This window comes from Pan paniscus, chromosome 11, assembly GCF_029289425.2.
Source record: "Pan paniscus chromosome 11, NHGRI_mPanPan1-v2.0_pri, whole genome shotgun sequence".
Taxonomy (NCBI): domain Eukaryota; kingdom Metazoa; phylum Chordata; class Mammalia; order Primates; family Hominidae; genus Pan; species Pan paniscus.
In genome coordinates, this window is record NC_073260.2 from 82,892,648 (window position 1) to 83,181,005 (window position 288,358).

A 288,358-nucleotide genomic window follows, 5' to 3' on the forward strand; every position below is an offset into this window, starting at 1 on the left:
TATTTATTTGTGGTTTAATCGGTGAATTTTCTGTTTCTAGTAATTTTTCCATTTCATCTAGGTTATCGAATTTGTTGGTGTACAATTGCTCATAGTACTCTTATCCTTTTTTATTTCTGTAGAATTTGTAGTAATGTTCCCACTTTGATTTCTCATTTTAGTAATTTGAGTCTTCTTCCTTTTTTTCTTAATCTAGCTGAAGTCGATTTTGTTAATCTTGTTGAAAAACCAACTTTTGGTTTTGTTAATCTTCTCTATTATTTTTCTCTCTTTTTATTTAATTTATCTCTGCTTTAGTCTTTGGATTCCTTCCTTCTACTAGCTTTAGGTTTAGTTTGTTCTTCTTTTTCTAATTCCTTACTTTGCAAAGTTACGTTGTTGATTTGAGATTTCTTATTTTTTAATATAAACACTTATAGTAATTTCCCCCTTAGCACTGCTTTCACTGTGTCCCATAGGTTTCGGTATTTTGTGTTTTTGTTTTCATTTGTCTCTAAGTATTTTGCAACTTCTTTTGTAATTTCATCTTTGTTCCATTGGTTAAGAGTGTGTTCATTTCCACAAGTTTGTAAATTTTTCCATTTTTCTTTTGTTACTGATATCTAACTTCCTATCTTTGTGGCTGGACAAGATACTTTGACATCTATCTTTTGAAGTCTATTGATGGAAGATGAGTCAGATGAGACCAAAAAAAAAAAATGGAAAGTCTTTTGAGACTTAGCTTGTGGCCTAATATATGGTCTGTCCTGGAAAATGTTCCATATGCACTGGAGAAAAAATAGGTATTCTGTTGTTGGGTAGAGTGTTCTGTATATGTCTGTTTGATTCAATTGGTTTATTCTGTGGTTCAAGTCCTCTATTTTCCTTATCTTCGGTGTGGTTGTTCTATTTATTATTGAGAGTGGATATTGAAATCTCCAACCATCATTGTTGAGCTATTTCTCCAATTCTATTAGTTTTTGCTTTGTATATTTTGATAGTTTGTTATTAGATGCATGTTTATTATATCTACTTGCTGTATTGGACATTTTAATACATAATGTCTTGTCTCTTGCAACCTTTTTAGACTTAAAGTCTATTTTGTCTGATATTATGTAGCCACTTCTATTCTCTTTAGGTTACTATTTGTGTGGAATATCCATTTCTATCCTTTTACTTTCAACCTATTTGTGTCTTTGGATCTAAATCAAGTGTCTTGTGGAGAGCATTTAGTTGCAGGTGTCTTTGGATCTAAAGCAAGCGTCTAGTGGAGAGCATTTAGTTGGACAATGGTTTTTATCTACATCCATTTTGCCAGTCTCTGTCTTTTGACTGGATTATGCAGTCCATTACATTTAAAGTAATTACTGATAAGACTTCTGTCATTTTGCTGTTTTCTATTCGCCTTATAACTATATTCCTTTGCAATGTTCATATAACCTCATGGGAGAGGCCAGACATATATAAGCAATGATGACAATTTCATTACCTTTGCGTTTTTTTTTTCAAAGACTGTCATGAAGTGGAATTTTTCATATAAGGCTGGTTTTGGAGGCCAAGACCAGCATTTTAAAAAATTTTAAGTTCAGGGGTACATTGCAGGTTTGTTACATAGGTAAGCTTGTGTCACAGGGGTTGTACAAATTATTAAATCACCCAGGTACTACGCCTAGTACCCACTGGTTATTTTTCCTGATCCTCTCACTCCTTCCACTCTCCACCCTCTGGTAGGCCCCAGTGTACGTCGCTCCCCCTATGCATTCATGTGTTTTCATTTAGCCCTCACTTGCTAAGTGAGAACATGAGGTATTTGGTTTCCTGTCCCTGTGTTAGCTAAGGATACTGGCCTCCAGCTCCATCCATGTTCCTGCAAATGACACAATTTTGCTGTTTTTTTTTTTTAAATGGCTGCATAGTATTTATCGTGTATTTGCACCACATTTTCTTTATCCAGTTCTGCCATTGATGGCCATTTAGGTGGATTCCACATTTTTGCTATTGTGAACAGTGCTGCAATGAACACATGTGTGCATGTGTCTTTATGACAGAACGATCTATATTCCTCTGGATATATACCCAGTAATGGGACTGCTGGGTCAAATTGTATTTCTGTTTTTAGTTATTTGAGAAATCGCCACACTATCATCCTCAATGATTGAACTATTTCACACTCCCACCAAGAGTGTATAAGCATTCCTTTTTGTCCACAACTTCGCCAGCCATCTGTTATTTTTTGACTAACAGCAGCCATTCTTACTGGTGTGATGTGGTATCTCACTGTGATTTCAATCTGCCTCTCTCTAATGATCAGTGATGTTGAGCTTTTTTTTCATGATTGTTGGCTGTATGTCTTCTTTTGAAAAGTGTCTGTTCATGTCTTTTGCCCACTCTTTAATGTTTTTTTTCTTGTAAATTTAAGTTCCTTATAGATGCTGGATATTAGACCTTTGTCGGATGCATAGTTTGCAAAAATTTTCTCCCATTCTGTAGGCTGTCTGTTCACTCTGTTGATAGTTTCCTTTGCTGTGCAGAAGCTCTTTAATTAGATCCTGTTTGTTAAATTTTGCTTTTGTTGCAATTGCTCTTGGTGTCTTTATCATGAAATCTCTGCCTGTTTCTATGTCCAGAATAGGACTGCTTAGGTTGTCTTCCAGAGTCTTTACAGTTTGGAGTTTTACATTGAAGTCTTTAATCCATCTTAATTTTTGCATATGGTGTAAGGAAGGGGTCCAGTTTCTGTTTTCTGCATATGGTTAGCCAGTTATCCCAGCACTATTTATTAAATAGGGAATCCTTCCCCCATTGCTTATTTTTGTCAGGTTTGTTAAATATCAGACAGTTGCAGGTGTGAGGCCTTATTTCTGGGTTACCTATTCTGTTCAATTGAAGACCAGCATTTATGTGTTCATCTTTGTTATCACACACACAAAATTGTATTTTACTTTTATTTTTTTGAGACAGCGTCTTGCTCTGCTGCCCAGACTGGCATGCAGCAGTGTGATCTCAGGTCACTGCAACCTCCACCTCCGGGGTTCAACCGATTCTTGTGCTTCAGCCTCCCCAGTAGCTGGGACTATAGGCATACATCACCACAACTGGCTAATTTTTGTATTTTTAGGAGACAGGATTTCACCATGTTGACCAGGCTGGTCTGGAACTCCTGGCCTCAAGTGATCCACTTGCCTCAGCCTCCCAAAGTGCTGGGATTACAGGTATGAGCCACTGTGCCTGGCCTAAAATCCTGTATTTTAATGAATCATAATTGTATTTTACTGCCTCTACTAAAAACAGTTGAATCCCATAAACTACTAATTATTATAGCAATTGATTAGACTAGTGAAAAATCTCTCATTTATTCCTCCTACACACCAAAGCCCCCGCCGACTTTTTTTTTTTTTGAGACAGTGTCTTACTTTGTTGTCCAGGCTGAAGTGCAGTGTTGCAATCACGGCTCACTGCAGTCTCAACCTCCCAGGCTGAAGCAATCCTCCCACCTCGGCCTCCAAAGTAGCTAGGACCACAGGCACATGCCACCACAACTGGCTGATTATTTAAAAATTCCTCGTAGGAATGGGTTCTCACTATGTTGCCCAGACTGGTCTTGAACTTCTGGACTCAAGTGATCCTTCCACCTCAGCTTCCTAAAGTGTTGGGATTACAGGCAAGAGCCACCAAACCCAGCTACAAGTACTCTTTCTATTCCCAGTGAGTCATGTTATTATTCTCAAGCCAAATTGTTTTTGTTTGTTTGCAATCTGTACACTTTTTTTTCTTGTTTTACTGCATGAGGTAGGATCATCTATACAGTATTGACATGGGGGAAGTGTGGAGATTAGAAAACCTTGGCTTAGCCCTTATCTTATGGTGAAAGCATTCACAGACATTATTATTATTAGTTTTATACAGACAGGGTTTCGTCATGTTGCCCAGGCTGGTTACGAACTCCTGGGCTCAAACAATCCATCCGCCTCAGCCTCCCAAAGTGCTGGGATTACAGGTGTGAGTTACTGCACCCAGCCCTAATTCTTTTCTTTCTTTGTCATCCGTTCAGTGTTAAGATCACAGCTTACTGCATCCTTGACCTCCCAGACTCAAGTGATCCTCTCACCTCAGCCTCCTGCGTAGCTGGGGCTACAGACACATGCCACCACACCTGGCTAATTTTTTTTTTAGAGACAGGATCTCACCATGTTGCCCAGGATGGTCTTGAACTCCTGGGCTCAAGTGACTCTCCTACCGCTGCCTCCTAAAGTGCTGGGATTACAGGCATGAGCCATCATTCCCAGCCCACAGACTGTTTTTCATTCTGCCTGCCTGGACCGCCTGTCAATAAATTTACAGAAAAAATATCTACCCTTTAAAAGCTATTTCATGCAAGTTTTCTCCATCTCCAAACAATGTGATTTCACACTCTACTATCTATGGTAATTATTTTTTGCTCTTGTTTTACCCACCCCCACTTTTTTTTTTTTTTTTTTTTGAGACAGAGTCTCTGTGTCACCCAGCTCACTACAACCTCTGCCTCCCAGGTTCAAGCGATTCTCCTGCCTCAGCCTCCCGAGTAGCTGGGATTACAGGCGCACACCACCATGCCTGGCTAATTGTTATATTTTTAGTAGAGACGGGGTTTCACCATGTTGGCCAGGCTGCTCTCAAACTCCTGGCCTCAAGTGATCTGCCCACCTTGGCCTCCCAAAGTGCTGGGGTTACAGGTGTTAGCCACCACACCCGGCCTAACCACTCCCACCTTCTACTTCCCCCAAGCATAAGCTATTTGAGGGTATCAGCCATATTTCATCTTGCATGTCCTGCAGGGTTTAGTGTGCAGAAAGTGCTGAGAAAATTTTCACTGAATTGAAAGGACCCAACTGATTGGCTGTGCTGTAAGCAAAAATACTTTCATTTCATGTTTCTGAAACTTAACAAATCAAACATATTAGTGGAAGAGTAAATTAATTTTATTGACTGATGAAAAACTAAAGTGATAAGAAGTATGGACAGTAGACAACCACTGAATTCTGCTGGAATTCTCTATTTCTTCTTTTTCACTTTAAGCCAAAAGAAATAAAATTATAGACCATTAGGGAGCTAGTTGCTTTTAGTTCCTTCAACAAAAACTGCATAGTTTAGCAGTTGCACAGCATTAAATATATACAACTTTGCAAAATCCTGGAAGTTTTAAACTTTGTGTTGACTTCAAAGGCTAATGTAATCACCTACACTGGTCGGATTCAGAGTTTCTTTTCCCTTTTCTGCCACCCTGTAAAAAAAAAAAAAAATAGGGAAAATTATTTACAACATACCATTTTGGGACCACTTCATTTAAAAAATATAGACCAAAGGCATCTTGGGGTATGAGAAGGAAGCAATTTCTTTTTTGATTTTGTTGTAAATTTGAGTCTACATACTGCTACATTATTTTAATATGGTTATTTTTTATAAATGGTTAAGGTTGGTTTTAGAAAAGTTACTTCTATTTGAATAAGAGTCTTGCCTTAGTAAGCTCACCGATATCTTATTTTTTTAGAACTCATTTTGACTGTTCCAGAATTAAAAATAAAGTTTTTGATCAATACTAAAATAAACAGTACACTTAAATTTGTTCCATATGATCAGCAAATTTAGTAATTCAGTTCATTACCTTTTGGGTAATTCAATTTATAATTCAAGTTCTGTCGCATTTTGCTCACATTAGCATTAGAAATTTGATTTTGTTCATTAGTGGATTGAAAACTAGGTTATGCTTTTCATATTGCTTAGTTGCATATATAAATTTGTATTTAATTTGCTCCATATGAAACATCATTTGTGGTATTTGACTTGAGCCAAAGCAAAGGAAAGGCAGCATAAAGGACAAGAAGGGTTTTACATAAATATTTTAACATAACATAACATAACGTTTTCTGTTTTATTCTGATTTAAAAAACACTCATTATAGAAATATGGAAAGTACAAACATGCAAAGAATAAAATTAAAATCATCAATAGCTACTCTACCCCCTTCAATTTAACCATAAATAATGGTTTAATGTATTTACTTTATAATAGTTGTATGTATAGTTTTTCCCATTTTTATAAAACTATGGCAATGGTGTCCAAATTTAGTTGATCATCAGAATTACCTAAGCAGTAATATTTTTAGAATTCTGACATCTAGGCTTTGTCCCACACCTATTTAATTGGCTAACAATCTTTAATTCAAAGTTTCCAAGTGATTCCAATGATCAGCCAAGTTTGGGAACTACCTTTTCTGTGGAAGTGCATCTCTTAAAGAGAGGTGGTTGTATCAGGGGCATATGGAGCTCAGACTCATTTGATAATGATGGCAGTTTCTCTTTGTTTCTTTCATTCTTTTTCTGACTATAATAACCATTTCAACATCAACATTATAAAACAAAATGAAACAATACTCGAGCATAAGAATGCTGTCATTCACTCCTGACCATATAACAATTTTGCCAAGATTTATTCACAGAAAAACAGTATGAATAGGTTTTTTGGAACAGGAGATGTGTAATGACATGTATTAAAAACAAGATTTATTTCCAGTTAGCAGAAAAATAAAAATAAACTTAGCAAAAATATTTTTTGAAATAGATACCCACCCACTATACATAAAACTCCTACCATGCTTCTCGATGAGATTTCTTAAAAATCCAAAACAACAAACACACAAGTATCTTTTCAAGGTATCCCAGGTAAAGGGAATTCTCTTTCTAGGACTGATGCAATTTTAAAGCCACGGCTAATCAACTGCTATGTTCTCCACACCATGAGTGGCTTTTGAGATTTTTTGGCTATGATTCCAGTTAATGTATTTTATATTATGATTTAGAAACACATATATATACACACACATAAATATATCTCACACACACACACACACACACACAAAAGCACTGGTATTTTTAATTGCTTCATCCTGGAACAAACTGCTCAATGCTAGCTTGTAAATGCAGAAGAAATGATAGAGTTAGAAAATCACTATTTTGCAATCACAAAAAAAGGCACAAATATCAATGGATGCTAAAGTCACTAAATGAAAAGGGTATTCATACAATCTCAAAGTATCACCTCACATATTAATTATAAAAGGGAAAATATATATTTGCAATGGAGATATCTAGGAGATATCACTGTATCCAAGTGATCAACCTTATAAAGAGGACAATTGTCCTTTTGTGCCTTTCCCCAATATGATTCAATGGCATGTATGCTGTATCATCTATGTAGTACTAAGAATTTTCCTGAATTATGCTAGTTATTGCTGTATATACCAATGTCTAGAATAACATCTTCTACATTGTAAATTATATGACCGATAATAAAATTATCAATATATTTAGTGAATAAATTTTGGCCTAAGAATAAAATACTGCATTTATTCTCACACAGTATCTACTCCAAATGTATTATTTGTGATAAAAACACTTACAAATTATAAAAGCATACCTGGTATTTGGCTAACTCTGCTTGTAATACTTTCACTTTAGATCTTTCTTGTTCTAATGCAGCATGAAGTGAAGTCACCTATAACCAAATATTCAATAAGAAAAAGAATTTTTGGGGTTTTTGGCAAATACTCAATTCTTAACATATTCACAATGATAGGTTTTTGACAACTAAATGGATGAGTAACAGAGAAGCTCCCCCCATAATTTCCATTTGGTATTGTACACAGCTCTATGTTAAAGATGGGGCAAACTGTCCTGAGAGAAGAAGACAATAAGGATGTGAAGGGGAGAAAAATCAAGCCCAGATACAGGGTAAGTTCTATCTGCCCTTTCTGTCTCTAAATTCATGGTTCATTAAAATACAGCCTTATCATCCCCCATTCTTCAGGGGGAAGGACATACCTACCTCTTTTAGTGCTGTAAACAGAATGTTCATTCATGGGCTATTACATAATAATAAAGTATAATTTATACTACTTCCTTACAGTGTTGATGAGCTGTATTTAAGTTTAATAATTCAAGACTAAAAACAGCTTAAGAAAACCAGTCATGTATGCTCCACAGTTCCTTACCTGAATAGTGAGCTCATTCTTGATACTTTGTGATTCATCAACTTGCAGAAGTATTTCTGCCTTATCTTTCACTGACAAAAAAGGAAAAACAGCAGTATAGATTTTCCAGTCACCCAAATACTTCAACAATACTTCAGGGAACTAAGACATAGCAGTGCAATTAGAACAATGATTTCTTGTCATACTTAAAGAATCTACTTCTTGACCTTGCATAGCTCTTACTTTTCACTGGTAAATTCTTTTTTGTTTGTTTGTTTTACATTTTCACCCGTAAATTCTGATCATCATCACCACAGCATTTTTTTCTTAGAAATTTTACATTTTCTGTGGTGTTAAAATATTTATTGCTGGGCATGGTGGCTCACACCTATAATCCCAGCACTTTGGGAGGCCAAGGTGGGCAGATCACTTGAAGCCAGAAGTTGGAGACCAGCCTGGCCAACATGGCAAAACCCTGTCTCTACTAAAAAATATTATACAAAAATTATCCAGGTGTGGTGGTGCATGCCTGTAATCCCAGCTACTTGGAAGGCTGAGGCATAAGGATCCCTTCAACTGGGGAGGTGGTGGTTGCTGTGAGCCAAGATGGTGCCACTGCACTCCAGCCTGGGCGACAGAGAGAGACTCTGTCAAGAAAAAAATACATATTTTTTAATTGCACAAATATGGTGCAAGATTAATTTTTATATCTACTCTAAATAGGACAAGGATACAAGAAAACAAAATTTCACATATGGAAAAAACTTTATAAATACCTTGACTAATCTTAAGGCATGATTTTAAAAACAATTATGGTAGCTCACACCTGTAATCCTAGCACTTTGGGAGGCTGAGGCAGGCAGATCACCTGAGGTCACGGGTTCAAAATCAGCCTGGCCAACATGGCAAAATCCTGTCTCTAGTAAAAACACAAAAATTAGCCAGGTATGGTGGCACATTCTTGTAATCCCAGCTACTCGGGAGGCTGAGGCAGGAGAATCACTTCAACCCATGAGGCGGAGGCTGCAGTAAGCCAAGCTCACGCCACTGGACTCCAGCCTGGGTGACAGAGTGAGATTCGTCTCAAAATAAATAAATAAAAACAATGTAGACTGCTTTTTTGTTGAATTGTTGGGGGTGGTGAGCATACTATAATGCCAACAAAATTATATTTCTCTGAATAAATTTTCATACCAATAAGGCAATGTCAACTAAATGTAGCTCATATGATCACAAATGATCATATGACATGTGTGGTCTCTTAGAACTATTCATTTTTTCTAGAGGCTTCTCTCTCTTGGGAGAAGTGAGGTATCTATACTTTGGCCCTATGTTTCCTAAGCTTCAGAAATTTTCACATGGCTGAGAACTTCCTTAACTCATGGTAACGGCTAATGTATGAAAAACTAACTCCTCACTTTGAAAACAAACTAGGAGAGACTAGAGAGGTAAAATTGTAATAAAATTAGCAAAGGAGGAAAATGACTACTGATATCACCACAGCTCTGCCAATGTAAGATTGTAGTTCAAATTCATTTTCATAGTTTAATATGATAAGATGAAACACCCTATCAAGAATCAATTCAGTCTCTCAAGAATCAACCTGGGAACTTTTACAAATTATGCTTTCTACTCCTCCATCCCCAGGATTATAAACACTTGCTGAAAACTAGTGATTTTAAAGAGTTATGTAATATTTCAATTACAATCAGTTCTCCTATAATGCTTGTTTTGAAAACACAAATTTGTTTCAATGAGGTTGATGTATTAGGTAACAACTTGAACATAACACACATTTTCAATACACTTATGTACAATTTTATGAACAGAGAAAACCACACCCACATGTACTCCTTGAATATCTACCAGCTACCTTGGTTCACTGTGTGTTAGGAAACACACCCATCTGGTCTGACAACTTTCCATCCTTCCACCATGCAGCAGTAACACACAAGCTATAACCCTTCTGAGACCTACTTCCCCACAAGCAAACTTCAGGTTTTCTTCAAGGTAAAGTGCCATATTTATGTAATATTTATGTATTTAACCATTTTAACATGTGTAAAACTGCGTTACTGTTTTTATTAGTTTCCCATCTTTTTTTCATGTGTCACTGACAACGATTTTAAGTGCTGTGCTTCTAACCTTCCTTTTTCTTGTAAGTATTGTGGGGATTTTTTGTTTCTTTGAGACAAGTGTATTAGTTCATTCTCACACTACTATAAAGAACTGCCTGAGAATGAGTAATTTATAAAGAAAAGAGTTTTAATTGACTAATAGTTCCATATGGCTGGGAGGCCTCAGGAAACTTACAATCATAGTAGAAGGCACCGCTTCACAAGGTGGCAGGAGAGAGAATAAGTGCTGAGCAAAGGGGGAAGCCTCTTATAACACCATCAGATCTCGTGAGAACTCACTAACATGAGAATAGCATGGGGGAAAGCACCCCCATGATTCAATTATCTCCATCTGGTCCCACCCTTGACAACTGGGGATTATTACAATTCAAGGTGAGATTTGGGTGGAGACACAGAGCCAAACCATATCAACAGGGTCTCACTCTGTTGCCCAGGCTGGAGTGCAGTGGCAGGATTACAGCAGTCTCAGCCTCCTTGGCTCAGGCAATCCTCCCACCTTAGCCTTCCAAGCAGCTGGGACCATAGGCGTGCACCACCATGCCAGGATAATTTTTGTACATATAATTTTTGAGACAAGGTTTTGCCATGTTGCCCAGGCTGGTCCCAAACTCCTGGGCTCAAGCGATCCACCTGTCTCAACCTCCCAAAGCTGGGATTACAGGTGTGAGCCACTGTGCCTGGCCATCTTGTGTGATTTTGCAGAGACTAGTGATTTTTAGGAACACATGCTGCATTATTACAGAACTGACCATATTTACATTTACATTATAAGTGTTACAAGTATTTTCATGTAATGATCCTATATAAAATTCTACTTGGATTACTTATGCTATGGACACTGTTGTTACTGATAGCGATTTTTAATCTATTTTTGAGAGCAAGCTTTTATCAGTTAACTTTCTCAATTTCCACAGTGTTTTATGGGGAGGAAACATTATTTTATTTTTACATATTTAGAATTTATACATCCAATACGCAATGATACTCTTCATTTCTGCACTTAGAAATATATCTTCTAAATAACTTAATTTTTTATTTTCATAATTTTGTTCATTAAAAGACCCACATGGAGATCAATAACATGCACAGGTCTAAACTAATCTCAGGATGTAGACATCTAAATGTCCAAATAATGTTTTTCCCCGTATTTTTTTTTTTTTTTTGAGACAAAGTCTCACTCTATCAGCCAGGATGGAGTGCAGTGGCATGATCTTGGCTCATTGCAACCTCTGCCTCCTGTGTTCAAGTGATTCTTGCACTTCAGCCTCCCAAGTAGCTGGGATTATAGGCAAGCACCACCACACCTGGCTAATTTTTGTATTTTTAGTAGAGAGAGGGTTTCACCATGTTGTCCAGGGTGGTCTCGAACTCCTAACCTCAAGTGATCCACCTGCCTCGGCCTCCCAAAGTGCTGGGATTATAGGCATGAGCCACTGCGCCTGGCCTCCCCCCATAATTCTTTAACTTCTATTTGTGTAATAGTTAAGTTATAAAAAATATAAGGTTGAACCTACTTCAAGAGTATTCATTTTCTGTTCAACTGGACATGATTTCTGATTTTTACTCATTGTTTGACAACTATTTTGTAATGTAGTTTAAATTTTGTTTGGACAGTTATATTCCAAGTATAGTCATCCCTTGGTATACAATTGCTTGCAGGACATCCCGAGGACACCAAAATCTGAAGATGCTTAAGTCCCTACTATAAAATGGTGTATATTTGCATAAAACCTATGCATATCCTTCTATATGCTTTAAATCATCTCTAGATTACTAGCTGGGCGCGGTGGCTCATGCCTGTAATCCCAACACTTTGGGAGGCCGAGGCGGGTGGATCACGAGGTCAGGAGATAAAGACCATCCTGGCCAACATGGTGAAACCCCGTCTCTAGTAAAAATACAAAAAAATTAGCCAGACGTGGTAGCAGGCGCCTGTAGTCCCAGCTACTTGGGAGGCTGAGGCAGGAGAACAGTGTGAACCTGGGAGGCGGAGCTTGCAGTGAGCGCCACCGCACTCCAGCCTGGGCAACAGAGAAAGACTCCTTCTCAAAAAATAAATAAATAAATAAATAACAATTTAAAAAAATCGTCTCTAGATTACCTATAATATCTAATATGGCATAAATGCTATGTAAATAGTTGTTACACTGTTATTGTTTAGGGAGTAATGACAAGAAAAAAGTCTGCACATGTACAATTTCAACAAATATATTTGTGATCCACAATTGATTGATCCACAGATGGGGAACCCACGGATATGGAGGGCTGACTATACCTTCACATCGGAAAACCATTTTTGGTATTTTGTTTTTTCATTTTTCAAGGTGAATTTCACAATTTCTTAAGAGCTATACAATATTCACAGGAGCTATCTTTGGAGTTTCATTAGCATTTATTAACAGGAAAACTGTTGATTACATTTAATTTTGTCTATTCAGAGAAAGATTTTCTCCTTTATGTCTTAATCTGTGTTTCTTTTGTGGTTTATAATTTCCTTTGCCTAAGTCTCATACTAAAAAATTAACATATATTTCTTTTTCTATTATGAATGGAAAATTTTCATAAAACTTTCAAGATAAATGTCACTAGGTATATACACAGTGAGAAATGCAACTGATTTGGCAGGCTTTTGTATATCAGCTTTACTAATCTTATCATCTGCAATCATTTCTTTCTATTGATTTCCTTGGCTTCCTGCTGTTAACCTCTTGTCAAAAGTTTACAGAGTAGCAGCAAAAGTATGAAGAGCAGTGGGGAGGGGAGAAGGAAATAAGGAAACAAAAAGGAAAACCTAAAGTGATGACAGGCTGCCTCCTTCAATAACTGAAAAAGCAGAATCCTAAGCAAATGTTAGGCTTGTTTTCCCTCTAAATATAGTTCAGTAAGTTATAAGAATTGAAATTTTAAGAGTTTCTTTTACCTGAATAGTTATAAACTGGTATAAAACTAAGGTGCTGTAAGAGTGACCTGTAATAATAACTTTATCAGCAACTATCCAGCATTTTTTTTTTTTTTTTGAGACAGTCTTGCTCTGTTCCCCAGGCTGCAAGTACAGTGGTGCAATCTCGGCTCACTGCAACCTCTGCCTCCCGAGTTCAAACAATTCTCATGCCTCAGTTTCCCGAGCAGCTGGGATTACAGGTGTGCACTACCACACCTGGCTACTTTTCGTATTTTTAGTAGAGATGTGGTTTCACCATGTTGGCCAGGCTGGTCTCAAACTCCTGGCCTCAAGTGATCTGCCCACCTTGGCCTCCCAAAGTGCTAGGATTACAGGTGAGCCACCATGCTTGGCCAACTATGTAGCTTATATCACTCTGGGAAACCTTTCTACTTTGTTGAGTCTTTTTTTCAATTTTTTTATTGGCACATAATAATCATATATATTTATGAGGTGCATGTGATATTTTGATACAGGCAAAGTGTACTGATCAAATAGGTATTTAAGATATCCAGGAACTCAAACATTTATCATTTCTTTGTGTTGAAGGCACTTCAAATCTTTTCTTCTAGGTATTTTGAAATATACAAATTATTGTTAACTATAGTCACCCTATCGTGCTATCAAACACTTTTGTTGAGTTGGTAAATCACACATTTGAAAAAGTACCTTCAGATATTATTTAAGATAAACTTTTAATTACAAAAACATAAAATCCACTTACTTTCACCTTCCTGAAGCATTTTCAATAATTGTGCATTTCTTGCCTTTACTTCCTTATACTTTGCCTAATAGTCAAAGAAAAAAGATTCAGTTTTTTTAAAAGTAAGTGATATAATTAATGATTTACTGTCAACTTACAGAGCTCTGAATTCTTGGCTTGCTCAAAGATACAATTACTGTAGAAACAAACAGGATGGAGGAAAATGTATTCGGAACTATCTACAACTTAAATTAAGTCCCTGGCACAATAATACATATCAATATTATATGTGATTGAAAATTAAAGGAGAGAGGGATAAAAGTGGAGAAAACTCAAGATAATACTAAATTTTCCTAAATAATCTTCTTTTCTTCCTCAGATAAAACCCTTATACAAATCAAAATAATTTAAATGAAAACCAAAAGAAAAATGAGCCACAGTTCTAAAGCAGTACTGTCCGGCAATATACTAGGACTTTCTACATCTGCTCTGTATTTGTCACTGTCCAATATGCGACTACTGAAAGAACACTAGCAATGTGGCTAGTGTGACTGAGAAAAATGAATTTTTAATTTTAAACTTTAATTTTAAATTTAAAATGTGATAGACTTGTAGTGGATATTGAATTTTATAGGGCAGTTCTATACCTTCTCAGTTGAAGATTCACTAATCGTTTGTTATTTCACTAACTAAATAATCACTGTTATAATTTTTGGCTGGCATGAATTAGTACTTTACCCAAATATCTTTCAACTCTTTTTCAATTTCTTTTTCCAGATGGCTTAGCTTCTTCTCACATTACAAAAATGATACAAGTATACATTTATGAACAAAAAGGATTGTGTTCCCACATTAACATCCATATTTTAGGCAATTTTACCCCATGCTACCCTTATTAAACATGTCTTATAACACTCTCTGTATCACTTATTTATTTACTTTTTTTTTTTTTTTTTTTTTTGAGATGGAGTCTCACTCTGTCGCCCAGGCTGAAGTGCAGTAGCACGATCTCGGCTCACTGCAACCTTCGCCTCCTGGGTTCAAGTGATTTTCCTGCCTCAGCCTCCCTAGCAGCTGGTACTACAGGTGTGTGCCACCATGACTGGCTAATTTTTGTATTTTCAGTACAGATGGGGTTTTACCATGTTGGCCAGGCTGGTCTTGAACTCTTGACCTCAAGTGATCAACCCGCCTTGGCCTCCCCAAAGTGCTGGGATTACAGGCGTGAGCCACTGCGCCCAGGCCTGAATCATTTATAAAGATTTAATACATTAGTACATTAGAGAAAACAAAGCATTTAACACAGTATAGAAAAACAAAACCCTAAAGAAAACATTAATATAAGAAAAATCATTTTTTTCCTCTCAACATATACATAGATATGTATAGAAGTTACCAGATTCAAATCTTTTTTTAAAAACAAATTAAAATGTGTTTTAAGTCCAATAAAGATGGCTTTTACTAAATAGTACTCTGTCCATTAAATTGTTGATGATAAGTAAATAATGTTTACTGAGTAATACTGCAGTGAATACAATAAACTGAAGTAAAGCACCATACTGAATATAAACGTAGGAAGACTGCTGAGAAGCTCAGAAATGAACAAGGGAGACCAGTCAAATGGAAACATAAAAATATAATGGGGGAAAACACATACACTCAACTACAACTATATTCACTATGAATATAGAAATATTCATTGTGAATATGAAACTACACTCACTATGAAATTCCCACCCTCTGGGCTCCAACCTATGTTAGTATTTCACCAAACTCTATCTCTGGCTCAAGCCTTTGTTCAAGGTCCAGATCAGTCTTCATGGAGGTACCTCTTATTCAAGGTTTACGGTCTAAAATAGCTCATAAAGCAAAAATTGCAAATGAGCATGATTACCTGTGACAATTATTTGCATTGCTTAAAAACTGCATATATAAAAATATAAATGTATAAAATACCAGTAACATATTAGCTAATAAAGAGCACATATGAAATACATAACATTCTTGCTAGCATATTTAATTTCATGACAGACAACATACAAAGTTGATAAAATTAAATACACGTGTTGTTACTGCACTGTCTAAAAAAGTAGCCATTTAAAGCGCAACATATCCAAAATGAAATCTATTAGTTCTCATTCCCCAAATCAGTTAAAGACGTGCTCTTCCTCTTACACTCTATACTTATCCATTGTTTTAGCAGACTGTCTTCACTCCAAGCCTCAGCAACATGCATCATCATCGCAAATATCTTCTCAATATCATCCCACAGCAGCTGCGTCATTTTACATTCCCACCAGCAGTGAACATGTTCCAATTTCTCGACATCCTTGCCAGCACTTGTTATGTATACATTTTATTTTAAACCACAAATCTTACCTCCTCCCTTAGGCTTTTTAAAAATTCTATTTTTTAATCTATTATTCATCTCAAGTATTCTTCTTTGACTAATATTAATTCATGTAAAAATTATTTATTCAATGCTTGTAACATGCCAGCTACTTAATAATTATCATGTCACTTACCTTCTAAAGATTTTTAATGCCCTCTCTATTTTATTTTATTTATTTTTTCGAGATGGAGTCTCACTCTGTCACCCAGGCTGGAGTGCATGGCACGATCTTAGCTCACTGCAACCTCCACCTTCCAGGTTCAAGCGATTCTCCTGCCTCAGCATTCCAAGTAGCTGGGACTACAGGTGCGTGCCACCAAGCCCGGCTAATTTTTCATATTTTTAGTAGAGACAGGGTTTCACCATGTTAGCCAGGATGGTCTTGATCTCCTGACCTCGTGATCCGCCTGCCCCGGCCTCCCAAAGTGCTGGAATTAACAGGTGTGAGCCACCATGCCCAGCCTAAAGACCTCTCTAAAATCCAAATGCCTTCAAATTCTGAACCCAACTCATATCTGCAATTTCAACTTCTAGTTTCCCATTTCTCTGAATGTCAGCCACAATGTACCTTCCATCATATTCCCATGCCTTTGTACATACAATTCTCTCTACCTGGAAAAATCATCTTTTCTATGAGATCTTTACCAATTTTTGATAGCAGCAACTCATTCATTCCTTTGTCTGTTCTTCTGGAGCATTCTGTCATATCCTACATTGTACTGCAACTATTTCCATGTTTATCTTCCCCATTAATCTACAAGTTTCTTGCTAACTCATCTTTGTATTCTCTGTGTCTAGTACAAAAAAAAGCGAAGGGAAATGTAAATGAAAAGCTAGGGTAAATGAGTGGGTGCAGTCAAAAAAAGTTTTAGTAGGGATGATTCTTAAAGGCATGAGTAGAAGAAGAAGGGAAATGTAAGAACCATCAGGGCTGGAACTTGATTTATTTTTTTTCACTACCACATACACAGGGCGCAAAAAGTATCTGGCACATTATAGGCACTCAATAAATAATTGTTGAGTGAATTCATATTAGTCAAAAAGGAATGATACTTGATATGAATAACAGATTTAAAAAATAGATTAAAAAAAAAAACCTAAGGGGAGAGGTAAGATTTGTAGTTAAAAATACATTGTATACATCACAAGTGCTGGAAAGGATGTGGAGAAACTGGAACCTTTGTTCACTCCTGGTGGGAATGTAAAATGACACAGGTGCCATGGAAGTTTGGCAGTTCCTCGAAAAGTTAAATGTGGAATTATATAATCCAGCAATTTCACTCTTAGGTATGTACATACCCAAAAGAACTGAAAGCAAGGACTCAGATACTTATGCACCAGTAAACAAAATATATACACACAATGAAAAATTATTCAGCTATAATATGTGATGAAATTCTGACACATGCTACAACGTGGATGAACCTTAAAAACATTATGCTAGGCCAGGCACAGTGGCTCACGCCTGTAACCCCAACACCCTGAGAGGCCAAGGCGAGCAGATCACAAGGTCAGGAGTTCGAGACCAGCCTGGTCAACATAGTGAAACCCCGTCTCTACTAAAAATGCAAAAATTAGCCGGGCATGGTGGCACGTGCCTGTAGTCCCAGCTACTTGGGAGGCTGAGGCAGGAGAAGTGCTTGAACCCAGGAGGTGGAGGTTGTGGTGAGCCAAGACTGTGCCACTGCACTCCAGCCCGGGCAGCAGAGCGAGACTCTGTCTCACAAAAACAAACAAACAAAAAAACCACATTATGCTAAGTGAATACGCCACACATAAGAGGATAAACACTGTATGATTCCACTTACATGAGGTACCTAGAATGGGCAAATTCATAGAAATTAGAGGTTACCGGGGTGTGGAAAATGAGAATGGGGAGTTCTTTGTGGGTTAAGAGTTTCTGCCTGGGATGATGAAAAAGTTCTGGAAATAGACAGTGGTGATGGTTACACAATACTGTATATAAAGGTACTTAATGCCCCACTGAATTGTACACTTTAAATGGTTATGTTATATGTATTTTACAACAACAAAAATAAATTATACTATGTGTAAACTATACCACAATAAAGTGGATTTTTAAAAAACAAAATACAACCAGGCATGGTGGCTCATGCCTGTAATCCCAGCACTTTGGGAGGCTGGGGTGGGCGGATCTCTTGAGGCCAGGAGTTCGTGACCAGCCTGGCCAACATGGTGAAACTCTGTCTCTACTAAAAATACAAAAATTAGCCGGGCGTGGTGGCTCATGCTTGTAATCCCAGCTACTCAGGGCAGGAGAATCGCTTGAACCCAGGCGGAGGTTGCACCGAGCTGAGATCACTCCATTGCACTCCAGCCTGGGCAACAGAATGAGACTCCATCTCAAACAACAACAACAACAACAACAACATAAATAAATAAATAAATAATCATTCAGACTTTAAACCATTAATCAAAGAGTTTAAGAACATAAAAAACAGAATGACTATTCCCATGAATTGCATATTAAACATATTTACATGTAAGAAAAACAGAAAACGTGAAAATTTATAGAATTATTTTCTTTAACAACAGTAAATGGACACAAACCTCCCATTGAGTGATTACATTTTTCAGCTTCTGGATTTCAGCATCTTTCCTTTCAAGCTCTAACTTTAGTCTTTCAATTCTTCCATCTTTCAGAACCACTTCCTGAAAAGAGAGAAACAACACTTTAGGACTTTGATTATTCCGCTAATTCTGGTTTATAGTATTCCTTTGTGAAAAGTTTAAGAGGAAAAATTCTGACCTTAATTTTCTGAGGCCACCTTATGCTGTTGACTACATTTCTACTTTCACTCAATTATATAATCCTAATACACACAATGCAAGCAAGGAAGTATTTATAATTAACCCAAACATACTGACAAACAATATCAGGGCTTTCAAAGGATATTTCTATCCTGGAACAAACATATTAAAAGTGCTCTGTGACAAGTTGTTGTTATTAGTCTATCGTAAAAATTCAAAAATTCAAAAAATGACTACAAATACAAAATTAATAAAAAATATGAAAACTAAAATAAATAGCTTTTCACTATATTAGCAATTAACAGGTAGAAGACAGAACTAGAAAAATAATTTCCTCACAACAGCAAGAAAAGCTCACCAGAACAATAAAACTAGGAAGTGATCAGGACCAACACTAAGAAATTTATAAAATCTCGAAAATGACACAGAACAAAGTATGTTTGTAAATAGGAAGGCTACAGGTTACTTTGTAAGTTCAATAACATTTCAATAGAAATCCCAATAGGATGTTGTTCTTTGGAACTTAAAAAGATAGTAAAGACTTCATCTGGAAAATTCAGGATGGATGCAAACAAAAAGTTAATTTGATGAAGAAAGATTTGTCTATCAATTATATAAGGCAAAATAAATAAAATCATGGAACCTAGGTTGACAGAACAATGTACCAGAAAAGAAATCCAGAAAGAGACTTCAGATATAATAATTTATTGTAATGTAAGGATGATACTTTTAAAAAGTGAGAAAATGCTGAATTACAGAATAATGGTAGGTTACAGGACAAATGGCTAACTGGGAAAAATCAGGTTAAATCCCTGTCATCTTGCACCATATACCAAAATAAACAAATTTAGTGTAAACAAAAAATCACCCCAAAGTCATACTTTTGATGAGAATATAAATGGTTCTATTTATCTAAGGAGTAATGTGGCAACGTCAATGTAGTACTCTACAAATACTCACTGAGCATCTAACTTCTAGGAGTTGGGTACACCATGGTGAACAGAACTGAAAAGATTCTGTGTTTCTTTTCTAGATTAGTAAAGCTCTCTAAAGTGGTGACACTTAAATTGAACCTTGTGTGATGGGTAGGAACTGGCTAAGTAAAAAGGGGAAGTGAGAGCTTTCCAGGTAGAAAGAACAGTATGTTTGAAGGCCATGCAGGAAGGGCCTGGAGAATTTGAAGAAAAAAATAAACCAGTATGGTAAGATAGTGAGGGGGAAGATGGTACAAGATGACTTTGGAAAAGCCAGTAGAGAACTGATCCTGGAGGGCCTTGTAAGCCATAAGAACAGTCTGCACATTATTCTGAGTAAAACAGAAAGCAGTGAAGGATTTTGAACAGGACTGCTAGGTTAGATTTGACTGTGAGAGACTTATGTTTGCAAAGGATCCCTTTTCATGCTGTGTGGAAATGAAATGGAGTGAGGTAAGACAGGTAGAAAGATCCTTTAATTACTACTCTAACCCTGGGTCAAATAAGATTATGCTTTGGATTAGGGTGAAAGCAGTATAAATAGAGAGAAGTATATTTGAGAAATAATTTGGAGGTAGCATTTGATGAAAGGTTTAAAGAATGTGGCAGGTGAGGAAGATGAACACTACAATCTAAGTTTCTAGTTTAAGCAATGAGGTGAGTAGGTCAAAATTAGAAATATACTACTATTAAGTTCTGGAATCTCACTTCTAGGAATTTATCTGCAATAGATAAATGAGGTAGGGAAGTATCTATGAAATGTGTTCATTGTAGATTTATCACAACAAATAACTGGACATCAATTTAAATGCCAAACAATAGGATATAGGTTAAATATATAGTAAATTCAAAAACTGAAAACTAAGTCACTAAAAATGGTGATATATAGCTATAAAATAATATTTGCATGATTCCAAAGTTGTAATGTGTGCAAAGAAAAAATTCTGGAAGAACATACACCAAAACTTTAACTGTCCTGAACATGGGATTATCAAAGATTTTGCTTTATTGTTTAAAATTTCCTTTTATCAAAATTATTTTATACTGAGTAAATAATCATGGAATAATACTGTTTTACTTTTGAATAAAAATAAAACCATATATGTATTTTTAGAAATCTTGATGAATATGATTATTATCTTTGAATAAGAAGCCCTTCTGAAATTGACATAAAAAAAAGAGGAAAAATGGAAAAGATTGATAGATGTGATTTGATGAAAGATCTCAAAAAAAAAACCACTGTAACAAAATAAAAAGGTAAAGGAAAAACGAAATAAATTGCAACCAATATGACAGACATATGACCAACAAACATTAAAAAAAGTACAATCTCACTAGTAAGCAAATCCAGGTTTTATCAAACTGGTACTTTTTTTTTTTTTTTTTTGAGACGAAGTCTCGATCTTATCTCCCAGGCTAGAGTACGGTGGTGTGATCTCAGCTCACTGCAACCTCTGTCTCCCAGGTTCAAGCGATTCTCCTGCCTCAGTCTCCCAAGTAGCTGGGATTACAGGCGCCTGCCACTACTGCTGGCTAATTTTTGTATTTTTACTAGAGACAGGGTTTCACCATGTTGGCCAGGCTGGTCTTGAACTCTAGATCTCAGGCGATCCACCTGCCTCGGCCTCCCAAAGTGCTGGGATTACAAGCGTGACCCACCGCACCCAGCCAAACTGGTACATTAAAAAAATTTTTTTTCCTTAGTGTAATTAGAGGCAATTTACCTATAAACTGAATTATTTCATGTATAAGAATTAATGTCCCAGGCACAGTGGCTCATGCCTGTAATCTCAGCACTTTGGGAGGCCGAGGTGAGCAGATCACCAGAGGTCGGGAGTTTGAGACCAGCCTGGCCAACATGGTGATTCTCTACTAAAAATACAAAAATTAGCTGGGTGTGGTGGCACATGCCTTCAATCCCAGATACTGGAGAAGCTGAGGCACAAGGATGGCTTGAACCTGGAGGACGAAGGTTGCAGTGAGCTGAGATTGCGCTACTGCACTCCACCCTGGGTGACACAGTGAGACTCCATCTCAAAAAAAAAAAAAAAAAAAGAAAACAAAACAAAAAGAATTAATGTCCTGAATGCTCATCATTTGTATTTAACTGAAAAAGTGGTCCATCTAACAGTTTCTACATTAATGAGGTAAAAAGAATATATCCATAGTAAGACCACACCAAATTATCAGTACTGTAGTAGTTTTCTCTAGCTGAATGAGATTAGGGTCATTTTTCTCCCACTACATCTGAAAACTGGGGATGATAATGATACCCACCAACTTCATAGTTAGTTGTTAATAATCAAATGAGATCATGCATTTTAAGTACTTAACACAGTGCCTGGCATATACATAGCAAACCTCAAATACTTATTTTTGCCATTATCATTTTTTCATTTTACTTATCAGTAGTTCCCAAAATTTCTACAAGAGATACTACTTCTTAAAACAAAGTCATATTGTTTTAATGTATACTCATTTTCAATGAAGTCCTATATTTCAATAAATACCTTTTAAAAAGTATCTTCTAAGTAGAAAATATTATACTAAAATGAGGATGAAAAGATGTACAAGATAAAGCCTATGCTGACAAGGGATCTGTAATCTATTAAAAATGACAGGGAAAATGTGCAGTGTGAAATGTGCAATAAGAAAAACAAAATGCTATGGGGTATAGAAAAAGGAAAATTATATCCAGGTTTTCCGTGTCTCGGGTTTGGGGTTTGGCTGGGGCAGTGAGAGAGAGCTTCTGGGAGGAGATGGCATGTGAAATGAATGAAATGAACCTTGAATAAAGCTGGGACCCACTCAGCATTCTGTGACAGGAGTGGTCTGCTCCAGCTAGAAGAAAAATTGGAAGAGTACAAACAGCTAAAGTTAATTAAGTTAAGGATATCCTGTATAACAATGTTTTCAAACTTATTTGACAGTGACGTATGATAGGTTTTATACAAACACATGCACACATAGAAACAAATTTCACAAAATATAAATAGGTGTCACATACTCTGACATTTTCTCCTGTCCCATTTTTTTGGTAGCAATCTACTAAACTGATTTTAGGGCCTATTGAATGGGTTGGGAAACTCAGTTTGAAAAGCATAGCCTAAGGACTTTGGGTGTCAGGTCAAGGACACTGTACTTAATTCAACAGACACTGAAGTTTAAGGGCACAGCATGGCATGATGGCAGTAATGATTTATAAAAAGGCATCAGTTAGCAGGGTGTAACACATTATATGGCATTAAAGGCAAGAAGCAGAAAGATTGGTTAGATTACTGAAATAATGCCAGTAAGAGATAATGAGAGCCTAAATTAGAGAAATGTTGGTAAGAATGGAAACAAAGATAGATCTGAAAAATATTTCAAACATTTAAAACTCTAAAAATCTTGAAAAACAGAAAAGTGAAAAAAAAAAAGTGTAGAATCTGGATATCTAGATAAAATGAGGAAACCAAAAACTGAAATGACAGAAGTCAAGCCAAATGCTTGGTATGGAGAGAAAGATGATGAGCCTGGGTTTGAACACAGTGAGACTAAGGTATTCATCAAACAACAGGATGGAATATGCCGCAAGGGTAATTAATAAAACAGAGCCCCGAAGGCCACAAGAGGGGACAGGATCAGGGATGACTGATCTACCTAGCGTTGGTGCAGTTGTGGAGAAATTAGTAATCTCACATCCTGCTGCTAGAAGACAATATGCTGAATGCACCAAGAGCAACACAGAGGCTTATATCCTTTGATTCAATTATTATCTTAAAAAATCGATTCCAAGGAAATGATTCAACAAAAAATTAAATGTATGATCAGTGAATATCAAGCCATCAATTCTAAACAATGTTCAATAATAGGGCAAATACCAAGCAACTTACAGCATGTTGATTTGGCAGGATATAACACCTGGTTTACAAAAGGGGTTAGAAAACTAGATTCATTATTGTTGTAATTATTTTAAAATACCTATGCATCTAGGCATATTCCTAGAAAAACACTATTCAAAAATGAAACTAGGCTGGACATGGTGGCTCATGCCTATGATCTCAGCAATTTGGGAGGCTGAGGCAGGCGGATCACTTGAGGTCAGGAGTTTGAGACCAGCCTGGCCAACATGGCAAAACCCTGTCTCTACTAAATAAATAAATAAATAATACATAATAAATTAACTGGGCGTGGTGGTGCATGCCAGTAATCCCAGCTACTTGGGAGGCTGAGGCAGGAGCATTGCTTGAACCCAGGAGGTGAAGGTTGTAGTGAGCCAAGATAGCACTACAGAACTCCAGCCAGGTGACAGAGACTCCATCTCCAAAAAAAAAAAACTGAATGACAGACAGACTTAGGGTTGATTTACTTTTCACCTTTAAAAATGCCTAATATATTAATGTATGCACAGTTAAAAAGGATTTTAACCTTGGAAAGCAGAAGAGCTTTCTTTCTCTGAGAAAGGAGCACACTGGATAGAGGAAAGAAGTATATACAGAAAGAGAAGTGGAGAATTTTTTAAACTGCATGAATCCTCTTTTCTCTCCTTTACACTTAATGAAAGCTATGAAAAACTTCACATTTTTTCATTTATGAAAAACTTCACATGCGCAAAAGAATTTTATGTATGACACATTAGGTAAAAAGAAAAATAAACCAAAAAGCGGATTAAGAATTTGAACATTACCAATACCTTGGCAGCCCCTCCCCAATCATACCCCTTTTCCCTCCTCTTCTGAGGATATCCATGATTACAGATTTTGTTTGTCGTTCTTTTCCTTTGTTAAAGTATTTTACTACATGTATATGAAGCCCTAAATAATGTATTAAATTTCTATTTTTAATTTTTATTTATTTTTTTGAGACAGGGTCTTGCTTCAATGCCCAGGCTGGAAGGGAGTGGCATGATCACAGCTCTATGCAGCCTTGACTTCTCAGGTTCAATCAATCCTCCCACCTCAGCCTTCTGAGTAGCTGAGACTACAGATGCATGCCAACTCACCTGGATAATTTTTTTTTTTGTAGAGACAGGGTTATTAAAAAAAATTTATATGAATGTCATCAAATTATTATTTGGTGACTTGTGTTTTTCATTAAATGCTATGCTCTTGATATGCATCCACGTTGCTATGTATAACTACAACTTATTCACTTCTCTTATTCTTTTGCTATTACAAACAACTGAGTTTTGAACATTTTTTTTGGACATGTCTTCAGGGTTTAATCTAGGGGTAGAATTTCTAGAACATAAGGTCATGCCCATTATCTTCAACTTTAAAAGTGAATGCCAAATTGTTTTTCAAAATGGTTATACCAATTTACATTCCCACTAGTGGTATGTTAATGCTGTTCTATATCCTTCCTAATAATTAGTAGTCTTTACCTTCCTTCGGTTTTTTCCTAGGCACTGCAGTGAAATTAATATTACTGTAATAAACTTTGCTTTCTGCTCAAAAACCTTCAAAAAGTCTTTAATGTCTGCTGACTAAATTATAAACCAGCCTTTAAATTTGCCACAGTCTTTTCCAACTTTTCAAATTTATATTACATTCCTCTATAAACCTTCTATTTTAATTAAACTGGTTTATACTTCATTACCTCCATACTTTTACTCAAGGCATCCCAGTTTCTTCTTCTTCATCTCTGCATGTTCAAATTCTATTGTCTTTATAGAATGGCTGAATGGATTAAAAAATAAGACCCAATGATCTGTTGCCTACAAGAAACACATTTCACCCATGAAGACGTAAAAGAGATATTCTATGCCAAGGGAAACCAAAAAAGAGCAGGAGTAGCTATATTAATATCAGACAAAATAGATTTCAAGACAAGAACTATAAGAAACAAAGAAGGTCACTATAAAATGATAAAGGAGTCAGTTCAGCAATTAGATATAACAATTTTAAATACATATGCACCCAACACTGGAGCACCCAGATATATAAAGCAAATATTATTAGAGCTAAAGAGAGAGATGGGCCCCAATACAATAATAGCTGGTGACTTCAACACTCCACTTTCAGCATTGGACAGATCTTCTAGTAAGAAAATCAACAAAGAAACACTGGACTTAATCTGCACTATAAACCAAATGGACCTAATAGATATTGACAGAACTTTTCATCCGACAGCTGCAGAATACACATTCTTTTCTTCAGCACACAGATCATTCTCAAGGATAGACCCTGTGTTAGGTCACAAAACAAGTCCTAAAACATTAACAAAATTGAAATAATATCAAGCATCTTTTCTGACCACAATGAAATAAAGCTACAAATCAAGGACAAAAGGAATTTTAGAAACTATACAAATACATGGAAATTAAACAATATCCTCCTGAATGATCAGTGGGTCAATGAAGAAATTAAGAAGGAAACTGAAAAATTTCTTGAAACAAATGATAATGGAAATAACACACCAAAAGCTATGGAATACAATAAATGCAGTACTAAGAGGGAAATTTATAGCTATAAGTGCCTACATCCAAAAAGAAGAAAAACTTCAAATAAACAACCTAACAATTAATGTTAAAGAACTAGAAAAGCAAGAACAAACCAAACACAAAATTAGAAGAAAAGAAATAATAAACATCAGAGCAGAAATAAATGAAACTAAAATGAAGAAAGCAATACAAAAGAAATAAATGAAATTGAAATGAAGAATCCAAAAGTTGATTTTTTGAAAAATTAAACTTGAAAAAAAACCTAAAAATTAAAAAATTAAAACAAAAAACATCAAAAAAAGAAAAATTAAAATTGACAAACCTTTAACCACATCAAGAAAAAGAGAAGATCCAAATAAAACACAGATAAAAAAAGAGACATTATGACTAATACTACTGAAATTCAAAGGATCATTAGTGGCTACTATGAGCAACTATATGCCAAAAAATTGGAAAATCTAGAGAAAATGGACAAATTCCTAGACACATACAACCTACCAAGATTGAACCATGAAGAAATCCAAAATCGAACAGACCAATAATAAGATTGAAGCCATAATAAAAAGTCTTCCAGTAAAGAAAAGCCCAGGATCCAATGGCTTCACTGCTGAATTCTACCAAACACTTAAGGAATTAATACCAATCCTACTCAAACTATTCTGACAAAAGAGGAGGAGGGACTATTTCCAAATTCCTTCTACAAGGCCAGTATTACCCTGATACCAAAACCGGACAAAGAAACATCGAAAAAAGAAAACTAGGGGCCAATATCTCTGATGAATATTGATGCAAAAAATCCTCAAAAAATACTGAATTCAACAACACATTAAAAAGATCATTCATTATGACCAAGTGGGATTTATCCCAGGAATGCAAGGCTGGTTCAACATATGCAAATCAATCAATGTGATACATCATATCAACAGAATGAAGGACAAAAACCACATGATCATTTCAATTGATGCTGAAAAAGCATTTGATAAAATTCAACATCCCTTCTTGATAAAAACCTTCAAAAAACTGGGTATAGAAGGAATATACCTCAACATAATAAAAGCCATACACAAGAAACCCACAGCAAGTAATATACTGGGTGGGGAAAAACTGAAAGCCTTTCCTCTAAGATCTGGAACAAGACAAGGATGCCCACTTTCACCCTGTTATTCAACGTAGTACTGGAAGTCCTAGCTAGAGTAATCAGACAAGAGAAAGAAATAAAGGGCATCTAAATTGGAAAGGAAGAAGTCAAATTATCCTTGTCTGCAGATGGTATCACTTTATATTTGGAAAAACCTAAAGGCTCCACAAAAAAACTATTAGAACTGATAAATTCAGTAAAGTTGCAGGATACAAAATCAATCTTGAAAAATCAGTAGCATTTCTATAGGCCAACAGAGAACAACCTGAAAAAAAAATCAACAAAAGTAATCCCATTTACTCCCATTTACAATAGCCATAAATAAAAATAAATACCTAGGAATTAACCAAACAAGATCTCCATAATGAAAACTATAAAACACTGATGAACAAAACTGAAGAAGAGATGACAAAATGGAAAGATATTCCATGTTCATGGGTTAGAAGAATGAATATTGTTAAAATGTTGATACCACCCAAAGCAATCTACAGATTCAATGCAATCCCTATTAAAATACCAATGACATTCTTCACAGAAATAGAAAAACAATCCTAAAATATATATGAAACCACAAAAGATACACTAGCCAAAGATATCTTAAGCAAAACAAAGAAAACTGAAGGAATCATGTTACCTGACTTCAAATTATACTACAGAGCTATAGTAACCAAATAACAAGGTACTGGCATAAACACACACACATAGACCAATGGAACAGAACACAGAACCCAGAAACAAATCCACACACCTGAGGTGAACTCACTTTTGGCAAAGGTGTCAAGAACATACACTGGGGAAAAGACAGTCTCTTCGATAAATGGCACTGGGAAAACTGAATATCCATCTGCAGAAGAATGAAACTAGACACCTATCTCTTGCCATACACAAAAATCAAATAAAACTGGAGCTACCACATGATCCAACAATCCTGCTGGGTATATACCCAAAAGAAAGGAAATCAGTATACTGAAGAGCTATCTGCACTCCCATGTTTATCACAGCACTGTTTCTAACAGCCAAGATTTGGAAGCAACCTAAGTGTACATCAACAGATGAATGAATAAAGAAAATGTGGTACTTATACACAATGGAGTACTCTTCATCCATAAAAAAAGATCTTGTTATTTGCAACAACATGGGTGGAACTGGAGGTCATATGCTAAGTGAAATAAGCCAGGCACAGAAAGGCAAACATCACATGTTCTCACTTATTTGTGAGATCTAAAATTCAAAACAACTGAACTAATGGAGTTACAAAGTAGAAGGATGGTTACTAGAGGCTGGGAAACGCAGTGAGGGAGTGGGCAGGTGGTTAGGATAGTTAATTGGTACAAAAAAGTTAGAAAGAATGAATAAGACCTAGTATTTGATAGCACAACAGGGTGACTATTAGTCAATAATTTAATTGTACATTTAAAAATAACTAAAATAGTATCATTGGATTGTTTGTAACACAAAGGATAAATGCTTACAAGATGTGATTATGTAAGCATTGCATGCCTGTATCAAAACATCTCTTGGAACCCATAAATATATACACCTACTATGTAGCCACAAAAATTAAAATTTCTTTAAAAAGAGCAAAGAAAACCCAAATTCTACTCTAAGTTCCTAATTCAAATGCTATTTTCTCCTCACAAAGCCATCTCTGATCCCCTTTCCTGTGAATTACTATAGCATTTTAACAGTGTATCTTTTCTGGGGCTCACCATTTTTTGCTTGTACAAAAATAATTATCTATTGAGTGCATACTGTGGAAAACATGTTCTGCTAAACATTTTAAATAATAATCTATAACTTTCCTAATAGTGTAAGAAAGGCAGGTAATTTCATCCCAATGTAATAATCGATAAAACTGTTTGATTTCAAAGTCTGTTCTCTTTCCACTATGTCAAACTATCACTTCGGTTTAAATCATACTGCTACTTAATTATTTAAACTTGTTAATATAAAGTTATATACCCAACTTTGTTCTATAAAGGCCTTGAGGAACCTAAGTATGTCCTGAAATATACAAATATCATTCCTTCTATCCAAAAATGATCTCAGGTGGCTTTAAAAAAGATACTACAAAGGGGAAAATCATAATGAAAAAGGAAAATCATAATCAATGAAAAAGGAAGAAGTGAATATGCTAACCATAAATGTTAATTAACATGGTTGCTTGGTGATATGGTTTGGCTCTGTCCCCACCCAAATCTCATCTTGAATTGTAATAATCCCCAAGTGTCAAGGTGAAACTAGGTGGAGAGGGCAGTTTCCCCCATACCGCTCTCCGGTTAATGAGTGAGTTCTCACAAGATCTGATGGTTTCCTAAGGGGCTTCCACTCTTTGCTCAGCACTCATTCTGTCTTCTGCCACCCTGTGAAAAGGTGCCTTCCACCATGATTGTAAGCCTCCTGAGGCCTCGCTAGCCATGCACAACTGTGAGTCAAACCTCTTTTCTTTATAAATTACCCAATCTCGGGTATTTCTTCATAGCAGTGTGTGAATTTACTGTTAAATTGGTACCACAGAGAGTCAGGGGCTGCTATAAAGATACCTGAAAATGTGGATATGACTTTGGAACTGGGTAACAGGCAGAGGCTGGAACACTTTGGAGGATTCAGAAGACAGGAAAATGTGGGAAAATCTGGAACTTCCTAGAGACTTGTTGAATGACAATGAAGTCCAGGCTGAGGTGGTCTCAGATGGAGATGAGGAACTTGTTGGGAACTGGAAAGGTCATTCTTGCTATGCTTTAGCAAAGAAACTGGTGGCTTTTTGCCCCTGCCCTAGAGATCTGTGGAATTTTGAGCTTCAGAGAGGTGACTTAGGGTATCTGGTGAAAGAAATTTCTAAGCAGCAAAGCATTCAAGAGGTGACAGAGCATAAAAGTTCAGAAAATTTGCAGCCTGACAATGCAGTAGAAAAGAAAAACCCATTTTCTGGGTAGAAATTCAAGTCTACCACACAAGTGAGAAGCAGCCAAATGCTAATCACCAAGACAATGGGGAAAATGTCTCCAAGGCATGTCAGAGACCTTCACAGAAGCCCCTCCCATCATAGGTCTGGAAGCCTAGAAGGGAAAATTGGTTTTCTGGGCTGGGTCCAGGGCCCCTCTGCTGTGTGCAGCCTAGGGACTTGGTGCCCTGTGTCCCAGCTGCTCCAGCCATGGCTAAAAATGGGGCCAAGGTACAGCTCAGACTTTTGCTTCAGAGGGTGCAAGCCCCAAGCCTTGGCAGCTTCTACATGATGTTGGTCCTGTGGGTGCACAGAAGAGAAGGACTGAGATTTGGGAACCTCTGCCTAGATTTCAGAGGACGTATGGAAACTCCTGGATGTCCAGGTAGAGAGGTGTGCTACAGGGGCAGAGCCCTCATGGAGAACCTCTGCTAGGGCAGTGTGGAAGGGAAATGTGGGGTCAAGAGCCCCCACACAGAGTCCCTATTGGGGCACTGCCTAGCAGAGCTATGAGAAGGGACCACTGTCCTCCAGACCCCAGAATGGTAGATCCACCCACGGTTTGCACCGGAAAAGCTGCAGACACTCAATGCCAGCTGTGAAAGCAGCCAGTAAGTGGAGGCTGTACCCTGCAAAGCCACAGAGGCAGAGTTGCCCAACACCGTGGGAGCCCATCTCTTTAATCAGCAAGACCTGGATGCGAGATGTGGAGTCAAAGGAGATCATTTCGGAACTTTAAAGTTTAATGACTGCCCTTTTGGATTTCAGACTTGCATGGGGCCTGTAGCCCCTCTGTTTTGGCCAATTTCTCCCATTTGGAATGGGCGTTATTTACCCAATGCCTGTACTCCCATTGTATCTAGGAAGTAACTAACTTGCTTTTGACTTTATAGGCTCAGAGGCAGAAGGGACTTGCCTTATCTCAGATGAAACTTTAGACTTGGACTTCTGGGTTAATCGTGGAATGAGTTAAGACTTCGGAAGACTGTTGGGAAGGCATGATTGTGTTTTGAAATGTGAGGACATGAGATTTGGGAGGGGCCAGGGGCAGAATGATATAGTTGGGCTGTGTCCCCACCTGAATGTCATCTTGAATTATAATAATTCCCATGAGTCCAGGGTGGGATCAGGTGGGAGATAATTGAATTATGGGGGTGGCTTCCCCCATACTGGTCTTGTGATAGTGAGTGAATACTCATGAGATCTAATGGTCTATAAGGGGCTTCCCCCTTCACTTGGCACTCATTCTCTCTCCTGCCACCCTGTGAAGAGGTGCTTTCTACCATGATTGTAAGTTTCCTGAGGCCTCCCCTGCCAAGTGGAACTGTGAGTCAATTACACCTCTTTCCTTGATAAATTACCCAGTCTTGGGTATTTCTTCATAGCAGCATGAGAATGGACTAATACGCTTGGATTGTACATAAAATTTGGAAGTTGAGGAAAGACAGGAAAACATTAAATTTAATTCAATGCCAGAAAGAACCTCACGAGTACGTCAGGGTAGGCAAGGATTCCCCACTACTGAGTCGAAAATAGATTTTCCATAAGAAACAGTGTTATTTATAGACAAACCTTATTGCTGCATTAGAGTAAAAAGTTCTTAAAGCTTCTCCTGTATACCATATAACACAAATGTTAATAGATGGTGTTAATTTACTGTAAGACTGAATTTACCAGTCTTTGTAGTAAACAAAGCGATAACATCCATTGAAGAGAGGAAAAGATGGAAACAGATGGGAACCAGATTATTCGAATTTGGAATGGCTATTGTAGGAATTTGTCAAATTTAGAAAGAGATCAATCAAAGGACTGTTAAGTAGAAATGAGACTATGGCAAAAGTTACATAGTACTGATTTTCAGATGAGAACATTAGCAGTGTTTTTAAAAATACTTTTTAAATACCTGGTGGCTGGAGAATTAAAACAGGCAAGGCAGACAATATTGTGCGAGCCAGTGCTACATACTGGCAAGAAAGGAATCACAGAAAATTAAGGAAGTAAGGGTAAAGTGTTCATGGGGACATTAGTGAAATTACTACAAGTTTCAAGCTAGGAGAATTGATGGATTGGAGGTCAATATAGGGTCAAGAACAGGTTCATAGTTAAGACGATGTAAGAGACTAGTGGTTTTGGTGATAAAAATAAATGCAGACATAGAGGTCTGAGAGGTAACACACTTTCTCTGTATGATGGAATTTAAGATGTGGCAGTGAGGATCTTGGAGTAGGTCTCACCTCTTCCTGGTCCCATATATCCAGGACTGGGGTATGAGGAGAGAAAGCATCTTTTTCTCCCTCAGATAATATATCTTGGGTAACACTGGTTTGTAGCAGAGGCTGGCAAACTTTTGCTGCAAAGGGTCCAACAACAAACATCTTAGACTTTATGGGTTTTATACAGTCTCTGTCACATATTTTTTTTTTTTTTTGAGACGGAGTCTTGCTCTGTCATCCAGGCTACAGTGCAGTGGTGTGATCTTGGCTCACTGCAGTCTCTGACTCCTGGGTTCAAGTGATTCTCCTCCTCAGCCTTCCGAGTAGCTGGGACTACAGGCGCCCTCCACAACGCTCAGTTATTTTTAGTGGAGACAGGGTTTCACCATGTTGGCCAGGCTGGTCTCGAACTCCTGACCTCAAGTGATTCGCCAGCCTCAGTCTCCCAAAAGTGCTGGGATTACAGGCATAAGCCACAGCACCCAGCCATATTCTCTCTTTTCTAATTTTTAAAATTATTTATTTAATTTTGAAACACAGTCTTGCTCTGTCACCCAGACTGGAGTGCAGTGGCACCATCTTGGCTCACTGCAACCCCACCTCCTGGGTTCAAGCAATTCTCGTGTCTCAGCCTACCACGTAGCTGAGATTATAGGCATGTGCCACCATGCTTGGCTAATTTTTGTATTTTTAGTAGAGATGAGGTTTTGCCATGTTGGCCAGGTTGGTCTTGAACTCCTGGCCTCAAGTGATCTGCCCGCTTCAGCCTCCCAAGTTCCTGGGATTACAGACGTGAGCTACCGTGCCAGGCTCTTTTCTCTTTTTAAGTAGTATTTTGAAAATATGAATGCCATTCTTAGCTTACAGTCCTTATAATAACAGACCACTGACCAGATTTGATTCATGGGCTATAGCTTGCCCTGTTGTAAAGGATAAAATTCTAACTTCTTAGTTTCACAGAAAAGACATTTATGACATAAATCTAATCTATGTCTCCAGTCATGTCATCCCACACTTGCTTAACTGTAAACTTCTTAGTTGCAGAATTTTTCAGTTTCCTAAACATTTGGTCTAGGGCCTTTTATATTTCAGGACGTCTGTTCTCTCAGTTCCCTTAGACCCAAAGTCTTTCTCTATTTCTCAGTTTATACAGTTCCTCACTATTCATACTGCATCCCAAATGTCACTTTTTATATACCCACCACAATTCACCCAAGCAGTGATCAATTACCTTTGCTATTCAAAACCTCTTTTTTATTGTTCATGTCTCCCTTAAAGTTTTCATTTGTGCTGAATGATGATCCTTTTACAGGTCTACCTCTCCATATCCCCACAACTCTGAGTGTCTAAGGGAAGAAAGGTCTTATCCATCTTCGTGTTTCCACTCCCTCATACGAGTGCCTAACAGTACATAGCTTATGGCACATGCTCAGCAAATAGTCATCAATGAATGAACTAGTCATACAGTATGAGTATACTTCATACTTTTTAATATGAATACCTTTGCGTGATAATTACTAAGATCATATCCTAAACTACTACTTTATACAATCATAATTTGATTCTACTGCTTACTTGTTTAAAAAATAAAAGTTACATTTCAATTTCACTGTGATTTTAAGAGAATTTTCTACTTTACATGCCTGGTTGTGTTCATGAGCTGTACAATTATCTGTTCCATTATATTCTGTAAGCTGTTCTCTTCGTTTTTCTCTAATAAGAATTTTATGAACATCATCTTCCAGTCTATTGAAGAATCCTCCATCATGTGATAAAGTCTGAGAAGAACTCAATTCCTGTCAAAAATGAATTACGATTTACTATCATTCAACATGCACTGATATGCATTTAATACACCTAGTCAACCACAAGAAGGGATATGCATTTAGTACACCTAGTCAACCACTAGAAGGATAAAAAAAGAAAGAAAAATGACAGGTAAGAGACAATCAACGACTTGATCCTTCTCCATCTCCAGAAGATAAAACAGTAGAGACACATTTGGAAATTTCCTTTCATACTTCATATTTTTTGGACTTAGATATTGCTTTTTAAATTTGTTATTTATATACTGAACAACTCTCCAATTTAATGTGTACAAGACACTGGTTTTTTAATATATTCACAGAGTTGTACAACCATCACCCCAATCAACTATATAACAATTCCATCACCCCAAAAAGAAACTGTACCCATTAGCCGTCACTCCCCATTTCCTCCTAATACCTGCCACCCGCCCCAGGCAACACTAATCTATTTACTGTCTCTATAGATTTGCCTATTATGAACATTTTGTATATACAGAATAATCCAATATGTGAACTTTTGACTGGCTTCTCTGACTTAGCAAAATATTTTCAAGATTCATCCATATATGGCTTGTATCAGCACTTCATTCCTTTTTATTGCCAAATATCCCATTCTACATTTTATTTCTCCATTTGTTGGTTGATAGACATTTGGGTTGTTGCTACTTTTTGGCTATTATGAATTGTGCTTCTATAATATTCATGCACAAGATTTTGTGTGGACGTATTTTCAATTCTCTTGGGTATATACCTAAGAGTAGAACTGCTGGTGACTCTATGTTTAACCTTTTGAGGTATCGCTAGATAATTTTCCAAAGCAGCCCATCATTTTACAATTCCATCAGCAGTCAAGTGGGTTGCAATTTCTCCACATTCTCATCAACACTTGTTGTTATCTGCCTTTTTCATGATAGCCACCGGGTGTGAAGTGCTATCTCATTGCGGTTTTCAGTCGCATTTCCCTGACAGCGAATGGTGCTGAACATCCCTTTTGTGTGCTTATTGAAGATTTGTATATCTTTTTGGAGAAATGTCTTCTCAGATCCTTTGCCCATTTTTTAACTGGGTTACTTGTTTTTTTGAGTTGTAACAGTTCTTTATATATTCTAAATGTCTATATCTTATTGAATATGATTTACAAACATTTACTACCATTTCATGGCTTGTCTTGGCATATTCTTGATGGTATTCTTTGTATCACAGAAGTTTTTAAATTTGATGAAGTCCAATTTTATCCAAGAAACTACTGCTTAACTCAAAAATTTACTCCTATATTTTCTTCTAAAAGTTTTACAGATTTAGCTCATGTGTTTAGTTCTGTAATCCATTTTGAGTTAATTTTTGTACACGGTGTGAAGGGTCGAAATTCACTCTTCTGCATGACAATATCCAGCATCATGTGTTGAGAAGATTATTCTTTTGCCCTTTTAACTGCGTTGGGACTCTTGTCCAAAATCAATAGTTTGTTTCTGAACTCTTAATCCTATTCTATCAATCTGTAAATGTCTACTCTTATGCCAGTACCAGATTGTCTTGATTATTATAGTTTTATGTTGCTCAATCGTTTACACTGCTTTTTTTTTTTGAGACGGAGTTTCACTCTTGTTGCCCAGGCGGAGTGCAATGGCAAGATCTCGGCTCACTGCAACCTCTTCCTCCCAGGCCAGGTTCAAGCAATTCTCCCACCTCAGCCTCCTGAGTAGCTGGGATTAAAGGCATGTGCCACCACGCCTGGGTAATTTAGTATTTTAGTAGAGACGGGGTTTCACCATGCTGGCCAGGCTCGTCTCGAACTGCTGACCTCAGGTGATCTGTCCGCCTCAGCCTCCCAAAGTGCTGGGATTACAGGGATGAGACACTGCGTCCGGCGTTACATTACATTTTAAAATAATTTTTATATAAATTCCACAGGCCAACAGAAGATTTTTAAAAGATAAGATTTTTATCACTGTCTATCCAATTATATATTAGAAATTTTACATTCTCCAAGAAAAGGAGCATTTCCTCTTCAACATCCTGTTATGAAGACAGAGACTGAAGAAAACATTCCTCTCACTCATTGGTTTCACCTATGTCCCACATTCTCTTTTTTTTGAGACAGTCTCACTCTCACCCAGGCTGGAGTGCAGTGGCCCGATCTCGGCTCACTACAACCCTCACCCCTTTAGGTTCAAGCGATTCTTGTGCCTCAGCCTCCCAAATAGCTGGGATTACAGGCACATGCCACCACTCCTGGCTAATTTTTTGTTTGTTTGTTTGTTTGTTTGTCTGTTTAGCAGAGATGGGGTTTCACCATGTTGGCCAGTGGGTCTCAAACTCCTGACCTCAGGTGATCCACCCGCCTCAGCCTCCCAAAGTGCTAGGATTATAGGTGTGAGCCACCATGCCTGTCCCCACATTCTTGAACTACAGCTATTCACAATTGTATCTGTGGGCAAACGACCCCAAGGTTCAATAATTACTCATACTTTTCACTTCACATTATCTTAGAAAGTAAAGTGTTTGAAAAAAATTTATTTGTATACCAGTGCTTACTATATGAATGACATTAAAAATGGTTGTGCAACACTTTATATCTTGCAAAGCACTTAAACAAACATTACCTTATTTGAATTTCATAAACATCATGAGAAGTTGATGAGCAAGTATTATTTCCCCCCCAAGTAATTATGGCCTTAAGAATCCATGTGCGATTGCTAAGGGATACAGGCATAACTCTAAAATTACTGCTTCATAAAATAGTTCCAGTATATTCTTGTAAGATTTTATTTTACAGCAATAAATACAGAAATGCTAAAAACCACTGCTGAGCTTCTGTGGAAAGAATAACATACTGCTAGCAACTAATCAGCCTCTGGATTTCATATCACTAGAGATCATAATTATAATTATAATTCTAGCCAATGTCGCTGCTTGTTGATAGTTGCTCCCATTACCATCACATCATGCCTATCACAAAGGGCATTCTGTCCCTTAAGTATTTTTGAGTGAGGCACAAAGTTTCTTTTTGATCTAGAGATGGGATTTTTTTCAAAAGATACTGATAACAAACTATAGGGGGGAGAAAAGCAAAAATAAATCAACTACTACATCCCACACACACCAGAAAAAAAGATTAAAATATGGCAAATGTAAGAACATAAAATATTTAACATAATAAGTCTAGCCAATTCAATTTCAGTTTAATTCAAATTCTGCACACCTATTTGGTACCAAGCACACAATGAATAAGACAGTATGGTGCTTATGTAAGTATAGACATACAGATCAATGGAACAGAATTGAGAATCTAGATATGAGCCTTCATATTTATGATCAAATTTACTTTTTAAAAAGGTGTCAAGGTATTTTATTAAGGATATAAGAGTGTTGTGCTGGGAGAAGTGTCTATGCATATGCCACAATTCACAAAAATTAACTCAAAATATGGATCACAGACTCTTAAAGGAAGAACTAAAACTATAAAGCCTCTAGAATAAATCATCATGACTTGTGTTAGGCAAAGATTTATTTAATGAACACCAAAAGTACAATCCATAAAGTCACAAACTAGACTTGATAACAATTTAAAACTTTTGTGCTTCAAAAGACACAATTAAAAAACCAAAAAGACATCCCCAAAATATGTACATCTATTTTGTATCAATAAAAAATTAAAAAGAAAAGGCAAGGCATAGCCTGGAAGAAAGTATTTGCAAATCATGTATCTGATAGAGGACTTGTTTTCAGACATATAAAGAAATCATACAAATCAATAAGAAAATACACAAAAATGAGCAAAAAATTTGAATATATATTTCCAGAAGATATAAGAATGGCTGATAAGCATATGAAAAGATGTCTGAAATCACCAGTTATTAGGAACATGCAAATTAAAACTACAATGAAATACATTACATACCCACTAGAATGGCTATAATCAAAACGAGATAATATCAAGCGTTGGCAAGGATGCATAGGAGCTAGAACTCTCATATATTGCTGGTGGGAGTGAAAAATGGTAGTCATTTTGAAAAACAATTTGACAGACTCTTTAAAAGTTAGACATAAATTCACCATACAACCCAGCAATTTCACTCCTAAGTAACCACCTAAGAGAAATTAAAACATATCCACACAAAGACATATGTCAAATGTGCATAGCAAGCCTATAACCTGGTGAATAAACAACATTTATACAATGAAATACTATTCAGTGATACAGCTGAATTAACTACTGCCACATGCTACAACACGGATATACCTCAAAAACATTATGCTAAGTGAAAGAAGCCAAACACAAAGACTATACATTCTATAAGTCCATTATAGGTTACAAGAAACTGCAAATCTCTAGAGACAGAAAGTAGATCAGTGGTTGCCAGGGGCTGAAGGTGGGAGTAGGGATTGACTACAAATGGCTATGAGGGAATTTTCTGAGATTATGGAAATGTTCCAAAACTAGACTGTGTTTATGGCTGCACAACTATGAGTGAATTATATACTTGCAATGGGTGAATTTTATAGTATTTAAATTATAACTCAATACAGCTGTTTAAAAAAAAAACACACTTGATCCCACACCATTCCACTTAAAAACTAGAATATTACCTACAGACCTTATGGCCCATCTATATACTCTTCCCTTAGTCTCATCTTCGTGCCTCGACAAGGTAACCATTACCTCAACTTAGTGTTGATCATTTCCATGTTTTTGTTGTTTTACAGATGCATCACTAAATAATATAATTTCATTTTGTTTGGTTTCTTATCTTTTTATTATGAAAATTTTCATCCATATACTCTACATTTAGATTTAAGGATTTTCTACATTTAGCCCTCCTTTTTGGGCCTAGGTATTTTATAATAAAGTACAGTTATTATGATAGTTCATCTCGAAATTCTTTCACATGCAGCTATAAAAAACTGTCCAATTTAACCATATTATCATCATCATACCTAACAAAAATCATATTTGTTAACATCACCTTATTCCTACTTTATTATTACTATTATTATTTTGTAGACAGTTTTGCTCTAGGCACGTGCCATCACACCTGGCTAATTTTTCTATCTTTAGTAGAGACGGGGTTTTACGACATTGGCCAGGCTGGTCTCTGACCTCCTGGCCTCAAGTGATCCACCCGCCTCGGCCTCCCAAAGTGCTGGGATTACAGGCATGAGCCACTGTGCCTGGTCTATACCTACTTTACATTAACTCAAGATGGATTTAAGACTTAAATGTAAGACCTAAAACTACAAGAATCCTAGAATAAAACCTAGGAAATACCAATGGGGACACTGGCCTTGGGAAAGAGTTTATGACCAACTCCTCAAAAGCAATTGCAGGTCAGGCACGGTGGCTCACGCCTGTAGTCCCAGCACTTTGGGAGGTCAAGGTAGGTGGATCACTTGAGCCCCGGAGTTCAAGACCAGCCTGGACAACATGGCAAAACCTTGTCTCTACCAAAAATACAAAAAACTAGCTGGGAGTGGTGGCATGTGCCTGTAGTCCCAGCTGCTGTGGTGGGAGGATTGCTTGAGCCTGGGAGGCAGAGGTTGCAGTAAGCTGAGACCGTGCCATTGCACTCCAGCCTGGGTGACAGAGCAAGACCCTGTCTCAAAAAAAAAAAAAAGCCAATTGTAGCAAAAACAAAAACTGACAAACGGGACCTAGTTAAACTAAAAAGCTTCGGCACAGCAAAAGAAACTATCAATAGAGTAAACAGAAAACCTTTTTTTTTTTTTTTTTTTTTGAGACAGAGGCTGGCTCTGTTGCCAGGTTGGAGTGCAGCAGTGCGATCTCGACTCACTGCAACCTCCACCTCCCGGGTTCAGGCAATTCTCCTGCCTCAGCTCCTGAGTAGCTGGGACTACAGGTGCATGCCACCACACCCAGATAATTTTTGTATTTTTAGTAGAGACAGGATTTCACCATGTTGGCCAGGACGGTCTCGATCTCTTGACCTCGTGATCCGCCCACCTCAGCTTCCCAAAGTGCTGGGATTACAGGGGTGACCCACCGCGCCCGGCCCCTTCTTTTTTTTTTTTTTAAGAGACGAAGTCTCACTCTGTCGCCCATGCTAGAGTGCAGTGGTGCTATCATAGCTCATCCTGGAATTCCTGAGCTCAAATGATCTTCCTGCCTCAGCATCCAGAGTAGCTGGGACTACAGGTGTGCACCACCGAGCCTGCTAATTTTGTTTATGAAAATTTTTAGAGATGGGATCACACTATGTTGCCTAGGCTGGTCTGGATCTCCTGGCCTCAAGCATTCCTCTCACCTCAGCCTCTGAAGTAGCTGGCATTACAGGCGCCAGCCACCATGCCTGGCTCTGGGCTCGTCTTGTATATTCCCTGTCATCGCCCTAGATACAGCCATTTCTCCAACGAGTCCTGGTTCCTTTTATTGGAGAATGGTTTTAGAAACAGTAATCAATTTAACATCATAAAAATAACCTCATATTCTATGACCCCGATGTGATATGATAGGAAATATATCACACCATCTAGGAAATATTCTTGCCTCCCTCAACTCCTCAAGAAAACAACTTGATGGATGACAGAGCCTTGGCAGATGTTAAAAAGGAAAAAAAAATTTTTTTTGAAAGACAACAACTTGAGTTGGGCACAGTGGCTCACTCCTGAAATCCCAACACTATGGGAGGCCAAGGCCGGTAGATCACTTGAGGCCAGGAGTTTGAGACCAGCCTGAGCAACCCAGTGAAACCCCGTCTCTAATAAAAATAAAAAATTAACTGGGCGTGGTGGTGGGCGCCTGTAATCCCAGCTACTCGGGGAGCTGAGGCACAAGAATCGCTTGAACCCAGGAAGCAGAGGTTGCAGTGAGCCAAGATCGCGCCACTGCACTCCAGCCAGGAGGACACAGAGAGACTCTGTCTCAAAAAAAAAAAGAGAGAAAAGAAAAGAAAAGAAAAAAAAAGAAATGAATCTATCAAATCTCAAAAGCTAATTAACAGTTTATAAGAAATTCTGTAAAGCTATAACCCCGAGATCCCCAAGTAATCATGTGATCTCGCCTGAAGTGAAGGAACAGATAGCAGCTGAGAGTAGGGAGTGAAATGGAGAGTCCTAAAGCTGTCTAAATGCCTGGATCCAGTCAACTATGAGGTCAACTCTCCCCCTATTCTTCCATGATGTGGTTACATTAACCAAATAACTGTCTCTGTTTTGTTTATGCTGGATTGAGTTGGGCTCCTGTTGCTTACAACTAAAGAGAGCTAACAAATGTAACACATACAAACAAGGAAAGGCTTAGTAACAAGAATGAGCTCAACACACTGAGAAGAATAGAAAATAGGTTGAATCTTTAGGTAAAACCAGATTCTAGGTGAGATTTATTTAAAGCTAGATTAAATTTATTTGCTTTTAAAATTTAATAACCTAAAAAAAAGAAAAGAAACAAAATAAAAAATTTAGGCCAGGTGCAGTGGCTCACACCTCTAATCCCACTTTGGGAGGCCGAGGCAGGTGGATCACGAGGTCAAGAGATAGAGACCATCCTGGCCAACATGGTGAAACCCCACCTCTATTAAAAATACAAAAATTAGCTGGGCATGGTGGTGCACATCTGTAGACCCCAGCTACTCAGGAGACTGAGGCACGAGAATCGCTTGAACCCGGGAGGTGGAGGTTGCACCACTGCATTCCAGCTTGGCAAGATAGCGAGACTCCATCTCAGAAAGAAAAATAAAATTAATAGTCTAATTTGATTACTGGTACACTCCTGTGTGTTGGTAGCATTAACAATAGGGTTCATTTTTTTAGCGTATTTTTCTTTATTCTTTATTTCAATTGCACTCTGATCATTTATCATAATTTTAGAAATCAACAGATCCAACATTACTTTTCATAATATAACTAGGGCCTAAAGTGAATAAATTATTTGTCCACGCTCATAATCAGCTAAAGGTAGACATGTGGAGCATAGTGCTAAAGCACAGTGCTATAAGAAGGAAGTAGGTTGTAGAGACAGATAGGACTGGGTTTGTTCCCTGGTTCCTTTCTTCACACAGTCCTTTTTATTTTTAATATAATTTTTACATAAGTAGTACATGGACATGATAGAAAATTCAGAAGCTCATACTGTAAAAAGCAGGCAGGCTATTTCTCCTATCCCTCTGTCCGATATCTCCCCCACTGCCACCTTTGACAACCACTGTTACAGTTTCTTGGGTACTCCTCCAATGATAGTGCATTCAAGCATATTGAAGACTGGATCATTTAGACTTCAAGACATATGATGATCACTAAGATTTTTAAAACTAAAACCATACTAGAAGGACTGGAGTTTGGAAGGCCAGATAAAATTGGGACTAGAGAGAAATGAGTATCTATGAGATACCCTTCCTAACAGTTCTGGCATTTAAAAAGCAACATATTAAAAAACAAAACAACTTCAGTCCAACAGAAGAAAAAAGACTAAGAATCAAATAAAACTCCTGAAAAGGCATGATTTGTTGAGATTTTATAAAGAGGTATGTACAAGCACCTACTCTAGACAGAAGAAAAAAGAAATAATGAAATTAACCTGAGAACAAGTTTAACTAGCACCAAGAATATATATGCAGTTCAAGTACACCTCATCACCCATCAATAAAGTAAAATATTTTCCCTTCTGAATGTTATCCAATAAATATCTGATTTAAGGGGAGGTAGGTAAGAAGAATATTATTTGCCACAGATGTTAGGAACTTAAGAGTAGCCATGAAAAAAAAATCCCTTGGCCTAAGTAATATATTAAAGATGGAATGAATTAAGTTAATCATTCAGCATACGATGTTAACAAAACTAGTACATTTGTAGGAGCAAATAACATTTTGTTTGAGAGTTCAAATTGGAATTTTCTTTAGGCTTTTTTGGATTCTCTGTGGAAAAAAAGATCTTCTAAATTTCTAGATCAGTGGTATAACCGTTGTAACATTTAAATATTTAAGTCCCAGAAAGTAATGCCTCTAATGGAAATGGAACATAATTTCGGCATACTTTTAACAAGTATCAAAAGGTACACCAGTCAGAATGGCTATTACTAAAAAGTCAAAAAATAACAGATACTGGCAGGGTCACAGAGAGAAAGAAATGCTTATCCACTGTTGGTGGGAATGTAAATTAGTTCAACCACTGTGGAAAGCAGTGTGGCGATTCCTCAAAGAACTAAAAACAGAAATACCATTTGATCCAGCAATCCCATTACTGGGTATATACCCAGAGGAATATAAATGGTTCTATTATAAATACACATGCACACATATGTTCACTGAAGCACTGTTCACAATAGCAGACATGGAATCAACCTAAATGCCCATCAATGGTAGACTGGATAAAGAAAACGTGGTACATATGCACCATGGAATACTATGCAGCCATAAAAAAGAATGAGACTGTGTCCTCTGCAGGGACATGGATAGAGCTGGATGCCATTATCCTTAACAAACTAATGCAGAAACAAAAACCAAATACTGCATGTTCTCACTTTAAGTGGGAACTAAATAATGAGAACACATGGACACACAGAGGGGAACAAGACACACTGGGGCTTACCAGAGGGTGAAGGGTGGAAGGAGGGAGAGGATCAAGAAAAATAACTAATGGGTACTAGGCTTAATACCTGGGTGATAAAATAATCTGTATAACAAACCACCGTGACCAAAATTTACCTATATAATAAACCTACACATGTACCCCTGAACTTTAAAAGTTAAAAAACAAAAACAAAAATAAAGATAACGTGAATTACATATTCTTATAACCAAATTCTTAATATAGTTGTAAGGGAAATAAATCATAATTAGACTGTATTTACAAATGTGGAACTTAATCATTAGAAATCTTCAAAATGAATTTTATTATATATCAGATTATTTAACAAGACAGAACACAGCTCTAAAATTATAACGAAAGACAAGATATATTATTCTACATACAGAAGCTTGTTTAAATACAACTCATCTTTAATATATTAAATAGGTAGGATCTTGTCAGTTTGCATTTTTTGTCTTCTTTCAAATCAGGAAAGAAGAAAACGCAAGCATCAAACAGTTTATAGAGTTGTCTTAGGAGCAGGTACACCATGTGTATCTGCTTTCTTATTTGTATAACACTATCCCCCAAATAAATCAATGGACAAAAATAAATTGGAATCAGTTCAAAAGTATGTTTTCCACTTTCAAACATGGAATTAATATTCAGTCTATATATGTAGTCATTTAAATTTTAATCTAAAAAATGATGACAATGGTTTGCAAATAACTTTAAAAAAAATTGACCATCTGTTTCAACAACAAATCAATTCTGTGTTTGCATGCATAGTTAGGAACTAAATTATTAATATAATCACAAAATTATTTAGATGTGATTTTTTTTAAGAGATAGATTTCGTTTTCCTAGCCTGTCAAGCAAATGTTTGAAACAAACAAAAAAATGGTCAGAAGCCATATATATATATACACACACACGCACATATACATACACATATATATACATATATACACATATACACGTGTATATGTGTATATATATACACATATATATATACACACACACACATATATATTCTAAAGTGAAATCGAGGACCATCTGACCATAAAAAATTAAACAACGGAATGCCTAATAAGAACACATATATAATAGAAGAATAAAACTTTGAAATTATTACCTTAAAAGATAAAAATAATTTTAACATTTCATTAGTATCTTCCTCAATGTTAGAGCATTTTTTTAATAGCACAATCTCCCAACTAAAAGATTTGGAGAGGCTATACTATAGTATTTAAATAACAGAAACAAAAAACCCCAAATCCCCAACACCAGGAAGTGTAGGCTACACTAACAGTGAATGGTAAGAGAAGTATATAATCAGGTTACTTTTACCCATGAGTATATCTAAAGAATCACAGTTTATTTCAAACTTCCATAATTCCAAAATAATATGAGACATCTTCTCAGGATAAGTTTTTAATAAAGATTAAAATATAGAGTGAGAGATTAAACGACTTTTCTCTGAGATTTTAAGCTTGGCACACACAAAGTAACCTTTGGCTCATACACATATATATACAAATTAGGATGATAAAGCCAAATGATATTATGCTTCATGCAAATAATCTTATTTTTATTCTACAACAATGCATTTTACATCCTTATCTAATGGCAGAAACATGACTGGGTTCACTCAAGACAAACCTATGGGTTGTCCTTTAAATGATTATGTCTCAAAAAAGACTTACTGCTAAGTATTTAAGTATTATTCTTAAAATCATCAGTGTTTTCTACAAGATGGCTACAATAAGACTTACCTCAGTCTTTTTACTAATGTGATCTGTAAATGAAAAAGAAACAAAGATGAAACTTTATTGAAGGAATTTAACATACAAAAATGTAAAAAAAAAAAAAAGAAACTGAAATAATTTCAAAATTATCTCCTATGAGTTATAGAAATCATTTAAGAGTTTTCTAGGATTCTCATCTGATTTACTTACTTTTCTAGGTTTAAGATGTTAAAATTCAGTATATAATTACTAATTTACTCAGCTTAAGGAACGTCTTATCCTAGTAAATCCCACCCATATCAAGGGATATTATTGCATTTTAAGCATATGAGTTCCACATGATCTAGTTTTTTGGTTCCACATAATTTGGGAGGTGGGGGGAGCAAGTCAAGGGGACACAAATATGTCCAAAATCAAATCACAGGTTACTATAACTACAAAAAATGTTCAGATTACTGCTTTTGTGTAATGAAAAGGTAGAATAGTAATTTATGTCCTTTAAAACTACTAGCTATTTTATTTTAAAAGCATATATCAAGGTGATTTAATAGCACTATTAAAAAACCTAAAAATTGATATATATTTATAGAATTAACACAAAAAATAACCCATAACAAATACATCTAGATGAAACAAATTATTGGCCTAGAAACAACACAGCATTTCTGGAAAGGAATTATCAAGAGCAGAATGAGGAAAGCATAAGGGAATCTAAAGTACAAATAAGGCCAGGGGCTATGGCTCACACCTGTAATCCCAGCACTTTGGGAGGCCCAGGCGGGCGGATCACCTGAGGCCAGGAGTTTGAGACTAGGCTGGCCAACATGGTGAAACCCCATCTCTACTAAAAATAAAAAAACTAGCCAGGCATGGTGGTACACACTTGTAATCCCAATTACTTGGGAGGCTGAGGCATGAAAATTGCTTGAATCCAGGAGGCAGAAGCTGCAGAGAGCCAGGATCATGCTACTGCACTCCAACCTGGGCGACAGAGCAAAACTCTGTCTCTAAATAAAGTACAAATAGTGAGCAAGTATTCTTATTTAAAGTAGAGATGATCAGGATATCTAATACTTAACAATGCTTCTTGTGTACAGCAGAAATTTTCTATTCTCAAGGACTAAAAATAATATAACTTTCTTATGACTGAGAATCTAAAAGCTGGTCCAGTTCTCTAAAGAATTTCTTGATCAGAATAGTGTCCATAAACACAGTAAATGCCAAAATCACCAACTTTAGATCAAACTACCAAATCTTGGTAAATTAGACAGTCACTCTTCTAGCATGTTCTATTTAGCATACAGTGATGCCAGAACCTAAGGAAGAACCTCAACTGTGTTAATCATGACTTGCAAAAGCTGTGTAGGTTCTCTTTAATAACATACTGATGTTTTTCTCAAATTTACATACCATTTAAGAAATCAAATGTGGAAAACAGGAGTTTTAGAAAGCATTCTTTCCATGTTTCTGCCTAGTTTTTAATAAAATGTATTTCTTCTTTTTTTTTTTTTTTTGAGATGGAGTCTCACCCTGTCGCCCAGGCTGGAGTGCAGCGGTACGATCTCAGCTCACTGCAACCTCTGCCTCCCGGGTTCAAACGATTCTCCTGCCTCAGCCTCCCGAGTAGTTGGGACTACAGGTGCGTGCCACCATGCCCAGCTAATTTTTTGTATTTTTAGTAAAGATCGGTTTCACTGTGTTAGCCAGGGTGGTCTTGATCTCCTAACCTCGTGATCCGCCCACCTCGGCCTCCCGAAGTGCTGGGATTACAGGCGTGAGCCACTGTGCCCAGCCACTTCTTTCTTTTTTTTTTAAGAGACAAGATCTCACTCTGTTGCCTAGGCTAGAGTGCACTGGCATGATCATAGTTCACTATAGCTAGCCTCTGGCTCCTAGCCTCAAGTGATCTCCTGCCTTGGCCTCCCAAAGCACTGGGATTAAAGGTATGGTCCACTGCATCCAGCCCAAAATAGATTTCTTAGGTGAAATCTTTTTTACTAAACTTGGATTTTTTTTTTTTTTTTTTTTTTGAGATAGATGGAGTTTCGCTCTTGTTGCCCAGGCTGGAGTGCAATGGCGCAATCTTGGCTCACTGCAACCTCCACCTTTTGGGTTCAAGCAATTCTCCTGCCTCAGCCTCCTGAGTAGCTGGGATTACAGGCATGCACCACTACGCCCAGCTAATTTTTTGTATTTAGTAGAGATGGGGTTTCACCATGTTGGCCAGGCTGGTCTCAAACTCCTGACCTTAGGTGATCCACCTGCCTCAGCCTCCCAAAGTGCTGGAATTGCAGGCGTGAGCCAACGCGCCCAGCCTTTTTTTTTTTTTTTTTTTTTAAACGATGAAGTCTCACTCTGTTGTCCCAGGCTGGAGTCCAGTGGCACAACCTTGGCTCACTACAACCTCCACCTCCCCGGTTCAATAGATTCTCCTGCCTCAGCCTCTGGAGTAGCTGGGATTACAGGCACACGCCACCACACACCCACCTACTCTCTGTATTTTTAGTAGAGACAGGGTTTCACCATGTTGGCCAGGCTGGGCTCGAACTCCTGACCTGAAATGGATCCACCTGCCTTGTCCCTGCAAAGTGCTAGGATTACAGGCGTGAGCCACCACGCCCGACCAAAACTTGGAAATTTTAATATGTATTTGTTCTTTTAACCCCAAAACAAAGCAACTTAATCACTGGCAGCCTACAGGGAAAAACTTCCTTGATCCTCAAAGGAAAACAATATAATCTTCTAAATATATTCTCTGATTTTCAAAGAAAGGCTTATTTCTGAAAGCAGTATTTGGGTTTTTTTCTTTTTGAAATTATTGCTATGGTAATATTTATCCTCACAGAACAATGCCCAATGTACTAAGGCTGAATTCATATGAGTCAAATAAAATGCTCTGTCAATGAACAAATAGCTGTTCATACGGTGAGCAACTATTCTGACGGGTATAGACACAGCGCTGTTCAATAAAATTTTCTGTGATGCTAGTAATGTTCTATAGCTGGACTAACATGGAAGCCACTAGTCATATGTGACTGAGCACCTGAAATATGGCTAATGCAATTAAGAAACTACATTTTCATTTTAATTTTTATTAAATTGCCACACATGAATAGTAGCTACCATACTGTACAGCACAGGCTAAGTATTTTTAACATTTCCCACATTAAATATAATGTGCTTTGCAGTTTATCTTCAAAAGTTTAGTGGATAGTAAAATTCCTTCTGTCTTCTCCATTTGATAAAAAATACAAATACTATAAACACTTTTCTGGTAATAAGTCTCATTCTAAAATTTGTATTTTAATTTTCTAAGATGCAGTTCCAGATAACTTGAAGAGGTTGACCAACAATGGCTGAAATATGAAAATACTATTCCTGGTCTACTGTAAGCCAAATCAGTTTATGTATAAGGAAAATAATATGTTTCAAGATGACTCAAACTACAAATGTCAGTTTTTATTTTCAGTAAGTTTTAGGAAAGAGACAAACTCAAAAATACAAAAAGATAAATTCTTACTAAAGTTTTATGGGGTTTTAATGACTGATTTTAAATTACTTTAAAACCCCAAATGGTTTTAGTTTATTTCCAAACAGTTTTGTCCCTTCCAAAACTCATGTTGAAATTTAATCACCACCAGGTGTGGTGGCTCACGCCTGTAATCCCAGCAGTTTGGGAGGCCAAGGCGGGCAGATCTCCTGAGTTCAGGAATTTGAGACCACCCTGGGCAAGATGGTGAAACCCTGTCTCTACTAAAAAATACAAAAGACTAGTTGGGCATGGTGGCATAGGCCTGTAGTCCTAGCTACTCGGGAGACTGAGGCATAAGAATTGCTTGAGTCATGGAGGCGGAGGTTACAGTGAGCCATGACTGCACCACTGCACTCCAGCTTGGGCTACAGAGTGAGACTCCATCTAAAAAAAGAAAAAAAAAAGAAGAATTTAACTGCCATTGTAACAATATTAAGAGGTAGGATCTTCAACAGGTAATTAGGCTATCAGAGCTCCACCCTCACAGGTGGGATTGGTTATAAAAGGGCAAATTTGGCCCCCTTTTGCTCTCACTCTTGCCATGTGATGACTCGTCAAGAAGGCCCTCACCAGATGCTGGCATCTTGATATTGGACTTCCCAGCTTCCAGAACTGTGAGCCAATAAACTTCCATTCATTAAAAATGACCCATTCTCAGGTACTCTGTTACAGCAGTACAAAACGAACTAAGACAAAGGTTTACATTTTTTACATTCTACATGATACATGAATAACTTTTACTTATTGTTTAAAAATTAGACATTTACAACTGAAGTATAAAACAGATGTAGAATAGTTCTTTTAGCATAATAGCACTGTATATACATTACCTTCCGAATGAAAATCTTTTAGTGATACTGTGAGAGGTCTGTCTTTTCCCTGATGATTCTTTCTTTTATCTTTTTTATTCATAACTTTGGACTGAGTTGAAGTATTTTCAGCATCTTCATACTCCTAAAAAGAATTACCAACAACAATTAATTTCAGTTTACAAACTGTAAAATAAACTCACCAATAGGTAATATGTTTCTTAAAGTTTATTTTTTAAAGATAAAAGGCAAATAAAAAACCAAAATTTAGGGTAGCCAAATTGTATAAAGAGATACCTCTTTATTCATTTACTCAATCCCTTACATCTTAAACATTAAAATGAAAACAAAAAAAGTCATACCTTGGCCTATAACCCCCTCCTCATTGCTACCTTCTACCTTTCAAGACCAAATTTAAGACAATAATCAGCAATTTCCTGCCTCATCCCACTGAAATCTGGCTTCTGCTGGTCTCTGATACTAAAATTAAGGTCAATCTCCTCTTTATTGCCATATCCAAAACACATTATTTTTTTCAAGCATCTCTTGGTTTTCTTAATACATTTCTGACTACTGCTAAGTTTCCTTTGCTGGCTTCTTTTCTCAACCTTCTCAAAAGCATAGCGGTTGTTCACATTATCCCACTCTTAACCTATTTTTTTAATGCTTTATACCCACTGCTCTTCAATCTCAAAGTTTAAAGTTCTACCAATAAACTAATTATTTCTGTATAGACAGACAACTGAACTGGAATGTTCAATAAGCATCTCCACACGAAATGTATTCTATCTTTCCATCTCACTACCCTGCCTTCCCCACTCAATCCTTTATGAAGTACCTTGTTACGCCACCACCATCTGCACATCTGTCTAAGTTGGAAACCTCAGAGTATCCTTGCCTACTCTCCTACACACCTTACAGCCAATTAACTACTAGGTCTTGTTTAACTTATCTCCTGAAGATATCTTAAATTCATTCTCTGTTCTTTGTACATTCTGTCATTCCCCCATCTCCCTTTTGCTTGGATACTGCAACAGTCTCCAATTTTAGCTCCTCAATCCATCTTCTACGCTGCTACACGAGTTTCTAAAATGAAAACCCAAAATCAATCTAAAAGTTAAAATGATTAAACAGCTTTCTGCCAATGGATGTATAAAACCCAATCTCCTTGCCTAGTACATGAAGAAATTTATGTCCTATCCTTCTGGCTGTATCTCCAGAAGTTCTAGGTCCTTAAATGACAGTTTTTCAAATATGCTATATTCTTTCACATGTACACATCTTATATACTTGCCACTCCTTCCTTCAGAATGCCTACTTTCCTCTTGTCTACCTCATGAACTTCTAACACATGTAATAAGACTCTTTAAAGAATCCTTTCCTAAAACCCATCCCCAACAAAGGCACTGAAAAGCCTTCTATTATTCTGAATTTCCACTGCACTGAGAACATACATCTCTCAATACTATACACTATGTCTCCCTCCACTACACTCAAGGGGCACACTTTGGCTATTCAATAATTATTTGGTGAATAACTGACAGAATAGAACAGAAAATGCTATCCCAGCCAGGCGCGGTGGCTCACGCCTGTAATCCCAGCACTTTGGGAGGCTGAGGCAGGCGGATCACCTGAGGTCGGGAGTTCAAGACTAGCCTGACCAACATGGAGAAACCCAGTCTCTACTAAAAGTACAAAATTAGCCGGGATGGTGGCACATGCCTGTAATCCCAGCTACTCGGGAGGCTGAGGCAGGAGAATCACTTGAACCCGGGAGGCGGGGGTTGTGGTGAACCGAGATTGCGCCATTACACTACAGCCTGGGCAACAACAGCGAAACTCTGTCTCAAAAAAAAAAAAGAAAAAAAAAGAAAAGAAAAGAAAAAGAAAATGCCATCCCAAACTTTAGTTATCTGTTATAAAAATCCTTAGGCTAAAACAATTGTATTAAAAGTTGTTTTATTGAATATTGACTTTTATCTCAATGACTACCCATCAATGTAATCACATCAAACTACCCATTGCATACAAAAGAAGTTCCTCCCTTCTCTTAGTCATTATTGTCGGCTAAAATCAATGATTTTGAGTACTACACCTATGACTGTGCAAAGAACACTGGCTGGGAGTACGACATTTTATCAACACTATTTACTCTATTTCTCCTCTAAGAATACAGGTAATCCTTCTAGCTTTAGAATCTAGACATATATCCATAAGTCTAACAGCAAGAAGTCACCTTTGTATAATATTCTATTTGATAAATTTTATCTCCTAATTGAGCAAGACAGGATTACTTTTCCAGTGTAACCTGACAATCCATTTAAATGATTAAATCATAGTAAAACTAGCTGTATCAATTTTTGTAATTTTCCTGCTTTGTGTCTAAATGGGTATGTAACAATAATGGTTACAGTTCATTCTTCGTTATTTGGGGTAACAGAAAGGGATATGGAAATGAAACACATATAATATATACAGCCCACTTTATTAGCAACTTTTTTCCTTTTCCCTTGAACTATAAATAACTAGCAAAATCAATGCTGTGAATTTTTTTGTTAAGATGGGATCTCCCTTTCTTGCCCAGGCAGGAGGAGTGCAGTGGGATGATCATAGCTCACTGCATCCTCTAACAGCTGGGTTCAAGGGGTTCTCCCACCTCAGCCTCCCAAGTAGCTGGGAATACAGGCTCACACCACCATGCCCAGCTAATTAAAAAAAAATATATTTAGAGACAGTGTCTTGCTGTGTTAACCCAAGCTAGTCTCAAACTCCTGGCCTCAAGCAATCCTCCTGTCTCAGCTTCCTGAGTAGCTGCTGTGAATTTTAATTATTCACTTCTTTTCATTTTGGATAAAGACACTAATGCACAAGGACATGGCCAAAAAGTCTTAAGGATGACCAGAGGCCATTTATGATCAACCACTGAGTAATCACAGCTTGAACAAATGTTATAAACCAAAAAAGAATCGCAATAAATGTTACGGAATAAAATGTTAAATGATATTAACGTAATGAATACTCACACAATTTAAATACGGAAACTGGAAACCAACACTTCTTTTTACTTAAATCCTCCTTCAATAACAAGCTATAGAATGCATTTCAACACACAACCTAATATCAAAGCTCAGTAACAAATGCTGAGTTTTCAAGGCCAAAATTTCAGAAATGGCCTTCTACTTTATTTGATTTGTAGTGCAACTCTGGCAGAGGGTCTCTCAATAAATGCCCCTGTACTGTAATAGCCCATATTAAAATTTTAAATCCACTTATTTTTTATGTTCATTTAAAATTAAAATAATCGGCAGGGCACAGTGGCTCACACCTGTAATCCCAGCACTTTGGGAGGCCAAGGTGGGTGGATCAGCAGAGCTCAGGAGTTCGAGACCAGCCTGGCCAACATGGCGAAATCCCATCTCTACTAAAAAAACAAAATTTAGCTGGGTGTGGTGGCTCACGCCTGTAGTCCCAGCTACTCAGGAGGCTGAGGCGTGAGAATCGCTTGAACCTGGGAGGCGGAGGTTGCAGTGAGGTGAGATCATGCCACTGCACTCCAGCCTGGGCAAGAGAGTGAGACTCGGTCCCAAGAAAAAATAATAATAAAAATAAATAAAATAAAATTAAAATCATCTGTTGTGAATTTTATTCTCTCTCTTCCCTTCATCTTGGGTGGGGAAATTCCTTAACATTTCAAGTCACCAGACAAAGCTTAATTCCAACTGTTTCTGTTCTATCTCAAAACTTGAGAAGGAATCCTATTATAAACACTTCTTGGTAATATTTTATTATGGTAATGAATTTTTGGACAAACTTTTATAGAAAAATTTTATGTAAAATTCAAGTAGGTTGATTTGAACCTCTCACCACTTAAACTTCTAAAATATCTAAATCAGTAAGTATGTAAATACCTTTTTGTGCTCTTCATATTCTAGTTTACTTAGTAACAATGCCTTCTCAAGATCTGCTTCAAACATTTCAGATGTCAGCTACAAAAAAAAAGTTTCACAATAAACAGACAGTATCATTACATCACATGAGCAAAATAACCATACATATTACTATATACAGAGGAAAAGAAAGCAAATATGTTAAAAAACAATATGGATTCTCCAAAGTTATCTAACCATGCCAAACTAGGAAGCCTATATTCTATAGAAGACATCAAAATACAAACTTCCAATTTTGAGATTTCCATTTCTCCTCTTCATTGTTAATTATCTATTGTATATGATATAATCTTACTTTTTACCTTAATAAAAAAACTTACCAAATAATTGGCACTATAATAGATGTCAAAGGCAACATTCAGTTCAGGACACTAAAAATTATGAGTGATTATTACTCAAAAATATAAGAATACTAAAAAATAACTCAATAAGCATTATTAAACACAATATACCATTTCACGAATATAGAAAAAACCACAGGTACAAAATAAGTTTGCCAAATGTCCTGGCATATGCCAGGTGTTACAGAATAATTGTTCATAGTGCATCTTTTTACTCTCAAAATGATAAACTATATGGTTGCTTTAAGTCATCTAATAATGATTCTTTGTGATATATATTTGTTTCTCTTTTTCACTAATCAATCTCACCTAACTTTTTAAAATCCAGTTTTCACCACCCTCCAATCCAATTAATCTCTACAAGACTTACTTTTCCTAATTGCCAAACAGAATGTTGCAGTAGTTGGATGCGACTTTGAGTTGTCCACTACTGGGCATAAGGTGAGTGGGTTTGCAGCTGTATATAAGATAGCTGCAACATGACATGGGTAAACATCCTGGATTTGTGTACATGTATGTGTCTATGTGTACAGGATAACAAAAGCATAAATTTAGTGGGCATCTCTTGTTTTTATCTGTCCAGAATCCCTTCCTCGATTCCTTTAAATAAGTGCACTTCATTCCAAAGTCCCATGGTTTCAGCAGAACAGCCAGTCGCATAATTCTGTACACTAAGCACTACCATACCACACAAACACCCAAGCTATCATCACCAATGACAAAAGGTGGGGGCAAGTGATCCAATTCCTTTTTTTTCCTCCCAGGAATTAAATTTTGAGAACAAAGAAAAAGCAGGTGGGGTTTAATTATCTGATTATAACACTCGAAAAATGACATCTACTAGCTCATGCCTCTGAGCACTCCCAAATTCCTTGGTTTCCAGCTTTTTCAAGACCTAATTATTTAGTTTTTAATTCAAATCTGTGAATCCCTCAGTATCCTTCAAAAAAGTTTTTTTGTCTAAGTTAATCATAATTGTTTCTATTACTTAATGATTTTTAAAAATCTAAACTAAACTAGAAACCAACTCCAAAAAGAAGTGATCTGTTTCAAAGAGAAACCTTAAAAACTAGAAAAATCTTAATAGACACTATGAACTAAACATTTCTAAGCAAAGTCATCCCTTTGAAAGCATCTAATCCTATGCTGATACAATAAAAATAGAGGAAAAAAAGATTAAGCTTACACAGAAAAACAATCGAACGCAGAAAAATACGATTAGAATTAAAATGGTAAGTAAGGCTATATAGAACTAGAAAATCAGATTAAGCCCAGTGTAAATTATACATACTTTATGGAATAACTGAAAAGAATTGAAGAATTACTCTAAACTAGTAATTAGCAAGAAAAAGTAATAAATTAATCTTTTAGTCTTACTATATACACTTATGTACATGGGTATTCAACGGTTATAAGGTAAAAGGAAATTTCCATCAATTTCTCCACCTAACCTCATGGCAAACTGATAATAAAATGTTTCACTAAACTTAAAGGACAGTAATCATCCCAACAGAAAAATTAACAAAACTAGGCCAGCACAGTGGCTCACGCCTATAATCCCAGCACTTTAGGAGGACGAGGTGGGCGGATCACCTGAGGTCAGGAGTTTGAGACCAGCCTGGCCAACATGGTGAAACCCCATCTCTACTAAAAATACAAAAAACAAAACAAAACAAAACAAACAAACAAAAAAAAAACAGCCTGGCATGGTGGTGCATGCCTGTAGTTCCAGCTACTCGGGAGGCTGAGGCAGGAGTATTGCTTGAACCCAGAGGCGGAGGTTGCAGTGAGCTGAGATTGCACCACTGCACTCCAGACTAGATGACAGAGTGGGACTCCGTCTCAAAAAAAGAAAAAGAAAAAAAGAAAAAGTAACAAAACTACTTGTTTATTCTGAACAAAGCTTTTCAATTTGCCACTAAAATGTTAATCCCTATTGATGACATTTAATTATAGAAAGGGCATTTGAGATTATTTCTAATATGTCACATAGTCTGATGATATTCCAGAAATAAGTTAGTGGGCAGAACAGGTTAGGAAGTTGGAAGTCTTGTTAGATGTCATTTTTATTTTTCATATTAACTTACAGAATTTAAATGTTAAGGCAGTTCATTCTAATCGCATGATAAAAACTGAATGAAATAGAAATTTTAGGCCAGGCGTGGTGGCTCATGCCTGTAATCCCAGCACTTTGGGAGGCCGAGACAGGCAGATCACAAGGTCAGGAGATCAAGACCATCCTGGCTAACACGGTGAAACCCCGTCTCTACTAAAAATACAAAAAAATTAGCCAGACGTGGTGGCGGGTGCCTGTAGTCCCAGCTACTCGGGAGGCTGAGGCACGAGAATGGTGTGAACCCAGGAGGCGGAGCTTACAGTGAGCCAACATCACGCCACTGCACCCTAGCCTGGGCGACAGAGCGAGACTCCGTCTCAAAAAAAAAAAAGGAAAATAGAAATAGAAATTTTAAAGTAAAAACATATGGCCCTCCCAGCAACTGATTCTGATTGTAGCTCAGACTTTAAATTTACCTTTTAATTGTTAACACAAACTAGTATACAAGAAAATGCAGGTAGACAAAAATGATTTAAATTTAAATTTTTGAAAACTAGAACAAATCTTCCAAAAATTTCATTGTATGACCAATCAGCCACTAAGGATTCATTTAGAGTCTTCTAGGGGCTGTGCCCTCCCTGCCTGTGGGGCTTAATTTAAAGCAGCAGCATAAATTTGGCTTTTGCCCTTGAAGAATTCCTACCCAGTTGAGGATGTTAAGATTAACGTGTATGAACTACAGGAAATAGAATAAGACATTAAAAGAGCTACAAAAGTTGAGAAAAAGAAGATCAACAACAAATGTGATTCAGGAATACAGAAAAAAAATCCTTTTAAGTTGGTATTTAAATATAGATACAATTTGGATAGGCAGAAATAGAACTGCAGGAAGAGCCAAATTATGTTAATGTTATAATATTAAGAATAGATATACTATGGGATACTAAGGAAAGTCATTCTGACAAAAAGTGAATTTTAAACATTACAAGAGAAAGATGTGGAAAAAACACAGGCTTTGGGAGATCACAGAAATGGATAATTTAAATTCCTATTCCACCCATGCTAGCTGTGACTTTGAACAAGTTATATTAACTCCTGTGAATCTCAGAACATTTAAAAAGGACATTGGAATATCAACTGTACAAGGTAGTTTTAAGGATTTAAAGTTGTAATATGTATGAAGTACCTAGCACAGTTCCTGGCATAAGAGCAGTACCAAATGAATTAGAATTACTCTCCCATGTTGGAGAATAGTAGAAAATAAGATTGCTTAGTTAGGGCAGCATAAGGTTCCAGACACTTCCTAAAATTTAAGGCTATAGGGCAGAAAAAAGAGGAATGCTAATATTAAATAAAAGTAATTTTTAAGATATAAACTGGAATATTAGAAGAATGAGAACCTAGAATCAATGTGTCTGACTAAGCCATTGTAATCTCAGACAGCATATGGGTACCTGGACCAAAATGTAGCAGTGCAGAAAATAAAGAAGAGACTGATCAAGTTTTGGAACACTGACAATATGAAGTGTGAAAGAATCAAAGATAAGGTTTTTGACCTTAGATAACAGGGAGAATGGTAGCACAAGACTAACACATATCAGAAAAGAGAAAGAAAATGTGATTCAAAATTCTCTAAACATATCTTTATTCTCTGTCAAAGACTGCTACAACTATAGCCGACAATCTACTTAATCAGTAAATGTATAGGTAAAAGAGAGAGGGAGACAGAGACAGAGACTGGGCCTATAAGACAGGCTCCAGGCAATAAAATGCAAATAAAAGCATACTTTTAAAAAAGTACCTTGTTTAAGTTTGCGAATGGGAAGTTCCTTATTATTTTCTTTTTATTTATGGGAGTAGGAGGAAAGGAAGAAAAAGAGGAAATAGCAGGCACTAAAATGCCTACAGAATTCAAGAAGATACTTACATGTGTCCAAGATGGAGTACTTCAGATCCCCTTCCTCTTGACTTCCTCATTGCCTCCTACTCCCCATCTAGTAGTAAAACATTTTTTCTTCTATTTAAGCAAACCTATAGCTCAATCAGTTAAAGAGTATGAAGAACCAATGAAAAACCTAAAGGACAGTAAATATTTTGGTACTAACATTTTTTAAAAATTAATTTGTAAGTCTAAGTACCATTACAATTTTACTCATTTAAATCCAAACAAAATAAATTCCAAATGAAGAGTTAGTCTTCAATTCTCATAGGCAACATGGAAATATAGTTACTATAAAACAAAAGAGATCACCATTCTGAAGACATCTAACACTTGCAGCCAACTGATTGGACTTAATAGCAGTAGTGCATAGTGGTCCTCTAACCCATTAGATTTTCAAAGTGTAGACTACATATCTTTCAGTAATTTGGAAAGCAAGATTATTTTCCCAGAAATCTTACAGTAGTCTTATTGAACATAATTATTCTAAAGGTTGTCAGAGTTCTACAAAAATGACATATATAATTCACATTCATTACCACATTCAGTTCATCTCAGCTAATGTATTTTTATGTCTTCTGAGTGCTGTTTGCATTTACTAAGTCTGTATTTTTGTTGTATGCTTTATCACACCTCCAAGCAATAAAAATGGTTCATGAGTCACAAAAGAATTAAAAGTAGTAATGAAAATAGAACCGTAAATAATGCAACTTATAAAAACACAATAAATTTTGAAATTAACAGGACTCCAATACAGTGAATATAGAATATAAACGTGTATGTGTTAGGATGAGAGTGATGTCACAAAAGGAGCAGAAAAGGAAAGTTATAAACAGAAAATTAAGATAATGAATATTTAAAATTTTCATTTGAGTCATCCATCTATTTGCTCCTAGCTACCTGTCATGAAATCTGGTCAGAAGACTGGGTGTGTTGGCTCATGCCTACAATCCCAGCACTTTGGGAAGCTGAGGTATGTGGACTGCTTGAGACCAGGAGTTCAAGACCAGCCTGGGCAACATGGCAAAACCCCATCTCCACTAAAAATACAAAAAATTAGCCAGCCATGGTGGAGTGTGCCTGTAGTCCCAGCTACTTGGGAGGCTGAGGCGGGAGAATCATCTGAGCCTGGGAGTCAAGGCTGCAGTTAGCCATGATCACACCACTGCATTCCAGCTTGGGCGATGGGAGTAAGACCCCATCTCAAAAAATATATGAAAATTAAAAAAAAGAGAGAAAGAAACTTGGTGAGACCAGTGGCCTGAAGATATCACAGTTTTTGTTTCACTTTCAAACAAAGCCAAGGGACCTGTAGGAGTCTTTCCAGAACAACTACTAAGTAATGCTTTCCAGCATAAAAGTGATTAATTTTGTTGCTAAAGAGCCAAAAATACAATGGATTTATTTGAATTTACACTCCTTATAAGGAAACCAGGTAGTCAAACTACTGCCAAGGGATTTATTATACCAGCCACACAGTTAATGATAAATATTACACTCACAAACAAACAAAACCAGAACAAGCTATTGGAAAAAAACCTTTATCAAATGAACTGAAGGATGTCACGTAAGAGAGAACTTGCTATTGTGCACATACTAACAGACATGTCACTTCAGAGTGAGAAAAATACCAGTGATGTGTAGAGTTTGAATCAATACAGTAACTGAAGAAATACACAATAAAATTTGGTCTGTTAATCACTGAAACCCTTAAGAAGAGATTTTTCTACTTATTTTTTGAGTCATGACTTCTAAAAAAAGGTACACTGGAATCAATAATATCAGTGCATCATGCATAAAGCAGATTATACCTGAAAAACATCTACACAGAGATTTATTCATAGGCAACAGCTGTTGGTGAACAATATGTTTCTTGATCTTGATTTAATCGTTTTAAAAAACAGTGGCTGGGTATGGTGGCTCGCGCCTGTAATCCCAGCACTTTGGTAGGTGGAGGTGGGGAGGAGAGGATCATCTGAGGTCAGGAGTTCGAGACCAGCCTGGCCTGTAAAATCCCACCTCCACTAAAAAACAATACAAAAAACTAGCCGGGCGTGGTGGCACATGCCTGTAATCCCAGCTACTCAGGAGGCTGAGGTAGGAGAATCGCTTGAATCCGGGAGGCAGAGGTCACAGTGAGCCGAGATTGTGCCACTGCACTCCAGTCTGGGCGACAAGAGCGAGACTCCATCTCAAAAAAAAAAAAAAAAAAAAAAGTGAAGATTATGCATACAACCAAGTCAAAGCCATGCCCTACATATTTTTTTAAAAACAGCTTTACTGGGATATAATTTACATATCATTTTATACATCATGTATCACATGACACTCATTTCAATTAAGAAACATACACATCTTTTGATATATACATCTAAGCAAATAAAGGGAATATAAGACCACTTTTCCACAATGAAGTGTGCTGGGATAGATACAAGTTAGCTGCTACTTAGAGTTAATTCTTTATTGAACTAGCTTAAATACTCACCACTAGTGTTTTTTTATTGTTTGTGCTCTTTATTTAGATTTTCTTTTTAATTGACAGGAGCACATCTCAGAAAAATTTGCAGAAAGGATAATGGTGGTATACTCTCTCAGTTATTGTTATGTCTGAGAGTGTCTTTTTTTTTTTTTTTTTTTTTTTTTTTTGAGATAGGGTCTCGCTCTGTCACCCAGGCTGAAGTGCACTGGCATGATCACGGCTCACTGCAGCCTGAGTAGCTGGGACTACAGGCATGCGCTACCACATCCAGTGAATTTTTGCATTTTTTTGTAGAGATGGGGATTTGCCATATTGCCTAGGCTGGTCTCGCGAACTCCTGGGCTCAAGTGATCTGCCTACCTTGGCCTCCTAAAGTGCTGGGATTACAGGAATGACCTGCTGCACTGGGCCTGAGTGTGTTTCTTTCACAATCACACAAATGACTTCTAGGCTAGATGTGAAATTCTTGGTCCTAACATTTTGGTTCTGGTGATTAAAGTAGCCAGCCTGATTCTTCATCCTGTGTAGGCAACCAGTTTTCTCCTGTGTATATATTTATACTACTATTTCCTTATTCCTCATTCTTAAAATTAGAATCTAATTCTTAAAAGACTTAAATTTGGTGTTCTTTTCAAGCTTAGATTTTATCAAAATAATCTTTTTTCTTTTTTTAGAGCTAGGGTCTCACTATGTTGCCCAGGCCAGTCTCAAACTCCTGGCCTCAAGCAATATTCCTGCCTCAACCTCCCAAAGTGCTGGGATTACAGGCATGAGCCACTGCACTTGGCCTATCAACATAATCTCTAATACCTGTGTCTCTTCTATTTGTTTCAGGGACATTAATTATGCCTCTGTTGGATTTAAATTCAGTGTTCCAATCTATCGTGTCAATTTTATCAGCAAAACTTATCTCAAACTTTCCTTCACACAATTGGCTCAGCTTTCTTTAGTAGATACTCTGGTCCTTCTAATTAAGTTTTTAATCTGCTATGATTTTACTTCCTAAATTTTAAAATTCACCCATCTCACTTTTTTTTGTTTTTTTGAGATGCAGTTTCACTCTTGTTGCCCAGGCTGGAGTGCAATGGCACAATCTTGGCTCACAACCTCTGCCTCCTGGGCTCAAGATATTCTCCTGCCTCAGTCTCCCGAGTACCTGGGATTATAGGCATGCACCATCACGCCTGGCTAATTTTGTATTTTTAGTAGACAGGACTTCTCCACATTGGTCAGGCTGGTCTCGAACTCCCAACCTCAGGTGATCCGCCCACCTAGGCCTCCCAAAGTGCTGGGATTACAGGTGTGAGCCACCGCACCCGGCCCCATCTCAGTTTTAATTCACCCATCTCCCTTTTAATTTCTCTCAGTCACTTTTTCATTTTAGTGCATTATTTTATCTTACTTTCTTATATAACATTACTATCCCCTTGACTTTTACAAAACGTTCTAGCCTCTTGATTTTTATTAAAGTAAAACATAGGTGCTATCTAAAATAAACTTCCATTTCCTGCAGCAAATCTTTTTCGAGGTGTGCTTTCACTCCAGACACTAAGTACAATGTTCTTTTCCTTCATGTAGCAGAAACTTTTCTTCCATTGATACAAGATCAACTGAGATCCAGTGTTTGCTCATAAACAGGCGAACTGAGTGCTTTCCTACTGTCCATCTGGTTAGGTGTTTAATTCTAGCTCTCAGATTGTATGCTAAGGCTTAGTTGATGTAAATTTGCATTATCAATATGGTGATTTAGGAGTAGGAAACTTTGTTCTTAGCATAATTTCTCTTTCGTGTTTGACATAAGCAGCCAAATAACAGCTAAGTTTTCCACGTCCAGCTTTCTGTCTGGCTCAGCCCTCCATCCCTGAAATTTCTTATACTGTGTCAGGAAGAACACCCCCTACATTGTATGCTTTCTGCCTAGTATATAGTCATTGCCTGATCCCTGTAAATGTAGCTACTTTTGAAATCTATTATTACTCTACTAATAATAATAAGATAGATTCCAGATAGTATATTGTCCACCAGTTGCAAGGCTTGCCCTTATCTCTTCCTCACCTCTCAGTGTAATTATCCCAAGATCTACTCTACTTCCACACATTATTTTCTTCCAAGTGAGTCTCCCACATAAGGTTCCAGGTCTTCCTAAGTGACCCATCAGTAGTATACTCAGCAGAAATTCGTCAAAGTTCCTGGGCCTTCAACGGCATCCTTATATAGGATCAGGGCCAAGTCACGCTATTTCCTTTTCATCATTACCTGCTCATTTCAGCAGCAATCAGTGGGAGCAGAAGAAAACGCAATCAGATATCTGTGATCAAGTTCCCATGTTGCATGGAATTTATTTTGGTGCAAATTTGAGTAGTTTTCCTTCATTAGTTCTCCAGTAAACTTTAGGCCACTGGGAGAAATTCTCTCCAGTGACGACACTGGTAAATTCTATTACTGGCTAAACAAGTAGATCATCAAAACATTTATATTTGTAAACAAGAATCGGTCATAATGAATATTTTATAAGAAAAAAAGAATCAACCCCTAGAAACAGTACAAGATGATTTATCCAGTATACCAGTACCTGGAACTGCCATTTGAACAGCACTACTGCATGGCTCTATAGTAATAATTAATGCTCATAATCATGAGCCTGAGGCACTGCAAAATCCTAAAGAAAATGTTATAATTAGCATAGTTTATGTTAAGAGAATAACTCAGTATAGTCTATTTATTTTAAAACTGGTAACCCAAGAATGATAGAAATAGCCACTCTACTAGACCTAACATCTGCTAGAATGATACTCATTCTGAATGCATCAAATGATAGTTTGACAGGCAAATAAATAATTCATCACTTACTATACATATAGCATCTCCTAGAATACATTCCAGGCTTAGTATGTTATTTTCCTGGACTCCACACACAAAAAAGATATGTATTCATCTTAATGAGTTATCTATTTTATTTGGTTGTTAATGACATTTAATAGAGACATAGAAGAACAAAATATCATGTAAACAGGTTAAAGAAACAAACAACAGTAAAGTTTCCCAAAGGATTTCTTTTTTAAGCAAAACTGTCACTGGGTATTATTTGTTTTTTGTTATGAGACAGGGTCTCACTCTGCTGCCCAGGCCGGAGTGCAGTGACAAAATCATGGCTCACTGCAGCCTCGACCTCCTGAGCTCTGGTGATCTTCCCACCTCAGCCACCTGAGTAGCTGGGACCACAAGTGTGCGCCTCCATGCCTGGCTAATTTTTCTATTTTTTTGTAGACAAAGGGTTTTGCTCTGTGGCCCAGGGTGGTCTCAAACTCCTAGGCTCAAGCCATCCACCCGCCTCAGACTCCCAAATTGCTGGGATTACAGGTGTGAGCCACCTGTAGGCTGTACACTCCCAGCCTAGTCACTGTGTATTTTTAACAAGAGATTTCTGCCCTACAAATGTGATTTTCTTACTTGGAATAATTTAATACTGTTCCCCTACCTTCCCTGTCTCTCCCTGATTTATAAAAGGCAGATGATTTTTAAAACCACAAAATAACTGCTTCATATTGTCAAAACTAACATAAACAACAAATGTATCACTTTTGTTTTTCAGTAGATCAAAAACAGAACCTCTTATTAAAAGCAACAAATATGAATTAATCCAATACAAATTGCTTCTCAGAACAGTGGTGACATGAATTCAGAGGCACTGCCATCTGAAAAATCCATAAATTCAATGAAAAAGCAATTTTATTTACTTAGTTGTACCTGCTCATCTCTTTGTCTCCACTCTTGCCAATTTTCTTCTCGTGAATCCTTCTGTACTGGGTTTGACAATGGAAGATCATGTTGAGCGTTACAAACAGCATGGGAGGATTTCTGGGGAATTTTCTTAAAAGCAAGATTCCTGAGCTATAAAACAAACAAAAAATATATTAAATTCAGTTTACCAATCCTGGGATACTAATGATTTAATTAAAAAAAAACCAATGATATTTTTATACTTCTACTCCAACCACTCGTTTTGCTAACTCACACAGCTAAAGTTATTATTTGTGTTTTCTATAATCTTTGTAGAATGTTAATTTTGCCAGCATTTGAGATAATGTTGGTAGATCTATATATAAAATGATTAAGTAAAAAATGTATTATACTCTATTATACCACCATTTTAATCATTCTTCTTTACTAAAAAGAAGTTTATAGGAGTAGAAAACAGTAAAACAAGTGTGCTTTTAAAATGCAAAACACAGCTGGGCTCAGTGGCTCACCCCTCTAATCTTAGCCCATTGGAAGGGTGAAGCAGGTGGACTGCTTGAGCCCAGGAGATTGAGATCAGCCTCAGAAATGTGGCAAAACCCAGTCTTCACAAAAAATACAACAACAACAAAAAAACTAGCCGGGTGTGGTGACACACACCTGTGGTCCCAGCTACCCAGGAGGCTGAGGTGGGAGGATCACCTGAGCCCGGGGGGTTGAGGCTGCAGTGAGCAGTGATCATGTCACTGCACTCCAGCCTGGGCAACAGAGTGAGACCCTGTCTCAAAAATAAAAATAAAATAAAATGCAAAACAATACAGTTCAGAAAGCTTACACATTTAAAAGTTTAAATAGTGAGAGATCGCCTAAGCAACTCTGACAACTACTTTGCTAGTCCTGAAAAATACAGGGCCTAGTCCACAAAGTAACATAATCAACTAAAACAGTATGGGCCAAGCCACTCCCAACAATAAAAATAATCTGAGACAAAGTAGTTGAAACGAGAGAAAAATACTGAGAGGCTGTTATGAACTGAATTTGTTAAATTAAGTTTAGCCAGCAGACACTGAGCATACTGCCTATGAGTTAGCCCTGTTCTGCAAGGAGCAGTTTAAAAAAAAAAAAAGTTTAGCCTAAAGCTGCCTCCTTACGTTTTTTTTTTTTTTGTTTTTTTTTTTTTGGCAGAGTCTCGCTCTGTCGCCAGCTGGAATGCAGTGGCGCAATCTCGCTCACTGTAACCTCCGCCTCCCAGGTTCAAGCAATTCTCCTGCCTCAGCCTCCCAAATAGCTGGGATTACAGTCACATGCCACCACGCCCAGATACTTTTTCTATTTTTAGTACAGATGGGTTTTCACCATGTTGGCCAGGCTGGTCTTGAACTCCTGACCTCAGGTGATCCCGCCCACCTCAGCCTCCCAAAAGTTGTTGGGATTACAGGCGTGAGCCACCGCGCCCGGCCCCCACTGCCTCCTTACATATTTTAAGTTCAACTTGAAAGTTTCTCCATACATAGTGAACTGTAACCTAACAATGTATAAACAAACTATAACCTACTTTTGTACCAATCGCCCAGTTTTAGCCAATCACAGGTGGTCAACTGTCAAACCATGTTCAAATAAGGCAAAGGTGGAGCTGTAACCAGTCCAGCTGTTTCTGTACCTCACTTCCGTTTTCTGTCCACAAATACTATCTGACCAACTGACAGCCCAGGAGTAGCTCTGAATCTATTCTGGTTCTGGGGGCTGCTGAATTGTGAATCGGTCTTTGCACATTTGAAGTGTTCAATTTAATTTGTCTTAAGTTTTTAACAAATTGTATCCTCCCTAAAGATACCTTGAAGCCCTAACCTCCAAGTGTCCCTGAATGTGACCTTATTTGGAAATTGGGTCTTTACAGATGTAATCAAGTTAAGATAAAGTCATGCTGAATTAGGTTGGGCCCTAATCCAATATGACTGGTATCCTTATACAAAGAGGTGAAGACACAGATACACAGAGAATGCCACATAACAACATAGGCAGAGATTGGGGTGAGGACACAGCAAGCCAAAGGAATGCCATGGATTGACAGCTGACACCCAGAAGCTAGAAGAGGCATGGAAAGATTCTACTCAGAGTCTCAGAGAAAGAATGGCCCTTTTGATCTGTGGATTTGAACCTCTACTAGACTCCAGAACTGTGAAAAAATAAATTTCCGTTGTTTTAAGCCACCAAGTTTGTGGTTTTTTTTTTTAAGGCAGCCCTGAGAAACTAATAAAGAGGATTTCAACTGAGGATCAACAATTTTAACTGTTAATATTAGGTTGGTGCAAAGTAATTGTGGTTTTTACCAAATATATTGTTCTGCAAAAGGGAGTAAGATAGAAACACCAATGTAAGTAGCTGGTTTCTGATTTGGAAAGGACATTCAGAAGGAGATGCTGCTGGAAATGAAGCACTGGTAGGTCGGCTACTGTTTGCTTTACAGAAAGTAAAGGCTTATAGAACTGCAAATGGCTGAAGTGGAAAGGGTGGATCCTTCACACTCATTCTGTTTTATATTTTCTTATTCTCTAATATAAACTCCATTATTGCCTTATTTTCTGTTTCCCTCAAATCATCTTAATTCCTAAAAGAAAATAGTGGGCAATCAAAAGTTCTGAAAGATCTGACTTCTGAAAGGTTATCATCCAGTGAGGAAAATATCTTTCCTTTAAAGTTACTGTGTGGATAGCATTTTAAAGAATATTTAGAAAGCAATGGAGATGGAAATGTAATAGAAAAAATAAACTGAAAAGGCTTTTTTCTAAGTCTTGGGACATTACTATGAGAATAAAACACTATTCTTTCATTAAATAATAAAAAGAAAGGTCCTTATATACCCAACGGCTCCTTCTATTAAACAAAACACATACTAGAGTTGTAGCTCAGAATTTCTTTTAAAAACAATGGGCATATTAAATGTTGGTCATATAAGTAAAGCTAAGTATGTCTAGGAAAAAAGGGCCTTCCATACAGTTTTTACTCTAAAGAAAAGAAATGGGCCAGGCGCAGTGGCTCACACCTGCAATCCCAGTACTTTGGGAGGCCGAGGCAGGCGGATCACGAGGTCAGGAGTTCCAGACCAGCCTGGCCAACACTGTGAAACCCCATCTCTACTAAAAATATAAAAATTAGCCAGGTGTGGTGGCACGTGCCTGTAGTCCCAGCTACTCGAGAGGCTGAGGCAGAAGAACTGCTTGAACCTGGGAAGCAGAGGAGGTTGCAGTGAGCTGAGATCACGGCACTAAAACCCAGCTCGGGCAACAGAGGAAGACTCCATCTCAGAAAGAAAAAAAAAAAAAAAAAGACCATCGAATGCATAAAAATGTACATTCAATGCGAGTTACAGAGGGTCAGGAATAGTGTTGCACACCTGTAATCTCAGCACTTTGGGAAGCTGAGGCAGGTGGATCGCTTGAGGCCAGGAGTTTGAGAACAGCCTGGGCAATGTACTGTGACCCTGTCTCTACAAAAAAACAAAATTAGCTGGGTGTGGTGGTGCTTGCCTGTAGTCCTAGCTACTTGGGAGGCTGAGGCAACAGGACTGCTTGAACCCAGGAGTTTGAGGCTACAGTGAGCTATATCATGCCACTGAACTCCAGCCTGGACAAGAGAGAGAGATTCTGTCTTCTCTTCAAAAAAATAAAATAAAAGAGGCCAGCACGGTGGCTCACACCTATAATCCCAGCACTTTGGGAGGCCAAGGTGGGTGGATCACTTGAGCAACATGATGAAACCCTGTCTCTACCAAAAATACAAAAAATTAGCCTGGCGTAGTGGTGTGTGCCTGTGGTCCCAGTTGCTTGGGAGGCTGAGGTGGGAGGATCACTTGAGCCTGGGAGGCAGAGGTTGTAGTGAGCCGAGATCATACTACTGCATTCCAATCTGGGTAACAAGAGTGAGACCCCGTCTCAAAAAAACAAAAACAACTAGTCATATGATTTTTGCCTATAACAGTAAAAAATAGGAAACAACCCAAATGCTTATCATGAGTTCAATTAAATTAAGTATGAAATAACCATGTAATTAAATATTGTAAACTGTGGATTCATTTAAAATAACAGAGATCTGTATTTACCAATATGGAAAACTGCTCATGGTTAATTTTTTTTTAAAAGCCAGTTATAAAACAGTCTATTATATAACCCCATTTTCATTTAAGTATTAGAAGGATATATACATACATGTATATATTCATATAAATTTATATATGTGTACAGAAAACACATACCAAAATATTAATTGGTTATATCTCTGGTTATATCTATAAATGACCTGTTTCTTTTTTTTTTTTTTAATATTGTTTATTTTTTAAATGTTCACAGTAAGAATGCTTAAATCATACTATAGGGCTGCGGAGTTTTTGTTTTTGATACTGATCAAAACTGGCAGCCCTTCAAAAATTAGTCCCATTTAGTAAATTAACCATTTTACATTTTTGAAACATTGAAATTTAATGTTGGCTAATTATTAATTTTATATGCCACTTACGAATTCTTTGTTCATCACTTTTCAAATATTTTTGTTTTGCACTATAGTAAAGATAATTTTTAATTTTTCCCCCAGAGATAAAGCAAGTTTTCAGTTTTGTTTACCATTCTCATTGCTATAGTTCATCAGCATGCCACAAAAGACAGTCAAGAGCTTCTCATTGGCGGGATCTGTTATACTGCAGTGACCTTAAATGGTCAATTACAATCTGTGCACCACCTGCTTGGTCAACTGCACTTCTGCCCTCATGGCTATCGTAACATATGTTTCCTAGAGCCCTGCCCGTTTGAAGCAGCACTTCCTGGTCTTTGCTATTTAGCAGCTGCACCAGTGGTGAATCAATCCAGCATCCACACATGAAATTCGCATAAACTCATTTTTGGCTACTTCTGCTATGATGTTAGCTACTTTGGCTTTGCAGGAAGACTGTGGAGTCAACAGACTTGCAAACAGCTGAAGTATTCCAGTTGCTTGGATTTTTTCACTTGTTTCCGTATCTTCAATCTCCCTTGTTGCTCAAATGTGGCTAGAAGAATTTTAACACTGATTCCTGGTCACCAATCACCCTCTCCAATGTGGGACCAAACCAGTCCATCCCAGCACCAAGTGACAATCAAAACCTAATTACAGGAAGACTGATCATCAATGCCTTCAGAGAAAGATCTTGATCAAAAGGGAGAAAATTAAAGCTGTTGAAATCAAGAGTCACTCGTGTTAAAAACAAAAACAAAAAAATCCTAACAAACAGAGTCAGGAAAGGCCATGAAAATAGGGTTCTCATGAATAAATGCCTGACAAAAACTATCACAAAACATTCTTCAAAAACTACAACCTTACACAAAGGCTGTCACAACCTTACACAAAAAATACTTCTGGAAAGACATCTGCCCAGCAACTGTCTGTCCAACCTCAGACCAGTGTGATCCTTGTAGCCAAGGATAATTATCTCAAAACAATTATGTAATCCTTCTCATTTTTTTCTATTAAAAACCTTTGTTTTCCTGTACTTCCTTAAACATACATAGTTTATCATGGCACATGTATTCCCATGGCAATGCCCTATTCCTAAATATCATTTCTGTTAAGAGAGCCTCTCTCTGTTATTTAGGCTGACCAACAATATGCTTACTGTACTTTAGATTTTTAAAAAAATGTTACAATTTGTATATACCAGTTAGGATATACTGGAAGTAATAGAAACTACTGTACTGTACTCCAGTAGAAGAATTTATCAGCTCAGAGATCACATCATTGTAAAGTCTGGAAGTAGAATGAGCTTCATAAACAGGTTAATCAAGGCTCCTGCTTCATTTCTCTGAGATCTCCTCAACTTTCTCCTCGTCTGTGTGTGGCACTGTCATCAGACTAGCTTGTATCAGAGTAGAAAAACGACTATACTAATTCTAGCTCTTACAGGCACACACCACACAATTCAGAGCAACACAAAAGTCTTTTCTTCCACCTACCCTCCAAAAAAGAAAAAGAGACCAAAATCACCATGGCTCACATGACTAAAACTAATCTGTAGGATTAGTAATGAATCCTGTAACCTAGTGAGTGGAGCTGAGGGTCATCTCACTCTAATCTTATAACTTCCCCAAAGGAGAAGGGTTGTGAAGCAAGAAAAGGAAGGGAAATGGGTGCTGGAGCTGAGGAGGGAAAGAATTTAAGCATTAATAAAGAAAAAATAAATAAATGTAGAAACACAGGGCATAAAAGAAACAGAAGTGATTAAGATCTGTAGTGAAAAAGAAAGCAAATCCAAATAGAATCATGTTGGCTTAAATAAAGCCAAAATGTTTTTAAAGTTTAATGGGAATAAATCACAATTTCCTTTCAAGTATAATCCTAGAAAGAAAAGAAATTCAGCAGTTATCGAATGAGGTTCAAGAAAGGGGTTGAGAATGGGGAAGAAAAAAGGGAGATATTACTGACCAAGTAGAAATTTGATATTAATTACCCAAGGTTAAAAGATGGCCTAACGCTGAAATGACAATGAATAATTTTATGTAACTTTTGGTAGAGGTTTTTGATTTATTGGGGAAGATGGCTAAGATATTGGCTGCGTTAACTATGGAATATTTTGAGGAAATTCAATATTTAAAAAGTGTGTGTTTGGAAGAGGGAAGAATTAAGTTCTATTCTGAGAAATGAATGAAAGAAATATCAAACCAAAGCACTTTAAAAAAAAGTAATATGCAAGACTGTCGGAGAAAACTGTGATTGTTACTGAACAGATGAGACACTTTGAGAAAAGATAAACAATTATTCATTTTTGTTTAAGACATCAGGAGTACTAATAAAGAACCAACTGGTAAACTGCTGATAATTCCATATAATATATCTAGCACTACAACTACACTGAATCATTCTTTTTTTTTTTTTTTTATACTTTTAAGTTTTAGGGTACATGTGCACATTGTGCAGGTTAGTTACATATGTATACATGTGCCATGCTGGGGCGCTGCACCCACTAACTCGTCATCTAGCATTAGGTATATCTCCCAATGCTATCCCTCCCCCCTCCCCCCACCCCACCACAGTCCCCATAGTGTGATATTCCCCTTCCTGTGTCCATGTGATCTCACTGTTCAATTCCCACCTATGAGTGAGAATATGCGGTGTTTGGTTTTTTGTTCTTGCGATAGTTTACTGAGAATGATGGTTTCCAATTTCATCCATGTCCCTACAAAGGACATGAACTCATCATTTTTTATGGCTGCGACCTGTTTCCTTTTAAGACTTTCCTATTTTAAACTTTATGCAATGAACACACAAACTTCCACAGTCAGAAAAAACGTACTTTAAAAATGTTCAGGGTGGGTGTGGTGGCTCACGCCTGTAATCCCAACCCTTTGGGAGGCTGAGGCAAGCAGATTGCTTGAGCCCAGGTGTTCAAGACCAGCCTATGCAACATGGCAAAACTCCATCTCTACAAAAAATGCAAAAATTAGCCAGGCATGGCAGTGTGTGCCTGTGGTCCCAGCTACTTGGGAGGCTAAGGTGTGAGGCTACCTTGAGCCTAGGAGGTTGAGGCTACAGTGAACTGTGATCGTCCCACTGCACTCCAGCCTAGGTGACAGAGTGAGACCCTGTCTCAAAAAAAAAAAGATCATTACATTTGATTTTAAATATACACAAATTCACATCCATTCATTGAAGTAATATTTTCAGAGTACCTGTGGAACAGGTACTATGGATACACAGGGGAACAAGATAGTATCTGTTCTCAGGATGATTACCATCTACTGGGAAAGCAGACAACACAAATAACTGTGTTACCTCATTTGCTTCACTCTGTTGCTGTTCCTTCTTTTTTCTTCTTTTCTCTCTTTTTTTCTCATTTGTAGTTGACTTGCTTCCTAAAGTTTGAGACTTTCCAGTATTTCGACCTTTACCTTTTCCAGGTTCAGAATCAGAGCCACTGCCACTATCCACTTGTAACAGGGCAAAACGAGAAGCGGTGGTGGGAACAGAACTAAGTACTGCTGAGGCCATCGTAAAGATTTTTCTTTTAAAATACTTCTGTCAAGAATAATTTCTGTGGGGAGGCAGAAGAGTAGGCAGATGGGTAAACAAACAGAGTAAAATCTGTTGTAGATTCTAAAACAACCATATGTAGATAAAATAAATTTCTTCTGACACTGGATTTAGTAAATTTGGATTAATACCCACAGCACTATTAGCAATAACATACTTTTATATTTAAGTAAACGATATAACATTTTACAATAGAAAAATGATATGAGATTTCACAGATATAATGTACTCATTTTTCCATGTATACTTTAAAAATTCACAGTCTTCCTCTCTCAATCATTCTGAAATATATACATAGTTACAGAGAATATCCCAAATCAATATGGTTTACAGTGGAAAAGAATATCATTTTTTCATGATACACAAAAAAAAGACCTTTAGTCCAACTACATGTTAACTCCCAACTTCCAATACAAGAAAAAAAGGAGTAAAGACGGAATATCACTCTTATCATATATAAAATACTACCATAGGTTTGATTCTAGAGACTGTGATTTAGAACTGACAGCAAAAATGAAGAGCTTAAATTTTCTCAACCAAAGGAAACTTTTCAAAATGCCTTCCACATTATGCTTAGTTCACTAGTTTCCATGCAAGCATAGGTCAGTGTAGCTTCATTCCATGTGCTGTCAGCTTTTCCACAACCATTTAGACTTAGAAGGGATCTTAAAAGTCCCCTAGTAGTTCCTAATCCAAATCCTTTAGTTATACAGCTAAGGTAAGTGGAGTTTAAGTTGGTTATGTGACTTCCCTTAGTTCTTTCTGGGAAGTTAGCGGCTGAGTCTCCACCTGGACCTAGATTTGTTGAACCTTATTCTGAAAGTCCAAATTAAGAAGCCCTGTAACAACCAGAAGACTAAGTGCTCTTCTAATTAAAAAAGACAAAGACTGTCTTAACAGAATGGCAACTCAGAAATTTGTATTTTGAAATGTTTCAGGTAAAAACTGAATAAAGTATTCAATTTGAAAAAATTAAGATAACACTCCAAGTAGCCAGCACAAAGGTTAACAAAACGTTAACTGACTCCTATGCTTCTCTCCAATTGCATTCCCCCACTGCACCAGCCAGAGATAACAAGTATCCTGATTTTTGTATAACTTACTCCTTTGCTTTTCTTTATAGTTCTATTCTATGCCTTGATTCACAGTGATCATATTTGAATGAACTGCTGTCATTTCCATAATATCCCACTGGTTACATATAGATTTCTTACTATATTCACATTATCACACAGGTCCACCCTATTCATTGCGGGAAAGGGCTATGTAAAGGTGAATACTAAGAAGTAAGGATCATTAAGATCCATTCTGAAAGCTAACCACACATTATCGTTTGTATGTTTTCAGGAGGGAAGAAAAATGAGAAGTATGTATTCAATCTTCCACCTTAAGTAACCAGAAAAATATTTGGAAATCTTTCAAGTTTTTGGTATACAATGAAGAAAAATCACAGTAAGAACTGATGTCTGAAGATGCCATCTAGTCGTCATTAAGTCATAGCATTTTATTACAGTATCATGTTAAGACAAATTGCTAGAAATATGCAAATCAAGATAAAATATCACAATGTACAGAGATGATACCACATTGATAAACCGTGACAGATTTTTGGCTCCAATCTTTCCTACAAGCATGAGAATGAATGCTTCATAAGTTACTACAAACGAGAAAATGTTTCAAAATGGAAAAGAAATTCCAGAAATATTATGGAAAAGATGAATTCTGCTTCAACCTCAACATATCTTATTAAAATAACCTTATAGGCCGGGTGCAGTGGCTCACACCTGTAATCCCAGTACTTTGGGAGGCCGAGGTGGGCAGGTCACTGGAGGCCAGGAGTTCGAAACCAGCCTGGGCAACATAGTGAGACCCTGTCTCTACTAAAAATACAAAAAATTAGCCGGGCATAGTGATGCATGCCTGTAATCCCAGCTACTCCAGAGGCTGAGGCATGAGAATCTCTTGAATCCAGGAAGTAGAGATTGCAGCAAACCGAGGTTGCACGACTGACTCCAGCCTGAGCAACGGAGTCAGACTCTCTCTCAAAAAAAAATAATAATCCTATATAAAATTTTACTTTCTTGAGCACTCAAGGTACAATTATCCTACATAGTTGTTCAACTATCATTAATATTCAATTTTAAATGTTGGGACTATTAATTGCAAGTGGCAGCTGTATTACTGTTCACAAATATTCACTGTCTCTCCCTGAAGAGGAATTATACTATACATCACTTCTCTGTTGAAGGCAGGCATAACCAGGTAACTTACTTTGGCCAGCGAAATATAAACTTTAAAAAGCTTTACAAGTCAGTGTGTGGTTCAACATGTTCTCTTTTCCCTGCTTCTGCGATTGCAGAAGCATATAGTGAGATGGAATTTCTATCAGCCAGATCTAATAAAGTCTGCAACCACAATGAACAAAGCCCCCTTACTAACCTGTGGTGGACATGGTAGCTTGAGCAAGAAAGTAACTTTGCTACTTTCAGCTGCTGAGATTTTCAGATTGCTACTGAAGCCTTATCAAGACTTACATCTTACACAAAAAAATTTCTTCCCATTCTAGGACTGATATGAAAACTGTGAATTTCATATATGGATTATTTGCATGCATTAAATGTTCATAAATGTCTATTCTGAAACATCTCTCCAAGGCTCATAGAAATTTTCTTTCTGTAGCATAAGGCAGAGCTATCTTACCAGGGTATCCTTAGATAAAGTTTCCCTTAGGCCTTGGGGCAGCCAGGAAACCCCTGAAAAAATAAAAGCCTCTGTTCCAGTCACTTCCAGATACAAGAAACCTCATCCGGTGCTCCTCAGTGGGTAGCTCCTGCACATGCTGCTCTGGAGTTATGTCAACTATGAAAAGGGAAGTGCTCCAAGTCCTAGTAATCTACCTCATCAGACAACTGCAGAATGCACTGCTACCCATTATCATAGACAGGCTTGTGAAACTGTTGGAAGATTATGTTCAAGGTGCCTAAACAGCAAGGCACACAGTAGAATAAGCAGCAAGTCAAGAATGGGGGAGCCCAAAATCCAGTGAGCAAGGTTTCCTTAAAGCAACAGCCTTAAATCTCTATATTGATTATATTTTTAACCATTTGCCAGTGACATGCATTTTCAGCAGCATCAAATCTAGCTGCAAGGTGACTGCTCAAACAGTGCATATGCTTTCTGTCACCTAGAGCTTTGTCATTAAACACTTGAAATTAGAAAGGTCAATTGAATTTGAAATCCTGTCATTCACTTATTTATTCATTTGTTTATTTTTGAGACAGGGTCTCGCTCTGTCGCCCAGGCTGGATTGCAGTAACATGATTATGGCTCACTGCAGCCTCGACTTCCTGGGCTAAAATGATTCTCCCAGATCAGCCTCCTGAGTAGCTGGGACTAAAGGTGTGTGTGCCACCATGCCTGGCTAATTTTTTCTATTTTTTTATAGAGATGGGGGTCTCCCTATGTTGCCTAAGCTGGTCTCCAACTCCTGGGCTCAAGTGATCCTACCGCCTTAGCCTCCCAAAGTGCTGGGATTACAGGCATGAGCCACCGCAACTGCCCCAAATCCTTTCATTTTTATCACAAGAAATTTTCTATTACATTTTTGATGAAAAGAGCTGTTAGATTATTTAAAAATAATTCCAACTGTTGTAAATTATTGAATGCTTAGATAAAAATTGTTTGTTTTTATTACTTACTCATACAAATGAAATTTTAATGGATACTCAATTCTAAGAAATCATTATTTAAAAGTCTAGATCAGGAACTGAATATTCTTATTTCATGGATAAACTGATTTTAAAATGAAAAGTTAATGTTCACAGAAGCAAGTACAATTCTCTCATTAGAAACCCTGAAAAGTCTGAAGTTTTATAGAAATTCAACATTTAGTATCTTTCCTATAAATTTATATTATGTTTTACTTATCCTATACTATAACGAAAACGTTTTTCACATTTTTTTCCATCTAGTTCAGTACAGACACCTTTAAATCTCTTTCCAGTTTTGGGAGAATGAGATGCCTCTGGTTCTTTATGTCAGTAATGCAAAAGGCAAATGGCAGGGAGCACCAGCACAAGACCACTGACCTGGAGCCAGAATGCCCATCACACCCAACTTGCTACTTAACGTAAGTACTTGAGCAACCTACTTGATCTCTCTTGAGTTGTTGTAAAGACTGAATAAGTTAATATACATAAAGTACTTAGAACAGTAGCCAGAAGCATTCAATACACTCAAGCATCACTTAATGATGGGGATACGTTGTGAGAAATGCATCATTAGGTGATTTCATCATTGTATGAGTATCACACAGGGTACTTACACAAGCCTAACTGGTACAGCCTACTATCCACCTAGGCTACATGGTATGGCCTATTGCTTCTAGGCTACAAATCTGTACAACCTGTGACTGTACTGGAGGCAACTGTAACACAATGGTAAGTATTTGTATATCTAAAGAAAAGGTACAATAAAAATACCGCTTTATATATGTCCATCATTGACCAAAACAAAACATAGTTATTGCAGCACATGACTATATAAGCATTTATGGGTGTTCTTACTATTATTATTAGACTGAAATGTGCCATGAGGCGCTATGAGGCATAGGAGAATTGGTACAAACTATCTAAAAATTTGACTAAGCATGCCTGACTCCATTGAAAAGTGTTTTGAAACTTTATCAACATCTGGCCCCTATACAAGCTAAGGCTTTAATCTTTGAAATAAAAAAGTTTTTAGGCATTGAGTAGTAGGTGAGTGGTCAGCCACTGAAAAGAGTCAAAGACCTAAAGATTACACATAACATACTACGGAAGGAAAATACCTATCTACCAGAAACCCAAGAGTCACAGTTGAGACTATATCTTAAATAGTGGGCATACAATAGATACTAAACGTTTCTTGAATGAATGAAAAGAAGTAACAAAACAAACACAAAGCAAACAGAAAGTATTATGACAAATACTGTTAATCAAGAAAAGAACCAATGACAAACATTCAAAAGACAAAATTATTTTTCTGGTAAAGCAGCTACCTGTGCTATGTCACATCAGCAACCTATGTGTTAACATGTCTGAAAGGGTACTTCTGTCAGAAGGTTACTTCTGAAAAGCTAAAATGGAAAGGGGGAAAAGCCCCTTTAATGACCCCTTGTTTGATCAGGGTAAAGTGCAAAAAGAGTAAGACAGTGGCAGCCACTTCCCATTATATTAGACTTTACATAACAGTAAATATTAAAGACAAAAAATAGCACTACTTAATCTGCAGCTAAGAGGATAGGAGATGAAACAACTGGAAGGGTTCAATCATCTGTGCTATGCTATACTTAAAAAAAAAACAGCCAACATATCAACACATCATCTACTGCAACAGCCTTGACAGAAATCTACATACTATGTCAAAAGGTACAATGACCAGTACTTCAGAAGTAGAAGAGAAGGAAATGTAATTTTAAATGAAAGAAGGGAATAAAACTTAATATGAAAATAATCCCCAATTTGTAAATATGTCTATTATTCATACACATACCAAAATGAAGAAAGAAATGCATGGGATTACTCACTATGCTTATTTTCCTTTCTATAGTTTTTACTATTTCCCCAAATATTCTACAATGACTATATAAATACATATATACACATATATATATACACATACATACACACACATATATATACATATATACACATATATACACACATATATACACATATATATACACACACATATATATATACACACACATATATATACACACACATATATATATACACACATATATATATGTATTTTTTTTTTTGACAGGGTCTTACTCGCACACCAAGGCTGGAACAGTGGTGTGATCACGGCTCACTGCAGCCTCAACTTCCTGATCTCAGGTGATTCTCCCACCTCGGCCTCCAGAGTAGCTGGGACTACAGGCACGTGACACCATGCCTGGCTAATTTTTTGCAGAGACAGGGTTTTGCCATGTTGCCCAGGCTGGTCTTGAACCCCTAGGCTCAAGCAATCCTCCTACCTCAGCCTCCCAAAGTGCTGGGATTAGAGGAATGAGCCACCATGCCCGGCTCTACAATGATATTAGTTCTAAAAAAAAAAAAAAACCTCAAAAAGAAAAAATGGTTATCTATACTCAAGTTGAAAAAGTTAAGCATAATGTAATCAATACAATATTGATTTTTTTGCCCTGTGTCAAAATTTAGAAAGGGCAACTACAGGTCAGAATTGACAATGAGACGCCTTTGGCCATTCACATCAGTGACAGACAAGTCAAATGACAGAGAGCAACTATCGAAGACTAATATGTTGCATACTTTTAAGAGAACACTACCCTCATTAACTAATTTTTCAGAATTTTCAAAAAGATAGTCATGTTATGCAATCCAGGAATTCCTCTGTAACTTTTTTTTTAATCTTGATAAGAAGAAACAAATAGGGAGACTAGGAAAACATTAGGCTTTTAAAAGATACTATACTTCAGGTCATGGCTAGGGTTAGTATTCCTTCAGTCTTGTGTCCTAAACTTCTGCATCTCCACATACAGTCACATCTAAGAGATGTTAGGATAAATAGATTCAAACACAGCTCTTCTCCCTCCCTCTCTATACTTTTTCTCCTTCAAATACACTTGGTCTTTAAAATTTAGATGCTTCTATGCTTAGACATTTATATACACAAAATATAATTAAGCCATACAATGCAAATGAAAATACAATGGACTGCCAATTAAGTTACATAAATTAGTCTATGAATATGGTGGCTAATACTGTATATTAAACATTTACATATTATTAAAATACTACACAAATCAGGTTTTTGGTGCAGAAATCTAATGATTATTATATTTATATTTTTCCCCTCCTCCCTTTGAGTTCCTTTTAAAAATAATTTCAAGGATATCTGGGCTCAGTGGTGTACACCTGTAATTACAGCAACTTGGGAGACTGAAGCAGGAGATCACTTAAGTCCAGGAGTTTGGGACCAGCCCAGGCAACATAGCAAAACCGTATCTCATAAAATAAATGATAAAACTAATTTCAAGGATAATGTATAGTTGAAGGAAGACAAAATAAATTCACAAGATAATTTTAAAAACAGAAATGTTTCAGGGCAAAATGTGAAATAAACACACATTCTCAATATGCAGGCAGTTCACCATAAATAAATATATCTTCTACTATCTTCCATAATGTAATGACTACCACTAGTAAAAACTATTAATTTATACTTAAGATGGCAGCAGGCCACACATGGTGGTTCACACCTGTAATCCTGGTACTTTGGAAGGGCTGAGGTGGGCAGATTGCTTGAGTCCAGGAGTTCAAGATCAGCCAGGGAAACATGGCAAAACCCCTTCTCTACAAAATGTACAACAGTTAGCAGGCATAGTGGTGCATGACTGTGGTCCCAGCTACTTGGGAGGCTAAGGTGGTAGGATCACCTGAGCCTGGGGGTCGAGGCTGTAGTGAGCAGTGATTGTGCCACTGCCCTACACCTTGGGTTACAGCCTGAGACCCTTTGTCAAAAAAGAAAAAGAAAAAAAAAAAGATGGCAGCAATGTCAAAAATATAACAAAGTCTTTATTTTACATATACTTCATACCCAAAAAGCCAATTATTTGACTTATTAAATGTAATAGCATACGTTAGGGCTTTCTCTAGCAACCCTCTTTCTTCAGATTTTGCATGTACTCCAAGAAAAAACAACTTGAAATTTCTTGAACACACGATTAGTTTACTTGTTCATATCTTTAACTATGCTGTTCTCTTTTGTCTACAATGCCATCTATCTCTTCCACTGAAAACTTCCATTTATTCCTCAAAATCCTGCTCAGGTGCTAGCATATCTATGAAGCGTTCTCTGACCTGTTCCTGAAGTTAAACATTCCCTCCTCTGTAATATTTCCATACTTTAAACTTACTATTATTGAATGGACTCCAAAAAAATTCTCTTTATTGTTGTGCCTAGCCCCTATGATCCTGATTTCAAGATCCTGAAAGGCAAGAGTTTCTATCCCTTACAAATACCACAGGATCTGGCACATAGAAGACACATTTATTGAACTTAGTGTTTTCTTCATGTTTACATTCTTCAAGTACACAGCTGTCTATGCAGTGAAAAATGTGCTCTACAAGTAGAAAAAGAAATATGTGAAGTGCACAATAGACAATCCTCAATTCCCATAACGCAGATGTGCATGAGCAATTATTAGCAGTTCAAAGTTGTTTCATTACGGTAAGTACTATTCTAACAAACTAATTGCCACAACCAATTTTGTCTAGGAAGCATATCTGGTTTTAAAGTGTTGATTTAAGCCAGCCGGGCATGGTGGCTCACGCCTGTAATCCCAGCACTTTGGGAGGCCAAGGCGGGTGGATCACAAGGTCAAGAGATCGAGACCATCCTGGCCAACGTAGTGAAACCCCATCTCTAATAAAAATACAAAAACTAGCTGGGCATGGTGGCGCACGCCTGTAGTCCCAGCTACTAGGGAGGCTGAGGCAGGAGAATCGCTTGAACCAGGGAGGTAGAGGTTGCAGTGAGCCAAGATCGCGCCACCACATTCCAGCCTGGCAACAGAGCAAGAGACTGTCTCAAAAAAATGAAAAACAAAAGTGTTAATTTAAGAGAACTAGGATGCATTGGCTGCTTAAGTAAACTGCTTCTAAAAATGAATAGCCTAAGCTACAAGCAGGAGAATTTTTTTTTTTCTCTTTGTGTATACATGGGGTCTCACTATGTTGCCCAGGCTGATCTCAAACTCCTGAGCTCAAGCAATACTCCAGCCTTGGCCTCCCAAAGGGCTGGGATTACAGGCATGCACCACCAAGCCCGACCCAAGCAGAAGAATTCCTAAGTGGCTGGTAGTCTTGGCCTCTATCAAGGTTTGGAGGCACATTGCCATTATGACCTTATCCCTCTACACTATGACCTCACTAGAATCAAGACAGCAGCAGCCATATCTCAGTCCAGAAGACCACAATTAGGGAACTTCAGAAAACACACACACACACACACACACACACAATTATATATATATAAAATCCTTAAATCAAGAACAACCAAATATATTACTTTTTATGAGATGAATGATAGCCATCTTCTATTAACACTACCAATTAGCCTGACCAAAAAAAGGTATTAATGTAGATGCCAATTAGTGTGGCCTCACTGAAATATAACTTAGATCGAAATTAACTGAGCGTAATATGAAATGGCACCAAGTATCACTGATTTAACACCTGGTGAAATAAAAAATTGTGTTATTTCATGTTCTGTTCTTCAGATAACCAAACAGTATCTTTCACTTTGGCTTCTTAAAAATTAGGGTTCACAGGCCAGGTGTGGTGGCTCACACTTGTAATCCCAGCACTTTGGGAGGCAGAGGCGGGCAGATCACGAGGTCAGGAGTTCCAGACCAGCCTGGCCAACAAGGCGAAACATCGTCTGTATTAAAAATACAAAAAAAAAAAAAAAAAAATTAGCCAGGCGCCTGTAATCCCAGCTACTCAGGAGGCTGAGGCAGGAGAGCTGCTTGAACCTGGAAGGCAGAAGGTGCTGTGAGCCGAGATCGCGCCATTATACTCCAGCCTGGGCAACAAGAGCAAAATTCCGCCTCAAGAAAAAAAAAAAAATAGGGTTCACAATCAGCAAGTGTGAAGTGCATACTAAAACTCTGCTCCAAACACACTTACTGTAAGTGATGTAAACCCAATGGGTATGCCCCAAACTCCATTTTTTTCTCATAGTTAAGTACTGAGATCCCTCTCCAATCTGCAGCTCCCACTTTCTGCAGGCCAAGAAAGTTAAACAAAAAATACAAGCAGGTACTCAGTGAGGACCTGAGGGATTCTCCCACGAGTAAAATACATGTATTTTCACACAAGGTTCTTTTGGTCAACTTCTGGGTTTTGCTCTTACTCCAGAATTGAAGCTACTATAGTGTTATAAATCTGTTGAGAAAAGAAATCTAGACTTCTATGAAGATCTTTAATATTTTAATTTGCCAAAAAGCTTCTCAAATATTTTTATAGCTACAAGTCACATTTATTAAATGATTCCAGTTACAATCCCAAGCACATTTACTACACAACAGACAATGCTAAATGGTGAAGAAAAGTGTCTCCGGCTTTTTAGTATAAGACAGACGATCTTTCATTAGTTCTTCTAATGAAAGCACTAGCATCTACTCTGAAAAATCTGGCGAAGGTAAAGAGTGAAAAAGAGGAGGAAGAGAAAAGGCAATCAGCCAATTTGATAAACTATTTTTGTCGTTACTGTTCAATATTTATGAAGCACCTTAATGCTAGAGATCTGACAAAAATTCGGTAAGGCTGTTCCAAACAATAACAGGAAAAAAAAATCACTTTTCAATAGCTGGCGGCGGAGGAGGAGGAGCACTATATTCAAAAAGTAATTCACTATACCTCATTCATGAATGAAAGCCAAATTTCACCCATAGGCTGTTAACCGATGCTCCGAAACTTATTCGCAAAGTACATAGAGAAAGAAATTGCGCTGGGCGAAACCTAACTCGGGCAGAGAAGCGGCTTCAAAACCTGAAAGGGAGAAAACGAGTCAGGTCGTTGCTCCAGAAATTTCCGAGCTCCCGGCTCCCCGGGAGGGAGCGCGGGCGCCAGCGGCGGGGAGGGGACGGTGGCACCTGTCACTCGAGCGGCCCCCACGGGGTCTCGGGAGGCTCAGCGGTCGCCGGCCTGGGAGTCGGGTGCGAGTCCCTCCCCGCCGCCCCGAGCCTTGCGCCGAGCGTCGGGCCGCGGCCCTCCCGTGCCCTCTGCCCAGCGGCTCCGGCCAGTGGGGCCCGTCGCCTCAGGCCGAGTCCCCGCCACCCGAGGCCGGGGCGCCGAGGGGAGCGCTGTCGAGCCGCTGCCTACGCCTCCGGGGTGCCGGAGCGGACACCCGCGAGGCGGGCCCGCCTCCGCGTACTCACCGGGCCTCCCGTGCCGCCGGCTCGGCCCTCCTCTCCCTCCTCCCCCCGCCGCCGCCTCTCCCGCGGCTCCCCGGGCGGCCGCACTGGGCGTTGGGACTGGTCTGGGTCAAATGTCGGCAGAGCTGGGGGCAGGCTCGCGCCGGGCGGGGGTCGCGGTCGGCCCGCAGGCTGGGCACTAACGGGTCCCGGGGCGCCGGGGCGGACCGCGGCGGTGAGCGCGGCTGCAGGCTGCGGTGAGGGGCGGGGAGAGCGCGGCTGCGAGCAGTCGGGCGGGCGGAGGGTGGAGGGAAGCCCGGGCGGAGGAGGCGGCGTGAGAGCCTCGGGGCGGGGGCGGGGGCGGGGGCGGGGGCGGGGCCTGGCGCGTCCGCCGAGCGCGGGGGTTTGTTTATTTTCTCGGTTGGTAGCGGCGCTGGCGCTGGTTAGAGGTTCGCCGGTGACGTGAGCGCCCGAGTTGGGGGAGAGGACCAGAACCACCTGCTGGAGAAGGGGAGCTACGGGGGCCGGGCAGGGTCCAAACGCCTCACGTAGGCGGCGGCGCCACGGTCTTCGGGGTCACAGGGAAGAGAAGGGCTCTCCTCAAGCGGGTGGAAGGAGGGAGGCCTCCCGAGGGAGTGAGACTCTAGGCCACTCCCCCGCAGCAAGGCAGGATCACCTGCGACGCGGAGAGCGGTTAGAGGGCCCTGGAGTGGAAAAGGGCAGTGGGACCTGGTAGCTTGGGTTCCCTGCAACTTGGGGTTCGACCTCCAGGCAATGAAGTAGGGATGGTCCTGCAAGTCAAGATTCCAGTAGCAAGAGTACATCAGATCTCTGTAAGGAAAATAACTAACATTGCTCAGTTCCCTGTAGAGTTGCAGGGCGCTTTAACGTTATCTCCCTTGGTTCTCCATCAGGTCGTAGTGGACTAATTTTACAGGCGAAGTTAAGTGACTTACCCAAAACCTCACAGCTAATAAACGGCAGAGCCGGCACCCAGCAGTACTGGCTTCCAATTCTGTGAGCTTACCAGCGCATCACATTATCTCCATAAATCCCCCTGATTCAACTAATATTAGACGCCCCACAGGTAAGATGCTTCAGAGTTAGAGGCGAGTTGAAGATACCTTTGCCTTCAAAGAAGTAAGGAATAAAACAAAGATAAAACAGACAATAAAAGACAAACCATGATAGGTGCCACGTGAAAAGTGACAGAGTACTGCCGGGAATCAAAGAACCGTGTATATCTGTCTTGGGGATAAGGAAAGAAAGGCAGCATGAAGGAGTAGGCATTTGGGATTGACCTTGAAGGAGACAGGGAGAGTTTTACAGCAAGAAGGGATAGCATGAGAATATATATGAAGGCGAATCAGTGAAAGTTGTGTTGGGGAAAGACCAAAGACTCCAGGGTATGTTGAGAGGTAGAAAAGACAAAGGAGTATGGGGCCTAAGATACCAAATGGATGAATTTATATTTAATTCAGTATTTTGAGTTTTTATGGTTCAGAAGTTTGGGGGAAGAAAAGGAAGGTTTTTTTTTTTTCTTTGTGCTAGTGATTTATCTGTGAGGGGAAGCAGAAATTAGAGGTGGAAAAACTGACAGATCTACTGTAGGCCAGGTAAAAATGATGAGTCTGACCTAAAGGGACAGCTAGGGGAATTTAAAAGAGCATAGTTGAGAGATGATGTGCATGCAGAATCTATAGAATTTGGCAACTGATTGATTAATTGTGGGTAGGAAGAGAGAAATCAAAGAAAATGGAGGTTTTGAGTTTGTAGATAATTGCAAGAGAGAAAAGAGACAATTACAAAGGAAAGGAGAGGGAGCTACTTCTTGGGAGAAGATCAGTTTAGATTTGGACATTTTAAGAATTCAAAGGGTTGTCAAGACAGCCAGAGAGACATGGACACTAATAAGTTAGAAATAAAGGTTTTGTAATATGGGAAAGAGGACTGAACTAGAAAATAGACTCATAAATAATCAGCCTAGGAGTGATATTGCTGTGAGATAAAAGAAGAAAACAAAGGTCAGAATCTTGGAAAACACCCTCTTTAGAGTCTCGCTACTCAAAACGTGGTCGGTGGCCCAGCAGCACTGACATGAGGATGTTAGTTAGAAACTCAGAATCTCAGGCTCCACCCCAGACCTGCTGAACCAGCATCTTCAACTTAACAAGAACCCGAAGAGATTTGTGTCACATCAAAAAGTTTGAGAAGCTCTGATCTAGGTGAGCCAAGCCAGCAAAGAAAGGGGGTGGAGAAGAAAATGGGAGGAGAATAGGGTAATGCAGAATCATCAAGACAAGGTAAATTGGAGTTTCACAAAAACAGGGCTGGAAGGAGTGTTGATCAACAATATCCAAAACCACAGAGGTTGAAAAGCACAAGGAAAGAAGGTATGTTTGCACTTTGTGATTAGGTAGTAGGGTCTTTGAGACCACATTGTTCTCATTGAAAGCCTGGGAAGAAAGATCCCCTTTCTGGTCAAGTTTAGTCTAGGGATCCATCCCATCTTCCCCAGTTCCCACGTGTATGGGACATGTTGAGATAAGTAGATAGATTTGACAGTGGGAGAAAGTAGTTCTCTTCCAGTTGCTTCTATTTTCTCAGCAAAGTGAGGAGCAAGATCATTTTGGCAGACTGCTAATTGTCCATCACAATTTAGTCTCCCTTTCTCCCTGAAAACACAGACTGCTTTTCTCAGCCTCTCTTTCAGTTGCATATGGTCAAGTATTAAGTTATAGAACGTGAGCAGATGTTATGTCTGCCACTGTCAGGCCAAGGCGTTTACTTTGAGAGTACTTGTGCCTCTTTCATGCATTTTCCTTTCTGCCAGCTGGACCCTGGACACGGTGACTCTGATTCAATTATGCAGATGACCACAAGCCTCTGGGGTTGGCAGAGCCACAAGAAAGAAGGTGCCTGGATGAAGGAGAGCTACCCACTGACCTGGACACCCAATTATGTGAGCAAGATATATTTCTATTGAGTTGGAGCCATAACATTTTGCAGTCTATTTTTTATAGCAGTTTAGCCTACTCTAGGTAATGTAGTCCTTAACGGAAAGTATTGAGAAAAGAAGAGAGAAGGGAGGTGAAATCAGAGTTTATGAGTGAGGGAGAGTGAACTGACTAAAGAACATGGTAAAGTTTCCAGGCATTACTAACAGCCCCATTGAGTAAGTGGTCATGAATTTATAGTGAGGCTAGCCACTTCGTTATGCAATTTTCTCTAGCCATATTCAGTTGCTCATGTGCAGGCACTGAGTAGGCAGTTTTGGCAGCAACCAGGACTGAGATTTGACCAGGCAAGTATAAGGGGAAGATAAGGGCAGAGTTGGTGGTGATAGAGGCAAAGGAGGCCTTATAATTTCAGAAGTGGTAAGAAGTAAAGCTATGAGAGGAGTGAAGAATGGTGGAAAGATGGTAGAGTGACTGAATTGGTGTTTTTGATGAGGTTGAAGAATTGTTGAAGTTTAGTTACTATATGCAATGACCTTGGAACGATAAGAGATGGTTGGAGAGTGGAGGCTTGAATTAAATTAGAGGAGGAGCTGTAGTTACCAGTAATATTACAGTGTAAGGAATGCATATGAGAATGGATAATTGAGGTACCAGAGGATACGAGATCCTTTGAAGGGAGGTCAAGGAATTGAGACACAGTAAGGATTTTGAAATGAACATCCACATAGTTATATATATCTGTTATACATACATACATACATATATACACATACCCCTCACAAAGAATTACCGCAAGAGTGATTCCACAATAGTGTTGTAGTAGTGAGTAGTTTTGGAGAGAGTGATAGTAGCCCTAGTACTAAAATCTTTAATCTATGAGTGAGGGGTTGAATTCTTCAAATTAGGCTGCACAGGGACATCAGTGGTTTAATATGTTAAACTCTTGCAAATATCACATTTCATTAAACAGATGCTTTTACTTTTTATGTTGCTAAAGTGAGATTTCTAATTGCTTCTCTCTGACCTCTCAAATTACGATGGTAACTGCCTTCTTTTACAGGAAATGCCCATCTGTCTGTATTAAACACCAGACACATGCCAGGTTTTCCAATTTAAATGACAGTGCTTTAAAACTTGTCATAGACTACTCTGTCCTACCTCCAATGTGAATTTCAAGTAGATACATCTACAGATGCTAGCTCTGCCACATCAAACAATGCACAGTGAATGTTCAAAATCTACATTAAAAACCTCGGTTATAAAGAGCTAGATACTCTGTTTTACATGATGTGATTATTACACATTGCATGCCTGTATCAGAACATCTCATATACCCCATAAATATATACATCTACTGTGTACGCACAAAAATTAAAATTATTATTATTTTTGAGATGGAGTCTTGCTCTGTCAACCAGGCCAGAATGCAGTGGTGCAGTCTCAGCTCACTGCAACTTCCACCTCCCTGGTTCAAGCGATTCTCCTGCCTCAGCCTCCCGAGTAGCTGGGACTACAGGTGCATGCCACCACACCTGACTATTTTTTGTATTTTTAGTAGAGCCGGGATTTCACCATGATGGCCAGGCTAGTTACGAACTCCTGACCTCAAGTCATCCACCCACCTCAGCCTCCCAAAGTGCTGGGATTACAGGCATGAGCTATAGTACCCGGGCCAAAAATTAAAATTAAAAATTAAAAAATTAAAACTTCAGTTATAGCTTAAGTTAACAGTAAGTAGGGACTGGCTAAAGACCTGATAAATTGAAAATAAGATTACCTGTAGCTTGGGAAATGATGTACCATGTTATGTAAGATAGGGGCTTTGGGCTCAGACTGCTAGGGGTAGAATTATGAGGTTATTGTGAGGATAAGACATGTTACACACACACACACACACACACACACACACACACAACCATTCTAAAGACTGCAAGTACATATAAGCATTAAGTTAGGTATGGTTATTCTATTATCATACTTATTTCTAATTATTATGGAATTGCTTTAACTATACATGGACTTTTCCTACTTAGAAAATGTTCATTACATCTGTACACGTTAAGACCCAGTGGCAAGGGGACATCTGGTTAAGCATAGTGCATTGAACACACATTTGTCTCCACTTACTCCAGAGATCTCATTAAAATGACAGTAAAGGAATAAAAAAGATATAAATCTATAAAGAAAAAGCAAACAGGGAAAGAGATCCCAGCTGAATAAAATGCCAACAAAACTTAGAAGCATGGAAAGCAGATGGATGAGTGATCACTGACTTACCAAAGCCGCCAAAGTGACTACTTCAGCTTTTGGGAGAAGGCAGAACCACCCAGAAGTGAGCCTATCCATGTCACAGCACCCTGGAAAGGCTCTAAAACTAGAGCTGCTTTCTCTCCGAAAGCAGAAGGAGAGCAAGGCTAAAAAGGAGAATTCACTGTGAATGTTTTCTAAAGAGAATGAGATCCTGCCTCCCCTAGATTCCCTACTCCATTCCATGCTGCCCAGATTCACCGGAAGATAGATGGTTTACTTTCTGGAGAGGTTCACTCAGAGCTCTCTTAGGCACCAGGCAGAGCTGAAGACAGGGATGACTCACTACACAGAAAAGCAGAATTAAGTGAAGTTGTGCATATTAAATTATAAGGCAGACCCCTTTCCCCGAGCTTCATTCACAAATTCAGATCCTAGAATGCTGGGATCCTGTCAAGAGACTGGAAGCTTCTTAGGGGAAAACCAGCTGCTCCAAGAGAAGAGGTCTCCAAATATTGAGGTTTGGGGATCCCATGGTGAAGAGTGTGGCTTGTTGACTGTCTTTTACAGTCAGCCCAATAGTCAGTAATCCCTGATTGTTCCTACAGAGGCTCTCATCAACATCTTATTGCCTCATTCTTTTATTTGAAAAATTTTGGCTGGGCGCACTGGCTAACACCTGTAATCCCAACAGTTTAGGAGGCTGAGGTGAGAGGATCACTTGAGCCCAGGAGTTCAAGACCAGCCTGGGCAACATAGTGAGATCCCATCTCTACAAAAAAGAATAAAAAATTAGCTGGGCCTGGTGGTACACACCTGTAGTCCTAGCTACTTGGGAGGCTGAGGCTGGAGGATAATTTGAGCCAGGAGTTTGAGGCTGCAGTGAACTGTGATTGCACCACTTTCCAGTCTGGTTAACAGAGTGAGACCCTCTCTAAAAATAATACAGATTTAACAAGTTTTTCATAGATGGGGTATCTCTGTGTTGCACAGGCTGACCTCAAACTCCTGGCCTCAAATGATCCTCCTGCCTGTGTAAATTAGTTCAACCATTGTGGAGGACAATGTGGCAATTCCTCAAGGATCTAGAACTAGATATACCATTTGACCCAGCAATCCCATTATTGGGTATATACCCAAAGGATTATAAATCATGCTACTATAAAGACACACACACACGTATGTTTATTGCGGCACTATTCACAATAGCAAAGACTTGGAACCAACTGAAGTGTCTATCAGTGATAGACTGGATTAAGAAAATGTGGCACATATACACCATGGAATACTATGCAGCCATAAAAAGGATGAGTTCATGTCCTTTGCAGGGACATGAATGAAGCTGGAAACCATCATTCTCAGCAAACTATCACAAGGACAGAAAACCAAACACTGCATGTTCTCACTCATAGATGGGAATTGAACAATGAGAACATTTGGACACAGGGCGAGGAACATCACACACCGGTGCCTGTGGGGAGGGATAGCATTCGGAGGTATACCTAATGTAAATGACGAGTTGATGGGTGCAGCAAACCAACATGGCACATGTATACCTATGTATCAAACCTGCACATTGTGCACATGTACCCTAAACTTAAAGTATAATAATAATAATAATAATAATAATAATAATAATAAAGATCCTCCTGCCTCAGCCTCCCAAGTAGCTGGGACTACAGGCATGAGCCACGATGCCCAGGTATCACCTCATTCTTAAATGTGGTGAACAGTTGATGATCTCCATTTATTTGAAGAAACCTCCTTACATAAAAGAATCTACAATGAACAAACAAGAAAAGAAAAAAAAGAGCTTTAGAGGCCAGGTGTGGTGTAATCCCTGCACTTTGGGAGGCCAAGTTGGGTGGGTCACCAGAGGTCAGGAGTTCGAGACCAGCCTGGCCAACATGGTGAAACCCCATCTCTACTAAAAATACAAAAAAGTAGCTGCGCGTGGTGGCACACACTTGTAATCCCAGCTACTTGGGAGGCTGAAGCCGGAGAATTGCTTGAACCCAGGAGGCAGAGGTTGCAGTGAGCTGAGGTCATGCCACTACACTCCAGCCTGGGAAACAAGAGTGAAACTCCATCTCTAAAAAGAAAAAAAAAGAACTTGGAGGAAATAAAAGCAGTGCAGAAAGCCAGAAAACATGTCAAAATCAAGAAATTCACAAAAATTTTAACTTCCATATACTCTTCTCACTCAGGAAACTGCTGGAAGGAGCACTGCATCCGAGTAAAGGCGTATATCAAGAAACAGAAAAACATGTGGCTGGGCACAGTGGCTCACACCTGTAATCTCAGAACTTTGGGAGGCTGAGGCAGGTGGATCACTTTAGGCCAGAAGTTTGAGACCAGCCTGGCCAATATGGTGAAACCTCATGTTTACCAAAAATACAAAAAAAAAAAAAAAATAGCCGATATGGTGGCACATGCCTGTAATCCCAACTACTTGAGAGGTGGAGGCAGGAGAATCACTTGAACCTGAGAGGCGGAGGCTGCAGTGAGCTGAGATTATGCCTCTGTACTCCAGCCTGGGTGACAGAGTGAGAGTCCGTCTCACAAAAGAGAAAAAGAGAAAAAGAAAAACATGGGATCTGGTAAACCAGAACTCCAACAAAGCAGAAAACAAAGAGAATTCTCTAGACAAGCTTTTCCAACCCGTAGTGTGTGGCCCAGGATGACTTTGAATGTGGCCCAACACAAATTTGTAAACTTTCTTAAAACATACTTTTTTGTGATTTTTTTTTAGCTCATCAGCTATTGTTAGTGTATTTTATTGTGGTCCAAGACAATTCTTCTTCCAGTGTGGCCCAGGAAAGCCAAAAGATTGGACACTCCTGCCCTAGATGAAGGTGATGGGAGGTTCCAGGAAGTCAGCTGTGTAGCAGGCCTGGAGAGCACACTAGAGGATGGAAGGCTCTAGAAGGGATGTCTCCAAGAAAAGAAAATGGAAACGATGGATTACCTAATATGTCTGAACCTTTTGAACAAAATTTCACAACTCTGGTGGAAAATACGGAGATGTAATGGTGATAGATATAGAGAAAACTAAGCAACCACCAGGTGTGGTGGCTCACATCTGTAATCCCAACATTTTGGGAACTGAGGCAGGGGGATGACTTGAGCTCAGGAGTTTTGAGACCAGGCCAGGCAACATTGTAAGACTGTGTCTCTACCTTAAGAAAAAAAAAATTAGCCAGGAGTACTGGTGCACATCTGTAGTCCCAGCTACTCAGGAGGCTGAGGTGGGAGCCTGGGAGATTGAGGCTGCAGTGGGCTATCATCGCGTCACTGCACTCCAGCCTTAGTGAAAGAATGAGATCCAGTCTCAGAAAAATGAGAGAGAGAGAGATAAAACTAAGCAACTTAAGAAAGAAGGAAGAGCCGGGCGCAGTGGCTCATGCCTGTAATCCCAGCACTTTGGGAGGCCGAGGCAGGCGGAGCACGAGGTCGGGAGATCGAGACCATCCTGGCTAACACGGTGAAACCTGTCTCTACTAAAAATACAAAAAATTAGCCAGGTGTGGTGGTGGGCACCTGTAGTCCCAGCTACTCGGGAGGCTGAGGCAGGAGAATTGCTTGAACCAGGGAGGCAGAAGTTGCGGTGAGCCAAAATTGTGCCACTGCACTCTGGTCTGGTTGACCGGGCAAGACTCCATCTCAAAAATAATAATAATTTTAATTTTTGTGCATACACAGTAGATGTATATATTTATGGGGTATATGAGATGTTCTGATACAAGCATGCAATGTGTAATAATCACATCATGTAAAACAGAGTATCTAGCTCTTTATAACCGAGGTTTTTAATGTAGATTTTGAACATTCACTGTGCATTGTTTGATGTGGCAGAGCTAGCATCTGTAGATGTATCTACTTGAAATACACGTTGGAGGTAGGACAGAGTAGTCTATGACAAGTTTTAAAGCACTGTCATTTAAATTGGAAAACCTGGCATGTGTCTGGTGTTTAATACAGACAGATGGGCATTTCCTGTAAAAGAAGGCAGTTACCATCGTAATTTGAGAGGTCAGAGAGAAGCAATTAGAAATCTCACTTTAGCAACATAAAAAGTAAAAGCATCTGTTTAATGAAATGTGATATTTGCGAGAGTTTAACATATTAAACCACTGATGTCCCTGTGCAGCCTAATTTGAAGAATTCAACCCCTCACTCATAGATTAAAGATTTTAGTACTAGGGCTACTATCACTCTCTCCAAAACTACTCACTACTACAACACTATTGTGGAATCACTCTTGCGGTAATTCTTTGTGAGGGGTATGTGTATATATGTATGTATGTATGTATAACAGATATATATAACTATGTGGATGTTCATTTCAAAATCCTTACTGTGTCTCAATTCCTTGACCTCCCTTCAAAGGATCTCGTACCCTCTGGTACCTCAATTATCCATTCTCATATGCATTCCTTACACTGTAATATTACTGGTAACTACAGCTCCTCCTCTAATTTAATTCAAGTCTCCACTCTCCAACCATCTCTTATCGTTCCAAGGTCATTGCATATAGTAACTAAACACCAGACTTCATCTCAAAAAAAAAACAAAAACAAAAACAAAAAAACAACTAAGAAGAAGAAGAAAGGGAATAAAAACCTCCAGGAAAAATAGTCACAGCCCTAAAAAACGACGAAATCATGTCCTTTGCAGCAACATGGATGCAGCTGGAGGCCAATTATCCTAAACGAATCAGTGCAGGAACCAGAATACCAAATACCATGTGTTCTCACTTACCTTACCCCTAAAAGTTAGATGCCCTTCCTCCATACTCCCACGGTACCCTCTATATTTTTACCAGAGTCATTATATTCCTCTTTACTTTGTGAGCCCCTTAAAAGCAGAGACCGGGTCTGTTTTACTCACTGGTATGTCACTACAGTGCCAGGCTCATTGTTTGCATTCAGATGGTTGTTGAATGAACAAACTCAAATGTAACTGCCTATTTACTTGTCTGTCTTTCCTCAACAGGCGGTATGTTCCTTGGTGGATGGATCTGTGGTTTATTAAGCTTTGTTTCTTTTAGCATTTAGCACTCAGCATGAAGACCTAGCACACAGAAGTTTATTGAATAAATTAAATTTGTCAGGATTAATAATTAATCTTTAAAATACAGTATATAGCATTGAAGAATATATAGAAAGTATTCTCAAGATACAGAGAGACATGGGTTGCTCAGGATTATTCCTTTGTGTTTCACATATAGGAAAGATCTCATACTACAGACTACAAATGCCAAATGACCTACTGTGCTCATACCACCCTTAACCTAGAAATAAAATAGAAACAATTCCTAAAGAGACAGTCTTAAAAATAACCAGCTAAAATTTTATCAACAACAACAAAAAAGTAGTTGGGGTTTCTGCTCATTAAATTAGTTTGTATGGGTAAGCACCACCTAAGTTTCTTGATTCATGGCATGTGTTCTTAAACCAATTTACTATCCACTAAAAATAAATGGTGATCAATATATAAAAAGCAGTTGTATTTCTTGACACTAGCAATGAACCATCTGAAAATGAAGAACACAATTCCACTTACAGTAGCATCAAAAAGAATAAAATATTTAGAAATAAATTAAACCAAAGAAGTGTAAGACATGTACACTGAAAACTAAAAAACACAGTTAAAAGAATGGAAAGATAGCCTATGTTCATGGATTGGAAGACTGAATATTGCTAAGATGGCAGTACTCCCCAAATTGATCTACAGATTCAATGCAATTCCTATCAAAATTCCATCTTCCTCTTTGTAGAAATGGACAACTGGTCCTAAAATTCATATGGAAACTTAAGGGACCCCAAATAATGAACAAATGTTGGAAAAGAAGAACAAAGTTCATGGGTTCACACTTTGACTTCAAAATTTACTACATAATCAAGACAGTGTGGTATGGTCTGTCATAGGACAGACATATAGACCAGTGGAATAAAATTGAGTCCAGAAATAAACCTGTGTGGTCAATTGGTTTTCAACAAATGTGTGAAGACAATTTAATGAGGAAAGAATAGTTTTTTTCAACAAATTGTATTGACACAACTGGATATCTGCATGCAAAATAATGAAGTTGGACCCTTAACTCATACCATGTACAAAAACTAATTCAAAATTGATCAGAGACCCAAATCAAGACTTAAAACTGTAAAGTGCTCTTCTCCTTCCATCAAAGCTGGTTGGATGTGATTTCCGTGTTCAGATACAATTTATGATACTTGCTTCTTTTGAGCATGCATACATTAGAAGAGCATTTTTTGATCAGTATGTTTACATGTAGTTCTTACAGCTTTATATATATGTGAGCTCAGAAACATATTTCCATCTGAAAAAGCACCCCTAATTTTCTGTCTCCTTACCCTGCTTTACTCTCTCCATAAGTAATGTCACTGGACTATAAGTTCCTTGAGGGATAGGGCTTTTAGTTTTCAACTCTATCAGCAAAAATATAAAGGTTGATAGAAAATATAAAGCAGGAAAATGCCTATAAATTAAAAGCCTGTAGAAATTTCCATCTTTACATTTTAGCATTTACATATAGATGCCATTTTTTTATATTTTCAGGAAATAAATAACTTTAGCTACCAGCCCACCCTTTGGAAGAGGTACAGATTATTTCCCATATAAGAACTAAACCCCACGGTACTGGCCCATGTCTCGAAGGGTGAAGGGCCAACTAAACTCACATAATCAAATGCTTAAACCTAGCTTCCTTTCTCATGGGAGATACTGAATTTTGTAATAAACCTTACTAAGAATACCTCATACCACTTAAGGTAACTCAGGAAAACTGTATGTTAGTATTCTTCTTTTCTGATTTGTTCACAATCCACTAGAATACTTATGACTGCAGGTTCCATTACCCTTAAAGTCTTGACTTTCTCTTTCCTTGGCTGCTCAGGTCATAGGTGCTGTGATCTAGAGACAAAATGTTCCTTACACTGGCAGATACTTGCAAACTAAGGGGAATGAGCTTCCTTCTGAATGTTTATGAAGGAGAGGCCACTGTGGTAATGTTAAATTTAATACACTTGTTGTATTTAGGAGCTAAAAGTCTCAGATGCTAAATGAGGACTGATTTGCTTTTTATTTGATCATATACCTATACATGTACAAAAAAAATTAACTTCTTGTTTTATAGTTTCTTTGGGGAAAAATAGTTTAAAATTCTTATCAGTTTTAAGAAAAGTTATTTTCCAGCCATAGTTCAATAGCTCACAAATGTAACTGTTACTAAAAAAATAAGTAATAAATAGCCAAAAACTCGTGGCCAAAGATCCAGTAAAAAACATCCTCTTTCACTCATAAATCAACGAAATAGTCATGAAGCACTTCTATGCCTATAAAAATAGATTCAGCAAGTCTTTAAAATATTTTTGCTAGAATTCACATTAATCTTCCCAGAGAATACTCTTATTTATACTGTTGAAACATACATAACTAAAATTGGGAATTTGTTTAGAAGATATATATAACTAAAACTGAGAATTTGTTTAGAAGATGTCTTATGATTTGCATATATGTAAAATAAACAACCATGTGTTCCAAACAGTTATCCCATTTTGACATCCAACTGTATGGAAAACTTACTTATAATTTAATCTTAAACATATATGATGCTTCAATTTTCAAAGTGCTTTCATTTGATAAAGCATTTATTTGATAAAGCAAGGGTATGTAACAAAAATATTCACTATGTAACAAAAATAGTAATTTCCCTAATTTGTGTTTCATTTGAAAAATATGATTTTGATATTAAATGCAGGGTAGTGATTCATAAATAGTTTTTTAAAGGATGTTTGGTTTAGAAAATGTCATTTAATGTACTCTATTAATAAAATTACAGCCTGTGTCATTCTAGTCATGTCTAACAGCTGGTGACACCTGGAGCTAGCCAGGAAAATGTCTAGTGAAACAGATGGGCTTAGCCCCAGGCCTTGAATGGAACAATTCAGATGCTATCCAACCCTCTCAGGTGATGGGAATTTCAAAAGGAGATTAACTCCTCAGTATTAAAATGCCTTGCCCTGTTCCCATTATTCCCATCTAGAAAAAGCATGCTAGAAAGTAACAACAAAACTTTGACTTTAATAGTTATAAATTATGAAAATTATCAGTTAGTTGAACTCGGATAACTCCTCACTCCTTTTCATTCCTAGAGGATAGACAGTGAAGTGCAACTACAGCCCGCAAATGAAAATGAATAATATTAATCCAGCCCCTCAAGGCAGGCGAGTAGCTGCTGGTTTGTAATCTTGAATTAAAGTTTTTTTTATACACAGGTTTTTCGGTAGACAAATTCAGGGACATTTTAGCAGAGGAAAAAAAATAAGCAAAATAGTCGAGATATCATTGTTTTACAAAAATAAATCCCATTTTGCCTAGAGCAATTTTTTTCTTTGTTTTGGCATATCATTCATGGTTCTTCAAAGGTAAAATCACTTAAGTCCTAACTGCTTTCCTTCAGTGTATGTTGTTAGGCCATTGGAATTTACCACAAACTGCTATTTCTTGTAATTCTCTATCGAATGGCTCCACAATTTCTATTCAAATTCGATCTAGGATGGCTTCTTTTCATAATATCCTGAGTGAATAGTAAACATAGGAAAAGGAACCAGTATAAAAATATACCAGTATGAAAAATAAAAACCAGTATAAAAAAGTTATTTTTTAATGGCAAAGTCAGTACTAACCAAGAGTATTCTTTAGTGTTTAGAGATAGCCAAAGGTTGAATTTAAGTTTCAGTCCTTATGCCAGAGAAATATATTCTCTCAAAATATTTTTTGAAAATCCTTTGCTTGTCTATGGAATGCTTTCAAATAAACCTCTTTCCCCCGTCTCCCTCCCACTCCAGTCATCTGTCTTAGACCTATTGGAATCCTGGATCACTGTGGGAAATGAAAGGTAAGTAAGTACATGCCTATGATTTGTTGTTGGTAAGTGTGGCGTGGGGTCCAAGGAATGGTTCGTTTAAAAATAAGACAGACCACATAACTTTTTTTTTTTTTGAGACAGAGTCTCCCTCTGTTGCCCAGGCTGGAGTGCAATGGCGTGATCTCGGCTCACTGCAACCTCTGCCTCACGAGTACAAGCAGTTCTCCTGCCTCAGCCTTCCGAGTAGCTGGAACTATAGGTGTGTGCCACCACACTCGGTTAATTTTGTATTTTTAGTAGAGATGGGGTTTCATCATGGCCAGGCTGGTCTTGAACTCCTGACCTCGTGATCCACCTGCCTCAGCCTCCCAAAGTGCTGGGATTACAGGCATGAGCCACCGTGGCTGGCCGATCACATAACTTCTTTTTTTTTTTAATTTAATTTAATTTTATTATTATTATACTTTAAGTTTTAGGGTACATGTGCACAATGTGCAGGTTAGTTACATATGTATACATGTGCCATGCTGGTGTGCTGCACCCATTAACTCGTCATTTAGCATTAGGTATATCTCCTAATGCTATCCCTCCCCCCTCCCCCCACCCCACAACAGTCCCCAGAGTGTGATGTTCCCCTTCCTGTGTCCATGTGTTCTCATTGTTCAATTCCCACCTATGAGTGAGAACATGCGGTGTTTGGTTTTTGTCCTTGCGATAGTTTACTGAGAATGATGATTTCCAATTTCATCCATGTCCCTACAAAGGACATGAACTCATCATTTTTTATGGCTGCATAGTATTCCATGGTGTATATGTGCCACATTTTCTTAATCCAGTCTATCATTGTTGGACATTTGGGTTGGTTCCAAGTCTTTGCTATTGTGAATAGTGCCGCAATAAACATACGTGTGCATGCGCTCACATAACTTCTAACAATATTTGCCACATTGGACTTGAAAAATTATACCTTGCTTTATATAAGTACTGTAGTAAGCTTGAAAACACAATAATACAGTATACAAATAAGGTTTTAAAATAATTCCTTTTCTACTTTAGTTATATAATTATTAATAGATAGTTTTAAATTTCCAAGAATCATTAAGTATACATTTTTTAAAAATATTTAATTTTCTATTTTTTCTGTTGTGAATGGTTTTGTTCCTTGGGCATATAGGGATCCTGCTCATTATAACAGACTATGAGATTGTTGTATTTTTCTCTTAAAGTACTGTAGATAACTCCATAGAGCTGTGTGTTATAATTAACCAGTAGAACATAATATCTAAGTCTTATTCAATATATTTGGGTTCAAATTACACTGTTAGCATTTCAAATAGTGCCAATTCTGTTGACTCACTGCAGAAATTCCTAGAAGGAAATATAAAAACAGACAAATGAGAACTATGCAAAATATCAAAAGCCATCATTATAACATCAACTTTTTCTGGGATTTCTTTTCATAATTTCCTTTGTTCTAATTACCTCCATGTTGGAGTCATGTTGGGGTCAACATGAAAGCCATTATAAAAATCAAACACTATTCCAGTGTTTGATGCTTTCTCTTTGTATGCAGTACATTCCAAGGAATGGAAGGAATCGCAGCAGTCAACCTTGGTGTAGGCAATAAGGGGTGCATTGTTTACAGATAATTTAAAAACAACAAAACCTATGAAAAGTCAGCCTGCTTTTATCAGCAGCAATGACAATGATAAAATACTTCTCCTTATCGGGCAGAGGCTCCCCAGTACCCTACCCTTGGTGTACTTCTGCCAACATAAGCTCAAAAGTACTACATGCCCAATGCTTTTGAGATGCTTATTGCAAATGGATCTCATTCTCACCTTTATTTTCAATTTTTGAAAATATAAATGTAGAAGAATATATTACCAGTGTTAATCAAGGCAGCCTATAATCTGTTACAACTTTAAATGTTTAAAATATACATAATGATTTTTTTTAAAAAGTCCAGTGAAGTTGAGAGAGGAATTGTGGACATAAGTAACTTTCTACCTGAACTTTCAAATACTGATACCCCAGTGCTTTAAAGTCACGAGTAGGTGCCTAAGGAAATAAGTGAAAGATCAAAATATGTCATACTTGCATTTAATGTATGAGAATTTGTTTTGACCACAGAACCGAACTCCCACTAAGGATTTCACTCCCTGATAGTCATTCCAAAACTTAGTATAAGACTTTTATTTTTTTCTATATAAGGAATTTAGTCTCAAATAAGCATTCCTCACTTTACTGGCCTAGACTGAACAAGGCAATGGCTAGTGGCAATCTAGTCCACAATTAATGAAGATCATATTTTTGCTGACTCCTTGGACCCTGGGTTCATGAAGATATGAAGAATTGAGGCAACGACAAAAAAATACATTAACAAAAAGAAAGCAAACATTAAAGCACAAAAGCACCTTCATCAATGTTCTCACCACCTGTGGTTCCCAACGTAAAGAATTTTCCATCTCTGTTAGCTATAACACTCTAGAGTTAGGAAAGTAACTAGTACTTTACAAATATTTTTCCTTTCAAATGCTTTATTACAGTTAAGAGGAAAAAAGAACATAATGAACAAAAAAAAGAAAACCACAAACATTTTATATACATGCAAAAAGGCAATAAAGTGACAAAATGTTTAGAAAAAGCATGTGAAAAAGTAAAATCATTATTAGTATATGTAAAAAAATAATTTTACTTGCCTTGGGTAGGTGTCTAATTTTTTTCTTTCCTTTGTGAGAACACCGACTAAACTAGAATGACCAGAGGTTCATTTCCAGAATATATTATTCACGACGTTATTTATATGTGTGTTTGCATATGTGGCATGAAATGTCATATATATAAAGGATATATGTTTAACCAAAAGGAAGAAAAACACCATACCTTTGTTATTTAGAAATCAACTCACAATTGCATAGTCAAACCTAATCATTGTTGTTTTGATATAAATTTTCTTGCTTTATTAGTGAGTTGGCTTTGAGGAAATGTGTATTTCCACAGGTAAAACAAGTATGTGTTAATTTCTTGAGCAAGTAGGATTCCAGTATCAGAATACACTCTTAAATGAATTATTCCTAAATAACGCATAGCACATTACTTAATCTTATAAGGAACTTATTATTAAGATCTTCATTAATATTTATTTATAAATATTGCTGTGCTTGCTAAGGGCACTGACCTTTGGCCATTATATATATCTATATCTATGTATATATACAAGTGTATCTATATATACATTATAGCTATATAATGATATATCATGATATAAAATATGATATTAAATAATATAAAGTGAAATAATGTATAATGTATAACCTATATCTATATACAAGTATATATATAATACTATATATATATACAAGTGTTTATATACAAGTGTATATAATGGTAAAAGGTCAGTGCCTTCAACAAAGCACAGCAATAATATATTTAAATAAATATGTATTTATTAACAAAGATCCTAATTATAAGTTCCTTGTAAGATTATGTGCTATGCCTTAGTTAGAAATAATTAGTTTACACATACTTGTTTTACCTATGGAAATACAAATACATTTCCTTATATACTTGTATATGTACAAGGATATATACATATATATATGAAATATATATAATAATGGCAAAAGGTCAGTGCATTTATACATATTTATAATGTGTATGTTTTACCTTTGGTTTCTATGATTTATATTTATATATAAATATACATAAATTTATAAAAATGGAAGATTAGCTGGAAACCAGAATCTGACTTCAAACAGTCCCTGGTAAAAATAAAATTTCCCAGTTAAGTTTGTAAATTAGTTTTTTGAAATTTAGAAAATAGTATCTCATTGGACCAATATTTATAAATTGTTTCATTCCCAGGTAAGTCCACAGAAATCTATTTAATTTAAATAAATTTTAGTACCATGATTAAGAGATATTTTCCTTTTTATAAGTTTGTTTTGTTTTGGTTTGTTTCCTAAAGGAACTGGTTTTTAGCAAGGAGACCAAGAAACTCTACTCCCTAGGGGCTAGCAATGAGAGAAAGGAAGCCTTAAGTCTTTGAGCACAGGGTGACAGTTTGGGTCCTATGTGAGATGATCAAATCCACAGCAACAGAGGAAAGGACAAAAGGAAAAGGTCTGTAGCAGCACTACATCAGAAAAAATGGATTCAGCAAGGAAGTGGGTGACTCTGAGTAAGCATCCATGTCAGGATGGTTTTGCTACAGCCCCCAACAAAACATTAATTAGTTTAAGAAACTCAACTTCGGTTTACAAGTGTTTTGGAAAAGTAACAAAGAACAACATAAGTAACAAAATAATTCCTCAGGTCATTACAATGGATGTTTCCTATAACTGAAAAATATGGTTAAAAAGTACAAACTACATTTGGTGTGCAAACTGTTTAATTCTTAATTCCAAACTAAATTGTACATTATATAGTAAAATTTTGACCAGAAAAACTTGGAGATTTTAGTAAAAATTTCATTGACATATTTACAGCCCCAGTGTAGTTTGGCCGGTGTGCAAAGCCTGACTAAGGAGGTTATAGAAAAAAATATCAGACTTAAGCCCATCAAATCATTAAAGATGCTTTGGCAAGACTTCAAGCTTTACAGACATACTCCATGTGACCAGAGATGTCATAACCAGTGTTCTTTCTCTTGAAATGTTAGAATGCTTTAGTTTTATTCTATAATTTCCGTGTTCCATGGAACAGCATTCATTTCTCCCAATTTTAGTAACATAATGAGAGATATATTGAGTGTAAGAGCAGGAAAGACATGAAAACTTATATTGCATAATATTAGCAAACAAAAAAGATAGCATTATAAATTTTTAAAAATCCAAAAAAATTCCAGAAATAGAACAGTGAGCATGTTTAAAAAGTCAGGACTGACCGTTTCTGTGAGTTCTGAGGACTGTAAATGAGCCTCAATCCATAAAGCTGAGAGGTTGTCTTAGCCCACATATGCAGCAGGTGACTCCCTCTGACAAAAGCAAGATTTAGCTGGATCTTTTAAAAAAAAACAATATACTTGTATTTGAGAATAACAATAATATAGTTATATTGTAACATACTTTTATGATGTACATTTATATTATATAATAATACATACTTGATAGATATTTTAGTCTATTACTAGTTTTAATCTTCAAATATGCCTGGAAAAACATTTAAGCGTATTTATAAATGTAAATATTTAAATGTTATCAAGTATTGGAAAACATGTTTGATTACTATGGGAATATAAACTAAAACTCCCCAAATATATATAGAAGATGTACACATCTATAGCATATAAAAGAATTAGGGATTCCTTCCTCCCCTTCTTCCTTTATTCTGAGGAAAGAGGTAGTGAACTTGAGCTTTAGTTTTTAACAGGTTAGAAAAAGGAATCTTTTTACATATCTACTAAAAGTTCTATTATTCAATGTCTAAGTTTTTAAGTCCCTTGGTTTCCTAGATACTTCGATGGAATCAGCAGCCATTGATCCAATGCCAACTCCAAGACTGGAACGTCGCAATGATAGTTCCAAGGCGGAAATTTGACGTAATTCTTTTCGACACAGTTTTACAGGTGTGACACCATGAAGTTGTCCCACATTTCCCACAACCTGAATTTGGGATGACAGTCGACTGTGAGATTTTGTAAACTGATTATCATCTATTTCTGTTTTATTCTCATTACCTAACATATGCCCACTGGGGGGTGCTAAAGAACTATGAATTGGAGGTAATTCTGGGATATCTTCCCAGAGCTTTTGAGGATTTGGCTGTGTTCTTAAGCTGTTTGCTGAACTGTCCATTTCTCTTTCTCTTCCACTTAATTTCATACTTTCAGGTCTGGATGCCCATTTTAATTCTTCTGAAAGCATGCCTCCTCCTTCTGGCTTCAGGACTCCATCTCCAGCCTCTTGATCTAAAAGTAATCCCCAAACCAAAAAATTAGATACTATTTCCTCAAAATTAGGTATTTTAATCAAAACATCTTAACATAAATACATTATTGTCACCCAATATGCATAATGTTTTTCAACTTTTTTGTTAAATGACTTATTTTAGATGAACAGATGTGTGAATATGAATATTTTTATTTCACTTATAGGCATCTTGCATGTGAATAACTCACAACTTTAATTCATGGAACGAATTGAGAAATAGTCTTTTGGGGGTTTGGTACTCCCTGGAAACATAAGAGTGCTTTGGGCACCTCTGGTACCTTTCCATGCCTGCTTTCTCTGCTGTTCTTGCTACTAGTGAATTCTAAATCATGGCCAAGTGATGCCAGCACTGGATAATATTGGCTCTGCCCCATATCTCGAGGGAAAACTCTGGGACTTGGCATTATATGTGTGGGAATCTGGCCTTGGTTGGCACTCCCAGCATGATAGTGGGGTTCTCCTGTCTGAATGTACTCTGGGGTGTGCGCCACAATTTCTGTCATCGAAATGGAGATGAGAGAATATGCCCTTGGTGGGGACACCCCACTGGAATTAGAGTGAAGAGATCAAAGCTAGAGGTTCTTAAATCAAAGAATATCTAATAGCAAAGACAAAAACTTGCTTAAGGGAAATGCATACAAGTACTAGACCTAATACGATGAAAAATGCCAACTTCAATATATTGATGCATGCTTAGTATACTTTCAGTCCTGCAAAGACAAAGTTTTTTTTTTGTTTTTTTTTTTTGAGACGGAGTCTCGCTCTGTCGCCCAGGTTGGAGTGCAGTGGCGTGATCTCGGCTCACTGCAAGCTCCACTTCCTGGGTTCACGCCATTCTCCTGCCTCAGCCTCCCTAGTAGCTGGGACTACAGGCGCCCGCCACCACGCCCGGCTAATTTTTTGTATTTTTAGTAGAGATGGGGTTTCACCGTGTTAGCCAGGATGGTCTCGATCTCCTGACCCCAGGTGATCTGCCTGCCTTGGCCTCCCAAAGTGCTGGGATTACAGGCATGAGCCACCGCACCTGGCCCAGTCCTGCCAAGACAAAGTTTTAAAACACAGGTTGCACATTGGCAGCTCTCAAGCCAAATCTGGCCCATAGACATGTTTTGCTTGGCCTATAATGTTAGTAATACTTGACCCAAGATTTAAAATTTGAAAAGTTTCATATAAAAATATAGATTTACAGCTTTTCTAGAAAAACTATAAGAGTTAACAGTTTCTGAATTGCAACAGCAGCTGGAACACCGTTGCCACTGACCATTTAGATGACTGCTGCAGTCCCCACTGCTCACTCTGGTTCAGGTAGGCATTCTAGTTTGTAACCCCTGGTTTAAAACACAACTGACTCTCTAGTTTTTAAAATTCTCTCAAAATCAAATAACCTGAACTAGCAAATGATCTAGATCCTCGTACATGGAACTCATACTAAGTTGACCACAGACAGTGGCTCCCAAACTCTGCAGTACATCAGAGTCACTGGGAAGCTTTAAAAAATCCTGCTCCCTAGCTGGGTGCGGTGGTTTATGCCTGTAGCCCCAGCTACTTGAGAGGCTGAGGTGGGAGGATTGCTCAAGCACAGGAGTTTGAGGCTACAGTGAGCCATGAATGTACCACTACCGGTAGCTCCAGCCTGGGCAACACAGCAAGACCCCAACTCTAAAAAAAAAAATCCTGCTCCCCAGGTGACAGTATCTGGGGGAAGGAGTAAGGCATCTTATTTTCAAAAGATCTTAAGGAAAGAGGCTCATTGTTGAGGCTCACTCCAAAGCCCACTTGGATTCTTCACAAGAAAGTTTCCCTCTTCCAGAATTTTATAATTGAGGGAACCGACTAGGGAAAGATTAATTTGCCCAAGGTCAAACAACTAGTAAAAGAAGTAAGGATTCCAACCCAGATCTTTTGACTCTATTATCCTTACATATAGTTTTATAGTGATTTAAATTGATACAAGGATAGGTTTAAATACAAGTAGAGAGAATGTAGGTTCATATAAAACTGATTTTATCCTCATGTTAGAAAACATATACACTGTAACAGAGGGAGGACCATCAAGTGACCAAGATATTTTAGTCAAAAGATGAATTTTTCTGCAATTTGAAAATGCCAAAAATATTCAAAGAAAATATAAGTCTTGTAGGCAGTCTTCTATCAAAACCCACTGAACCGCCGGGCACGGTGGCTCACGCCTGTAATTCCAGCACTTTGGGAGGCCAAGGCTGGTGGATCACCTGAGGTCAGGAGTTTGAGACCAGCCTGGCCGACATGGTCTCTACTAAAAATACAAAAAATTAGCTGGGCCTGATGGTGGCGCCTGTAATCCCAGCTACTGAGTAGGCTGAGGTAGGAGAATCGTTTGAACCTGGGAGGTGGAAGCTGCAGTGAGCTGAGATAGCACCATTGCACTCCAGCCTGGGTAACAAGAGTGAAACTCCATTCAAAAACAAAAAACAAACAAACAGAAAAAACACTGCAGCAAATACCAAGATAGTTATTAACTAGGATACTGATTATTAAGCATGTAAAACATTTTATGGAACTCAGAGTTTGATATAAATTGCTATATTTTATAATTCAAACAAACCTTGTTTCATGTCATTATATTAGAGTAGCATTATGAGACAGGATATAGTGTAAACTATATCCCCAATATAATTGCAACTGTATATTTTAAAGCATGGGCAAAATATGAAAAGAATTATGCTCAAATGTGGGTAGGATTATAACTGATCTGTTTTCTTCATTTTCAGATTTTTCTATAATGACTATACATTATTTTTATAGCCAAAAATAGAAGCATTTTAAATGTTTCTAGATAGAATAGCAAATTAGCTGAAATAGTATCTCCAACGTTATTATCAAGACTAGACTCCTTGGGTAAATTGGTCAGAACAGTGTTGTTCTCATTTTACACCTCTCCAAGATTAACTATGTTTTAGATTTGTCTGTTTGTTTGGTTAAAGAGCAGGATGAAGATCCAGATTTCTTAAACCTGTATACCACCATACTACATTGTCATTTTAAAGAAATGTCTAGTAGACTCGGTGGCATAAACATGGGCCATTTACAAACTAGATGTCTAATATCAGATACCTCAAATTTGACAGTAGACTTTTTTTCAAAGCTAAAGTGGTCTTATGTTGACTATTTTGTTTCTTACTTGATACTTGTGTACTTTTTAATTTTTGGCAAGTAATGTTTCAAGTTAAAGTTTTAGCTATATATAGCAGACAGTATTTCAAGTAAATGAGTTACATCAGTAAACACCTCTGTATTACTATACTGAGAATCAGAAAGTGTAATCTCTTTGGCAGGATTTGTATGTTTGTAGCACGTCTTTATCCTCAGACAACTTTTATCTTGGAATACTGAACCAGCAGTCAGAAGATGAGGGACATTAGACTATGTTATAGTTACTGTTCTGTCCATAAGTCACTTGCCTTCTCTAAGCGTCAATTGCCTCATCTGAAAATGGAGTTAGCAGACCCCAGCCTATCCTGAGTTTGAGGGCTAAAGGGAATTATTTTTGAAAATGTCTATACATGATAAATGTCACAAATATAAGTTAGCATTTTTTTTTTGAGACAGAGTTTCGCTCTTGTTGCCCAGGTCGGGGTGCAATGTTGCGATCTCAGCTCACTGCAACCTCCGCCTCCCGGGTTCAAGCGATTCTCCTGCCTCAGCCTCCTGAGTAGCTGGGATTACAGGCATGCACCACCACACCCAGCTAATTTTGTATTTTTTAATAGAGACAGGGTTTCACCATGTTGGTCAGGTTGGTCTCGAACTCCTAACCTCCGGTGATCCACCTGCCTTGGCCTCCCAAAGTGCTGGGATTACAGGCATGAGCCACCGCACCTAGCCAATTCTACTTCTATTACATATTCAGCATATATCACTTCATTGCTCCTCCATATTATTTTTCACTGGTCTTCTTACATCTTGTGTGCCCATCTTTAAGTAGTTTTCTTTCCAGGTAAAAAATACATGTGTGCCTAAAAGATTTTAAAGTCAACTTTTCATAAACCATACTTAAATTATCGAAGTTATTAGAATTATTAGAAATTATTAGCTAATTCTTTTATAAAATGTAGACTTTATTATTTTAGAAATATTGATTCCTCTCTATTCAGCTATCTTAAAGAGGGTATATTTTAATCATCGCAATATATTACCTTCATAGTATTTTTTATTTTTGCAAAGTATATTTTGTCATGTTATTTCATTTAGGAATGCACTAAATCTACATATCTACATATAATTATACAAGGAAACATCTTTGTCTCAAAAATAGGTTCTATTACATTTTTTAATTTCCAGGGTTCATGATATATAAAAATACCTGATTTATCTTAAAAATACATACTTTTACTCTTACCTACCATACATCTTTTTTTGTGATAATCAGAAGGCTTAATTTACTATAAAATAGGAAAACAACAGCTATGTTAGATAATATAGTTAATTTAGGGATTAAATGAGTTAAGGTCTACAAGCCCCTGGCACATGGCAGACAATCAATAATTGATCATTTCCTTTGCATCTATAAATTTGTTCATTCACTTCTCATGTGGTTCTACCTTAGACAACGATTTTTGTTTACAGAGACAAATAGAAGTATCTAATCCTAAATAACCCAGTCAATTGGTAAAGGCTACACTACAAAGCTGGCATGACTTCACCAAGTGCTAGAGAAACAGTGTTAAGAGTGACAACACTAAAAGTCTTACACTCTGATGGTGCTAGTTGCCGCCGAATTGCTTCCCCTACCAGTTCCTTAAGTTTCTTCTTATGATCCCGGCTGGTTTTCTTATAGAAATAAAGATCTTTTTCCAACTGCTGGATTTTATCTTCATATGTTTTGAAAGTTTCCATAATGCCTTCTCCATCTTGTTCTATACAACAAAAATTTGCATTTAAAATCAGTTTTAAATAAATGATGCAAAATTATGTTTTTGTTTGTTTTTTTTGAGACGGAGTCTCGCACTGTCACCCAGGCTAGAGTGCAGTGGCGTGATATGCTCGGCTCACTGTAAGCTCCGCCTCCCAGGTTCACACCATTCTCCTGCCTCCGCCTCCCAAGCAGCAGGGACTACAGGTGCCTGGCACCACGCCCAGCTAATTTTTTTGTATTTTTAGTAGAGACGGGGTTTCATCATGTTAGCCAGGATGGTCTCGATCTCCTGACCTCGTGATCCGCCCGCCTTGGCCTCCCAAAGTGCTGGGATTACAGACATGAGCCACCGTGTCCGGCTGCAAAATTATGTTTTAACATAGGCCCTGGACTATATTTAAAGGATAAGAAGCATGTTACACATATCTGTTACCTGAATGGGTTTGTTTTCAGCTATGATTTGGATTTTTCTGCCTGTAAAATTTCCCAAAGTAGGATTGAGAGCCCTTAGTCACCTCCATCCTACCCCCTACCAACCCTCACACTTTCATAAGAATTTTTTTGCAGTAGCTACCAACTAGACCTATCCTTAGAACACCAGAAGTAAGGTGTTTTCTATAAAAAGTTCAAGTTTGGAACTCTGTTCATTGGCTGCTTTAGTATCTTCTGTAAAGTTTATATCAGGAACTGTGGTTATATAAAAAGTCACATGACTAGGATTTATAGGCCCAAGAAATATACAGCCAAAACCCCCACAAAAACCAAAACCTGTTAAAAGAGGCCATAAAGACTAAATCACAAAGGAAAACACCACAGAAAAAGAAGAGGGAATATAATCCAGCATAAAGTTCTAGTTTATGCCACAATATAACTTAAAGTTTCTAAACTTTAAGTTTACAGGTAATAAAGTTTAGAAACTTTATTAATACTTTCATTAATATTTATGAATGTCTAACATTGTCTCCATTGGGTTATGCTCTTGAACCAGTGAAATCCAGTTTACTAACCTTCAGAAAAAACATAATTTCAGACCTACTCTCCCCTACTGGCATATTTATAAAATGATCCTACTGGTTTGTGATTTTCTTTGGTTACAATTGGCTGTTTTGTAGAATTTTGTTTAAGTATATTTGTATATTTTAAATTAGTCCATCATCTTGTTTTTAAAAATACTTAAAATTAATGAGATCATAAATCAGAATCCCCATAAAGTATGTCATATAAATCAACTTAATTTTATGTCTGATATTCAGTTGAAATTAGAAAATTCATGAATTGTTTACATTGTCAGTTATAACTTTGTTTTTATTTGATTTTCTATTACTATTATTTTTGAGACAGCATCTCACCCTGTTGCCCAGGGTAGAGTGTGTAGTGGTGCAATCATGGCTCATTACAGCTTCAACCTCCTGGGTTCAAATAATCTTCCCACCTCAGCCTCCAGGGTAGCTGGGACCACAGGCACATGCCACCATGCCTGGCTTAATTTTTTAAATTTTTGGTAGAGATGGTGTGATGGTTACTACTGAGTGTCAACTTGATTGGACTGAAAGATGCCAAGTATTGATGCCAAGTATTGAGTGTGTCTGTGAGAGTGTTGCCAAAGGAGGTTAACATTTGAGTCAGTGGGCTGGGGAAGGCACACTCACCCTTAATCTGGTGGGAACCATCTCATCAGCTGCCAGCGAATATGAAGCAGGCAGAAAAAGGCGAGACTGACCTAGCCTCCCAGCCTACATCTTTCTCCCATGCTGGATGCTTCCTGTCCTCAAACATCAGACTCCAAGTTCTTCAGTTTCGAGACTCAGACTGGCTCTCCTTGTGCCTCAAGCTTGTAGACAGCCGACTGTGGGAACTTGTGATTGTGTAAGTTAATAATAAACTCCCCTTTATATATAGAGAGAGACATATAGATATTTATATAGATAGCTAGATATATTTATATAGATATCTATATCTATATCTATATATCTCCTATTAGTTCTATCCCTCTAGAGAACCCTAATACAGGTTTTGGTACCAGGAGTGGCTCTAAAGGAACAGAATATTAAGGATGGAGTTCTTTTGTTGGTTTTGGGGTTTCTGGAGTTGGCTGCTTAATCTGATTAGACCCAAAAATGCTAAGGACTCTACTCTTAATAGTATAGAGAACACTGATAGTCCTTGACATGAACTGTTTACAGAATTATGCAAAATAAATGCATTTGACACTCCTGATTCACTGCTCATGAGAGGCAAGGAGTTTAGTGACTCTGTGTAATAAATTTGACCATATGTGGAGAACCAAGGAACATAATGAAGCTGGTTGGTTGCTCCTAAGTTCAGTGGACAAAGTGATGAAAGAAAATGATGAACTCTTCTACCTCAGTAAAATTTCTAGGGGTCCAGTGGTGTGGGGCCTGTCGAAATATTCCTTCCAAGGTGAAGGATAAGTTGCTGCATTCGGCCCTTCCTACAACCAAGAAAGAGGCACAATGCCTAGTGGGCCTATCTGGATTTTGAAGGCAGCATATTCCTCATTTGGGTGTGTTACTCTGGCCCATTTATTGAGTGACCTGAAAGGCTGCCAGTTTTGAATGGGGTCCACAACAGGAGAAAGCTCTGCAATAGGTCCAGGATGCTGTGCAAGCTGCTCTGCCACTTGGGACATATGACCCAGCAGATCGAATGGTGCTTGAGGTGTCAGTGGCAGATAGGGATGCTGTTTGGAGCCTCTCCCAGGCCCCCATAAGTGAATCACAGTGGAGGCCTCTAGAATTTTGGAGCAAGGCCCCGCCATCTTCTGCAGATAACTACTCTCCTTTTGAGAGACAGCTCTTGGCCTGTTACTGGGCTTTGGTGGAAACTGAATGTTTGACTATGGGTCATCAAGTCACCATGCGACCTGAACTGCCTATCATGAACTGGGTGCTTTCTGACCTATCTAGCTATAAAGTGGGTCGTGCACAGCAGCATTCCATCATCAAATGGAAATGCTATATATGTGATCAGGCTCAAGCAGGTCCTGAAGGCATAAGTTACATGAGGAAGTGGCACAAATGCCCATGGTCTCCACTCGCCACCCTGCCTTCTCTCCTCCAGCCTGCACCGATGGCCTCATGGGGAGTTCCCTATGATCAGTTGACTGGGGAAGAGAAGACTAGGGCCTGGTTCACAGACGGTTCTCCACGATATGCAGGCACCACCTGAAAGTGGACAGCTGCGGCACTACAGCCCCTTTCTAGGACATCCCTGAAGGATACCAGTGAAGGAAAATCTTCCCAGTGGGCAGAACTTTGAACAGTGCACCTGGTTGTGCACTTTGCATGGAAGGAGAAATGGCCAGATATGCGGTTATATACCAATTCATGGGCTGTAGCCAGTGGTTTGGCTGGATGGTCAGGGACTTGGAAGAAGCATGATTGGAAAACTGGCGACAAAGAATTTTGGGGAAGAGGTATGTGGATGGACCTCTCTGAGTAGTCAAAAACTGTGAAGATATTTGTATCCCAAGTGAGTGCTCACCAACGGATGACCTCAGCAGAGGAGGATTTTAATAATCAAGTGGAAACGATAACCCAGTCTGTGGATACCACTCAGCCTCTTTCCCCAGCCACCCCTGTCATTGCCCAATGGGCCCATGAACAAAGTGGCCATGGTGGCAGGGATGTGGGCTCAGCAACATGGACTTCCACTCACCAAGGCTGACCTGGCTACGGCCACTGCTGAGTGCCCAATTTGCCAGCAGCAGAGACCAACACTGAGCCCTCAATATGGCACCATTCCTCAGGGTGATCAGCGAGCTACCTGGTGGCAGGTTGATTATATTGGACCTCTTCCATGACAGAAAGGGCAGAGGTTTGTCCTCACTGGAATAGACACTTACTCCGGATGTGGGTTTGCCTATCCTGCACGCAATGCTTCTGCCAAGATTACCATCCATGGACTCACAGAGTGCCTTATCCACTGTCATGGTATTCCACACAGCATCGCCTCTGACCAAGTTACTCACTTTATGGCTAAAGAAGTGTGGCAGTGGGCTCATGCTCATGGGATTCACTGGTCATTCACGGGATGAAGGTCCCCATCATCCTGAAGCAGCTAGATTGATGGAACGGTGGAATGGCCTTTTGAAGTCACAATTACAATGCCAATTACATGACAATACTTTGCAGGGCTGGGACAAAGTTCTCCAGAAGACTGTGTATGCTCTGCATCAGCATCCAGTATATGGTACTGTTTCTTCCATAGCCAGGATTCACGAGTCAAGGGACCAAGGGGTGGAAGTGGAAGTGGCACCACCCACCATCACCCCCAGTGATCCATTAGCAACATTTTTGCTTCCTGTTCCCGCAACATTACGTTCTGCTGGCCTAGAGGTCTTTGTTTCAGAGGAAGAAACACTGCCACCAGGAGACACAACAATGATTCCATTAAACTGAAAGTTAAGATTGCCACCTGGACACTCTGGGCTCCACCTACCGTTAAGTCAGCAGGCTACGAAGGGAGTTACAGTGTTGGCTGGGGTGACTGACCTGGACTATCAAGATGAAATCAGACTACTACTCCATAACAGAGGTAAGGAAGAGTATGCAAGAAATACAGGAGATCCATTAGGGCGCCGCTTAGTATTACCATGCTCTGTGATTAAGGTCAACTGGAAACTACAACAGCCCAATCCAGTCACGACTAAAAATGGTCCAGACCCTTCAGGAATGAAGGGTTGGGTCACTCTCCTAGGAAGAAAACCCACAACCTGCTGAGCTGCTTGCTAAAGGCAAAGGGAATACAGAATGGATAGCAGAAGAAGGTGGTCATCAATACCAGCTACGACCATGTGACCAGCCGCAGAAACGAGGACTGTAACTGTCATAGTTCCTCCTTATTTTGTTAAAAACATGTTTGTGCACATATACACTTGTACTAAGAAAATATCTTCATTTTATTTCCTTTTTCCTTTATCATGTGACATAAGATTTATTGACTTCACATCAGCATTTAAGTACTGTTAACTTTATGTAATAGCATTTGGGTTGGGGATTGGTGCATTTCCGGTTGTACGAAGGATAGTTGTATTATGTGAGGTGTAATTATAACCTTATTATTGTCTTTATTTGAAGATTATGTATGATCTCAGGAGATGTGTATGAGTTCAAGTTGACAAGGGATGGACTTGTGACGGTAAATACCGAGTGTTAACTTGACTGGATTGAAGGATGCAAAGTATTGATCCTGGGTGTGTCTGTGAGGGTGTTGCCAAAGGAGGTTAACATTTGAGTCAGTGGGCTGGGGAAGGCAGATCCAACCTCAATCTGGTGCGCCATCTAATAAGCTGCCAATGAATATAAAGCAGGCAGAAAAACATAAGAAAGTGAGACTGGCCTAGCCTCCCAGCCTACATCTTTCTCCCATGCTGAATGCTTCCTGTCCTCGAACATCGGACTCCAAGTTCTTTAGTTTTGAGACTCGGACTGGCTTCCTTGCTCCTCAAGCTTGCAGACAGCCTATTGTGGGACCTTGTGATCATGTAAGTCAATACTTAATAAACTCCCCTTTATATTTATATATATATATTTATATAATATAAATCCTGTATATTTTATATATCCTATATATTTTATATATCTATATATCATCTATGCCATATCTATATATCTACATATATCTACATATATCTATATATCATATATGATATATATGATATATATGATATATTTATATATCATATATGATTGATATATATAATATATCATATATCTATCTATCTATATATATCTATATATCTATCTATATATCTATATATCTATATATCTATATCTATATATATCTATATATATCTACATATATCTATATATCATATATGCTATATATATGCATATATGTTATATATGTATATATCTATATCTATATGTATATATACATATAGATATGTATATATATCTATATGCATATACACATATATATCTATATGTATATACATATATCTATATGTATATATATATCTATATATCATATATGCTATATGAATATATGCATATATGCATATATGATATATATATGCTATTCTGTCCCTTTAGAGATCCTTGATTAATACAGATGGGGTCCCACTATGCTGCCCAGGCTGCTTTCAAGTAAGCCTCCCACCACAACCTTCCAAAATGCTGGGATTATAGGCATGAGCCACTGCACCCAGCCACAACTTTGTTATGAACAATTTGTACATCTATAGAAATGAATGACTTTTTTACTTTTTTTTTTTTTGAGACAGGGTCTTAACTCTGTCACCCAGGCTGGAGTGCAGTGGTGTGACCACAGCCACTGCAGGCTCAACCTCTGGGACTCAGGTGATCCTCCCATCTCAGCCTCCCAAGTAGCTGGGACTACAGGCGTGTGCCACCACGCTTGGCTAGTTTTTTGTATTTTTTGTAGAGATGGGGTTTCGCCATGTTATCCAGGCTGGTCTCGAACTTCTGGGCTCAAGCAATCCTCTTGACTCAGCCTCCCAAAGTGCTGGGATTACAGGGATGAGCCACCATGTTTGGCCAAGTTTTTATATATTCTTATTTGGCTATAGCATGAACTTTTGTGGTATAATCCCAGTCACTTTAAAAAATATTAAAATATCAGTTTCGGAACTAAACTAAGGTAAGGAGAGCATGTTTGAATGTAATGATGTGTGAGATCTTGCCAGGAAATTGTCATTAGGCAACTGGTTGCTAATTAACCAGTGACAGAATTAACTTAGAAGCAAATTGCCTCAACACTCAAATTCACAGATTTTTCCAATTTTCTGCTTACTCAGGTTGCTTCTTCCAGATCCCTTTTGATCTATTTTCAGCTATGGATTCATGAGAATCAAGACTAAGCAGCCTGAATTGAAGGAGTAACAGTATCACCTAACAATGATTTTGCTGCCATAGTAGCTGTTTGTATACTGGCCATATGCCTAGGTAAAATGAGGCCAGATCACTCTCAGAGTTTTCTATCAGAGTTGGTGGCGAACTACTGCTCACTGATAATGGTATGTGCCCATCAATGGCAGTATAATTTTGACCCAAGATATTACTTTAATGCATAAAATTTTATAATCAACTGACAATTATAACCAGAAATATAACTAGGAATATGACAGAACCTATCACTTTAATTTTGTGAGTGGAAAATAACTTAAATATGATAGTATTATATCCCTGGGAAATAAAAAAAAATTCAACTGTATACCAAAAAGCCTGAATCAATCCCACATTTCTACATAAAAACTAGACCAACAACAAGCTGACAGGATTGTAGCAGTTCTTATGTGCATACTGGAGGCAGGCAGAAGGGATGGCATTCCAAGCACAAATAGCCCTGCAACAAAGTCAACTGTCCCAAAATGCGGCAACCAAAACATGTAAAGCCCAAAAACTTGTCTAAGTAGCAACTATTTAAACATGTTGAGCTTTTAAGTGATCAAATTCTGTCCTATCTTCCTTCAGTACCCACACCTACACATCAACCTTACATAACTGTCAAAAGGGGAAGTTACCTTTGAAATGATGTAACAGCAACTGCATCTTTTGTTCGTGTTCCTTTTGCTGGAGGGTCAGTCTCCGGTCACACTGCAATTTTAGATGGTCCAGTGCAGATTCTAATTCACGAACCATATTATCCCGTTCCAGAACTTTCATTTTCATTTCTTCATTATGTAACTGTTGTTTCCGTTCAGCTTCTCGCAAATTCACCACCTAACAAATACATATTTTGACCTGTTAAGTGTGTCTTAGATAAGCTAATATAATAATCTACTTTTCTTAGGCTACTTCAAGATGAATTTCCTTAATCTCCATAGTGTAAATGATTCCTGCCAGGTATTGGGTCCTTAGGCAAATGCTTTGTAACATATTCACAAAACAACCTAACAGCCTTTTGAATTTGTTGGAATTCAGGCCGGGCACAGTGGCTCACGCCTGTAGTCCCAGCAGTTTGGGAGGCTGAGGTGGGGGGGATCGCTTGAGGTGAGGAGTTCGAGACCAACCTGACCAACATAGTAAAACCCCATCTCTACTAAAAAATATATAAAATTAGCTGGGTGTGGTGGTGCACACCTGTAATCCCAGCTACTTGGGAGGCTGAAGCAGGAGAATGGCTTGAACCTGGGAGGCGGAGGCTGCAGTGGAACCAAGATCGCCCCATTGCACTCCAGCCTGGGTGCAAGAGCAAAACTCCGTCTCAAAAAAAAAGAATTTGTTGGAATTCTGAATTGATGACATTTTCTTTCTTTTTTTTTTTGAGAAGGAGTCTCGCTCTGTCATCCAAGCTGGAGTGCAGTGGTGCAATCTCGGCTCACTGCAAGCTCCGCCTCCTGGGTTCATGCCATTCTCCTGCCTCAGCCTCCCGAGTAGCTGGGACTACAGGCGCCCACCACCACGCCCAGCTAATTTTTTGTATTTTAGTACAGATGGGGTTTCACCGTGTTAGCTAGGATGGTCTCAATCTCCTGACCTCGTGATCTTCCTGCCTCAGCCTCCCAAAGTGCTGGGATTACAGGCGTGAGCCACCGCGCCCAGCCGACACTTTCATTTTTAATATACTGTTGTTCTAATAATCACCCTTCCATAATTTCTTAAATGTAATCTATGCAGTTTACATTTAATAATTCTGTAACTTTATTTCTCTAGTCTAAGTGGATAGTGAGAGGGCAAAGATTCTTGAAACATCTAGACAATTCCAAGTTTTAACTCCAGAATGGATGTTATAAATAAGTGACAGTTTGGGTGTTTTGTTGTTGTTGTTGTTATTGTTAAGATGGAGTCTCACTCTGTCACCTCAGGTTGGAGTGCAGTGGTGCAATCATAGTTCACTGCAGCTTCCAACTCCTGAGATCAAGTGATCCTCCCACCTCAGCCTCCCACATAGCTGGGACCACAGGTACATGCCATCATGCCTGGCTAAGTTTTTAAAAAAATTTTTTCGTAGAGACAGGGTCTCACTATGTTGCCCAAGCTGGTCTTGAATTCCTGGCCTCAAGTGATCCTCCTGCCTTGGGTCCCAAAGCACTGGGATTATAGGCGTGAGCCACCACACCCAGCCATGTTATGCATTTTGTCTACTAGATTCTTCCCTGCTGATGTGAAGTAAAAATACTTCAGACAATGTCTATATCACAGAACTTGTTAATAATCTAATGACCTCTCCAGAAAAATAATCATTAATACAAGGGTTCCCAGGATCAGAAAATCCACTGACCTTAGCCAGGTTGCCTTGCTTTAAGAGTAGCACAAGGGCCAGGCACCGTGGCTCACACCTGTAATCCCAGCACTTTGGGAGGCCGAGGCGGGAGGATCACGAGGTCAGGAGTTCGAGACCAGCCTGGCCAACATGGTGAAACCCCATCTCTACTAAAAATACAAAAATGAGCTGGGCATGGCAGCACACGCCTGTGATCCTAGCTACTCAGGAGGCTGAGGCAGGAGAATTGCTTGAACCCGGGGGGCGGAGGTTGCAGTGAGCTGAGATCACACCAGTCTGGACAACAGAGTGAGACTCCATCTCAGGGAAAAAAAAATAAAAGAACAGCATAAAGAGTTATCTCTATCAGGCTGGGCGCGGTGGCTCACGCCTGTAATCCCAGCACTTTGGGAGGCCGAGGCAGGCGGATCATGAGGTCAGGAGATCGAGACCATCCCTGTCTAACACGGTAAAACCCCGTCTCTACTAAAAAAAAAATACAAAAAAATTAGCCAGGTGTGGTGGCGGGCACTTGTAGTCCCAGCTACTCAGGAGGCTGAGGCAGGAGAATGGTGTGTACCTGGGAGGCAGAGCTTGCACTGAGCCGAGATCACGCCACTGCACTCCAGCCTGGGCGATAGAGCGAGACTCTGTCTCAAAAAAAAAAAGAAAAGTTATCTATGTCAAAGCACTCCACTATCTTTCTACCCTCCAAACATGCAGCAATAGGATGCACTCTCATCAATAACAATAACAGTAGCTTACTACTGATGATGATTATCCAAGAGGAGGCTGTGCATAACATTTTCATTTATCTTATTTCACAGAATTATAATTTAATTTAATTTTTTTGAGACAGGCTGTTGTTCTGTTGCCCCAGACTGAAGTGCAGTAGTGATCATAGCTCACTACAAACTCAAATTCCTGGGCTCATGTGATCCTCCTGCCTCAGCCTCCCAAGTATCTGGGACTACAGGTGTATGCTACCATACCTGACTTATTTTGGTATTTTTTGTAGAGAAAGGATCTCAAATTCTGGGCTCAAGTGATTCTCTTGACTCAGCCTCCCAAAGTGCTGGGATTACAGGCATGAGCCACTGCACCTGGCCTTAGGACTTTATTTTAAAATATCAGTGTTTTATTTTTCATTAATTGTCTGATATTCCCATAAATTGAATGTACTTTTCAGAGAAGAGTTATCTCATTGTTTAACACTTCGTAATATATAACTTAAGTGGAAAAGACATTAGAGAAAAGACGGATATAGTTCTCAATGCTATGAAACATCTCTGGATCAGTAAATTGTCTAATCTGTAAAAAATACATTTTAATTGATTTAAGCACATTCAGGTTAATAAAATCTACTATTATCTTTGCCACTGATACACCACTTCATCTTCATTTCAACTCATACATGATGAGAAAGTACAGATTCCCCTACCCTGCAGCAATGAAGGAAAGGGAATCAAAACTTGGAGGGCCCTTGATTTTTCATGAGTGCCAGGTAGAACATCCAAATCTAGAAAACATCCAAGAAATAATGAGCAAGGAATATAACTTAAATTCTTTGGTTTTAAAAACTTTCAAAAAGGACTTCTTTTGAAAGGCCCTCCAACTTTAAGAACCTCACAAAGTTAGGCCTACATATTTGGATAATCACAAAGCTTTCAGATGACAACATTTAGTTCTATAAAGAGAAATCATGCTTAAATTTGTAGTTACATCATCAAATCTTTAAGCCTTTCAATTTCTTTAAAAATTCAAAATAAATATAGGATGTAAGCATCTTGACCCATCTTTATAAGAAAAATATTCTGACCCTCAAAAACAAACCTTATTGAAATATCTGAAAAGAATAGCTCTAATCTCAACAGGACTCAGGCAAGCTAGCTTTTCCAAGACATTTGCTTCACCACGAGAGAGGTTATGGAATGATGCTCTAAGTGACTTCTGGCGATTCTGGATACTTTCATTCTTGTATTCAATTGCAGCTTCCAAAGCTTCAATCCCTTCTTCAAGTTGGAAAAGAACATGTTCTTCCTAGATATAACAGAAATCACTCATTTTAAATGAAATAGTATAACTTTGACTTTGTCATATACTCAGATCCTACTAAACTATTTGAGTCTAATGGATATTACCACTCTTGTACTAGATTTTAAGAAAATGTTTTTTGAGCACTTGCTATGCCACATAATGCAGTGTGTGTATACATGTGTGTATACACACACATACACACACACACACACACACACAACATATTAACATAATCATTAAGCCGTCACAATAAACCTGATGGAGTAAAATGGAAAAGACAGAAGTTTAGGGGAGTTCTGAAATGTTCCAAGGTTATACAACAAATGCTGATCATCTAATCCAAGGAATATACTTGAACAAAGCCTAAGCACACAGGATTAGCAGTATTGTCATATATCTCCTCCATAACCCCTAAAGTGCATATTGTGTGTCAATATTTCCACTAGTGAGATCTAGAGACTCACTGTTGTCCCTTCAGTGATCTATCAAAACAATATACTGCCTAGAGGGAATAACTTATTCTAAATGTTAGAATAAGTTATTAAGAACTAGTAATAAAAAAGCACAATATGGCATAAAAAAGTAGTGAGGATTTAAGTATCTGAAATATTTCATAAGATTCCTATGAAATGTTATTAGAAGGAAAATGTAGGTGTTAAAAATAGGGCAACGTAGTATTTTTTCACATACTAGAGAAGATCGATGAATCCCTGTAGGAAAACCTACAAGTTCTCTTTTTCCTTTTCTTTTTTTTTTTTTGGACACAGGGTCTTGCTATGTTGCCCAGGCTGAACTCAAAAGTCTTGGGTCCAAGCGAACCTCCTACCTTGCCCTCCTGAGTAGCTGGGACTACAGGTACACGCCACCATGCCCAGCTCTTCCAGTTCTTTGAACTATCCAAATACATGTTATGTTGGTGATACAAATCTGTGGTAAGGAATTACTTCAGATTGGTGAGATTTGGATATATGTTTCCATATACCCATACCTATTGTGGAGGCCACCTTGATAAGTTCCTGTGGCAGACTATCTTGTCCATCTGCACACCCTTATTGCCTAGCACAGTACCTATCACATAGTTTGAACTCAATATCTGTTGACTTAATGAAGAGAGAAGAGAAAAAAGTTTCATGTGTCCTTGGTTACAGGACCCATGTTATTTCTCTCCACTCCTCCCCCTAACATCCCAAAGGAAAATAATGTGAATATTTCTTTCTTTTTCTTTTTTTTTTTTTTTTTTGACAGGGTCTCACTCACTTTGTCATCCAGGCTGGAGTGCAGTGGTGGGATCTCAGCTCACTGCAACCTCCACCTCTTGGGTTTAAGCAATTCTCCTGCCTCAGCCTCCCAAGTAACTGGGATTACAGGTGCATGCCACCACGCCTAGCTAATTTTTGTATTTTTAGTTGAGAAGGGGTTTTGCCACATTGGCCAGGCTGGTCTTGGAACTCCTGACTTCAGGTGATCTCCCTGCCTCAGCCTCCCAAAGTGATGGGATTACAGGTGTGAGCCACCATGCCTGGCCAATAGTGTGAATATTTCTGATCTACCTAAAGAAAAATGTTCACCAGCCATTCTATTTCTCTGTGCAATCACTAACCATATGGAATTTGATGGTTTGATAATTGCTCCATAAGGAATAAAATAATATTCACCTTTTCAAGAAAAAAACCCCTTAAATACTAAAATGTACTTAGGTGAACGAATAAGAGGAGCCACAAATAAAAGTGAATTATCCAATATAGAGTAAGTCCTTATCATCAATAGGTTCTTGGAAACTGTGACTTTAAGAGAAACAATACATAACGAAACAAATTTTTTTTCTTATTAACTTTGTAACAAAAGCAACTATGTTGAAGGAAAACAATGTAATTTGAGGACCTGATGTACATGGTGTCTCTTAAAGTCACAATTTCCAAGAACCTATCCACAATGTTCAGTGAGGACTTTACTGTACTTGACTTTTGAATTTATACTGTGACTATATTTTATCAAAAACAAATGTGAAGAGTTTGCCTTTATACATGGCTGAGGACAATTTCGTATAAATTCAGTTTCTATGGTTTTGGATCTAAGTTAAGGAAGTACTGAGATAATATAAGGTAGTGTGAATATAGAAACCCAAGGACAGCCCGCTCCAGTGAGGCTGCAGCACATCAGTGTTTGCAGTTCCCTCTAACTCAGCAATAGGTGTAGGCTGACAAGATACGTAGCAATGGGGAAGTAACTATCCTGGGATGAAAAATTTGCCACAATACAAACCACAGGTTATCAAGAGTTGACTCTGCTTTATGATAGAGCACTGCTTTTCAACTTTAATGTGTACCCAGGAGCTCACTAGAATTCAGATTCTGATCCAGCAGGTCCACTTGGGGCCTGAGGATCTGCATTTCTAACAAGCCTCCAAGTGATGCTGTTGCTGCTGGTCCAGAGACCAAGTAAAATGAAACAAAAAACTAACAACAACTTTTGAGCAAGCACTGCAGAGATTTCCCTGTAAATTTTATGTTCTCGGCAGGGTGTGGTGGCTCAAGGCCTGTAAACCCAGCATTTTGGGAGGCTGAGGCGGGTGGATCACTTGAGGTCAGGAGTTCGAGACCAGCCTGACCAACATGGCGAAACCTCATCTCTACTAAAAATACAAAAATTAGGCCAGGCGCAGTGGCTCACACCTGTAATCCCAGCACTTTGGGAAGCCGAGGTGGGTGGATCATGAGGTCAGGAGATCGAGACCATCTTGGCCAACATGGTGAAACCCCATCTCTACTAAAATACAAAAAACTAGCCAAGCATGATGGCGCGTGCCTGCAGTGCCAGCTACTCAGGTGGCTGAGGCAGGGGAATCGCTTGAACCAGGCAGGCGGGGGTTGTAGTGAGCTGAGATCGCGCCACTGCACTCCAGCCTGGTGACTGAGCAAGACTCAGTCTCAAAAAAAAAAAAAAAAAAAAAAAAAATTAGCTGGGCATGGTAGCGCACATCTGTAATCCCAGCTACTGGGGAGGCTGAGGCAGGAGAATTGCTTGAACCCAGGAGATGGAGGCAGTGAGCCGAGATCGCAGCACTGCACTCCACCCTGAGTGACAGAGTGAGACTCCATCTCAAAGAAAAAAAAAAAAAGTATGTTCTCATCATAAAATGAGAAATTAAAAGTTTAAAAGATTAGATAAACATAATAGTTCTTATATTTTCCTCCCTACTTATTAAGCAACTACTCTGTATTATTAGAAATCTAAAGTTCAGGTATTCTTTAATTTTGGTTTCTGGATTTTACCAAAAAAAAAAAAAAAAGCGGTGTGACTTGTCTGTAGTAAATTGTTGGGTAATCTTCTATTAGTGTAACGATCTAAAATCTTTCTATCCATTTCCATAAAGTAATAAAATTAGGAAAAATATTTTAATTTACTGTGGAAAGAGAAAATTATCCTAAACAAGCTTAAAGACATTAAGATAGCAAACCATTCCAACTAGATTTTATTGATACCTTGTGTCGTCACATCAGAATCTCATGTTCTCGATCATCTGCTAGTGACAGATCTATTTGGAATATTAACCTTGGCTTTAAAATCGTGATAAGAGCAGAGCCTCACTTGAGAGCTACACTAAGAAGAACCAACCATGTGGAAGAAAGGTGCATAGAAGCTCATGTGAGTAAGTAGAACTCTACCAGTTGTAGGAGGCTCATCATTCCCTCAAACCCCAGTCCAGAATAGCCGCAAAATAGGTATCATGCACCATACTATATTTTCACCACAAATCTGTAAATAATGTTTTTTGTTACAGGATCCCACATGAAATAGAAACCTAAATGTTTCTTGATATTAATGGAACTCTACCCTACTGCAAACATAATTTGTTAATTCTCATCTCTGTGCCTTCTTCAAAGATGTTCTGTCTAAAACGGACTTCTTTCTTGTATCTGCCTGTGCATATCATGTTTTTCATAATCTAGCTCAAGATTCTGATCTACTGAGGCTGCCTTGATGAATCTTCCCCCAAATGATCACTTCATTGCTTTGAATAAATAATGTAAGAGGTATAGCTGTAATACGTTATCCACAACTTGATTTTCAATGTCCTTCAGAGTTTAGAGTTTTCTTATATTTCTATCTGTTTTCCCAAATAGAGTATTAATTTCTCAAGGGAAACATAATACTTTGGGTTTTTGTTTTTGTTTTTGTTTTTTTGCTTCTTCTATCTTCTATAGAGCTTAGTAATAGTCACAGGCAGGCAGAATTCCTTAAATATTTGAATTCTGCTGTATCTTAGGCTCTCATGTCTTCAAATCTATAACCCTTGGGCTCCAATTTAATACCTTGGGAGGACAGCCTGGCTCTCTGTTCCTCTGCACAGCTACCCAGCTTAAGTTATAAAACAGGGCAACAGAGGTCTATAATGTTCCTTTCAACTGCCACTTAGCCCCCAATCAAGGATTGATTTGTAAGTCAATCCTTTCATCAATTCTCAGTGAGCAACAATCTAATGTTATCCTTGCTCCTATTTCTTAACTAGCCCCTATAACTTCCTGTCACTTGCTCCAAACTAAAACATTACAAGATTCACCACTGTGTGTGATTCTCAGCTATTCACCTTCTCTTAGCAATTTTCCCTTGGTTTGGTAATGATGAGACACCAACAATAAATATTTGCAGAGGAAGTTCAGATTCAAAAATTCATCTTTCTCTGATGAAGTAAGGTAAAGGTACCACTGCCAACTGACTGAAAATTTTGAAAAAAGACAAAGTCTGGGGCAATTTGACAGCCCATAAATGAATCATCTTCTACATAGTTTTAAAAAACTATAACTAAAACTATAGTTTTAAAAAAACTGTAACTATAACTAAAAGGTCTTTTACTGGGATTGGAATTTTGTGCATCTATTTGGCTGGACATAGTATGGACACTGGGTCTTCTAAACCCCTAATTCCTTAGGCATCTCTTGTATGTAATAAATTACCTAGTATCCTTCAAGAAATATGTATAGAGAAAAGTCAGGTGCCCTCCAGAAGAGTCCCTCAAATCATTTTCTATGTTCTGTGATTTCAGAGGTGAAACCCCAGCTGAGGAGGCAAATATACTCAAGGAAAGTAATAGTTTCCAAATGCCTGGCAGTGCCAGGAAGGGGCCATGTCCATGGACCACTATGTAAGGATATCTCAGTCTCTAGTCCAGCGTGGTTTATGGTGCCAAATAAGTGCCAGGTGAACTCACTACATCTGACAAAATCTCAAGGAACCAAGTTTACCAGATAATATTTATGATTATGTGAAAAAGACTGAGGAAATCACTCAAGTGATCCATCATACAGCACCTCCAGTTCCAAAGAATACTGACTTACTTCAGGTGATAACACTCTACCATTTTTAAGTTTTTCATCCACACTGTGTCTTCGTTTCTGGAGCTGATCCTTTTCTTTCTGGAGGACTTCAACTTGTTCTGAAATCTTTGTTTTCTCCTCAGCTGTACTGGTCTGGAGCTGCACATTCTTTTCAGACAACTCTTGTTCCAGTAAGTTCAGGCGAGTTGATATTTTCAAACTATCTGTGTTTAAGGCCTAAAAGATACAACCCACCAGCCACCCCAAAAACAGTTACTAGAAATCCAGACTGCATAAAAATTAGGAAAAACATAGAGAAAATTGCTAAATGAATATATTTTTAGTTTTTATATTATTGTTTTCTCCCATGGATTTTTTTGAGGGAGGGGGTATTCATTTTCTTTTTTTGTTTTTGACATGGAGTTTTGCTCTTGTTCCCCAGGCTAGAGTGCAATGGTGCAACCTCAGCTCACTGCAACCTCCGCTTCCCAGGTTCAAGCGATTCTCCTGCTTCAGCCTCCCTGGTTGCTGGGATTACAGGCGCTCATCACCATGTGCAGCTAATTTTTTGTATTTTTAGTAGAGACAGGGTTTTACTATGTTGCCCAGGCTGGTCTCGAACTCCTGACCTCAGGTGATCCACCCGCCTCAGCCCCCCAAAGTTCTGAGATTACAGACATGAGACACTGCACCCGACCAGGGTGTTCATTTTCTAAAATCTTAAGTTGAATGCCTTTTTAAAAAAAAAAGTCTATTTAAACTCTGAGTTTACTACCAAGAACTGCCTTGACTAGGTTTTCAGAGGCAGTATTTTTCTTTTTCCTTATTTTCTAAATTGAACTTTTCTTTCTTGGCTTACATTCTACATTGTAGAATTATGTTACAATTTACTAGGGGTTGAGATGTGGTGTGTTTAAACATATGATTGGTTGGCTTAAACATATAATTTGTTTTTACTCGTATTTCATTCTGATCAGAAAATATGGTCAGATTTATGGAGATGTTCACTATGGCCAAATTTCAGGTAATTTGTAAATTACTGTTCACAGTAATTATTTGTATATACTACCATAAGGTTTATTATAGAGACACATACTATCATGAGGTTTATAATTTTAAAAAAGCATTCCCCTCCCCCATGCTTTTAATTGAATCCTACTCCAAGACGGCCACCTTCAACCTTTTCAGTTGGTTCTTCTGGTGTTTATGTCCATGTTTCTAAATGGCATTATCAATTTTAGACATTGTCTACTGACTGTGTATCATGGGAGATAAGGATTTAGCACTCTTATACCTACTCTACTTCCCAACCTCCTCCATTCTCCCAATATAAGTTACATTATAGTTTTTAGTTAAATCAATATTCATTTTCATTATTATAACTTTGTTATTCATAGGTGAACTATCTAGTGTGAAATGATCATGCCTCTGTTTTGATACAACTTTTTATTGCACCTTATAGCTAATTCTTCTCCAACAGAACTATAAAATTCCTCAACACTTTTTCATTTGATCAAACTTATCAGGAAATCTTTTCAATCTATTCTTTTCTGGAAACATTTTGCCTGGAGCATCCATCCTCCTGCTCCACACTGGACCAGTTGTCCTGGGTCTTCCCTTTGGTATTTCCTGAGAATTTCCATGTTGGAGCACATTTTCAGAATCCTGAGTCTTCCTTTTTCATAGTTTGTGCCCTTATTTTTGTGGAGCACATTCTCTAGTAGTTTCCCTGGATAGGCTTGATGGGAGATTTTTTTTTTTTTTTACCTGAAAATGCTTATTCTAGCTTCACATTTGATTGTTTGGCTAAGAAGAAAATTATTTATTAGACTTAATTTTCCTCACGAGTTTAAAGATTGCTTCAGATCTTAAACTTCTAATGAGGAAAGCTGAGAAGTCCAATGCCATTCTGATTCTTGCAACTTACAAGTAGTCTTTTTTGTCTAGACGCTTTCAGGACCTTCTTTTTTCCTCAGTCAGTGTATCCAAACCTTCACAGTGATATCTTTTGGGTACTCATTTTGCTGGCCCCTTGATGGGCTATTTCTTTATATATATATATATATATATATATATATATATATATATATATATATATAACTTTAAGTTCTAGGGTACATGTGCACAACGTGCAGGTTTGTTACATATGTATACATGTGCCATGTTGGTGTGCTGCACCCATTAACTCATCATTTACATTAGGTATATCTCCTAATGCTATCCCTCCCCCCTTCCCCCACCCCACAACAGGCCCCAGTGTGTGATGTTCCCCTTCCTGTGTCCAAGTGTTCTCATTGTTCAATTCCCACCTATGAGTGAGAACATGCGGTGTTTGGATTTTTGTCCTTGCAATAGTTTGCTGAGAATGATGGTTTCCAGCTTCATCCATGTCCCTACAAAGGACATGAACTCATCACTTTTTATGGCTTCATAGTACTCCACGGTGTGTATGTGCCACATTTTCTTAATCCAGTCTATCATTATTGGACATTTGGGTTGGTTCCAAGTCTTGCTATTGTGAATAGTGCCGCAATAAACATATGTGTGCATGTGTCTTTATAGCAGCATGATTTATAATCCTTTGGGTATATACCCAGTAATGGGATGGCTGGGTCAAATGGTATTTCTAGTTCTAGATCCTTGAGGAATCACCACACTGTCTTCCACAATGGTTGAACTAGTTTACAGTCCCACCAACAGTGTAAAAGTGTTCCTATTTCTCCACATCCTCTCCAGCACCTGTTGTTTCCTGACTTTTTAATGATTGCCATTCTAACTGGTGTGAGATGGTATCTCATTGTGGTTTTGATTTGCATTTCTCTGATGGCCAGTGATGATGAGCATTTTTTCATGTGTCTCTTGGCTGCATAAATGTCTTCTTTGGAGAAGCGTCTGTTCATATCCTTCGCCCACTTGTTGATGGGGTTGTTTTTTTCTTGTAAATTTGAGTTCATTGTAGATTCTGGATATTAGCCCTTTGTCAGATGAGTAGATTGCAAAAATTTTCTCCCATTCTGTAGGTTGCCTGTTCACTCTGACGGTAGTTTCTTTTGCTGTGCAGAAGCTCTTTAGTTTAATTAGATCCCATTTGTCAATTTTGGCTTTTGTTGCCATTGCTTTTGGTGTTTTAGACATGAAGTCCTTGCCCATGCCTATGTCCTGAATGGTATTGCCTAGGTTTTCTTCTAGGGTTTTTATGGTTTTAGGTCTAACATTTAAGTCTTTAATCCATCTTGAATTAATTTTTGTATAAGGTGTAAGGAAGGGATCCAGTTTCAGCTTTCTACATATGGCTAGCCAGTTTTCCCGGCACCATTTGTTAAATAGGGAATCCTTTCCTCATTTCTTGTTTTTGTCAGGTTTGTCAAAGATCAGAGAGTTGTAGATGTGTGGTATTATTTCTGAGGGCTCTGTTCTGTTCCACTGGTCTATATCTCTGTTTTGGTACCAGTACCATGCTGTTTTGGTTACTGTAGCCTTGTAGCATAGTTTGAAGTCAGGTAGCTTGATGCCTCCAGCTTTGTTCTTTTGGCTTAGGATTGTCTTGGCAATGCGGGCTCTTTTTTGGTTCCATATGAACTTTAAAGTAGTTTTTTCCAGTTCTGTGAAGAAAGTCATTGGTAGCTTGATGGGGATGGCATTGAATCTATAAATTACCTTGGGCAGTATGGCCATTTTCACGATATTGATTCTTCCTACCCATGAGCATGGAATGTTCTTCCATTTGTTTGTATCCTCTTTTATTTCATTGAGCAGTGGTTTGTAGTTCTCCTTGAAGAGATCCTTCACATCCCTTGTAAGTTGGATTCCTAGGTATTTTATTCTCTTTGAAGCAATTGTGAATGGGAGTTCACTCATGACTGGGCTCTCTGTTTGTCTGTTATTGGTGTATAAAAATGCTTGTGATTTTTGCACACTGATTTTGTATCCTGAGACTTTGCTGAAGTTGCTTATTAGCTTAAGGAGATTTTGGGCTGAGACGATGGGGTTTTCTAGATATACAATCATGTCATTTGCAAACAGGGACAATTTGACTTCCTCTTTTCCTAACTGAATACCCTTTATTTCTTTCTCCTGCCTGATTGCCCTGGCCAGAACTTCCAACACTATGTTGAATAGGAGTGGTGAGAGAGGGCATCCCTGTCTTGTGCCAGTTTTCAAAGGGAATGCTTCCAGTTTTTGCCCATTCAGTACGATATTGGCTGTAGGTTTGTCATAAATAGCCCTTATTATTTTTAGATATGTCCCCTCAATACCTAATTTATTGAGAGTTTTTACCATGAAGGGCTGTTGAATTTTGTCAAAGGCCTTTTCTGCATCTATTGAGATAATCATGTGGTTTTTGTCTTTGGTTCTGTTTATATGCTGGATTACATTTATTGATTTGCGTATGTTGAACCAGCCTTGCATCCTAGGGATGAAGCCCACTTGATCATGGTGGATAAGCTTTTTGATGTGCTGCTGGATTCGGTTTGCCAGTATTTTATTGAGGATTTTTGCATCAATGTTCATCAGGGATATTGGTCTAAAATTCTCTTTTTTTGTTGTGTCTCTGCCAGGCTTTGGTATCAGGATGATGCTGGCCTCATAAAATGAGTTAGGGAGGATTCCCTCTTTTTCTATTGATTGGAATAGGTTCAGAAGGAATGGTACCAGCTCCTCCTTGTACCTCTGGTAGAATTCGGCCGTGAATCCGTCTGATCCTGGACTTTTTTCGGTTGGTAAGCTATTAATTATTGCCTCAATTTCAGAGCCTGTCATTGGTCTATTCAGAGATTCAACTTCCTCCTGGTTTAGTCTTGGGAGGGTGTATGTGTCCAGGAATTTATCCATTTCTTCTAGATTTTCTAGTTTATTTGCATAGAGGTTTTTATAGTATTCTCTGATGGTAGTTTGTATTTCTGTGGGATCAGTGGTGATATCCCCTTTATCATTTTTTATTGCGTCTATTTGATTCTTCTCTCTTTTCTTCTTTATTAGTCTTACTAGCAGTCCATCAATTTTCTTGATCTCAAAAAACCAGCTCCTTGATTCACTGATTTTTTGAAGGGTTTTCTGTGTCTTTATCTCCTTCAGTTCTGCTCTGATCTTAGTTATTTCTTGCCTTCTGCTAGCTTTTGAATGTGTTTGCTCTTGCTTCTCTAATTCTTTTAATTGTGATGTTAGGCTGTTAATTTTAGATCTTTCCTGCTTTCTCTTGTCGGCATTTAGTGCTATAAATTTCCCTCTACACACTGCTTTAAATGTGTCCCAGAGATTCTGGTATGTTGTGTCTTTGTTCTTGTTGGTTTCAAAGAACATCTTTATTTCTGCCTTCATTTCATTAGGTACCCAGTAGTCATTCAGGAGCAGGTTGTTCAGTTTCCATGTAGTTGAGCGGTTTTGAGTGAGTTTCTTAATCCTGAGTTCTAGTTTGATTGCACTGTAGTCTGAGAGACAGTTTGTTATAATTTCTGTTCTTTTACATTTGCTGAGGAGTGCTTTACTTCCAACTATGTGGTCAGTTTTGGAATAAGTGTGATGTGGTGCTGAGAAGAATGTATATTGTGTTGATTTGGGGTGGAAAGTTCTGTAGATGTCTATTAGGTCTGCTTGGTGCAGAGCTGAGTTCAATTCCTGGATATCCTTGTTAACTTTCTGTCTCATGGATCAGTCTAATGTTGACAGTGAGGTGTTAAAAGTCTCCCATTATTATTGTGTGGGAGTCTAAGTCTCTTTGTAGGTCTCTAAGGACTTGCTTTATGAATCTGGGTGCCCCTGTATTGGGTGCATATACATTTAGGATAGTTAGCTCTTCTTGTTGAATTGATCCCTTTACCATTATGTAATGGCCTTCTTTGTCTCTTTTGATCTTTGTTAGTTTAAAGTCTGTTTTATCAGAGACTAGGATTGCAACCCCTGCCTTTTTTTGTTTTCCATTTGCTTGGTATATCTTCCTCCATCCCTTTATTTTGAGCCTATGTGTGTCTCTGCACGTGAGAGGCCTAGAGCCTCACATTACTGGTGTTGACAAAATTTTTTATATGATGTCTTTGATACTCTCCTCTTTTCTGTTTTCTCTGTTGTATCTTTCTGGAATTCCCATTACTTGGATCTTGGGCTTTCTGGATTTATCTGCCAATTAAAAATGTTTTGCTCCTACTTTCTATTAACTTATATTTTTACTTACTTTTTGGAATATTTCCTCAACTTTATCCTCTGACCCTTTTTGTTGAGATGGAGTTTTGCTCTTGTCACCCAGACTAGAGTGCAATGGCATGGTCTCGGCTCACTGCAACCTCTGCCTCTCAGGTTCAAGTGATTCTCCTGCCTCAGCTCCCAAGTACCTGGGATTACAGGTGCCCACAACCACGCCTGGCTAATTTTTGTATTTTTAGAAGAGACAGGGTTTCACCATGTTGGTCAGGCTGGTGTCGAACTCCTGACCTCCAGTGATCTGCCCGCCTTGGCCTCCCAAAGTGCTGGGATTACAGGTGTGAGCCACCGCGCTCTGCCTATCCTCCAACCCTTTTAATTTCCAAGAGTTCTTTCATGTTTTTAATAACTTGTAGTTATTTATAGATAGTCATCTTTTACCACATTGAGGATATTAAGATTTCTGTGAAGTTTTTTTCAGCTTCTTGCTCTATCTCTAATGTCTCTGAGTTTATTTTTTCCTTTTGTTTTGTTTTCTGTCTTTAATAGTGGCATTCCTGAAATGTCGATCATATTTCAGAGTCAGGTATCGAAAAGCAGATAAGATTTGTGGTAACAGCATATATGTGGGCCACTTATTTAAGTGGGGGCTTCCAAATTTAAGAGTTTTCATATCTTTTTAGATGTTTCAGAAAATATGCCAATCTCCGGCTAGGAAGTATAAATCTGGCTGCCAGCATTCTTAGATCCAAGTAGAGATTAGGAAATAGATGTTTCACGATTCATATGCAGACTTGCATTCATTCCCTATTTGGAGTTTTTTTGACTTATCACAACCTTTGCTGTGCCTGGTTCAATCTTCAGAAAATAAATCGGTCCCAGAGTGAGAAAAAATAGTTTCATGACTATGCCCTGTTTTCATCTTTATGCTACTCCTGCCTTCTGAAAATCTTGGTCCCTTCATTTCTGAGTCTTTTTGATGTTCTATGTGAATTTTATCTCTCTAAAACTGTTATTTTTAAAAAAGGAAAACATCTAAAGCATTCCTAAAATGCCCATCACATTTCAGAGTCAGGTATTAAAAAGCTGGTAAGATGTGTGGTGATAGCATATATGTAGGGTCTTAGCCTGGCTCTCATTTGTGTCTCTCTAGGTACTTGGAATGCAGCATCTTCTGTTCTGCTAAGTTAATAAGCTCTCATCTATTTGCTTTCCATCTTTTCTTTTTTTGTAATCTTTTGTCCTCTGTTATCTCCTCTACTGTCTTTTCCCTTTTATGGCTTTTCAAAAAACATAATAGCTTTAATGAGATATAATCTACATACCATGCAGTTCACCAATTTAAAGTATATAACTCAAGGCCGGGCATGGTGGCTCATGCCTGTAATTCCAGCACTTTGGGAGGCCAAGATGGGCGGATCACAAGGTCAGAAGTTCGAGACCAGTCTGACCAATATGGTGAAACCCAGTCTCTACTAAAAATACAAAAATTAGCTGGGCATGGTGGTGTGCGCCTGTAGTCCGAGCTACTCGGGAGGCTGATACAGGAGAATCGCTTGAACCCAGGAGGCAGAGGTTGCAGTGAGCACAGATCGCGCCACTGCACTCCAGTCTCAAAAAATAAAAAAAAAAAGAAGTATATAATTCAATGGTTTTTCATATATTCATAGTTATGTAACCATCACCACAATCAATTTTATATTTCACCCCCCCTCCCAAAAAAAAGAAACCCCACACCTATTAGTAGGCATTCTATTTCCCCCGCAATCCCCCACCAACCCTAGGTAACCACTATTCTAGTTTTTGTCTCTGGACAGAAATGGAATTGCCCATTCTGGAGACTTGATACAAATGGTATTATACAAAGGTGGTCTTTTGTGACTGGTTTCTTTCACTTAACATAGGTTTTCAAGGTTCATCCATGTTGTAGCATGTATCAGTACTTCATTCCCTTCTATTGTCAAATAATACACTATTGTATGGATAATCACAGTTTATCCATTCATCACTTGATGAACATTTGTGTTGTTTTCAGTTTTTAGCTATTATGAATAATGTTACTATGAATGTTCATGTTCAAGTTTTTGTGTGGATACATGCTTTCATTTCTCATGGAGAAATACATACAGAGATAGATCGATCGATCTATCTATCTATCTATCTATCTATCTATCCATCCATCCATCCATCCATTAATCCACCCACCCACCCTCCCACCCATCCCTAGGAGTGAGATTACTGGGTCACATAGTATCCGTAAGTTTAGCCTTTTGAGGAACTACAAAATGGTTATCCGAAGCAATTGCACCATTTTCCAATTTCACCAGCAGTGTATGAAGGTCCCAATTTCTCCACCTCCTCCCACACATTTCTTATTATGTTTTTCTGATTATAGCCATCCTAGTGGGGAGTGGGGAGTGGTTTACAACCAGAATCAAGTAGTGTATTAAACAGAATACCTGACTAGATCTCAATTTCTTATTTTCCAGGTGACTCTTCTCCTGTAACAGAGCCTCCTTCTTAGAAACTATGGCCTCCCGTTTCTTTAAGTCTTCTTCCAGCTCCTCTAATTCTTGGCGTTGGTTCAGAACTTTCTCTACTTCTTCATCTAACCATTTCTTTTGCTCATCCAATTTCTACATTAAAATTAAAAAAAAAAGTTACTTGTTTTTCCTTCTGCCATAAAAATTATATGGTAATAATAGAATTTCAGATTGGCTGAAATCTCTTAAATGAACATTTAAAAACTATCACTCAGAGTAACTCAGGTAGCCATCTGAGATCCTAAAGACATCAGTGGTTCTAGTCAAGATGTAGCTATGTTGTTTTATAAAGAATTAAAATTTACTCCCCAGATATGTTAAACAGTCTAGGATTTTTTAGCCTGACGAAGAAAGGGCTGATAATTTCCTATGCCTATATTAAGAACATGCTGGAGTCTTTTACTCTGTTGTAGTGGTGCACAGTTCCATCACAGCACTTACACTGGTGGCTGCCCTACGTATCTATCTCCCCAACTTCAGCTCCTTGATTGATTGCAGGGGCTGTAGTTTTTACCCGTCTATCCACATGGCTGGTATATTGCCTGGGCCACAGTAGGCATTCAATAAAATGTTAAATGAATGAGTGAATGAATGCCTGATTCAGTCAGTCAATGAAGTGAATAAATGAATACACACAGTGGAAGACACAGATGATGGAGGATGGAAGGAAAGCCAATTTGCATTGTAGCTTGTCAACCTCAAATAATTATTTTTAAAAAAGAAAAAAAACAAAAATAAAAAATTGCTGAAAAGATCTCCAAAACAAACATCTGAGTACTCTCTTGAATTAAGGATATGCGGAAACAAATACAAACATAAATATAGATGGAATATGACTGTTTAAAAGGAACTCTACCAAGTGGACATGGTAATGAAGCACTGCCACCAAAACAACAAATAAATAGGAAAAGAAATCCATATAGTATTATTTCCTAGTCCTTCATGAACCTTATAGAAAGGGTTTCTGGAAATCTATCATACAATGAGACAGTGAATATATATGAGAAAAAGAGAGCAAAATGGCCAAGACAAAGAAGATGCATAGCTATTCGGTCTTCCAATAATACCAGGATATTAATAGTATAATCTTATAAGCACTATCATGTCCAGATAACACTGGAGCCTAAAATATTATAGTAGCTCTACAATTATTAGGAAGAGAAAGAGCAACTATAAAAATGTTAATTTTGTCATATCCTTAAATACTCCAGTAGGAGATCCTAGGAAGTCTAGCAAGTAACTTAAATATATTCTACAAACATTCTTAAACTGTGAGTGGGGTTTGAAAGATGAATAAGAGATTCTTTTTAAGCTCCACTTAAAAGGAAAAAACCTAAAAAATTACAACTGGTGATGACATTTCTGGGTGGAATGGGTGTGTATGGGAATGTACCCATGTCACTATTAAATGTCACTAAGAAAATGTAATGTAAAATTTATGAAGAGAGAATAAATCTTTCTAAAGTAAGGTAGAGATAATTGCATTCTAGGTATTTTAAATACAGTATTTTTTGCTTACATAAAATTTAAAATCTCAATTTCTTTGAACTTCAAAATTAGTTTGTGGATTATGACTTTCTTTTTAAAAGGTGGCACTAAAATAATGGCTTTTTAATATATAAAGTACATATACAATTTGGTTTTCTTTGAATGTAGAGTTCTGATTTTTAGAAATATACTTGTCTTCAGCTGGGCGCAGTGGCTCACACCTGTAATCCCAGCACTTTGGGAGGCCGAGGCGGGCAGATCATGAAATCGAAACCATCCTGGCTAACATGGTGAAACCTCGTCTCTACTAAAAATACAAAAAATTAGCCAGGCATGGTGGTGGGCACCTGTGGTCCCAGCTACTTGGGAAGCTGAGGCAAGAGAATGGTGTGAACCCGGGAGGCGGAGCTTGCAGTGAGCTGAGATCGTGCCACAGCACTCCAGCCTGGGTGACAGAGCGAGACTCCGTCTCAAAAAAAATAAAATATACTCGTCTTCATGAGATGGGAATAAATACAGTCCAGTGAACATGGATTTCATGTTTATATTCTACAACATTCAAATCAACTCATTTCTACCGAAATAAGAATATATTGATTCTGCTGAGAGCAAGAAAAAACAAAAAATACAGCACATTTCTGGATGAGAACATAATTTTGTAATAATAAAAGTTTCACTACTTGGGCAACAGGATTATTAGAAGCCCAAATCTTAGCATCACACAATATACCCATGTAACAAACCTGCATGTGTATCCCTGAATCTAAAATTTAAGAAAAGAAAAATAATAAAGTTTCAAAACAAATACTAGAAATTTTGCATTTGGGCGGCATCTAGTGTTTGAAGGTTTTATTCAGAGTCCACCAGTTTTTACATCTATCTATCTCTCTATCTATCTATCTATCTACCTATCTATTTATTGAGAGGGAGTTTTGCTCTTGTTGCCCAGTCTGGAGTGCAGTGGCATGGTCTTGGCTCACTGCAGCCTCCACCTCCAGGGTTCAAGCGATTCTCCTGCCTCAGCCTCCCAAGTAGCTGGGATTACAAGCGCCTGCCACCAAGCCCGGCTAATTTTTATACTTTTAGTAGAGATGGGGTTTTACCATGTTGACCAGGCTGGTCTTGAACTCCTGACCGCAGGTGATCCACCCACCTCGGCATCCCAAAGTGCTAGGATTACAGGTGTGAGTTTACCTCTATTTAGACAACCATCAGATTGAAGAGAAACCAGGAAACACTAAATAGAATTGACAAACCTGGAGATGGTCTATACTTCCAAACGAACCTTTTCTCCTTTTCAAGTTACATGCATCAAGGTCCTCAGCTTTCGGTTTTAGACCTTCTTCCTGTCGTGTTTTTAATTGTATTTCCTATAGAAAAAGAAATTGAAAACACCTTATTGCTTTTACACCTGACCATTAAGTATGCTGATGACAATTATTTTCTTTCTTTTTTTTTTTTTTTGGAGACAAGCTCTCGCTCTGTCACCCAGGCTGGAGTGCAGTGGCACAATCACAGCCTCAAACTCCTGGGCTCAAGCCATCCAGCCACATTTTCTTAACATTTACTTCCTTAGTCACAGAAAGAGAAAATGAGTAGATGACAGTTGGGGCTCTATTTGAGAAGAAAATAATGTGCGGATTTTTTTGTTTAAAAAAATTTTTTAGAGATAGGGTCTCACTCTGTATCTAGACTAGAGTGCAATGGTGTGATCATAGCTCACTGTAAGCTCAAGCTCCTGGGCTCAAGTAATCCTCTCACCTCAGCCTCCCAAGTAGCTAGGACTACAGGTGTGTACCACCACATCCAGCTAATTTTTTTTTTAAATTTTTTGTAGAGATAGGGTCTTGTTATGTTGCCCAGGCCAGTCTCCAGTGATCTTCCTGGCCTCCAGTGATCCTCCAGCCTCAACTTCCTAAAGTTCTGGGATTATAGGCATAAGTCACCATGCTCAGCCTTAATTTTTAATTGACAAATAATAATTGTACATTTTCGTGAGGTACACAGTGATTATTTCAATACATATAACGTATAGTGATCAGACCAGGATAATTAGCATATCTAAGAAGAAAGGAATGTTAGCTCTTACTGAGGCAATACAATACAACTGCAAAAATTAGGATTTACTAACAAAACTGAGCGTTTTTTTCATTCTTCGTGAGTGTTACACATTAGCGTAACAAGGATGAGTCTGAAATTTATAAGTGGGTTATTCTCTTCTGCCTTTCTGAGCTTATTACTTTCATAGTTACTCCACCCAAGACATCCATCTGCTGTGAGTATATTAAAATTTATTATGTAGAAATGCAAAAAGAAAAGTAATGTTCAATTTCTAGTGTTCAAAAATGGGAGTTTGCAATATGAGAATAGACTTGGAAGACATATCATGGTCTTATGAAGTGCATTTTCCAAATTTCTTTAGTTTCCATCCACATCTTTTTTTTTTTTTCGAGATAAAGTCTCACTCTGTCACCCAGGCTGGATGCAATGGCATAATCTTGGCCCACTGCAGCCTCCGCCTCCCAGGTTTCAAGTAATTCTCATGCCTCAGCCTCCTGAGTAGCTGGTATTATAGGCATGTGCCACCGCACCTGGCTAATTTTTGTATTTTCTTTTTTATTTTTTAGGAGAGATAGGGTTTTACCATGTTGGCCAGGCTGGTCTCGAACTCCTGACCTCAGGTGATCCACCTGCCTCAGCCTCCCAAAGTGCTGGAATTACAAGCATGAGCCACCACGCCCAGCCTCCATCCACATCTTAAGGGTCAAGTCAAGAGGTGCGATGTTGGCCAGGAGTGGTGGCTCATGCCTGTAATCCAGCACTTTGGGAGGCCGAGGCAGGCCGATCACCTGAGGTCAGGAGTTCAAGACCAGTCTGGCCAACATGGGGAAACCCCGTCTCTACTAAAAATACAAAAATTAGCCGGGCGTGTGCCTGTATTCCCAGCTACTCAGGAGGCTGAGGCACGAGAATCGCTTGAACTTGAGAGGCAGAGATTACGGTGAGCTGAGATCCCGCCACTGCACTCTAGCCTAGGTGACAGAGTGAGACTCCGTCTCAAAACAAAACAAAACAAAACAAAAGGCGCAATGTTCATGGTGCCTTCTAGGGGTTTAGAAATGATGTTGTCCATCACTAAAGCTTAGCAGGACAGGAAGGAGGCCATGAGTCAAAGCTGGCCAGTTCACATACTCTCTGTTACTGGTCTGTGATGGATAAGTACACAATCGAAAGTGCTGAGATACTTTTATAGCAATTTGACAGAATAATTTTATGTCTGATGACTCTAACAATTTTTTAAATGGACTTTTATTTGTATATTTTAAATTTCACTTTTCTACTAATTCATGTTTTATAAAAGTGTTAGGCTGTGACAAATTTATAACAAAATAAAAACTATACCTTCTCCACAAGTAATTTCAGAAGCACTGATAGGAAGTAAAAGAAAAGCCTAGTGCTCTCCAGCCCTGGGAACGGCAGAAAGGAGAAAAGAGACAGTAAGGAAGACTTGTTTCCCAATTGTCCTCTGTCTGAGTTTTGGTCCAGAAAGGGGGATGATAAGTAAAGGTATCAATGGGGAGAGACGGGCTCCTAAACTATTCAGGAGAGAAAATGCAGACTGCAGTGCAGAAGCCCCACACCCATATACAATTGCCCAGCCTTGCTGAAAAAGCAGAGAGGTACAATTAGGAAAGAGACCCCAGTTGGACTCCTTGGTCTCAAGTGGCATGGATCCTGAGTTGAGAGCTAATGTAGGTAGTCACTGTGGGGAACTGGCTCCCAAACTAGGTATAAGGACAGGCCACTGGGCTAGCAAGCTAGACAGAATGCCTAGTAGCCTCAGTAGGGGCTTATAATGCTAGTGGGAGATGAGATGAAGGGAAAGCACCCCCATGCTCTAAACCAGAAGCAAGATCAAACTGCGAGTTATACCAGCCAGGGGTTTCATCATCAGGGGCCAGCAGATTAGGCAGGGTAAGGTGGACAAGGGAGCACAATTTCCAGCTGGTCACAATCCTCAACTCCAAGGCATAGGACAAAAGAAGGCTATACACCCAACTACAACATACACTGGCTGTCATCTTAGGGAGAGAAGCATAGGGAAGAGGAGGCTAAGAGACTGAGCATTCTTATTCAAAAGACCTGAGAAGTATTTAAAGGAAGTGTTTAGATTTTTAGAACAAGGTTTGAACAGAGAGAACATTTGATTAGTTTCCACCATATTTCCAGCAATAATCATGACATGGATAGAAGAGAGGTGCACTCACAAAGACAGGTGCTATAAACTAAATAAAGAAAAATGTTACACCCATCTGAGTTATGAGTGAATTTGGACTCTATGTTTACCACCCATAGTTCTTGATGCTTCCCTAGTTCTAGTTCATAGCTATAATTTAGCCCCTGTGATAGTCCTAGACATTTCAGGATGATGAAATAAAGCTACCTTAAATAAAGAGACCTTATACTTGGAGTTGACTCTCTACTATTTCTGTTTGTCCACATACACTTTAAAAGTATACTGCACTTGTAATCCCAGCACTTTGGGAGGCCAAGGCGGGTAGATCACAAGGTCAGGAGATCGAGACTATCCTAGCTAACACCGTGAAACCCTGTGTCTGTATTAAAAAGACAAAAAAATTAGCCGGGTGTGGTGGCAAGTGCCTGTAGTCCCAGCTACTTGGGAGGCTGAGGCAGGAGAATGGCATGAACCCGGGAGGCGGAGCTTGCAGTGAGACAAGATCACGCCACTGCACTCCAGCCTGGGCAACAAAGAGAGACTCCGTGTCAAAAAAAAAAAAAAAAAAAAGGACACAGGAGTACTTCTAATTCCCTCTTCCACATGTTGCTCCAGACAGTGCCTTTTTCCTTACATTGTAATCTTTGTTATACATATTGAAATAACTGTGTACCAGGCACTGTGCTAGGCTTTTTATATCTATTTAATTATCCCATTTAGCCCTCACAACAATCCTATGATATAGGGACTATTATAAAATCCATTTTATAGATGAGGAAATGGGTGGTTAAAAAGCTTAAGATCACACCACCACCCACAATTTCAGGAGTTCTCATATCTTTTCTTCAAAGCCTATCCATGGACCTCAGTTAAGAACTACTGCTCTGAAGAGAACCTACGCAGAAGTTGTACTATTCTTTGGAAATGGTTTAGTCAAGTAGAAAAGAGACAGGAGTCTCAGAGAGTTAGCTCCAAACAGACAGCAAATTTTATCCTTTAGGACTGTAAGCAGGTTTTCTGTTTTTGCATTAAGTAGAGGATACATCAATGTATCTTTGGGAAAGTCTGTTCCTTTTTCTGGAATACCTGATATCCCCCATAAATGGGTCATTTCACTAAAATTAGAGATGTGGCAAGATGGAATAAAAGTGCCCTAGGTGGCAAGGTGTGGTGGCTTATGCCTGTAATCCCAGCATTTTGGGAGGCTGAGGCAGGAGGATCACTTGAGCCCAGGAGTTCGAGATCAGCCTGGGCAACATAGTAAGACCCTATCTCTACAAAAAATTAAAAAATGTGTGAGGTACGCTGGCATGTGCCTGCAGTCCTAGCTACTTGGGAGGCTGAGGTGGGAGGATTCCTTGAGCCCAGGAGGCCAAGGCTACAGTGAGCCATGATCACATCACTGCACTCAAGCCTGGATGACAGAGCAAGACCTTGTCTCAAAAAAAAAAAAAAAGTGCACTAGATAAGAAGGTAAAAGTTTGAGTTACAAGCAGAGTTGCATTTCAGCAGACTTCTACTCTTTGAAGAAGACAGTGTCTTCTTTTCCCTAAGCATGGATTTAGAGAGTGCTATGTCTTGCTGGTTTAAGCCATGGCCTATGAGAGATGAGGAGTTAAAACCCAAAGACCACAACACTGAACAGCCTGGCCTGATCTTCACATTGGAAGAAGAGCTAAAACAAAACAGACTAAGTTGTTGGCAGCAGAAATGAAAATTGGACAGATTCATGGTGTTTTAAAGATATACTCTGAAGGCTTTAATGGTTCATTGGATATGCATAAGAAAGACGCAAGAGCCAATGATGATGCCTAAACTTCTAGCACACCCAACTGATATATCATGTAAGGCACATTGGAGAACTACATTTTTCCCCCGTGAAGGGAGCAGGGAGTGGGGAATCATGGAAAGGTAAGTAAGGAAGATCATTAATTCATCTATAAGACAACCTAGGGAAGAGGTTGGAGCTCAAAGAACAGACTTGGGATTAAGCATTAAATTTGGAAATTTTCAGTTTAATTGCAGCCATGGAAAAGTATCCTATACTCACCTAGGATGGAGTATAGAAGAGGGCAGAGACCAGAGCCATGAGGAACTCCCATATTTAAAAGGACTGGTGGAGTAGGATGAGCTAGCCAAGACAGAGAACAAGCAATCAGGAAGAGAAGAAAAAAACAAGGAAAGTATAACGTCACAAAGGCAAGGGGAAAATACTTCAAGACGGAGGGAGTGCTGAACTGTGCTAGATGCACAGTATTAAGATAAGGACTTTAGTGACAGAGAGAGCACTAGTGAACTTCTCAAGAGCTGTGAAGTGGGTGATAGAGCCAGAAGCCAGCTGGAGAGGATAAGAGAATGAATGAAAGTAGAAGTAACAGAAACAAATGCAGTCAACTTTTCCAAGAAGTATGGTTACAAAGGGGAGGTAAGAAAGGGAGGGGAAAAAGGTTGAAGGAGGATACTTTTAGGATGAAAAAACCTAAGATATTTAAAGACAAATCCAGAAGAAAAAAAAAGTTGAAAATAAGAAAAAAGGACAAAAGATGACACGTACATGCTTAGCAAAGTATTGCCTGAATATAAATCTCAATAAATGTTAACGATTGCTATAATTATTATTACCATTATTATGAATATCATTATTATTATTACCAGTTCTTTTAAATATGGGAGTTCCTCATGGCTCTGATTTTTGCCCTCTTAACTTCTATACTCCATCCCAGGTGAGTATAGAATACTTTTCCATAGCTGCAATTAAACTCATACTCTTCACTGGGTTATCTTATAGTGTCAAGGAAATTTAAAAAGCAATTCCATTTATAATAGCATCTAAAAGAATATCTAGGAACAAGTTTAAGTAAAGAGGTAAAATACTACTGGTACACTAAAAATTACGACATTGCTGAAAGAAATTAATGAAGACCTAAACAAATGGAAAGACTTCCCATGCTCGTGGATAAGAAAATTTAATATTGTCAAGATGTCAATACTACTCAGAGCAATCTAGAGATTCAACAATCCTTATCAAAATTCCAATGGCCTTTTTTGCAGAAATGGAAAGGCCCATCCTCAAATTCACATGGAAAACTGTAGGGGCCCTGAATAGCCAAAATCATCTTGAAAAAGAAGAGCAAGGTGGGAGGACTTACTTCCCAATTTCAAGACTTAACACAAACCTACAGTAATCAAAATAGTGTGATACTAGCATAAGGATAGACATATAGACCTATGGAATAGAACTGAGAGTTTAGTAACCATATATCTATGGCCAGTTGATTTTTTAAAAATAAAAACTGGGGCCAAGCATGGTGGCTCAGGTCTGTAATCCCAATACTTTGGGAGGCCAAGACCAGAGGATCACTTGAAGCCAGGAGTTCAAAACCAGCCTGGGAAATATAGCAAGACACTGTCTATAAAAAGTAGGGAAAAAAAATTAGCCAGGTGTGGTGGTGTGCGTCTGTAGTCCCACTGCTTAGGAGGCTAAGGCAGGTGGATCACTTGAGCCCAGGAATTGGAGGCTGCAGTGGGCTATGATCATGCCACCGCACTTCAGCCTGGGTGACAGAGTGAGACCCTGTCTCAAAAAAACAAAATTGTACATATGTAAGGTATACAACATGATGTTTTGATATACACAGTGAAATGATTACTATAGTCAAGCTAACATATTTATCTCTTCACATAGTTAGCATTTTGGCTTTTTTGTGTGGTAAGAGTACCTGAAATCCATTCTCTTAGCAAATTTCCAGTATACAATAGTCATCATGCTGTACACTAAGTCTCTAGACTTATTTATTCTACATAACTGCAACTTTGTACCATTTGACCAACATCTCCCCGTTTCCCCTATCAGCATTTCCCTATTTCCCACTCCAGCTGATTTTTGATAAGGGTGCCAAGACCATTCAATGGAGGAAAGAACAGTCTCTTCAACAGATGGTACTGGTACAACTGGAGTTCCACATGCAAAAGAATAAATGTGGACCACTACTTCACACCATATACAAAAACTGACCCCAAATGGACCAATGACCTAAATATAAAAGCAAAAACCATAAAACTCTTAGCAGAAAACATAAATCTTCATGACCTTGGATTTAGGCAATGGATTCTTAGACATGACACCAAAAAGCACAAGCAACAAAAGAAAAAAGATAAATTGGACTTCAACAAAACTAAAAATTTTTGCATATCAAAGGATATTATCAAAGTATAAAGAAAACCTACAGAATAGGAAAAAATATTTGGAAATCACGTATCTGATAGAATTTAATGTCAGAATCTGTAAAGAACTCATACAACTCAACAACAAAGACAAAGAACCAAATTAAAATGTGGACAAAGAACTTGAATAGACATTTCTCCAAAGAAGATTTATGAACAGCCAATAAGCACATGAAAAGATGCTCAACATCATTAGTCATTAGGGAAATGCAAACCAAAACCACAATGAGATACAACTTCATCCATCCTGGCTAACACAGTGAAAACCCGTCTCTACTAAAAATACAAAAAATTAGCCGGGCGTGGTGGTAGGTGCCTGTAGTCCCAGCTACTCAGGAGGCTGAGGCAGGAGAATGGCGTGAACTCAGGAGGCGGAGCTTGCAGTGAGCCGAGATCACGCCACTGCACTCCAGCCTGGGCAACAGAGAGAGACTCTGTCTCAAAAAAAAAAAGAGATACAACTTCATACCTACTCAGATGACTATAATTAAAAAAAGGAAAGAAACAGGTGTTGACAAAAGTGTGGAGAAATTAGAACATTCACACATTGCTGGTGGAAATGTAAAATGATGCTGCTGCTATGGAGAACAGTGGTTTCTCAGAAAGCTAAGCACAGATTTACCATATAACCCAGAAATTCTACTCCTAGGTACATACTCCTAGGTACATACCCAAAGGAATTGAAAACAGAGACTTATTTGTATGCCAGTGTTCACTGCAGCATTATTCACAATAGCCAAATGGTAGAAACAACTCAAGTGTCCATTGATGGATGAATGGATAAAGAACTGTGGCATATCCATACAATGGAATATTACTTGGCAATAAAAGGCAATGAAGTTCTTGTACATGCTGCAATGTAGACAAACCTTGAAAATATTATGCTAAATGAAATAAGGCTGACACAGAAGGTAAAATATTATATAATTCTACTTATATGAAGTATCTAGAATAAGCAAATTCATAGAGAAAGTAGATTAGAGATTACCAAGAGGTGGGGGAAGGGGAAAATGAGGAGCTATTCCATAATATTACAGAGTGTCTGTCTGGAGTGATGAAAATGTTTTGGAAATAGATAGTGGTGATGGTTGCACAAGATTGTGAATGTAATTAACGCCACTGAATTATACACTTAAAAAACAGTTAAAATGGGTTGGGCACAGTGGCTCACACCTGTAATCCCAGCACTTTGGGAGGCTGAGGCGGGCAGATCACCTGAGGTCGGGAGTTCAAGACCAGCCTGACCAACATGGAGAAACCCCATCTCTACTAAAAATACAAAATTAGCCGGGCGTGGTGGTGCACACCTGTAATCCCAGCTACTCAGGAGGCTGAGGCAGGAGAATCACTTGAACCCAGGAGGCGGAGGTTGCGTTGAGCCAAGATCACACCATTGCACTCCAGCCTGGGCAACAAGAGTGAAACTCCATCTCAAAAAAAAAAAAAGGAAAAAAAGTTAAAATGGTAAATTTTATGTTATATATATTTTACCACAACTTAAAAATTAATAATAAATAATGAGTAACTTGGTTTAAATGCTCTTTAAGTTCCCTTCCATTGCTGAATTCTGTGATTTTTTTTTTAAGGTCGGAAAATAGGTTATATCCATTGTTGAAAATCTAGGAAATCTGGGGCATACTGATAACAGGAGAGGCTAAACATGTGCAGGGACAGGGAGTATATGGCGTATCTCTGCACCTTCCTTTCAATTTTGCTGTGAACCTAAAACGGCTCTAAAAAAATAAAATCTTAATTTTTAAAATATCTAGGAAATCTCCAATTATGTCCCACGCCTTGGGTTCAGCTTAACATTTCAGCGGAACAGAGCTTGGCACATAGTACTAGATGAGCGTCTGTTATTATGATCATCATCATCTTTTTCAAAAAAGCCCTGTGGGACAAGTAGGATTAAGGCCATTTTAGATGAGAATAAACAGACTCAGAGAGGGTAAAATTTTTGAGAAATTTGAGAAAATTTATTTTCTCAATAAATCTCTCAGCCAGCAACTGAGTGAGCTAGGATTTGAAACTATGATAGCCTGGTCAAAGAGCCTAGGCTGACACCACTAAGTTCTTCCCCAGCCCAATCTATTCTAGAACTGCTGTGCATACAGGTCTGATCATTTTTCTGCTCACTGTGAATGAAATGGTACCACTTTACCTGGTACTTTTTCTGTGTAGCCACATGGACAACGCATGTCAAAGCACTTTGAAAACAGAAAATCCTATTCAAATGATAGGTATTATTTAGAAAGTTGGCTTTATAAATGTATGTTTTTGACAGCTTCAATTAAAGTTAGGATCCTACTAAGAGAAATTATCATTGTACCTTCTTTTGTGAAGTCAAAGCCTTCAAGACAGTACTCAAAATTCAATAAGTAGGTTTTACTATGTAGATGAACAAAGCTTTAAAGTGAATAAGGACAGCAGTGAAGGGCAGGTCAAGGATAGATACTTCACAAGCCAACTGAATGAAGACCATGGATTCGTTAGCTCTGAGCCGTTTAACATTTCATATTATACTTAGCAGGAATGTATGACAATATTACTTTGATTTTTTGCTGGTCCCGCTTAATTACTGCATCCAGTTGCTTCCTTTTTTCATTTTCTTCTCGTAGTTTTCTTTGTAGCTCTATCTTTTGATATTTCATGTGATCTACACTCTGCTCTAGTTCATTAGCACGTTTCTCATTTTGGATTGACAGTGATGCCAGTTTCTTACTATCTTGTTGCTTCTTCTGCAAGACCTGAGATCATATGGAATATTTCAAAATGAAAAACTGAATCTCTCACAATCCTCAACTAAACTTAATCTTTTCATTTTATGGTAAAGGAAGAAATTTTCCCTAGATTTTCATTTATTTTTGACAGGTTCACAAACAATTGCTTACTATCATACATTTCCATTTTTGCAATTAGGGAAACGATCATAATTTGCATCACATATGTAAAAGTATAAAGAATCATGAGACTTCCTGATGTGGACAACAAACAAAATGAAACAGATGATTTGCTTTTCATTAATAAGTATTTTAATTTAAAAAATAGTTAAAACAGTATAAAACTGAATTTATATTTTAAGAGTCACTCTTATCATATACCCCTAATCTACCTGTCCTGCTTCCCAACACAAAATTATCAATTTCTTAAATATTCTTCCAGAAAAAAATGTATGCATATGCATGCAAATAGCTGCATATGTATTCTATATAGACTACTGTCTCCCTTTTTTCCTACTTATCTCAGAGGTCTTTTCATATAGATTTGTTCCAGGTGGCTGCACAGCATTCTACTGTGCTCTTGTTTTTATAGCTACAGCTATAGCCTAAATCGTTAATCCCTGAGTTAGGATGATCAGAGCTGATAACATCTTCCCTGAGAGTGACCAACCATTATAATTACTATTTTAACATTTATCTTAAATTCCTTCTCATCTAACTAAAATTACGTACAGATAGCATTAGACTTTCAAAGTGTTCACACCACTAATATAAAATACTTGTGTTACAATTTAGTCCTGACCAAACAAACATATATTAAACTTGTATAATGTGATTAGCATTGCACTAAATACCAATTAGGTGGCATAAAAAAGGTAAAGGGATGTCATTCATAAATTATGCAGACCACAATTAATTATTTCCTTTATTTTGGCAATAAAGTGTTAGCATAGGCAAGTTTTGTTTTAATTAAACTAAGTATCCAAGAGGCACTGCTGCTTAGAGCAGTGCTACTCAAAATGTGATCTGTGGACCAGTGCTAGTTCACAGACATTGTTGTCAATTTGCACTCCTCAGCATACTGTTAGATTCGGTTGACGTTTTCATGTGAGACTTTTTTGATCAAGGAAGCTGTGCAATGACTGACCTTTATCTCATCACAGAACAAGAACAATCGGCAGATGGACTACTTTGGGTACCACTGGCTTGGAGGCCACAGGCCTTTGCCATTTCCAGTACCTAAATTTGGACACTGGCTTTGCCACTTACAATTGACAGTAATTACAATACTGCAGCAAAAATGATAATACCAGCATTTTAGTGTCTTTTTCACATAATATTAAAAATATCAGTGTACATCCTGAAAGTCTTACTTAAGAGTGAGATACTGTTGCCATTGTCTTTTGCACTTATTTCATAGTTGCTCAAAAGTGCATCTGTCAGCATTAAACTATTAATGCAGGATGTAATGCCCTACATATACCTAAAGACATTAAAAATATAGGTTTTAGAAGTTTTTAATTTAAAAATGTTTTGTTTCAAAAATTGAAATAACTGTTTTATACCAATAAAAATACTAGTATTTCAAAATTTTAAAACAGCATGATATGGCTGGGTGTGGTGACTCACACCTGTAATCCCAGCACTTTCTGAGGCCGAGACGGGTGGATCACTTGAGGTCAGGAGTTTGAGACCAGCCTGGCCAATGTGGTGAAACTGCGTCTCTACCAAAAATACAAAAATTTGCGGGTGTGGTGGCAGGCACCTGTAATCCCAGCTATTTGAGAGCCTGAGGCAAGAGGATCATTTGAGCCTGGGAGGCGGCAACTGCAGTGGGCTGAGATCATGCCACTGCACTCCAGCCTGGGCAACAGAGCAAGACTTCACCTCAAAAAAAAAGTATGATATGTTAGAGAACTGAAAACCGGTATTGTCATCACCACTATGGGACTCTGACTGAGTTATTTTACCTTTCTAAACCTTTCTTTCCACATTTGTAAAATGGCTAAAAATGCCCACTTCAAAGGATTAAATAATCAGTATAAACCATTTGGTATGTATAGGCCCTCAACAAATGGTAACTACTGTCCTCCTCATCCTCCTTATCATCCTTATCTCCATGAGTAGCGCATGGATATGTCAAAGGTACAAAATTTCTAAAACTATGTCTTGTTTCTGTCCTCTGCTGTATCAGATGTTTCTTTTGAGGTAAAGTTCTACACCTTTCATTTTCTTTCCTTATCAGTACTCTTAGCAGAAAAGGATATACAGCAGGAAGCAAAGCATGGAAAGGTGAATTCCAAAGTGGAAATAACTATGCTGAAGGAAAATGGAAGGTGTGACATAGATAACCACCCTATGTCCTCCTTTAAGCAGTTCAAACATTCAAGTCATATTATTTTAACTTGATGTTGACTTGAGAAACTATTTAGGCAACAACTTTTAGTGGAAATATCCAGATGTTTGAGGTGGCATTAGAAACCCCAGGAGGGACTTTTCTGGCCTGTCACACCAGAATATACTGGTATATTACAATATACCGGGCACACCAGAGGTATATTGTAAACATCTATTTTGTTTAAAGCAAATAACTGTGGCATAGTTCAATAATAACAATAATGCTGTGAATAGGTTAATTACAACTCTACCTAAAATGGAAAAATATAAAAATGTTTCTATAACATGAAAGAAAGCAGTAGACCATGAGAGATAAAGAAATAGAGGACACATCCTAGAAAGTTCATTATGATCAGACTAACAAAGCACTGTGACTATCTCCAAAGCACCTGGAAATGGCTTCATCACAAAAAATCTCCATGTGATGGAATATTTCTCATAGAATAGAATTTTTAACTGTAGCTATTTCTAAAGTTAAAGCTAAAACCAGGCATTAGGAAGTTAAGGATGAGTTGCAGTACACAAAGTTATTAACCTTTCTTAAGACAATCAGTTATGGTTTGGGAAAACCATATCTCGAAATAGTTCCCATTTGTTGAGTGTCTACAAAGTGTCATATATGTACCAGCTGTTTTATTTGTATTATTTAATCATTATTTAATCCTCTGTCCTTCAGAAATAAACACTGTTTCGTGGTTATGTTTATTTCTTACCATGTGGCTTTTTGATATGATGATTGAAAGAAGATACTTCTTGAATTAAGAAATATACTACCCAGATTGTAAAATACGTAAATCGACCAGCACACTACAAAAGAAAAGTTGATACCCAGTTTCTCTTGCTGGTATAAACTGAATCCCACTTCTTTCCTAACTCAGTACAAGAATCCTCAGAAGCAAGAAAGCTTAAATAAGTTTTCTCAATTACATTTTTTAAATTACCTGAACTCTCAGCTTTGCAGCATCCATCTTTTTACGAAACTCTTTCTGTAATTTTACCTTCATTGCAACATCAGAAAGGTCTTTGTTTTCCAGCTCCTGTAGCTGCTTTTGTGTTTTAATTAGTTCGACTTTTGCCTGTTCTGCATCATGCTCTAGCTTTGTTACTTTCAAAGAATACTGCTTGCTTACAGACTTGACATCATTACCTTAACCGTAATAATAATAATTATTAGTATAAATTATGTAAAAAGAAGTTAAACATCCAAAACATAAAAATACTCTACTCTAAAATCCATCCAGGCAGTGATACTATTTAAGGCATAGCATTAAAAACCCAGTTGTCCCCACCCACCCCCATCAAACACAGCTTGCCATCAGGCCTCTTAATGATTAGTTCCTTAATGACCGTTCCCATCTGCTGCCAGTCAGTCTCACTGATTCAATGTTTGGTGTTTTAGAGTGACATCTCTGGTCCTCTCAATTTGTAGTTGAGCTTTGCTGGCATCAAACTCAGTTAAGAAGGATATTTGGAGTGACTGTTTGTCCTCTTGCTTAGTATACTCCAGCCTCCTGCTACCAATAATCTGTCTGCTTGAATTCCTTTTTTAAATTATTATGAAAAATTTTAAATACAACAAAAGAAATAATAAAATGAACCCCCATCACCCAGATTTAAAAGTTATCAAGATTTTGTCACAGCTGCTTCAAATATGCCTATTGTTTTACTTTGCTTAAATATTATAAAGCAATCCCAAATGTCATTCATCTCACCTATACATACTTCATTTTGTTAAATTCCTCTTTTTACTTATACATACTGCAATCGGCATTCACACAAAATATGGACATAACCAAAAAGTCATTATCACATTAACAATATTAACACCAATCAGTCCATATTCAGACTTCCCCAATTGCCTCAAAATGTGTCTCACAATTGGTTTATTTAAATCAGGATCTAAACAAGGTCCACAATACATTTGATTTGTTATGTCTCTTAAGAATCTTTTCATCCAAAGCTAACTCTCTCCTTTTTCACTAACCTGAACTTATTCAAGATTAATTCCTTTTAAATTCTTTTCTTATTAATATATAGAACAGAAAAAATAGAATAAAGATATTTCTATATCTCTTTTGATTCTAAATCCAGCCAGTGACCCTAAAAGCTTGGTTTTGATTTGCTCTGAATAGGCAACCGTCCCTGAACTAGACTGGCAAACTCGTGGCAGTAGAAAACAGGAGTCTAAAGCTCAGGGGATGAATAATCACCAGAGACAGTTTATTATACTATTTATTTATTTAGACAGAGTCTCGCTCTGTCACCCAGGCTAGAGTGCAGTGGTACAATGTCAGCTCACTGCCACCTCTGCCTCCTGGGTTCCAGCAATTCTCCTGCCACAGCCTCCTGAGTAGCTGGGATTACAGGCACACGCCACCATGCCCAGCTAATTTTTGTATTTTTAGTAGAGACAGGGTTTCACCATGTTGGCCAGGCTGGTCTCGAACTCCTGACCTCAAATGATCTGCCCACCTCGGCCTCCCAAAGTGCTGGGATTACAGGCGTGAGCCACCGCGCCCAGCCTATTATACTATTTATATAGCTGGTTATACTGCTATCCAAAAATACTCATCATTTTTTTATAAAAGTTATTTAACTAAATGCAGTGTGAACTGTCCTCTGACTCTATGATTACTTGACTAACTTTAAAATACATACAACTACTATATTTTAACAAATCATTTTGGACTATTCATTAATTGTTCAACACACTAATATTTTATGAACCACTAAAAAAATATACAGTGCCAATTACAACATGTTTATTTTATTTTTTTGAGACGGTCTTGCTCTGTCACCTAGGCTGGAATGCAGTGGTGCAATCATGACTCACTGCAGCCTTGACCTCTGGGGCTGAATCAATCCTCCTACCTCAGCCTTCCAAGTAGCTGGGACTACAGGCGTGTGTCACCATGCCCAGTACGCATCAGTAGTTTTTATAAATTTTTTTTGCAGTGTATTAGAATTGATAAAATATAGTATAGATGTCCTGTTATTATTAGTTGGCAGAAGTAGCTGCTATTCAAGAAAAGTCTTCAGTGAGAGAGCATTAAGGGCATTAAGTTTTTGTGTTTTTTTTTTTTTTTGACATTTTTTAAGAAGCATCCTCTGCTTAGCTACTTTCCCAAAGCTTTTTCCTTTCTCATTCCTAGTGACATATGTGCTATGCATCATCCTAGCTCCAGTTACCCAGATGTTTAAATGAGTTTGGCCATGCTGCTTCCCCACAGGCAGGATCAAACACCAGTTGACCCCTCTTAGGAGTATCTAGGAGCTGATCTAGAATGGTTTCTCCATTCCCAAGATTTCAGGGTACTGCCTGTGGAAGTTGAGGATATTTACCCACTAGAATCAATGACTTTCTTTCAGAAAGGTTATCTTACTATGGATCTCATTAAACAAGCATGTGTTTGTAGCCTGTTATACCCAACGTGGTTGTTTTAAAATAGAGGATACCAGAGCTTATACAGAAAAGACCCTTTTCTTGCTCATTAGAACCAAGGGCAATTTGGAGCTTTCCTAAAAATCCTCAGAGATGGTGACTAACAAAAGTTGTCAGTGAGTGCTTACTTTTCAATGCCCTCTCACTGAAGACTTCTCTTGAATAGCAGCTGCTTCTGCCAACTAATAATAACAGGACTATATTTTATCTATTTTATAGATAAAATATCTATACTATATTTTATCAATTCTAATACACTGCCAAAAAAAATTTATAAAAACTACTGATGCGTACTGGGCATGGTGGCACACGCCTGTAGTCCCAGCTACTTGGGAGGCTGAGGTAGGAGGATTGGTTGAGCCCCAGAGGTCAAGGCTGCAGTGAGTCATGACTGCACCACTGCACTCCAGCCTAGGTGACGGAGTGAGACCCTGTTTCAAAAAAATAAAATAAACATGTTGTAACTGGTACATTAAGTGCCACAGAATTTCAGCACAATGCAGAGTTCACACCAGTTAGAACAATTCAGAGGTGAAATCCCAAAAGAACGAAATTCTTCTGATAACTAACCTCCACATATTGGCCTAAAAACTCACCTTGTTACACCAATCCAAGCTAAGTGGATAGACCTGAGCTTCAAAAACTAAAGTAACTGTTACCACATCAGAAGCAATTTTAGAAGTTTTCTTTCTCATTTAAGCTGGTTCACAAGATACTATTACCTGTTTTTATTAATTCTTTAATCAGATCTTCCTTCATCTTGATGTTAATTGTAAGTTCTCTCATTTTTTGTTTAGCTTCAGTAAGTATGCGTTCTGAATTCTTTAATTTTTGCAAATTCAATTCTTGACTCTCCTGGAGACAATCAATCTTTAAATCTTTTTTAAAAAATGGAGAAATAAAACTATCTGCTGGTAAAATATTCAACAGAAGTAGAGTTAAAAAAAGAAAAGCAGACTCAAAAGCAATTTAGAGGTGGCAGTGGAAGAGACAAAAAGGAAGGGGAGGAAAAAGGGGAAAAAATACACAGCAATTGGGACTCTAGCATTCCAGCTTACAGTAAGAGTTTTTATTTTCTTACAAATTAATACATGTATGTATATATTCTTTCTTAATATCCCATAGGTTCAGACACACAGTTTTTCATTGCCTTTAACATGAGTTATTTGAGATAGGTGTAAAATTTCCAGATGGAGAGAGGGGTGAATTTGTTTCCTATCAACTTCTACTTTTATTGTAATTGGAGAATGCAGACTATACCAGGCTACTCAGAGTGTGGTCTAGCACTGTTTGTTACTGTCCTGCACCAGAATGTAAATCAACTATGTCACTAAGCACACTGCTCTAGTTCAGGTGACATTTTTTTCATAGCCAGACTTTCTCAAGGAAGGAACTAGTGTAAGCTCATTTACATTCCGACGTAAGTTTTCTTCCTGGTTGCAGAGCAGTAACAAACAGCTCAAGCATGGCTGCTTGAGTAGCATTTACCTTTATTATTTCCACATTTTGAAATTTATTTTAGTTATACTTAAATTTTTGGCTCATAAAGCCACGTATAGGTTCTTAAAGAGATGCTCTATATTTTCAAAGTGTAGCACTTGTATTATTTATATTCCCTATTCCCTTATTTTTTGTGGGTCAACCACGCATTGACCAAGAGAGATGAGTTAACAAAATCTCCTACTACCGGCTGGGCACAGTGGCTCATGCCTGTAATCCCAGCACTTTGGGAGGCTAAGGTGTGCAGATCACAAGGTCAGAAGTTCGAGACCAGCCTGGCCAACACAGTGAGACCCCATCTCTACTAAAAACACAAAAATTAGCCGGGTATGGTGGCACACATCTGTAGTCCCAGCTACTTGGGAGGCTGAGGCAGGAGAATCACTTGAACCTAGGAGGCGGAGGCTGCAATGAGCCGACACTGCACCACTGCACTCCAGCCTGGGTGACAGGGAGAGACTTCGTCTAAAAAAAAAAAAAAAAGTTGTGAAAACTATAGGGTAGTAGTAGATTTTTTTTTTTTTTTTTTTTTGAGGCAGGGTCTTGCTCTGTCGCCTAGACTAGAGTGCAGTGGTGTGATCTCGGCTCAATACAGCCTCGAACTCCTGGGCTCAAGCGATTCTCCCACCTCAGCCTTCCTCCTGAGTAGGTACACACCACCATGCTCGGCTAATTTTCTGTAGAGAGACAATCTCACTATGTTGCTCAGGCTGGCCTCAAACTCCTGGCCTCAAGCAATTCTCCCGTTTCAGCCTCTCAAAGCACTGGGATTACAGGCATGAGCTACTATGCATGGCTCATAAATGTTTTTGATGTTGTTATTGATACATAAAAATTCTTAGCAGTTGTGTACTAAAACATTACCAACACCCAGTACACTAATTGGGCTCTAATGCCAAATACATCATTGATGTTAGGCACAAGTCCCAGTGAAGGAGTAGACACCTAGTACAATTATTTATGCTGTATTTTAACATCATCAGGAATACAAAGCATATCAATTCAGGTCTGAATATAAAAATCCTTATTCTGAGGGAGTTAGCCTATATCTCTCGCTATAATTAATTGATAGAAAATCTTTTTTTATTAAGGAGTAAAAGAGTAAAAGACGTAAAACAGAGAACATAAAAGAAGTTCTACCAACTAGGAAAGCATTTGTACCAAATTCTGGTCTTTGAGAATTCCTGGATGTTTCTTAAATTATCAACTGAGGAAAAAGATAAGTGTCCTGTAACCATTAGGTCTACATTATTTAAGAAAATCTATGTACCTTCATTCTCCAAATCTGACTTTTGTGTTTCATCCTGAGTATCACTCAATTCAACAAGGGAACAAACAGAGTCTGGCTTCTGAATCCATGAACGACTTCTACATCTTAAAAAAAATCAGAAAGTTAACTTATTTGTTAGTGTTTTCTAATCTGCCCTCAAATTAGTTTCCCCGAAAAGTGAAAGTAATGTTAAAAAAATTATTAGTTACATATAAAAACAGAATGTTACTAATATTGCTCAAAATAAAAGGATGCCCCCCCATCCATGTTGAATCCAGTAGAAAAGTCATGTTTGTTGCCAACATGGCAGCAGAATAAGGAAATCCAAAAAAAAAAAAAAACCTCTGAAAATTAGAATCTCATTACTATAAAAGCTCTAAAAGCAAAATTATTTTTCAGTTATAAGACTGATGACTTGTGTTCAAATACTATTTTCATAACACATTAGATGATAGTACATTTAGCAAAAGTTACCTACTCTTCTATTAAACATAAAAGATATACTCCAATGGAAAAAACCTACACTTCTATATTTATTGCAGCATATAATTCTAAATATTTATTAAATCAGTGTATATTTAACATACCTAGTTCCAGATTTCTCTTGGCCTTCTGATTCTTCATCATCACTGTTATCAGAAAATTGGCAGTGGAGGACCTCATCTTGTTCTTCTATGTGACCCAACAGCATCTGACTTCGTGTTCGAAATCCAGCAAATATTCGATCCAGAGAGTACATAGGCGGACTTGTGTGGACCTTGCAAGTGATTCCCCCACCCAACAACAAAAAAAGTGATATTTTAAAAGTCTAATTTTATCCTATTACTCTAAGTGCTTTTAAAGGGGTTATTAGATTGGCACTCTTAAAATAGCCAATCACTGGAAAATGCTCCCCTCAAACAAAGGTCAAAATTAATTTAACAATACTGTTGTGCCTCACAGACAAATACTTCTTTCAGAATCCACACAGCTCCTTCTCTTCTGGACAACTCTTCTATCTTCACTTACAGAAAACAGTATTCAAAAATGAAATCAAAAGAACGCATGGAAAACATCCTAGCTCTTAAACACAGCACAGACACACCCCAACAAATGTGCCCTCTTCCCCATCTTCCCAGTTCAGAACACCTGGAGAACTGTGGTGCTGCCGCCAAAGGTCTGCATCCCCTCCAATCCAAATCCTACCACAGGAAGAAACCCAGAGCTGTCTCCACTCCCTCTGCCAGGGCAATATTCCTAATTTGAATACCACAATGTATATACTTATTCTTTATACATGGTAGTTAGGTATAGCTGAATTAAGGCTCTAGGAAAAATATTTAATATATGTCATAGGACAAATAAAATTGTATGGCTAGCCTGGGAATTTTCTACAGTACAACATTCTTCTATTGGAAATGCACTTTAAATTCTCAAAAAAAAAAAAATGACCTTGGAAAACAACAACAATAAATTAGAAATTGCCTTTATACCTTTGTTCTGGTTTCTATTACAAAATATTTCCTCTGCACCATCTCTGTAACCAAATCTCAAGATGACTTCTCACAAAAGGCAATAAAATCTTAGAGGAGACAGTCCATTTATCAATATAAATTATTACAAGCTGTTAAAATTATAACATATAGTGGAATATGAGTATCACACAGTGTTTATGATTTAATCACTTGACAATAGGCCCCCGTCATGTATTCTCTCCTAAAAAATCCTACCTGATTCTGAAAATCATCTTATATCTGATTTTTGTGCTTCTGCTGTCAGTCACCTCATTAGATCATCTGTCACATCAGCATCATGATAGATGGGCATAAAGTTTTTTAGGTGGCCTTCCAATGGGGTATGAGGGAGGGGAATTCTTTAAGGAAGAACCAACTCAAAAAGTACTGATCTAACAAATACAACGTACTACACATGGCTATTTTATCCCATAACTGGCAGGCATCTAGTTTTCTCTTGTGAGAGTTTGGGAATTATTTAAGGAGCAAATAATAAAATCTTTGTTCAGAGTCCAACTTCATTCTCTGGGATTGTAATTTCCTTTTAAAATTTCTTTTTACAAAGAAAACCAAATGTCCAGAGCTATTATAGTATTCATACCACCCAAGGCTGCCTGATGCAAAGTCCATGGCACTGCTCATGTATCACTTGCCTTTCATTTCTTATCCCTTTGACTGTAACAACCAGATGGATCTCACGTGAACAAATCATTTCCCTTCATAAAATGAGGAAACAGAAACCAGAATTCATGAACCTGCTAAACCAAAACTCATGAATCTGCTAATTAAGTCTTTTCCATAATAGAGATTCTTTGATAATTCTTAAAACTGTGTGTGTATATATTTACCAACCACACGCAAACTAAAATTTATATTGATATTTATATTGTCTTGATTATGTCTACTTGGTAAGACTGAATAGCATATAAATATTATTTCAAAAATAATGACAGACCAAACAAGTTGAAATAAATACCCTCTAACATCTCAACTTTGTGTGGTTAAAGGAAGAAATAAATTCATGTAGATATTAAACTTGGTCATGTCTGAAAATATGGAAAAGGATACCTTTTTCACATTGAAGAAGTATGGACATTATCTCCATCCAACTATTCCCTCCAAATGTAACTGTGTATTCTCTTGTTTATTAGTTTTTTTATTAGAAAGAAGTATGCTTAAAAGAAAAGGTATACACAAAATTCCATAAAATCAAACAAAAAAAATCTGCTGAGACTGTATAAATACACTGTGATATTACACATGGCTAAAATTTTTTTAATCTCCAAATAAGGAAAAGATTGTTTGGACTTTACCTTCCTGGAATCTTGTCTTGATGGGATATAAATATAATGCCCCAAATGAGTATCAAATGGTACAGTATATGGTCTCCTTTCAGGGATCCTGGCATCTGGCCCGTCTCCACAATTTTCTTTAGCTGAAGAAGTCACTGACAGGTTAAGTTTTGTTAGTTCTTCACTCAGTTGATCCACAAGAAGTTGTTGTTCTATTATTTTTTCATTCTTTGTAGAAGAGAGATGAAAATTTTTAAAATAGAGCACTTCAGTACATTTAGATTATGATTAAAAATGAATTTTACATTGACCAAAATCATAACTACTTTAATAATACAGTCAATTCTCATTTATCCAGAGACTAGCCTTCTGGTGTTCACAAGTAACTAACATTGTTCTGAGTGGTAAAACCTTTTTAATAGTAAGGAGCAACAAACACAGCCAAAAAAGTCAAAAGTCAAATACTCAAAGACAACACGCCATCCACTGTGACTGGTTGCTTTGCCAACCTGAAGCACTTTGATTAGCTATCCTTATTAAAGTATGGACTTTCTGAGTGAAATCCAAGAAGTAAAAAGAAACAAGAAAGTTCAAAAAGTGGAGAAAGAATTGTAGGCAGCAGAGTTTGCAGCAAAGGAGGCAGAAGGAGGTAACAAGTGCAGGGAAGTGAAAGCCTTAGTGAAAAAGGAAGCCAAAAGCAGACAGATAGAAGATAGCCAACTGATAGTCCTGAGAGGAAGGAGAACTTGGAAATCAAAGGCAGAACAAATTGTATATCAGGAATGTGTGTGTGCTTGTGTATATGTGGTTTAGTTTTTTTTGTGTATCCTCTAAAGAAAATTTTTGAAGTGTATCAAATCTAGAAAGCTCTAATGTCAATCTTTGTTTTACAAGCACAAATTTATGTAAATAAGAAACAGTCATTCATCTTAATACTTCACATGTACTACAATGTTGAAATAGGAAAAAAAAACCTTACATTTTCATTGTATAAATGCTGAGCAATAAAAATGCAACCTTACTTAAAAATCATGTATTCAGATAATTAAAATATACAACATCAAAGGATTCAATGGAGTTCTTACATTGCCTGGGAAAAGGATAAAAGTACCAATTAATATTAGGGTGCATGGTATACTCTCTAGGATAACCACTAAAAAAAGAGTAAAACTATAACTTCTAAGTTAGTGGAGAAAACAACAGAAAAAGAAAAAATAACCAATGATCCAAAAGAGGGAAAAAGGAACACAGAGGAGGAAGGATAAATAAAAGGCACAATGGTGGATTTTTACCAAAACAGTAATTATGTTAAATTAATAAATGAATAATGAAATTAAAAGATAAAGACTATCAGAAAGGATTTTAAGATTATCTAACCATATGCTGCTTATAAGAAACATATCTAAAATAGACACAGAAAGATTAAAAATAAGATAGAAAAAGAGATACCATGTAAATATTAATCAAAAGAAAGCTGGTGTAGCTATAGTAATGTCAAGGTAAACTTTAAGGCAAAACTCATTAGATAAGAAGAGGTAAAAATGATTAAAAGAGCAATTCACCAGGATGGTATAACAATTCTACATTTGTGTCCACTTAATAACACAGCTTCAATATTTGTAGTGCAAAAACTATCAGCACTTCAGGGAGAAATAAGACAAATCCAAAATTATAGTAGGGCTGGGCACAGTGGCTCACACCTGTAATCCCAGCACGCTGGGAAGCCAAGGCCAGTAGATCACTTGAGCCCAAGAGTTTGAGAGCAGCCTGGACAACATGGTGAAGAACCCCTTCTCTACAAAAAATACAAGAATTAGCAGGGCATTGTGGTGTGCACCTGTGGTCCCAGCTACTCAGGAGGCTGAAGTGGGAGGACTGCTTGAGCCCAGGAGGTCGAGGCTGCAGTGACTCATGATCGTGCCACTGTGCCCCAGCCTGGGTGACAGAGTTGAGGTCTGTCATAGTGGGAGATTTTAACATCACTTTATAAATTACTGATATAACAAAAAGACTTCAAAGGTGAGTAAAAAATGTAGATTTGAATAATAGGATTAACAGTGCCCAATGACTGCAGAATGCATATTCTTCTCAAGTACCTCTGTAACATTTACAAACATTTGCCTTATTCTGAGCCAAAAAGCAAGTTTCAATACATTCAAAGGACTGAAATCAGAGATAGTATGTTATCTGATCACAATGCAATAAAAATTGATTAAACAAAAATAAATCCCCCATGTCCTGTAAATAAAATAACTATGTTATTCACAAGTCAAAAAAAAAGTCACAATGAAAATTAGGAAACATTTTGAGCTCAATGTGGAGTGCAAGTCAAGATAAGCTTAGAAATATGTAAGCTTATCTTGACTTGCACTCACAAAGAAGAGAAGCTAAAAATCAATATACTAAATATTCATCTAAAGATGTTAAAAAGATAGCAGGAGGTTACCCCAAAAGTAGAAGGAATTAAATAATAAAGGGCAGAAATTAGTGAAATAGTGAACAAACTAATGAAATAATGAACAAACATACACTAGTGAGGATTAACAAAGTCAAAAATTGTCTCTTTGAAGAGACTAATGAATTGGTAATTTTACTAGCTAGTGAAACTGCAAGAAAAAAAAGTGAGAGAAGGCACAAATAATCAGGAATGAAAAAGGGGACATGTGACTACACAGTCCCCTTTATTCATTAATAAAGATATTAATGAATAAAAGACTATCATAAACAAACTTATGCCAATACATTTGAAAATTATATACAATGGTCAAATTCCTAGAAAAATAAACCTTATCAAAACTGGAGGAAAAGAAAATACTAATATGATTTAATTCATAAAACATACCCCCAAAGAAAATTTCCAGTCCCAAATGCTTAACAGGCTAATTCAACCAAACATTTAAGAAAGAAATAATACCAATTTTCACACACCTTTCCAGGTATGGGGGAATTAAATAATCTACATTATGAGGCCAGCATAACTTGTTACAATATCTGACAAGAATACTATGAGAAAGAAAAATATAGGACAAGCTTACTGACAAATATAAACATCACACTAGCAAACCAAATCTAGGTCAATTGTGCAGAAGAGTTAACATAGCAGACCTGACTGCTATCTTTTAGAAGATCTGCTATGAGGTTGTCAGATGTCTGAGAACTTGGATTTTGGGAGTGTTCTTAAACACTCTGATAATACTGACTCACTGTGCTCAACTGTTTGCACAATCAATGTGGTTTATGCTGTACACCTGCTTTCCTTGTAGTCTGGGACTTTGGTTCATGCTAGGCAAAGGGTGCCTTCATGACCCACGCATCCTCAATATAACCCATAGGCACTGAGTCTACTTAGTTTCCCCGCCAGATAACATTTTATAGGTGTTGTCACAACTCATTGCTGGGGGATTAAGCACATCCTCTGTGACTCTGCTGAGAGACAAGTCTTGGAAGCTTGTGCCTGGTTTCCTCCAGACTTTGTTCCATGTGTCTTTTTCCTTTGCTGATCTTGCTCTGCATCCTTTCACTGTAATAAATCCTAGCCAGGAGAATGAATATATATTGAGTTCTCATAGTACGTCATCCAATCTGAGGGTGGTTTTGGGGAACCCCCAATACAACAGTACATCACAACATCAACAACAAAAAGGGTTTATTCCAGGAATAAAAGATTGGTTAAAAATCAGATCAATCGGCCGGGCACTGTGGCTCACGCCTGTAATCCCAGCACTTTGGGAGGCTGAGGTGGGCAGATCATAAGGTCAGGAGATCGAGACCAAGACCATCCTGGCTAACACAGTGAAACCCCGTCTCCACTAAAAATGCAAAAAAAAAAAAAAAATTAGCCAGGCGTGGTGGCGGGCGCCTGTAGTCCCAGCTACTTGGGAGGCTGAGGCAGGAGAATGGCATGAACCCAGGAGGCAGAGCTTGCAGTGAGCCGAGATCACACCACTGCACTCCAGCCTGGGTGACACAGTGAGACTCTGCCTCGAAAAAAAAAAAAAAAAAAATCAGGTCAATCAGTGTAACTCACCATATTAGCAGAATAAGGAAGAAAAATCATATGATAAAGAAAAATCATTTGATAAAAATCAATATCCATTCATAACAAAAATTCTCAGTTATTTCCTTAGTTTGGGAAAGGGTAAATTAAAAATACCTATAGAAAATATAATACTTCAGAGTGAAATTTTGAAAGCTTTTCCTCTATGATTGGAAACAAGACAAGGATGCTTTCTATCACCACTTGTATTCAACACTGCATTGGAGATCCCAGCAAATACAAGAACGTATTTTTATAATAACTGTATTGAGACAAAATTCACATACTATAGAATCCAACTATTTAAAGTATACAATATAGAAGATATAGAAGAAGAAAAAGATACAGAAGGTGAAAGGATTATAAAGGAAGAAATGAAACTGTTACTATTTGCAGATGACATAATTATAAATGAAAATCCAAAAGAATTTACAGATAAAATATTAGAATTAAAAAGCAAGTATAGACTGGGCACGGTGGCTAACGCCTGTAATCCCAGTACTTTGGGAGGCCAAGGCAGGTAGATCATTTGAGGTCAGGAGTGATTGACTGACATGTTGAAACCCTGTCTCTACTAAAAATACAAAAAAAATTAGCCAGGCATGGTTGTGCATGCCTGTAGTCCCAGCTACTAGGGAGGCGGAGGCAGGAGAAGCACTTGAACCTAGGAGGCAGAGGTTATAGTGAGCCGAGATCATGCCATTGCACCCCAGCCTGGATGACAGAGTGAGACTCTGTCTCAAAAAAAAAAAAAACACACACACACACAAGTTTATAGCCAGGCGTGGCAGCGGGTGCCTGTAATCCCAGCTATACAGGAGACTGAGGCAGGAGAATCGCTTGAGCCCGGGAGGCAGAGGTTGCAGTGAGCGGAGATTGTGCCACTGCGCTCTTATCTTGGGTGACACAGTGAGACTCTGTCTCAAAAACAACAAAAAACAGAAATTACTTCCAAAAAGTTTGGATCTTTTCCATTTATCTTGGGAATTTTGAAGGCTCCCCACCTGATGGTAACTATAGACACTCCTGATCAAAAACTGAGTTTAGTCAGGTTGCTGGATATATAATGTATTAATATCTAAAAATTAGTACAGTTCCACATACCAACAATTAGGGAATTTGAAAAATAAAATTTTTTAAAGATTCCATTTATAGTGACAGAAAAAAAATCAAGTACCTAAAAAGAAATCTATAAATTATTTGCAATATTTCTGCACAAAAAAATGTAGGCCATTACTGAGAAAAAATAAAGGAAATCTAAGTAAATAGAGAACAATACCATGCTTATGGATTAGGAGACTCAATCAAAATATGTTCATTAATTCTAAACATATATAAATGTAATTCAATGTTAGTTAATTAATGTTAACCAACTTGATTGAATCTTTCTATAATGTATACATACATCAAAACATTACACTGTATCCCAGAAACATACAAAATTATTTGACCACGAAAAATAAATAAATGAAAATAGCATACTAAGTGAAAGAAGTCACACACAAAGGCCACTTACTGTATGATTCCAGTTGTATGAAATGTTTAGAATAGGCAAATCCACAGAAGTAGAAAGTAAAGTGGTTTTTGCCAGGGGCTGAGGAAAAGAGGAAAATGAGGAGTGACTGCTAGTGGATACAATATTTTCATTTTCATTTTGGGGTGATAAAAATATTCTAAAATTAGATGGTTTGATGGTTAAACAATTCTGTAAATACATAAAAAAATCATTGAATTGTATATTTGAAGGGCTGCATTCTATAGTATGTGAATTATATCTCAATAAAGTAATTATTTTAAAATTTTAAAAATTAAAATAAGATTTATATGGAACAACCAAGACATCTGGGGAGTGGGGAGGGAAGAAGAAAAGCAGAAGGCCTTGCTCTACAAAATATCTAGACTTACTATAAACCTACAATAAACAAGAAATGTGATCTTGGCTCAAGGAGATACAAATCAACCAACAGAATAGAAGGCCAAGAAATAGACAAGAGATTCATGCACAAATGGACCTTGATTTATGATAAAGATAGATTTATGATAAAGATAGCACTCAAAACAATTGTGAGAAGATGGTTTCCAATAAATGATGCTAGAACAAATGAATATCTATATGTTTAAAAAATGAAATTTGATCTTTACTTTACTCCATACACAGAAATCAATTCCTGGAGGACTATACAGCTAAATGTGGAAGGCAAAACAATAAAGCTTCTGGAAGATAATATAGAAAGTATCCTCAGAGGAAACAATTGGGGAAAGGAAAAACTTATTAAATAGAGAACAAATACCATTAACCATAAAGGAAAAGATTGACGAATTTGATTACAATAAGAACTCTTCATCAAAGATACCACTGAGAGTAAAAACCAAGCCACAGAAAAATTATTTGCAATCATGTAAGTGACAAAGCGCTCACACCCAGAATATACAACAAACTTCTACAAATTAATCTAGAAGACAGGTAACTCAATAGAAAAACAAACAAGAGACTTGAATGAGTACTTCACAAAGGAGGATATCCAAATAGCCAAAAACATATGAAAAAAATGCTCAACCTCACTAGTCATCAGGGAAATGCAAACTAAAGCCACAATAAAATGATACTACATGCCTACCAGATTGGCTAAGATTTAAAAATTAATAACAAATGTTGAGAAGCATATGGAACAGTGAGAATGCTCACATGGAATAGTGAGAATGCTGGGTGGGAGTATAAAGTGGAAAACAATCTGGTATCACCTACAAAAGTTAAAGATATATCTACCCTATGGCCTAGCAATTCAACTCTTAGGCACAAATCTGAAAGAAATATATGTGCATGTGCACCGAGAGACACTGAAAATTCACGAGAAAATTTCACAGAAAGCCACAAATGTCCATCAAACAGTAGAACAGAAAATAAATTGTGGTATAGTCATAACAATAAAATCCTATGTAGCTATAAAACTAAACAAACCACAGTCACACATTACAGATAAAATATTAGAATTTACAGAAAAAAATATTACGCTTAAAAAGTGGATGAATCATAACAATGTTCAACAAAAGCAGCCAGATACTGAATAAGCTATACTGAATAAATTAATAAAAATTCCAAAAACTAAACTGTAGTGTTGAAGGATACATATTTAGATAGTAAAACCATAAGAAAAGCAAAGAAATGATTACCATGTAAGTCAAGAGAGTGGCTCTCTGAGGAAGAGGGAGGAATAATAATTGTAAGGAGGCACTAAAAATTTTGAGGCGCTGGCAGTTAGCAATTTCTTGACCTGGTGGTGGTTACCCAGCTGTTCTCTCTGTGATAAATCACTGATTAATATGTATTGTTTTGTATATACTTTAGTTTTATGTTTTTAAATTATTATACAATTAGGGCCAGGCATGGTGGCTCATACCTGTAATCAATCTCAGCACTTTGGGAAGCTGAGGTGGTAGGATCACTGAGCCCAGGAGTTCGAGACCAGCTTGAGCAACACAGTGAGACCCTGTCTCCACAAAAAAATCAGAAAATTAGCTGGGCACAGTGGCATGCACCTGTGGTCACAGCTACTCATGAGGCTGAGGCGGGAGGATCACTTGAGCCTGGGAGGTCGAGGCTGCAGTGAGCTGTGATTGTGCCAGTGCACACCAGCCTGAGCAACAGAATGAGATCCTGTCTCAAAACAAACAAAACAACAACAACAAACAACAACAAAATACAATTAGAAGGGTTAAAAAAGAAAACAAAAATCAAACAACGTAAAAATCAAAATCTGATGTGTGCTGGATCAGATTATTTCTCGGGGCATTAGTTATTCCCTGATAGGAAGCTAAAGGCTTTAAATGATATTAACTATTTGGGGTGATGGGAGAAGCCACAGCCAGGGAGTTTAATATGTAGAGGCATACTATGTTATACTGTAGACATATCCATGTTAATATAATAGGAAAGCTAAGATAGAAAATTTGAAAGATGTAAGCAAAGTTAAAAAGCAAATCACTCACGAGGTGTAAGAGGATAATTTAATACATTTTAAAGTTTAAATTATGTATTTACCATCCAACTCCTAACAATATTGCATTTCCTAATACCTTGGCAAACAACAGGAAAGAAAAGTATGGAAAAATAACTATGATATGATTTATAAATTAATTTCCTGGGTATTATCTTTATATTTCTAAAACCAAAGTCAGGCTAACAATAAAAATGTTTCCATTTAAGCAGATTTAAAGGAAAAACTAATAATTCTTTCAGGTGCCTATGTTCAGAACTCTTCAAATGAACATCCTTTTTTTAAGTTCCCATTTATCATTTAAAATGCTACTGTGATTAGTTAGGTACTATTTCAAGAAAATCTACAGAGCTAGATGCATTAAGAAACTACCTGCAGTCTATTCACTTTTTGCGCTTCTTTCAAAGATACAGCATGCCCTTTGTTTTCCTGTACCATCGTCTGCACTTGATTCTTCAGTTCCTTCACCTCCAGTTCCTTCTGATTAAATACTACTTCATCAGCAGCAAGCACACACTAGTGGGGAAAGAAAGCACAAGTGACATTCACCACGGAAAATAATCAAGAAACCCCATATGATAACACAAAAATGGTGATTTGATTATAGCTTGATGATGTCTCATAAATTTTTTTTCATTTTCAACTTTTTCTGATTTCTTTCTAAGAAAGGCAGAAAGAGTTGAGAGAACCTACCATTGCTATAACACAGGAATTCATTACCATGAAGACAGAAGATTTTCCTGATTTTTACTTCCTGTATATAAAAACTAGTTGTTTTGGTTCTAGAGTACCTTCACTAAGATTTTTACAAGTTTGCTAGAACTGCTATGAGATTTTAATGTGGATCACTCAAAGAGCTCACATTTTCCAAATTGACATACAGGGTTATAAGAATACATTAGGGCATTTGAATGAAGCAGATTTGCTGATTTTGTACACTTTCATTATGAAGAGATATATTTTGAAGATGTCTAAAAATGATTAAACAGTTTTACTTTTTGGTTTCTAGTAAATTTGCCGATTTTTAAGTACATTTGGGATATGTAAATAATAAAGTAGTTTTTAAATGAAACAAACAGAAAATTATTTGTCGAGAGCCTCATTCCACATATTGGCTTGGCATTTTAAAAATCTCACTAAATAAGATGTTGGTGTGGATGCGGTGATCAGGGAACACTTCTACACTGCTAGTGGGAATGTAAACTAGTACAGCCACTATGAAAAACAGTGTGGAGATTCCTTGAAGGACTAAAAGTAGAACTACCATTTGATCCAGCAATCCCACACTACTGGGTATCTACCCAGAAGAAAAGAAGTCATTATACAAAAAAGATACTTGCACATGCATGTTTACAGCAGCACAATTCGCAACTGCAAAATTGTGGAACCAAACCAAATGCCCATCAATCAACGAATGGATAAAGAAACTGTGATATATATATATATATATATATATATATATAATCACAACTCCTATATAAACCAACTCCTATATGTGTCCCAACATTCAAGCTTCCAATTACCAGTACTTCCTGTTCCACCAGTTTCTTATACTAATGAGGAAGGGCCTGCTCTACCTAGACAGTTATTACCTTTCAGAAAAAAAAAAAAGAACTAAAAAAAAGATTTAAAAAGTATTACCTTACCTGTTTTTATGCTATTATTTATTTATTCATTTATTTTTAGAGACAGGGTCTCACTCTGCCACCCAGGCTGGAGTGCAGTGGTGCAATCATAGCTCACTGCAGCCTTGAACTCCTGGGCTCAAGTAATCCGCCCACCTAAGCCTCCCGAGTAGGTGGGACCACAGGCGTATGCCACCATGCCTGGCTAGTTTTTTGATTTTTTGTAGAAACAGGGGTCTCATTTTGTTTCCCAGACTGGTTTCAAACTCCTGGGCTCAAAACGATCCTCCAGCCTCAGCCTCCCAAAGTGCTGTGATTACAGGCATGAGCCACTGTGCTGGCTGAGACTAGTACATTTTAATGTACAGATCTTAATGTAACAAGATAGTTTCAAATCTCATATTTCAAGTAACTAGAAATTTCTGCTTGTTGAGTTTGGTATAATAGGAAAGAAGAACATCCACAATTATCTGAAAAAATCAGTGAAATACTTCTCCCTTCAAACTATACAATTATGAGGCTGAATTTTCTTTACAAACTTCAACCAAAACATATTGCAACAAACTGAATACTGAAGCAGATAAGAAAATCCAACTGCCTGTTATTAGGTCAGATGTTAAAGAGATTTGCAAAAATGTAAAGGAATTCTACTCTTACTAAAATTTTTTTGTGTGTTGGCCGGGTGCAGTGGCTCATGCCTATAATCCCAGCACTTTGGGAGGCCGAGGCGGGCGGATCATGAGGTCAAGAGATGGAGACCATCCTGGCCAACATGGTGAAACCCCGTCTCTACTAAAAATACAAAAATTAGCTGGGCATGGTGGCATGTGCCTATAGTCCCAGATACTCGGGAGGCTGAGGCAGGAGAATTGCTTCAACCTGGGAGGCGGAGGTTGCAGTGAGCCGAGATCACACCACCACACTCCAGCCTGGCGAGAGAGAAAGATTCCATCTCAAAAAAAAAAAAAATTGTTAGAGAATATTTTTTATTAAAAATGCCCTTTATATTAACATGGAATTGGGTTACTGTTAGTTTTGAATGAATAAATAGCTTAGATTTTTTCAGTTTTAATTCTAACACAGTAAATATCAATAGATATAATCCACATAAACAAAAGCTCTTCGAGGGATCTCGCTTTAAAAGTGTAAAGAAGTCGTCCTGTGATCAAAAAGTTTGAGAACTTGAGCACTGCCGTAACAGAGGATAATACAAATGCCTTCTTTATAATATTACATGTAAAAAGGCTTTGAGGAAATATGTCTAGCTAGATAGAGAAATAAGCTTAGAGCTTAAAAAAAAGGAAATATACTTAACTATATTTCCTTTTTAACTAAAAAGCTATCTTTTTAAGTTTTCCTATTTTGAAAAATGGACAGAACCATGGAAGCTGGGAACCATGTTGTCTCAGGAACAACTGAAGGACCATTCATTTGCTCACTAGCTTGCAAACTCCACCCAAGCAAGCAGTAACTAGGTGTGTCCTGTCCTCCACTATTCCCACGACATACAATCTTCACACAATAAACAGTTTCTGAATGAAAAGTGGGGAAATGTAAATCTGAACTCAATACACGTACATGTAACATGTATACATGTATATACCTACATTCCTTAAACATTAATAAATATGCTAATTTGTTGGGTTTTTTTAAAACCTATACTCCAAACACAAGAGATGAAGTATTTTTTTCTTTCAAGAACTACTGACCGAGAGAGGGAGAAAAACTCAGTAAAAGATAACTTAAGTTTTATTTCCGAAACAAGTTTATTTTCAGTCTCTAAATTGACAACCAGGTCCACAAAGTTCTATTTAATAAATATAACAAATTAAAATACACTTTAACCAAAGGAGAAAGGAGGAGGAGCCAAGAAGGGTATGAATTGTGAGGAGGAAGCAATAGGAAAGGGGAGGGTAGAAAGAACAAAGTAAGAGAGGCAAGTGGGATTCCATATATAAATCATTTTTTAAAAAAACCTAAAATTCCAAAATCACTCTTAGAATTTACTTGCCCAAATAAATTTAGTCCTTAAAAGAGTTATCCATAACAATGTCTAAATATGTTAACACATGTACCCCCAAAATATGTACATCTATTATGTATCAATAAAATAAATAAATAAATAAATAAGTGATGTCTAAGTACCTGGCATTTCTTAAGCTCTCTCTTCAGCTGGAGAACTGTAACATGCTGTGGTCCTTCTTCCAGACTTGCAGTGCCTCCGATTCCTCGAAATGAGGTGAGGACAGCCTTCCTGACCTCTTGGATCATGTTAAACCACTCCTGCAGTTTGTGTTGCTGCTTTTCGTTTAGTCTGACAGTATCTTTTAGGTCAACCAGGAAGGTAAAGGCTTCTTCTACACAACACTGGTAACCCAGACATTCTCCTTGAAGCTGAGCTACTTGCTCCTCAAGAGAATGAATCCTATTTGTATCAGGACTCCCTTCTCGATTGATCTGGGTAGTTTGGCTGACACCAGCCTGCTGGCTTTGCAAAGCTTCTCGAAGCAATTTAATCTCAAATTCCATTTCATCTATACGGTCTGACTCGGGGCTGAAGTTTACAGTGGGTTTGTTTCTAATGTTCCGTGCTCTGTTGGCATATTTGAGAGAATTTAAGGACTCATCAAAATTCGAGGAGGAAGGGCTGACACATGTGATCATGACAGTCTTAGCACTGCCTCCCAGAGAATCTTTCAGAAGCCGGGTAATTTTAGCATCCCTATATGGAATATGTGAACTCTTCCTGCGTGGGTCCCCAAGAGCGCTTATTACATTTCCTAAAGCCAGCAATCCACTATTGATTTGAATGGATTCTTTGAACCGTTCACCAGTATTCCCCGTTTTGGTTACTCTTTCTGATCCTGCCAAATCCACAAAGTGGAACTTTGAGACAATATGCCGAGGGGAATACCATGATCCATCTTCAGCTGCCTCCATATTTTTATGAACTTGACAAATGCTGATTGTAAAAATTGCATGTGATCTGCTGGAGTGCTCATTCATTTGAGTGGTACCTGTATGTCTGGCTGCATTCCCCATCTCCAAAAGACTCATCACTTCACCTGCACTCTCCACATGGCATTCCTTGGCCCCAACAATCACTTAAAATAGTAATAACATGTTTTTAAGCCAAGTTTTCATCAAAACCTAGTATAGTTAACAGTTACCATTTGCTAAACAGCCTGGCCAAGATAGTCCCTTTTTTAAAAAGTCAACAGCATTTCAGATAATAACAATAACATCAGCAACATCATCAAATAATTTTAGATAATCTCCCAAAGAAACTATTTTAACAGACAGCACTTATTTTGATGTTTATATTCTAAAAGCTACAATTTTTTGAAAAAACAATCTAGTTTATCTTGAGTCATGAGTCACACTCAATTCCTTAAAATGACTGACAAAAGAAAAACCCTTCATTCCAGTCTTCTGATTTGTAAAGCCTAACAGATTAATCCTTTTTTTTTTCTTGAGACGGAGTCTCGGCCTGTTGCCCAGGCTAGAGTGCAGTGTCACAATCTTGGCTCACTGCAACCTCTACCTCGGGTTCAAGTGATTCTCCTGCCTTAGCCTCCCGAGTAGTTGGGATTACAGGCATGCGCTACCACACCTGGCTAATTTTTTTGTATTTTTAGTAGAGATGGGGTTTCACCACGTTGGCCAGGCTGGTCTTGAACTCCTGACCTCAGGTGATCCACCTGCCTTGGCCTCCCAAAGTGCTGGGATAACAGGTGTGAGCCACTGCACCTGGCCTAAATTAATCTTTTATAAATTAATCAAATATATAATTCAAAAAAGTTAATCAGTAGATTAGAAGAATTAATTAGTATCAATTAAAAGGCATTCATTTTTTTTTTCAGTTTTGTTAATAATCAAGCCATCCTTAGCTTTTATGTTTTTTGGTATCGTGAGGTCATAACCAATGAAGAGTAAAAAATTCAATACAAATAAAGTTGGTTATTCATTTTAAAAACAGGTATGGTTTACAAATAAAGTTGGTTATTCATTTTAAAAACAGGTATCTGTTTACCTTGCATCAGAGTGCAAGGTAAACAGGTGAGATGGCAATTAAAAGAAAACACTTTGAACACCATAATGTACCATACTCAAAAAAGAAAAAAAAAGTTTTTATTTCAATCGCAGAATGAACTAAAAATAACCTACATTTACTACCCGCATTATTTGTTTATATCCAAAAATATTTCTTTTTTTTTTTTTTTTTCTTGAGATGGAGTCTCGCTCTGTCCCCAGGCTGGAGTGCAGTGGCGCAATCTCAGCTCACTGCAAGCTCCACCTCCCGGGTTCACACCATTCTCCTGCCTCAGCCTCCTGAGTAGCTGGGATTACAGGCGCCCACCACCACGCCTGGCTAATTTTTTGTATTTTTAGTAGAGATGGGGTTTCACTGTGTTAGCTAGGATGGTCTCGATCTCCTGACCTCGTGATCCACCTGCCTCGGCCTCCCAAAGTGCTGGGATTACAGGCGTGAGCCACCGCACCCGGCCTATATCCAAAAATATTTCAAAGAGAAGTAGGTGGACTTAGGAATTGAATCAGAGAAGAAAAGCTCCTGATTTCATGCTCAAATTATATTGCCATAATTCCTCTTTACTCAGATACTGTCACATCACTATTTCTTTAAAAAATAATCATTTCAGTTTCATTATTTCCATCATGACACTTTTTAAACAACCCAGTTCATTTAAAGTCCTGTAAGTCATAGTAAAACTTTCATTAAATTTTTCCAGTGTTAGGCTATAAGTTAGCACTATGGTTCTCGAATCCAGATGCAAATCACCTGGTAGCTTTATAAAAAGAAAGTGCCAATGCCCAGGTACCATCTCAGACCAATTAAATCAGAATCCCTGTGAAGTAGGACCCAGAAATCAGTATTTTTAAAAAGCTTCCCACGTGTACTAATTGTGTGGCAGCCAGCATGGACATCACTGCTTCACACAGAGATTCTAAAGAAATATGTCAAACAAATGCACTTTACTTGTGAGTGGGACATTATGTAAGACATACTGTAATTTAAGATCATTTGTAACATCCTTCCAAAATTTTTTCAGCATTGATATCAGATATGAAGTATTTTGATCAAGTTTATCAAGAGTGATAGTGAAGTGTATATACTTCTATCCTGCTTGATATTTTACAAAGAAGCATGTATTATTTTTGTAACTCTTTAATAAAAGATGAAAACATTCAATAATTGTATTCCATAAGATAAAGGAGCTCAAAACATCAGTCTGAATTCTATCCAGAAGAGATAAACTGTACTGAATTATCTAATAAGACCATAAGCTACCATATATAGTTTCTTCTTAAAAAACAAAAACAAATACAATTTCCTCAACCATGCAGGAATGCCAGGACAGGGCTATAAAGATGCAAGATTTGCTGCCTCCTGTAGGCTGCTATTTGAATGACTAAAGCCATCTTACTTTCCTAACTTTCCTAACTGCTAGGAAATTCCCTCCTCTGGCAGGATCTCCAGGAAGATTCTACTAAATATGGTTTTTAGGGGAAGAAGACATCCAAGAATAGGCCAGGCATGGTGGCTCACCCCTGTAATTCTAGCACTTTGGGAGGCCAAAGCAGGCAGATCTCTTGAGCCCAAGAGTTCAAGACCAGCCTGGGCAACATGGTGAAACCCCGTCTCTACAAAAATATACAAAAATTAGCCAGGCGTGGTGGCGGGCGCCTGTTAGTCCCAGCTACTCGGGAGGCTGAGGTAGGAGGATCACTTGAGCTCATGAGGTTTAGGCTGCAGTGAGCTGTGATTATGCCACTGCACTCCAGCCTGGCTGACAGAGGTAAGACCCTGTCTCCAAAAAAAAAAAAAAAAAAAAAGAATAGTCACTTCAATATTGTTAATAATAGTTAAAACCTAGAAACAGCCTAAACGTCCAACAATGGAATATTAAATAACTATAAACACATTCATAAGACAAATTACCATATAAACATGAAGAGTCATAAGTATGAAAAATATTTAATCATATGTGAAAATGTTCAAAATATAAATATTAAGTGAAATATAAAATGCAAAACTGTGTGTAGGGTTGCAAGTATACATTTTTTAAAAATTATATGGGCCAGACACGGTGGCTCATGCCTGTAATCCCAGCACTTTGGGAGGCCGAGGTGGGAGGATCACGAGGTCAGGAGATCAAGACAATCCTGGCTAACACGGTGAAACCCTGTCTCTACTAAAAATACAAAAAATTAGCTGGACATGGTGGCGGGCGCCTGTAGTCCCAGCTACTCGGGAGGCTGAGGCAGGAGAATGGCGTGAACCCGGGAGGCGGAGCTTGCAGTGAGCCCAGATCGCGCCACTGCACTCCAGCCTGGGTGACAGAGCAAGACTCCATCTCAAAAATAAATAAATAAATAAATAATATGTACATAGAAAAATAATTCTGGAAGGAAACCCACCAAAAAGAGAAGTTGGTATTTCTAGGCGCTAGGATTAAAGATAATCTTTTAACTTTCTTCCTTATACTTTCCTGTTTTCAAAATACTCTATGATGAACATGTTAGCTTTTAAACCAGAAAAGCATAAATTGTTATTCTTTAAAATATTTGCAGTTTGAGCCTCCCATTCTAACCTTCTCCCATTTCCAACAAATGGGTATTGGTTAATGAAATTAACAGGCTACTAATGCAGAAAGTCAGACCTTGAGGAACACAACAAAAAAAACAGTAAATGTCAATATCAAAAAACAAAAATATAAACTCTCAACTTTAAAAAAAGAGGAAGAAGTATGTGTGCTGGGACAAAAATCAAAGAAAAGAAAGGCAAGTTCTGGGTCAACTTTGATAAACACTTAAAGCAAAAGCCACCTCCAATCTCATGGTAGAGCTGAGAGGAAGAAAGATACAAAAACAAATTTAGCCTATATCACAGTCTCATCTGAAGTCAGTCTAGAGGGAAACAATGATAGGAAATCAGTATCTTGCATTACAAATTAATAACTTCACCTTACCAACCAGTCTGAACTACTTTTTCATCTGAGTGATTTAAGAGAGATTAATAGGCTGGGAGCAGTGGCTCACGCCTGTAATCCCAGCACTTTGGGAGGCCGAGGCAGGCGGATCACGAGGTCAGGAGTTCGAGACCAGCCTGACCAACATGGTGAAATCCCGTCTCTACTAAAAATACAAAAATTAGCCAGGCATGGTGGTGCACACCTGTCATACCAGCTACTCGGGAGGCTAAGGCAGGAGAATCACTTGAACCCAGGAGGTAGAGGTTGCAGTGAGCCAAGATCGCACCACTACACTCTAGCCTGGGTGATGGAGCGAGACTCCATCTCAAAAAAAAAAAAAAAAAAAAGAGAGAGAGGGATTAATAATAAAGCTGTTCAATTTAAAAGTAAAAATAAATTCATTTTGCTTCTGCATCTGTTTTTAAAGATTCCTTGGAATATATCCAGAAACTTAATTAAAGCATTAAAGCATGTCTGTTTGCTAATGAAGGCAACTGATTAAGTGGGCTACTTTACCTGTGTTTCCTTTTTCATCTTCTCGGATGTGAAGATCCTTCATGGATGTCTCCAATTCTAGAAGATCTCTTAGGTCTTCCTTGTACACTTCTATATAAGATACTTTTACATTAAAGTCAATGCTAGGATGTTCAGAGATGCTTTGAAATATTTCTTGAATAGCTCGAGGAATGATACCCTTTTGGCCCTCCACAACTGAAGCTGAAAATTTAGAAAAAGAAAGCACATCTGGAACTTAAAACAAAAGAAAAGCTACAACCCCAAATTTATAGTTAATTTATTTTACTACATTTCTATATATTATAACTTTTTTTTTTGGCGGGGGGACGGAGTCTTGCTCTGTTGCCCAGGCTGGAGCGCAGTGGTGCAATCTCAGCTCACTGCAACCTCCGACTATCAAATTCAAGCAATTCTCCTGCCTCAGCCTCCTGAGTAGCTGGGATTACAGATGCCCACCACCAGGCTATTATAACTCTTTTAAACCACAACTATAAAATTAACGAGTAAAAGTTTTCACATGTATCCCCTTACCAAGAATTCATTCATGTATTCATTGAACAAATATTTATTTAGTATCTACTATGTGCCAGGCACTTTTCTAGGACTCTGCAATCCACCAATAAACAAAACAGGGAGAAAAGAAATCCCTTCCCTGGTGAGATTCTGCTAAAGACAGACAATAGCAAAAAAGAATAACTGATAAGTGAATTATATGGCATATTAAAAAGTGTTAATTGTACCTGGAGGAAAAAAAATACGGCAGGGTAGGGGGACTAGAAGTGTAACTACCAGCCGAGAGATGCTTGCAACTTTAAATAGGAAGGTCATGGTGGGCATCATTCAGAAGGTGACATCTGAGAAAAGACTTGAAAGAGGCCAAGCGCAGTGGCTCATGCCTGTAATCCCAGACTTTGGGAGGCTAAGGCAGGCAGATCACTTGAGCCCAGGAGTTCAAGACCAGCTTGGGAAACATGGTGAAACCCTGTCCCTACTAAAAATACAAAAATTAGCTAGCTAGGTGTGGTGGCCCATGCCTGTAATCCCAAATATTTGGGTGGCTAAGGCAAGAGAATCACTTGAAGCTGGGAAGTGGAGGCTGCAGTGAGCTGAGACAGTGCCACTGTACTCCAGCCTGAGCGACAGAGGGAAACTGTCTCAAAAAAAAAAAAAAAAAAAGATTTAATAAGAAAATATATTTGAAAAGTCCCAGGAATGAAACAGACATTAAGTGGCACAGGTGAATTTCAAAGCAGGTAGATATGGTAGAAATGTATATTTTAATATAAATGATAAAACTATATGGGGTGGCATTTTATTCCATAAATAGGCCATACTGTGGTGGCTCACACCTGTAATCCCAGCACATGGGGAGGCCGAGGTGGGTGGATCGCTTGAGCTAAGAAGTTTGAGACAAGCCTGGGCAACATGGCAAGACCCCTTGTCTACAAAAAATACAAAAAATTAGCTGGGCATCGTGTTGCATGCCTATGGTCTCAGCTGCTTAGGAGGCTGAGAAGGGAGGATTACTTGAGCCTGGGAGACAGAGGTTGCAGTGAGCCAGGAGACAGAGCCTAGGTGACAGAGCAAGACCCTTTCTCTAAATACATACATACATACATACACACATACGTACGTACGTACATACATAATCTTTCCCAATTCACTGTTCATTAAATACCAGATCCAGAGAGGTGGCCCTTGGCTCATAAAACATCATTCTACACAAAGGGCTTCCCCTGCCCAAAGCCACTCCACCTCTTGGATATTCACTACTACTAGTGGGAGCCACGTTATAAAAATGTTGGTGCTTTTAGATGATATATAATTTCTAAAGCAGAAAAGAGCTGTAAAAAGCAGGAAACTGACCCTAGGTAAGACCAATCTATTTCACAGTCCTTTGCACTAAAATATCTTTCTCTTTAGATCATTTATTATGGTCTGGGTGGAATCCCAATCACTGGAGCACAATTCATTTACGTTGGCAAGAATGGTTTTTAAAAAAAATTCTTGTATCATATTTCTTCACGTCACCAAGTGTATCTGTTCTGAGATTTCTGGATGGGGTGAAAAGGTGCAAGGAGCTTGAGAGTAGAAAGGGACAACAAGAAAAGACAGGGACGTAAGCCAGAGTTGATGGCGACAGAGAATGTGTGCAGAAGACAGGTGCAGAAAGGCCAGTTATGCCCAGGCCTAGACCCTCAGTTCAAGAATGAGGAAAGAAACATCTCTACACCTCTTCTCCTCCAGCACTATCTAAGCCCACAGCTTCTACAAACCAGAACACAGACCGGTACCATAACATCATGAGTAAACACTTATTTCTGCTCCCACTTGTTTCAAAAAGGAGTTAGAGCAGCTTTACAAATAGGCGTAGGAGGGACTCAAACAGATACTTCTACATCAGTGTTCACAGCAACATTATTTACAGGAGCTACAAGGGGGAAGCAAACCAAATGTCCATCAAAAGAAGAATGGATAAATAAAACACAGTATATACATACAATGGAATGTTCTTGGAAAAAGGAATGAAGTTCTGATAGGTGACATAACATGCTAAGAGAGAGAAGCTAGACACAGAAGGAAAAATACTGTATGATTCCACTTCTTTTTTTCTTTTCTTTTTCTTTTTTGAGACAGGGTCTCACTGTGTCACCCAGGCTGGAGTGCAGTGGCACAATCATGGCTCACTACAGCCTTGACCTCCCGGGCTCAGGCGATCCTCCCACCTCAGCCTCTGAAGTAGCTGGGACTACAGGCATGTGCCACCACATCAAGCTAATTTTTTTGTTGCTTTTGTAGAGACAAGCTCTCACTATGTTGCCCAGGAGTGCAGTGGTGCCATCTTGGCTCACTGCAACCTCCACCTCCTGGGTTCAAGCGATTCTCCTGCCTCAGCCTCCTGAGTAGCTGGCACTACAGGCGCCCACCACCACACACGGCTAATTTTTGTATTTTTAGTAGAGATGGGGTTTCACCATGTTGGCTAGGATGATCTCGATTTTCTGACCACATGATCCACCCGCCTCGACCTCCCAAAGTGCTGAGCTTACAGGCGTGAGCCACCACACCCGGCCCACTTTTATGTGTTTGGTTTTGTTTTGTTCTCTGAGACAGAGTCTTGCTCTGTTGCCCACACTGGAGTGCAGTGGCACGATCTCAGCTCACTGCAGCCTCTGCCTCCCAGGTTCAAGTGATTCTCCCGCCTCAGCCTCCAGTAGCTGGGATTACAGGCGCACACCACCACGTCTGACTGATTTTTTTGTATTTATAGTAGAGATGGGGTTTCACCATGTTGCCCAGGCTGATCTCAAACTCCTGAGCTCAGGTGATCCTCCCAAAGTACTGGGATTACAGAAGTGAGCCACCACGCCTGGCCTCCACTTACATGAAATACCTAGAATAGGCAAACTAAAAGAGACAGAAAGTAAATCACGGATTATCAGAGAATGCGGGGAGAGCTGTTGCTTAATGGGTACATAGCTTCTGTTTCGGTGATGAAAACTTGGAAATACTGGTTATTATTGCATTAACAATTAGTATATTTGATGCTGCAGAACCTACACTTGAAAGTAGTTAAAATGGTAAGTTTGGTGATCTTTATATTTATATGTACTTTATTACAATTGTAAAAATAGTAAAAAAAAAAGTGTATGAGATAAACTTAAAATAAGTGGAGGGAAAAGCTGAGACTTTAAAAGTTTCTGTAGGCTAATTTAGAAAACTGCCCATCATTTTTAGCATTGTTCCATGGAAAATGTATTCCAAGCAACAAAGAGTTGACTTACAAATGAAACTTAAAAACAACTTGCTTCCAAGTCGAAGATTACCAAAGTTCTGGTTTTTGGCAACAATCGTTCTGAAAATCCGAGTTTCCATCAACTTTGAAGGCTGCCTTTCCCCTAATTTAAGAGGCAAGACTGCCATCATGTGGCAAGTAAAGTTAAGTTGTGGGTTTTCTTCTAATACAGTACAAAGGAAGATTCCCTTTTAAGAGCTTATAGGAACTAGCCTGTAGGAAATATCTAAACCTTTCAAACTGTAGTATACATAAGCAATCTTGATTATCCAGAATAAATAATTGACCAGAAATAGTTCAGTTATTCCCCACATCTATAGATAACAAAGCACAATTTAAAAGACGTATCAAAAAGCTTAATTTCAAATATTTATAATAAAGCTCCAATATGTATTTTGATAATTTAAATATAAAATTTGCAATGTTAGTCTTATATTCCTGAAATAAACCATTTCCAAAAGAAAACCTGCAAAGTTTTATACCTCAACAACTCTCATTTAGCTATTATATGGTATTTAAAGAGTACACAAAAGTTTTTGGAAAAGGCTATACCTTGTAAAGGTAATTCTAACATTCTGAAAAGCAGGAAAATGAATATTAGCTAAATAAGCATCATATTTAAAAATAAAGCCAGGTGTGGTGGTTCACGCCTGTAATCCCAGCACTTTGGGAGACTGAGGCAGGGCGGATCACTTGATCTCAGGTGTTCAAGACCAGCCTGGACAACATGGCAAAACCCTGTCTCTGCAAAAAATTAAAAAAAAAAAAATTAGTCGGGAGTGGTGATATGTCCCTGTAGTTCCAGATACTTAGGAGGCCAAGGTGGAAGAATCTCGTAAGCCCAGAAGGTTGAGGCTGCAGTGAGCTGTGATCGTGCCACTGCACTCCAGCCAGGGCGACAGAGCAAGGCCCTATCTGAAAGCAAAATCAAAAACAAAAAACAAAGTGAGACTGTCTCTACAAAAAGGTTTTTAAAATAAAGTAAAATACATTTTAAAATAAGAGAGTTTAATTCTGCCCTAGTGCCCAGCACGGTAACCTAGACACTGCAGATGCTCAATAAATATTCACTGGAGGGGGAAAAAGAAAACATTATTTGCATGGTCTATAACCAAAAAGCTGACCCAGAATTGGTGTCCTATAGAGACATTCTGGGAAACAGAAAATGCTCACTAAAACATCAAAAAATAAATCCAACTTTTTTTTTTTTGAGACAGAGTTTGGTCTGTTGCCCAGGCTGGAGTGCAGTGGCACGATCTTGGCTCACTGTAGCCTCCGCCTCCCAGGTTCAAGCGATTCTCTGCCTCAGCCTCCCAAGTAGCTGGGATTAGAGGCATGTGCCACGACGCCCAGCTAATTTTTGTATTTTTAGTAGAGACAGGGTTTCATCATGTTGACCAGGCTGGTCTCAAACTCCTGGCCTCAAGTGATCTGCCTGCCTCGGCCTCCCAAAGTGCTGGGATTACAGGCGTGAGCCACCACGCCTGGTCTGAAATGATATTTTACATTGTTAAATGCAAAAAGAAAGTTATAGAATCACAGGTATAATATCTCATTAAACAAACAAAAACCCAAAAAACTACACAAGTGAGTAATATGCATCAAACTTATTTCTTTGGGGTGAGAGGAGCTGTCACTTGTTTAATTTCTTATGCATCACTTGCAATCCTTCTTATAATAAATATTTCTTTAATTTAAAAAAAGTAGAAAGAAAACACCATCCAAAATGTTCTTAATGGTCCTCTATTTCTTCTGATAGAGGGAACTTTAGAGCAATTAAAATATGTTAGGACAATAGATAACTTCAATAACTTTTTCCCTTACAAAATTAAAATAGTACTCATGGTCTCTTAATAATAAAAAAAAAAGATAGCTATAATTAAGTCACCAGCTTCTGAACATTTATAACTCCTATTGGTATAAAGCACATAATGGATCATTAGGATTATAAAACATTTGCCAATCAAAAAAAAAAACCCTACAATCCTAAAGAAAAGCCACAATTTATACTAGAAAAACTGAATTCTTTTTATTGTAAGACGCTGAAACAATCTAGTATCTGTGATCTCCTAATCCTGCAGAATATACAGATTTTTTTCTTTTAGTTGGAGAGTATTGGCTTCTTAAGGCTCCTCCATTTTAATCTTTGGAATAAAGATTTCCTGAAACTACACAACCACCCTCTGAGCCACCTCCCATCCATGCATTTAATGAGAGAAGTTTCTTTTTTAAAACTTTTTTTTTTTATTGTTTCAGCTCATATGTGAACAGCTAGAGAAAAAAGTTTCTGAAAGCCATATATTTTACATTTGTGAAATATGAAAATAGAAAAATATTGAGAGCCACTATTCATACAGAGAATACTAACTAAAACTTTAGACAATGATGCATATGTGCACTACTCAAAAGTTTGTTTTTAGTGGAAAAATATAAATACAGTAAACAATCTTAACAGAGGACTTGGCTGTCAATTCCCCCACTCTATTACCAGACACTTAACTAAAATGATTTCCAAGGTTCCCTTCAGCTCTGTATGAGATCCTATGATTCCATCTTTTCCAAACTATAATTATAAGCAGGAGAAATTATGCCCTAAAATATTCAGAATTTAAAAAAGAAATCTGGCTAGAATATGAAAAAGAAAAGATACTTTACATAATAAATTTTTCCTACGGTCCCTAAGTCCTGATTGCGGGACTTTTAATATTTACAACTGGCTTGTTAAAGAATGCAAAATCTAATCATGTTAACTCATTTATCTCTATTTTAAATTCTGTTCAAAATAACAAGGGCTGACCACTGAAAACTATTTTAAACTTCTTTCCTCAAGCAAATATAATCCTAAGTTAGATTGCTTAATGAAACTTCAATATTTAAAAACGAATCTTTCAAAGATGATGATCTTATGATCACATTTGATTACATGATTCATTCCTTCACTATTCAATCAATATGCTAAACACCTACCATGTGTCAGGTATTGGTCATATTTTAGCTTCTTTCTAGCATCACAAATAAAAGTCAAAGAGTATGAGAATCTTACCAATATGGCCCCCTCCAATGGTGTATGTCTTCCCAGATCCAGTTTGTCCATAGGCAAAAACAGTTGCATTATAGCCCTCAATGAGTGACAACACTAGGGGCTTTATACATGTGTTATAAACTTCATCTTGAGTGGAATTTTTGCCAAAAACAAAATCAAAAGTGAAGACTCTATCTCTCCCAATGATAACTTGCTGGCTGTTTGGAATAACTCTCACACAAACTTGATGATTATGAAGAGCTTCTTTGCAAAGCAGAGGTCTAATTCTTACAGCAACTTTTACTGGTATTTCTTCCATGGCAACTTAGATTTTACTAAATAGATTTTCTATTTAATGTTCAGTATCTAGTGTGAGAGACTTCCATCTTATGTAAGATCTGGATTCCTGTGTAACAAAAATAAAAAGCAAATTTAATTACTGATTCCTTGTATCCCAATAAACTAACCACCTTCCAAAGCAAAGTCAATTAGAACAGGTTTTGTTCCAATACAACATAGTTACAAAGAGTAAACCTGTCTTGTAAAATACATCGTAAATTTGTAGACAAAATAGTATGTCTTGGGTTTGCTTCAAAATAATCTAGTTGTGGGGTCCATGAGTTGATAAATGATGAAGCTAGGTGATAAGTACATGGGATTCCATTGGGCCTTTATTTCTACAGTAATAATGTTTCCCAGTTCATTAATCTAAATATTAAATAACCAGGGAGTTAGAAAATTAAGGCAAGGAGATAAGTAAGGAACTGTACACACTTTTTTTGTTTGTTTTTTGAGATGGAGTCTAGGCTGGAACGCAGTGGTGAGATCTCGGCTCTCTGCAACCTCTGCCTACCAGGTTCAAGTTATTCTCCTGCCTCAGGCCTCTCGAGTAGCTGGGGTTACAGGCGCCCAACACCACACCCAGCTAATTTTTGTATTTTTAGTAGAGACAGGGTTTCACCATATTGGCCAGGCTGGTCTCAAACTCCGAACCTCAGGTGACCCGCCCGCCTCGGCCTCCCAAGTGCCGGGATTACAGGCGTGAGCCACCGTGCCCAGCCTGTACATGTGTTAAAAACAAACATTAGTACTAGATTTTATAGCTATGCATTGAAAAATAGCATCTCCTCTTTGCCACAATTATTAGAAATAAATCCATGAAAATAGTTTTAAGAATTTCAGTAAGTCAACATAAATTTAAAACTAAATTTTTATTCAAAAATAATCAAAACTAACAGAAAAACTACTTTTTCTACTTCTAAATATTATGTTGTACTTTTTTCTGAAGATCTCTGCTAGAATTAATACATTAAAAATTAAATTGTTGGCTGTAGTTTCCTGGCTAAAAATATATATAAACAAATAATTGGTAACTACATTTACAATGAACACTTTTTTTTTTTTTTTTTTTTTTTTTGAGACGGAGTCTCGCTCTGTCGCTCAGGCTGGAGTGCAGTGGTGCGATCTGGGCTCACTGCAAGCTCCACCTCCCAGGTTCACACCATTCTCCTGCCTCAGCCTCCGGAGTAGCTGGGACTACAGGCACCCGCCACTATGCCTGGCTAATTTTTTCTATTTTTAGTAGACATGGGGTTTCACCGTGTTAGCCAGGACGGTCTCGATCTCCTGACCTCGCGATGCGCCTGTCTTGGCCTCCCAAAGGGCTGGGATTACAGGCGTGAGCCACCGCGCACGGCAGAACACTCTTTTTTTTTTTTTTAATATATATATTTTATTATTCTTTAAGTTCTAGGGTACATGTGCACAACGTGCAGGTTTGTTACATATGTATACATGTGCCATGTTGGTGTGCTGCACCCATTAACTTGTCATTTACATTAGGTATATCTCCTAATGCTATCCCTCCCCCCTTCCCCCACCCCACAACAGGCCCCAATGTGTGATGTTCCCCTTCCTGTGGCAGAACACTCTTGAAAATAAATGTAAAAAACAATTCCATTTACAATAGCATCAAAAAGAATAAAATACTTAGAAATAAATTTAACAAAAGATGTGTAAAACATATAGTCTGAAAACTATAAAATACTGTTAGAAGAAAGCACAAGTTGTAAATGAAAAAACATCTCATGTTTATGAATTGAAAGATATATTAATATGTCAGTATTCCCCAAATTATCTACAGACTCAATGCAATACCTATCAAAATCTCAGCTGACTTAGTTGCAGAAATTGACAAGATGATCCTAAAATCACAGAAAAACTCAAGAGACACAGAATAACCAAAACAATATTGAAAGAGAACAAAGTAAGAGGACTCACACTTTCCTAATTTCAAAACCAAACAACAGTAATCATGATAGTGTGGTACTGGCATAAAGACAGACATATAGATCAACAGAATAGAATTGAGAATCCAGAAATAAACCCTCACATTCATGGGCAAGTAATTTTCAACAAAGGTGCCAAGACAATTCAACTGAAGTATAAGAATACTCTTTTCAACAAATGGCAATGGGACAATGGATAAAATAATGAAGTTGGACTCCCTACCTCATATCATATACAAAAGTTAACCAAAAATGGACCATAGACCTAAACATAAGAAGTAAAACTACAAAACTCTTAAAAGACAGGAGTAACTCTTTATGACCTTGGATTTGGCAATAATTTCTCAGATATGACACCAAAAGCAATAAAATAAAAAATACCAATTTGAACATTACACATTGTATACATGTACTGAAAAACCACACTGTACCCCATAAATATGTACAATGATTCTGTCAAACAAAAATAATAATAAAAGCAAAAAATAAGGATGAAGTATAGATTAAAAAATAAGTAAGACCCAGCCTGGGCAACATAGTGAGACGCCATGTCTACAAAGAAATTTTTTTTTCAATCAGCTCAGCATGGTAGCACGCACCTGTGGTCTCAGCTACTCGGGAAGCTAAGGCGGGAGATTGGCTTGAACCCAGCAGCCGGAGGTTACAGTGAGCTGTATCTGCACCACTACACTATAACGTGGACAACACTATAACATGGACAGCAGAGCAAGAACTTGTCTCAAAGAGAGAGAGAAAGAGAGAACGAGAGAAATGGGGGGGGGGCCAGGACGGGGAGGGAGAGGAGGGAGGGAGGGAAGGAAAAACGACATCAAAATTAAAAACTTTGTGCCTCGAAGGAAACTACCAAGAAAGTGAAAAGACAACTCACTGAATGGGAGAAAATATTTGCAAGACATATATCTAACAAGGAACTTGCAACTAGAATATATAAATATTATAACTCAAAAAGTTTTTTAAAAATTTTAAATAGGCAAAGCATCTGAAAAGGCAGTTCTTTAAAGAAGATATACAAATGAATAATGAGCACATGAAAAGATGCTCACCATCATTAGCTATCAGGAAAATGCAATCAAAACCACAATGAGAGGCCAGGTGCACAGTGGTTCATGCCTGTAATCCCAGAATTTTAGGAGACTGAGGTGGGAGGATGACCTGAGGTCAGGAGTTCAAGACCAGCCTGGACAACATGGTGTAACCCCATCGCTACCTAAAATACAAAAATTAGCCAGGTGCAGTGGCTCAAACCTGTAATCCCAGCATTTTGGGAGGCTGAGGTGGGAGGATCACCTGAGGTCAGGAGTTCGAGACCAGCCTGAACAACATGGTGAAACCCCGTCTCTACTAAAAATACAAAAATTAGACGGGCATGGTGGTGGGCGCCTATAATCCCAGCTACTAGGGAAGCTGAGGCAGGAGAATCGCTTGAACCCAGGAGGCAGAGGTTGCAGTGAGCTGAGATCGAACCACTGCACTCCAGCCTGGGCGATACACCAAGACTGTCTCAAACAAACAAACAAACAAACAACAACCAAAATGAGATACCAATCCACATCCACTAGCACTGCTATAATAAAAAAGATCATAAGTGTTGGCAGGGTATAAAGAAATTAGAACCCTCATACACTATTGGTGGGAAGGTAAAATGGTACAGCCACTTTGGAAAACAGATTGACATTTCTGCAAAAAGTTAAACATACAGTTATCTCTTGACCCAGCAATTCCACTCCATCACTTGATCCAGCAATTCCACTCCCAAGAGAAATGAAAACATTGTGTTCGCATAAAAACTTATATACAAATGTTCAGTTTTGGAAGGATAAAGCTTATACTAAATTTAACAAGTAATCTATGACAATGTTTAAGTGCAGATGATGAAAAGTAATGAATTTGAGGTGAGGTTAGGTTCTTTGGAAAAGCTGCTGAGTCTTGAAGATTACCATTAAGTAACACAGACAACTAGACTGAAATAATATTTTATTAATAACACTAATAACAATAAATTGATAATATTCACTACCCTTGAAAAAAAAAAAACCATGGCCCAGCACGGTGGTTCACATCTGTAATCCCAGCACTTTGGGAGGCCAGGGCGGGTGGATCACTTGAGCCCAGGAGTTCGAGACCAGCCTGGGCAACATGGAGAAACCCTGTCTCTACTAAAAATACAAAAATTAGGCAGGCATGGTGGCGTGCGCCTGTAATCCCAGCTACTCAGAAGGCTGAAGCGAGAGGATCCCTTGATCCTGAAAACAAAACAAAACAAATGTGAGCCACGATGCCCAGCCTCATTTCTTGGGGTTTTTAATGGTAATATCTATAAAGAATTTGGTTATAAAGGCAACTGAAACTTATTCTAAGCATTAAAAAAAATAATAATGGGGCCGGGCACAGCGGTTCACGCCTGTAATCCCAGCACTTTGGGAGGCCAAGGCAGGTGGATTGCTTCAGCCCACGAGTTCCAGACCAGCCTGGGCAACATGGTGAAACCCTGTCTCTACTAAAAATACAAGAATGTGCCAGGCTGTGGTGACGCACCTGTAGTCCCAGCTACTTGGGAGGCTGAGATTGGAGGATCGCTTGAGCCCGGGAGGTTGAGGCTGCAGTGTGCCACTGCACTCCAGCCTGAGTAACAGAGCGAGACCCTGTCTCAAAACAAAACAAACAAACAATAACAATGGTCCACAAACATAGGGCTTGTAAAACATCAATATACAAGAAATAAAGTTTTTACACAATCCATAGCACTTATACTTCAGATTCTGATCAATTATAGTCATCAGAAACATACGTATTATGTCGCCAATAAATGATTTTAAAAAAGCAAAATCTGATTGACTGGTCGTATTTAAGTATACTCAACGGGTTTTTGAAATCTGAGCAAAGGCAAGAGAAATATTGAATCCCTCATGTCATGTCACTGGTCAGGAATGAGTGTCTCCAAAAACCGTTGCCATCCCGTACCCTTGATTTCCCAGAAAGCAGTGGTTGTCTTAAATGTGTGGTTTGTTAATTATTTTCATAAAAAACTTCCCAGTAGATGGACAGTAAATCGCATACGGAGCTCAGAAAAGGCCCCAAATACGTAAAGACGACAAAAGAGTAAAGAAGGGCAAACAACAAGGATTTTCAACACTGGAGACTTAAAAGGTGTTACTTAAAAGGTGTTTCAAAGAAAGAATCCGGGCGCTTTGCTCTTTATAGTCACCTGCCTCCGAGGGAGGGAGCTCTCGAGCTTGAATGTGCCCAAGGTTCAACCTCTACGGTAGGAAATGCGCCCAAGTTTCAACCTCTACGGTGGGAAATGCGCCCAAGTTTCAACCTCTACATGGGAAAAAGACGCCTGCGATAAAACAAAGCGCTCGGTGGTGGTGGCCCTCGCGTCGCACCTCACGCCGTGCAGCGACACGAGACGAACACAGGGTGCGCTCTGAGGGGCCGGGTCCCGCGTTCCGGTCGATCGGTGTTCCCCGGGACCCGCTCCTCAGGGCTGACCCAACTTCCTCCGGAAGGGGCGCTCTGCCTCTAGTCGCTCGCCGGGCTCCCAGCCCCGACCCCAGACCCCTCGGACGCCCCCATAGGCCTAGCTGGCGCCCCAACCGCCCACCCTCCGCTACCCCCCCGCGGCAGCCCCGACCCCAAGCCGGCGCCTACTAGTCCCAACGGCGGGCTGGGGGCGCGGGAGCGGCGGGCGCGGCGGGCTGGAGGGCGGGCACCGCGAAGGGAGGGCGCCCCACTTCCCCGCACCGCCCGGCCAGGCCCGCCGAGCACTGACCGGCTCGGGACAGCCCAGGCCCCTGGCGGCGAGCGCCGGACTCCTTAGCTTCGCTCTGCCACACTGCGCAGCCGCCGTCCGCGTCTTTTGTTGTCGCGAGTTCTCCTGGCAACCGGCGAAGCCCGCCTCCCGCCTCGTCCTCTCCTGGATGCCGCGTCCTGGCCCCGCCCCCATCCTGGCCACGCCCCCAAGCCCGCCGCGCAGGAGTCCTGCGTCCCCAGGAAATCCGTAAAGGGCCGGCCCCTGGGCTTGCCTGCAAATCCGAGTTGTGTCCCACCAACGCGCTGGGACCGGTCTGTGAGGCCTGAGCGCAAGCATCTTTCTACGGGTTCGTGAAATGAGTGAGAACGATTCCACACCGTGTTTCAATATCTTAGCTACCAATTCAGTTTATTTTTATTTTTATTGAGTAAAACTTGCCTAACATAAACCATCTTAAAACTCACAATTCAGTGGCGTTTAATGCATTCACAGTGTTGTGCAACCATCACCTCTGTATATACTTCAGAAACATTTTCATAACCCCAAAAGAAAATCCCCAAACCAGTTAGCAGTCATTCCTTCTGGTTCCCCTCTCCCCACAACCCCAGCCAGCCACTAATCTACTTTCTGACTCTGTGATAGCTTTACCTATTCTGGGCATTTCTTTATTGATGGAATCATTCAGTATATGACCTTTTGTGTCTAGCTTCTTTTGCTTAATGTTTTCAAGATGCAGTCATGTTTTAACATCTATCAGGGCTTCTTTTCTTTTTCTTTTTTTTTTCTTTTTTTTTTTTTTTGAGACGGAGTCGCACTCTGTCGCCCAAGCTGGAGTGCAGTGGCGTGATCTCGGCTCTCTGCAACCTCCACCTCCCGGGTTCAAGCGATTCTCCTGCCTCAGCCTCCCGAGTAGCTGGGATTACAGGCGCGTGCCACCACGCCCGGCTAATTTTTTGTATTTTTAGTAGAGACGGGGTTTGTTTCACTGTGTTAGCCAGGATGGTCTTGATCTCCTGAACTCGTGATCTGCCCGCCTCGGCCTTCCAAAGTGCTGGGATTACAGGCGTGAGCCACCACGCCCGGCCCTTTAGATGGAGTTTCGCTCTTATTGCCCAGGCTGGAATGCAATGGCGCCATCTAGGCTCAACGCAACCTCCACCTCATGGGTTCAAGCGATTCTCCTGCCGGATTACAGGCATGAGCCACCCTGCCCGGCCCTATCAGGACTTTTTAGGGCTGAAAAAATTCCATTGTATGGATATAGACATACCACATTTTGTTTATCCATTCTTCAGCTGGTGGTGGACATCTGGGCTGTTTCCATGCTGCTATGGACATTCACATACAATATTTGGATGTCTGTTTTCAGTTCCTTTTTTTTTTTTTTGAGATGGAGTCTCGCTCTGTTGCCCAGGCTGGAGTGCAGTGGCGCTATCTCAACTCACTGCAAGCTCCGCCTCATGGGTTCAAGCAATTCTCCTGCCTCAGCCTCTGGAGTAGCTGGGATTGCAGGCATGTGCCACCACCACGCCTGGCTAAGTTTTCTGTATTTTTAGTAGAGACGGGGTTTCACCATGTTGGTCAGGCTGGGCTCGAACTCCCGACCTCAGGTGATCCGCCCACCTTGGCCTCCCAAAGTGCTGGGATTATAGGCGTGAGCCACCGCGCCGAGCCTGTTTTCAGGTCTTTTAGGTATGGACGTAAGAGTGGAATTGCTGGGTCGTATGGTAATATTTAACTTTACCAATTTAGTTTTAAATGCTTTAATGCCTCCTGTTTTTAGTAGCACAATCTAAGCATCTTCAAAAACCCTTCCTTCTCTCATGAAATATAGGAATGAAGGTGGGGGGAAAAAGCTGACTATTTTATTTACAGTTTTTATTTTTTTTCTTTTAACTGAATTATTTAAAATTTTAAAAATTCAGTCTGGGCACAGTGGCTCACACCTGTAATCTCAGCACTTTGGGAGGCTGAACTGGGAGGATCACTTGAGCCCAGGAGTTTGAGACCAGCCTGGGCAACATAAGGAGACCCCCATCCCTACAAAAAATCAAAACTTAGCCAGGTGTGGCTGAGTATGCCTGCAGTTCCAGTTACTCTGGAGGCGGAGGTGGGAGAATGGTTTGAGCCTGGGAGGTCAAGGCTGCAGTGAGCTGTTGTTGCACCATGGCATTGCAGCCTGGGTGACAGAATGAGACTCTACCTCAAAAAAATAATAAATAATACATAATTTTTAAAATTCTAAGATTTCATTTATACACATACCTGTGTATTGAGTCATGATGTCAAGGGAATTTCTGATAGTGGCTCAGTATCAATCAAATTCGAAAGCCACTGTCCTGGGCTTGCTTTTCAGATTGGGGTGATGGATTATTTCCTAGTCTTCCAAGGTTCCCCTCATGATTGGTGGAGATTGTGGTTGCCCAATTTGACTATAGGGCCAAGTTGCATTTTTAGAACTCTTTGAAAACAAACAAAAACTCACATCATGACTGTGAATTGGTAAGTCAGACTGGTCTGCTGACAAAACTTCAATAATTAATAGTACGTAACAATTTAAGTCTAGGAATACCCAGAAGTCTCAACAGAAGTTCTCAAGAGGCCACACAATTGCAGAGAGGAGGTCAGCAAATGCCCAACAGCATTAGAATGGGGCATTTTCCATTGTCCCCAAATTGATGTCTTGAGTCCAGAGTTAGAGAAAAGGAGTTACTTAAGTTCCCCACACTGTAAAGTGAATGCCAGTCATTGCCAACCCCTCCTCCCTAGGATTTATAGCAGGACTAAGCTAATTCCATTCAAATTCCAATCCTATCTCTTTTTTAAGTCTCTGTAAGAAAGACTCGGCAGTGCAGTCAAGGGGTCTTGGGCCTTGTGGGTTGGAGAGTAAGAGGCCTCCCACCTAAGTCAAAGGAGGCTCTAAGAGTGACGGGCAAACCCTGTGTGATGTGCTAGAAGAGGAAACCTGGCCTTCTGGTGGGAGCAACTAGGGGAAGAAGTAAGCTGATCTTCTTCTCAAGAATGGAGCGAAGCAACTGAGATGTTGCTGTAGTAGAGCAGCCTGTGTTCCTGCAGTTTAGCAGGGGGAGAAGCTGTGATTTGCTCATGGTCCAGGGGATCCTTTGGAGGGCACCCAAGCTTGAGCCCCATGAAGATTGTCTTGAGGACTGTCTCCTGCAGATAAGTCCCCATCAGTAAGAGGCAGTGGGAGGAGCTGGGCTTGGGATTAGCAGAAGTAATTGAGCCAGTGCTGGATCTTCTTAAGGGAACTAGGTCTTCTCCTTAAGGGAACTGTATCTTTCAGGTCCACTGAAGAACTCTGCATACGTCCCATGGGAGACCAGCTTTGGGCTGCTTGTCCTACAGAGAAAAACATCCATGCCCAGTCCACTTTACCAGAAAAGCAGTAACAAACAGAAGATTACAGCTAGACCAAATTAAATAAAGAAATATGTGCCCCTTTCCCCTAAATCATCTTCCCTCACCCACATTTTGAGAAAAGCTGGATCCAGGAAAGAAAGGAAGTATTAAAGGAAGTATTAAGGAAACCACAGATCATACCTCTTCTCCCACTTTAAATTATTTCAATGGTGCTATAATGTTTGATGAATTCCCTTAATTTCTCTGGCGGGGAGAAAAGAAGCTTTATACTTTAAAAATGGGGTTTCTTTAAAAACGGGGGTGGGCGGTGGTGCACGCCTGTAATCCCAGCACTTTGGGAGGCTGAGGCAGGCGGATCATGAGGTCAGGAGTTCGAGACCAGCCTGGCCAACATAGTGAAACCCCGTCTCTGCTAAAAATGCAAAAACTAGCCGGGCGTGGTGGCATGGCCCTGTAGTCCCAGCTACTCAGGAGGCTGAGGTGGGAGAATCGCTTGAACCCAGGAGGTGGAGATTGCAGTGACCCGAGACCATGCCATTGCACTCCAGCCTGGGTGACAGAGTGAGACTCCGTCTGAGAAAAAAAAGGGGGAAGGGTGGTTTCTGTGCCATCATTTTGCCTTTGGCTCCTTAACTTAGCGTAGAGAATGTTAGCTTTCCTAAGGAAACATACTGCTTGGGTCCTGTCAACTGGTGCCAGGTGGATTTGCTTGGCCCTATGGTCAAATTGGGCAACCACAATCTCCACCAATCATGAGGGGAACCTTGGAAGACTAGGAAATAATCCATCACCCCAATCTGAAAAGCAAGCCCAGGACAGTGGCTTTCGAATTTGATTGATACTGAGCCACTATCAGAAATTCCCTTGACATCATGACTCAATACACAGATATGTGTATAAATGAAAACAAGGCCAGGCACAGTGGCTCATGCCTGTAATCCCAGCACTTTGGGAGGCCAAGGCAGGTGGATCACTTGAGGTCAGGAGTTCGAGACCAGCCTGGCCAACATGGTGAAACTCCTCTCTACTAAAAATACAAAAATTAGCCGGGTGTGGTGGTGCGTGCCTGTAGTCCCAGCTACTTGGGAGGCTGAGGCAGAAGAATCACTTGAAACCGGGAGGCAGAGGTTGCAGTGAGCCAAAATCACGCCACTGCACTCCAGCCTGGGCAACAGAGTGAGAGTCCGTCTCAAAAAAAAATAAATAAAATAATAAAAATAAAAATACAAAAATTAGCTGGGTGTGGTGGCACGAGCCTGTAATCCCAGCTACTCGGGAGGCTGAGGCAGGAGAATCACTTGAATCCTGGAGGCAGAGGTTGCAGTGAGCCGAGATTGCACCACTGTACTCCAGCCTGGCGACAGAGCGAGACTCCATCTCAATAAATAAATAAATAAATAAATAATAAATGAATGAAAACAAAAGTTTTGGGAAACAATACTTACCTTTACTAAGTGCGATGTTCTATGTATTTTATTTTATTCTATTCTACTTTTCTTTTTTTTAGAGACAGGATCTTGCTATGTTGACCAGACTGGTCTCGAACTCCTGGCCTCAAGTGATCCTCCCATCTCAGCCTCCCAAAGTGCTGGAATTACAGGAGTGAGCCACCATGCCTGGCCCTATTCTACTTCAATTTTTTTTTTTTTTTTTGAGACAAGGTCTCACTCTGTCACCCAGGCTGAATACAGTGGTGCAATCATGACTCACTGCAGCCTCAACCTTCCAGGCTCAAGCAATCCTCCCACCTCAGCCTCCCAAGTATCTGGGAATACAGGCACCGGCCACCATGCTCAGCTAATTTTTTATTTTTTTGTAGAGATGGATTCTTGCTGTGTTGCCCAGGCTGGTCTTGAACTCCTAGCCTCAAGTGATCCTGCTGCCCTGGCCTCCCAAAATGCTGGGATTACAGGCATGAGCAACCATACCCAGCCCAATTTTTCTTAATGTTGATTACAACCCTTTAAATTGATTTCATGACCTACTAATGGATTGCAGCCTGCAATTTGAAATATTCTGGTCTAAGGTAACAATCTGGCTGAAAATGGATGAAAAATGACATTTTCATCTACTAAACACTATTATACACCTATTACCTTATTTATCTATTGCTGAACTATTTATTCAGATCTTAGTGGCTTAAAACAAATTTCTTGGCCGGGCTCAGTGGCTCATACCTGTAATCTGAGCACTTTGGGAGGCCGAGGTGGGCGGATCACGAGGTCAGGAGTTCAAGACCATCCTGGCCAACATGGTGAAACCCCGTCTCTACTACAAATACAAAAATTAGCTGGGCGTGGTGGCAGATGCCTGTAATCCCAGCTACTTGGGAGGCTGAGGCAGATAATTGCTTGAACCCCGGAGGCGGAGGTTGCAGTGAGCCAAGGTTGTACCACTGCACTCCAGCCTGGCAACAGAGCAGGACTCCGTCTCAAAAAAAAAAAAAAAAAAAAAAAAAAAAAAAAAAAAAAAAAAAAAAAAAAATTCTTATGTCGTAGCTTCTATAGGTCAGAAATCTGAGCATGGGTTAGCTAGATCCTCTGCTTCAGGGCTGTCACAAGGTCGCAATCGAGGTGTCAGTCAGGGCCACGAACATTTCAGGGTCAACTGGGGCAGAATCTGTTTCCAAGCTTCTATAGTGTTTGGTGGTAGTTCTTGAGTGTTGTTGGACTGAGGGACACATTCCTGCTGGCTATTAGCCAGAGGCTGCCCTCAGTTCCTTCCCCTTAGTTCCTTGAACAGGTGGCCCTCTGCATCACATTGAGCATGTAAGATGAGCCATGGAAAGAAAACCAGCAAAAGAGAAGTCAGAGTCACTTATAACTTGATTGTAGACAGGATATCCCGTCACCTTTGCCACATTCTGTTCATTAGAAGCAAGTCACTGGGTCTATCCCACATTCAGGAGACAGGTTGCATGAAAGTATGAATACTAGGAGGCAGGACTCATTGGAGGCTACCTTTATTTCCTCCCCGCCTCCACCCCATTCCCTATTCTAATCACCAAATTCTGCTTGTTTTACATCTGAATATTTCAAATCCTTTCTACTCTAGTTCAAGATTTCACAATCACTCACCTAGACTACTGCAACAGCCTACCAACTAGTCCCCCTGTCTCCAGTCTTGCACTTACAAATCCACCCTCCACACCTTCTACACTGATCTATCTAGGACATGAATCTCACTGTCTGTCCTTTGCCTAAAGCCTTCCTGTGATGGCATGGAGAATACTATTCCTTAACAGCTGGAATGGGAAATCTATATGTGGACAGACAAAGTTTTGCTGAGAAGATGCTTTGCTAGCCTGCCCCTAGGTGGAAGATAAGCCTTGGAAGCCTGATTGGTTGGTACCCAAGCTTCAGAGAGAAGGGTGGTGTTGCTCATATGAGACAAGGGGAAGAATTATTTGACTGCTCTTGAGAAGGAATGAGGAAGATGGGGGAAGGGGGTGGTGTTGGGAAAAGCTGAAGCAGAGAGGAGGCAGAGAATAACTGATAAGGGAATCCCAGGGACACTGGGAATGGCTAACGGAGGCATTTATTGATTGATTGACTGAGACAGAGTCTCGCTCTGTCACCCAGGCTGGAGTGCAATGGCACAATCTCAGCTCACTGCAACCTCTGCCTCCCGGTTTCAAGCGATTCTGCCACCTCAGCCTCCTGAGTAGCTGGGATTACAGGCAAGCGCCTCCACTCCTGGCTAATTTTTGTATTTTTAATAGAGACGGGGTATCACCATGTTGGTCAGGCTAGTCTCGAACTCCTGACCTCATGATCTGCCTGCCTCGGCCTCCCAAAATGCTGGGATTCCAGGCGTGAACCACCGCGCCCACCCAGTGGTGGCCTTTATGTTCCTGCTGTGAAGTGTGCAATTCAAACCCCTTCCTCTGTCTCCCCTGCAAAATCTTCAATGATGTCTGCATTGCTAACTTACACATTTGTCCAGTCTGGTGCTGGACAAAACCATAGGTTGACCATGTGGACCTAGAAGGCAGAAGATTAGAAGAAAGCCAAAGGTGTAGTGGGTCATTTCTGCAATCCCAGCACTTTGGGAGGCCGAGGCAGTAGGATCAGTTGAGGACAGGAGTTCAAGACCAGCCTGGGCAACACAGTGTGAATCCCTTCTCAAAAAAAAAAAAGAAAAAAGAAAAAAAAAGAAAGAAAGAAAGAAAGAAAGAAAGAAAAAAACAATTAGTTGGGCATAGTGGCTTGCACCTGTAGTGCCAGCTACCTAGGAGGCTAAGGCAGAAGAATTGCTTGAGCCCAAGAGTGGGAGGCTGCTGTGAGGTATGATTGAGCCACTGTACTCCAGCCTGAGTGACAGAGCAAGACTCTGTCTGTAAAATAAAATAATTTTTAAGACTAAAATAAAAAATCATAAGATGTAAAAATGTTCAACAAAATTCACTAAAATGATAACCACCATCATCTCTGGATGGTGGAGTTAAACGTTATGACTTTTTTAAAAGACAAGGTCTTGCTCTGTTGTCCAGGCTGGAGTGTAGTGGTTTGATCACAGGTCATTGTAACCTTGAACTCCTGGACTCAAATGGTCCTCCCACTTCAGCCTCCAGAGTAGCTAGGACACAGGTGCACACCACCATGCCTGGCTAATATTTTATTTTTTTTTGTATTTGTTTTTTGTTTGTTTGTTTTTGTTTTTCTGAGACGGAGTTTCACTCTTGTCACCCAGGCTGGAATGCAATGGCATGATCTCAGCTCACTGCAACCTCCACCTCCTGGGTTCAAGTGATTCTCCTGCCTCAGCCTCCTGAGTAGCTGGGGTTATAGGCCCCCGCCACCATGCCCAGTATTTTTAGTAGAGATGGGGTTTTGGCATGTTGGCCAGGCTGGTCTCAAACTCCTGACCTCAGGATACACCTGCCTTGGCCTCCCAAAGTTCTGGGATTGCAGGCGTGAGCCACTGCGCCCGGTCTAATTTAATTTTTTGTAGAGATAGGGTCACTCTATGTTGCCTGGGCTGGTGTTGAACTCCTGGTCTCAAGCCTTCCTTCCCACCTTGGCCTCCCAGAGTGCTGGGATTAGAGGTGTGATTCACTGTGCCCAACCTGTTATTTATCTTTATATCTCTATTGTTTGTTTGTTTGTTTGTTTGTTCGAGACGGAGTCTTGCTGTGTTGCCCAGGCTGGAGTGCAGTGGCACAATCTCAGCTCGCTGCAAGCTCCGCCTCCCGGGTTCATGCCATTCTCCTGCCTCAGCCTCCCAAGTAGCTGGGACTACAGGCACCCGCTACCACGCCCAGCTAATGTTTTTGTATTTTTAGTAGAGATGGGGTTTCACCGTGTTAGCCAGGATGGTCTCGATCTCCTGACCTCGTGATCTGCCCACCTCGGCCTCCCAAAGTGCTGGTATTACAGGCGTGAGCCACTGCGCCCGGCCTTATGTCTCTATTGTTGAGCACAGTCAATGTCTAATACATAATAGATAATAAGCACATCCCAGAGAGTCAATGAATGTTTATGGAAATAAAAAAATTTAAAAACAGAAAACAAGTAACTTGCTCAAGCCTACATGGTTAAGTGGCAAAGGCAAGACTGAAGCTTCCATCTGTCAGATGACAAAGTCAACACACCTCCCCAGAGGCTGAGCTGAGCAGAGCTGCAGTATTCTATATAATGAATCTCAAGTTTTGTTGTTTGTGTTACAGCTGATTGGCTCCAATCAGGATCCAAACATGGACCATATATGGCATTTGATTGATATGTACCTTAATTCTCTTTTAATCAATAACAATTACCCTCACCTTTAAAAAAATTGTGGTAAAATGTACATAACATAAAATTGACTATCTTAACACTACTGAGCTGTACACTTTAAAATTGTTAAGTACTGGCTGGGTGTGGTGGCTCACACTGTAATCCCAGCACTTTGGGAGGCCGAGGCGGGTGGATCACCTGAGGTCAGGAGTTCAAGACTACGTGGCCAAAATGGCGAAACCCCATCTCTACTAAAAATACAAAATTAGCTGGACATGGTGGCGCATGTCTGTAATCCCAGCTACTCAGGAGGCTGAAGGCAGGAGAATCACTTGAACCTGGGAGACGGAGGTTGCAGTGAGCCGAGATCATGCCACCGCACTCCGGCCTGGGCGACAGAGCAAGATTCCATCTCAAAAATACATACATACATACATGCATACATACATACATACATAAAATGGTTAAGTACCTTCACATTGTTGTACAGCCAATATCCAGAACTCATTTCATCTTGGAGAACTGAAACTCTACACCCGTTAAACAATAACTCACTATTTCCTTCTTTCCCTGACCCCTGGCAGCCACCATGCTACTTTCTGTCTCTATGGATTTGACTATTCTAGGTTATAGAAGTGGAATCATAGAGTATTAGTCCTTTTGTGACTATTTCACATAGTATGATGTCCTCAAGTTTCATCCATGTTGTTACATATATCAGAATTTCCTTTCTTTTTGAGGCTGAATTAATATTCCATTGTATGTATGTATCACAAATTGTTTATCCATTCATCCACTGTTGGTCCCTTGGGTTGCTTCCACCTTTTGGCTATTGTTAATTGTGCTGCTGTGAACATGTATGCATAAATATCTCTTTGAGAAACTTTCAGTTTTGGGGATTATTGCTATGGATTGAATGCTTGTGTTCCCCAAAATTCATGTTGAAACTCTAAATCACAATGTGATAGTATTTACAGGTAGGGCCTTTAGGAGGTAATTAGATTTAGATGAGGTCATGAGGGTTGAACCCCATGATGGAATTAGTGTCCTTTTAAGAAGTGGAAGAGGCCGGGTGTGGTGGCTCTTGCCTGTAATCCCAGCACTTTGGGAGGCTGACGCGGGAAGATGGCTTGAGGCCAAGAGTTTGAGACAAGCCTGGGCAACAAGGGGAGACCCTGTCTTTACAAACTATTTACAAACTGGCTGGTTGTGGTAGCATGTGCCTGTAGTCCTAGCTACTTGGGAGGCTGAGGGTGAGAGGATCAATTGAGCCCAGAAGGTTGAGGCCACAGTGAACTGTGACCATGCCACTGTATTCCAGCCTGGGTGACAGAGCGAGACCCAGTCTTAAAAGAAGAAAGAGACAGACAGAGAGAGAAGGAAAGAAAGAAAGAAGAGAAAGAAGGAGAGAAAGAAAAAGAAAGAAAGAAAGAAAGAAAGCAAGCTGCTATTTGTCCTATAGGATTTCTCACACTTTAGAATTGGCTGATCATATACTGTATTTTCATTTAACTTGTTCCTCTGTTTCCTACATTTCCTGTTAACCAGTAAGTTAGATCTAGATTCTTGATTAGATTCAGGTTCAATTCTTCTGGCAAGAATAATTCATAGATGGGCATATGTACTTCCTGTTGCAACACACCAGGAGGCATGTAATGTCTGCATATCCTGCTTTTGGTGATGTTAAGATTATAGATGAGTACAGATATTTTTCGGTATAATCCATCCATTAAAAAGTTCCTCATCGGCTGGGCATGGTGGCTCATGCCTGTAATCCCAGCACCTTGGGAGGCCAAGGTGGGTGGATCACTTGAGGTCAGGAGTTTGAAACCAGCCTGGCCAACATGGTGAAACCCCATCTCTACTAAAAATACAAAAATTAGCCAGGTGTGGTGGCACATGTCTGTAGTCCCAGCTACTCAGGAGACTGAGACAAGAGAATTGCTTAAACCTGGGAGGCGGAGGTTGCAGTGAGCCGAGATGGCACCACACTGCACTTCCAGCCTAGGCAACAGGAGACTCTGTCTGGGGAAAAAAAAAAAAAAAAAAAGTTCCTCATTAACATTTTACCTAGAAGCCATTGAGGATCATTTCCCATATCTATTATTTCATTAGGGATTGCACAATGGTAATGTTCTAATATTCCTTTTTGCATTTATTAGCTGGTATTGTTCTATAAAGAAGAGCTTTTCCTCTATCAGGTTATCCTGAAATGCAGTTAGTACAGGAATAACAGAATAAATGCTTTTTTCCTTTTTATTTACCAATTTTCAGAATTACAAATTGGTCCCTACCAACCTTCAAAATCAAACAATACGGTTTCTTTTTTTGGAGCACGTGTGTGGTAGAAGGAGGGTAACTATGAACTCATAGTTTTTTTTATATTTTTTTACTTGCTTTCAAAATACTATTTTTGGTTCTCAAAGTATTTCTAGGCTTCTCTCTAAATACCATTGTGACCTATTTGTTTCTTCTCACTTTGACTCAGGCTTCGTCAAAGTTATTGAGCCTTGGCTGGGCACAATGGCTCATGCTTTGGGAGGCTGAGGCAGGAGGATTACTTGAGGTCAGGAGTTCGAGACCAGCCTGGGCAACCTAGTGAGACTCTATCTCTACAAAAAATAAAAATTAGCCAGGCATGGTGGTGCACGCCTGTAATCCCAGCTACTTGGGAGATTGAGGTGGGGGAATTGCTTGAGCCCAGGAGGTTGAGGCTGCAGTGAGCAGTGATCACACCACTGCACTCCAGCTTAGGTGACAGAGTGAGACGCTGCCTCTAAAAAACAAAGCAACACTTTTTTTTTTTTTTTTTTTTGAGATGGAGTCTCGCTTTGTCACCCAGTCTGGAGTGCAGTGGCGCAATCTCGGCTCACTGCAAGCTCTGCCTCCCAGGTTCACGCCATTCTCCTGCCTCAACCTCACAAGTAGCTGGGACTACAGGTGCCCGCCACCACGCCCAGCTAATTTTTTGTATTTTTAGTAGAGACAGGGTTTCACCGTGTTAGCCAGGATGGTCTTGATCTCCTGACCTTGTGATCCGCCCGCCTCGGCCTCCCAAAGTGCTGGGATTACAGGCGTGAGCCACCGCGCCCGGCCAAAGCAACATGTTTATGTTTTTTTAAAAAAGGAACAAAGCTATTGAGCCTTAATAATTGCATTCTACTCCTGCAACCAAATACAGGTTAGTATTCTATATCAACTGACTCTTAGTCTATCTTGAGAGTGGCGAAATGGGAATGGCGAAGAAAGGGAGAGAATTCCTAGGTTTGTCCTGTCTCCAGACAGGAAGTTGGATTAGTGCTTTCTTTTTCTTTTCCTTTTTTTTTTTTTTTTTGAGACATAGTCTGGCTCTATTGCGCAGGCTGGAGTGCTGGAGTGCAATGATGCAATCTCAGCTTGCTGCAACCTCTGTCTCCTAGGTTCAAGTGATTCTCCTGATCTCAGCCAAGATCGTACCATTGCACTCCAGCTTGGGCAACAAGAGTGACATTCCATCTCAAAAAAAAAAGAAAGAAAAGAAAAGAAATATGAGGTATGGTCTTTGTGCATTTTAATCCCTAGACTGTAACTAGTTACATGATCATGGCTAAAGCCAGCTCTATCCCTGGGCTTATTTTGTTGATCACTACAATTGCTTTTTCACTATGCTAGTTTTAGTTTGATTTATTTCATTTAAAACTAAAACACCCTTAACCCAAAGGGATAAAAGAAAGGAAAAGATACACAGTGTATGGAAAAAAGAGAAATTTAGATGAATGGCACAATAATATATTTCTCCAAACTTCCAATTGTTTAATCAATAAATTGTATACCTGCAAGGAATTTTACAAATTACAGGCATGCATCACATAACAATGATTTGGTCACCCATGAACTGCATACACCATAGTATATGGTATCCCAGGAGATTATGCCATCCCAGTGGGACAAGACCAGACACAGACCCTTCAATTCCTCATTCTTTTTTACAATTTTTTATTTTCGTAGAGACGGGGTCTTGCTATGTTGCCTAGGCTGGTCTTGAACACCTGGGCTCAAGTGATCCTCCTGTGTGGGCCTCTCAAAGTGGTGGGATTACAGATGTGCATCACCATGCTCAGCCCAATTCCTCATTCTTTGTCTCTCTATTAGAACTCTTTGTCCACCTAAAACCAGCATGACACAGAGATAAATATTTCCTGTTTGGCAACTGACTGAGACTTCTGATTGCAAAACAATCCCACGTGTAAGTCCTCCACCTGTAACTTGTATACTCCTCTCTATAAAAGTCTAAGGTAAAACCACCTTGCCAAGAGACTCTGATCTTTGGATTTGGAGTGCTTTTCCAAATCCAAATAGATCAATTCCCTTACTTGTTTAGGTTTTGTATTTGACTATAGCACCCACCAAAAAGCTGGAAATTTTAAACTAAAGCAAAAAAAAAAAAAAAAAAATTCAAGCACACCTCGAGAAAGACGGGTCACAGAGTTGCAAGGAAAAGGAAGGTCTAGTTGCCTCAAAGCTGATCCCCTAAGTCATATACAGTCATTAAATCCGCATCTGGGGCAGACTGGGGTGCCAGCCCGACTAAGTCATTATCCATTCAGCTTCAGGGCAGGGGACACTGTGAGGAAGCTCAATACATGATTTCTGAATTGAATGAAACGAAATCTATTAATTTGCTTTGGTGCTAATTAGGGAGAAGTTTAAGGTTGATAAAGGAAAAAAAGCAGCCCCTGATAAAAAGCTGGCCTGGCACCCACAGCTATACCAGTTAGTCTTCTGTTGGACATAATCACTTTCCTAGCTTTCTTGGCAGTTAGTTGTGGTCACGTGACTAAATCCTAGTAAGATGAAACCAAAATGGAATGTGGTGGCTACCAAAGCCTTTCTTGTCAACCCTTTGTTTTTTTCTTCTTTCTTTCTTTTTTTTTTTTAGAGACTGTATCAGAAAGGTTACTCAGAGACCATGATAAAGTAAGACTAAATAAGGCCACTTCAGAATTTTGCCTAACCACAGAAAAATACAAGGGCATCGTGCCGTACAAAGTACCCAAACATCCTATCTCCACTAAAATGAGTGACTGCTGACTTCTTTACCAATGACAGCTTTATCCTTACTCTTGTCTGCCCTCCCTATAGAAAAAATTTGAGGCAGTCAATCGTAGAGCAGTCAATGGTAGAGCAGCCAATAGTATAACTGATCCTGCTTTCTGAGAGTATCCAATCTCAACAGAACAGTTTCCTTAGACCCTGCCCCAAATAATCCTCCTACTGAGTCACCCCATGCTACAAGTAATAAATCTAACCTGTTTACTTTGGTTGGAAAGCATTGACAAGGTGCCTTGGCTAAACAACTTGAGTTCGTAGAGTGAGGCAAATCATTAGGAGGCCTCTGAAGAAAAATAATTGAAATTTGTTTACAAAACAAAATATTTTATAACTGATGGCAAATCAAAGGCTACTAAAGGAAACTGAGTCACCAAAGAATTAGAAAAGCCTTCTCTGAATGGAGGACTGTGCCAGGGAGTTTCAGGAGGCTGTGCACATTTTCATTACCTTTAAAAGGGTGTGCAGAATGAATCAACACAACTGAAAACACTTTCAGAACTTAATTCTACATTCCATTCTCTTCTGGAACGTCAGGAGCTAGCCCCATGTTAATTATGTTCCCCCATACTACCCTGAAATCCAAGGGGGATGTTATCTCCACACAAATCCCCAAAAACCAAAAATGTTAGAACTAGAACACTACCATTTTGCAATCCCTAATGAAATAATAGATCTGAAAAATAATCATCAATGGCTGTTAAAGCCATTAGGCAAAATGTTATTTTAATGCTCTTAGTCTGTATCAGGTAAGAAAACTATAAAATCCATGTAATGGGTGGCAAAAACTTCTTGCTGTTTCCCAGTATCCACCCATACTTTTTTTTTTTCTCGAGACTGGGTCTCACTCTGTTGCCCAGGTTGAAGTGCAGTGGTGATCATTGCTCACTGCAGCCTCGACCTCCTGGGCTCAAGCGATCATCCCGCCTTTGGCTTCCCAAAGTGCTGGGATTATAGGAATGAGCCATTGTGCCCAGGCCCATCCATACTCTCTACACAGTTTAGCTGGTATCCAATGCCCATAATACATGCCACTTTCCTAGCCTTCTTGGCAGTTAGTTGTGGTCACGTGACTAAATTCTAGTAAGATGAAACTAAAATGGAATGTGGTGGCTACTAGAGCCTTTCTTGTCAACTCTTTTTGTTTTTTCCTTATTTTAAGAGACTGGATCTCGCTACATTGCCCAGGCTGGACATGAACTCCTACGTTCAAGGGATCCTCCTACCTCAGTTCCTCCCCACCACGCAGTGGCTGGGACCATAGGAGAGAGCCACTGCACCTGGCTTCAACCCTTTCTTTCTACTCTTCTTTATTGCTTCAATCCTGCTGCCTAGATTAGAATGCAGGCATCCAGGATTGATTCCAGGTTATGCTCAGTGGCAGAAGAGAAAAGGCAGCTGGGTCTGGGAAACCATGGCTCACAGCTGTAAACGCGGTGCTTTGGAAGGCCAGTGGCAGGAGGATTGCTTGAGCCTAGGAGTTCGAGACCAACCTGAGCAACATAGTGAGACCCCATCTCTACAAAAAATTTAAATTAGCCAGATATAGTGGCATGCGCCTGTGGTCCCAGCACTTTGGGAGGATTGCTTGAGCCCAGGAGTTCAAGGTTACAGTGAGCTATGATCTCACGACTGTGCTCCAGCCTGGGTGACAGTGAGACCATCTCTAAAAAAATAAAAAAAAATAAAAAAAATAAAAAGAGAGTGGAGAAGGAGAGGAAAAAGAGGGGGGAGGGGAAAGAAGGGAAGAAGAAGGAGGAGGGCAGAGAAGCAAAGGGGAGGAGAAGAGGGAAAGGGGGAAGGGAAGACAGGAAGTGCCGGAAGGGTGACAGGAGCAGAGGCCCAGAGATTACACTGGAAACTGTTATGATGCTTTCTGGTACAAGTTACAGAAAACTAATTCAAGATGCTGGAAATAATAAGATAATGTGTTTATTATCTCAAGTATGAAGTCCATGGATAGGATGGGCTCAGGCATGGAAAGTATAGCTGGGCTCTAGCTCCACAAAATGGCTACCTGCATGATAGCAGGTATCATGCTAAAAGCATTGCTCAGAGGAAGAAAAGGGAACTTTGTCCTATATCTCTTTCTTAAAAGTGAAGAATCCTTTTCTAGAAGCTTCCCAGCAGACTTGTCATCCAGTGTCACTGTCCAGAACTAGATTATATACCCATTATCAAAGCAATCACAGGCAAGGAGAGTAAAGTGACCAGGAATAGTAAACCATTCATACAAGATCTACCTCCAGAACTGGGGATGGGATCACCATCCCCTGAGTCACACAGGACAGGGATAGACACAGGACCACTACTATGGTTGTGCAAGTTGTGTACTGCACAACTCCAGGAGGCCTCACTCACAGTCATTTGTAAGGTTATTATGACAAATTTCCAGCAGATGGCAGTAAAGTGCTTGGGAAAAGGGCATCTTTTTCTGACTTTTCTGAAGTCACAGCAAGCAGACAAGGTAGATACCTAACAAAATCAAGATTCTGTTAGAAGGAATGTGGCGGGGGTGGTGGGAAATGAGTACTTGACAGGTAATGAGAGTTCTGCAGCAGAAGGTAAATAATCTAACTTACAGTAAACCTTTTAAAATTATATATGGTAAATTCTATTTTAATGAAATAATCCATTCCAGGTTTAAGAAAAATGTTGAATATTTTTATTGAATTCCAATATAGTTACTCTGAAAAAACAAATTAGACAGATATCCTAAACTGAAAATCATGATGTACAAAACCCACTGTCATTACCAATAAAAAGTTTAAAATAAAGTGTCAAGATTGATTTTTACAAGAACAGCATTCATATATCAAAAACCTCTCTCTTTTTTATACCAAATGATTAAGGTATACTGAAAATTACACACCTCAAGAAAATATATCAATAGATGAAATATTATCACTGAAGATTAGTCACATAAGGCATGATTAGTTTTAGGAAATTTAAATAAAATATTAAAGTTCCTTCACGATTTCTGTCAACTACATGTCCACAGGGGGGAAAAAAAAAAAAACATAAGTCAAAACTAAACAGGCAGACAAATGATAAAGTTGGGAATACATAGCGATGTCAGGAATTTGTTTTTTTTTGAGACAAGGTCTCCATCTGTTGCCCAGGGTAGAATGCAGTGGCGTGACTGTGGCTCACTGCAGCCTCAAACCCCTGGGCTCAAGCAATCCACCCTCCTCAGCCTCAGCCTACCGCGTATTTGGGATTACAGAGCGTGCCACCATGCTAGGCTAATTTTTAAATTTTTGTAGAGATGGGGGTCTCCCTATGTTGCCTAGGCTGGTCTTGAACTCCTCGCCTCAAGCAATCCTCCTGCCTTGGCCTCCCAAAGTGCTAAGATTATACATATGAGCCACCACATCTGGCCTAGGAAGTTTTGTTGTTGTTGTTGTTTTTTGAGACAAAGTTTCACTCTTGTTGCTGAGGCTGGAGTGCAATGGCCTAATCTCGCCTCACTGCAACCTCCACCTTCTGAGTTCAAGCGATTCTCTTGCCTCAGCCTCCCAAGTAACTGGGATTACAGGCACGTGCCACCACGCCCAGCTAATTTTGTATTTTTAGTAGAGATGGGGTTTCACCATGTTGGCCAGGTGGTCTCAAACTTCTGACCTCAGATGATCCACCCGCCTCAGCCTCCCACAGTGCTGGGATTACAGGCATAAGCCACTGTGCCCGGCCTAGGAAGTATTTTTCAAGTAAGAATGGGCAATCAATTTCCTATCACCTCGATCATGTTCTCTAAATATCAAAGCAAAACTGTACAGATGATATGATATAAAACGCAGGGGGTTTTCTTTGGATCAGTTTATACTTGAGGTCAATAATATATGCAACGTATGCGATGAAACGGAATTCCTTTCATATCTTCCCTATGGTCATGGGCATAGTCCCATAAGTAATAATCCAGAAGAATGGAATTGATCTCTCCATTAGGTTTTTCACCCTTTTGTTCAATAAGCTCCAGAAGACAATCCCGGATCAGCTCAACACACCAAAGCGAGCACCCTCTGATTTCCACCTCTTGCCTGTCTCCATACGAGAGCATTTCTCCTGCAAGGGGGAAAAGCAGTAAGAAAAATTAATAGTCAGTGATACATAATCTACTTGAACTTTCCTGTAGAACAAAACAGAGTATTTAAATGGTACTCATTTTAAAACTGTAAATCTCAGACTTTATTTTTGGTAATTTAAATCATTTCAAAACTTTCGCACTGATTTTAAATTACAAGTTAAATTCCACAAAGACAGGGGCCATATCTGGCTTGTCTCAATATTCTCAGGAGCTAGCATAGCACGTTGCACATACTAGCTCCCCAATAAATATTTGATAAATGAGTAAGTGGTAACCATAAATTTAAAACCATGACTGCTAGTTATTAAAAAGATGGAATTTAAAATTGGGTTTGATACCAGAAATAAAATTATTGTAGGCTGGGTGCAGTGCCTCACCTCTGTAATGCTAGCAATTTGGGAGGCTGAGGTGGGAGGATTACTTGAGCTCAGGAGTTCAAGACCAGCCTGGGCAACATGACAAAACCCTGTCTCTACAAAAAATACAAAAATTAGCCAGGCATGGTGGTATGTGCCTGTAGTCCCAACTACTCAGGAGTAGTAGTCCCAGCATGGTAGTATTGCCTGTAGTCCTAGCTACTCGGGAGGTTGAGGTGGGAGGGTCGCTTGAGTCCAGAAGACAGAGGTTGCAGTGAGCCGAGATCACGCCATTGCACTCCAGTCTAGGCAACAGAACCAACCGTATCTCCAAAATAAATAAATATTTATTTTGGGAATATCTGATCCTGCAAGGTAGGCACTGGCTGTGTCTTACCACTGAGACTAGAGTAGGACTCATGGACCCATGTCTATATGCAGCAGCCAGATGCAAACTGTAGTGAGCTAGGTAGTATACATAGTGCTATGCAAAGGTACTGTGTGTTTCCATATTTTTCTTATGAGAGAAGTCAGGAAGTTTGATTTTTATGTGAAATCTCCTAATTTTCAAGTGTTGGAAACTAATTAAAAATTGCTAGGCCATTTTTCAGGCCAAACCTAACACAACTGCAAGCTGTATTTGGCCTCTGGCCACCAAACTGCACCCATGCACAAAGTCTCACAGTACCCAGGATATCTTGTGACCTTAAGTAGTGTTACTTATGCCCCCTCCATCCAACTCTCCCATGGGCTTAGGCACTGGTCAGTGGAACAGGTGGGGAAACAGTGATTAACCAGGTTCCTCCATTTCCTTACTTTGCCCCAGGGGCTAGCATAGAAGCCCATACCTTCCTCTTCAGTTTTGCTGTTAATCACTTCCTCCAAATTTGACTATCAACTTGCTAAAACTGCCAAATCAACCAACAGAGTGGCCACGGAGGCAGACGCTCCCACCCGAGTAGAGCTATCAGGTAAGACACTGCTCCACTTGGCGGCTGGACTGTAACCTTGAGGCAGAGGTACAAAGTTAAGCAGCACTCAGGTTCCTGACCCAGGATCATAAATGTCTGTTGTTTTAACCACTAAATTTTAGCGTAATTTGTTACACAGCAATAGATAATAGTAGTGGGTTGAACTGTGGCTCATAAAAAGATACATTCAAGTCATAACACCTGGTACCTGTGACTTTGACTTTGTTTGGAAATAGGGACTTTGCAGATGTAATCAGGTGAAGATGAGGTCATACTGGATTAGGATCAACCTTAAATCCAATGAAGGAAAGGCGAGACCCCTTCTCTACAAAAAATGGAAAAAGTAGCCAGGCATGGTGGTATGCACCTCTAGTAGCCCCAGCTACTCAGGAGGCTGGGGCTGAGAAGGGAGGATCGCTTGAGCCCAGGAGTTTGAAGCTGCAGTGAGTTATGATCATGCCACTGCACTCCAGCCTTGGTGACAGAGTAAGACCCTGTTTCTAAACAAAAAAGAAAGCAAGCAAGAAAAGAAGAGGATACAGGTCGGGTGCGGTGGCTCATGCCTGTAATCCCAGCACTTTGGGAGGCCAAGGCGGGTGGATCACCTGAGGTTAGGAATTCGAGAGCAGCCTGGCCAACATGGTAAAACCTTGTCTCTACTAAAAATACAAAAATTAGCCAGGCATGGTGGTGGGCACCTGTAATCCCAGCTATCCAGGAGGCTGAGGCAGGAGAATCATTTGAACCCGGAAGAAGGAGGTTGCAGTGAGCTGAGATGGCGCCATTGCACTGGGCGACAAGAACAAAACTCCGTCTCAAAAAAAAAAAAAGAAGAAAAGAGGATACAAAGAGACAGGAGACACAAGGATAAGAAGGCCATGATTGGTGTGATGCAGCTACAAACCAAGGAATGCCAAGGACTGCTGGAGCCACAAGGTACTGGAAAGAGGCAAGGTAGAATTATTCCCAAGAGCCTTTAGAGGAAGGATGGTCCTGCCAACATCTTGATTTCAGACTTCCAGTCTCCAGAACTGTGACACAATACATTTCTGTTCCTTGAAGCCATCTAGTTTGTGGTAATTTGTTATGTCAGCCCTAGGAAACTAATGTAATAACTAATGCAGCAACTTACAGTATGGGATAGAACATGGACTTCAGACAGAAAAAGACATTTAAGTGGACTGACATAGATTAGAGTCAGGGAAGGTAATATGGCCCAGGTATTTGGTCTAAAAACTGGCCCTGGAATCACAGTGAAAAGCTAACTTTAGTTAAATTGCATTGTTAGTCTTTATAATTGGCCAAGTACTATGTCTTTGGTGAAGAGATGGGTTAAAGACAGTGGACAGAAATCTAAGTGGCACTTCCAAGGGTTGTCCCTGAGATACCCAGATGAGGGGAGAAGGGAAGGAATATAAATGTAGCAAATCCTCAAGTTTGGAAGTACCATTGGAAGCCAGTTAAGGAAGGTCCTACCTCACCTGGTCAAACTAAGCTGGTCCTAGATTTCACTTAAGGTAGTTTTTAAAAATGAGTACACTATACTTATGTTTGTTACATTACATTTACAGTTTGTTTATTTTTGGTCTAGTTTTGCAGTAACATATCTTTTGGAAAACAAAATCCAAATTTTACTTAAATGCACTAAGTGGCAAAAGAATTTGTCCACCCTGTATCAAACTAGCTACGGATAGGAGAGTACCCTTTTAGAAGCAAGGCATAAATGGAGGCAGTAATGAGTGCCAGTGGATATTGGAAAAGAGCCTCTGGAGTTGAAATGGATGGGAGAAGAAAATTCTGACATCTCTGTACAACTATGCTGGATGATCCCTTCTCACTAGGGTTTTTCTCATAGTAGCAGAGACAATTAAGTGCCATAAAAACTGAGAAGGAGATGGACAAATCACTATAAGTGAGGACAGCATTTGAGTGAAGCCTCTGTGATGTATAGGATTTGAATTGAAAAAAAGAAGCTGGGCGTGGTGGCTCACGCCTGTAATCCCAGCACTTTGGGAGGCTGAGGAGGGTGGATCATCAGGTCAGGAGTTCAAGACCAGCATGACCAGTGTGGTGAAACCCCGTCTCTACTCAAAATACAAAAATTAGCCAGGCATCGTGGCATGCGCCTGTAATCCCAACTACTCAGGAGGCTGAGGCAGGAGAATGGCTTGAACCTGGGAGGCGGAGGTTCTGGTGAGCCGAGATCATGCCACCACACTCCAGCTTGGGCAACAGAGCGTCTCAAAAAAAAAAAAAAAAAAAAAGAAAGAACACTGGACGATGGAAACCATGTAAGAGAATACTCAGAGACAGGAAGGAACAGTGTGTACAAAACAAAAAAAAAGCAGCTTAATATGGCCATATGAAAAATAAGCCCTGATTGCTAAATGTTGTCCCTTTTAAAGGTATCCAACAATTAGTGACCCTTGACATGGGCATGATGACAAAAAATAGCATGTTCTTTTTCAAATGAGGAAATGGAAGACAAAACAGATTGCCCATGGCAGCATAAAAACCCAGTAGAGCCAACCATAGGAATAATGGTACCTTTATATTCTGTGTTATTCTGATCTGGGGGATTCAAATCTATTTCACAAGAGGAAATTATTCAATCATAGAATCTACTTCTTTTAAAAAATACATAAGGCCGGGGTGGTGGCTCACACCTGTAATCCCAGCACTTTGGGAGGCCGAGGTGGGTGGATCACAAGGTCAGGAGATTGAGACCATCCTGGCTAACACGGTGAAACCCCGTTTCTGCTAAAAATACAAAAAATTAGCTAGGTGTGGTGGCGGGCGCCTGTAGTCCCAGCTACTCGGGAGGCTGAGGCAGGAGAATGGCCTGAACCTGGGAGGCGGAGCTTGCAGTAAGCCAATATCGCACCACTGCACTCTAGCCTGGGCAACAGAGTGAGACTCCGTCTCAAACAAACAAACAAACAAACAAACAAAAAAACATAAAGAGGCCAGGTGCAGTGGCTCACGCCTGTAATCCCAGCACTTTGGAAGGCTGAAGTGAGAAGACTGCTTAAGCCCAGGAATTCAAGACCAACCTGGGCAACATATTTTTTAAATAAAATAAAATAAAGAAAAAAGTAGCAGAAAATTTTGCACCTAAAAGAGAAATTAACATGAAAATCATATAATTATTTTCCTCATACAAGGAAATGTTATAAGCTAATTTTCACACAAACTTTTCAACCCAATTTACCTAAGCTTATATATCATAAGGCTCCTAGTCTTGATATCAATAATCATATCCAATAATGGCGAATAAGCCTAAGGAAGTGAGTGACTTGTGCAAGATATCCCAGTGCAGACCTTGGAGTCTCTTCACTCAAAAGCCAATTCATATTACCTATCTTTCAACCTACCTTCATATAACCATGTAGTGTGCTCTTCAGCTTAACACTCTTCAAATACTATAACTGATGAACTATCAGTGTTACATACTTTCATGTAACATAAATTTAGGTTTCATTAGGCTATGAAATTATAATGTTCAAATAGCACAATTTTCTACAATATCCACATTTCACAGTGTAAACAAAAAGAAAAATCATTTTCTCTACATTTTGTCTTTGCATTTTCTTTTACATATACTATGAACAATAAATAGTACTTTTTTTTAAAGCAAAGGAGACCTTTTGTAAAAGAAACTAAACCGAGATCCAACAATTCATAGTATAACAAAGAATGACTTAAAGTTGCAAACCTTTGAGAAGCTTCTTCAGTAGGTCATCAGAGTATTTCAGGGCTCCAAGATGAGCAAGAACCTGAGGTAATCTATAATCAGCAAACATGGTGATACTGGAGATGTCCTTGAAGCAGCCATCTCCTTTTCCTTCCAATACACTCCACGTATCTGCTACAAGGATTTGGGCTCGTTTGTAAAAAGAAACTCTTTTCCCCTGATGAATGAAGAGAATATAAACGTTATTTGAGTATCTGAAAGCTTTATATATGCTATTTTTTAAAGGTGCAGTTGAAACATTTTCTAAAAGGCAGAATAATCTTACTTTGTTGGTAAGAATTTATAGATTGGCCGGGCACCATGGCTCCCGCCTGTAATCCCAGCACTTTGGGAGGCTGAGGTGGGCAGATTGCTTGAGCCCAGGAGTTCAAGACCAGCCTGTGAAACATGGCATAACTCCAACTCTACAAAAAAAAAAAAATTAGCCGGGCGTGGTGGCACACATCTATGGTCCCAGACACTCAGGAGGTGAGGTGGGAGAATCGCATGAGCCTGGGAGGTCAAGCCTGCAGTGAACCGTGATCACACCACTGCACTCCAGCCTGGGTTACAGAGGGAGACCCTGTCTCAAAAAAAAAAAAAAAAAATTCATAGATCTTTTACAGGAAACAAAAGGATTTAATGAACATTAAATTTTCTATCACTCCAAACTCGCTTCCCATTTTTCAAGGCACATAAAATACAATTTATGTAATCTTGATACTACTTACTATTCTTTTTCAATGGCATTACTATTACTTGATATACAGATTTCTGCAATATAATCCTAGGGCTTATTATTATTATTATTTTTTGAGACGGAGTCTTGCTCTGTCGCCCAGGCTGGAGTGCAGTGGTGCAATCTCGGCTCACTGCAAGCTCTGCCTCCCGGGTTCACGCCATTCTCCTGCCTCAGCCTCCCGAGTAGCTGGGACTACGGGCGCCGTCACCACGCCCGGCTAATTTTTTGAATTTTTTTAGAAGAGACGGGGTTTCACTGTGTTAGCCGGGATGGTCTCGATCTCCTGACCTTGTGATCTGCCCGCTTCGGCCTCCCAAAGTGCCGAGATTACAGGTGTAAGCCACCGTGCCTGGCCCAAGGGCTTATTATGTTAAATGTGTAGATAGCATTCCTTTTGAAAGTTTCTTAAATTAAAACACATGTCTGTTTTTCTGATTGCAATATAATTCAAATTAATTGTATAATATACAGCCAAGTATAGGCCAGGCATGGTGGCTCACGCCTGTAATCCCAGCACTTTGGGAGACAGACAGGAGGATCACGAGGTCAGGAGTTCGAGACCAGCCTGGCCAATATGGTAATACCCCGTCTGTACTAAAAATACAAAAATTAGCTGGGTGTGGTGGTGATCACCTGTAGTCTCAGCTACTCAGGAGGCTGAGGTAGAAGAATTGCTTGAACTTGAGTGGCAGAGGTTGCAGTGAGCCGAGATCGCACCACTGCACTCCAGCCTGGGCAACAGAGCAAGGCTCTGTCAATAATAATAATAATAATAATAAATACAGCAACATATAAAGAATAATCATCCATAAGCTCAGGTCTGAAGAGAACCACAACATTCATTTTTAACTGTTTCCTTTCAGATAATATGATTAACTTATTTTATAAAGACATTAATTGATCAACAGCTAGAAAATGATCATATTTACCAATTTTGGAAATGCTCAAAGTTGATATGTAAGTCCAAATATGAAAATAAAATAGCCAATTATATTTATACATAGAAAAGACAAATATAACCAAGCATTAGTGGGTTATAATTTAACTAAAAAATTCTAGCTAAGTGTGGTGGCTTACACTTGTAATCCCATCAATTTGGGAGGCCAAAGCCAGAGGATTGTTTGAAGCCAGAAGTTCAAGACCAGCCTGGAAAACGATGAAACTCCATCTCTACAAAACACGGCGAAACCCTGTCTCTACAACCACCACACCTGGCTAATTTTCATATTTCAGTAGAGATGGGGTTTCACCATGTTGGCCAGACTGGTCTCAAACTCCTGACCTCAGGCGATCCGCGTGCCTTGGCCTCTCAAAGTGCTGGGATTACAGGCATGAGCCACCATGCCTGGCCTACAAATATATATATATTTTTTAAATTAGCCAGGCGTGGTGGCACGTGCCTGTAGTCTCAGCTACTCACCAGGCTGAGGCAGGGGGTTTGCTTGAGGTAGAGGCTGCAGTGAGCTGTGATCACATCACTAAACTCCATCCTGGGCAACTGACTGAGACTCTATCTCAAAAACAACACCCCAAAAACACTCTGTAAATCTACAAATGCAAATCAGCCTAGATTATGGAAAAACATAGATAATTACAATCAACTACTAGTCCTAATACCAATAGTAATAACCTTAAATAATGTTTTATAAATGTTTATCAATATTACTAGCTCCCAAAATATATCCTGACCACCTTGGAGGAGAATATTTTAACTTGTAAATGACATAAACAAATAAATACGAGATTAAAAGTTTAAGGAAAGGCTCTATATAAAAATTCCTTAAGATGACACTACAGATTCTTTTATTTACTAAGAAAATGCCAATGATACCCTGTCATAACAAGAAATAACCTAATATTGCTTAACCTTAAGATATGCCTATTGTGACAGATCCAGACCTATTTTTATTATACTAAATATATTAACACTTCTAAAGCTACATTTAAGAAAGTCAGAATTTGCCTCTCCCTCTCCCTCGTCTCCCACTTTCCAGGGTCTCCCTCTGATGCCGAGCGGAGGCTGGACCGTACTGCCGCCATCTCGGCTCACTGCAACCTCCCTGCCTGATTCTCCTGCCTCAGACTGCCAAGTGCCTGGGATTGCAGGCGCGCGCTGCCACGCCTGACTGGTTTTTGTATTTTTTGGTGGAGATGGGGTTTCGCCGTGTTGGCCAGGCTGGTCTCCAGCTCCTGACCGCGAGTGATCTGCCCGCCTGGGCCTCCCGAGGTGCCGGAATTGCAGACAGAGGCTCGCTCACTCAGTGCTCAATGTTGCCCAGGCTAGAGTGCAGTGGCGTGATCTCGGCTCGCTACAACCTCCACCTCCCAGCCGCCTGCCTTGGCCTCCCAAAGTGCCGAGATTGCAGCCTCTGCCCGGCCGCCACCCCGTATGGGAAGTGAGGAGCGTCTCTGCCTGGCCGCCCATCGTCTGGGATGTGAGGAGCCCCTCTGCCCAGCCGCCCAGTCTGGGAAGTGAGGAGCGCCTCTTCCCGGCTGCCATCCCATCTAAGAAGTGAGGAGCGTCTCTGCCCGGCTGCCCATCGTCTGAGATGTGGGGAGCGCCTCTGCCCCGCCGCCCCGTCTGGGATGTGAGGAGTGCCTCTGTCTGGCCGCGACCCCGTCTGGGAACTGAGGAGTGTCTCTGCCCGACCGCCACCCCGTCTGGGAGGTGAGGAGCGTCTCTGGCCGGCCGCCCCGTCCGGGAGGGAGGTGGGGGGCAGCCCCCCGCCCGGCCAGCCACCCCGTCGGGGAGGGAGGTGGGGGGCGCCTCCGCCCGGCCACCGCCCCGTCCGGGAGGTGGGGGGCGCCTCTGCCTGGCCGCCCCGTCTGGGAAGTGAGGAGCCCTTCTGCCCGGCCGCCACCCCGTCTGGGAGGCATGCCCAACAGCTCATTGAGAGCGGGCCATGATGACGATGGCGGTTTTGTCTAATAGAAAGGGGGGAAATGTGGGGAAAGGAAAGAGGGATCGGATTGTTACTGTGTCCGTGTAGAAAGAAGTAGACATAGGAGACTCCATTTTGTTCTGTACTAAGAAAAATTCTTCTGCCTTGGGATGCTGTTAATCTATAACCTTACCCCCAACCCTGTGCTCTCTGAAACATGTGCTGGGTCCACTCAGGGTTAAACGGATTAAGGGCGGTGCAAGATGTGCTTTGTTAAACAGATGCTTGAAGGCAGCATGCTCCTTAAGAGTCATCACCACTCCCTAATCTCAAGTACCCAGGGACACAAACACTGCGGAAGGCCGCAGGGTCCTCTGCCTAGGAAAACCAGAGACCCTTGTTCACATGTTTATCTGCTGACCTTCCCTTCACTATTGTCCTATGACCCTGCCAAATCCCCCTCTCCGAGACACACCCAAGAATGATCAATAAATACTAAAAAAAAAAAAAAAAGTCAGAATTTGTTTTCCAGAGCAAGTATACATTTTCATTTTCTGAGAAAATGGTGTAATGTCTCTAAATTAAATTAAGGGGCTGAAGGAACAAATCACAATTTAAAACATTCCTACATTATGCTATCACCCTATATTCCTAAACCTATCTAAATATGACAACTTGGCAATTGTTCCTCTATATAAACTGGATTTATATATGGCAACCAGGTTTCTAGTTCAAGTCTAGTTTATAAAACAACACAAGACATGGCTGGGTGCAGTGGCTCATGCCTGTAATCCCAGCACTTTGGGAGGCCGAGGCGGGTGGATCACCTGAGGTTGGGAGTTTGAAACCAGCCTGACCAACATAGAGAAACCCCGTCTCTACTAAAAAAAATACAAAATTAGCCAGGCATGGTGGCATATGCCTGTAATCCCAGCTACTCGGGAGGCTGAGGCAGGAGAATCACTTGAACCCGGGAGGCGGAAGTTGTGATGAGCCGAGATCACGCCATTGCACTCCAGCCTCGGCAACAAGAATGAAACTCTGTCTCAAGGGAAAAACAAAAACAAACAAACAAAAAACCCAGCAAGACATAAGACTGAACTTATAAAAATGTCTATTAAACACAATTACTACACCATCAAGTTTATTATAATAGATAGAAGCCATTATCTGCTATTTTTAACAAGATTCATAGAGCAAAATGGAAAAAACTAGAAATCAAACTTACATAGCAACCCACATGGAAAAAAACAAAAAATAAAAATAAAATCAGTGCTAGCATCTAAGAAAACATGTAAATTATCATGTCACTGCTGTTTCCATGGTAGCAGACTAGTATATATAAAGAATAGATTATAATAGATATAATAATATATTAATATAAAAAAGGACAAAAAGATTTAAGGGAGGAATCAAAAATAAATTCAAGTAATCTGTAAAACATTTTCCTATTTTTTTTTTTTTTTTTTTGGAGACGGAGTCTTGCTCTGTTGCCCAGGCTGGAGTGCAATGGTGCAATCTCGGCTCACTGCAACCTCTGCCTCCCGGGTTCAGGCCATTCTCCTGCCTTAGCCTCCCGAGTAGCTGGGATTACAGACGGGCGCCACCACGCCTGGCTAATTTTTGTATTTTTAGTAGAGACAGGGTTTCACCACGTGTGCCAGGCTGGTCTCGAACTCCTGACCTTGTGATCCACCCGCCTCAGCCTCCCAAAGTGCAAGGATTACAGGTATGAGCCACCACGCCCGGCCATCTATAAAACATTTTCTTGGTAAGCTCATTATGGTTTTAGAAATCAAATGATTTTTGTAATCAAATTCTGGATCTCTAAAATATTAACTGGTATCACTAAAACTACTAGTAGATCTCCAAATAACAATTGCTTACATGTTTCATGATATTGTTTTGTGATTTAAATATTTTCTAAATCGTACCTTTATAAAATAATTGTCAATAAAAAGCTCTATGACCATGAGTTAATTTCTTTTCTTTTCTTTTCTTTTTTTTTTTTTTTTTGAGACAGGGCCTCACTGCCGCCTAGGCTGTGGCTCAATTCAGTGGCTCAATCACGGCTCACTGCTGCCTTGACCTCCTTGGGCTCAAGCAATCCTCCCACCTCAGCCTCCTGAATAGCTGGGACTATAGGTGTTCACCACCAAGGCCAGTTAATTTTCTTGTTATTTTGCAGAGATGAGGTTTCCCCATGTTGCCCAGGCTGGTCTTGAACTCCTGGGCTCAAGTGATCCACCCACCTTGGCCTCCCAAGGTTCTAGGATTACAGGAAAGAGCCATCGCACCTGGACAGTTAAGTTTTTTGAAAAAATTATTCCATAATTTTATCATGAATAAAGTTCAAGGATTACAAAAGTTAAGAACAACATAGGCCAAGTGCGGTGGCTCATGCTTGTAATCCCAGCACTTTGGGAGGGAGGCCGAGGTGGGCAGATCACCTGAAGTCAGGAGTTCAAGACCAGCCTGGCCAACATGGTGAAACCCTGCCTCTACAAAAATATAAAAATTGACCAGGCATGATGGCGGGTGCCTGTAATCCCAGCTACTCGGGAGCTGAGGTGGGAGAATCGCTTCAACTTGGGAGGCGGAGGTTGCAGTGAACCGAGATTGTGCCATTGCACGCCAGCAAGACTCCATCTCAAAAAACAAAAAACAAAGGCTGGCATGGTGGCTCACGCCTGTAATCCCAACACTTTGGGAGGCCAAGGCGGGTGGATCACCTGAGGTCAGGAGTTCGAGACCAGCCTGGCCAACATGGTAAAACCCCATCTCTACTAATATACAAAAATTAGCCTGGCGTGGTGGTGCGCGCCTCTAATCCCAGCTAACTCAGGAGGCTGAGGCAGGAGAATCGCTAGAACCTGGGAGGCAGAGGTTGCAGTGAGCCAAGATTGCGCCATTGCACTCCAGCCTGGGTGACAGTGAGACTCTGTCTCAAAAAACAACAACAAAAAAACTAAAAATAAAAAATAAAATGTTATCTATTGAAATATCAAAAAGCTTATGTTTTTTATATTTATCAGTATGTCACAGTAACAGTAATAGTCATAAGAAAGCCAATTTGCTAATTAGAACTTTTACAAAGTTACTGCATTACTCTAAATCAGAGTAACTTGAAGAGCTTAAAAAATAGCTCTTCTTTCACCTATTCATCAGGCTCTTTGAGGGTGGTGTTTTGGAAATACATCTGAATTTTAAGCCTCCTAAGTGATTCTGGGGCACAGCCAGGTTGGGAAATCACTGATCTAAATCTATCTAAATTAAAAATTGTTAACTTTATTAATCTGTTCATGTCTAAAAATGAATGATAATCTCAGTAAATAGGTATACATTAAAAACACATGACTAGTTTGTGCAAATTGTTTATTTTTATTTATTTTTTTGGGGGGGACAAGGTCTTGCTCTTCCAGGCTGGAGTAAAGTGGAACTATCACAGCTCACTGCAGCCTCCACCTCCTGGGCTCAAGCGATCCTCCTGCCTCAGCCTCCTGAGTAGCTAGAACCACAGGCATGCCACCACGCCTGGCTAGTTTTTTAATTTTTTGTAGAAATGGAGTCTCACGTGTTGTCCAGGCTGGTCTCGACCTCCTGGGCTCAAGCAATCCTCTTACCTCAGCCACCCAATGTGTTGGGATTATGGGCTTGAGCCACCATGCCTAGCCCATTTTGGGGATTTTTCTGTAAAACTGTATGTTAGAAACAAGTACTCATGAGAAATGGTTTCTGTACCAATTTTCATTTAAAAATGTATCAGATTAGGTCAGGCGCTGTGGCTCACGCCTGTAATCCCAGAACTTTGGGAGGCCAAGGTGGGTGGATCACAGGGTCAGGAGTTCAAGATCAGCCTGGCCAATATGGTGAAACCCTGTCTCTACTAAAAATACAAAAATTAGGCCAGGTGCGGTGGCTCACGCCTGTAATCCCAGCACTTTTGAGGCCGAGGCGGGCGGATCACCAGGTCAGGAGATCAAGACCATCCTGGCTAACACGGTGAAACCCTGTCTCTACTAAAAATACAAAAAAATTAGCCGCGCGTGGTGGCGGGCGCCTGTAGTCCCAGCTACGAGGGAGGCTGAGGCAGGAGAATGGCATCAACCCAGGAGGCGGAGCTTGCAGTGAGCTGAGATCGCGCCACTGCACTCCAGCCTGGGTGACAGAGCAAGACTCCGTCTGAAAAAAAAAAAAAATACAAAAATTAGCTGTGCGTGGTAGTGGGTGCCTGGAATCCCAGCTACTCGGAGGCAGAGAACCGCTTGAACCTGGGAGGCGGAGGTTGCAGTGAGCAGAGATGGTGTCACCGCACTACAGCCTGGGTGACAGAGTGAGACTCTGTCTCAAAAAAAAAAAAAAAAAAGTATCAGATTGGCTGGGCATGGTGGCTCAAGCCTGTAATCCCAGCACTTTGGGAAGCTGAGGCAGGCAGATCACTTGAGGTCAGGAGTTCAAGACCAGCCTGGCCAACATGGTGGAACCCTGTTTCTACTAAAAATACAAAATTAGCTGGGCATGGTGGCGGATGCCTGTAATCCCAGCTACTTGGGAGACTGAGGCAGGAGAATCATTTGAACCCAGGAGGTGGAGGTTGTAGTGAGCCAAGATACTGCCACTTTCTGGTACATTTTTTAAAAATTGAACTTTTCAGCAAAGCAAAACCAAAGCACTGTGCTATAAATGAAATGCAGTTCTTTATAGCAGTGTGAGAACAGACTAATACAATTGAATTCTTTTTTTTTTTTTTTCTTGAGATAGAGTCTTGCTCTTGTCGTCCAGGCTGGAGTGCAGTGGCATGATCTCAGCTCACTGCAACCTCCAGCTCCTGGGTTCAAGTGGTTCTCCTGCCTCAGCCTCCTGAGTAGCTGGGATTACAGGCACCCACCACCACACCCAGCTAATTTTTATATTTTTAGTAGAGACGGGGGTCTCATCACGTTGGCCAGGCTGGTCTTGAACTCCTGACCTTGTGATCTACCCGCCTCGGCCCCCCAAAGTGCTGGGATTACAGGTGTGAGCCACCACACCAAGCCAATTTCTTTTACTTTTTCTTTTATTTTTTTGAGATGGAGTCCAGCTCTGTCACCCAGGCTGGAGTGCGGTGGCGTAATCTCGGCTCACTGCAACCTCCCCCTCCCAGGTTCAAAAGATTCCAAAAGAATTTTACAAAAACAAAATCCGGGTGCAGCCTGTGAGGGTCCAACAAAATGATCATCATTTGTTCAAGTACACTGTGTATGAAAAAGAAAACACAAAATATATATACAGTACACTGAACTTTTCAAGAAATACTTTTTTGAGATAGAGTCTAATTCTGTCTCGCCTAGGCTGGAGTGCAGTGGTGCAATCTCGGCTCACTGCAGCCTCCACCTCTCGGGTTCAAGCGATTCTCCTGCCTCAGCCTCCTAAGTAGCTGGGACTACAGGTGCATGCAACCATACCCAGCTTATTTTTGTATTTTTAGTAGAGATGGGGTTTCACCATGTTGCTAGGCTGGTCTTGAGCTCCTGACCTCAGTTGACCCACCCACCTAGGCCTCCCAAAGTGCTGGGATTACAGGAGTGAGCCACCGAGTCTGGCCAGAAATACTTTTTATTAGGGAGAGGTTAGTATACATTCTGATCTTCAACCAATAAAGTAACCTTCTTGAAGTACTAAAAATACTTAATTTTCCATAAGGAGAACATTACATGGAGGGTTCCATGTTTTTTAGGTTTGAAACATTTTAAAAGGAAAAAAAAAAGGAAGTAAAGAATGAAATATTGATTAGAAAACATAAGAAATGAGATGAAACTCCATCTCTACTAAAAATACAAAAAAACTTAGCCAGGTGTGGTGGCATGCGCCTGTAGTCCCAGCTACTCAGGAGGCAGAGGCAGGAGAATGGCTTGAACCCGGGAGGCGGAGGTTGCAGTGAGCTGAGATAGTGCCACTGCACTCCAGCCTGGGAGTCAGAGCAAGACTCCATCTCAGGGAAAGAAAAAAAAAAGGCCCGGCACAGTGGCTCACGCCTGTAATCCCAGCACTTTGGGAGACCGAGGCGGGTGGATCACGAGGTCAGGAATTCAAGACCAGCCTGGCCAACATGGTGAAACCCCGTCTCTACTAAAAATACAAAAATTAGCCTAGCGCGGTGGCGGGCACCTGTAATCCCAGCTAGTCGGGAAACTGAGGCAGGTGAATCACCTGAACCCGGGAGGCGGAGTTTGCAGTGAGCCAAGATCGCGCCACTGCACTCTAGCCTGGGTGACAGAGTGAGACTCCATCTCAAAAAAAAAAAAAAAAAAAAAAGGAAAGAAATGACGCCAGCGTGGTGGTTCACGCCTGTAATCACAACACTTTGGGAGGCTGAGGCGACCGGATTACCTGAGGTCGGGAGTTTGAGACCAGCCTGGCCAACATAGTGAGACCCCATCTCTACTAAAAATACATAAAATTAGCCGGGCGTGGTGGCGCATCCCTGTAATCCAAGCTACTCGGGAGGCTGAGGCAGGAGAATCGCTTGAACCCGGGAGGCAGAGGTTGCGGTGAGCCAAGATCACGCCATTGCACTCCAGCCTGCGCAACAAGAGCAAAACTCTGTCTCAAACAAACAAACAAAAGAAAACATAAGAAATGACTTTGAAACACTACTTGATTTTGTTAGTTTCTTCCACAAGGAATACACTTAAAAATTTAAGTTTTTATTCTTAAAATGAGTTCTGGAAGTAAAAGAGTTAACTCTGAGATGATTAAGACTTCTAAAATCCCCAACAGAAGCAACTCACCTCAAACAGAGTCACATCTCTGTAAGAAGGAAAACTTTCAACCACCAGGTGCATTAACTTCTGCGCACTATTCTCACTTTCTCGGACGCAGTTGAGAAAAGAGCCTCCAAACTTCTCCAGCAGAATTTTCCCGGTTTCATTGAGAATCCGATGCCTCTCTTCTACTAAAGGCATGGAAACGTCTGTGTCAGAACGAAGTATATTCCGAACCTGATCCAGGGTCACTGTCGCGTAGTACGAGGCACTAGTTATTGGTATCCCTTTAGTGAAAAAAAAAAATTCAGAGGACCAATGTCATACTTCCATATGCATTAAACCCTTGCTTTTACAACATGGAATTAATATGAAACCAAATGAGTGTTATAGGAATGCACCAAAAGTGGAAGAATAAAAAATCTAAAGCAAAACTCTCATTTTCTACTTGTTCATCTGTACTTATTCACCCATTTCTAACTATTGCAATATTACATCAGATGTATTCTGAGTAAATTGCTTTATAACATCGGTCCTTTTGTTCTTCAGGTGTCATTCAAATGGCATTCTTTATAAAACTGACTTTTATGCTACTGTAACTTTTATGCTGCAATGATAAATATTAACATCATTTTCCACTAAAATATGCCCCTTTTCATACTTCTATTTTAAGCATAAGGACTTGCAACGAACTTCAGGTTCGCTTTCCATTATTCCATCTCCCAACCCGCTCCTTGGAACTCCCCTACACACACCCCAAGTAAATGGAAACCTCAAAGGCCGTTAGGTCCGACGGCAAGTATGGCACCAACCTTCGTCGAGGGCTCTGTTGACGGCGGCGCACAGGGACCAGTACCCACTGTATGTTTTCCCTCTGTACCTCACCACACACTTGTGCTCGTCCTGCTCCGACCAAAAGGAGAAGTTGAGCGTGTCTGTCACGAACACCCAGTTGATCGCGGCCTCGTCGGCCGCCCTGGGGTTCAGCTCATGAAGGGCTTTCCACCCCTCCACGCGCAGCTCTGGCCCCGCCGCCTTGGCCAGCAGCAGCTCTGCCACCCTCCGTACGCCTCCGCTGTCAATAAACACATCCCGACTGTTTTCTGCAATGAATTTAGAGGATTCCCTGGGATTTAGGAGCCCGTCCATTCTGCCCTTTGGGACCCGGCGGGCCAAACTCTTCCCGCCCTAGGCGGGTCAAGGTCCACTCTGCGCCTTGCGCTACTACGAACCGCGCGATCACAGGGCCTAAACAAGGTCCCGCCCTGCCAGGGAGTGGCACCGAGAACTTAGTGCAGCCAAGGTAAAGGTTCTCTCCCGCGGCGTTGCCCTGATTAGGAAACCGGAGAGACCCCGGGGCAGCTCGCTGGGCAGAGGCCGCAAGCACTTCCGGGAAAGCGGTCCCGTTCACGCCCTCTCGGGCGCGCTCTCAGGCTCCGCTTCCGGTTCCAAAGGTCTGGAAACTGCTAAGGGTCCGGCGTTCACCGGCCGTGAGTTGCCCACCCTGGGAGGTGCATGGCTTTGCCATGTTGTGCCTTTTCTCACCCCGCTTCGGACAGGTGGGACTCGAAGACGGCGACTCGCCGCCTTGCCCTGGGTCGCGATGCCCCCACCCCGCTCCCACCCCTCTCCTTTGCCGCAGCCTGAGCAAGACGCCCTCGGCAACGCCCCGCATCCGGGCTCCTTGGCCTCGAAGAGCATTATGGCCGTAGATCTGGGTGCTGAGGACTGAGCCACCCCCAGACTGCGACATGGGCGGCGGTGCCTCCTTCCCCAAGCCCCAGGGAGTGTTTTTTTGTTTGTTTTGTTTTTTGTTTTTGTTTAAGTGAATTCCTGGCCCATTTGGCCGAACGAACGTTAGGATTAGTTGGAAGGTTTGGAGAAATGGATGAGGAAACAAATGTGTTAAATTGTTAAATTAACCTTGTGTGCCTGGTAGTGTACTTAAGTACTAAATCTCACCTAGGCTGGGTCATGACGAAAGCGGCTATTGTGATCCCGCTTTTGCAAGTGAAGCTGAGTGGTTCATTGATTAACCCCCATCACAGCAATGGTTTGGGCTAGGATTTAAACCTTTGATAATTGAGCCCCCTAAATCGAGGGCACTTTATGAGCCAATCACCAGTGCCAACCATTCTGGTCAGTCAAATAGTAACTATATCAGTGGCCCTACTGAGAAGACATTAAAAATGAGGAAATAAGTGTCTCACAACTGCAAACTTATACAAGTACCTTATATTAGGAGAGAGGTGTAGAAGCCAATTTAGTGATGATCCAAATTTGACTGGTGATGAAGTTTTAGTATAAAGGTATGCATTTTTTTTCCTTTTGGAGACTTAAATCTCCATGGATAACGTTCACATCTTTGAAAATCACCTATTAAAAATAATCATCAGTACCCATCTCTAGTTACCGACAGGAAAATCTTGGTATTTTTGGAGGATTCGGAGCTTTTAAATTTGTTTGTTTGAGACAGAATCTCACCCTGTCGCCCAGGCTGGAGTGCAGTGGCATGATCTCAGCTCACTGCAACCTCCACCTCCCCGGTTCAAGTGATTCTCCTGCCTCAGCTTCCCAAGTAGCTGGGATTATAGGTGTCAGCCACCACACCTGACTAATTTTTGTATTTTTAGTAGAGATGGGGTTTCCCTATGTGGGCCAGGCTGGTCTCAAACTCCTGACCTCAGGTAATCCACCCTCCTCGGCCTCCCAAATGGAGCTTTTTTTTTGAGACGGAGTCTCACTCTGTCGTCCAGGCTGGAATGCAGTGGCACAGTCTCGGCTCACTGCAACCTCCGCCTCCTGGGTTCAAGCAATTCTCCTGGCTTAGCCTCCCGAGTAGCTGGGATTATAGGTGCCCGCCACCACGCCCGGCTAAGTTTTGTATTTTTAGTAGGGACAGGTTTTCACCATGTTGGCCAGGCTGATCTCGAACTCCTGACCTCAGGTGATCCGCCCGTCTTGGCCTCCCAAAATGCTGGGATTACAGGCATGAGCCACCACACCTGGCCCCAAATGGAGCTTTTAAATTTGACAGCTGTTACCCTAGAAAAGCAGATCTTCACTCCAGTTTCTTCATTTTGGTAAGAAAAAGGAACTTTAAGGACTCCACTATGATACGTTTTCCAGAAAAAGTCACTAGTACATTAATACAGTTGTTAAGGAAATGTAAGTCTGTTGGCTTGGGATTTTTCCTTTCTACCACAGCACCTAAGTCTTGGGAGACAAATTGATTTAGCAAGGAAATCTAGCAATCTGCAAAATAATCCAGAAGGGTAAATAACTTAGACCCTTTTCTCTCACTGAGGTTTATTGATAGAAAAAAGTCAAATGCCGGCCAGATGTGGTGACTCACGCCTGTAATCCCAGCTTTTTGGGAGGCCAAGGTGGGTGGATCAGTTGAGTGCATGAGTTCGAGGCCAGCCTGAGCAACATGGGGAAACCCTGTCTCTACCCAAAACACAAAAAATTAGGTGGGTGTGGTGGCATGCGCCAGTGGTCCCAGCTACTAGGGAGGCTGAGGTGGGAGGATCATCTGAGCCCAGGAGGCAGAGAGATTCCAGTGAGGTGAGATTGTGCCACTGCACTCCAGACTGTGAGAAAAAGTGAGACCCCCCCCCGTTCCCCCTCCCACCTAAAAAGTCAAATTCCTGCCTATGTTCAAGGTATTTAAGCACTAAAAGTAGTATACACAAGAATAAAACATGCCTCCTTCACTCAACGTTGAGATAAATCAAAACTGTGTGTGTCTGGGATTTTTGTTTTTGTTTTTTTAAGTGTGTCTACAAGATGCTGAGAATACAAAAAGTGAGTTGGGCTGGCCGTGGTGACTCAGGCCTGTAATCCCAGCACTTTAGCAGGCCAAGGATCACTTGAGCCCAGGAATTTGAGACCATCCTGGGCAACATGACAAAACCTTGTCTCTACAAAAAAAAAAAAAAAAGAAAAAGAAAACATTAGCCAGGTGGCTGGAGCCTGTAGTCCCAGCTACTCCCAGAGGCTGAGGTGGGAGGATCCCTTGAGCCTGGGAGGCAGAGGTTGCAGTGAGCTGAAATGGCACCACCGCACTCCAATCTGGGCAACCCACTGTCTCAAAAAAAAAAAAAAAAAAAAAAGTGAGTTCTTCACCTACTGAACATGGTTTTCCTGCTTTTTCCTTCCCAATAGATACTGTGATACTGTTTAGGAATCCATCTCTCAACCGCACTCCCTTGTAGCTTAGTTTAGCATCCTCAGACTCAAGGATAGTCAGGACTGGTAATATCACCCTCTTGCCAGCAACTGGATTAGGTTTATGCATATTTCCCAGTTCACCTCAGTGAGTTGCAAGATTTGCAGAATGCTTGCAGAAAAGCTTTTCCTCACTCTTCCAGGAGAATTTTCAGAAGTGATTCAGGCTCCCTCTGGACCTGATTGACCTTGAATGTAAGGCCTGGAATTGCTGCAGTCCTTTTGATGGCAACCTGAGTTTGTTTTTTTGTTTTGTTTTGTTTGAGATGGAGTCTCGCTCTGTCGCCCAGGCTAGAGTGCAGTGGCCCGATCTCGATCTCGGCTCACTGCAAGCTCCGCCTCCCGGGTTCACGCCATTCTCCTGCCTCAGCCCCCACCCCCCCCGCCCCGGTTCTATCAGCCGCCACCATGCCCGGTTAGCCAGGATGGTCTCGATCTCCTGACCTCGTGATCTGCCCACCTCGGCCTCCCAAAGTGCTGGGATTACAGGCATGAGCCACCGCGCCCGGCTTTGGTTTTTTTTTTTTTTTTTTTTTGAGACGGAGTCTCGCTCTGTCGCCTAGGCTGGAGTGCAATGGCGCGATCTCCACTCACTGCAACCTCCGCCTCCCGGGTTCAGGCCATTCTCTCCTGCCTCAGCCTCCCGAGTAGCTGGGATTACAGGTTCCCGCCACCATGCCCGGCTAATATTTTGTATTTTTTTAGTAGAGATGGGGGTTTCACGATGTTAGCCAGGATGGTCTCTATCTCCTGATAGAGATAGATAAATCTTTGGCAGAAGCTGTACCCCGTAGGCATAGGCTTTATTTATTTATTTGAAACAGGGTCTTACTCTGTCACACAGACTGGAGTGCAGTGGTGGAGTCATAGCTCACTGCAGCCTTGACCTCCCCAGCTCAAGTGATCCTCCTGAGTAGCTGGGACTACAGGCATGTACCATTGCACCCAGCTAATTTTTAATTTTTTTGTAGAGATGGGGTCTGCTGTGTTGCCCAGGTTGGCTTCGAACTCCTGGGCTCAAGCAATCCGCCTGCCTCAGCCTCACAAAGTGCTGGGATTACAGGCGTGAGCTACTATGCCTTGCAGGGGTAGGCTTTTGAAGAGATAGTGATGACCTCTAAATAACCTCTAAGCTTGCATTTTAAAGGTTAACAAAGGAGGAAGACATGATCAATGATGTGTCCATATAACTTCCCCCCCTTGAACAGTATCCAAGTTAGATTATTCCAGTCATCAAGAGAGTCATCATTTTTGATTAGCTAAATTACATGTCAAGCTCTTGGGAATGATTATTGCTATATCTTCTATTTTCTATGATAGGCTATAGCATTAAAGAAATGGAGGGTCGGCCAGGTGTGGTGGCTCATGCCTGTAATCCCAGCACTTTGGGAGGCCGAGGCGGGCTGATCATTTGAGCTCAGGAGTTTGAGACCAACCTCAACAACATAGTGAGACCCTGTCTGTACAAAAAACAATTAAAAAAATTATCTAGGTGTGGTGGCATGTGCCTATAGTCTCAGTTTCTTAGGCGCCTGAGGCAAGAGGATCACTTGAGCCCAAGAGGTCGAGGCTGCAGTGAGCTGTGTTCGTGCCACTGCACTCCAGCCTGGGCAACAGAGGAAGTTGCAAAAGTTGCCTAGAGCAGTGGATGGACAATAGACATCGCTAGTGGGGAGGACATAGTTTCCCATATATGCTCAAAGAGTTATGCATAGAAGTGAAATGGATTTTGTGGAGGTAAGACATCTCTTATTTTTATTTCTTCTAATATACACAAAATGACAGACTGAATCCCCATGAAGCCATAGCAGAAAAGAGATATGGCTCACTACAGTGTAATTTTTCTGTTCCTTTTCTTCTTGATTTATCCATATTTAGCATTTAAGATTGAGCACTTCCTTGAAATTCTCCGTTGGCTTGCAGGGCATTTATATTATCCTGGTTTTCTTAGTGTCATTGAAAGCTCTTCCTACTCTCTCCTTACTGAGTTTGGAATGTTTCCTATTTATAGGATATGACTTAGGAATAGAATGGAATCTTTCTGTGAAAACCATGCCTATTAATTACTTCAATTTCTGATTTAAAATATTAAATTATAATGGAATAAATCTATTGTTTCCCATTATATATCATTAACATTGTTGCTACAGTTCAAAACCAGTTAGAGTTTTTTGAACCATATTTTGCTTTTTTTTTTTTTTTGAGAAAGAGTCTCACTCTGTCGCCTAGGCTGGAGTGCAGTGCAGTGGCATGATCTCAGCTCACTGCAACCTCCACCTCCTGGGTTCAAGCAATTCTCCTGCCTCAGCCTCCTGAGTAGCTTGGGATTACACACGTGTGCCACCATGCCTAGCTAATTTTTGTATTTTTAGTAGAGATGGGGTTTCACCATGTTGGCCAGACTGGTCTTGAACTCCTGAACTCGTGATCTGCCCGCCTTGGCCTCCCAAAGTGCTGGTATTACAGGCGTGAGCCATTGTGCCCGGCCCATATTTTGCTTTTAATTAGTGAAGTTAATATTTCCTACTTAGGAGGAAGAGCTAAGTATTATTTTAAAACAGTACAAAAATAAACAGGTACAAAGGATTATTTAACTTGGATTCCCTTGAAAACAGAATCTGGGGCAGGGGTTAAGTGCTGATATTTAATCTATGAGGTGCAATCTTTGGGCGTGGACATTGACGGGGACACTGTATTGTCCTGCCACTGCTTCATGGTGAGCTCAGAGAGACACAGCTAGTCACTCAGTAGGAGTGCTGGCACAGTCTTTGGGGAAGTCTCTCGACAAACTTTCTGGACAAACTGCCTCAGGGCAGTTTTTGGGAGGAAGGAAAACAAATTCCCATTGGTTACAGTTTGCCCCACAGGGAGTTAACTCCTCCATAATTCCAGGTTGCATCATCCAGCTCCTTTGGTGGTTACTCAGGAAGTCATATCCCTGTGAGGTGTGGCATTTTATCCAAGTCTGAAAGTGAAGGAAAAGCCAGAAACCCTAGGTATGGGCTGGGCATGGTGGCTAACACCTGTAATCCCAGCACTATAGGAGGCCGAGGCTGGCAAATTGTCTTGAGTCCATCAGTTCAACACCAGCCTGGGCAACATGGTGAAACCCCATCTCTACAAAAAATTTTAAAAAGTTAGCTGGGCATGGTGGCACGCGCCTCTAGTCCCTGCTACTCAGGAGGCTGAGGCAGGAGGATGGCTTGAACCTGGGAGGCAAAGGTTGCAGTGAGGAGAGATCCTGCCACTGTACTCCAGCCTGGGCAACAAAGTGAGATCCTATCTCAAAAAAAAAAAAAAAAAAAAAAAAGAGCCCAGGTATGTTACTCATTGTCCTGCCTGTTCAACCTTGAGGTAGAGCCTGGCACTTTCTAGGAAATGACTGATCAGCCCCAGACATGGCGTAACTATGGTCTAGTGAAACTGGTTGGCAGCAGTGGCAGCTGAGGTGGAGCAAGAGCTGTCATCCATTATTTTGTTGCTGTCCTTCCTTAAATTAGCAATGCTGCCTGTATAAGATAAACCTCTTTAATTGAAGGGCTGCATGTAATAGCCACTGAATGGCTAAGCAAAATTAAAAAGAAATTTTTAAGGCCGGGTGCGGTAGCTCACGCCTGTAATCTCAGCACTTTGGGAGTCTGAGGTGGGCGGATCACGAGGTCAGGAGATGTGAGACCATCCTGGCTAACACAGTGAAACCCTGTCTCTACTAAAAATACAAAAAATTAGCCGGGCGTGGTGGCACGAGCCTGTAGTCCCAGCTACTCAGGAGGCGGAGGCAGGAGAATCGCTTGAACCTGGGAGACGGAGGTTGCAGTGAGCTGGTATCGCGCCACTGCACTCCAGCCTGGACGACAGAGCAAGACTGTCTCCAAAAAAAAAAAAAAAAAAAAAAAAAAAATTAATTGGCAAATAAAATTATATGTACTTATGTACAACATGATGTTTTGAAGTATATTTGCATTGTGGAATGTTTAAATCTAGCTAATTAGTAAATGCATTACCTCACAGTTATTATTTTTGCGGTGAGAGGAATGTTTCGAAAGGTTATGAGAAAGCTCACACGATGGAAGAGAAGGCTGGGTAACCAGACTCATAAACAGAAAACCGGCAGCTTTAGAGTTTTGAGAGCAGAAACTGCCCAAAGTTGTCTTCTAATTAGTGCTATTTAAAAAATGAACTATAGGCTGGGCATGGTGGCTCATGCCTGTAATCCTAGCACTTTGGGAGGCCAAGGCAGGCAGATTAACTGAGTTTAGGAGTTCAAGACCAGTCTGTGCTGGGTGTGGTGGCTCACGCCTGTAATCCCAGCACTTTGGGAGGCCAAGGTGGGCAGGAGTTTGAGACCAGCCTGGCCAACATGGTGAAACCCCGTCTGTACTAAAAATACAAAAATTAGCCGGGTGTGGTGGCGCCTGCCTGTAATCCCAGCTACTTGGGAGGCTGAGGCAGGAGAATTGCTTGAATCCCAGAGGCAGAGGTTGCAGTGAACCAAGATTGCGCCATTGCACTCCAGCCTGGGCAACAAGAGCGAAACTCCATCTCAGAAAAAAAAAAAAAAAAAAAAAGACCAGCCTGGCCAACATGGTGAAACCGTGTCTCTACTGAAAAAAAAAAAAAAAAAAAAAAAGGCGGGGCGCGGTGGCTCACGCCTGTAATCCCCAGCACTTTGGGAAGCCGAGGCGGGCAGATCACAAGGTCAGGAGATGGAGACCATCCTGGCTTACACGGTGAAACCCTGTCTCTACTAAAAATACAAAAAAATTAGCCGGGCGTGGTGGCGGACACCTATAGTCCCAGCTACTCAGGAGGCTGAGGCAGGAGAATGGCGAGAACCCGGGAGGCGGAGCTTGCAGTGAGCAGAGATCACACCACTGCACTCCAGCCTGGGTGACAGAGCGAGACTCTGTCTCAAAAAAAAAAAAAAAAAAAAAAAAAAAAAAAAAAAAATTAGCTCGGTGTGGCGGCTGTAGTTCTGTAGTCCCAGCTACTCCGGAGGCTGAGGCAGGCAAATCACTTGAACCTGGCAGGCGGAGGTTGCAGTGAGCCGAGATGCCACTGTACTGCAGCCTGGGTGACAGAGGGAGACTGTCTCAAAAAACAAACAAAAAACCCAAAAAAACCTATAAGCATTACAGCTTGCTTGCATCATTCTCCTCAAGATTGAAAATCCCAGGAGAAAGAGTCTGGTTGGCCAAGCCTAAATCAAATGTCCACCCTCTGGGGTGACAAAATAACCCGTTAAGGACCAGGATTTCTTTCTCCTCAAGCCTATGTACAATGGAGAAAAACTCAAGGAAAACCGTGTGCAATTAGAAAGGGGAAACTGATGTGGTATTAACAAGATGTCCATTATAATTCACCCTTTAGCTGTTCAGCATTCAAGAATTTTTTTCTCATGTACTTTCAGAAATACTAGTATAATGCAGTTGTTATTCTTAAGTTTCTCACCCCCTCTTCTGAGGGAGACAACCCAGTCTCATTATGTGCTGCATCACAATGAAGTCCAGGATATGTGGGTGATGTACATTTCTGCTTTAGCTTCAGCTTAACTGTGTTAGATCAAGTCCTAGAAGCAGAGCCTAAGCCAGGGATTTTTGTGCAATTGATTCACTTCGAGAGTGCTCTCAGTTGAAGCAGAATGAGGAAAGGAGCACAGGGCAGGGAAAATTGGTCAAACCATGATGCAGTCTCAGCAGTGTCAGCCTGATCCCGAGTTCCAGAGTCTGAACTATACGCAGAATTGGTACCAATTTGAGACACAAAGTATGAATAAATGATCTGAAGGCCCATTCCAAGTGAGATCACCTCCACCTAGAATTTATGGTTTGATAGCATTAGTCTTAACTCTCCTGTTTCTTGGTAATTCCAGGGTCTGTAAATTCCTAGATATGCCTTGTGAGTTTTCTCATAAATTCCCATTCCCACTGATAGCAGAAAAAACTGGTCTTCCTTTCTTTATTTGAGACGGAGTTTTTCTCTTGTTGCCCAGGCTAGAGTGCAGTGGCACGATCTCGGCTCACTGCAACCTCCACCTCCCAGATTCAAGCAATTCTCCTGCCTCAGCCTCCTGAGCAGCTGGGATTACAGGTGTGCGCCAAAGCTAATATAACTGGCACCCAATTCAGTGGTCTCTCCTTGACTATCTCACCTTGGCTTTCACTAGTACTGCAAATCTTTTGCTATTCTGCCATCTGTATCCAGCCACTAGCTGGGCTCTTTATCTTACAGCTGCTACTATGCAGTAACCCTATCTTTCACCATAATGACCCCATCACAAGTCCCATTGGTTCTCAAGTGATGTCCCTCTTACATCTGGGAATCAAAGGAAAATTCTGTGGGGTGTTTGTGTCTGTAATCTCAGATCATCTCTGTGCCAAATTCTGTGCTTTCTATCCCATGTGGTCATAGGAACACTTTGCAGGGTTTCAAATTAGAAGTGAGGCTAGTGCCTTGTTTTTGTGCTTTTGGCGTCCTTTTCAACCCATCTGGAGTTTCTGCTCTCTCATTAATCATCTCCCACTGCTCTTGCCCCAGGCTGAAATATAGGAAGGTCTCTGGGGATGGCCTGAGCCAGGAGCCGAGATAGCACCACTGCACTCCAGCCTGGGTGACACAGCCAGACCATCTTTAAAAAAAAAAATTCTTCTTTTTTTGGTTCTCTTTAACATAAAAACTTACTGGATTGAGACAGGGTCTGTCACCCAGGCTGTAGTGCAGTAGTGCCATCAAGGTTCACTGCAGCCTCCACTTCCCGGGCTCAGGCGATCCTCCCACCTCAAGCCTCCTAACTGGGACTACAGGTACGCGCCACCATGCTTGGCTAATTTTTTGTAGAGATGGGGTTTCACCATATTGCCCAGGCTGTCTCAAACTCTTGGGCTCAAGCCATCTGTCCACCTTGGCCCCCAAAATGCTGGGGTTACAAGTGTGAGCCACTGCACCGAGGCTAATTAAATTTACTTCGAATCACAGCAATCTGAAGCAATTCATTACCTAATTCACGTGGAACGCTAGTAATTGAGTACTAAAAAACCTTAAAACTAATGAAAGGGTTTTTTAAAAGGAAATTTTGCTGTTTGGTTTGATTTTCTTTGCTATTAGATCAGATTTAGTATTTTACATTATATGTCTCAGTACAATAAAACAAAGGCAAACAAAATTTGAATAGTAGGGAAAGGTTTTAAATTCTTGAGATAACTAATACAACTTGGTTTCTGTCTGTTGGCATTTTGGTAATTAACTTACAAAAAGTTAGGCTAAATTTTTGAAACTAAGTCAGCATTATACACCAGTAACTTCTTACAAAATTGTCTCAATATTCCATTTAATTAAAGAGCTTATGTTCACTTCTCCCACCCTTTGTGAATTCTCCCAACATGTCCCAATTCTCACCCAAATTTTAAATACCATTTACCAATCAATAGCAGTGGCAATGCAAAAGGCCCCTCTCCCTCCCAAAGCTGTATATCAAACATATCAATACTAGATACTCTTCAATCCATTGTCTTCAGTAGAATGTGTTTAAGGTCTGAAATTATTGTAAAATGCAAAAATGAAAACATTTGCAGCTAATGGTCCATGTGTTACATAACTAATTTACAGGTAACAGATAAAAGCTTTGGAAGCCAGTGTTCTCTCCAGGGATGCTTTCCTCCAGTAGGATTAACAATTTGACTAAAGTGTCCTTGTCATTTTTCTTTAGGGGTAAGGGCTCATTTCACCCTGAGCAACCCCAACTCAACCACACTGGGGAAACCATACCACAGGTAGCATTCACTAGTTTTAAGTAATATTTTGACATATACTTCATGTTCTTCGTTAATCAAAAGATCACTCTACACCCCTCCCCAAACTAAATGTCCCTCAACTCTACTTCCCTTAAAAGACATTATTCTGTTCATACTATTAATACTTACATGAATTCTAGAACTGCCCGTTACTTTTATTATACACAAGCCTCTGACCTAAATTCAATAATTACATTCATGACTCCTTTCCTATATAGTTGTTCATCTGTTTTGAGGCAGGAAGATTGCTTGTGCCCAGAAGATGGAGGTTGCAGTGAGCCAAGATTATGCCACTGCACTCCAGCCTGGGAAAAACAGCAAGACACTGTCTCAAAAAACAAAACAAAACAAAAAGAGTTTTCAAGCTTTCTGGACAGCTGGAGGTTAATAAGTAGTATTTCAGGAATATGAGCCGGGAACCATACTCTGCAGTTATTTTACATTATCTCCGATATTCTCAAACATCAAACTAAAGCTATTTTAGAGAAAGGAACCAAGTAACTCACTCAAAATTTCTCATAGGTAATGAGGAAAGCTCTGGCTGACTATAAGAAAAAAAAAATTGGATGACTAGGCTCTCATTTTGCTAAATTACCACTTTAATAAATTATGAGCCCAACTACCACCCCTGCCAGCTTTCACTTATAAATGCTAGAAAAACACTTCACACAAAAAAATATATAAGATTACTATATTTCCTTTTAAGAGGAACGTTTCAACAAATTTTACAGGTGTCAATCAACCCTTGTTCAAATTGGGCACACATCAAATCTAGCATCATGGGTGTTTTATTTATTTGGAAGTGAATTTTAACTATCAATACAAATGCCAAGATACTACACAAAACATCCACAGGAACTTTTTTCATCTTTTTTTTTTTGAATTGTACACAAACATTTCCTACATATTCCAACATACAACAGAGAAATGGTACATCTTTTTCTTTCAATTTGCATACAATGGAAAAACAAGTATATATATATTTTACAAAGTTTAACTAATAAGACACTAGAGCAAATTGACAGTTTAAGTCTATAGGTGAGAAATTATCTAATAAAAATAATCAATTTTTTCAGCATTAGTCACTTCCATAACCAAGTGTTATTCTGATTAATAAAACTTGCTGCCAATCACAATTCTGGTATATACTCATACCATTACTCAACTTGTAGTACTGCTCCCCACCTTAGTTCTTCACAACTAACATAGAAAATTGTTGAAAAGTAGGGGCAAGCATTTGCAAAAACAAACAAAAAATCCCCAGCTTATTATAAGCATGAATATGTATGATGGAATTTCTTCCCAGCAATAGACTTCCAAACCATCAAGAAATCACCAGAACTAAGTTTGCCAAGTTATTTTGCCTATGTCCAACAAGAGATGCACTTATATGTCCAACAGAGGAGCTGAAAATTAAACTTAGTGTTTAGTTTGGGGGTGGGTTGGGAAATTCAGCCACCATTTTAAAATGACTGTCTTAAAAAAAAAATGACCACCAAAAATAGGTTCACTAAATTTATTTTAAAAATCATAAAACGTTTCTTACAAAAGAGCATTACATTCTGCACACTGCTCTGAACAGATGCCAGGGACATGTGGACTATTGTTACTTTTCCTCCCTGTCCCACCCCCCAAATGTTACAGTGACCACAAAGCAAGGTGTTCACAATAATTACATGGGGGGAATTTTTTAAACCACCAACAATAACGAAAAATAAAATCCACTCACTCTGCTGCTGTTTCAAAATTTCAATGTTAGTTTTTGCACGCCCTTCCCCCCCCCAACCCTGTTTGTAAGGAACTAAAACATTACATCTGGTGAACAGCAAAGATTTCACTACACCTCAAATGCAGAACACCTATGAAGCAGAGGAATGTTGGCTTTTTAAACAGAAGCAGATAAAAAAAAAAAGATGCAGGACTCCTTCAGTTCTTCACTAGTCTTAGAAAAACTTTCCAGAATACTGCTTCACACTATAAAAAAGAAAAAATATCTTGCATTAGAATCCTTCAACATCTGCATACTGCTTCACACTATAAAAGAAAAGAAAAAAAAGTGCGAATTAGAATTTTTGCTCGTAACATCTTAATCAACATCAAGACAATTTCAATGCTAAATTAAAATGATAAACATGTCCATTACAATTAGAAGAGTTCAAAAACCATTAGCAATTACAAATTAAAGCAATGTTAAGTGTCAAGAAAAATGATGAGTAGTAAATCAGACATTAGTAGAACAGAATTAAGAAAACGGAATTGAAAGTTGTTAATATTTGGTAGAAAAGACAAAGAATGCTAGTAAGGTGTGAAATGCTGCATTTTACAGCACCAATCATTTGTCCTGTAGAGGCATGGCCTGTGCCATATGGCAGACTGTGATTTGTTGTCGATTTAGTTATCTAAAAACAACAAAATCACTAGTCTTCCACACAGAACTAGGCCAACATCCAATGAATCTTCTATATTTTCTACAGGCTCTGTACAATTTTGTAACAAGTGGTTTTGGCAGCAGTTTTCACCAGAGAAATGAGAAGTTTGCTTGGTTAAGGCTTCTTCCAGCAAGATTAGTATGGAATGTCTTCGTTTTTAGTAAGAAAGCAGAAGAAAATTAAGGCAAACTATTAGAATGTTTAGAAGTTAGGTCCCCAAAAGGTTGAGACACCATGGCTTCTAAAAGAAAAAAATCAATTGAGAAGAAAAGCTTTTTAAAGGTTTTAGTATGTATAAGCTAACACAAAGCTAAACTTAAACTGACCTGTTCTGCAGCAAATACTGTGCATTCTGTATCTGGTCCTGTGTTCCTGTAATGGTAATGATCCGATCTTCGGATCCTTCTAAAGGCTCATCGATTTTGATCGAAGCTCCCGACTCATGACGGATTTGTTTAATCCGCTGACCACCTTTGCCAATAATAGATCCAGCCAACTGAAAAGATTTTTTAAAAGTATGTGTTTACGATATACTTTTAACATTTACTACCTGTATTTTCAAGGAGCATGAAGTTATTAATTTTATTCATTCAGAATCTTAACTGATTATCTAATGCTCCCTAAACCTGTCAAGGTTTGAGTTATAATGTATTTATGTCACACTTACTAATGTTTCCCTTAGTTAGTTAAGGGCTCAAAACCTACTTAACCACTTTTATTAATAGCACTGATCACTTGACAAGACTCAAACAGCTGAAAACCCAGCTCACTAAAGCCCATTAACATAACCTCAATCCTAAATGTGTATTTTTGTTAAAACCTTCTGAATTAAAAAATATACAGAAAGGAGGAATAATCATAAAAGTGATAAAATGTTCCTGGTAGTATTAAAGATACTTACATCTTTGGGAATAGTTACTTGTGTAGTAATAATAGGTCCACCAAGATCACCATATGAGCCACGACCCCCTGCATAGGAATAATCTGATTTAAATAATGAGCAGTAAGTTCATTTAAAAAGTATGAAATTAATGTTTGACTTCACAAAGGAGAGAACTTACCATATCCGGAGCCACCCTAAAAACGGAAAGAAAAAAATAGAAAATTACTTTGCCGTTGTAATTACTACCGATACTTTAAAAAAATTCATTTAATAAAATGGAGTCTTGCTATGTTGCCCAGGCTGGTCTCAAACTCTCGGGCTCAAGTGATCCTCCTGCCTCAGACTCTTGTAGTTGGGATTATGAGTGAGCACCACTGCACCCAGCTTCACTATTCAAGTATTTTAATACTCATAAAATCCCTCTTCAGGAAACCAAAGTCCTCCTGTATCCTATTTTCAATAAGTATCCTCAGGGGAATAAAAAACTTACTGGAGAGCAGGTAAGCATCTTAAATTATCACTGATATACACACGAACAACTATGATACTCAACCTGTGGTTCATAAGCCATCTGCCATTCTGATGGGCTCCATGTATCTATTGCAGAGTCCCAAGTTTCATCAGCACTGAAACCAACCTGTTAGAGATAAAAACATTAACATGAACCTGCATTGTATTTTGTTATAGAGCTGTTTTTAATATGCCTAATTTGCATGTTACATTAAAACAAGAGGGTACATATATAGGCAGCAATTATGTAATCGAGGGGAACAAAGCTCAATAAAGTCATAATCCTCCAGCAGCAAATAACAGATTTAACTAGTAATCCAAACAAAATTTACTTGTAAGAAAAACTTTTTAATCACTATAACCTTCAACAAAACGTGAACTACATTGTGACAACCCTCACATACCCAACACACTGGTAATAAACCAAAGTTCTTACCATGCCGTCGTAACGGTCTCCAGGTCTCCCTCTTCTGTCATAGGCCATGAGGTCTCTGCAAGCATAGTACTTGTTGTAATCTAAACGTGTTTACATGCCACACATATCAAATCAAAGTCTACCTTGTCTACCACTAAGTGCAGCCTCTTGCAGGTTAATAATTCATAGATGGGGGAAGAAAAAAAAACAACTTACCCCCCTCTAGGTGGTGGTGGTGGAGGAAGAGGAAGATTCCGAGCTCTGCTACCACCCCGGCCACCTCGTCCGGGAGGAGGGGGAGGTGGTCCTCGACGAGGGCTCATATCATCATAATCTCTTCTAGATGGAGGCATGGGACGCCCACCCCGACCAGGAGGCATTCTGTCAAAACCACCTCTTCCCCGCATGGGAAATCCCACTGGGCGTCCACGACGGTCATCAAACATCATTGTAAAACCACCATAATCATAGGTTTCATCGTAAAAATTGGGATCATAAGGCTGTGCACGTCCTTTGATGGGAGACTAAAAACAGAGATGGAACAAACTTACAGACTGAAGAAAAAGAGTCCTGCTTCATACCAATCCTTCTATCATCATCATCAAACAAAATATAAGTCATTCCCCCATCAGGAGGTACTAGAGACAGAAACAGGAATTATGTCAACGCTACAAGTAGCAAAGTAAAGATTCCAAAGAAATACAATACTTTTGGCAAATGCTAAACAAAAGTGAGTTCTATTGCCTGTACAGGGAGAAGTAACAGCTTGCTCTTACACTTAGATCGTAAGAAACCACAAAGCCCTCCCATTTTACACATGACAAACTACAATGCACATTTCACAACAAGGGCTGAAGAGATCAGTCTTGGCAAGCCTGTAATCCATACTGAGGCACCTGAGATAGGAAGCCCTGCAGCGTAGTTACAAAGACACAAGCAACACTATAGGAAATTCATTCAAAGGCTCAAAGGCTATAGAAATACCACCAACAAATTACCACTCTCCACTTTTTCAAAACCATTTTTAAATTAAAGTGATGGCTGAAGCCAGGTGATAGAAAATTGCTAGGGAAAGGGCAAATAAAGACTATTAGACTAAATGCTCTGAAGCTACTTTTGCAGAAGGTTATCACTTTGTTTCATAAAATCAAATGTAAACAAAAAGTGTTCTGAAGTACCTCAGATATAAGATCAAGGATGATCTTTATGCACTCTACAACCCTATCGGGTTTTCCTCCAATAAGAACAACTCTGTCAGTGGAATGAGGACAGCATTCCTGGAAAAGCTTGATGGTGGTTTGAGTGTTCTGTAGTAAGATCATAAAAAAAAAAAATAATTAGAAGAAAATTAGCTTTCCTAGGTTCAGTGAAAACTGCATTTGAATTCAACAATTAACCCCCCACAATATAAAAACTTCATTAATTATCACAGGGCTTTGCAATGGTATAAAAATTTTGACAAAATAACATGTCTAGCAGTGCCAGACATTTTTTGTCATTTGCGATAAGCAATCTTTGGAGGGAACTGAGAGGGGAAGCGAGAGAAGCTCACAGAAACAAGTCTATATGAAAATTTACTTTCCAGCAAAGAATACGGCAGAATTTTTTTTTTTTTTACCTCTCGAAGTTCTTTGATTTTAGCACCTTTGACCCCAATAATTCCTCCTGCTAGACTCTGATGAATCAACAGCCTCAACTCGCAGTCAAAGTCACTTCCTTTATAGTGTTGGTACTGTAGAGGGAGAATTATAAAATTTTAGTCTCAAATCAACAATTCCCCAATACACACTTATCTGCTATAAGCATAACCATAATATACTGTTGCAGTGAGCAACCTGAATTTATATTTCAATAACTTTACCAGTTATGTGCTTATTATCCTCAATAGCCAGGCCCAAAAAGGACATTCTGCACCACCTTAAAAAACTATTTTATTTTCAGGTCCTGCAACACCATACCCACACTGCAGCCATTTAGCATGTCGCTGTTACCACAAAATTATTATTAACATTCAAATAACACCATAATAAAAATGACTGCAAAGCACTTTGCAAATGTAGTTAATTCCCACTGCAGCATGGAGCAGGGTCAACAGTGAGTTGTAAGACCATTCATGTATCATGTTTTTAAGCCTTTTTCTATAGAGATGGGAAAAGCACACTATGTTAAAAATATAATCGATCCTATGGGCCAGGCTCCATACTTCAGTGGGGTTCAATGGCACTATGACATACATTTAAGCATTCCACAGCATCAGATTCGAGCGGGAGCTGGCTGGTTGCAGTGGGTGATGGCAACTGCAGGCCCTGAAAGTAGAAAAATAAGAGTAATAGGTTAAGTGTCTAGCGTGATCAGGCTATTGTCGCATATATTGGTAAAGCTACTACAACATATTTTAAATCTATATTATTAAATAATGAGAAACTGCTTTATTCAACATTAAGATGATTCAAAACATAAAATACTTTTCTCTATATACACCTAGTAAATTATGTAGAGTCTTAAAATCCTAACTAAATCTAACTAATTCTCCTTTTCAACATATTCCCACAAATACTCTAATTTTAAAAATCTTTCTGATAACTAAAGCCCATAAAATACATACTAAACCCATGAAAGCACATGACCACAGGTAAGTTCACATTTACTCCAGGAGTGGCCAGCCTGTTTTTTTTTTTTTAAAAAAAACCAAATTACGCATGTACAAAATTATGTAGCAGGTTAAGATACTGCTACAAACTGTCATATCCATTGTCTCTCCACCTCCCCCATCATACCCCAATACAACATACTTTAAACATTCCCCCCTCATATTGTCAAATACATTTAAAAAAAAATGAGCCTACCTCTTCCAAGGTAGGGATGATTTTCTTCAGAATTTCTCCAATTGTTTCAATATCAGCACTGATACTCAATATGCTGTCAAACACCACAAATACCAGATAGTACAAAAAAGGCGGAAAAGAAAAATGAGTTTTGTGTTTGTCACCAAATCATACAAACTTTTACAGAGATGTAACACATGATTATTTAATATTCCCCATTTAAAGTAGCCTATTTATAGATTTCTCACATGCATTTTGTTTTATACCCAATACAGACATGATAACAATATTAGGAGACTTGCAGAGAGACAGAGAGAATGGGCTTTTGGAAGGGCTCAGATTAAGTGGGCAATAAACTGACCAGAACTGAAGCAGAGTTGAATATTTATGTTCCCCGCCACCACTGAGTTAAGGATACCCTCGCTGTTACATTGGTAAAACTGGCACACCTTCTCTTAGGCAAAGTGGGGGAATATGCAAGTGGTGAACATTGTATCTGGAGTAAGGTTATGAATACCAGTTAGAAATTAGATCACTAATGGGCTCTGCAAGAAAACAAATACAAATGCAAGACAAAACAAAGACAACACAAATGAGAAGTGAAGGAAAGTGAACCAGAGTTAGCATTTCATCAGAAAAAATTATGAACAGGCAATGTTGGGAAGCAAGGTGGGCCACAAAGACAGAGCGAGAGACTATTTTGGTAACAATTTGATTTACAATGCGGCAAATATGCAACACTTGAAGCTGTGCTCCTTCCATCGAAATAAAATTAGTGGATCGTTTGGGTGGGCAACTCACGGTAAAAGTTCAGTGACAAAAAGACTTAATGGGGAAAATAAGACAGAAACTTGAAAAACAATACACCGTCTAAAGGGGATACTATTTAATTATATAAAAGGCAGGTAATAAAATACATTTCTCTCTTTCTAATCAGGCAGTGAGGCATAAACTGTTGGGACATACCGCTCGGGGCCACTGCTGTCTGGGACTGAAACACTGGCATTGTACTGCATTGGTCATTGGCGTTCGTGGATGTTGGCATTGGGCATGGGCATTCAATCAGAAGTTGTCAAGTATGGTACCCGTTTGGCAACGAGCACATTTTTGGGCATAGCCAACCAGGGTTTTCACATGGGCGTTCAGGGGCGGATGGGCCAACGTCATGGTGGGCAACGCAGGGGTAAGTCGATCCAGTACATGGGCAACGGAGATATATGGCCAAAAAAACAAGGAGAGGGAAAAGGGGGAAAAGCAATAAATTTTAATTTAATACAAACTATACTCATACTCTCAATGAAACAAGCTTAAGTTGTTCTGAAGACTAACACAATAATGGACTTCTCTAAATCTGACTGTGGCTTAACATTAAGGACCTCAAATGATGTAGGTTCTAGCCTTTTTTATTTTTTAAGAAAAACAAACGATGTTTCAGTAGCAGGCTGGCTCATGAGGGTAGACACAAAACCTGACTCAAAGTTTACTGAAATTCTTGAGGAAATGGGGAAATTAATAACCCAGATAATTATACAGAACATCTGGATTAAGAGGAGAGAGGTTTATAAAAGACAAAACAAAAATTCCCACACCACCAAAAACCCTAACTAATAAGACTGGTTTGGTTTTCTGGAGGTTTTGAAACGCATTCCTAGATCCTAACAGGCAAGTTTTTAAAATTTTAAACAAATTTTCAAGTTCAGTTTACAGTAATCAAGAGGAACATACAAAGATCTGCGACCAAGAGAGAAATGAAATACTGTCAAATAAGTACTCGACACAAAGTTATTTGCCTCATTTTTAGCAAGAAAAACATTAAGAAATGTGTACACTATGAGAAAAAAAATTTAGAAATTTTGGTGTAGCCAAGTCCTATAAATGTGCTCACTTCTGGCACTGCCAACATTTAATGTGTCTAATCACAAGAGTCAACCCACTGTAAAATGAAGACTCAAACAAATCATAGGCACTGACGAACAGTTTCCCAATTATAAGATTAAGTGCCTATTCTTTACCCATATTTAAATCATGCAACCTCAACATTAAATTCTTTGTGCTCCATGTGCAAGCTGTTAAAGAACAGATGGACATTTTTCTTCCCAAAGAAAACAAAAAAATTTTTCTGGATTTAACCAGCCACCTGCAATGGTTTTCAGTAATACTGTAATTGATTCACACACAGGAAATGGTGCAATCAAGGATTTTTACACTTTGTCGCTATTTCTAATTAAGATGTTATCTTGCTTGATGAAGTGAATAATTTGGTGGACTCTTATTAAAATGTGAAGAGGTTTAAAAGAAACCACCCCCCCACCCTGCTCAATCTGGGCTTTTGTTAAAACAGGAATGGATAACTTCGAAATCAATTCTGTAATAATAAATTATTACAAATGTCTTTGTAGCTAAACTATGAAATGATTTCTAGGATGTAAATCTTTAAATTTCTATAGACATATAAACTGAAGCTGCTCGTGTAGTAGTTTAAACTCTTAATACTTACGTCTGTACGGAGAGCCTTAATATTCTTGCCTCCTTTTCCAATCACTGCCCCAGCATTCTGGAGAGGATACAAAGACAAAAAATTATTTTGCCTTTCCCTAAAATTAATAGCTACCTACGCTCTTAGATTTTGCTAAAAAATCCTCTAACCTGTTTGTTATAAGAATAAAAATCTATTTGGGGTTGTAAAAACGACCAGGTCAAAACCAAACCAAAAATCAAAATATAATTCTAAGTGCTGTGAGGACTAGATAGTTTGGAGTACTCAATGTCAGAAATAACACCAAGTATAAAATAAAACTAAGCACAGATTTTATAGCACCCTTTGGTAAAGTAAGTCAATTAATTTAGTATTAGTAGGTACCTTCATATTGTGACCTGTGATCAAACATTAAACTGCCAACCAAGCAGTTTCCTAAGGAGTCCGCACATAATTAAGATTTAATCTATTAACACTTTAAGAATCACACTCTCCTCCTAGTTTGACCTGTAGTGGCGGTTCACTACAGCAAGGGCTTTAATCTTAACTATTAGTGGAATAAGAAAACCACCAGAGCCTTCGAGTCTGTTTAGAAAGAACCAAATGTTTTATATTCTTCAATCTCTAAAACTCTGACTTTCTAGAAAGCCAAACCAGACCTTAATTTCTACCTGAGTATGAACCACCTTCAAATTTTCAAGAATAAAATTTATACCTTGCTCTGAAGCAGAATGCGTAATTCAACCATCTCATCAGTGTTTCTAGATCTTTTAAATGCTTGTTCCTCTTCCATATCTTCTGCAGGGCGTTTACCTAAAAATTAACAGTTCAGATTTCAAAGAAAGCAGCGAAGTCTCCAAAGTAACTCCATTCTGTTTCAAGAGACTTGTTGCTAATCTTAGGCATGTTTTGAAAAGACCAAAGGCATTGCTACAGACTTGAACGTTATGCTTCCATCTAGTAAAATGCACCAAACACAAAATACTGCGACAAAATACTTCAAAGGGTTTGAAATCCCAAAATGCAAGAAAAATTCTTTATATGCAAATCAGTTACTTCTACTTCATAAATAAAAGCTAAGATGTAACTACTGATAATCGCAGAATTACATAAACAGTAATACCAAAAATTCACCACACTCCTAAGGCAATAATTAACAGAAAAAAACAGGATAAAAAAATACTGTTAAAACTAAAATTTCTTCTCACCAAATTCACCATTGGTTTCAGTGTTAGGGAAGGTTTCTTCTGGCTGTTCAGTTTCCATATTCTTTTATTAAACGGGCACACCAATCTGTGGAAAAATAAAGCAGCTAGTACATTTGGCTTATTGGAAAGCAAGCTGTTTAAAAAAAAAAAAAAAAAGACATTGCTTCTAGAACGTACCAGTTATTATATATCCTTGCAGAGCAGAACTGAAGCGTTCTGGGTCGGACCAACAACTGACACCCCAGTGCTGCAGTAGCCTATAAGAACCAACACAAATCAGTTTTGCTTTTGTTTATTCTTATTACTGAATATTTGTTTCCGATCACAGTGAACACTGATTTGAACCCAAAAAACCAGCTGTTTCTAAAACTTGATTCTTCATTTTAGGGTTTCACAATTCAAATGACTGCCTAAAAAATACAAAATTCAAGGGAGCCCGGTTTCATTTTTTGCTAAGTTAGAACAATAACTTTTAGCCACTGGATTAAGTCCCACCACAGCAATGAATTGTTTTAATAAGGCACATTCCCAAAAGCCTGAAAAGATAAATGTCATCCACAAAGCATACATTTATGAAAAGTTACAATGCATCTTATTCACTGGAAAAACTAATTTTATATTAAAACTTCCAATTGCTTTCCTATTTCTTTCGACTCATGCTTGAAGCGATCCTATGTGACATCTCTAAAGTTTACAAATACAACGGCAATTGCGAACACATCCAACAACCACAACAATCTACCGGAGGGATAAATCCAAAAATCTAATATAGGACCAGACCCAAACTACCATAATACCAGTCTATTATTAATCAGCGAAACAAATGGAGCCCTTGAAAACTAACAGTCACTAGCGGATTATTTTAAATTAGGCTTAAGGGAGTACAACACAACAATCATGCTTGTAACACGAAAACTAAAGTGTCTACGTGCCAAAACGGTCGATAGGACTACAAACAGCCTTTTTAAGCTTCCCTCTTGTCGGGACTAGGAGTTGACAAGCGGCCTCTACTAGAAGGTTGGCTAGACAGCAAAGAGCCAACAAGCGAGGCACATTTATGCCTCCCATTCTCCCATACCGTCGGTCGACTTATTGCTCTCCTAACGACAACTGAAACGACATCCTTCCGGCCCAGCACGCAATTTCTGAGGTGTGGTGGGAGAAGATGTGGATAAGAAAGTTTAAGCAAAAACAGCAGGGCTTATCTGTAAGAATAACGTTGCCGCCTGCCGTTCACCCTTCGGGTCCTGCAGTCACTAGTCCCCAGGCCTCAAAAATCCGCTAAGTATGTGCTCGACTGGCCGAGCGCCAACGCGCCCTCCCCTCCCCGCCTCCCGGTACCGAGATCAGAAACAGCCGGGTAACAGGACGGGAAAAAGCGAAAGTCCACAGCAGAAGCACCGCACCTCTCCTCACCCGGATCCGACAGGAAATGGCGGCCCGCGTAATGGCGACTACGTGCTACTAGGCGGAGCCGAGCGCCGACCCCCTCCCCCACCCACCACGCGGTCCCGAGGTCTCATCCCCCGCATCCTCCCCCCACTGCCCGAGACAAAGCCATCGAGGCAGCCCTGACCCTTCCATCCCCGCCGCTCCAGCTCCGACCCCGGGCCGGGAGACCCAAGGTGAGGCGGGGCTCACACAAAGAGAGCGGCGGCGCGACCTTCTCCCCGCACCGGCCTCCTTTCCTCCACGAGGTTCCTAGTTCCCAGTGCCACATAGCTCCAGCTCATCCTAGAGGCACATGCCTCACGAATCTCCAAGTCTCTAGGACCACAACGCGGACTGCGGATACACGCTCAGGGAAATGGCGGAGGTGGGGGAGGGGACAGACACCGGGCAACGTTCCCACTCGGAGAAGCGGCCAAACACCAAAGCGGCTCCCAGGACGCCTCCCTCAAGCGGAAAAACTGGGCTCCGACCCTCACCTCCGCGAGCCGCTCCCCCAACCCGGCTCCTCACCGCGCGAGACTGCCGTCCCTCCGCTGCCGCGCCGCCTCAGCCGGTCGGAGCTAGACAGAAAACGAGCGCAGGCTCCCCTCCCCCGCCTTCTCGCGTCCTCCCCGCCGTCGCGCCCTATTGGCTGCCAGGGCTTCAGCGATGGTGCGAGGGCGAAGCGATTGGCCCGAGGCCACGTCAATCAAGGCGACGGAGGAGGCGGCAACCCCGCCTCCCGCCAGCGCCTCCCTTCGGGCTGGGAGGCCACTAAGGGCTCGAGAAAACCCGGGCTTGGGAAAAGTCAACGCAGCCTTTCAGGGAGCCCCAACCCTTACCCGAATCAGCAATACCCAAGCTCCAATAACTCCAATTACCTATAGGCCGCGAACAAGTGGGACACAGGCAAGACGTCGAGGTCGGTGCAGCAGAGAAACAGAGGATAATGGCGTCTGCAGTGCCGTCGCCTGGAGCGCCCTCCTCCTTTCTCGTTCGCGCACTCACTAGCTGGGGGGAGGGGCGGCTAGGGGGCGAACCTCTCGCGAGATCTAACAACTGCCTAGTTCACGCGCACAGGGAGGGGGCGGGGAAGGGGCGTTTTCCAGCCCCGAAGGAGTCTTTTGGGGTTGGAGGAGGGGCGCGAGCGCGCGGCAAATCGGGCGGGAAGAGGCAAAAAGGGATCTGGGAGCACGCCGCGGCGGTTCCTGTCCTTACAGTTGCGCTGCCCAGGGACCGATGTTGCGCGAGGAAAATGCGGGACGCCCAGGTCGGTGCTCGGCCCAGACTTATGCCCTTGTTTTCACAGCCCACACTCGTGCCCGAAGCCCCTTACCCCGCCCCGGGCTGTGGTCTGTGGGCTGCGGGACGAGCTGCGGCGCGGTAAGTGTGGGCCGTCTGCGTCCGCTGGGCCGGGCCCACGCTTCGGAAATCCGCTGTTTGTAATGGTCCGGGGCGCCCGTCAGTCAAGGCCGGGCCCGGGGGCGCAGCTGGCGGTTCTCGGCCTGCCTTGCGCCGGGGCGGGAGCCGGGGAAACGCGGGGCGAGCCTGGGAGTACTGGAGAACTTCTCGCCGAGAGGGCACAGGCGGTTTCACAGGGCTCTCGGTTCTGAGACTTTCCTCTTGGGTAATGGGACCTGAGATGGAAGTATTTTGTAGTGTCGTCGCTATAGTTTATTCCGATAAAATTTTTAGGCAATATATATTGCCCTTGTCTCCTAAAATGAATGCGTATCGCTGAATACGTTGCAGACCTCCACGTTCCATTCAAAGCGCCTGCCTTGTGGCAGTGATGAAAACAGACAAAAACCCTTGCCCTCAAACGTGCTCCTGTTCTAGCGGGTTCAGCGCACACTTGCATTGTATTCGGTTCCTTACTTCTAAGGCTCCTGTGCCAAGCTTTCATGACTTCCTTTGTTAAGGCACATAAGGTCACTTTCAATCGGTGACAGCCCTGGGAAATCTCCAGCCCTGGTAGTACCCGCTTTCCACATCCTTACTCGTCAACCTTCCAGCCTCCGCCCACAATCCCAAACTCATTTTGAAGCATAAAGATGTCATAATCTGCACATAAAGCGAAATCCAGCATTGGCCGAATACATGCATATATTTTAGTGTTGATGAATTTGTGCTGATTCATTCCTGTTATAATGTTTCCTTCTTGGGTAATTTGCAAAACATATATACCAGCATTCTTTTAAATGGCCATGATTGCATCCACCCAGCATCTTTTACTTGACTGATTAGAGGAAAACTCTTGTTAGGGCGCACTGAGGATTTCATGACAAACACCAGTATTTACATTCTGGGAGGATACGTTAACACATGCTGTTAGAACATAATGTCCGGGATTGTGGAGTTTATAAAAGTTCTCTTTAAGTGATAATATAATTTTTTAAATGGTCCCCACCATGAAGAGTGTATAGTCTTGTTGGGTAGGTAAAACTTAACTCGCATTTCAGTTCTAAAACACAAAGTTCAGAATTTTATTAAATATTCAAAACTGATGAGTTTATGTAGGGGCTTAGGATACTTGGATTATAGAGATTTAATCCGCCAGTTAGTATTTGCAACATTTAATTGAGTTTGTCATTTAAAACCTGAGACATGTCACTGACACTAATATGCACAAATAGCGGTACGGTAATGATGACGCTCTGCTTTCTTTCAAGTTAGTATTTATGTTGCAGTCATCATTTTCTTGATAAGGAATGATGAGTGGGAATCACAAGTAAGCAGCCCTATATAAGAACCTCTTCCGGCCGGGCACGGTGGCTCACGCCTGTAATCCCAGCACTTTGGGAGGCCGAGGCGGGCGGACCACAAGGTCAGGAGATCGAGACCATCCTGGCTAACATTGTGAAACCCCGTCTCTACTAAAAAGACACACACACAAAAAATTAGCCGGGTGTGGTTGCAGGAGCCTGTAGTCCCAGCTACTCAGGAGGCCGAGGCAGGAGAATGGCGTGAACCCGGAAGGCTGAGCTTGCAGTGAGCCGAGATCGCGCCACTGCACTCCAGCCTGGGCGACAGAGCGAGACCCTGTCTCAAAAAAAAAAAAAAAAAAAAAAAAAGAGCCTCTTCCTCCCAGTTTCATTGTCCAGACTGGACCCCGACTGGTGTAAATTATTCATCCCCTCTAGATGCCATTGTGGGATGGTTGCTATTTTTCCCCCATTTGATTTCTTCTTTACGTCTTTTTAATTTTTAGGTTTGCTCTTTAAATAACAGGAAAGTCTTTTTTCTCCATCCTTTTATTCTCTGTTTGAAATTAAGACTTTTCAACCCAATAATTTTATACCTGTGTTCATTCAAGAACTTAACAATACATTCATTGACTCCAGTCTTGTGTAATTGGTACAATGGTGTAATGGTGTAGTGATCACTTTGGACTCAGTGCATTTAGACCCAATATTACTTAGATGGGGGATTTACTTTAGATGGGCTAATATAATTGAGAATGTACACTATCCAGCTGCATTATTGTTTAAAATAGTATTTATAACTACTATTTCCTGAGTTCCCCACTGTGTGCTAAACGTTGTGCTGGCAGTTTAATACTTTTTAGAGTTCTTTGAGCAAGTTGTTAGTTATCTTTGTTTTGTGAACGAATGAACTAGCACTAAGAAAAGCTAAGGAACATATCCAAGGTCACATAGCAAAATGGGGTTCCAGATTCTCTTTCTGTCTTTTCCTTACTTTAGGTTATGGAGGATCCACAAAAATCTCCTCTGATTACTTCTTCTAATTTCAGTCATATACGGTATAAATTTTTCCTCCCTAATTTTCGGAGTATCTTCTCAAAAATTCCAGGATTACCTTGAACTCATCCTCAATGAATTAAAATGTAGACTTACCTTTATTGTTTAGATGAAGATAATGGAAATGTGGAGTAGATTTAAATATTCGTTAGTGCTTTTAAGTCTCAGCTATTGTCAGAATGACACACGTAAGGTCCAAAAGGATGACACTCCTGCCTCGCTTTTTATTAAAAAAAAATTGGAATATATGAGGCTGACTGAAAATTAATCTGTAAATCAAATATGCCTAGACCTTCGTGGTAGGTGATAAAATTTTCCCACTTTATTTTCTTTTGTTCAGTTCCTGGCAGTTCAGATCTAGAATGCAGATTAGTGTGGTCAGCCAAGTTTATCATTCATACAATGCTAATCAGCTTTCTTAAAAATGTTTTTTCCTGATTATAAAATTAATGGGGATTAAGCTGTATGTAATTTTATATGTGTTCTTTTTCCCAACAAAATGTGAATGTATTTCTTTGTCATTAAATAATTCTTAAAAATGGTTTCTTTAAAGATTTCATAGCTTTTCATTTCATGGTGGTAGTGCTATGTATTTAACTTTTTTTCCCATTTTGAACATTTTGTTTTTTTCAAAATATAAAAACTCAATGGTAAACTCTCTGCCACATAAATCTTTGTCTTTATTTATTTTGTTACTTATTGATGCATAAAAGATGTACATAGTTTTGGGGTATATGTGATAATTTAATATATTCACTTAATTTGTAAAGATCAAATCACAGTACCGGGGATATTATCTCCTTAAATATATGGCTTTTTTTTGTCCTTATTTATGACTATGTCCTTAATTCTGGAAAGTAAAAGAAGTGGATAATATGGTATGAACATACCTTTTTTTTTTTTTTTTTTGAGACTGAGTTTCGTTCTTGTTGCCTATGCTGGAGTGCAGTGGCGCAATCTCGGCTCACTGCAACCTCTGCTTCCTGGGTTCAAACGATTCTCCTGCCTCAGCCTCCCGAGTAGCTGGGATTACAGGCATGTGCTACCAAGCTCGGCTAATTTTTTTGTATTTTTAGTAGAGATGGGGTTTCTCCATGTTGGTCAGGCTGGTCTGGATCTCCTGACCTCAGGTGATCCACCCGCCTTGGCCTACCAAAGTGCTGGGATTACCAGTTTTGAACATCTTTTTTTCTTTTGAGACAAAGTTTCGTTCTTGTTGCCCAGGCTGTAGTGCAATGGCACAATCTCGGCTCACTGCAACCTCTGCCTCCTTGGTTCAAACGATTCTTCTGTCTCAGCCTCCCTAGTAGCTGGGATTACAGGCATGCGCCACCAGGCTCAGCTAATTTTTTTGTATTTTTAGTAGAGACGGGCTTCTCCATGTTGGTCAGGCTGGTCTTGAACTCCTGACCTCAGGTGATCCACCTGCCTCAGCCTCCCAAATTGCTGGAATTACAGGTGTGAGCCACCGCACCCAGCCCGAACATATCTTAATGTATAATTTAAAAGACAGTTTTCCAAATTTATTATTATTTTCTTGGACAGTGGAGTTCTTTAGGATCAGGAGCTGTTCTTTGCACATGGGAATTTGTGCTGCCCTTGCTAACCTCTGCCTCTGAGCTGCTTCTACCTGCTTGTGACTATGGTTACCCAATTTCCTAAGCAAAGAAGGGATGAAAACCTTAGGAATTATCTGAAGGACTAGATGCCATTAATATAATTTACCAAATTATTAAAGGTCTCAATTATTAATATCCAGTCTAAACTTTATAATATAGATCTTACATAATATTTTTCCATTTGATTAAACATTTTAATAAGCTTCTCTTTCTAATCTGTAGGAAAAATAACCTATTACACATCATCTTTTTATTATAATTAAGACATGCAGTTGTAGGAATTATATCCGTATCCTAGATCAATCCTACTTTCTACTTTATTGTTAAGTGATGAAATCTGTGTAACAGATGTATGTTAGCAGTTATTTTATTTCCCCTAAAGTTCTTGACTTTTTGGTAAAATATTTGAGAATAGTTGTATTGGAATGCTTGTACAGTGTTAAGTATCTGATCACATTTGCTTGTGTTTTACAGGTGTCTTGGTTATCTTTTGGGTGTTTAGTCAATGGAATTTTTTTCTTTGCCCAGTTATGATAACATTACTGTAAATTTATAGTATGTCAGCTTCAGAAGTTGAGGGTGGTTCTTAGAGTTATTAATTAGGACTGACACATTTAATGGAACAGTTTAGTTGTTGGGGTTCACTGAGCAGTGTTTTTCAGAATTCATCCCAACTCTTGGCTGAAAGGAGTTTTGCCACTTGCGGTGTTCAGTAGCACATACGGCCGGGCGCGGTGGCTCACGCCTGTAATCCCAGCACTTTGGGAGGCCGAGGCGGGTGGATCACGAGGTCAGGAGATCGAGACCATCCTGGCTAACACGGGGAAACCCGTCTCTACTAAAAATACAAAAAAATTAGCCGGGCGTGGTGGCAGGAGCCTGTAGTCCCAGCTACTTGGGAGGCTGAGGCAGGAGAGTGGCAGGAGCCTGTAGTCCCAGCTACTTGGGAGGCTGAGGCAGGAGAATGGCAGGAACCCGGCAGGCTGAGTTTGCAGTGAGGCGAGATTGCACCACTGCACTCCAGCCTGGGCGACAGAGCAAGACTCCAAAAAAAACCACCAAAACAATAGCATATACCAGGAAGAGCAAGTTTGGAATTAAAAAAAAATTAAAAAATAAACTGATACATAAGCCTTAGAATATCAGTTTGTAATATTCAAAAAATGTAAAAATTATTTTATGTGCTATGTTAGTAGAGTTATAGCAAAAGGAAAAGTAGTACTTAACCGCAGCACTATGTCGAAGCTATCACAAAGATAAATATAGTAGGTGTAGGTGATATTTTTAAGTTTTTCTTTCATTTGATTTTGTAAATGAAACAATTTAGAATGCATTAGATGGGCTTGTTATTTACGTGAGATCTGAGAATTCTGTTCATTATAGTAGCAGCAAACCACTCTTATAGAATGGCCGTTTATATGTGGATTTTATACGTAAGTGGGTTTTATAGATGAATTAAGGGACTGGTTTTACTTCCTCTTTCCACTTAAGTTGACAGAAAAAGGTAAAAGAATGGAGATTAGCAGAATTTATGTTCTAGTTCTGGGTCTGCTGTTGGGTATGATATGTATGCCTTAATCTTCATGCCTCAGTTTCATCATTGTCAAAAATAGATGAGAATACTCTTTCTATCAAAAAATTACTGCTTTGAGGTTTAGATAACATTGTAGATGTAGAAGTACATTTTTAATTGATATCTTTAAAAAAATTTTAAGTCTTACAAAATAGGTTTTAATTTATTTTCAGCAAAGTCTTCATTTCTCTGTTTATACATCTGTACCTGCTGGGAAATATAGGATTAATATCTCTGAAATTCATTCTTGTTTATTTTCTGTCCAGCCTTGACCTTTTCAGTTCATAACCAATCAGTCTTTCTTCTTTTCTTACTGATTCATTTCTTTTGAAGTTTCAAAGTCAACTGAAAGTACACTTTGTCCTCATTTCAGTTTACTTAATCTAATGTCTGTCATCACATTTTTACAACACCTTTGAAAATTATACTAGGTCCATTTGCCAGCACTGTGTTATTTAAATTTTACTGGAGGAAATAGGAACCTTATTGAATTGGTGCAACTAAGAGCCATGGCTGGGTTCCTTCCCTCCCCTCCCCTCCCCTTCCCTTCCCTTTCCGATGGAGTCTCACTCTGTCACCCATGCTGGAGTGCAGTGGGAAACTCTTGGCTCACTGCAACCTCTGCCTCCTGGATTCAAGCGATTTTCTGCCTCAGCCTCCTGAGTAGCTGGAATTACAAGCACGTGCCACCACGCCCAGCTAATTTTTGTATGTTTAGTAGAGATGGGGTTTCACCATGTTGACTCACTCTCCTGACCTCAGATGATCCACCCGCCTCGGCCTCCCAAAGTGCTAGGGTTACAGGCGTGAGCCACCGCGTCCGGCTTGCCTTCTTATTGTTTCTATTTTTATCACTTTTCTGCTCCTTTTGTACCTTCTTTTAGATTGTTTTCTTTATATTTTCCTCAGCTAGTTTGAAAGTTAGTTGTTACATTTCTATTCTTTTGGTGTTTACCTTCAGTTTTTTAATTGGAGTATAATTTACCTTCAGTAAAATTCATATTTTTTGGAGTATAGTTCTGAGTTTTGATAAACAGATAACAGTCATGTAACCACCAACCACCACCATCGTCATGTTATAGAACAATTCCATCACCCCAAAAATTTTCTTTTGCCCCTTGTAGTCAACCTCTTTCCACATTTCCAGCCTTTGGCAACCACTGAACTGTTTTCTGTTTGTATAGTGTTGCATTTTTCCAGAATGTCATATAAATGGAATTATTCCTTTACTTACCATACTGAATTTGACATTCATGCATGTTATTCCTTGTGTCCATAATTTATTTTTATTATTAAATAGTATTCCATTGTATGGATATTATCACAGTTTGTTTATCCGTTGACCAAATGAAGGACATGTGGGTGGGTTTTTTTTTTGAGACAGAGTCTCAGTCTGTCACTCAGGCTGGAGTGCAGTAGTGCAAACACGGCTCACTGCAGCCTCAACCTCCTGGGCTCAAGTGATCCTCCTACCTCTGCCTCCTGGGTAGGTAGGACTACAGGCATGTGCCACCACACTCAGTTTTTTAATTTTTTGTAACAGATAGAGAGATAGAGATATTGCCCAGGCTGGTTTTGAACTCCTGGCCTCAAGTGACCCTCCCACCTCAGTTTCCCCAAGTGCTGGGATTACAGGTGTGTGCCACCACACCTGGCCACATACAGGATTTTAATGGATGTCAAAATTATTTACTCTCTTGAGTAAATACCTTGCAGTTGCATTGCTGGGTTGTATGGTAAGTGTATGTTTTGATTTCTAAGAAAATGCTAAACTGTTTTCCTTTTGTTTTGTTTTGAAACAGGGTCTTGCTCTATCGCCCAAGCTGGAGAGCAGAGGCATGATCACATCTCACTGCAGCCTTGTCCTCCTAGGCTCAGGTGATCCTCCTCCCTCAGGCTTCTGAGTAGCTGGGACTACAGGCATGCACCACAATGTCTAGCTAATTTTTGCATTTTTGGTAGAGACAGAGTTTTGCTGTGTTGCTCAGGCAGGTATTGAACTCTCAGGCTCGAACAATCTGCCCTCCTCAGCCTCTCAAAGTGCTGGGATTACAGGCATGAGCCACTGCACCTTGCCCAACTGTTTTCCTTTGTAGAAACCTGCCAAATTCTTTTCCACGGTGGCTGTGCCATTTTGCATTCTCACTAGCAATGAGAATTCTAGTACTTGGTATTGTCAGTTATTTTTTATTTTATATGTGTAGTGATATCACCTTTGATTTTAATTTTGCATTTCCCTGATGTCTAATAATATTGAACTGTTTTCCTGTGTTTATTTGCCATCTGCATATTTTCTTTGGTGAAGTTTCCATATCGTTTTTCTTTTAGCCTTCTGTTTGTTTTTTTGTTGAGACAGGGTCTTGCTCTGTTACCCAGGCTGAATGCAGTGGTGTGACCTTGGCTTACTGCAGCCTTGACCTCCCAGGCTCAAGTGATCCTCCCATCTCAACCTCCTGAGTAGTTGAGACCACAGGCACATGCCACCATGCCCACCTAATTTTGTTTATATTTTTGTAGAGACAAGATCTCAGTATGTTGTCCAGGCTGGTCTTTAATTCCTGGGCTCAAGTGATCCTCCTGCCTTGGTCTCCCAAAGTGCCAGGCTTATAGGTGTGAGCCACTATGCCTGGACTGAAGTATCCTTTCAAATCTCTTTCTTATTTTGTGGATTAAATACTTAAATGTAAGACCTGAAACTGTGAAACTACTAGGCAAAAACATTGTGGAAATGCTTCAGGACATTGTTCTGGGCAAAGATTTTTTTGAGGTAAAAACTTAAAAGCACAGGCAATAAAAGCAAAAATAGATGGTATTATATTAAGCTAAAAAGCTTCTGTACAGCAAAGGAAATAACCAACAGAGTAAAGAGACAACTTATTGAATCAGAGAAAACATTTGCAAAATATCCATCTGACGAGGGATTAATAACAAGAATATATAAGGAGCTGAAACAATGGCAAAAAGCCAAATAATCTGATTTTTAAAATGGGCAAATGATCTGAATAGACATTTCACAAAAGAAGATGTACAGGTGGCCAACAGGTACATGAAAAAATATTCGACATCGTGAATCAGGGAAATGCAAATCAAAACCACAATGAGATATCGTCTCACCCCAGCTAAAATGGCTATCAAAAAGACAAAAAAAAAAAAAACCAAAAATAAAAAAGATTCTTGTGAGGATAAAGAGAAAGGGGAATGGTAGGACAGTTTTATTGGGAATATAAATTAGTGTAGCCTCTGTAAAAAACAGTATGGAGGTTCCTCAAAAAAATAAAAATAGATCTGCCGTATGATCCAGCAATTTCACCACAAAGTATAAACTAAAAGAAAGGAAATCAATGTATTGAAGAGATATCTGCATTCCAGTGTTTATTACAGTACTATTTACAGTTTCCAAGATATGGAAAAACCTGAATCCATCAGCAGACGAATGGATAAAGAAAATGTGGTATATATACACGGAATATTATTCAGCCATAAAAAAGAATGATATCCTGTCATTTGCAGCAACATGGATGTAACTGGAGAACATTATGTTCAGTGAAATAAGCCAAGCACGGACATGTTGCATGTTCTCACTCGTGGGATTTTTAAAAAGTTGATCTCGGGAAGGTAGAGAGTAGAACAATGGTTACCAGAGGCTGGGAAGGGTAGGGGGGCAAAGGGTAGGAAGACAGATTGGTCAATGGGTGTAAAAATACAGTTAGAGGCCGGGCGCAGTGGCTCATGCCTGTAATCCCAGCATGGGAGGCTGAGGTGGGCGGATCACGAGGTCAGGAGTTCGAGACCAGCCTGGCCAACATAGTGAAACCCTGTCTCTACTAAAAATACAAAAATTAGCCATGCGTGGTGGTACGTGACTAGTCCCAGCTACTTGGGAGGTTGAGGCAGGAGAATCGCTTGAAGTCAGGAGGCGGAGGTTGCCGTGAGCCGAGATAGCGCCGCTGCACTCCAGCCTGGGCGACAGAGCTAGAATGCTGTCTTAAAAAAAAAAAATACAATTGGAATAAGTTCTAGTGTTTGATAGCACTGCATTGTGGCTATAGTTAACAATAATTTATTATTTCAAAATAGAAGAGAAGGTTTGGAATGTTCTCTACAGAAAGAAATGATAAATGTGTGAAGTGATAGATATCCTAATTACCCTGATTTGATCATTACACACTGTATGTATGTATCGGAATATCACGTGTACTCCATATATATGTAGGTTATTATGTATCAATAAAAAGTATTTTGCTCATTTTAATATTTGTTTTCTTTCTTTCTTTTTATTTATTTATTTTTTTTTTGAGACGGAGTTTTGCTCTTGTTGCCCAGGCTGGAGTGCAATGGTACGATCTTGGCTCACCACAACCCCCGCCTCCTGGGTTCAAGAAATTATCTTGCCTCAGCCTCCAGAGTAGCTGGGATTACAGGCGTGTCCCACCATGCCCAACTGATTTTGTATTTTTAGTAGAGACGGGGTTTCTCCACGTTGGTCAGGCTGGTCTCGAACTCCCGACCTCAGGTGATCCACCCGCCTCAGCCTCCCAAAGTGCTGGGAATATAGGCCTGAGCTACTGCGCCTGGACGATATTTGTTTTCTTACTGAATTTTAAAAATTCTTTGGATATTCAGGATATTTCTCTTGTCAATTAGATGTTTCTTTTAGACTAGTATGCATGTGTGTGTGTCTTGTCTTTTTATATTCCTAACAGTGTCTTTCATAGAACAGACGTTTTAAATTTCTTTCTTTTATGCATCATGGATCATGCTTTTGATGTCATTTTTCTTTTTTTTTTTTAACTAATATTTTTTAGAGACAGGTTCTCACTTTGTGTCCAGGGTAGGGTGCAGTGGCACAAACATGGCTGACTATAGCCTCAACCTCCTGGGCTCAAGGAATCCTCCCATTTTAGCCTCCCAAGTTGCTGGGACTACAAATGTATGCCACCATACCCCAGTTTGTTTTAAAAATTTTTTGTAGAAATGGGGTCTTGCTATGTTGCCCAGGTTGCTCCTGAACTTCTGTCCTCAAGTGATGCTCCCACCTTGGCCTCCCAAAGTGCTAGGATTATAGGCATGAGCCACCACGTCCAGCCTGGTGTCATTTTTCTAGGAAAACTTCTAGGAAACCAAGGTCACAAAGATTTTTTCTGCAAACTTTTCTTATACATATTTTGTAGTTTTTTGGCTCTGTGATCCATTTTGAGGTAATTTTTATTTGTTGAATTACTTCTACAACTTTGTGGAAAATCAATTGATCATATATATGTGTGTCTATTTGTAGACTGTCCTTTCTTCCTATTTTCCAGTATGTTAATCCTTTTGTCAGCATCTCACTGTTGATTATTGTAGCTTTATATGAAGTGTCGATGTTAGATAGTGTGAATCCTCCAACTTTGTTTTTCTTTTTCAAAATTGTCTTGGCAATTCTAGTTCCTTTGCCTTTCCATATAAATTTTAGAATCAGTTTGTTATTTTTTATAAAAAGATTGCTGGGGATTTGAATGGAATTGCATTGAATCTATAGATGAATTTGGGGAGAACTAAAACCTTAACCAGGTAAACTCTTCTAATCCATGAACACATCCATATCTCTCCATTTGCTTAGGTTGTTTTTAATTTCTTTAATCTGTAATTTATAGTTTTCAGCATAGTGTTTGCCTTTTAGGTGCTATTATAAAATACACTGTTTTGTCCGTTGCTTGTGCAGTTGGCAACCTTATTTGAAAGTTTAAAGACACCTCATTTAATATATATCATTGAATCATTAACATTGAACTTACACAGCCAACAGTGCTGTAATTCATGCCTGCATAAGCTTATCTAAAATACATATTTTCTCCACAAGACAGATCACAGCTTTCTTGTGCTTAGGTACACTAGGTAGCACTTGAGCACTGTGCCAGGGAACCATTTTAAACATCAAAACTACTGGAAAAAAAAAAAAAAGCATAAAAACATGGCACTAAGTAGAGCACTAAAAGGAGACTTGTTTATTGTATGAGACCTGAACCAAAAAGGCACAGTATCACTTTGACCTCAGCTGGGAATGTGCATGTTGGGTGACTCAGGTTTTTCACTGCTCTGCACATGTTCATGAATGACCACGAGAGTGCAGTAAATATTGATTTTGGGATTACAAATAAATTTTAGTGAGTAGGCAAATAAGGAATCTGTGAATGAAGATCAATTATATAAAAGTAAAATTGACTTTTGTGCTATATATTGGCCTTATATCTTGCTAACTCAGGTGATAGAGCTTTTTTGTAGATTCTTTGGCATTTTCTTCATCAATATTCATGTCATTGGCAAATAGGGGTACTTTTATTATTCCTTTTTTCTCTCTTCCATCTTTTTCTCTTTTTAAAATTGTAGTGAAAAGCACATCAAATAAGTTTACCTACTGGTCTGATTGCAGTGATGTTTACAACTAATTGATCACAACCAATTATAGATTTCTTTATTCCTTCTCCATTTCCAGTGCTTTACTTGAGTAGCCTAAAAAAAAAAAATTACACTCTTAACAAATTTTGAATACAATTTATGGCATTGTTAATTATGTGCATACTGTTGTGCAACAGTTATCTATAACTTTTTCATCTTGCATTACTGAAACTACCCATTTCTCCCTCCCCACAACACTTGACAAACACCATTCTACTTTCCATTTCTATGTGCTTGATTATATTAGGTACCTCATGTAAGTGGAATCATGCAGTATTTGTCCTTTCGTGATTGGCTTATTTTACTTTGCATAATGTCCTCAAGGTTAATTTATGTTGTGGCATATAATAGGATTTACTTCTTTTATAATACTGAACATTCCATGGTATGTATATGTTATGTTTTGTGTATCCTTCTATCAGTGGACATTTCGGTTGTTTCTATATCGTTAATGTGAGCAATGCTGCAACAAACGTGGATTGTGAGATATCTCTTCAAGATCCTGTTTTCAGTTCATTTGGATATACACCTAGAAGTGGGATAATGTGGTAGTTCTAGTTTTAATTTTTTGAGGACGCTCTATACTGTTTTCCATAGTAGCTTCACCATTTTATAATAATATTAACAGTGCACAGGGGTTTCAATTTTCCCACATCCTCTCCAATACTTGTTATTTTCTGGTTTTTTGATATTGGCAATTCTAACAGGTATGAGGATGAGATCTCATTGTGGTTTTGATTTGTATTTCTTTTATGATTAGTGATGTTGAGCATCTTTTCATATGCTTGTTGACCATTGTATATCTTTTTATTATTATTATTATTTTTTTTAAGATAGAGTCTTGCTTTGTCGCCCAGACTGGAGTGCAGTCGCACACTTACGGCTTGCTGCAGCCTTGACTTCAAGCAGTCCTCTCACCTCAGCCTCATGAGTAGCTGGGACTACAGGCGTGCGCCACCATGCCCGGCTAATTTTTGTATTTTTTTTGTAGAGATGGGGTTTCGCCATGTTGTTCAGGCTGGTCTTGAACTCTTGGGCTCAAGTGATCCACCTGCCTCCACCTCCCAAAGTGCTGGGATTACAAGTGTGAGCCACTGTTATCAGCTCATTGTATATCTTTGGAGAAATGTCTATTTAAGCTCTTTGCCCATTTTCAAATTGGATTATTTTTTGTTGTTAATTATCAAGTTGAGAAGTTCTTTACATATTCTGGGTAATAACACCTTATCTGATATGTGGTTTGCAAATATTTTCTCCCATTCCATAAATTGTCTTTTTACTCTGTTGATTGTGTCCTTTGGTGCACAGAAGTTTTTCAGTTTGATGTAGTCCCATTTGTCTATTTTTGCTTTTGTTACCTGTACTTTTGGTGTCATATCCAAGAAATCATAGCCCATTTCAATGTCATGAAGCTTTTTCCCTATGTTTACTTCTAGGAATTTTATAGTTTCAGGTGCTACCTTTAGACCTGTAATCCATTTTGAGTTAATTTTTGTATATGGTGTGAGATAACGTCCATCTTTAATCTTTTACATGGACATGTCCAGTTTTCTCAACACCATTTGCTGAAGAGAGTATCGTTTTTCCATTGTGGAGTCTTGGCACCATTGTCAAAGGTTGACCAGATACTTCCTGGGATCAAGTGATCCTCCCACCTCAGCCTCCCAAGTAGCTGGGACCACCAGAAGGTGACACCACACCTGGCTGATTTTTGTATGTTTTGTAGAGATGGGGTTTTGTCATGTTGCCCAAGCTGGTCTTGAACTCCTGAGCTCAAGCGTTCTGCCCATCTCGGCCTCCCAAGTGTTGTGATTACAGACATGAACCACCATGTCTAGCTCCCACATTTTTGTTATCTTATATTTTACATCCAGCTTGTTAGGTCTTCTGATACTTTTCTTTATCCTTAATGTTTTGTATTTTGCCATGTTACTGTGTATAAGTGTAGATTTAAAAAATACTGATTAGCAGTAGAGAGTTTTTTCAACCTAGAAAATAATATCTTGGAAAAATTTCAACCATTATTTATTTATTTATTTTGAGATGAAGTCTCACTCTATCACCCAGGCTGGAGTGCAGTGGCGAGATCTCGGCTCACCACAACCTCCGCCTCCCAGATTCAAGCCATTCTCCTGCCTAAGCCTCCCGAGTAGCTGGGATTACAGGTGCGTGCAACCATGCCCAGCTGATTTTTGTATTTCGAGTAGAGATGGGGTTTCACCATTGTTGGCCAGGGTGGTCTTGAACTCCTGACCTCATGATCCACCTGCCTTGGCCTCCCAAAATGCTGGCATTACAGGCATGAGCCACTGCCCCTGGCCTCAACCATTACTTTTTAAAAAACATTTCCTTCACCTCTTCTATTTTTTCTTTCTGAAATTGCAATTATTTCACTGTTGGTACTATGTTCCCTACTTCTTAGTTCTTTTTTCCTCATTGTGTAATATCTTTTTTTTTTTTTTTTTTTTTAATTGAGACAAGTGTCTCACTCTGTTGCGCAGGCTAGAGTGCAATAGCACGATCTCAGATCACTGCAACCTCCGCCTCCCGGCTTCAAGCAATTCTTCTGTCTCAGCCTCCCAAGTAGCTGGGACTACAGGCACATGCCACCACGCCCGGCTAATTTTTGTATTTTTGGTAGAGACGGGGTTTCACCATATTGATCAGGCTGTTCTTGAACTCCTGACCTCAGGTGATCCACCCACCTCGGCCTCCCAGAGTGCTGGGATTACAGGCGTGAGCCACTGCGCCCAGCGTGTAATATCTTAATCTTTCTTTATACTGTGTTCTAGGTAATTTCTAATGCGTAAGTTATCTCCTCATTTGTTGTTAGCTGGATGTTTATCCCATCTATTGATTTTAATTTTAGAGACCATTTTCTGTTTCCAAGATTTACAGTAGATTCTTTTTATAAATGCCCGTGATCATTTAATTATCTTCTATTCTTCTTTTAGGATGTTAGTCCCACTTAAGTATATTTAGTATGCTCAAAGAGATAAAAAAAAAATTAAGATTTTTCATTTAAAAAACTGTCTTCAGGTGTAAATTCTATTTGCTCTGTCTGCTGATTGGTAGTAATTTTCCTAAAGTATATTATAATTTTGGCTTGCAGGCTCACGTTGGATTGTTTTTTCCTGTGTGTGTTTTACCCTTTTTGTGTGGCTTTAGAGTTTACTCCACCTGTCCCTCTGGCTGACATAGCTCTAGGTCAGCTGTTTCATTAGGAATTTGGGTTTTTACTTAGTGAATAGCCCAGTTCTGGACCACACTACATGTGTTATATGTGTTATGCAGGCCCATTGTCTATTCTCAGGGTAACTCTGTTCCCGCCACATGTAGGTGTTGGGTGGAACTTTTTTTGGCCCAGTTCCAGCAAGGAGTCTGTTTCTGGTCTTCTGTCCCATCCATGGCATGCTGGATTTCTGGAGCTTTGTATCTTTAGCTACACTGTTTTTAGCTAAGTGCCCTTTTCCTGGGGGCTGCACGGCTTTAGTGCCCACTTAACCACTCTTAAGTTCGTCATCTGTTCCTGACCCACGAAGATCTTACTCTTGTTATTGAGTGTAGCTAAATATTTAAATTTTTGTCTAGTTTCTTGTATATCCATCTAGAGGTACTTTATGTTTATTAAGTAATAATGTGCTTATTTTCCTTTGTTTTGTATACAAAAGTTAGCATACTATATATCCTATTATATTAGTTCGTTCTTGTTCTGCTGTAAAGAAATACCTGAGACTGGGTAATTTATAAAGAAAAGAGGTTTAAATTGGCTTATGGTTCTGCAGGCTGTACAGGAACAGGCTGGGGAGGCCTCAGGAAACTTAAAATCATGGTGAAAGTGAAGGCAAAGCAGGTGCATCTTATGTGGCCAGAGCAGGGGGAAGGCAGAGAGGGAGAAGGTGCCACACACTTTTTTTTTAAATCAGGCATTTATAAACAAAGCATACATTAATTACATAAAAATAGTTTTTGAATAACAGAGTAAACATCATATTGTCATTAGCAACAACATAGGACATGGGGCGGGATGCAGGGCTCTGGGTGGTTTTAAAGATAGAGGTGGATTCCCCCCCCTTTTTTTTTTGGCAGGGCTCTGGGTGGTTTTAAAGGTAGAAGTGAGTCCAACACCTCCTTTTTTTTTTTTTTTTTTTTGAGATAGAGTTTCGCTCTTGTTGCCCAGGCTGGAGTGCAATGGCGCAACCTCAGCTCACCACAACCTCTGCCTCCCAAGTTCAGGCAATTCTCCTGCCTCAGCCTCCTGAGTAGCTGGGATTACAGGCATGCGCCACCACGCCCAGCTAATTTTGTATTTTTAGTAGAGATGGGGTTTCTCCATGTTGGTCAGGCTGGTCTCGAACTCTCGACCTCAGGTGATCCTTCCACCTTGGCCTCCCAAAGTGCTGGGATTACAGGTACGAGCTACTGTGCCTGGCCCTTTTTTTCCCTTAATTGAAAAAAAAAAAGAAAGAAATTATTTGTTACTCCTGACTCAAAGCAAGAACAAATGCCTCCCTGGACCCTGGTGGGCTGTGTAACAGGGCGGGTCAGAGAGGAGTGAGGAGGGCTCCGCACCCACTGGGAGGAGGGTGTCACATGGAAAACTGGCATAGGGGCTTCTTCTCCTCGTCTGTGCCACACACATTTTTAAACAACCAGATCTCAGGAGCACTTACTATCATGAGAGCAGCACGGAGGGGGAAATCCATCACCATGATTCAGTCACCTCCTACCAGGTCTTACCTCCAACACTGGGGATTTGGGTGGGGCCACAGACCCAAACCATATCACCTATACTTTGCTTTTCTTAATAAGATAGGGAGTATTTTTTTTTTTTCTGAGAGACAGGGTCTTGCTCTGTCGCCCAGGTGGAGTACAGTGGTGCAGTCATAGCTCACGGTAGCTTCGACCTCTGGGCTCAAGCAATCCTCCCACCTCAGTCTCCCTAGTAGCTGGGACTACGGGCATGCACCACCATGCTCAGGCTAATTAAAAAAAAAAATTTAAAGATGGGATCTTGCTTTGTTGCCCAGGCTGGTCTGGAACTCCTGGGCTCAAGTGATCCTCCCACCTTGGCCTCCCAGAGTGCTGGGTTTACAGGCGTGAGCTACCACGCCCAGCCAAGATAGGAAGTATTTCCATTTGGTAAATCAGAGAGCTGGCGTGGAGATTTGGTTTCTTTGTTAAAGAGACCTGCTCATTTGACCTGCATAGTTTATCTTCACAACAAGTAAAGACTTTTTGTACTTTTGAATTTTTACATTGTTTTTTACATATAGTTTTAAAAATGTTTATACTCTCATTTTCTTTAATATAAAGATTAATCAGTTCTATAATTATGACCTTAACTTCCCCGTGTCCTTTAAATTCTAATCATCCATTAAATTAAATTAATAATGTACCCACTGTTTATAGGTTCCTGAGAACTATATGCTTCTATGTCTTCTTTTATGGGACATTTAAAAATTTTTAATGGTAGCAAGCACTTACATACATTTACTATGTGCTAGGACAGAAGTACAGAACAAAAGAGGAGAAATTGTTTAGAGGCAGTGATAAGGAATCCATGTCACTGAGAAATATGAAAAGATGTTCAACTGCTAGCATTAGAATCAGCAATAAACTGAAGTTTTAGTTCCTTCCATTTCTCAGGCATGTGCTGCATTTCTTTCAGCTGTTTTTGGGGATGCAATGTAAAATAGTTTTGTTATAGCAGTAGCTTAAGGTGAGCTGTATTAGCATTTTCAGGGTTTAAACCCCTAAAATCTCAGGTAGGTATATATTATTTTCTTGAGAACCTACAAAAAAGTCTCATTTCAGTAATTTCAGAGCAGTGTAGAACTTATCCAGTGTAGGAATTGGTCATTCAGTCTAAAATAATGGCTGGGCGCGATTGCTCACACCTGTAATCCCAGGACTTTGGGAGGCTGAGGTGGGCAGATCACTTGAGGTCAGGAATTTGAGACCAGCCTGGCCAACATGGCAAAACCCTGTCTCTACTAAAAATACAAAAAGTAGCCAGGTGTGGTGGCACACACCTGTAGTCCCAGCTACTGGGGATGCTGAGGCAGGAGAATCGATTGAACCTGGGAGGCAGAGGTTGCAGTGAGCTGAGATTGCGCCACTGCAGTCCACCCTGGGCGACAGAGCAAGACTCTGTCTCAAAAAAGTAAAATAAAATAGAATAAAATAGAATAGAATAAAATAAAATAAATAAAATAAGTATAGTTTTTGAGTGGCTGCTTTTTGCCAGTTGCTGTAGTAGGCACTGTAAGTCTAATAATAGTATACATTTACTGAGTTCTCGCTGTGTGCCAGGTGCTGCTTTTTTCATATTAATCTAATCTTCATAACAAGCCTGAGGAAAATCCTGTTATTCTTGTTTTACAAATCAGATAAGGATAAGTAGGATATCATGAAGTTGAGTAACTTGTTTAGAGTCAGAGTTTATAAGTAAGAGTTTATAAGTCTAGCACCAGAGATGTACTCTTAACATCAAATACTATACCTCCTATCTTCTTTAATTTTCACAGTAAGCCTATGAGGTAAGTATATAGAAAAGGAAACAGGCTTAGAGAGAATGTGTAACTTTCTCATGGTCGCTTGTTTCTGATCCCCATGAACCATACCATCAAACTCTTGCACTTAAGAAAATAGTCCAGTCTTTCTACAGCTTCATCTTATAACTCTTACTGCTTTTTGTCTTATCTCCCAGGGCCATTTCTGAGCAGTGGAGGTTTCAAGTAATCCACTAACAACCAGTTCCAAATTCTGTCATCAAATCCTGTGCTGCTGTTCCTCGTGGTAAGTTTTCTTATGGACATAGTAAAACTTTAATATATTCTACTTCATAAATATCTTCATCTGTAGAAGGAACAAAGTATACTTTTGTGAACACATGATTCATTGGGCTTTACTGTTTTCTACTGCTTTATCATACTGAGAAAATCAGAAGTTAAATATTTATATATTTGCCTGGCCAGACTTTTGAAAATATTTAGCCCAACAAATAAGATGCTTTACATCTATCAGCTCAGAGTCTGCTGTTATTTGTTATAATTTTATCTTTAGACCACATATTCAAGTACTAAATGGACAGACACAGTGGTATGTTTTAATAGAGTTAAATTAGAACTATTGCACATACATAAAGAACATTAGTGAACATTGTTTCTTAACTAAATTTTAAATGATTAGAATGTGATTATTAGATCAGTTATAATATATTATACAGTAGTCTCCCTTTCTCTGTGGTTTTGCTTTCTGTGGTTTCAGTTATCTGCAGTCAACCAAGGTCTGAAAATATTTAGCAGAAAATTCCAGAAATAATTCATAAGTTTTAAATTTAGTGCTGTTCCGAATAGTGTGATGAAATCATACCCTGGACTTGAATCATCCCTTTGTCCAGCATATCTATGCTGTTTATGCTACCCACCCTTTAGTCACTTAGTAGCTGGTTGGTTATCGGATTTAAAAAAATAGTATATATTAAGTTTGATAATATTTAGAGTTTCAGACATCCACTGGGGGCATTGGAGCATATTCCCCATAGATAAGGGAGGCTACTGTAACTACTGTTTACTGAATATCCTTTATAGGTCTGACATTATGCTTTACAAATATAATTCATGTGATCCTGTTAACAATCCTATAAGATAGATGGTAGTGTTGACGTTTTATAGATGAAAAAACTGGTTATAGAAGTTGAGAATTTTATATTAGGTCACATAGCTTGTAACTTGACAGAGCCAGCTTTCAAACCTAGGTATAGCTGTCTCAAACCTTTTGATTTTCTCATTATACCATCTGATTATGTGTAGTGTTTCAATTTCGACCATGTAAGATGCTGAAGAGTGAAAAATCTAAAGGGTGTGCCTGTCTGTGCATTGTAGAGAATTACAGAAGCTGTATTCAAATATACTGAATTATCTAATTTTTTTGTTTTTTGTTTTCAGGTAATAGATGCATATTATTTCTTTTATTTAAAAGAAATGAATGTGACTAGTATTGCATTAAGAGCTGAAACTTGGCTTTTAGCTACATGGCATGTTAAAGTACCTCCGATGTGGCTGGAAGCTTGTATTAACTGGATTCAAGAAGAAAATAATAATGTTAACTTGAGTCAGGCCCAAATGAATAAACAAGTGTTTGAGCAGTGGCTCCTTACTGATCTGAGGGATTTGGAGCATCCTCTTTTACCCGATGGCATTTTAGAAATTCCAAAAGGAGAATTAAATGGATTTTATGCTCTGCAGATTAATTCCTTGGTTGATGTAAGTCAGCCTGCATACTCCCAGATACAGAAGTTGAGAGGAAAGAATACAACAAATGATCTAGTTACAGCTGAAGCACAAGTAACCCCAAAACCTTGGGAAGCAAAGCCTTCACGAATGTTGATGCTGCAGCTAACTGATGGAATCGTACAAATACAGGGAATGGAATATCAGCCTATTCCAATTCTTCATAGTGATCTTCCTCCAGGTACAAAAATTTTGATTTATGGAAATATATCTTTCCGTCTTGGTGTTCTCTTATTGAAACCAGAAAATGTGAAAGTGTTAGGAGGTGAAGTAGATGCTCTTTTAGAAGAATATGCCCAAGAAAAAGTACTTGCAAGATTAATAGGGGAACCTGATCTTGTAGTTTCAGTCATACCAAACAATTCTAACGAAAACATTCCCAGAGTTACAGATGTTCTAGATCCTGCATTAGGTCCTTCTGATGAAGAACTCTTGGCAAGTCTTGATGAAAATGATGAGCTTACAGCAAATAATGACACTTCCTCAGAACGATGTTTCACCACAGGTAGTTCCTCAAATACCATTCCCACAAGACAGTCAAGTTTTGAGCCAGAATTTGTTATTTCTCCAAGACCAAAAGAGGAACCATCAAACCTATCTATGCATGTAATGGATGGAGAATTAGATGACTTTTCACTGGAGGAGGCCTTGCTTTTAGAAGAAACTGTCCAGAAAGAACAGATGGAAACTAAGGAATTGCAACCATTGACTTTTAACAGAAATGCCGATCGAAGTATAGAGAGATTTTCACATAATCCTAATACTACGAATAACTTTTCTTTGACTTGCAAAAATGGAAACAATAATTGGAGTGAAAAAAATGTATCTGAACAAATGACTAATGAAGACAAATCATTTGGTTATCCATCTGTTAGAGACCAAAACAGGAGTATTTTTTCAGTTCATTGTAATGTACCCTTAGCCCATGATTTTACAAATAAAGAAAAGAACTTAGAGACAGATAATAAAATAAAACAAACCAGCAGTTCAGATGGGCATTCCTTAAATAATAAAATATTAAATAGAGAGGTGGTCAACTATGTACAGAAAAGGAGTTCACAAATTTCTAATGAAAATGATTGTAATTTACAGAGTTGTTCTTTAAGATCATCAGAGAATAGCATTAATCTTTCTATTGCCATGGATTTGTATTCTCCACCCTTTGTCTATTTGTCTGTTCTAATGGCCAGCAAACCAAAGGAAGTTACAACAGTGAAAGTGAAAGCATTTATTGTAACCTTAACTGGAAATCTCTCAGGTTCTGGTGGTATTTGGAGTATAACTGCAAAGGTGTCTGATGGTACTGCATATCTAGATGTAGACTTTGTGGATGAAATACTTACTAGCTTGATAGGGTTCTCAGTACCAGAAATGAAACAGTCAAAAAAGGATCCTCTTCAATACCAAAAGTTCCTGGAAGGGTTGCAGAAATGTCAAAGAGATCTAATAGATTTGTGCTGTCTAATGACTATTTCATTTAATCCTTCCTTGTCTAAAGCAATGGTACTGGCGTTACAAGATGTTAATATGGAACACCTTGAGAATCTAAAGAAGCGGTTAAATAAATAATTAAACTAAAATAGTATTAGGAACAATTAAAAACAACAAGGAAATATTTAGAATTTGTTCACAATTTTACTTATGATACTTTGTGTAAAAAGGAAAAATGAAATTTCATAGCTTATTTCAGTTTAATTTTAAAGTGTTTAATCATGTTTGTTATATGTGGAGCTTTTGAAAATAAGTTAATCTTTTTTTTTTTTTTTTAATGTCAGGGTATTGCTCTGTTGCCCAGGCTAGAGTGCAGTGGCATGATCATAGGTTATTGCATCAACCTCTTGAGCTCAAGCGATCCTCCTGCCTTAGCCTCTTGAGTTGCTGGGACTATAGGCATGTACCACCATGCCCAGCTAATTTATTATTACTACTATTGTTTTGTAGGGACAGAGTTTTGCTATGTTGCCCAGATTGGTCTCAAACTCCTGGCCTCTCACTCCTGCCGTCATGGCCTCCAAAGTTTAATTTTTTTAAAAGTAACTGTTAGATGGAGGAATATGGTGACCCACTATTGTTGAGAAATTTGTTTTCCACTTGTCACGTCACATAAGATGATTGCTAAAATATTGTACTGGTGTTCGGTGGTGAGTCATATTTTTGAAAGTTAATAATTATAAATAGGTAATTTCCTTCTAATATGTTGGTACTGTCTATGGCCATACCACCCTGAACATGCCTGAGCTTGTCATAATATGTTGAGTACCCAAAAGATTTGTTTATATTGTTAATCTTAGGGAAAAAAAATTAAAATCCAGTAGATCAGAACATCAGGCTTTCAGATACAAATTGATTTACTGGTTTTTATTTTGCTGATTATAATATTTGGTATATTTAAGGTAATCTAGTTAACTAGATGCTATTTCATAGATTATATTGAATGATTTAAAACTATTTTCAAGGATAGTTTATTTTAAATGGCATATTGAAAACATCATTATTAAGATCCAGTAGGTAGGACATTTATTGGATTAAAATGAAGCATTTATCTATGTCTTTAGGTGTCATTGTTCCCTTTCTGAATTAGCTGTACATATAAGCCTTCCTTTGGTTTTAAGTACTGATTTTTTTTTAAAAAAAGAGGGACTGTTTACAATTCTTCCACTGTGCTGTTATAAAGTTGTATTTGAAAGGTAATGTTGTTTTTATTAATCTTTTGTCTTAAAATAATTTAAAGTGCTTTGAATTTTAAAACATTAAACAAATCCTTAAATAACAAAATACATTGGTGTTTTATTTTATTGAAAATAATGTAACGAAATATCAGGAAGTAAGATAAATACATGTATGATGTATGATAATAGAAGTAGAAGAGAAAGATTTTAAAATATTTTCATTGTTGTATCAGGGTTCAAAGCACCAGGACACAGATATTGCTAATATATGCCCTAGTAATAATCTTGTCTATATACTTGCATAGCTTTTTAATAAGTGATCTGAATGGGATAGCTTTATCTTTCATTATCTTTTCATTAAATTTTCTCCTTCTATACTCTTATCTCTGTGAATGGGGCTTGAAAATTGGGATTAGAACTTCTTTTCATATTGTCATTAAAGACTGGCTATCGTACTTTTTATCAATCTATGCTACTATATTGGTTCTTGGTACATCCTGTTTCTAGTCTTCTCTGGCCTGGATTACTGCAGTGGTTTACTAATTGGTCTTTTATCTTATTTTGCCCTCAAACCGTACTCCATAATGTTAGCAGAGTGATCTTTCGAAAATAAGTTTCTTCTTGTTTTCTCTTCATTAACCTTTAATACCAACCTCCTCCCACCCCATTACTTATAGGGTGAAGTCCAAACTCCTCATTGAGTAAGTAAGGACTTTCGTGATCTGGCCCCTGACTTCTTTTTTAGCCTTATCTTGCCCCATTACTCTTTGCCTCTGAGTTTTAGGGGTACCGAGTTATTTGTAGTGCACTAAACATGTGGAAGAATATACCTCTTACTTTCATACTCATGCTTATAGTGCCTGATCCCCCTACCTTCCTAAATCGTTTCCAATTCAGTTTAAGCTTTAGGTGCCTGTTACAGTGTTTCATGAATTCCCCTGCCCACTTGCATGCTCTCCTGTACGTTGTACAGACTAATATTATGTGTGTTTTTACTGTGCTTGTTTCTCTGTTATTCTGCTGCTACATTTTTGGTAGGATAAGTCTTATGGGGCTGTCCTGTGTGCATTGTAGGATATTTAGCAACATCTTTGGCCTCTGCCCACTGGATGTGAGCAGCATCCTTCCAGCTGTGACAACCAAAAATCTCTCCAGGCATTGCCAGATAGTCCCTGGAGCTGGAGATGCCCCCAGTTGAGAACCATTGTTCTGTTGGAATATAAGCTGCTTGACAGTATGGTTGAGGGGTTTAACTTGTAGCTCCAGTAAGTATTTCATCAAATCTGATCTTCTGTTGCCTAATATCTTTTGTGATTTCCCGTCATCCATTCCAATAGCATGGTACTTAAAGCCCTGACATCTATGCATACACAGCATCTCAAAGAGCTGCTCTCTTTAGTGAAAGAATAGATTAGGGCCGGGCGTGGTGGCTCAAGCCTGTAATCCCAGCACTTTGGGAGGCTGAGGCAGGCGGATCACAAGGTCAGGAGATCAAGACCATCCTGGCCAACATGATGAAACCCTGTCTCTACTAAAAATACAAAAAAATTAGCTCAGCATGGCGGTGCGCACCGTAGTCCCAGCTACTCGGGAGGCTGAGGCAGGAGAATTGCTTGAACCTGGGAGGCGGAGACTGCAGTGAGCCAAGATCGTGCCACTGCACTCCAGCCTGGTGACAGAGTGAGACTCCATCTCAAAAAAAAAAAGAATAGATTAGAAAAATCTGGCCTAAAGAGTGACAGAAAACTTGGATGACTTGGTTTAGATTCTGGTTGGGTGGGGGAAAATGTCTTCTTTTCCCTGAGAATTTGTAGCCATAGGTCTGTGCTTATGTGGGGCTAACCAGACACTTAAAAGTTACCTGCACGGTAATCTCCGGCCTAATAATTTAACACAGAACGATCCTAAGAGTTCCTGGGAGTAGCAAATGGGAAGAAAAAAGCATAATCAGATGAGCTTTCTCTTTCTCTTGGGAGTGACTCTGCTTTCAGAGTACAGTAGTCCTTTGATATCCCTGAGGGACTGGTTTCGAACCTTCCACGGACACCAACATCCAGATGCTCAAGTTTCTGATATAAAATGGCACAGTATTTGCATATAACCTATGCACATACTCCCATATACTTTAAATAATTTAATTTCTAGTTTACTTGTAATTCTTTTTTTTTTTTTTTGAGACAGGGTCTTGTTCTGTCACCCTGGCTAGAGTGCAGTGACACAATTACAGCTTACTTCAGCCTTGACCTCCTGGGTTCAAGTGATCCTCATGTGTCAGCCTGCTGAGTAGCTGGGACCACAGGTGTATGCCACCATGCCCAGCTAATTAAACTTTTTTTGTAGAGATAGTGTCTCACCATGTTGGCCAGGCTGGTCTCCAACTCCTGTCCTCAAGCAATTGTCCTGCTTCTGCCTCCTAAAGTGCTTAATACAATGTAACTGCTATGTAAATAGTTGTTATATTGTATTGTTTAGAGAATAATGACAAGGAAAAAATGTCTGTACATGTTCAGTACAGATACATTTTAATTTTGAATATTTCTGATCCATGGTTGGTTGAATCCATGGGTGTGAGGGTTGACCATATATGTTCTTCGCTTGTTCATTCTTAAGTCTTAATTGGTTGGCCCTTGTCCTGGGTCCAGTACTGCTTGTGACTTGGAGGGTTAGTCTACCTAATTCTGGAGTTAGTAGGCACCACATGAAGCTCTCAGACATTCAGTTATTTTTAGACTTAAAAATAACAATGTAGTATGCTTGAAAAAAGACAAGATTGAAAGTTTTAGTTAACTGGGAACTGAAAAACTAAATAGATTTTTTTTTTTTTTTTTCAATACAGGGTCTTACTTTTTCACCCAGGCTGGAGTGCAGGGGTGCAATCATGGCTCACTGCAGCCTCGACCTCCTGGGCTCAAGCGAACCTCCTACCACAGTCTCTGGGTAGCTGGGACTACAGGTATGCGCCACCAGGCCCAGATAATTTTTTCGTGTTTTCAGTAGAAATGGGGTTTTGCCATTTCTACCTAGGCTGGTCGCAAACTCCTGAGCTCAAGCAATCTACCTGCCTTGGCCTCCAAAGTAGTGGGATTGCAGGTGTGAGCCACAGTGCCTAGCCTAAGTGGAAATTCTAACAACAACAACAACAGCAAAAAAGCAAGAGCTAAAATTAAGAATTTGATGAGGCCGGGTGCTGTGGCTCACACCTGTAATCCCAGCACTTTGGGAGGCCAAGGCGGGCAGATCACCTGAAGTCGGGAGTTCAAGACCAGCCTGACCAACATGGAGAAATCCCATCTCTACTAAAAATACAAAATTAGCCAGGGGTGGTGGTGCATGCCTGTAATCCCAGCTACTCGGGAGGCTGAGGCAGGAGAATCAGTTGAACCTGGGAGGCGGAGGTTGTGGTGAGCCGAGATCGTGCCATTGCACTCCAGCCTGGGCAACAAGAGCAGAACTCTGTCTCAAAAAAAAAAAATTTTTTTTTTGATGAATGAGTTTCAAACCAGATGAAACAAAGCTGAGGATAGTGAAATTAGTTTGGTCAGAAGAAAAAAATTCTGAATGATACATACAGAGACAAAAGGATGGAAAAGAACCGGAAAGCAATGTAACAGAAGGGCTAACATTAAGCAACTGGAGTTCTAGAAAGAGCAAAGTAGAGAATATTTGGAGTTAATGCTTAAGAATTTCATAAAACTCATGAAGATCATCAAGCTATAGATTTCAAAAGCTCTGCAAACCTCAAGCAAAATAAATTTTAAAAATACGCATACAAATATTACTAATACAGTTGAAAAGTAAAGAAAAATTGTAGAGCAGTGACAAAAATAAGGTATGTTACCTTCTAAGGACCAAAATGTGACAACTGACTTCTCAATACAAACAATGGGAATCAGAAGATAATGGACTGACATTTTCAAAGTGATGACATAACTGCTAACCTAGAGTCTATAATAAGCAAAACTGTCCTTAAAAATAGGGTGCAATAGGAAAAATTAACGTTTCAGCCAGACATGGTGGCTAACACCTGTAATCCCAACACTTTGGGAGGCTGAGGCCCATGGATCACTTGAGGTCAGGAGTTTGTGACCAACCTGGCCAACATGGTGAAACCCTGTCTCTACTAAAGATACAAAAATTAGTCGGATGTGGTGGTGTGCACTTGTAATCCCAGCTACCTGGGATACTCAGGAAGCTGAGGCAGGAGAAATGCTTGAACCTGGGAGGCAGAAGTTACAGTTGGCTGAGATTGTGTCACTGCACTCAGCCTGGGCAACAGAGTGAGACTCTGTCTCAAAAAACAAAAAGCAAAAATACTAAAACATTTCACACGAAAAATGAGAATTTCCCCCTAACAAATCCTGCACACACACAAAAATTGCCTTTAAGCAGAGGGAGAACATTACCAGATGGAAGGTTGGAGATGCAAGAAGGAATATGAATTAAAAGGGTAAATATATGGATTAAATGCATAGTGATTGTTTTTCTTTCTTTTTTTTTGGGAATCAGGGTTTTACTCTGTCACTCAGACTGGAGTACAGTGATGTGATCATGTCTCACTGCAGCTTTGAACTCTTGGGCTCTTCCCGCTTCAGCCTCCTTAGTAGCTGGGACTACAGGTGCATAACACCATACCTAGCTAAGTTTAAAAAAAAATTTATAGAGACAAGGTCTCACTATGTTGTCCAGGCTGATATTGAGCTTCTGGCCTCGAGCGAACCTTCTGCCTCAGCCTCCCAAGTTGCTGGAATTACAGGCATGAGCCACTGCACCCAGCATAAATGAATAGTGATTTTAAAACAGGCCAGGCTCAGTGGCTCACACCTGTAATCCTAGCACTTTGGGAAACCAAGGTGGGCGGATTGCTTGAGGCCAGGAGTTCCAGACCACCCTGGCCAACATGGTGAAACCCTGTCTCTACTAAAAATACAAAAATCATCTGGGTATGGTGGTGCATGCCAGTAATCCCAGCTACTTGGGAGGCTTGAGGCTTGAGGATTGCTTGAACTCAGGAGGTGGAGGTTGCAGTGAGCCAAGATCACGCCGCTGCAGCCCAGCCTGGGTGACAGAGTGAGAATCTGAATTTTAAAAAGAAAAAAAAGCATATAAATTGGGAGAGGGATAAATCAAGTTAAAATGTTTTAATGGCCTTATTTTCTGAGAAAAGATTAAGCTGTAGTTTTACATTAAACTTTTTTTCTTTTTTAAAGTTTTTATTTTTCCTTTCCAACCCTGGCCTACAGATATATTAAGCTCGAATATTCAATGCTTTTATAATACTCAAGAGTAACCACTCTAAAAGATTTTTAAGATCTTAAAAGTATTGCCACCAAGCTAATGGGACAAAAATTTGATAATACAGAACAAATTGCACTCAACCCAGAGGAAGGTAGGAAAGAGGAAATAACAAAGAAAGAGTGGCATATGGGGAAAAGCGGTTGGTGAGGTGGTAAATTTAAAGGCAAATCTATTAGAAATTGCATTAAATGTAAATAGGCTAAATCCTCTAATAAAAGAGAAACAAGATAATAATACAGCCAATTTATAAGATGCATAAAATGCAAAGATAGAGAAAGATAAAAAGGAAAGGTTATAAAAAGATGTCTAAACACCAAAAGCAAGTTGCTGTGGCTATAATAATATCAAACAGTAGAATTTCAGTCAAAAGACTTAGTAAAGAGAAACAGTTGCTAATGATAAAAGGGCTAATTCACAAGGAAGGTTTAACAATGCTAGACATATAATTCAATAATAGCTTCTAAATTTATCAGAGAATTATAAGGAGAAATAGAAAATCCACAACCATAAAGGAAGATTACACACTCAATCAAAAATGTTGGCAGAGATACAGAAAATACAATTAAACGACCTAGTCAACATTTATAGAAAACAAATGCCTGGTACCTTCTTTTTTTTTTTTTTTTTGAGATGGAGTCTCACTGTTGCCCAGGCCGGAGTGCAATGGCACATTCTTGGCTCACTGCAACCTCTGCCTCCCAGGTTCAAGCGATTGTCCTGCCTCAGCCTCCTGAGTAGCTGGGATTACAGGTGCCTGCCACCACATCCAGCTAATTTTTGTATTTTTAGTAGGGACGGGGTTTCACCATGTTGGTCAGGCTGGTCTCGAATTCCTGCCCCAGGTGATCCACCCGCCTCGGCCTCCCAAAGTGCTGGGATTACAGGTGTGAGCCACTGCACCCGGCCCTATAGTACACATTTTTACTGTACATGTGGAACATTTACAAAAACTGACCATCTGCTATACCATAATACAAGTCTAAATAAGATTCAAAAGATTATAACGATCCAGAGTATATTCTCTGATCATAATTAAAGTAAGCTAGAAAAAATGGTTAGACATTTCATATATTTAATAGGTTGGCGCAAAAGTAATGTGGTTTCAGACAATTTTAAATCATTATAACTAGGCTCAAACACATCTTTATTGATCAAAATAGGAACCATTACAATCAACACATTTTTGCCAATGAGAAATAAGTTTGTTTATTCCTGTAGCATAAAAATCTGTGCTTCAGGATTCAACAAACTCTTGGAAAGAATTTTCTGCATCCTGCTGGAAGAGTGGAAGAGTTTTCCCTGCAAAAAGTTGTCGAGATGCTTGAAGAGGTGGTAGTCGGTTGGCAAGAGATCAGGTGAATATGGCAGATGAGGCAAAAGTTTGTAGCCCAATTTGTCCAATTTTTGAAGCATTGGTTGTGCAATGTATGGCTGGGCGTTGTTGTGGAGAAGAATTGGGCCCTTCCTGTTGACCAATGCTGGCTGCAGGCATTGCAGTTTTCAGTGCATCTCATTGACTTGCTGAGCATACTTCTCAGATGGAAGGGTTTTGCTGGGGTTTAGAAACCTGTAGTGAATCAGAGTGGCAGCAGGACATCTAACAGTGTCCATCACCATTTTCTAGTGCAACTTTGGCTTTGGGAAGTACTTTGGAGCTTCTTCTCTGTCCAACCACTGAGCTGGCCATCGCCGGTTGTTGTATAAAATCCACTTTTTGTGGTACATCACAACCCAATGGAGAAATGGGCAGTTATAGGAGGATCGGCTTCCATGATTGCTCTCAATTGGTGGTTGTCAACTTCCCATGGCCGGGCACTATGCATTTTGAACTCAGATAAGAAAATCACTCAAATTTGCTTTTTGTCTAACATCATTTCCATAGTTTAAAATCAACATAAACAGCAAGTAATAAGTCATTAGCAAAAACAATAAAGCAAAAAATGCCCATTAAAATGATGTATCACATAACCACATTTATTTAAGATCTATTCCAGTATCAAATGGCAAATTCCAACAATGCAGAAACCATAATTATTTTTGCACCACATGATTAGAAACTATAAAACATACTCTAAAGGAACTTTGGGTTAAGGAAAAAAACAATGAAAATTAGAAAATATTTTAATTATAATAATAAAACATCAAAATTTATGGAATATTGCTGAAGCTGTCCTTAGAGGGAACTTCGTATCTTAATTTATTAGAAAAGAATAAAGGGCAAACATCAATAAGCTGAGCATTTATCCCAGTAAGTTACAAAAACTGCAAATTAAGCACAAAGAAGGAAGGACAACATAAAGAGCTGAAGTTATTTGGGACAGCTGGGTAAGCACATGCAGAGGAATGAAGTTGAATTTATACCTCATACTATATACAAAAATAAGCTAAAAATGGAATAAAGACCTAAATGTAAGAACTATAACTATAAAACTCTTTACAAGAAAATAGATGTAAATCTGTGACCATGGATGATGCAATGGTTTCTTAGATATAACGTGTATAGCACAAGCAATCAAAGAAAAACAGATTGGAGATCCTCAAAATTTTTAAAAATTGTGATCAAAGGACACTATCACGAAAATGAAATGACAACTCTCTCAGAATGGAAGAATATATTTGCAAATCATGTTATCTGATAAGGGACTTGTATCCAGAATAGAAAAAATTCTACACCTCAGGAATAAAAAGACAAATAGCTCAATTAAAAAATGGGCAAAGTATTTGAATAGCTATATCTTCAAAGGTACACAAATGGCTGGTAAACACATGAATAGATGCTCAGGATTATTGGTCATTAGGGAAATGCAAATAAAAGCTGTAATGGGATACTACTTCATATCCACTAGGATGGCTATAATTGAAAAGAAGACAATGACAATTAGGATGAGGATGTGGAAAAATTGGGACCTTCATGTAATGCTGATGGGAATGTGAAATGGTACAGCCACTTTGGAAAATAGTGTGGCAGTTCCTCAAAAAGTTAAACAGAGTTACCATGTGATCCAGCAATTTCATTCTTACCTAAAAGAATTGAAAGGGGCCGGGCTCAGTGGCTAACGCCTGTAATCCCAGCACTTTGGGATTACGAGGTCAGGAGATCGAGACCATCCTGGCTAACACAGTGAAACCCCGTCTCTGCTAAAAATACAAAAAATTAGCCGGGCATGGTGGCAGGTGCCTGTAGTCCCAGCTACTCGGGAGCCTGAGGCAGGAGAATAGCATGAACCTGGGAGTGGAGCTTGCAGTGAGCCGAGATCGCGCCACTGCACTCCAGCCTGGACGACAGAGCGAGACTGCATCTCAAAAAAAAAAAGAATTGAAAGGGTATGCTCACAGAATAACTTGTACGTGAATGTTCGTACACATAATATCCATAACATCCATAATAGTTAATCACTGTGTTAATCACTAGTATAAGATTAACTCGAAATATCCACAACAGTTAAATTCATTGAGACAGAAAGCAGATTAGTGGTTGCCAGGGACTGGGGAGCAGAGGCATGGGGATGGAATGGTGAGTGGTCCTCAACCCTTATGCCACCAGGAACCGGTTTTATGGAAGACAATTTTTCCACTGATTGGGGGTGAAGGGCAGATGGTTTTGGGATGAAATTGTTTCACCCAGATCATCAGGCTTTAATTAGATTATCATAAGGAGCATGCAACCTAGATCCCTTGCATGCACAGTTCACAATAGGGTTTGAGTTCCTATGAGAATTTAATGCCCCTGCCGATCTGACAGGAGGTGGAGCTCAGGTGGTAATGCTTGCTCTCCCACCTTTCACCTCCTGCTGTGCTGCTGGGTTCCTAAAGGGCCATGGCCCACTACCGGTCTGTGGCCTGGGGGTTGAGGACTCCTGTGCAAATGGATATGGATATGGATACAGAGTTCCTTTTTGGGATGATTTAAGTGTTCTAGAGTTAGATAGTGGTGATGGTTGCATAACTTTGTGAGTGTTCAAAAAAAACCACTCAATTGTTTACTTTAAAGCGGTGATTTTTATGGTGTGTGATTTAATATATTTCTAAAATTTAAGAATTAAAAATAGAATCTATGATTTAAAGACTTCCCACAAATTCCCAGCTTTCATGACTTCCCCACTGAATTCTTCCAAAGTATTAAGAATAACACTACTTTACATAAACTGTTCCACAGAATTAATATTATAATTCATAGTCACTAGCTAATTGAAATGCACTACTCAGCACCAAAGGCAAATACTTTTATCTGTTATGTAAGGACAAGTTTATACCAACAATTCTGAATTGACTGATGAAGCAGAGCCAAAACAAACCATTTAGAAATTCTGTGTCTGTCTCTCCTACTATTACTTCCATCCTACTTGGTACCATCACACTGGCTGATAAAAGGCCTAATATGGGATTATTTCTCTTCTTTCTTTAATTAATTAAATTTATGTATTTAATATATTTTTTGAAGATGGGATTTCACTCTGTTGCCCAGGCTGGAGTGCAGTGATACAATCATAACTCATAATCATAACTCACTGCGGCCTCCAATTCCTGGGCTCAAGCAATCCTCCCACCTCAGCTTCCTGAGCAGCTGGGACTACAGGCACACACCTCCACACCTGGCTAATTTATTTTTACTTTTTGTAGAGATGGGGTCTCCCTGTGCCAAGCTGGTCATAAAGCAATCCTCTCACCTTGGCCTCCCAAAGTATTGGGATTACAGACATGAGCCAAAGAGAAGGCCGGGTGCAGTGGCTCAAATGGGTAATCCCAGCACTTTAAGATGCCAAGGCAGGAGAATTGCTTGAAGCCAGGAGTTGGAGAGCAGCCTGGGCAACATAGGGAGACCCCATTTCTACAAAAGTTTTAAAAAACTATGAACAAGGCAAGAGGTGTTTTGTATTGCTATCAGTTATCTACAATTAATAGAGTTGTAAAATAACTCACATAAGTGTCCTTTTTATTCACAAGGAGCCTCTCTTGAATACATCTGAGTTTATGCTAATGAAGCGACTTAGGGTGGGGCCCCAAAAAGGCCTCAGGATCAAGTTGGTTACCAGAAAGTCCAAGTAATTAGAAGGTGGAAGCTTTCTGCCCCACCCAATCACCTCTGTATACAAACTTGTATAATTAGATTTGATGAGCCTCCAGGTGAATACATCAAAGTGCTGGGAGGGTGGCACAGCTGGAGAGGGCATGGAAGCTCTGACCCCTCCTTCACTGAATTGTTTGCTTTATAATAAACTTGTAAATTTAAGTATTGTTTTTCTGAGTTTTATGAGATGTTCTAATAAATTATTGAACCCAAGGAGTGGCTTGTGGGATCCCCTGATTTATACCCAGTTGGTCATAAGTACAGGTGGCCTGGACTTGGATGTGGGGAGCAGTCCTGTGAGACTGAGCTCTTAACCTGTGGGGTCTGCTTTAACTCCAGGTAGTTAGTATTGAATTGAATTGAATTCAGTATTGAGTTGAATTATTGGACACCAGTTTGTGTCCAGAGAATCAGAGAATTGGTTGTTGGTGTTGGAAAAACACTCTAGAATTGGTGCTAGAAATGGGATGTGAGTAGAGAAATGGCGTTCTTTGTTTTCTGTTTACTGTTTTCTACCAAAGTAGGATTTGAAGCTTTTGTGCCATGCATGGATCCAAGAATTTTTGCCAAGGTTGTGAGCTCCTTGCTGAGTGTTAGACACTGTGCTAAATGCTTTACAAAGAATGTTTCTTTAGAAAGTTAAAATCCTTTTATCAAAGCAATACATAAACGTAATCGCAAAATTACATAGTATAGAAAGACCATGATAAAAAGTAGCAATCCTCTTTTTCACTGTTTCCCACGTCCCACTCCTATTCTGCTCCCCAGGGAGACCGATGTTGCCTATTAAGGTCTGTTTTTAGTGTATCTATTGATTGTCCTCATTCTTTAAATAATACGGGAATTTCCATTATTTAGACTTCTACCTGTCAAGTTAGCTCTGATAAAGCTTTAACTCACTTGATTCCTGCATCTCTTTTTTCCATCCATTACAAAACTCTTTTTGGTTTTCTTTATTGGCTATTATTAAAACATGAAATGATGGGCCGGGTGCAGTGGTTCGTGCCTGTAATCCCAACACTTTGGGAGGCCGTGGCAGGCGGATTACCTGGGGTCAGGAGTTTGAGAGCAGCCTGGCCAACATGGTGAAACCCCGTCTCTACTAAAAATACAAAATTAGCCGGGTGTGGTGGCACACGCCTGTAATCCCAGCTACTTGGGAGGCTGAGACAGAATTGCTTGAGCCCAGGAAACAGGTTGCAGTGAGCCGAGATCGTGCCACTGCACTCTAGCCTGGCCGACAGAGCGAGACTCTGTCTCAAAAACAAACAAACAAATAAACAAACAAAACCATGAAATGATGAACTTACACTTTGATTTCTTATTACAACTATAGGCCATTTCTCCTGACTACTCATATTACAAAATAGTCTAATTAGTACTCCTAACTTTTCTTTATGCTTAATGTCTCCTCATACTTCAACATTATCAGACTGAATAAGTTTGCATTCTGTTAATTAATCTGATTTATGACATCTGTTTCCTCTATAAGCTTATTCTAAAGGTTAAACGTCAAGCAGTGATCACATTATTACAACTATTTAAATATTGGTGATTGCACAGGTTGTTATGTGTAGTATATTGGCATTACCAGTCTTTTTGTAGAGATTTTTTTGGGCGATGGGGGGGTTATTTGCTGTCCATTTTGGGGGTATTCCCACCTTTTTCTCATCCTTAAGTTCTTCCAACTTCTTAAGGACAATATCAAATCTCTTGCATCTCTTACTTTTCTAGATACCTCCTGTAAAAAAAAAAGCCTTTTTAGATTTGCAGAAAATTTGAGATGATAGTAGAGAGTTCTTATATACTCTACTCCCAGTTTGCTCTATTATTAACATCTTGCATTAGTATGGTACATTTGTTACAACTGATGATCCAATATTGCTACATTATTAACCAAAGTCTATAGTGTATGTAGGTTTTACCTAATGTCTTTCTCTTCCAGGATCCCATCCAGGATACTATATTACCTTCAGTTGTCATGTCTCCTTACTCTCCTCTTGGTTGTGACAGTTTCTCAGACTCTCCTTGTTTTTGATGACCTTGACAGCTTTGAGGCATATTGGTCAAGTACTTTGTAGGATGCCCCTCTATTAGAATTTGTGTGATGTTTTTCTCATTATGATACTGGCTAATTGGTTTCTGGGAGGAAGACCACACAGGTAAAGTGTCATTTTTACTATATCATATCAAGGGTACATACTATCAGCATATTTAATCACTGTTCATGTTGACCTTGATCACCTGGATGAGATAGTGTTTGTCGTTTTTCTACGGTAAAGTTATTCTTCCACTCTCCCCCAACCTTTCCACACTGAACGCTTTGGAAGGAAGTAACTGCGTGTAATCTATACTTAAGGAGTGAAGGTTTGTGTTCCATTTATGTTCCTCCTTCCTTGAGGACAGAGTATCTACATAAATTATTTGAAATTGTTCTGAAACAGAGATTTGTTTCTTTTCCCTCATAAATTAATTTATTCAATCATTTATATGAATATAGACTCATGGATATATATTTTATAATTTGGGTTATAATTCAGTAGTACTTTTTAAATTTTGTTGTTCAAATTGTTCCAGCTTTGGCAATTGGGATCTTCCTTCCCTTGGTTCTTGTGTCCCTTTGACATACTCCCATCATTTATTTTTTATTTTATTTTTTCTGAGACAGAGCCTTGCTCTGTTGCCCAGGCTGGAGTGCAGTGGCACAATCTCAGCTCACTGCAACTTCCACCCCCTCTACCCCTGGGTTCAAGCGATTCTCGTTTTTCAGCCTCCCGAGTATCTGGGATTACAGGCGCCTGCCACCACGCCTGGCTAATTTTTGTATTTTTAGTAGAGAAGGGTTTTGGCATGTTGACCAGGCTGGTTTAGAACTTCTGACCTCAAGTGATCCACCCGCCTCGGCCTCCCAAAGTGCTGGGATTACAGGTGTGAGCCACCACACCCAGCCACTCCTATCATTTTTTAAAGTACTTTACTTTCTGGTATTACAAGATGCTCAAGACTTATCTTTTATATTTCCTTCTCCAGACCTAGAATCAGTAATGTCTTCTTTTATTGGAGAATGGTAGTAGAAAAAAATGTCTGGACATCTGGATACTGGGTATTAAATAACTTTTTTGGAGTCAATTTGTTTAATCTATTCTCAGTATTTTCTAGCCTGCTGCTCAACTCTCATCTTGACTATCTTCCATTTTTCTTTTAACTTGGATCCACTGTTTCTGGGATTTCCTGCCCTGCCCTGCCCTGCCCTGCCCTGCCCTGCCCTGCCCTGTCCTGCCTTGCTTTCCCTTTCCCTTCTCTGCCCTGCCCTGCCCTGCCCTGTCCTGCCTTGCTTTCCCTTTCCCTTTCCTGCCTTGCCCTGCCCTGCCCTGCCTTGCCTTGCCTTCCTTTTCCCTTTTGCCCGGCTAATTTTTTGTATTTTTAGTAGAGACGGGGTTTCACCGTGTTAGCCAGGATGGTCTCGATCTCCTGACCTTGTGATCCGCCCGCCTCGACCTCCCAAACTGCTGAGATTACAGGCGTGAGCCACCGCGCCTGGCTTAGATTTAAGTCTTTAATCCATTTTGATTTGATTTTTGTGTATGGTGAGAAATAGGGATCTGTTTTCATTCTTCTGCTTATGCATATCCAGTTTTCCCAGCACCATTTATTGAAGAACATATCCTTTCCCCAATATATGTTTTTAGCACCTTTGTTGAAAATGACTAAATATGTGAATTTATAGCTGGGTTCTCTATTCTGTTTCTTTTGTTTGTGTGTCTGTTTGTATGCCAGTACAATGCTGATTTGGTTACTGTAGCTTTGTAGTAGTATATTTTGAAGACAGGTAGTGTGATGCCTCCAGCTTTGTTCTTTTTGCTCAGGATTGCTTTGGCTATTTGGGGGTCTTTCATGGTTCTACGTAAATTTTAGGATTGCTTTTTTTGTTTCTTTGAAGAACAGTTACTATAATTTTGATAGGGATTGTATTGAACCTGTAAATTACTTTGGGTAGTATTATCATTTTAACAATATTAAATCTTCAAATCCATGAAAATGGAATATGTTTCCATTTTTGTGTGTTTTTATTTATTTATTTATTTGAGATGGAGTCTCACTCTGTTGCCCAGGATGGAGTCCAGTGGCGTGATATCAGCTCGCTGCAACCTCTGCCTCCCAGGTTCAATTAATTCTTCTGCCTCAGCTTCCCGAGTCCAGTCTATCATTCTGGGAGTTTTTCTGGTATTATTAATTTTAAAATCCTTTCATTTTCTTTTTCTTGAATTATCATTTTAGTTAAATATTGGGCTTCTGGATTGGTCTTCATGTGTATTAACTTTCATCTTTTTTTTTTGAGACTGGGTCTCACTCTGTTGCCTAGGATAGAATGCAGAGGCACAGTCACAGCTTGCTGCAGCTTCAACATCCAGGGCTCAAGTGACCCTCCCACCTCAGCATCCCAAGTAGCTGGGACTATGGGCATGTGCCACCAAGCTTAGCTAATTTTTAAATTATTTGTAGAGATGGAGGTCTCCCTATGTTGCTCAGGCTGGTCTAACTCCGGGACTCAAGTGATCCTCCCACTTTGGCCTCCCAAAGTGCTGGTATTACAGGTGTGAGCCACTGTGCTTGGCCTTAACTTTCTTCTTGGTGTACTTTTTTGTCTTGTTTCTTCTTTCTGAAAGACTTTCTTGACCTTACCTTCTAACCTCTATTTTTTTCAGCCATCAAATTGTTAATCTCCCAAAACTCTTTGTTATTTAATTGAATTATTATATTTAAAAATTTAATAGCAGCTGGTTCTTGTTTCATAAATGTAGTATCTTCTGTATATTTTTGAGGATACATAGTAATCTTTTTTTTTTATTTTTTTTTATGGAGTCTTGCACTGTCACCAGGCTGGAGTTCAGTGGTGAGATCTTGGCTCACTGCAACCTCTGCCTCCCGGGTTCAAGCGATTCTCCTGCCTCAGCCTCCCGAGTAGTTGGGATTACAGGTGCACACCACCACGCCTGGCTAATTTTTGTATTTTTTTTAGTAGAGACGGGGTTTCGCCATGTTGACCAGGCTGGTCTTGAACTCTTGATTACCTTAGGTGATCCGCCCACCTCGGCCTCCCAAAGTGCTGGGATTACAGGCGTGAGCCACCGTGCCCAGCCTAATCTTTTTTTAAAAAAGTTTTTTATGTTTTATGAATTGTCTTATGAATTTATCTTTAGTTCTCTTAATACATTCCTCTCTTTTCTTTTGTGTTTCTCATTCACATTACAGATTTTCCTTAAAAGTCTGGCAATCTTTGATAATCTGTCCACTTGTAAGAATGAGGCAATAGGCTGGGTGCGGTGGCTCACGCCTGTAATCCCAGCACTTTGGGAGGCCGAGGCGGCAGATCACGAGGTCAAGAAACCGAGACCATCCTGGCCAACAGGGTGAAACCCTGTCTCTACTAAAAATACAAAAATTAGCTGGGCGTGGTGGCAGGTGTCTGTAGTCCCAGCTACTTGGGAGGCTGAGGCAGGAGAATCTCTTGAATCCGGGAGGTGGAGGTTGCAGTGAGTCGAGATCACACCACAGAGTGAGACTCCGTCTCGGGGAAAAAAAAAAAAAAAAAAGAATGAAGCAATAGAAAGATTGACTTTGAACTTTTCATACTTGAATGGGCTTCTTGGCCAACAGTGCCCCGTTTAGCTGCCCTAATTCTTCCTAGATAGTTCAATAAACTTCTTTATAGAAAACTGTGTTTACGTTTATTATTACTATTATTCTCTTTTTTTTTTTTTTTTTTTTTTTTTTGAAGACGGAGTCCGCTGTGTCGCCCAGGCTGGAGTGCAGTGGCGCGATCTCGGCTGACTGCAAGCTCCGCCTCCCGAGTTCCCGCCATTCTCCTGCCTCAGCCTCCAGAGTAGCTGGGACTACAGGCGTCCGCCACCACGCCCGGCTAATTTTTTGTATTTTTAGTAGAGACGGGATTTCACCATGTTAGCCAGGATGGTCTGGATCTCCTGACCTCGTGATCTGCCCGCCTCGGCCTCCCAAAGTGCTGGGATTACAGGCGTCAGCCACAGCACCTGGCCTATTACTATTATTTTCTGCCTGGAGAACAATCACCTGCTTGATGGTTGTTTTGCTTACTGGTTTGTGGGAGTGGAGTGGGCGCTTTTTATATACTCTATATTATACAGGCTGTTTTAGTCCATTTTCTATTGATATAACAGAATACCAGAGACTGGGTAATTTGTAAAGAAAAGAAGTTTATTCATCTCACAATTCTGGAGGCTAGGGAGTCTAAGAGCATGGCTCTGGCATCTGGTGAGGGCCATCCCAGGGCAGAAACATGGAAAGCAGAAGTGAGCACGCAAGACAGAGAAAGGAAATCTGGCCAAACCCCCTCCTTCTAATTACGAATCTACTCCTGAGAGAACAAATTCACTCCCATGATAATAGTAGTAGTTCATTCATGAAGGTGGAGCCCTCATGACCTAATCATCTGTTAAAGTCTCACCTCTTAATACTGTTACATGGACAACTGAATTTCTTTCTTTCTTTTTTTCTTTTTTTTTAATTTATTTTATTTTATTTATTTATTTTTAGACAGTCTTGCTCCATCACCCAGGCTGGAGCTGGAGTGTGGTGGCATGATCTTGGCTCACTGCAACCTCCGCCTCCTGCGTTCAAGCAATTCTCCTGCCTCAGCCTCCCGAGAAGTTGAGATTACGGGCGTGCACCACCATGCCCAGCTAATGTTTGTATTTTTAGTAAAGACAGAGTTTCACCATGTTGACCAGGCTGGTCAACAGCCTCAGCCTCCCAAAGTGCTGGGATAATAGGCATGCGTGAGCCACCATGCCCAGCCAGGCAATTAAATTTCAACAAGAGTTTTGCGGGGACATTCAAACCATAGCACATGCTTTAAATAATAACCCTGCTTTCATTCCCAGGTCTCATTCCTCTTTTTCATCCTAACTGAATTTTCTGAATCTAAGCATTTGAAGTTTCTCCAGGTAAGATTGGTGTACTCTTCCACTGGGGAGTCTTTTCCACTTATACACACTCATACTCACACAGTCACGCAGGCTGGAGTGTGGTGGTTTGATCGTAGCTCACTGCAGCCTCTAACTCCTGGGCTCAAGGGGTCCTCCTGCCCCAGTCTCCTGGGTACCATGCCCGGCTAATTTTTATTAATTTTTTTTTTTCTTTTTGAGACAAAGTCTTGCTCTATTGCCCAGGCTGGAGTGCAGTGGCGCGATCTCAGTTCACTGCAACCTCCGTCTCAAGGGTTCAAGCAATTCTCCTGTCTTAGCCACCTGAGTAGCTGGGTTTACAGGCATGCGACACCACACCCAGCTAATTTTTTTGTATTTTTAGTAGAGACGGGCTTTTGCCATGTTGTCCAGGCTGGTCTTGAATTCTGGCCTTAAGTGATCCTCCCTCTTTAGCCTTCCAAATAGCTGGGATTATAGGCATTGCTCCTGGCTATGCACTCATTTTCTAAGTAGTGGTTCCTCCTTTATCAGTGATCAGTCCTCCAAACTCAGTGTTTTCCAAAAGCTTGATAAAATCACATGTTTGCTGATGGCTTTCCTTTCTTTCTCTTCAATATTGCACTTTTATACCCTGAAAATAACTTTTACTGTCATTTTAATAAAGTTTCAGAGGGACTAACAAAAAGCTTATAGCTCTTCCATCGTCTTAAACAGAAACAAATCTCATTTAATTTTTAGAACAATCCTATATCATGTTATTTTACGGAGTTGGGAACATTGGCCCAAGGAGACCAAATATTAATAGATATCTCTAAACCAAATAAGTTATTCAGTGATGGAGCAGGGAATAAATCCCAGGAAATCCACTCTACAGCTTCATGGTCTTGTTTTTTCTCTAAATTTATTGGTATAAAATTCTAAGGCCATATTTACAGATATCCTAGGAGGTGACAGAAATATTGCATCCTGAAGAATTTCATTTTAAGAGACCCAGGAAATACTTA

At 39.3% G+C, this 288,358-nt stretch overlaps 5 protein-coding genes, 1 long non-coding RNA gene and 1 other non-coding gene across 60 annotated transcripts; 2 read left to right on the forward strand and 5 right to left on the reverse strand.

The window, feature by feature from the left end:
* Positions 1–4,919: 4,919 nt before the first annotated feature.
* On the reverse strand, positions 4,920–83,891 carry GKAP1 (G kinase anchoring protein 1). Of its 4 annotated transcripts, XM_063593989.1 has the most exons (14): positions 83,543–83,836; positions 83,022–83,153; positions 81,951–82,041; positions 72,334–72,592; positions 64,549–64,692; positions 53,948–54,025; positions 50,061–50,184; positions 45,726–45,748; positions 34,267–34,419; positions 18,730–18,831; positions 13,788–13,851; positions 8,006–8,076; positions 7,432–7,509; positions 4,920–5,239 (listed from the first exon to the last, which is right to left on the reverse strand). In XM_063593989.1, exons 4-14 carry the CDS (start codon positions 72,547–72,549, stop codon positions 5,192–5,194), a joined length of 1,101 nt encoding a protein of 366 aa, XP_063450059.1. In that variant the 5' UTR covers positions 72,550–72,592; positions 81,951–82,041; positions 83,022–83,153; positions 83,543–83,836; the 3' UTR covers positions 4,920–5,191. The 4 variants fall into 4 exon arrangements, with proteins under 4 accessions (XP_063450059.1, XP_034823393.1, XP_003810341.1 ...); XM_034967502.2 differs by lacking the exon at positions 81,951–82,041 and having other exon boundaries at positions 83,543–83,891; XM_003810293.5 differs by lacking the exons at positions 81,951–82,041; positions 83,543–83,836 and adding an exon at positions 83,258–83,433.
* LOC117981697 (uncharacterized) lies at positions 83,665–108,275 on the forward strand. The gene is made up of 6 exons (XR_010109060.1): positions 83,665–83,775; positions 84,433–85,911; positions 86,352–86,480; positions 97,599–97,648; positions 103,074–103,187; positions 103,452–108,275. It is a non-coding gene; the product is annotated as an uncharacterized LOC117981697 (long non-coding RNA).
* Positions 101,550–187,965, reverse strand: KIF27 (kinesin family member 27). 12 transcript variants are annotated; one of them, XM_055091940.2, is made up of 20 exons: positions 187,794–187,963; positions 186,557–186,663; positions 181,734–182,118; positions 174,895–175,095; positions 169,529–170,487; positions 166,131–166,274; positions 163,280–163,357; positions 157,749–157,955; positions 155,530–155,699; positions 154,943–155,046; positions 152,895–153,050; positions 149,672–149,877; positions 146,163–146,360; positions 136,409–136,522; positions 133,581–133,757; positions 125,008–125,223; positions 119,468–119,674; positions 115,953–116,151; positions 108,282–108,446; positions 101,550–103,529 (listed from the first exon to the last, which is right to left on the reverse strand). In XM_055091940.2, the coding sequence occupies exons 3-20, from the start codon at positions 182,029–182,031 to the stop codon at positions 103,045–103,047; spliced, it is 4,284 nt and encodes a 1,427-aa protein (XP_054947915.1). In that variant the 5' UTR covers positions 182,032–182,118; positions 186,557–186,663; positions 187,794–187,963; the 3' UTR covers positions 101,550–103,044. The 12 variants fall into 12 exon arrangements, with proteins under 12 accessions (XP_054947915.1, XP_054947918.1, XP_054947922.1 ...); XM_055091943.2 differs by lacking the exon at positions 163,280–163,357 and adding an exon at positions 187,227–187,342 and having other exon boundaries at positions 152,895–153,083; positions 187,794–187,957; XM_055091947.2 differs by lacking the exon at positions 163,280–163,357 and adding an exon at positions 187,227–187,342 and having other exon boundaries at positions 187,794–187,956.
* Positions 187,966–204,603: 16,638 nt separating this feature from the next.
* QNG1 (Q-nucleotide N-glycosylase 1) lies at positions 204,604–223,247 on the reverse strand. 2 transcript variants are annotated; one of them, XM_003809179.6, is made up of 4 exons: positions 222,288–223,247; positions 221,503–221,762; positions 211,091–211,286; positions 204,604–206,026 (listed from the first exon to the last, which is right to left on the reverse strand). In XM_003809179.6, the coding sequence occupies exons 1-4, from the start codon at positions 222,622–222,624 to the stop codon at positions 205,794–205,796; spliced, it is 1,026 nt and encodes a 341-aa protein (XP_003809227.1). In that variant the 5' UTR covers positions 222,625–223,247; the 3' UTR covers positions 204,604–205,793. The 2 variants fall into 2 exon arrangements, with proteins under 2 accessions (XP_003809227.1, XP_054947930.1); XM_055091955.2 differs by lacking the exon at positions 204,604–206,026 and adding an exon at positions 211,395–211,533 and having other exon boundaries at positions 211,151–211,286.
* Positions 223,248–234,997: 11,750 nt separating this feature from the next.
* Positions 234,998–246,690, reverse strand: HNRNPK (heterogeneous nuclear ribonucleoprotein K). Of its 37 annotated transcripts, none has more exons than XM_057298704.1 (17): positions 246,554–246,690; positions 244,419–244,498; positions 244,242–244,326; positions 243,749–243,846; positions 243,055–243,111; positions 241,524–241,567; positions 240,579–240,651; positions 239,967–240,038; positions 239,351–239,464; positions 238,911–239,039; positions 237,949–238,256; positions 237,754–237,808; positions 237,361–237,444; positions 236,986–237,001; positions 236,826–236,908; positions 236,251–236,420; positions 234,998–235,469 (listed from the first exon to the last, which is right to left on the reverse strand). In XM_057298704.1, exons 3-17 carry the CDS (start codon positions 244,297–244,299, stop codon positions 235,439–235,441), a joined length of 1,392 nt encoding a protein of 463 aa, XP_057154687.1. In that variant the 5' UTR covers positions 244,300–244,326; positions 244,419–244,498; positions 246,554–246,690; the 3' UTR covers positions 234,998–235,438. The 37 variants fall into 37 exon arrangements, with proteins under 37 accessions (XP_057154687.1, XP_003809223.1, XP_054947942.1 ...); XM_003809175.6 differs by having other exon boundaries at positions 234,998–235,529; XM_055091967.2 differs by lacking the exon at positions 246,554–246,690 and adding an exon at positions 246,204–246,332 and having other exon boundaries at positions 234,998–235,529; positions 236,826–236,893.
* MIR7-1 (microRNA mir-7-1) lies at positions 235,837–235,946 on the reverse strand. Its single transcript, NR_106565.1, has one exon. It is a non-coding gene; the product is annotated as a microRNA mir-7-1 (primary transcript).
* Positions 246,691–246,807: 117 nt separating the features above from the next.
* On the forward strand, positions 246,808–270,132 carry RMI1 (RecQ mediated genome instability 1). 3 transcript variants are annotated; one of them, XM_063593992.1, is made up of 5 exons: positions 246,808–246,942; positions 254,428–254,503; positions 261,128–261,225; positions 265,773–265,861; positions 267,013–270,132. In XM_063593992.1, exon 5 carries the CDS (start codon positions 267,049–267,051, stop codon positions 268,924–268,926), a length of 1,878 nt encoding a protein of 625 aa, XP_063450062.1. In that variant the 5' UTR covers positions 246,808–246,942; positions 254,428–254,503; positions 261,128–261,225; positions 265,773–265,861; positions 267,013–267,048; the 3' UTR covers positions 268,927–270,132. The 3 variants fall into 3 exon arrangements, with proteins under 3 accessions (XP_063450062.1, XP_034823389.1, XP_008959614.1); XM_034967498.3 differs by lacking the exon at positions 261,128–261,225; XM_008961366.5 differs by lacking the exons at positions 254,428–254,503; positions 261,128–261,225.
* The last annotated feature ends 18,226 nt before the right edge of the window (positions 270,133–288,358 follow it).

Excerpts from the sequence above, each read along its gene's own strand:
- GKAP1 (XM_034967502.2), bottom strand. The coding sequence starts at position 72,549 with ATGGCCTCAGCAGTACTTAGTTCTGTTCCCACCACCGCTTCTCGTTTT. Across the intron at positions 54,026-64,548 it reads GGAGACAAAGAGATGAGCAG|CTGACATCTGAAATGTTTGA; the intron begins GTACAACTAAGT and ends TTTTTTTTGTAG. Across the intron at positions 13,852-18,729 it reads ATGTAATCACTCAATGGGAG|GCAAAGTATAAGGAAGTAAA; the intron begins GTTTGTGTCCAT and ends TTTGACTATTAG.
- KIF27 (XM_055091940.2), bottom strand. The coding sequence starts at position 182,031 with ATGGAAGAAATACCAGTAAAAGTTGCTGTAAGAATTAGACCTCTGCTT. Across the intron at positions 133,758-136,408 it reads GAAGTATAGACCATCTCCAG|AAATTGGATGAGCAAAAGAA; the intron begins GTTTGTCAATTC and ends ATTTTAATGTAG. Across the intron at positions 103,530-108,281 it reads GCAACTAGCACCATCAGAGT|ATCAAGAGGCTGGAGATGGA; the intron begins GTAAGACTTTTA and ends GATTACTTTTAG.
- QNG1 (XM_003809179.6), bottom strand. The coding sequence starts at position 222,624 with ATGGACGGGCTCCTAAATCCCAGGGAATCCTCTAAATTCATTGCAGAA. Across the intron at positions 211,287-221,502 it reads GAGATGTGACTCTGTTTGAG|GGGAAAAGAGTTTCTTTTTA; the intron begins GTGAGTTGCTTC and ends TTCATTCATCAG. Across the intron at positions 206,027-211,090 it reads ACTGAAGAAGCTTCTCAAAG|GAGAAATGCTCTCGTATGGA; the intron begins GTTTGCAACTTT and ends TCCCCCTTGCAG.
- HNRNPK (XM_003809175.6), bottom strand. The coding sequence starts at position 244,299 with ATGGAAACTGAACAGCCAGAAGAAACCTTCCCTAACACTGAAACCAAT. Across the intron at positions 236,421-236,825 it reads AAGTAACTATTCCCAAAGAT|TTGGCTGGATCTATTATTGG; the intron begins GTAAGTATCTTT and ends AAATCTTTTCAG. Across the intron at positions 235,530-236,250 it reads CAGTATTTGCTGCAGAACAG|TGTGAAGCAGTATGCAGATG; the intron begins GTCAGTTTAAGT and ends TTTCTTTTATAG.
- RMI1 (XM_063593992.1), top strand. The coding sequence starts at position 267,049 with ATGAATGTGACTAGTATTGCATTAAGAGCTGAAACTTGGCTTTTAGCT.